This window comes from Notolepis coatsorum, assembly GCF_963971535.1.
Source record: "Notolepis coatsorum genome assembly, chromosome: 1".
Classification (NCBI taxonomy): Eukaryota; Metazoa; Chordata; class Actinopteri; order Aulopiformes; family Paralepididae; genus Notolepis; species Notolepis coatsorum.
In genome coordinates this window covers 25,405,132-25,693,489 of record NC_140165.1, presented here as the reverse complement: position 1 = coordinate 25,693,489, position 288,358 = coordinate 25,405,132, and the positions used below count along the sequence as shown (strand labels likewise).

Here is a 288,358-nt window from a genome sequence, read left to right as displayed (position 1 = left end):
CGTCCACTAACGGCCTGTGAAATCGGAGGGGTTCCCGTACCTTTGTCGTCGGAAGACGGTAGAGGTTGGTACATTCCCACCTGATTCCCATCCATAACACGGATCAATTCCAAACTTTTTGGTTATAACTACATTTGTAGTAATGATTTAGCCATGCAGAGCCTAAAATAAAATAAAGCTGAAGGTGAAACGCTATTCAAATGCTATTGTGGGAAACGCAGCAACGTGTTCTCCACTCGTCCTGTCATTATGAATGGTTCCATGACCCCTGGCACCTCCCCCCCACAGTCGTCTCTTTGTAAGATCATGTTATCATTCTGCTTTTTTTGTTGTTTTTTTAAATAAAGCAATGGAAACAATACAAATGACTGAATGCTGTGTTTTTACTGAAGGCCGTTTGGATCTGAGCGGTCATATAGTTCCTGATGGGAGGTTTGTATGGGCTGTTATGGATGTACTGTCATCAAGTATTTTTGCTGATTGGATATACTGTTGTGAGGCGCCCCCAGTGATGGAAGAAGCAGGTACACAGTGCACTGCTGATGTAAGTTAAAGGGACATTTCACTTTAGTAGAACATGTCAAAATTGTGTATCTACAAGTAAACTAGTGTAACCAAGGAATAGTTTGCCTATACTTTTAAACTATAGTCAAATTAAATCACGGGAGAATTGATATCTGATCAACATGTCTATTTTATTCACTTCCTTCCTCTTTCCACTCCAAAATCACAACAACGGACCTGGGACAGGCACGTGCCGCAAACTCTTCCCCAGAACAAAACCCCAAGAGGGCGCTCTCAACTCCACCTAATAACGTCAGCATCAATAATAACATGATTGTTGTGAAGGATCAGATTAAACCGAATATATATATTTATTTATGGATATATATTTAATAGTATTTGTATATCGTTTGATATCCCTTGTATATTCCTTGTACATATACACTGAATATCCCTTTGGTCTACTAACAGCCCATAATAGTTTCATTCTCTCATTGGACAAGAACTTGGCGCCAGCAGCCAAGCCCCTTGGTTCAAGTTCAATCGTGCCGACGAACATGTCGTTACTAGCCCCGGTTCCGCGTAGGAATACGTCTGGCGAAATACGAATGGTACTATTTGTTCACAGCGCATATATATATGGCGCAAGTAAAGTAGAACTTTCTTTTAGTCCCTTAGCCCTTAGTTCTTTACCCTCCAACCTAGTGGCAAGACGTTAAGCCTCACCCACGATACACGTGTGGTGCAGTATGGTCAACTTGGCCTCAGAATGGCATTGAGACATCGTGTGGATTAATAGTTGAATTGTCATAGTTTGGCACTATACCGTCGAGTGGGACGTATTTCTATTAAGTTAATAATAGTCTATTATGTATGGTGCATCGTTCGGTTAGAGTTATAAAGTGAGCAGTACCCCCATCGTTTCCTCGCGTTATCTAGAGTCTTAACCAGGCTGGGCAGACCACGTGTGGTGCTTTCATCCGAGGAGTTCTGGGCCAGGACGAGTGGACCTGCACATTGGATTACCTTACCCGGACGACGGCGAGCCCTACACGGCTTGGATTATCTACTTGCTTTGGGTGCTTTGATTATGCCATGGATAACAGCCAACACTGGTAAGTGTTGGAACTACCCCCGAGAGGAGTCCAGGTGAGACGGCGCTCTAACCCGAGTGAGGTCGCCTCACGTCTCTTCGTTGTGGACCGGCAGCTACCGTCTACAAGAGGGCCCAGCTGTATTCATCTGTGGACCAAGGTTCTGTGGGCACCGTGTTCAGCACTCTGAATTCTCCCAAGAAATCGTTGGCCAGATGGGATATCTTCCCTAAAGAACCAGGTTGTATACTTGCTTCCTGCGTAACCAGAGATTGGACATTCAATGTTGATTTGCCTACGAATACTCATTTGCCTTACAAGTGCATTCAAATCATAAATGTCATTAAGTGAACGTTGTATATACCCTTTGCTATATATTAAATATTCGATTTATACATTTGTGTGGACTTGGTTTCATGGTGGGAAAGTGTTCATCATATCTATATCATGTACTGTGTGGCCAGTAGTTAAAGTACATAAAGCGGTAGTGGTTTAATGATACCATACTTATCAATACAGTCAGGGAATTGTACCCCTCAGTTACAATGATGGAACACATTAAATAGCTTACACTAGCAACCACTGCTGTTCTTGTCATCCGCTGTAAACACCATCATTCCTCCTAGGTGTCCGGCTCCTCAATCACTTCCATTCATTTTGAGGACCATGTCTAAATATACCCACACACGATTTTTTTTAAATTACTTTTTTTTTTACTTAACGTGGGATAATCTAACAAGCAAGCTAGCTGGCTATTTGCTATTTGTAAATCTGGTATGTCATAAATGTATAGATGTAGCAGTACTGTCTATCTGTATGTTGTGTATTTATTGATTGATTGAAAACTTTATTAACAGATTGCAGAAGGGGTACAGTACAGCTCAATACATACAATTGTTAAGGGGATGCAGACCAGAGAAAGACTTTCGTCTTGTTTACATCAGGGTCCCCCATTTTCAATTCATAACATATATGACATACACGACATACAGATAGACAGTACTGCTACACACACTGACACACACTGTACATTGGAATATTGACAAAGCCATACTTGGTCATTTACTGTACATTGGAGGGGGTTGGGTTAGGACATTTGCAGGGGCCAGTTTCGAATTGCAGTCTCCCGTAGGTGTTCTTTGAGAGTGTTTTGTCATATTATGTTATGATGAATTGAAAATGGGGGACCCTGATGTAAACAAGACGAAAGTCTTTCTCTGGTCTGCATCCCCTTAACAATTGTGTGTATTGAGCTGTACTGTATTGTACCCATTCTGCAATCTGTTAATAAAGTTTTCAATCAATCAGCTATTAACGGACTGTTATGCTACCTGCCTAGCTAGCTACCTGTACCCAGCGTGCCGTTCAGTGGTGTAACAGTTAATAGGGTGAATGAATGGGTCCCATCTCAATACACTACAGATAGGTACTGATAAAAACAAGGGCATTTTTTGGAGACAATTATTTTTGCATAAACTATTGGATCTTTTTATAATTTCTTTTTATTACGACTACTCTAATAATCCAAAATCGATGCCCATCCCTGTGTATCGGTCACAGGCAGGAGTCTTCAATAATGTTGAATGGTGATCCATTCTGTGAATAAATTAGTTGTCTGACTTGTTGCAACCATAGAACTATATCAACGGAAGGTTGTGTTTTGTGATTGTTGTCGATCTTGTCTGTCACCAGAAGGTGATGTCACTGCCAGAAAATGCACCTGCCCTCCCTCTTCACAGGAGAGCAGTGGTCTACTATGCATTCATTAAGACACTGCTGCCACACACTAATGCACATTCACTTGCCACAGTTAATGTACAGTAATATAGAGTTTTATTTATTTTTTTACTGGCCATGATTGCCGTCTGGCAAGATTTATATTTGTCGGCCCATTGAAATTCTAAATGGCCATTGGCCGGTGTAACTGAGGGGTACAATTCCCTGACTGTATTGTTAGATATGATATTTAATACCACTACCTCATGTACTTTAACTTCTGGCCATCCAGTACAAGATATAAGTATGATGAACACTTTCCCACCTGATGAAACGAATCCACACAAATGTACCAAATCGAAGGTTTAATACAGCAAAAGGTGTATACAACGATCACTTAATTACATTTATGATTTGAAATATGAAATATGCACTTTTATGGCAAATGAGTATTCGTAGGTAAATCAACATTGAATGTCCAATCTCTGGTTACGCAGGGAGTAAGTATACAACCTGGAATATTTAGGAAACGATAGCGATGGTACTTAAATGATTATAGCTGGATACACTAAGGGGGGGGGGTCCCGCTGGTTGTAAGACAGTAGGAGGGGGGGGTAGGACTTTGGGAGAATCCAAAGTCTTGAACACGGTGCCCACAGAACCTCGGTCCGCAGACGAATACAGCTGGACCCTCTGTGGACGGTATCTGCCGGTCCACAACGGAGAGACGTGAGGCGACCTCACTGGTGTAGAGCGCCGTCTCACCTGGAGTCCTCTCCGGGGGTAGTTCCAACACTCCGCAGTGTTGGCCTTTATCCATGGAATAATCAAAGCACCCAAAGCATAATCCAAGCCGTGGAAGGCTCCCCGTCGTCCGGGTAGAGTAATCCAATATACAGGTCCAGTCGCTCTTGGCCCGGAGCTCCTCGGATGCAAGCACCACTAGGGGTCTGCTCAGCCTGGTTAAGCGTCCAGATAACGTCAGGAACGATGGGGGTACTGATAACTTTAGAACTCTAACCGAACGATGCACCATACATAAATAGACTATTATTAGCTTAATAGAATACGTCCAACTCGACGGTATAGTGCCAAACTATGACTATTCAACTATTAATCTACACGATATCTCAATGCCTATTCTGGGCCAAGTAGGCCTTACTACACCACACGTGCGTCGTGGGGAGGCTTTGCGTCTGTCACTCTGTTGGAGGGTAAAGAACTGGACTAAAAAGAAAGTTCTACTTTACTTGCGCCATATATATATGCGCTATGAACAAATAGTACCATTCGTATTTCGCCCGACATATTCCTGCGCGGAACCGGGGCTTGCCACGACATGTTAGGCGGCACGATTGAACTTGGACCTAGGGGTATGGCAACCTGGCGCCAGGTTCTCGTCCAATGGTAGAATGAAACTATTATGGGCTGTTTAGTAGACTAAAGGGATATTCAGTGCATATTGTACAAGGAATATACAGGGGATATCAAACGATATACAAATACAATTAAATATATATATATAAATAAATATACATATTCGGTTTAATCTGATCCTTCACAACAGCCGCCCCCTAATTAGTCCCACCTAATTAGCTAAGCAGAGACAGATTAACCGCACTGTCTACCACTCAAGGTCCGCTGTAAGGGTCAGTCAACTCACAAAGTCATGGGGTCATGGTCATCATCGATAGTATCTGGGAGTCGGGGCAGTTCTATGAGCCTCGCCACGGGACGTGTGTAAGTGCGCCCTTGGACGAGTACTTCAGCTGCTCGGACCTTGCCATCGGCACCGGTGATCACTTTGCTTACGCGGCCAGCCGGCCACATAGCTCTGGGTAGTGACTGGTCAATAATCATGACGACTGTTCCTTCTGTCAAATTGTCTCTCTCTTTTACCCACTTCTGGCGGGTCTGTAGAGACGGTAGGTAGTGAAGTAGGAAGCTGCTCCAAAACTTGTCAGCTAGTACTTGGCTGTACCTCCACATTCTTCGGCCGTTCGCTTCTTCAGGCCTGTACATTGTCTGGGGTAGCGCGGGGTCCAGCCGCCCCATTAGGAGTGTGTTGGGGGTGACTGGGTCGACATCTGCTACATCACTGGAGACGTAACCGAGGGGCTTTGAGTTCAATACTCCCTCGATCTCCGTGAGGACTGTCATTAGGACTTCCTCCGCCACAGTCTGGGCTCCGAGTACGGCGTACAGGGCTGTCTTTATAGAACGTACTTCTCGTTCCCAGGTTCCACCGAAGTGGGGTGCGTTCGGGGGATTAAACTGGAAGTCAATCTGGGCTGGAGCGAGGTGGGTCTTAAGTTCTGGGCCCATAGCTTGGAAGCTCTCTCTCAGCTCTCTTTCTCCGCCTTTGAAGTTGGTCCCGTGATCAGACAACAATGTAGACGGTTTTCCTTTCCGTGATGTGAATCTCCGGAAGGCCATAAGGAATGAGTCTGTGCTCATGGTCGGAAGGAGCTCGATATGTATCGCTCTGGTGGTCATGCATTTGAATACAATACCCCACCGCTTCTCGGTGCCTCTTCCTCTCTTTATATACAACGGGCCAAAGCAGTCCATGCCTGTGGAGTGGAATGGCTTGTCGCCGATTCGGAGACGACAGGGGGGTAAGTCAGCCATCCGTGGTATGCTGGGCTGCGCGCGCCACTTATGGCAGTCTAGACAGGTTCGCTGGAAGCGCCGTACTGCTTCTCTCCCTTGCAATATCCAATAACGACGTCTGATCTCCGCGAAGACTCTCTCTGCTCCTGCGTGGTGTACATCCTCGTCGTATTTCTTTATGATCAGCTCTGTGACCTTGTGTCGGCTGTTCAAGACGATCGGGTACTTAATGTCATCTGGTAGATCGGGGGCTCTCCGCAGGCGACCACCCACTCTGATGAGATTATGGGCGTCACTCTCTGGTGCCAGGTGAATCAGTCTGCTGTCTGATGGGACGGGGTTTCCTCCCTGTAGACAGTCTAGCTCATCGGGGAACGAGTCTCTCTGGGCTCGTTGTAGTAGAAGAAGTTCTGCTTCTTCGTAGTCAGCTGCTGACATGTCAGTGGTGGACTGAATCTCTGGGTGGTGCCGCAGGAATGTTCTTTGCTGCGCACTCTCTAGGGTAATGCAGTCATCTATGTTGGGGTCTGTGGAGGCGATTGTGCTCAGTCCACAGAACATAGGTTTCTTGTTCTCAGCCTCCTCGTTACTTGCTTCCCTCGGGGTGGGCGTAGGCCAATCTCCTTCCGGGAGCTTGAGGAATGCTGGTCCGTCACTGTAGATGTTGCGACGGGTTAGGTCATCCAGAGACATTCCCCGGGTGATGACGTCAGCTGGGTTGTGTTTGGTGTCCACATACCGCCAGCTTGCTTCTTCTGTTAACTCTTGAATCTCGGTGACTCTGACTCCCACGAAGACTTTGTATCTGCATGAATCAGACTTGATCCATGTGAGTACTGTCGTGGAATCTGACCACAAGATTGTTCTATGCACCGGAATGGTGAGTTCACGTTGGATTAACGTGGCTAGATGCGCTCCTGCGAGGGCTGCGCAGAGCTCTAGACGTGGGATAGATTGTTGCTTACGTGGGGCTATTCTTGAGCGGGCCAGGATGAAAGCAGTGTGTATCTTTCCTCCCCTCTCTTGGGCACGCAGGTAGGCCACCGATCCGTAGGCTACTTCGGAGGCGTCGCTGAAGACGTGTAGATCAATCTCGCATGTCTCTGGCCTCACTGTGGATGGGAAGTAGCTGCGGCGTATATTGACACCTGGGAGTGAGCGGAGTTCCGTCTCCCACTCTCTCCATGTTGAGGCAAGGTGTGCGGGTATTGGGTCGTCCCAGCCCTGGTCCTTGTTCCCATAGTGCTCGTACAATCATCTTTGCCCTGGTGGTGTAAGGTAGAATACATCCCAACGGGTCATATTGTCTGGCGAGTGTTCTGTACACACTCCGTCTGGTGGTCGGTATCGCCGCCGACCTTCCCTGCTCTGGAGCCAAGGGTTTGTGTCTATAGTGGAGCGAGTCTGTTTTGAAGCGCCAGACTAGTCCTAGTGTCATTTCTTGGGCTTCTCCCGGGATTGTCGCCATCCAGGTCTCGCTGCTGGCAGCCTTGTCCGCGGAGGAGAGGCTGCGCAATACGTGCGGGTCACTGCTGGCCCACTGCCTGAGATCAAAGCCGCCTTTGATCAGGGAGGCGCGTAACTTGATTAGGAGAGCTTCGGCTTCTTCTTGAGTCGAAACGCTTTGTAAACAGTTGTCCACGTAGAAGCTGTTCTTCACACTGTGTTGGACCTCTTCATCTGCTGCTGGGTCCTCTGTGACGTGTTTCTGTAGTGCAAATGTAGCACAGCACGGGCTGCATGTGGTTCCGAAGGGGAGTACTTCCCACTGGTAGATGGATGGGTTCTCATCTCCGATCTTCTCTCTCCATAGGAACCGTAGCAGAGGCTTGTCCTCCTCTACTAGTCTCACCTGCAAGAACATCCCTTTTGATATCCCCGCTGATAGCCACCTTGTCCTGGCGGAAGCGCAGTAACACGCCTAGTAGGGAGGGGCCGAGTGTGGGGCCGGGCAAGAGCTCTTTATTCAGATTTTGGGATCCGATCTGGTAGCTGCAGTTAAACACAATGCGATCCTTGCCGTTGTGATGGACCTTGTGATGCGGCACGTACCATGATTCGGTCGTCTGATCGGCCTCTTTAATGTCAATCTTTGTTACGTGTCCCGCTGTGATTAGCTTCTCAATCTCAGCTCGGTACACACTCTCTTGAGCGGGGTCTTTGGCTAGGCGCCGCTCTGTGTTCAGTAGATAGCGCTCCGTGGCGTTTTTCTTTGCGTGAAAGGTGGGCATTCCCTCTCGCCTCAGGAGTGGAGTTGCGTATCTCATCACTCTGCTGACTGTGACTCTCTTTGTCCCCTGCTCGAGTAGGTTGATGGCGTAAATGTCTTCTTTAGAGCGAATGTCTTTCTTTTCGTTCTTAAAGGGCACTGTCTCTAGGGTCCATAGCCTCTCGACATGCTGCAGGAGAGTGGTGTCTTCTTCTGTCGTTCTGGAGTGGAAGCAGCTAGTGGCTGCTGTTCGGTTGAGAGATTTAGCGAGGGGGCCTTGTAGGGTCCACCCTAGGCGGGTCTCGACTGCTGCAGGACAGCCTCGGGGGCCTGTATGGACCCGGTCAATCGGGACTATGAGTTCTGCATGGTCGGAGCCTATCAGCAGGGTCGGGGTAGCGCCGTCTATGAGCGGGATAGGTAATTGGCGCAGGTGCACATATTTATCCATCAACTTGGTGACAGGGTAGGTGTACTGCGATAGTCCTATTTCTTGGCTGGTGAAAGCATTTGTGATCTTGTACCGTCGCTCTGGCTGCCCGTTGGCTGCGATGGTGAAGGAGACATTCTCGCCCTTTATCGTCTTTAAATCTCTTCTTATTGTCCGAATCGTCATTTCGTTCTTGCTCCCCCGCAGTCCCAACTGGGTCGCAGCGGAGGCGAGCAGAAGGGTCTTCTCTGACCCGTCATCAAGGACGGCGTAAGTGTCCATGACTTTATCTTGGTAGCTCAATGTCACACGGACTACCTTTAAGAGCACTTGGGCTCCGCTGCTGCTGGCGGGGTCAATGTACATGACACTTGCCTTGGTGCCGCTCCGTGGTGCAGGTATAGGCCGTCTTCCGTTACTTTCGTGTAGTATATCTAGATGGGCTCCATCGCACCGGCTGCACCTTTTCTTTAGGCGGCATTCGGCTGCCATGTGGGGCCGCGCACATCGATAACAGCGCCGGTTGGACTTTATCCATTGACTCACTTCTTCTGCATTCATCTTTGTGAATAGGTCACATTGTGACAGCCAGTGTTCTTTCTCACAGTAGGGACACGCTATCTTCCACTTCTCTTTTCTCGAGGGGGTGCTGTGACTCTTACTGCTCGGTACTGACTCTGATTGGTGCATGACAGTCACCGATCTTCTTCCATCATTTATTCTCCTGGGTCCCTCTCTGGAGCTTGGCGTGCTCCGCCCGAAGGTATCCAGTCGTAAGCTGCTGACTTCTCTCGCCAGGAAGTCTGCTAGATCAAGGAGGGATGGCTCGGGGCCGTTGGGATCCCGGTAATCCCTCTGCCGCCTAAAGCGCTCCTGTCTTGCGGGTGGCAGCTTCTCCAGAATCCTCTCGACGTTAGAGTTGGCGTATAGCTCATGCATGCCCTTCTCCCGTTGCGCTCCCAGCATCCCTACCAGGGACTGCACTTTGATTGACAGGTCGTCTAGTGAGCGATTGTCTGTGGCTGGGGGTAGGCGATCAATATGCCTTATCTCTTGGATTACGTAATCCCATATACGTCCATATCTCTGATCCAGCGCTGCAAGGGCCGCTGTGTATGGAGTCGAAGAGGTAGCATAGGCTAGCGCTATATTGTGCGCTCGCGGTACTTTCAGGTGCTTCAGTAATATTGCATACTTGTGGCGTTCATCAGCGACATCCACCATCATTGTCTCTAAGCACATCCGGAGCTCCGTGTACTGTGCTCGACTCTCATAGGCGAAGTCTGGGAATGACGGCGTGGCATTGTATGACGCCGTGGATGGCTGATACATCGGCGAGCGTTGGGGGAGAGACCTCCTGGGCGAGTCCCCTCTTGCGCCTCGCTGTGGGCTGGTACTGACAGGGTACCATGGCCCGCTGGTCCAGGTGCTGTTCCTCGGGGCTGGTCGTGCGTCGTGCTCACCCGTGAATAGAGTCGGGGGTCTGTAGCGCAGCGCCGCGGGGGTATAGCCTGGACTGTATGGGACCTCCTGGTCCGGTGGAGTACTGTGCTGTCGTCGGGCTTGGTTCTCCTCCTCTCCCTCTTCTTCCTCTTTCAGATCCTCCAGATCCTGTAATCGTTTATTTAGCTTCTCCGCAGTGTATGCCGCTCCTTCCTTGTAGCTGGGTCTCGCTTGGACCGGTCTGTGAAGGGGGTCTGCGGGGGGTATAGGCTCGGTCTGTTGGTCAAGTTCAGGGTCGCTTGCTCGTTGAGGAGACGCTGCCCTTGACTGTTGTCTCGACGAGTTCCTTGAACCCCTGGCGGAGGGAGAGGGTGTTGTCCTTTTGATCAGCTGCTCTATTAGTTGCGCTTGTAGTCTGTCGCGCTCTGCGTCTCTTTGGGCACCGGCAGCGGCGCGCTGGGCGTCGGCCCGGTCTCTTGCCATATTCTCTGATGAGGCGTCTCATCTCCAGGCGTGTGCGCTCTTCTTCGCTCCGTTGCTGCGCTTGGAGGCGTTCTCTTTCAATAGTAAAATGTTCGCGCTCGCTAAGCGCCTGCGCTTGGAGTCGATCGCGTTCGGTAGAGGCTGTCAGGCTGACGAGGAACGCCTGTTGTAGTATCCTCTCCGCTTCGCTGGGGGAAGGCGGTTGTGGCGGTGAGCCGCTCCTGCGTGAGCCGCTCCTGGGGGTACTCGTTGGGGAGTCCTGGGGCTCTAGTTCCTCGGCGCTCTCCTCCTCTTCTTCCGTGCAGAGTTCTCTCTCTGTAGGGTTGTCTTCCTCCCGGGGCTGGTCGGGGACTACTTCTTGGGTAGTGGCGGGGGGTAAAGGCATGTCAATTCCCTCCTGGTCCCCACCGTGAGCTTGGTCAGTTACATTAGGACCTACTAGGGCCTCTGTGGTCGGGGAAACCTGGTCGTTAAGGTCAGACATAATTTTACTTTCTACTTTTACCGCGTTTACCGTTTGTCGAAGGCTAGGTAGTTGACTGACAGTGTAAGCCTCTAAGTACTGAGGTGTCTGTCGTCTGCGCCGCGGGCGTTCTAGGTTAGGAGGATCGTTTCGTGGAGTGTTCATCATAGGCCATTTCGATATTAATAACACTATATTAATATTACACTAGTTACCCTCCGGCTCGAAGGACCAATTGTAACTGAGGGGTACAATTCCCTGACTGTATTGTTAGATATGATATTTAATACCACTACCTCATGTACTTTAACTTCTGGCCATCCAGTACAAGATATAAGTATGATGAACACTTTCCCACCTGATGAAACGAATCCACACAAATGTACCAAATCGAAGGTTTAATACAGCAAAAGGTGTATACAACGATCACTTAATTACATTTATGATTTGAAATATGAAATATGCACTTTTATGGCAAATGAGTATTCGTAGGTAAATCAACATTGAATGTCTGGTTACGCAGGGAGTAAGTATACAACCTGGAATATTTAGGAAACGATAGCGATGGTACTTAAATGATTATAGCTGGATACACTAAGGGGGGGGGGGTCCCGCTGGTTGTAAGACAGTAGGAGGGGGGGGTTAGAGAAGCCGCTGGCGGTATCCCATCTGGCCGACGGTGTCTTGGGAGAATCCAAAGTCTTGAACACGGTGCCCACAGAACCTCGGTCCGCAGACGAATACAGCTGGACCCTCTGTGGACGGTATCTGCCGGTCCACAACGGAGAGACGTGAGGCGACCTCACTGGTGTAGAGCGCCGTCTCACCTGGAGTCCTCTCCGGGGGTAGTTCCAACACTCCGCAGTGTTGGCCTTTATCCATGGAATAATCAAAGCACCCAAAGCATAATCCAAGCCGTGGAAGGCTCGCCGTCGTCCGGGTAGAGTAATCCAATATACAGGTCCAGTCGCTCTTGGCCCGGAGCTCCTCGGATGCAAGCACCACTAGGGGTCTGCTCAGCCTGGTTAAGCGTCCAGATAACGTCAGGAACGATGGGGGTACTGATAACTTTAGAACTCTAACCGAACGATGCACCATACATAAATAGACTATTATTAGCTTAATAGAATACGTCCAACTCGACGGTATAGTGCCAAACTATGACTATTCAACTATTAATCTACACGATATCTCAATGCCTATTCTGGGCCAAGTAGGCCTTACTACACCACACGTGCGTCGTGGGGAGGCTTTGCGTCTGTCACTCTGTTGGAGGGTAAAGAACTGGACTAAAAAGAAAGTTCTACTTTACTTGCGCCATATATATATGCGCTATGAACAAATAGTACCATTCGTATTTCGCCCGACATATTCCTGCGCGGAACCGGGGCTTGCCACGACATGTTAGGCGGCACGATTGAACTTGGACCTAGGGGTATGGCAACCTGGCGCCAGGTTCTCGTCCAATGGTAGAATGAAACTATTATGGGCTGTTTAGTAGACTAAAGGGATATTCAGTGCATATTGTACAAGGAATATACAGGGGATATCAAACGATATACAAATACAATTAAATATATATATATAAATAAATATACATATTCGGTTTAATCTGATCCTTCACAACAGCCGGTATTTACCAGCTAACGGAAACCCTGTTCCATAGTGTCGGAACTTCAAAGGCACCAGATATAGTAATACTCTGGTAAATGTAAAAGTCCTCCGTTAAAGATTCTCCTTGAGTAAAAGTAGAGAAGTATTTGATATTCAATTGTACTAAAGTATCAAATATAAAAGTACACAACCGGTTCCTGACAGCCAGCGAGCGAACTGGAGACGAAATCGCGCGCGACACTGTCCTGATATGAGGCGGCGCGTGTCCGAGTGTGTCTGTGTGTGTGTGTGTGTGTGTTACCTGGAAGCACGCGTGGGGGGGGGGGGGCAAAGTTAAAATTAATTCTTGATCAATAAAAAGTGTTTAGGGGCGGGACTCGGCCGCGTAATCGCCCAACTAGAGACACAGCGAGCGAATATCTGAGGGGTGAACGACATCGCTAATCATTTTCGCAATCACGCTCGCTCGCGTCGCTCCCTGTCAGGAAGGGGTCTTATGATGTTTGTGAATTCCAGTGCTTGGGGACTGGGGAGCATTCAATTGTCAATCCATTGACCTGTAAAGGTTACGTTAAAGTGGTATGTGGTCCAATTATGCTGCTCTGATTATGTCCTCTTGAAGTTATGTCAGGCTTCAAATTTGAAGTACCTAATCTTCAGCAATTTATTAGATTAGATTGTACTTTACTGTCATTATATTTGCACACAACGAGATTTGGGACTCAAACTTAAGGTGCAGTAGTGGAAGCAAATATAAAATCACACAAGTAATAAAAGAGAAACATAAAATACTATACAATAAAACAACGTTACAATACTGTACAAATTATACAAAATAACAATCGGTGTCGGACGGTAGTGGGTGGGTATTGCACTGTGGATACTGCACTTGAGGGGCAGGATGTTGCACAGTGTGGGAGGAGGGGGAAAGGGTGAATCATTGGTGCATATTAGAGTTCAAGGTGGTGATGGCTCTGGGGAAGAAACTGTCTCTGACCCGGTTTGTTCTGGCTCTGATGCACCTGTAAAGCCTGCCCGATGGGAACAGGTCGAACAGGTGGAAGCCAGGGTGTGAGCTGTCCTTAGTAATGTGTTTTGCTGTTGAGGCAGCGGGAGTTGTGAAAGTCCTTCATGTTGTTCATGTTTTCTATGCAAAATCGTTTTCTTCAATGTAACTATACTGATGGGCTCAGATAAATGTAGTGGAGTAAAAAGTACAATACTGTCTACATCAGTGGTTCTCAAACTGTGGTACGCGTACCACTAGTGGTACTTGGTGGTACTGCTGGTGGTACTTGAAAACATTTCCAAAAAAGCTAAAAAAAAAATTTTTTTTTTTTTTTTTTGCAGTCAGGCCACTGAACTTAGAAGCAGGCCAGGCCAGTGTTTCTGGTTGCGGCAGCGCGATAGTTACATAATCTAAGTGGGGAACAACTAGGAGATCACTGTGACAGAGAGTAATGCAGTCTAAACAGTCATAAATCTTTAATTCAACTTCAGCCCTGATCATAACCATTTATTTTTAGATTTCTTGTAATGTCAGATAAAAAATGAAATACTCCCACTTTTCTGAAAAGAGTTGGTGTTAAATCTGACATTACAAAAAATCCATCAAAATATGTGTTGCTGCTAATCATTGACACATGCCTAGCCTGTAATAATCCCCCCAGAAAAATGTACTTTGCATTTGATATATTGTAAATATTTTACTTTTTGTGTGTTTTTTTAACAATAATTTGTGATGCCATCACACAAACTGGCATTTAAAGGGTAAACATTAAAAAATGTATTGAATATGTGTTTTCTTTTCTTTTTTACAATAATTTGTGATGCCCATCACAAACACTGGCATTTAAAGGGTAAAAATTCAAAAATCCCTGCACCAGAATGCAGGAAATTAAGTTTTTGTAACCAAATAATTGTGTGTGTGTGTGTGTGTGTGTGTGTGTGTGTGTGTGTGTGTGTGTGTGTGTGTGAGTGTGAGAGAGAATGATGGACAATTGCTTGCTGTGTGTTATAGAGAGAGAGAGAGAGAGAGAGAGAGAGAGAGAGAATTAAGTACATTTGCTGAAATACAGTTGTTCTTAATTTTCTCACTTGCTATGTGAGAATGTTAGTTATTATGTTCTCAATGCCCCTTGCATTGTATGAGTTGTGTGGAAGTGTTTGCTAGTTCTAGTGCTATCCCTTTGTACATTGTGGCTGTGTCTGACAAAAGTTAACAATAAATAATGGTATTAGGAATACATTTGCCTCCTGTGTGAACTGTGCATAGCTGAATAGACTGTATTTTAACGCCGGTCATATGGTGGTACTTGGAGAGCCAGCTACGTTCTCAGGTGGTACTTGGTGTAAAAAGTTTGAGAACCACTGGTCTACATCATTGTGAAGTGTGTAACTTTAGGAACTGTGTTCTGTAAATCTTAATCAACTAGTTTCACTCCGCCTGGAGGTGTGGCCATCTGCATGGGCTTTTTGTTCTGCTAATTACCCTATTCAGCCAGGTTTCAGTTAAAAATCAGCCCCTTGCTGTGTGGAATCATTTGGATAACAACAGCACTACGGGTAGGACCATTTAACTGAATATACTGTCTACATCATTGTGAAGTGTGTCACTTTAGGAACTGTAAAACTTGTAAGTTGCTTTGGATAAAAGTGTCAGCTAAATGACGATGTAAAAAATTCAATGTCTCTCCCTCTCTCCCCATCTCTCTCTCTCTAGGAATTGTACTACCTGAGAATGCCGAGGAGCAGAGAGAGGATGGAGAGAGGAATGAATGAAGAGCAAGAACAGGTGTGTGTGCGTAAGATTCAAGCCGTGCATGTAAGATTCAAGATTAAATGACTTAATTTGTCCCTAGGGAAATTAGTCTTGGAGATAAAGGCTGCCACATACAAAATAACATACCATTGCAGTGCAGTAAGAGACATAAAGTGCGTAACACAGATAAATGCAGACATAACGTGCATTCAAATACGTGCAACACAGCCCTTCATTTCACACCCCCCTGAGTTTAGGAGATTCACTGATCGAGGGGTGAAAGAGTCTTTATACCTATTCAGGTGTCTTTTCCTGTATTTAATTCGAACCCTGTAGCATCTACCTGATGGGAGACGTTTGTATTCTGAAGACAGGACATGGGTCAGTGATCATTTTCCTAGCCTGTTTAATTATAACCTTGTCAAAGATTATTTGGAGACAGGGATGCTCCCTCACCCCCATCACCTTCTCTGCTGTTTCAAGTTTTGTTTTATTTGTCACATATAAAGTACATGTACATTACAGTGAAATGCTCGGTTCTGTATGAGCCCCCTGAGATTGTGCTTCATACAGTAACAAAACGTTTAAATAATAAAGACCAAACACTATACAAAATATACAATATACAAAACTAAAGTACAAAATGCAACAAATGCAAAATTGAGGTAGAGATGTAGTGCAAATATTTTTGTAATAAATAGATACAATATGGTGTAGTGTTAAAAAGTGTTTTAAAGTGTGTAAGTGAATGTTAAAGGTGATGGATGTTTGTGCAATGAATGTAGAATGGATGGGTTAGTGTTGCATAGAGTCCACATTGAGCATCCTGATGGCCTGAGTCTCTCTGTACTGGCCATGAGACTCCGGTAGCGCTTGCCTGACCGCAGCAGTGCAAAGAGTCTGTCTGGACCAGGCTGTTTATTTGTGAATTTAACCTATATGTCACCACCAGACCAAGCTGCACTTCTGTAAAATAATTATATAATGAATGAACATCATTAAACCTCTATACGTCCCCAAACACCTTGATTCTGTGCAAGACGTCGCTGTTGGATCTTAGTGCATACAGAATTCACATGGACATTGCAAGACAGATTACAGTCATTGTGTACACCCAAGAATCTGTAAGAATGAACCTGGGTAATATCCATAAATGTATTACGGCTCAGTAGTGGAGAATGAACACCCAGATGTCCTTGATGGGGGAAATGTATTTCTGTTTTCTTAGTGTTTACAATGAGATGATGGTCATCACACCATTGTAAAAACCTTTTAACCTCCAAACTAAAGCCAGAAATGGTGGTATCGTCAGAAAACGTAAACCTGTTTAGAAACGAATACCTGTGTTAATGACTTCAGACTCGCATCACGTCCGGTTCACTCAAGAGATGCTGGGTCCTGTTGGTCAAAAGTTAGTGACATGTATGGGTTGACAGACATCTACCACCTGAGCTTGCTGGGAATGATGTGTGGCTGCAGGGTGATGCAGCAGAGCTGAAGCCTACAGTCTGGCGTAGGCCTCTGGGTTTTCAAGGTGCAAACGAATTGCATTATGGTTAGGATTGCACCATCGGTGCCACGGTTGTCTTTATAGGCAAACTGGTAAGAATCTAGCTCTCCATATATGTTTGACTTCAGCTTCCACACCATTAACTTTGCCACTTTTCAACTTACTTGTGTGCATGTATTATTATTATTATTATTAGGGCTGGGACTTTATCGCATTAATTTAGATGAAGTAACTACAGAAAGAATTAAAGGTAAAAAAAATTGATGCATTTAATCGCATGATGATTTTTCTTTATTGTGTAAGAATGTTACCTTTCAAAGGAGACCAGACTCATGCATAAGTATAAAGTATAATAAATCGCAAATAACTTTTTTTCTTAGTCTGGTTTGTTCATAAAGAAAATTTAAATAAGAGAAATTGAGATCAATCAAGATTTTTCTTTCCAATGGTCAACTGTTCTGGAATATACTTGAAAGTACTGCGTTTTACTTTTACCTCGAAAGATCTTGAGTTTACAAAAGGTCCTTTGCGCTATATATATAGTATTCCTAAAATTGCTGCACTTTGTTAAAAATTGCATTGATCTGTTGGTCTGTGTAGTAGCTAATACAGGATTTTGCTGTTTAAACGTATGTATAATGTATATTCATTGATTCACTCGTATACCAAAATTAATTTTAATTGAAAAAAGTTTCTTTTCACATCAAATATTGATATGCGATTAAAATGTGATTAATTTAGATTAATTAACTATAAAGTCTCGAATTAATTCGATTAAAATTTTTTATCAAGTCCCACCACTAATTATTATGTTGGTGTGTTGCAAATGTGTATGTTCTTCTGTGCATGCCTATGTACATGAATGTGTCTTATGTGTGTGTGCTCTTGTGTTTCTGTTATGATTACCATCAGGCGATGCAATCCAAGAGGAAGCTGCGTGTGTGTGTGGCCACCTGCAACAGAGCAGACTACTCCAAACTGGCGCCCATCATGTTTGGGATCAAATCCCACTCAGACGAGTTTGAACTGGAAGTGGTGGTCCTGGGTTCGCATCTCATCGACGACTACGGGTAAGTTGAAACTGCCAGTGTAAATTAAATGTGATTACTTTAAATAAATATTAATGCTAGTTGATGAAACTATAGCGCACAGTAGGATAAAAGGGGTCCCCGAATTTAGTTTTTTGATGATTGAGGGCCAATTTAGGGACCCAACAATGTTTGAGGGCTGACCTAGAGATAAATGGAACACACAAGAATTACAAATTTCTAGCTAACGTACAATGCAATGAAGATGTAATTTGTCTCAAGTAGGCATATATGCAACCAGTAGCATAGCAAGTGTTCAACAAGCTATCAATAGTAACTTGACAGCCTAGCCCAGGGAAAGGGGTGAAGTTTTACCCTTCTTAAACGCAAAGTACTATATGTGATGTTGATGTTGTAGGTTGGTTTAAAACTATTGGAACTGGACCAAATGTAACGCATGTATTTAGACTCATTGCCGCCAGAACTGGCCTGTGTGCTGCACTTTGAGAATGCCTCGGCTGTACGTATGAGGTAGGAAATGTATTCAGCTTGTTGACTATAGAACGATATAAAATTCTGTCCATTTTGGTGCAAATGTGAATATAAAAAAAACTGAGCTGTTTGAATTTGTGAATTCAAATATGTTATTCCTATGAACATGTACAGTATAACCTAATTGTGTTCAAACACGGGTCCCCGACATGGGGAAACCAAACCAATTGGCAGAGGGAGATATTAGGCATATTATGTTTCAGGCCAAGGGAGATATTATGGCTTATAGGTTTCATGCTAAGGGATATATTAGGCTTACTAGGTTTCAGGGCAATGGCTATATTGTGGCTTACTAGGTTCCAGGCAAGGCTATAAGGAGTTATCATTAAACTAGGAAAGAATATACAAAGCTGTCATAAATCTAGAATTTTGCCTTTTGAATTTGTGAAGCAGCGAGGGGGAGAGGGAGAGTAACATTTGCTGAGAGAACAGCATGGAGAACAGTGTGATTAGGGGAAAGTGCATTAGTCACACACCAAGGCGGTAGGGGCAAAACAAAGGATGCTAAGTCCGAAATCGGACCCCAGGGTTGACAATTCAAACTAGTCAGAAGCACTAAATGCTGAACTTCTTCTATAAAGACGTTGGGACTGTGATCCAGAGTGTCACTTCCTTCTAGGCTAGCATTCCTTTCTGTAGGACCTCTGTTGCCAAATTCTCATTTGTTTATCAAGGTGCAGTGATGTGGAATGATACACAAAATCTAATAGAAACATGTTCCACTTTAAATATATTTAAAAGTAAGCTTAAAAAAGAACTACAGATCCTGTAGTCTATAGTATCCATGTGTATTTGTGTAAAGTCTTTAAAAAAAAATCCCCAACATTATAATAGTTGTATAATGCTGTATTGTATGTATCTGTGTGTATGAGAGAGGGATATGCCCTTGGTTTTTTTTTACCTTTCCTGCACATTTTAACTGTTCTTCTTTTTACTTATTTTATTCCAGAATGTATGTTTAAGTGCGAATAACACAGTAAACAATAAACAAATATATAGGTAGTTCTCATTCTCACATGTCACCTTCCTTTTTGTTTCTTTTAAATTGTTTTTTATTGATCTTTTTCCCCCCTCCTTTTTCCTCCGATTTTCTCCCATCCCAATGTTAGTCGTTATGCCAATTCCCAATCCCCTTCCTGGTCGCTGCGCACTTACCCCCCACAGTCGGTCTGGGAGAGTGGAGGCTATCACATGCTTCCTCCGACACATGTCTAGCCAATCAACCGCTTCTTTTCACCTGGCAGCGCGGACTCTCACTGAGAGAGTGTAACGTGTGGAAGGATCACACTACCCCCCTTAGATCCTATCCACGCTTAGCAGGCGCCCCGACCGAACTGTAGGAGTCCCGGACCCACCCCGCCAGCTTCTCCCACCCTCTAATACAGCCAATTGTATTAGTGTGAACGGCCAGCCAAGCTGGTGACAACCCCGGAGCTGTGAGCTGGATTCGAACAGGCGAATCCAGCGTCTCCGGGATTGGTGACGAACGCAATCTCCGCTACGCCACCTGACCGCCCTTTCCTTTTTGTTTCTTAATTTATCTCCTTTCTCCTCCTTTCTTTCATTCGTCCTTCCATCACCAATCTCCTTTATAGGTTAGTTCTTGCGTGATGTATCGCACATTTTATTGCTGTCTGATATATTCCATTATATTTCCATAATGATGATCAATAGGGGTGGGGGGGGAAATCGATACAGCAATATATGGCAGAAATAGTTTGTTGCCGAGGACCACTGTCCCTCCCAAACCATCTCTCTCCCGTCTTGACTCCTTTCTTCTGGTCCATCTGGCTTCTTCTTCTCCTTGTCTTTCTTTTCTCCCTCTAATTTCCCATGACTAATAAACTCATGACAACACCAGTATTACCGGTCGATCTGCTGTGGTTTTTATTAATCATATATATTTCTCAATCCTCCGCTATCGGTGTGTAACATGTCGTGTCGCCTTTAGAGCCTTCTTTCTTTCCTTCACGTGAAGTTAAAAGTAAGTGAAAGTGAACCCTAAAAATATGGAGACGCAGAAATGACGGCTACCAAATCCATTCCGAGACAATGGAACGCAGTGCAAGTCAGACTTTAAGCCCCGAATATACTCGAAAACTGACACGTACATGCACGCGGCTGCAGACACGCTGCGCATGTGGCTCTGGTTATAGTCCATTTTTGGTGTCTGCCAGCGCCATGTTATGACACGGCACTGTTTGCAGACGTACTGTTATTAAAGTTTAGTTAAACATAATTTTGTATTTATTTTTTGTTAAATCCAAAAGGAAAATATTAAATCCGAAAACAGGAAAAGATAAAAACGGATTTCATAGCGTCCTACACTTAGCACCCAGTGCTACTGAAACAGTAAAGGAAAGGGGGATTGTGTGTGTGTGTGTGTGTGTGCGTGCGTGCGTATGACAGTATTTTACAGGACAAGCCCTTAGATCTAACCAACCCTCTCTTTTCAGTTTCTTCTCATTTCCTTTTTTTATTTTTTTTTATTGATCTTTTCCCCCCTCCTTTTTCCTCCGATTTTCTCCCATCCCAATGTTAGTCGTTATGCCAATTCCCAATCCCCTTCCTGGTCGCTGCACACTTACCCCCCACAGTCGGTCTGGGAGAGTGGAGGCTATCACATGCTTCCTCCGACACACGTCTAGCCAATCAACTGCTTCTTTTCACCTGGCAGCGCGGACTCTCACTGAGAGGGTGTAACGTGTGGAAGGATCACACTACCGCCCTTAGATCCTATCCGCTGTTTACAACGACTCTGACCCACCCCGCCAGCTTCTCCCACCCTAAGTTTCTTCTCATTTCTTATCTTTTTTTGTTTCTCTCTCTCCCTCCTCCCCTTCCACCGCCCCCCGTCCAGAAACACCTACCACATGATCGAGCAGGACGGCTTTGACATCGGCTCCAAGCTCCACACCATCGTGAGGGGGGAGGACGAGGCGGCCATGGTGGAGAGCGTCGGCCTGGCGCTGGTCAAGCTGCCCGACGTCCTGCAGAGGCTTCGCCCCGATGTCCTGGTCGTCCACGGCGACCGCTTCGATGCCCTCGCACTGGCGACCTCTGCTGCCCTGATGAACATCAGGATACTGCACCTGGAGGGAGGAGAGGTGAGGAGAGAGGAGGGCTGGATGGAAGGGCTTAGGGGGGACTCGCCAGAGAGCTCCTGGTACCATGTTATCACGATACGATAATGCAATTCTTAAAGGACCATACGGGTAAATGTTAAATTGATCTCTTGGTCAGGTAAATGTTAAATTGATCTCTTGGTCAGGTAAATGTTAAATTGATCTCTTGGTCAGGTAAATGTTAAATTGATCTCTTGGTCAGGTAAATGTTAAATTGATCTCTTGGTCAGGCTAACAAATTGACCGATCCCAAGTGCCGCCTTATTTTCTTGACCCTCTGATCACACCTTGGTACCCATTGCCAAGTGCCTTAGCTTTTCCACGGTCACTTTCAGCAGACAAAACATTTTCAGATTGAACGTGCCCCTGCATTCACTACCACACTACTTCGTATGAATGAGGATGACAGCCCATTTTTGCTATTCACAATCACACTCTGTAAAACTGGTGTTCAGCAAAGGCTATGCTATTTTTACCACTGAGGTAGCTTGCTGGTCTTGGCTGAGGCTGACTAACATTGCATAGAGCTATCGCATGTGATTATGTAGCAAGGGGTAGCTGTAGTGGTAAAGTATGTAGTAAAAAGTATTTCAATAGCATAAAGGATACTAATGCTATTGCTAGCCTTTGCTGAACATTGGTTTTGCAGATGGGTAGCAAACATGATCTGCCATGCACAAGTAGTGTTAGCGGTATGTGACTGAGCCCAGCAGTCTGTGGGCTGTCTTTTTTTCAGATTTTTACAGATTATGAAAGTACAGAATGTAAGATATTTGAAGAAGATATGCTGTTTTGAATCTAGTTAAACCTCAAGTCTCAAGAAAAAAAACTGCAGAGAAAAAGAGAAAATCCAATCTAAAGTTTCACTGCATTATTTTTTTTTCATCTACTTTTTTCTCCTTTTTTTCCTGTGATTTCCTCGCATATGCCCCCCACTGGCCGGTTGTAGGGAGGATAGAAGCCCCCTCCGATACATGTGGAGGCAGCCTGTCACATCTTTTCACCTGCCAGACTCTCTTTTGGCGAGGAGTAACACGTAGGAGGCTCACACTGCCCTTGCCATTTTTCCTGACTTTGCTGTGCAGGCACCCCAACCGACCTGTAGGAGTCGCTGTTCACAACGACCAGACTACCACCCTTCGACTTCCCACCCGCTAACTCTGCCAATTGAGTTAGTATGACGGCCGGCCCAAGCCGGAGGCAACGCCGACAGCCGGATTCGAACCCGGTGTCTCTTGCGTTGGTGACGAGCGCAATGTCCGCTGCGCCACCCAGCCGCCCTGTTTCACTGCATTTTTAACACCTTGGCAGTCAGCTAAGTGTGAACAATAGGAGCACAAATAGATCAATACATATTACATATTAAGTGATGTTGTGTTTCTTTTTCAAATGTAGCCAAGAGTAAAGACCCTAACTGTATCAAACCAGCAGTCAAAGTGTATATTTTCAACACTACGTTTGTTTAGCAATTATTTTAAGTGAAATATGAGCTTGTAAAAAATCTCATTGCATCAGAAAACGTTTGATTTAGACGCGAGAAGAAGAAGCACTCATGAAATCTTGTAGTCCAGAGAAAGAGGAGACCCAGGGCTTTCGATGGACGTCTACATTTTATAAAACTACACTACCCAGCTCACACCAGCTGCAGACAAAGGAAGGAACACTTTTTTTTTTCTTACAATCATTGACGTGAATGACGTGTTTATATCTCACGGGTCGAACAAACCTCAACATTATTGCCATAAAATACAACATATTGTTTCTTTACCTTTCTGTGAACGTCTAGGAGAAAATCATGTCACCGTCAAAGATGGAAGAAAAAACGAGTAATAATAATCATTTATATTCTACTTTGGTTCATTACAATTCACTCAAGCATAGTAACAGACACAATGTTCCTGACACTGGGAATACATTCCCTGAGGTTCATAGATGTCCCTAGATACCAAGAACATGCAAATGGACCTTGTAGAAGTTGAGCAATCTTCCATTTACTTGGGTAACTACTTTTAGGCTAATTTTCTGAAAATATGGCTAGGGCTTAACAGGTTAAGTCCACCCCTAACCACTCCCCCAATGGATTAGCTGTCATCTGTCACTACTGTCAGTGACTCAACAGTACTTAGGTGAAAATAGCTGCTATACAAGGTAAACCCAGATTCGGCTCAAACAAGGGACTAAACACGTTTAGCAATTATGCCACATCAATGTGGAACACCCTACCCAAAGCTGTAAAGGAATGTGAATCCCTACCCACATTCAAAACCGCTCTAAAAGAGCACCTACGGGAGGCTGCAATTCGAAACTGGCCACCGTAAATGTCCAAACCCCCCCACCCCCTCCTAATAGACAGTCTCCTCCCCTCCGTATGTATATATTCTCTCCCCACGTATGTATATTTCTCTCCCACCCACCCACCCCCTCCTAATGTACAGTCTCCTCCCCACCGTATGTATATATTCTCTCCCCACCGTATGTATATTTCTCTCCCACCCACCCACCCCCTCCTAATGTACAGTCTCCTCCCCACCGTATGTATATATTCTCTCCCCACCGTATGTATATTTCTCTCCCACCCACCCACCCCCTCCTAATGTACAGTCTCCTCCCCACCGTATGTATATATTCTCTCCCCACCGTATGTATATTTCCCTCCCACCCACCCACCCCCTCCTAATGTACAGTCTCCTCCCCATCATTATGTATATACTCTCTGTCAGGATCTATGGGTAACAGTACTGTATATTTGCATATCATATATGTCACAAATGTAACAGTACTATATACCTGTATGTCATGTATGTCCCTATGCCATAAATGTCATGATGTCATGTATGTTGTGTATGTCATAAATGTCACTATGAATTGAAAATGGGGGACCCTGATGGAAACAAGACAAACGTCTTTCTCTGGTCTGCATCCCCTTAACAATTGTATGTATTGAGCCGTACTTTATTGTACCCATTCTGCAATCTGTTCATTCATTCATTCATTCATTCACCACAAGCTAACATATTAGTTTGCAGTTTTTAAGCCATTAGAGATATTCAGAAGAAAATGTATAAAGTAAAAGAGAAGGGAATAAAATGTGTAGAAGTTTATGCCATTATGCCACCATTCCATTAGTAGTGTTTGAAAAGGTCTTGGAGACGTGTTTTGCTGATCCTGAACAAAAATAACCACAGCAACGCTACAACAGAAGGTATTAGTTGATTGTCATTAGATTACGAAAATAAATTCTTTAGCTTTTATTTTTGTTATTATCACTATTCCCTTTTGGGAGGGTGAGGTACCTTTTTGTATTCATGTAAAATCTTTTGTTGGTCCTCACCCCCTAAAAGAATAGTAACTATTAAGACATTGGACCTAATGCAGAAAGTTTCCTCGTAAATAACCTTGTAGGAAGTTCATAAGAGAGAACCTACGATAGTCCCCCCCGGAGTCATCGACGCGCGGAGAGGTGCTTTTAAATTGCCAAAATAATTATTAGTGATGTGTTTAGTTCTTGAGAGAAATTGTAAACTCTATCTAAAAAAATAATATCTAATCTGTTGTACTAATTCATAAATGATCTATCTCTCCCTCTCTCTCTCTCTGTCCTCTCTCTCCCCCTCTCAGGTGAGCGGTACCATCGACGACTCCATCCGCCACGCCATCAGTAAATTGGCCCACTACCACGCCTGTTGTACACACAGTGCGGAGCAGCACCTCATCGCCATGTGCGAGGACCACGCTCGCATCCTGCTCTCAGGCTGCCCCTCCTACGATACGCTGCTGTCTGCACACCACCGAGGGGATTACATGGATATTATCAAGTCTTGGCTGGGTAAGGGCTGGGTTTCTTGATGAATTTAAAATGGAGGACCCTTATGTAAACAAGACGAAGGTCTTTTTCTGGTCTGCATCCTCTTAGTAGTTGTTAGTATTGAGCTGTACTGTATTGTACCCATTCTGCAATCTGTTAATAAAGTTTTCAATCAATCAATCAATCAAGGGCCAAGAGAGAGAGAGAGTGAGAGAGCGAAATGGTGTGTGTGTGTGTATGTGCACGCCAGCGGTTTTTGCCAGAAAATGATGCTATGGCAAGGATTTGGTTGGCAAGGATTTGGTTTCACTTTGGCTATAGGGTTCAATCTTTCATATGTCTGCTGGTGATTGATAGAGACGAGACCTCTACAACTCAGACTTACAGGTCAACTGCACCAATTACGGTTGCACGATATACAGCGATACTAGAAAAGGATTGCAATACCCAGCCATTAAAAAACGGTCCAATACTCCATTTCTATTAGTATCGAATACTTTCACAATAATAGCCTAATAGCCGTATTTTCTATAAGTTGAGTGGATGCGTGACCGGAGGTGTGTGTGTGTGTGATTCCTGACCCTATTTTATTCAAAAGGAAGATATTGATTTACATGTGTATATATATCATCTTTCTTTTTTAAATATATAATCTTATCCCCTGTGCTGGCAGAAGCACTAACATAGTGTGGAGCGACAATACACATAACAATAAATAGAGATTAGCTATATAGCTCAGCAGCTGTAACAGAATAACAGCGTCAACATTTTTTGTGATTATGTTAATACAAAAAAGATTATGAAGAATTGTCCATGTTCTGTCATCTAATATTATATTCCATCACTTTTCCTGATATTTCTGCCGTGGTATCGTTTTCGAACCAATGTCGTGATACTTAGGCTGGTATAATCTTTATCGAAGTAAAATTCTTGGTATCATGACAACACTACGACCAATAGCAAATAGAGTAGGCCATGTGTAGACCTAATGTATGAGCCCTTCTAGGCACTGTACAGGGCTTTTGAAAGCAATTCTGCTCCTTAGAAAATCCTCAGCATGGAACCCTGATGAACAATAGGTATTGGTATTTGGTGTTGCAATTTATGTTGGCACTGTTGGCTGCATTGAAAAATATAACTTCCCCCCCCCATGGTTGCAAAATATCTTGAAATATTGTAATATTATTTGAAGGTCATGTCACCCAAGTGTGTTGGCAAACATTAGCTGTGGCTATCTACTGTTTAAGAGATAAGATAAGATATTCCTTTATTGATCCCCTTGGGGAAATTCAGGCATCATAGCAGCATGGGGGAGGGGAGGTATAGGTAGTAGAAGACATACAGGTACAGGTTACAGAATTATAGTACAGTGGAGAAGTAAAAAAAAGAATAACAAGTCAAATATAATTAACACCTGGACATGCGCATATGGGCAACAATGTGCGAGATTATATTTGTTATATTTGCCCTACAATAAATATAGTTACAATATATAATCTAATAATCTAAATCTAATCTAATATATAATCTGAAAAAACAAGATACTGAATGCTAAATGTATGCAATATAATCGAATAATCCAATAGTCTAAATATAATCTAATATATAATAAAAAGAATGCTAAATGCTAAATATATGCTATGATGAAGGATACAGTATTCACACATAAGGTATGTATTTGTGTATGTATATAATCTGCTGACGACGGTCCTCATAGTGTGTTTCTCCTCTGCCCTCCTCCAGGTGACGAGGTACAAGATCAGGACTACATCGTGGCGCTGCAGCACCCGGTCACCACTGACATACCGAACTCCGTTAAGATCTATGGCCTAATGCTGGACGCCTTGATCTCCTTCAACAAGAAGACTCTCATCATGTTCCCCAACATAGATGCTGGTTAGTTAAGTCTGTTGGTGTTTTCCTATCCTCTCTCTCTCTCGCTCTCTCGCTCTCGCTCTCTCTCTTTAACACTCGCTCTCTCCCCCTGTATTAAATCTTATACTTCTCCTATCGGGGTGACCATTAAGTACAAACTAGGAGCAGCTGTCTTGGGTTCAAGCCTAAAGCCTAAAGGAGTCTGTAGGAATTGCAGTTCTTCCTCAAACTCTTTGAGAGGATTCTAAAGGGGGTTGAATCTACTATGTCAATTCTACAGCTGATTTCACAACCAGCGCAAAAGACGCTCGACTGCATCATCTTCCAATTTTAAACGTCTGACATACCCCTCTCTCTCTCTCTCTCCTTCCCGCGTGAACAGGGAGTAAGGAGATGGTGCGCATGATGAGGAAGAAGGGGATCGAGCAGCACCCAAACTTCCAGGCGTTGAAGCACGTGCCCTTCGAGCAGTTCATCCAGCTGGTGTGCCACGCCGGCTGCATGATCGGCAACAGCAGCTGTGGTGTCAGAGAGGCGGGGGCCTTTGGAACACCCGTCATCAACCTGGGGAGCAGACAGACGGGCAGAGAGACAGGTTGGTACACAGACGGGTGTGTGTGAGTAGACAGTTTGGTAAACAGATGGGTAGGTATGGTACGGGTTGGATGAACAAAAAGGTTAAGTTGACAGATCGACAGGTGGATAAGATAGGGTGATGAGAGAAAGAGGGTGATGAGAGAAAGAGAGAGGGTGATGAGAGAAAGAGAGAGAGGGTGATGAGAGAGAGGGTGATGAGAGAAAGAGAGAGAGGGTGATGAGAGAAAGAGATAGGGTGATGAGAGAAAGAGAGAGAGGGTGATGAGAGAGAGAGGGTGATGAGAGAAAGAGAGGGTGATGAGAGAAAGAGAGAGGGTGATGAGAGAAAGAGAGAGGGTGATGAGAGAAAGAGAGAGAGGGTGATGAGAGAGAGGGTGATGAGAGAAAGAGAGAGAGGGTGATGAGAGAAAGAGAGAGAGGGTGATGAGAGAAAGAGAGGATGATGAGAGAGACCGGCTATAGATCAGCAATAACCTCTGTCGTTTATGAGAAGCAGGGAGTGTTGGAATGCCTGTTATCAGTCTAAGGACCAGACAGACAGGTAAACAAACTGAGAGGTAGACGAGACAGACAGTAGAGTGAAAGGTAGGTAGACGAGAGACAGACGGAGTAGAGTGAAAGGTAGGTAGACGAGAGACAGACGGAGTAGAGTGAAAGGCAGGTAGACGAGAGACAGACAGTAGAGTGAAAGGCAGGTAGACGAGAGACAGACGGAGTAGAGTGAAAGGCAGGTAGACGAGAGACAGACAGTAGAGTGAAAGGCAGGTAGACGAGAGACAGACAGACAGAAAGGTAGGTAGATGGACAGACAGTCAAGTAGGCTGACGGATCACAGAGTCGAGTCACAGGGACATACATACATAACATACATACTGTAACATACATACATACATACATAACATGATGGGCAGATGGGGATGCAGTCTGACGAGGCCGTACTGGAGAGCATAAACAAAGTTTTTTTTCCAGTATGGTGGTACCTTAACCCTTTCACTAACAGTCTGTAGTGTGGTAGTGAAATGGTTAAACTTATGTAGTGTGGCAGTGAAAGGGTTAGCCCTTTGTCGCATGGCAGTGAAAGGGTTAACCATCTGTAGTGTGGTAGTGAAAGGGTTAACATTCTGTAGTGTGGTAGTGAAAGGGTTAAATGGGCGGATGTCTACTGTCTTCTGGGATTTATTGAGTATGCTTAGCATGGTTACTTTCAGGAAGTATTTATACTCTCAAAATGTGAATGTGAAATGTGATTACAATAAAAGCTGTGACTTCACTGACATACTCGACCACAACCATTCCAATAATGCCCATTTTCAAGTGTAAAAAAGATTAACTGTTTACTTTTTTCTAGGGATGCTCGATATTGGCTTTTTTACCGATACCGATATACCGATATTGTCCAACTCTTAATTTCCGATACCGATATCAACCGATACCGATATATGCAGGGTTCCCCCCCCCCCCCCCCCCAAAAAACGGAATAATTTCAGGTAATTAACATTACATATCTCTTGTTGTGGAATTAACACAACATTATGCAAACTTTTGACAATAAATAAAATCAGAATTTGTTCTTACTTGCTTGCCTGGGTAATAAAGGTTATAGAAATGTAAAAAAAAAAAAAAAAAAAAAAACATGTAAAAAAATTTGAATACCGATATTTTCCTATATCACATTTTTAGGCCAATATCGGCCGATAATATCGGTAGGCCGATAATATCGGACATCCCTACTTTTTTCTATTCATCAAAAATTATGCAAGGCCCAACCAAGTTAGATGCTGCATATAGCTGCTAGGGCTGGTCTGAAGTTCTGAACTATCCGGGTATTCAAAGCTCAATTCAGTATTCAGACGTTTTCTTTCCCCATGGCACTTATTGTGTAGAGTATGTTTCAGACATGGCCTCTGTCTCTCTTTCTTTCTGTCTCTCTCTCTCTCTCTCTCTCTCTCTCTGCCAGGTGAGAATGTCCTCCATGTAAGAGACGCAGACACTCAGGATAAGGTCTACCAAGCTCTGGAGTTGCAGTTTGGAAAAAGATATCCCTGGTGAGATAGCTATACACCTCTCTTTGTGCTCGTCTCTTTTCTACTTTCACACAGTGATTTTGTGTATCTATTTCTCTGTAACCCCCCCCCCCTCTCTCTCTCTCTCTCTCTCTCTCTCTCTCTCTCCCCCCTCTCACTTTTTAATTGAACCTGATTGCAGATAAATTCAATATCTTTGAATTAGAAAATGTTCATGCTGAAATAATTTTTTTTTATGTCTGTATGTCCAACAAATGGATACTAGTCATTGAAAGTGAATTAAAAACAGATTTAGATGGACAGACACAGCGGATCAATGTAGCCGTATAATGCTAAAGATCAAAGTAAACGCTCTACAGATATTGAGCGTAATTTTGTAAAATGTCCAGTGTCACCAGTAATACCGTCACGAGTTTATTAGTCATAGGAAATTCCACATCACCGTGGCACCCCTACATCAGACCAAGCAACTCCAAACAGAATGGCCTATCGAGTGATTGACAGGATATTGACCCAAACGTTTTGGTCAGTTGTAGTGGTGGATGGGCCGATATTTATTTTTTATATCTGTGTATCTCTTGGTTCTTGTGTGTTACTTTATCGCCATCCTGTGGTGGTCAGAGGACAAGGCAGGCTGCAAGCTTACCACTTGACCAAAGAGGTTGACAAAACCGAGTGACTGACCAACATTGCCATTTCTAGAGCCCCTTGCTAGCAGGGCAAAGCTACTTATATGGTTGCCGATTCTTGCATGCCTAATGCACAACAATTACAACTTCACTTGGTTATTTATTGGTTGTACGCTATAAGACATTCACAGTGCAGAATTTCACCCTTCACTAAACCCCTCCCTTGAGTGTCCAATGATAGATTAGCTTGCCTATACTGTAGTTACCTAGCTACTGGTGGTGAATATGGTTAAATGTGTTTCACAATCGGCTAGCAACATTGTTGGTAAGACTAACATTAGATATTGTTATATGAATCTTGATATACTGCTAGCAGAAGCATAGAGCTAGACGAGTCATTACTGAATGTAGACACATCTGCTTTATTTGCTTTAATATGATTGTTGAAACAAACAAAGACCTGCTCCACGGTACAGGATTGTAACAATGTTGCTCCTTCTGTCTTCTACTGGGATTGGCACTTGGTTTGCCTCCGTCCAGTTTCTAACGTTATTTCACTGCTGAACGGTGTGACATGACATGCATGTATGCCCTTCAAATGCATATTGTATGTTTGTTCAACTGTAAAATATCCCTCCTCCAGTACATATCTTTGTCACAACTCTTTGATAACTGCATGGGATCCTTGTAAAAGATCTGTGCGAATATCGGCTGATATATCAATATCAGAATGTTTTTAACATTTATTTTATTCAGACATTGGACATTTTTGGCAGCAAAATCCAGTAATTAGTTTGGCAGTAATTCCATTAGTTAAACACAGTATCTCAGAAACAACTATTGAAATCACAATTTTGCAAGCATGTTGATTTTTGTCTATAATTCACCACACCCCTGCTACCTAAACACGCCATCGGAACAAGGTGAGCGTAATATTGTGGGAAATTGGAGCTAAGCTGACGATGGCTTAGTGAAGGATGCTGTTGCATCATTTGTAATGTCAGCTCTCCGTTTCTTTGTCCCTCCCTGCCCTAAGTTCTAAGATCTACGGTGACGGCAATGCTGTACCTCGTATTCTGAAGTTCCTGCGGACCATCGACTTGGAGGAGCCACTCCAGAAGACCTTCTGCTTCCCACTAGTCAAAGAATCCTTCTCCCAGGACATAGACCACATCCTGGAGACCCAAAGTGCCCTAGCTGTAGACTTAGGGGGCACCAACCTCCGTGTCGCTATCATCTGTATGAAGGTAAGGCTCCGTACAGATGAAGCCAAAGCACACACTGTTTTGCACACGGTACATTCATTTGCATGAATTGAACCATATAATAACTAGAGAGCCCGACCGATATATCAGCCGGCCAATGTTAGCATATCACCGATATATCGGTATTGTTGGTATGTTACCAATATCCCGTGTTGATTAGCCATCTTTAAAGTGTTCTATCGGGCTCATTCTCTAAGCTAGTGTAAAGATACTGGTAGAAAGGTAGAAAACTTCTCAACTCAAGATACCTGAATGAACCACATGACAAGACTCCTCTTTACAGGCTAATTCATGCTAGTCACATCCAGAATTAGGACCAAACCAGGCAGTTATTTTGCATGCAGTACACATAGGTATTTTTACAAGTAATATACACATACTACATACATACATACATACATACATACATACATACATACATACATACATACATGCATACATACATGCACACACGCACACATACATGCATATATACTGTATGTATATATATATTCATTTTCTTTTCTTTTTCATATTTACAGTAAAGTTTGTTCAACTGTAAAATATGTCACAACTCATTGATAAAATTTGTGGGATCCTAGCTAAAGCTAACATCGGCCGATATATCGATATTGGAATTATTTTACTCCCAAATATCGGTATCCGCATCGGCCCCAAATATCTATCAGTCAGGCTCTAATAATAAGTCTGCATAACATCTGGAGAAAGAACACAGAGACATTCAGGAAGGGTTGCATACTGCTTAATAATTTGATACAAATCCTAACCAAATATGGATACATATTTACATAGCACCCCGTTGCTATAGTATGTAAAAGCTTTGACCATGGCAATTGGCATTGGATCTGTCAGGCTGCTCCTTAGAGCAGGGGTTCCCAAAGTCGGGGTCGCGACCCCCAGTTGAGTCGCGAGCCAAAATCCAATTTCTTTAAATTTTTTATGCAGTCAAGCCACTGAACTTAGAAGCAGGCCAGGCCAGTGTTTCTAGTTGCACCAGCGCAATAGTTGGATAACCTAGGTGGGGAACAACCAGGAGATCACTGCAACTCACACAAGTTGGAGAACTATCTCTCTCTCTCTCTCTCTCTCTCTCTCTCTTGCTCTCACACACACACAAGGGAGCCGCATGTGATTGGTGGAGGCGGGACCCTTACAAAAAACTGCTAATCATTGACACATGCTAGCCTGTAATAATCCCCCCCAGAAAAATCGACTTTGCATTTGATATATTGCAAATATATGCCATCACACACACTGGCATTTAAAGGGTTAGAATTATAAAATGAATATGTGGTGTTATGATCAGGGCTGAAGTTGAATAAGATTGTATTTTTTATCAATTACAAAAAAACTGAAAATCCATAAAAATCTGTGTTGTTGCTAATCATACATATGCTAGCCTGTTTAACAATAATTTGTGATGCCATCACAAACACTGGCATTTAAAGGGTACAAATAAAAGAATTCCTGCACCAGAATGCAGGAAATGAAGTCTTTGTAACAAAAAAATTCCTGGTGGGGGACCCCCAGACCCCCTGCTTAAAAAGTGGCCTGACTGGGGCTATATTTTGCACTATATTTCCTGGCCTGAATGATTTCCCCAGTCCAGCCCTGGTTAAAAGCCCTTTTTTTTATTTTTTTTTAAACCTCCTATAATAGTGGGGGTCGCGGCTCTCTGACACCGTTATTTGGGGGTCGCGGCCTGAAAAGTTTGGGAACCCCTGCCTTAGAGGGTACAGTACATTGACCGTCCCAACACATCTTCAGATAAGGGACGAAACACGTTTTAGAACTACATTTTTACAAATATGTTCTACATTAATTTGAATGGGTTAGAGTTGAAGATAACATCATTACAAATCTCTCTCTCTCTCTCTCTGCCTCCTCCCCTCCAGGGTAAGATAGTGAAGAAGTATACCCAGCCCAACCCCAAGACCTATGAGTCCAGGATACACCTCACCCTCAAGATGTGTACTGATGCCATGATGGACGCTGTCCGCCTGAACTGCAGGATACTGGGAGTGGGTATGTTACTTTACACACAGAGAGAGAGAGAGAGAGGGAGAGAGGGAGAGAGAGAGAGAGAGAGAGACACACACACACAGGGAGTGAGTTACATTACCTCACTCTCTCACACTAACTCTCTCTCTCTCTCCACTAGGAGTTTCCACAGGTGGCAGAGTGAACCCACAGGAAGGGGTGGTCCTCGACTCCACCAAGCTGATCCAGGAGTGGTCGTCTGTGGACTTGCGGACACCCATCTCCGACGCCCTGCAACTGCCTGTCTGGGTGGACAACGACGGCAACTGCGCGGCGCTGGCAGAGAGGAAGTTTGGCCACGGCAAGGGAGTGGAGAACTTCGTTACCATCATCACCGGCACAGGTGAGGCCTCACACCTGCTTATCAGGGATGTTGTCTTTTAGGTGATTCATCTGCTGCATTCCAATCCCGACAGCTGTCAGATCTGAGCATGTTTTTAGCGCTTTTTTTGCGCTCATTTTTAACACAATTCTTTCTTGCTTTCTTGCCTTCCTCATGTTGGGTCTTGTTTTTTGGATATGTCCTCTGATCACATCCCTTTGATGTGTGTGTGTGTGTGTGTGTGTGTGTGTGTGTGTGTGTGTGTGTGTGTGTGTGTGTGTGTGTGTGTGTGTGTGTGTGTGTGTGTGTGTGTGTGTGTGTGTGTGTGTGTGTGTGTGTGTGTGTGTGTGTGTGTGTGTGTGTGTGTGTGTGTGTGTGTGTGTGTGTGTGTGTGTGTGTGTGTGTGTGTGTGTGTCTCTCTCTCTCTCAAGGTATCGGAGGTGGTATCATCCAGCATCATGAGCTGGTACATGGCAGCACCTTCTGTGCGGCTGAGCTGGGCCATATCATGGTCTCCCTGGACGGTCCAGAGTGTATGTGTGGCAGCAGAGGCTGTATCGAGGCCTTCGCATCTGGGATGGCCCTGCAGCGAGAAGCCAAGAGACTACACGATGGTGAGAGAGAGGGGGGTGTGTGTGTTTATATCTCAGCATAGCATGTGCATCGATCTCAATAGATCACCAATATGACGTTACTACATGAACGGAGCACATATTGGCCACTAAGGAAAGGTCACTTTAAAAATAGTATAGTAACAGTAACAGTGTATTGCACTACCAAAGGACCTAGCATGTCCTCCATGCTCTGTAAATAATTTATGTACAAATACCGATATGCCCTACTATGTTACTTGTTTATTGCACAATGGTGTTTTATTGGATTCTATTATATGTTGTTACTACTGTATTGCACATCGTTGCGGGCAAGACCACCCGCATTTCATAGTATACTTGTATGCCGTGACAAATAAAACTCTTGACTTGACTTGACTTGCTGTGCCCCTCGCTCTCAGGGAAAACAATAGAAGCCGTATTGAAATTACCTTTTGTAAATCGCCAAATTGGGACCGTTTTAGTGGTTGTAAAATCTATTGATAAGCATCAGAAGACATGGAATTGTAAAATAGGACTTATTGACGCTGATTTGAATTAGGGCTGCACGATTCTTGCTAAAATGTGAATCACGATTTTTCTCTCTAAGAATTGAGATCACGATTCTCTCACACAATTCTTATTTTTCGTCATCATTGAAAAAAGTTAAGTAAAAAGTAAAAAAATATATAAATAAGTAAAAAAGAAAGTTAAAAATCGTCATAATTTGGCGGCTGAGTGGCGCAGTGGGCAAGGCGCTCGCCACTAACGCAGGATATGCTGGTATCGAGCCCAGCTCTCGGCGTTGCTACCGGCTTGGCCGGTCGTTCATACTACCACAATTGGCAGTGTTAGAGGGTGGGAAAGCCGGTGAGTGGGGATTTGACGTTGTGGACAGCGACTCCTACAGGTCGGTTGGGTGACGCCGGTGCGGTGGAAACAGGAAGTATCGGGGGCAGCGTGAGCCTCCCACGCGTTACTCCTTGCCACTGAGTTCGAGCTGCTGCGGTGAAAAGATGCGACAGGCTGCCTCCTCGTGTACCGAAGGGGACACGTGATGCAAGGTTTCTATCCTCACTACAGCCGACCAGTGGGAGGCATAGTCTAGCAACGTTCAAGCCAGGGGAAGGAAGAATTGGACATACGAAATTGGGATGGGAGAAAAATTGAAAATGGGGAGAAAAAGTGGATACAAAAAAAATAGTCGTCATAATTTTAAAATGAGATCGCATAGGTCTATGAATCGAATTTTTTTTTCGGTTAATCGTGCAGCCCTAAATGGAATAGATATGAAGCCATCTGTGAGTTGATGTGTGAAACCGCACCTGTGTGTTGTGTGTTCCAGAGGACCTGCTGAAGGTGGAGGGGATGGACATGAAGGAGCCGGTCACAGCTGTTCATCTCATCAGGGCCGCCAGGATGGGGAACGCCAAGGCTGAGGCGGCTCTCCACACCGGTCAGGCTCCAACACACGCACGCACTCACTCACGCACGCACGCACGCACGCACTCACTCACTCACTCAGGCACTCAGGCACTCAGGCACTCACTCACTCACGCACGCACTCACTCACTCACTCACTCACTCACTCAGGCACTCACTCAGGCACTCACTCACTCACTCACTCAGGCACTCACTCACTCACTCACTCACTCACTCACTCACTCACTCACTCACTCACTCACTCACTCACTCACTCACTCACTCACTCACTCACTCACTCACTCAGGCACTCACTCAGGCACTCACTCAGGCACTCACTCACTCACTCACTCACTCACTCACTCACTCACTCACTCACTCACTCACTCACTCACTCACTCACTCACTCAGGCACTCACTCAGGCACTCACTCAGGCACTCACTCACTCACTCACTCACTCACTCACTCACTCACTCACTCACTCACTCACTCACTCACTCACTCACTCACTCACTCACTCACTCACTCACTCACTCACTCACTCAGGCACTCACTCACAGGGTGAGGGTGTTCTTTACAGGTCAGATTTCATCAGGGGTGTAAAAAGTACCCAGAAATTATATTTAAGTGAAAGTATGGGTACTTACTTGCACAAGGACCAATCAGCATGGGTGTGGGCGGGTTAATTTTCCATTGATGGGGATTTGATTGGCTGTTTTTAAATAAAGTGCGGCTGCAGGATTAATAACGTTTACGTTAGTTCGGCCAGAGAAACAAATATACTAATTAAAATGGTTGGACCTGCAAGATTTGTACTTTGTAGGTCTGCATTTTAAATGTAAGGAGTAAAAGTGTGTTTTTTTTCTCTGAAATGTAATTGAGTAAAAGTACAAGTAAACAAACCTAATAATACTCGAGTAAAGTACAAATCCCCAAAAAACAGTACTGTAACGAAGTACAATTACTCAAGTACTTTACACCCCTGTTCATAACACATAATTGTATATGCATGTGTGCGCACCTCTGCCAGTGTGGTCAAAATCTTTTTTACAGCTGAGGTTTTACCCAAAGCAACTAACACGCATACCCTCCACTTTTTTATACACTAGACCTGACGGAATTAATTAAAAAATTTAAATAGAATTTGTATATTTCAACGTTGCCCCTGAGTCATGAGCACATTCCTGGCTCCCTGGTTATCAATCATTTCACTTCAACTTATCCATAAAGGGGAATTCTTGTGGCAGCCAGATGAAAAAAAAACATGCAATACATAAAGAGTGAGGTGAGGTGAGATGAGGTGAGGTGAAATGAGGTGAGATGATGTGTGGTGAGGTGAAATAATTCAATCAATAAATCCTAGGTCTATGAGGTGCTTCTTTATTTATTTTTTATATGTCTCAATGTTTTCTCCATTTCCTCTCTCCCCAGCCTCCACAGCGCTGGGCGTGGGCATCGTCAACATCCTCCACATGATCAACCCCTCCCTGGTGATCTTATCTGGTGTCCTGGCCTCCTACTACCTGGCCCCAGTCCAACACGTCATCTCACAGAGGGCCCTCTCCTCCACCCAGGGCATCAAGGTCGTCGCATCAGAGCTGGAGGAACCTGCCTTACTAGGAGCGGCTAGCATGGTGTTGGACTACACTACTAGGAGAATATATTAAAGAAGTACAACTATGTCTTGATATTTAAGAACCGCAGAAACCAACTGCACCCAGAGGGCCCCATCTTCCACCCCAATACAAGTAATGGTGCTAGATGATCCTACTAGGATAGAGATTTAGGAATATGGTCAACCATCCACAGAGGACTACGCCTTCTATCAAGACTCCAAAAAAGGGCCATAAGGATAGTTCACATTGCAGGTTATCGTGATCACACAAACATTATTATTTTTAAAGTAAAAAACATTCAAGTTAAATGATCTTGTGGAAATTAAAAACGGCACAATTAATGTATAAAGCAAAAGGTCATGTTCTTCCAGGAAACATTCAAGAACTGTTCTTTGATAGGGAGGGGGGTTATAATCTGAGGGGAGAACTCAATTTAAAGGTTCTTAATGTACGCACTACCATGAGAAGACACTGCATCTCAATATGTGGAGTGAAACTGTGGAACAGTCTGAATGTGGTGCTAAAGCAATGTCCAAATATGAGACAATTCAAACTGATTTATAAGGAAATGATGCTCACGAGGTACAGGGATGAGGAAGGGACTTGATATTCACGGGTGTTTACATTTCAATTTTATTTCTTTCATGTTTTACATATATCGTTTTTTTTCTTTTTTGCATATATATTTGTTTTGAAATGTTTTAAATTAGTACACTCATTTGAGTAGTGGAAAAGGGGTAGGATTAAATAAGTGTATACTTCTTCCTACTCCTTTTCGAACATGTAAATTGAGTTATGTTTTGCTTTTGTTTAGTTATTTATTTTGTTTGTATTCATTTACATGTTCGAAATAAAGATTTTAAATCAAAATCAAATCAAGGCATCAGGGGCATCAGATCCAACCTGGACCCTGCTTTACTTGGGGTTGCTTGTAAATCGCCTGATTATAGTATTATAGAAGGATCTGTACAGCGACAACCGTGGCTAACTTTCTAAGGACTGCAAGGACTACAATCATGGACCGCCCTTACAAGCACCAACATCACAGTCCTGGCATGGTGCTAAATAATACCACCAAGAGAAATTACTATAGTTACTATAGTTTATATATATATGTGTTATCCATATATTTTAATAACATATTATATAAGTTAATAACTTATTCAGCATAGAAAACATCGACTAACAAAGTCTTGGTCAACTAAGACCAAATGGACTGACTACTCGTCTAAGACGGCGCAGCCCTCGCTACCAGTCTCTCTTTTTCACATCACCATAATGTTCCGGAGGTTTTACGATATCGATCTATATCACGATACGTGAACAGTATGCAAAATCACAAGATAAACAATCCAATTGCGGTTTGTCGCATTGAATTGCATGATATTGTCGGGTGTGATATCAAACCTGAATCATCTGAATGTGTCTCAGAACCGGATCATCCTGTTGCCGACTCAACCTATAGTCACAGTGACATCAAGTTCCAGTCCTGTATCTGGAAGTATTGGTACAGTGCCCTGTTGTAGAGCTGCTATTGGTTTATGTATTGTGATGTAATTTGTTGATTGTGTTTGTGTGTTTTTTTACTCTGTGGACCCTGTTTGTTAATAAAGATGATTTGAAACCAAAACTCAAATAATGCACATCTCATTTTGAGATCCATCAGGACTAAGCTGCCCCCACCCTCTGGAACGCCCTGCCCAACCATATCCGTCATGCAGACACCCTCTCATCATTTAAAAAAAGCCCTAAAAACCCACCTTTTTACCCTTGCCTTCAAGCCTTGAACTCCTTCCCCTCTCACCTTTTATATAATTTTTTTATTTTCATTTTTTATACTAAAACTATTGTTTATTTTGTAGTTTTCTGTAAAGTGTCTTTGAGCATTCGGAAAAGCGCTATACAAAATTGATGTGTTTAGATTTAGATTACTTGAATTGTGTGCAACGATATTATAATATCGTAATTTCATCACAATATGATACAGATACAATAAATGATCATATTGAATTATGGCAGAGCCCAAAGTCTAAGACACCAGATATGATATGACTGCTAAGCTGGCCCTCTGCTTGGCCTCCTTACAAACCTCCCTTTTCATCCCAACAACTGACTTTCACTGTTTCAGATCAGTGACTGAAAGAATAACCGTATACCTTTTTAAAGGTGTCTTCATCTTAAAAATGTATTTAGCCAGTAAAAAGCTGTAGAACCTGGAAAATTGTGTTTTCTAGGCTTGAAAAGAAAACGCAACATGTTCAAAATGTTTTATATTTTTGTTTTTATACTTGTTCAAAAATTTAAATCTTTCATTCATTCAAAAGGTTTTGGAAATGTACTTTTTCACCCCGCCGGTTTTCCTTGGCTGCTGTTACTGTAGGTCTAGTGATCTTTGATGGAATAATAACCCAACTAGTATTTCCTGATTAACCCTTTCACTGCCACACGACAGCCGGTTAACCCTTTCACTGTGACAATACAGAAGGTTAGCCCTTTACTATCACACAACCGACGGCGATGCTCCACCATTAGCATCATTAGCTCCGCCGATAGGGTTAATCCCAAGTATGTTATTGTTGGCCAAAATAAAGCCTGGGACGTCAAATCAGCCCTTCAACAATAAAATCTCACAACTGAACATAGACACTGATGAATGACAAATACTGGTCATGGAAATTGCACTAATTGTCACATAATAGAATAATCACAGAAAAGTTATGGAATATTGTAGGAACCCTGTATTATGATTGAACGATGGGCTTTGCTTTAAAAAATATTTTAGAAAATAGTGTGTGGAGGAGGATAACATTATTTTACGTGCGACAACAGCACACCACATACTGTAGTTGTAGCATTAAACCGGTTGGTAAAGCTACAGCTCTATTCAACTATTCCATTGTGCCCAGCCTTGCAGTTGGTTTTAAGCAAAGCAAACAAGCAGGCCACCTTCATACCAGAATTGCCTTTATTGTATACAGTGTAGTTGTCTAAACTTAAAGCCTCTGTAAACTGGCCTAAAAAGTCAAATGTATATACCATATCAAATGTTATATTAAGCATCCACCAACATTTCAATAAAGAAAGATGTTTATAACTATTATAAAACACAGCTCAAAAACGGCTAATTTGGCTGCCCAGACTTTTTTGCAGGATAGTCTTGGGGGCGTGATCAGATCAGTTCCCTTTCAGCACAAATGCCATTTTATTTTCCATTTAAAAACATTCATTAATTAATTAATTGCATAATTTTGGTAATGGATGTTGGAGCATAACCACGCCCAATTCACACCCCACGCCCAATTCACACCCAATCAGGAGAGTTTACAAAAACTGACAATATTTAATTTGGATTTAAACTCATTTCTAATACGCTATTGTGGATTAGGGTTTCCAGTGGCTTTAAATCATAAGGTGACTCAATTTAGGGATGAGGCTAGGGTGAATCAGAGGGGAAGGGGGGGGGGGGGGGGGGGGGGGGTAGGGGGGCATAGACGATAGGTGGGTGGATGGGGAAGGGTAGACAGAAACTTGGGTATTTGGAGGACAATAGGGGGGTGTGTGGTGGGATCACACGTGGGAGGGGGGTTGAAGGTAAACGATGAATGGATGGGGGAGGGTAATGGGGTGGCGGTGGGGGGTGGTTATTATTCCGCCACACTATTATTTCTATCTTCTCCTCAATTCCTTTTGGGCTCAGTTTTTATATTGATCTGCTGATAAGACTACGTAGAAATATACAAAATATTCTGTCTTGTGAAGTGAAATGAGCAAAGTGAAAGAAATTACAATGTATCTGTTTTAAGCATCTTCCCGTTATTAATTTACTTCGATTATTTTGTACACGTGATCTCAAGAAGGTGCTGAATGATTTTTCATGTCTGGTAAATTTTAGCATGGTGTTATTCACCGTCAAAGATGACAACATAATTGTAACTGAGGGGTACAATTCCCTGACTGTATTACTAGATATGATACTTACTACCACTACCTTTGTACTTAATATTCGGCCACCCAGTACACGGCATAAATATATTATGATGAACACTGTCACGTAGATGAAACGGATCCAACACAAATGTACGAATTAGAAATAGGTCTTTATTTCTACACAGCGATGGTGTGTAGAGCAAGCACTTAATAAAATCAATCACATTTATGAATGGAAATTAGTATGCACTTTTATGGCAAGAGTATTCGTCGGTATATCAATAGAGAATGTCCAATCTCTGAAGGCGCAGGGGGTACATATACGACCTGGAATAGTTTAAGGAATAACAGCAATGATACTTTAATGATTATATACTGGATACGCTAGGGGGGGTTAATCCGGTCGCTTGTAAGCCGACAGGAGTAGGAAGGGGGGGGGGGGGTAGAATCCGGCTGCCTCATCCGGCCAAGGGTATCCCAGGTGAACCCACTGTAGTGCCATTCAATGCGCCGGCGATCCTTGGACCACAGATGAAAGCAGGTGGACTCTTTGTGGGCCGGCGTCATCCGGTCCACGGAGGAGAGACGTGAAGCGACCTCGTCTTGCAGAGCGTCTCCTCACCTTGCGTCCTCTCCAGGGGGGGGGGTTCCAACACACGGCAGTGTCGGGGGTCTTTATCCATGGAATAATCAAAGTATACAAAGCATAATCCGTGCCTGGGAAGGCGGGCTGTCGTCGGCAGAATAATCCGGTATACAGGTCCACTCGCTCGTCGGCTCTGGGGCTCCTCGGGTGCAGCTTCACGTGGGGTCAACCACCCTGGATAAGCAGCCAGTTCTCTGCCCGAAACGATGGGGTACTGACTACGGTAGTATTCTCACCGCACGAAGCACTATATATTAACAGACTATTATTAGCTTAATAGACTACGTCCAACTCGACGATATAGTGCCAAATATGACTATTCAAATATTAATATACACGATGTCTCAATACCGATGGTAGGCGAACTTGGCCTTACTCCCACACGTGGCGTCGCGGGGAGGCTTTACGTCTGTGACTCTATTGGAGGGTAAGAAACTGGACTGAAAAGAAAGTCCTACTTTAGTAGCGCAGTATATATACGCACTATGAACAAATAGTCCCATTAGTGGTGCGGTAGTCAGATTCCTACGCGGAACTAGGACTTGTTCGTACATGTGGAGCGGTACGTTTGAACTGGGTCTGAGGGGTATGGCAGCCTGGCACCAAGGTCTCGACCAATAGTAGAATGGAGACTATTATGGGATGTTCAGTAGGCTAGAATGGATATTCAATGCATATTGTACAAGGAATATACAAGGGATATCAGGGAATATTAGAGAATATACAAATACAATTAAATATATATATATAAATAAATATATATATTCGGTTTAATCTGGCCCTTCACAACAGCCACCCCCTGATTGGTCCCAGACCTAATCAGTTAAACAGAGACAGATTAATCGCGTTGTCTATTTACACATAAGGGTTTGCTGTAGGGGTCAGTCAACTTCACCAAGTCATAGGGTTATAGGGTCATGGTCATCATCGATTGTGTCTGGGAGTCGGGGCAGTTCTATGAGCCTCGCCACGGGACGGGTGTAAGTGCGACCCTGGACGAGCACTTCAGCTGCTCGGACCTTGCCGTCGGCACCGGTGATCACTTTGCTTACGCGGCCGGCCGGCCACATAGCTCTGGGCAGTGATTGATCAATAATCATGACGACTGTTCCTTCTGTCAAATTGTCTCTCTCCTTTACCCACTTCTGGCGGGTCTGTAGAGACGGTAGGTAGTGCAGTAGGAAACTGCTCCAAAACTTGTCGGCTAATACTTGGCTGTACCTCCACATTCGTCGGCCGTTCGCTTCTTCAGGCCGGTACATTGTCTGGGGTAATGCAGGATCTAGCCGCCCCATCAGGAGTGTGTTGGGGGTAACTGGGTCGATATCCGCCACATCACTGGAGACATATCCGAGGGGCTTCGAGTTAAGTACTCCCTCAATCTCCGTGAGGACTGTCATTAGGACTTCTTCCGCCACAGTCTGGGCCCCAAGTACTGCGTACAGGGCTGTCTTTATGGAGCGCACTTCTCGTTCCCAAGTGCCACCGAAGTGGGGTGCGTTTGGGGGGTTGAATTGGAAATCAACCTGTGCTGGAGCGAGGTGGGTCTTAAGTTCTGGGCCCATAGCTTGGAAGCTCTCTCTCAGCTCTCTTTCGCCGCCTTTGAAGTTTGTCCCATGATCGGACAATAGGGTAGACGGTCTTCCTTTCCGTGATGTGAATCTACGGAAGGCCATAAGGAATGAGTCTGTGCTCATGGTCGGGAGAAGCTCGATGTGTATCGCTCTGGTGGTCATGCATTTGAATACAATACCCCACCGCTTCTCGGTTCCTCTTCCTTTCTTTATGTGCAGCGGGCCAAAGCAGTCCATACCCGTTGAGTGGAATGGCTTGTCACCGATTCGGAGGCGACATGGAGGAAGGTCAGCCATGCTTGGTATGCTGGGCTGCGCGCGCCACTTGCGGCAGTCTAGACATGTTCGCTGGAAGCGTCGTACCGCCTCTCTTCCTTGTAGGATCCAGTAACGACGTCTGATTTCCGCGAAGACTCTTTCTGCTCCTGCGTGATGTACATCCTCATCGTATTTCTTTATAATCAGCTCTGTGACCTTGTGTCGGCTGTTCAATACGATCGGGTATTTAATGTCATCCGGTAGATTGGGGGCTCTGCGTAGGCGACCACCCACTCTGATGAGGGTATGAGCGTCGCTCTCGGGGGCCAGATGAATTAATCTGCTGTCGGATGGGACGGGCTTTCCTCCCTGTAGACAGGCCAATTCATCGGGGAACGAGTCTCTCTGGGCTCGCTGCAGTAGAAGCAATTCTGCTTCCTCGTAGTTAGCTGCTGACATATCAGCGGGGGACTTGCACTCCGGGTGGTACCGCAGGAATGTTCTTTGTTGTGCACTCTCTATGGACGTGCAATCGTCTATGTTAGGGTCGGTGGAGGCTACGGTGCTCAATCCACAGAACACAGACTTCTTATTTTCCACCTCCTCTGGACTTGCTTCCCTCGGGATAGGCATGGGCCACTGTCCTTCCGGGAGTCTTAGGAATGCGGGGCCGTCACTGTAGACATTGCGACGGGTGAGGTCATCCAGGGGCATCCCCCGGGTGATGACGTCAGCTGGGTTCTGTTTTGTATCAACGTAGCGCCACTCTGTTTCTCCGGTTAACTCTTCGGTTAAGTCTTGAATCTCGGTGACTCTGACTCCCACGAAGACTTTGTACTTGCATGAGTCCGATTTGATCCAGGCGAGTACCGTCGTGGAATCTGACCACAGGATTGTTCTAGACACCGGTATGGTGAGCTCACGTTGGATGAGCGTGGCTAGGTGCGCTCCGGCTAGGGCTGCGCAGAGCTCTAGACGTGGGATAGATTGTTGCTTGCGTGGGGCTATTCTCGAGCGGGCGAGGACAAATGCTGTGTAGATCTCTCCCCCCTTCTCTTGGGCCCGCAAGTAGGCTACTGATCCGTATGCGACCTCTGAGGCGTCACTGAAGACGTGTAAGTCCATTTTACATGTCTCTGGCCTCACCGTGGGTGGGAAGTAGCTTCGGCGCATATTAACGCCTGGGAGTGAGTGGAGCTCCATCTCCCACTCTCTCCAGGTGGATGCAAGGTGTGCGGGAATGGGGTCGTCCCAGCCCTGGTCCTTGTCCCACAATGCTCGTACAATCATTTTTGCCCTGGTGGTGTACGGTAGAATACATCCTAGCGGGTCATATTGTCGGGCGAGTGTTGTGTACACACTCCGTCTGGTGGTCGGCGCCGCCGCCGGCCTTCCCTGCTCCGTAGTCAGGGGCTTGTGTCTGTAGTGAAGCGAATCTGTTTTGAATCGCCACACCAATCCCAGGGTCATCTCCTGGGCTTCTCCCGGGATTGTAGCCATCCAGGTCTCGCTGCTGGCTGCCGTGTCCTCGGAGGAGAGGCTGCGCAGTACTTGCGGATCGCTGCTGGCCCACTGCCTGAGATCAAAGCCGCCTTTGATCAATGAGGCGCGGAGTTTAATCAGGAGAGCCTCGGCTTCTTCCTGGGTTGAAAGGCTTTGTAGACAGTTGTCTACGTAGAAGCTGTTCTTTACGCTGTGTCGGACCTCTTCGTCCGCTGCTGGGTCCTCTGCTACATGTTTCTGTAGTGCAAATGTAGCACAGCAGGGGCTGCACGTCGTTCCGAAGGGGAGGACTTCCCATTGGTAGATGGCTGGGTGCTCATCTCCTGGCTTCTCTCTCCATAGGAACCGTAACAGGGGCTTGTCCGCCTCTACTAGTCTCACCTGCAGGAACATTCCTTTAATGTCCCCGCTGATGGCCACCTTTTCCTGGCGGAAGCGGAGTAGAACGCCGAGTAGGGAGGGGCCGAGTGTGGGACCGGGCAGTAACTCTTTATTCAGATTTTGGGATCCGATCTGGTAGCTGCAGTTAAATACTATGCGGTCTTTACCGTTGTGATGGACCTTGTGGTGAGGCACGTACCACGATTCAGTGGTCTGGTCAGCCTCTTTAATGTCCATCTTTGTGACGTGTCCCGCTGTGATGAGCTTCTCAATCTCAGCGCGGTATACACTCTCTTGGGCGGGGTTCTTGGCTAAGCGCCGCTCCGTGTTCAGCAGGTACCGTTCTGTGGCGTCTGTCTTGGCGTGGAAAGTAGGCATTCCTTCTCGCCGCAGGAGTGGCGTGGCGTATCTCAACACGCCGTTGACCGGGACTCTCTTGGTCCCTGTCTCGAGGAGGTGAATGGCGTAAATGTCATCTTTAGAGCGAATGTCTTTCTTTCCGTTCTTAAAGGGCATTTGTTCCAAGGTCCATAGCCGCTCTACGTGTTGCAGGAGTGCGGTTTCTCCCTCTGTGACTCGGGAGTGGAGACATCTAGTGGCTGTACTTCGGTTGAGAGATTTGGCGAGCGGGCCTTGGAGAGTCCATCCCAAACGGGTCTCGACTGCTGCAGGACAGCCTCGGGGTCCGGTATGAACCCGGTCTATCGGGACAATGATGTCTGCATGGTCGGAGCCTATCAACAGGGTCGGCATAGCATTGTCTATGAGCGGGATCGGTAACTTGCGCAGATGTGCATATTTCTCCATCAGCTTGGCGACGGGGTATGTGTACCGCGACAGTCCTATTTCTTGGCTGGTGAAAGCGTCTGTAATCTGGTACCGTCGCTCAGGCTGGCCGCTTGCTGCGATAGAGAATGAGACATTCTCGCCCTTTATCGTCTTCAAATCTCGTCTTATTGTCCGAATTGTCATTTGGGTTTCGCTTCCCCGCAGCCCTAGCTGGGCCGCAGCGGAGGCGAGCAGCAGGGTCTTCTCTGACCCGTCATCGAGGATGGCGTAAGTGTCCAGGACTTTATTCTGGTAGCTTAGTGTCACACGCACTACTTTTAGGAGTACTCGGGCTCCACTGCTGCTGGCGGGATCGATGTACATGACGCTCGCTTTGCGGCTGGATGGTGCGGGTGAAGGGCGCCGTCTGTTACTGTCGTGAAGTATGTCCAGATGGGCTCCATCGCACTTGGTGCACCTTTTCTTTAAGCGGCATTCGGCTGCCATGTGTGAGCGCGCACAGCGAAAACAGCGCTTGTTGGACTTTATCCATTGACTTGCTTCCTCCGCGTTCAGCTTGGGGAAGGAGTCACATTGCGCTAGCCAGTGTTCTTTCTCACAGTAGGGGCACACTATCTTCCACTTCTCCGTTCTGGAGGGGGTACTGTGGCTCCTGCTGCTCGGTACTGACTCCGATTGGTGCATCACAGTCACCGATCTTCTTCCATCATTTAGTCGTCTGGTTCCTTCTCTGGAGCCAGGGGTGCTCCGTCCGAATGTATCTAGCCGTAGGCTGCTGACTTCTCTCGCCAGGAAGTCTGCTAGATCGAGGAGGTTCGGTTCGGGGCCATTCGGGTCTCGGTGGTCCCTCTGTCGCCTAAAACGCTCCTGTCGAGCGGGCGGCAGCTTCTCCAAGATCCTTTCCACATTTGAGTTGGCGTAAAGTTCATGCCTCCCCTTCTCTCTCTGCGCTCCCAACATCCCTACCAGGGACTGTACTCTGATGGACAGGTCGTCCAGTGCTCGATTGTCTATTGCTGGGGGTAAGCGGTCGATGTGTCGGATCTCCTGGATCACGTAATCCCATATGCGCCCATACCTCTGGTCCAATGCTACCAGCGCTGCTGTGTATGGGGTGGTGGAAGTCGCGTAGGCGAGCGCTATATTATGTGCGCGGGGCACCTTTAAGTGCTTCAGTAGGATGGCGTATTTATGGCGTTCATCCAATACATCCACCAACATGGTCTCCAGACACATGCAGAGTTCCGTATACTGGGCCCGGTTCTCTTGGGTGAAGTCGGTTACCATAGGCGGGCCAATGTATGACGCTGACTGTGGATACATCGGCGAGCGTTGGGGGAGAGGCCTCCTAGGCGAGTCTCCTCCCGCTCCTTGGTATGGGCTGGTACCGGCAGTGTACCATGGCCCGCTTGTCCAGGTGCTGTTCCTCGGTGCGGGTCGTGCGTCGTGCTCACCCGTGTATAGAGTCGGGGGTCTGTAGCGCAGCTCCGCGGGAGTATAGCCTGGGCTGTACCGGACCTCCTGGTCCGGTAGAGTACTGTGCTGTCGTCGGGCGTGGTTCTCCTCCTCTTCCTCTTCGTCTTCAGTTAGGTCATCCAGTGCTTGTAGTCTCTGGTTTAGCCTCTCCACAGGATATGCTGCTCCTTCCCGGTTGCTAGGTCTCGCTTGGACCGGTGGGGGGAGGTGGTCTGTGGGGGGTATAGACCTCGTCTGTTGGTCAAGTTCAGGGTTGTTTACTCGGCTAGGGGATGCCGCCCTGGAGGTGTGTCTAGACGAGTTCCTGGAGCCTCTGGCGGAGGGAGAGGGTGTTGTCCGTCTGATCAGCTGTTCTATTAGTTGCGCTTGCTGTCTGTCGCGCTCTGCGTCCCGTAGAGCACCAGCAGCTGCTCGCTGGCTGTCTGCTCGGTCTCGGGCCACATTCTCTTCTCTCTGAATGCGTGTTGGTTCTAGACGTATATGCTCTTCTTCGCTCCGCTGCTGGATCTGCAGTCGGTCGCGTTCAGCAGCGGCGTTCAGGCTGATGAGGAAGGCCTGCTGTAGGGTCCTCTCTGCCTCGCTGGGAGAAGGCGGTTGTATAGGGGAGCCTTCCCTCAGGGTACTCCTTGCGGAGCCTTGGAGCTCTATCTCCACGGTGCTCTCCCCGTCTTCTTCCGTGCCGAGTTCTCTCTCGGTAGCGTTGTATTCCTCCCGGGACTCATCGGGGACTACTTCTTCAGTACTGGCGGGGTGTGAAGTCATGTCTGGTTCCCACTGGTCCCCACCGTGAACTTGGTCAGTTACATTAGAACCCGTAGGGGCCTCTATGGTCGGGGTAGTCTGGGCGTTGGGGTTAGACATACTTTTACTTTCTAGTTTTACCGCGTTTACTGTTAGTAGAAGACTAGGTTGTTGACTGACAGCGTAAGCCTCTAAGTACTGAGGGAGCCGTCGTTCGCGCTGCGGGCGTTGGTTAGGAGGATCGTTTCGTGGAGTGTTCATCATAGGCCATTTCAATATTAATAACACTATATTAATATTACACTAATTACCATCCGGCTCGAAGGACCAATTGTAACTGAGGGGTACAATTCCCTGACTGTATTACTAGATATGATACTTACTACCACTACCTTTGTACTTAATATTCGGCCACCCAGTACACGGCATAAATATATTATGATGAACACTGTCACGTAGATGAAACGGATCCAACACAAATGTACGAATTAGAAATAGGTCTTTATTTCTACACAGCGATGGTGTGTAGAGCAAGCACTTAATCAAATCAATCACATTTATGAATGGAAATTAGTATGCACTTTTATGGCAAGAGTATTCGTCGGTATATCAATAGAGAATGTCCAATCTCTGAAGGCGCAGGGGGTACATATACGACCTGGAATAGTTTAAGGAATAACAGCAATGATACTTTAATGATTATATACTGGATACGCTAGGGGGGGTTAATCCGGTCGCTTGTAAGCCGACAGGAGTAGGAAGGGGGGGGGGGGTAGAATCCGGCTGCCTCATCCGGCCAAGGGTATCCCAGGTGAACCCACTGTAGTGCCGTTCAATGCGCCGGCGATCCTTGGACCACAGATGAAAGCAGGTGGACTCTTTGTGGGCCGGCGTCATCCGGTCCACGGAGGAGAGACGTGAAGCGACCTCGTCTTGCAGAGCGTCTCCTCACCTTGCGTCCTCTCCAGGGGGGGGGGTTCCAACACACGGCAGTGTCGGGGGTCTTTATCCATGGAATAATCAAAGTATACAAAGCATAATCCGTGCCTGGGAAGGCGGGCTGTCGTCGGCAGAATAATCCGGTATACAGGTCCACTCGCTCGTCGGCTCTGGGGCTCCTCGGGTGCAGCTTCACGTGGGGTCAACCACCCTGGATAAGCAGCCAGTTCTCTGCCCGAAACGATGGGGTACTGACTACGGTAGTATTCTCACCGCACGAAGCACTATATATTAACAGACTATTATTAGCTTAATAGACTACGTCCAACTCGACGATATAGTGCCAAATATGACTATTCAAATATTAATATACACGATGTCTCAATACCGATGGTAGGCGAACTTGGCCTTACTCCCACACGTGGCGTCGCGGGGAGGCTTTACGTCTGTGACTCTATTGGAGGGTAAGAAACTGGACTGAAAAGAAAGTCCTACTTTAGTAGCGCAGTATATATACGCACTATGAACAAATAGTCCCATTAGTGGTGCGGTAGTCAGATTCCTACGCGGAACTAGGACTTGTTCGTACATGTGGAGCGGTACGTTTGAACTGGGTCTGAGGGGTATGGCAGCCTGGCACCAAGGTCTCGACCAATAGTAGAATGGAGACTATTATGGGATGTTCAGTAGGCTAGAATGGATATTCAATGCATATTGTACAAGGAATATACAAGGGATATCAGGGAATATTAGAGAATATACAAATACAATTAAATATATATATATAAATAAATATATATATTCGGTTTAATCTGGCCCTTCACAACAATAATTATTTTTTTGATATTCTCCTTTGGTTCATTGCAATTTACTCAAGCCTAGTAACAGACACAATATTTCTGACACTGGGAATACATTCCCTGAGATTCATAGATCGTCCCTAGATACCAAGAACTAGCATGGTGTTATTCACTGTCAAAGATGCAAAGAAAAATCATACTTTATATTGTCCTTTGTTTCATCACAATTTAAGCAAGCCTATAGTTAGACAAATATTTCTGACACTGGGAATACATTCACTGGGGTCCATAGATGTCCCTAGATAGCAAGAATATGCAAATTACCCTTGTAGAAGTGGAGCAATATTCCATTTACTTAGGTATATATTTGAGGCGGATTTTCAGAAAATAGGCTCCCGGGCTTAAGAGGTTAAATTGTCGTAAAATCCGTACTTTACGCCCGATGTCTGTGGCTGCCAGAGGCTTGCCCCGTGAGAGGCACGTCTCCGGGTCTGCAGCTGGACCCTATTGTGTATTCCCAGTACGCAGGTAAACATACAACTGACGTAACATCACGTGAGACAGGTATATGCATTACAGGCACAGGCTCAATACGTCCACAGGGTGGAGCTGTAGTTTAGCCTAAACCACCCTGTAACATCTCTCCTCCTTTTAGTAACGTATCAACATCAAACAGTGCACACCTAAGTAGTAGCCGGATCAGAACACATCAGCAATAACAACCACAATAAAATCAGAACAACAATCACTTTTTTTCAACAATCACAATTACCTCCATTTCCCCTTTATTTAAATTTTTTTTTTTTTTTTAAACCAACTTCACAGTCCATGCGCGTGTGAATGCGAGCGTGACTGTGTGTGTGTGTGTGTGCGCATGCGACAGTCTCAGTTTGTGTGTGACCTTAGAGGTTAAGTCTGTCAGGAGGCCTTATCAGCCTCCCGCTCCGGGAGAAGGCCCGGCCCTGTACCTCACGGCCCGGTGTGTTCCCAGTCTGCAGGGAAGACGGCGTCGACCCCGGGGCTGATGGCCTTGGAGACCGCTGACGACCTCTCTGGCGCCTCCCCCACTCGCAGGCTGTCCTGGGGGCGTGTACCTTAATGACAAGCAAGCAGTGCAAGAATGCGGAAGCATTCGTCACCGCACGCCACTACGGTAAAGCGCCTTTCTTTTCAGGCCCGCTTTGGGAGCTGTCGCGCGGAAATAGGCTGTCTATTGCCATTCTCTTTGACAAACTCTAACCTTAACCAGCTCCTTAACAGCGCCTAAACTTAACCGTTCTAACCTTAACCAACTCCGAAACAATGCCTAACCTTAACCTTAACCTTAACCATGCCTAACCTTAACCATAGAAAGAATATTGCCATTCTCTTTGACAAACTCTAACCTTAACCAGCTCCTTAACAGCGCCTAAACTTAACCGTTCTAACCTTAACCAACTCCGAAACAATGCCTAACCTTAACCTTAACCTTAACCATGCCTAACCTTAACCGGCGAAAGAATACACGTTAAAAAAAAATCACGTTAAAAAAAAAATATTTGATGGGATTCAAACTCGCCAGCAAACGAGCCGTAGGATCCACAGCCATGCAGTCTTGCCAATTGAGCTATTTCTGGATACTGAATAAGGGGCGGTGACTTATATATATTGAGCTCCGCTCGTGTCGAACCAAGGCGCGAGCACGCCGGCGCACGCACGCACCTGAGCGAGCACGCCGCCGCCGGTGCACGCACCTGGGCGCTGGGCGAAGGAAAATGAAAGGCGCATTACCGCACGCCACTACGGTAGAATGCTTCCGCATTCTTGCACTGCTTGCTTGTCATTAAGGAATAGGCGTCCTGGGGCCAACTCTGGGTGAACTGACGGCTGGGGAGGGGCCGCTTCCTCCACGTCGACCAGATGATAATAATACATTTATTTTATATAGCGCCTTACATACGGTATCTCAAAGCACTTTACAGACAGTACATGGACAAACACAGTACATGGACAAACACAGTACATGTACTTTCACAATGACAACATGGTGGGGATACTACAGAGAAAGGGAGACAGCTTAGAGACAAGACAGAGAGAACATTTTAATTAATAATAATTAAAATAAGTGAACATCTAAGTGATGCAGGGGTTGGGGGGTCAGGAGTGAGGGTATGCAAGGTTGAACAGGTGGGTTTTGAGGTGGGACTTAAATGTTTCTACGGATGGGGCTTCTTTTATGTGTGATGGGAGTTGATTCCAGAGTCGGAGAATGATTTGTTTTCTGTGGACTTAAGGCAGTAGTGTGGTGTGCTGAGAAGGGCTAAGTTGGATGAGCGGAGTGAGCGGGAGGGAGTGTAGTATTGAAGGAGGTTGTAGATGTAAGCAGGTGCTAGGGAGTGGAGGACTTTGTAGTAAATGCGGAGACAGGACCGGAGTCCCAACTGCTGCAGGCACACGCCTCTCCTCCATCGGCCCATTCTGTCGCCCGGGAGTGGCTTCATCCGTATGGGCCGGCCGACGTTCAGCTCCGGCAGATCCTTAGCAGATCGGTCATACATCAGCTTTGCTGCTTGATGTTTCACTCTCAGCTTGTCCGGGACCCCTGTGACGACCTGAGGTACCAGTAGCTGGTCGGCCACAGGCAGAAGGGTACTCAGTCTCCGCGACATAAGCCACTGTGCAGGGCTGCACTGCATACCCTCAGTGGGTGTGTTTCTCCAATGCAAAATGGCCTTCCAGGGGTCCTCTCTGGCACGGTCTGCCTTTCTGCACAGGCTCTTCACAATTTTTACAGCTGACTCCGCTTTGCCGTTAGCCTTCGGGTGCCTCGGTGAGGACATGACGTGTTCAAAGCCCCACTCCCTCGCAAACGCCCGGAACTCTCCGCCGGCAAACTGGCCTCATTGCACACGGAGCACTGCTGTACTGTAGCATGCCTCACCCCCCACGTGGTTGTAATGGATCCGTCTCAGCATTTTCGGACGCATGGCTTTCGGAATTATGATGCGCTGACTCCATCCTGTGCACTTATCTCGTCTCTGATGGCCCAGTAGTCCCTGACAGCTACAGGGGTCTCCTCTTTGTGTTCTGGCCATCCCTCCAGCACGACTGACTTGAGTGTTTGCAGACACACGTCCTCCTCAGTGAGTGTTCATCCCTCCAGCACGACTGACTTGAGTGTTTGCAGACACACGTCCTCCTCAGTGAGTGTTCATCCCTCCAGCACGACTGACTTGAGTGTTTGCAGACACACGTCCTCCTCAGTGAGTGTTCATCCCTCCAGCACGACTGACTTGAGTGTTTGCAGACACACGTCCTCCTCAGTGAGTGTTCATCCCTCCAGCACAACTGACTTGAGTGTTTGCAGACACACATCCTCCTCAGTGAGTGTTCATCCCTCCAGCACGACTGACTTGAGTGTTTGCAGACACACATCCTCCTCAGTGAGTGTTCATCCCTCCAGCACGACTGACTTGAGTGTTTGCAGACACACGTCCTCCTCAGTGAGTGTTCATCCCTCCAGCACGACTGACTTGAGTGTTTGCAGACACACGTCCTGCTCAGTGAGTGTTCATCCCTCCAGCACGACTGACTTGAGTGTTTGCAGACACACGTCCTCCTCAGTGTGTGTTCATCCCTCCAGCATGACTGACTTGAGTGTTTGCAGACACACGTCCTGCTCAGTGAGTGTTCATCCCTCCAGCACGACTGACTTGAGTGTTTGCAGACACACGTCCTGCTCAGTGAGTGTTCATCCCTCCAGCACGACTGACTTGAGTGTTTGCAGACACACGTCCTGCTCAGTGTGTTCCAATCTGTGCCAGACGTTGGCTGCTGACGCTCAGATAGTCCGCCTGCTGAATGCGCAGATTGATGAACCTAGATCTCTGGACAATCCAGAGAGACTCGGTGGGCAATCTGTGCATGCAGAGTTGGGGAGTAGGTGCGAAAAAGTGACCATAGCTTGGCCAAGAAAGTGCAGCTCGACTTGGAATTGGTCTCTCCGTGTTCAGGAGACTCAGCCGTATGAAAGTCTATTGGATCATGTCTCCAGCACCCCCACAGCCGTAGCTACAACCACTAAATATCAAGGCTTTCATCCACATTCATTAATTTTCTCCCCCCGCTCTCTCTCCTATGTTGACCACTAGGAGCTGCCCAGTACAACCACAAACTGACACTGTTGACCACTAGGCAAATACTGCGGCATGGTCATGGTAGACCTACAAAAGGCCTTCAACACTGTCAATCACTCCATTCTGATTGACAAGCTAAAAGCTATTGGTTTTGATAGTCTATCAGTGAGCTGGATGCAATCCTACCTGGAGGGGAGAGAACAGATGGTGGAGGTAAACGGTACCCTATCCCCCCCCCCTCCCAGTGAGCTGTGGTGTTCCACAAGGAAGCATACTAGGACTTATACTGTTCCTAATTTATGCAAATGACATGTCGTCAGCTTGTGACTGCAACTTGTTCCTGTTCGCGGACGACTCAGCCCTGCTGGTCTCTGACAAGAACAAGTTACAGGTTGAAAAAACCCTCAGCTCGGAACTAGGCAGAATCTGCATATGGCTCGCTGATAACAAAGTATCATTACACCTGGGTAAAACAGAGTCCATTCTCTTCGGTTCAAATAACAAACTCAGCAAGACCGACGGCTTCTCAGTTACAGTGGGTGACAATATTGTCACAAGGAAAGATGAAATTACATACCTGGGTTCCTAGAGGCAAATCTTTCCTGTGACAAAATGGAATCCAATGTAATCAAAAAAGTCAACCAACGAACTAGATTCTTGTACCGGATCTCCTCTCTGGTAAACAAGAATACCCTGAAGACTCTGGCAGGAGCACTCATTCAAGGGTACTACGACTATGCTTGCACCTCATGGTACCAAAGCACCTCAAAGGCGCTAAAAACAAAATTACACACATCACAAAACAAACTGATCAGACTACTGCTTGACCTTACTCCTAGAACCCACCTCACCCCTGCCCACTTTTACAACCTAGGATAGCTTAGAGTAGACGACAGAGTACAGCAACTTGCAATGGGCCTGGTCTACAAGATACACTACACCACTAAGGTACCAATGTACATGTCCAAATACTTCCCAAAGGTCAGTGAATACCACGACCACAACACCAGAGGGAGCTCCACAAATTATGTTAAACCCAGATTAGGCTAAAACAAGGGACTAAACACATTTCGCAATTATGCCACATCAATGTGGAATGCCCTACCCACATCTGTAAAGGAATGTGAATCACTACCCACTTTCAAAACCACTCTCAAAGAGCACCTACGGGAGACTGCAATCTGAAACTGGCCCCTGTAAATGTCCAAACCCAACCCCCTCCAATGTACAGTTTCTTCCCCCTCAAATGTATAAACTCTCTTTTTAAAATATTTTTGTACTCATAAACAGTACTGTATATTTGTAGATCTGGTATGTCATAAATGTCTAGATGTAACAGTACTGTCTATCTGTATGTCATATATGTTATGATGAATTGAAAATGGGGGACCCTGATGTAAACAAGACGAAAGTCTTTCTCTGGTCTGCATCCCCTTAACAATTGTGTGTATTGAGCTGTACTGTATTGTACCCATTCTGCAATCTGTTAATAACATTTTCAATCAATCAATCAATCAATCAATCAATCAATCAATCAATCAATCAATCAATCAATCAATCAAGGAGCTGACCAGTACAACCGCAGATGGACACTGTTGACCACTAGGAGCTGCCCAGTACAACCATAGCCTGACACTGTTGACCACTAGGAGCTGCCCAGTACAACCATAGTCTGACACTGTTGACCACTAGGAGCTGTCCAGTACAACCATAGTATGATACTGTTGACCAATTACCACTAGGAGCTGCCCAGTACAACCACAGTCTGACACTGTTGACCACTAGGAGCTGCCCAGTACAACCACAGTCTTGACACTGTTGACCACTAGTAGCTGCCCAGTAAAACCACAGTCTGACACTGTTGACCACTAGGAGCTGCCCAGTAAAACCACAGTCTTGACACTGTTGACCACTAGGAGCTGCCCAGTAAAACCACAGTCTTGACACTGTTGACCACTAGGAGCTGCCCAGTACAACCACAGTCTGACACTGTTGACCACTAGGAGCTGCCCAGTACAACCACAGTCTGACACTGTTGACCACTAGGAGCTGCCCAGTACAACCACAGTCTGACACTGTTGACCACTAGGAGCTGTCCAGTACAATCACAGTATGACACTGTTGACCAATGACCACTAGGAGCTGCCCAGTACAACCACAGTCTGACACTGTTGACCACTAGGAGCTGCCCAGTACAACCACAGTCTGACACTGTTGACCACTAGGAGCTGCCCAGTACAACCACAGTCTGACACTGTTGACCACTAGGAGCTGCCCGGTACAACCACAGTCTGACACTGTTGACCACTAGGAGCTGCCCAGTACAACCATAGTCTGACACTGTTGACCACTAGGAGCTGCCCAGTACAACCACAGTCTGACACTGTTGACCACTAGGAGCTGCCCAATACAACCACAGTCTGACACTGTTGACCACTAGGAGCTGCCCAGTACAACCACAGTCTGACACTGTTGACCACTACGAGCTGCCCAGTACAACCATAGTCTGACACTGCTGACCACTAGGAGCTGCCCTGTACAACCATAGTCTGACACTGTTGACCACTAGGAGCTGCCCAGTAAAACGACAGTCTTGACACTGTTGACCACTAGGAGCTGCCCAATACAACCACAGTCTGACACTGTTGACCACTAGTAGCTGCCCAGTACAACCACAGTCTGACACTGTTGACCACTAGGATCTGCCCAGTATAACCATAGTCTGACACTGTTGACCACTAGGAGCTGCCCAGTAAAACAACAGTCTTGACACTGTTGACCACTAGGAGCTGCCCAGTACAACCACAGTCTGACACTGTTGACCACTAGTAGCTGCCCAGTACAACCACAGTCTGACACTGTTGACCACTAGGAGCTGCCCAGTACAACCACAGTCTTGACACTGTTGACCACTAGGAGCTGCCCAGTAAAACCACAGTCTTGACACTGTTGACCACTAGGAGCTGCCCAGTAAAACCACAGTCTTGACACTGTTGACCACTAGGAGCTGCCCAGTACAACCACAGTCTGACACTGTTGACCAATGACCATTAGGAGCTGCCCATTACAACCACAGTCTTGACACTGTTGACCACTAGGAGCTGCCCAGTACAACCACAGTCTTGACACTGTTGACCACTAGGAGCTGCCCAGTAAAACCACAGTCTTGACACTGTTGACCACTAGGAGCTGCCCAGTAAAACCACAGTCTTGACACTGTTGACCACTAGGAGCTGCCCAGTACAACCACAGTCTGACACTGTTGACCAATGACCATTAGGAGCTGCCCATTACAACCACAGTCTGACACTGTTGACCACTAGGAGCTGCCCAGTACAACCACAGTCTGACACTGTTGACCACTAGGAGCTGCCCAGTACAACCACAGTCTGACACTGTTGACCAGTAGGAGCTGCCCAGTACAACCACAGTCTGACACTGTTGACCACTGAGCAGCTCCACTAGAACAGTGTAGAGGTAAGTGCCTTGCACAAGGGCACTTCAACAGTGGTTATTGAGGGGAGGGAATCACTTTGTTTTGAAAAAGTAGTGAGGACACCTTTTTCAGATAAAAATAAATAAATATCCAATACCAGTATCAGTGCCTCCCTAGTAGAAACTCAGGATGTGTCACAATTAGAAAATATGTGCACAGCAGTTGGAAGTGGGGTTGGTGTATATGTATTAGTTTTACATGTGAAAGCCTTTCTTATGAGCAGTGGTCGTTGTATTCCTGAAGTCATGTTGGGATTTAGTATTTAATCAGCCAGCACTTTAACAACAAAATAATTTTTTTTCCCTGTTCCATCTAATGCCCTGACACACAACAATATATATATATATATATATATATATATAAAAAAAAAAAAAATGAGATTATATTTATTGCATACCACGTGATTTAACAATGCAATATAATTTCTGTATGGGAAGGGGGTCTTCAATAAACAAGCAAACACAAATTAATTAATTAATAAATCAGAAATAACAACAAAGTGTGTGTGTGTGTGTGTGTGTGTGTGTGTGTGTGTGTGTGTGTGTGTTTTTTTTGTCTGTCTGGTATGTGGCAGACGTTTCTCCCGCCAAACCGGCTTGGTGGCCCTGGCCCCACCCACATCACTTGTCTCGCCTTTTTAGCCATCAAGTGGAAACTCACTATTCATTGCTACTTGGGTGCCGGCAGGCTACGTCTAACCCTTCTGCTGTTGTGGAGGCCTTCCTCGCCTCTTCTGTCACTCTCTGTCTGTATCTATTTCTCTGTCTATCTGTCTGTCTATCTGTCTGCCTATTTGTCTGTCTATCTATTTATCTGTTTGTCTGTCTGTCTATCTATCTATTCATCTGTGTGTCTGTATCTATTTCTCTGTCTGTCTATCTGTCTATTTGTCTGCTTATTTGTCTGTCTATCTATTCATCGGTTTGTCTACCTATTTGTCTGTCTGTTTCTTTCTCTCCGTCGGCTTTGACCCAGTGGAAATAATGAGCAGTAAACTTTGGACCGAGGAGCAGTTCAACTGTCCCGTGTGCCTGGACCTTCCCAAAGACCCGGTGACCATCCCGTGCGGACACAGCTACTGCATGGGCTGCATCAAGGACTACTGGAGCAAGGACGACCCCAAGGGCGCGTACAGCTGCCCCCAGTGCCGCCAGAGCTTCTGCCCCAAGCCCTCTCTGTCCCGCAACACCATGCTGGCCGAGGCGGTGGAGCAGCTCCGCGCGGGGGCCCTCAAGTCGGAAATGCGCGACTCCGTCCGGAGCGCCCGGCACGCCGCCATGGCGTCCTACAAGGGCACCCGCCGCCAGCTGTCGTCCTCGGCCGTGCCGTGTGACATGTGCCAAGGGGAGGAGCGGCGGGCGGCGGTGAAGAGTTGCCTGGTGTGTCTGAGCTCCTACTGCCAGGCCCACCTGAAGCCCCACCAGACCAAGGCCGCGCTCAAGCAGCACGAGCTGATTGGGCCCACGGGCCAGCTGGCCCACAAGATCTGCACGCAGCACAAGTACCTCCAGGAGTTCTACTGTCGCCAGTGTCAGACGTTCGTCTGCTGGCTGTGCACCAGCAACGACCACAAGGGCCACGAGAACGTCTCCACCAAGGCAGAGCGTGTGGAGAAGCAGGTGAGCATGGGGTGAATTACCGCGTTGAGCCTATACCGAGGGCGCCCTCAGGGACCGGGCAGCTTCAACTGAACCCTTTCAGACCAAGAGCTATGACTCCCTTTTGGAAATGTTTTTGGATGACCTATTTTGGTCAATAGACCAAGCCAACGTATAATAATGTATTTAGTATTTGTAGATTCGTTATATCAAAGTTTGTGTGGCCATGGAGGGGTGGGGGGGTCAAGACGTGTTTACCTGAGCCTCTAGCTCTGGTTGTCTGGCAGGCAGGCCTACTGTACCTGAGCCTCTAGCTCTGGTTGTCTGGCAGGCAGGCCTACTGTACCTGAGCCTCTAGCTCTGGTTGTCTGGCAGGCAGGCCTACTGTACCTGAGCCTCTAGCTCTGGTTGTCTGGCAGGCAGGCCTACTGTACCTGAGCCTCTAGCTCTGTTGTTCTGGCAGGCAGGCCTACTGTACCTGAGCCTCTAGCTCTGGTTGTCTGGCAGGCAGGCCTACTGTACCTGAGCCTCTAGCTCTGGTTGTCTGGCAGGCAGGCCTACTGTACCTGAGCCTCTAGCTCTGGTTGTCTGGCAGGCAGGCCTACTGTACCTGAGCCTCTAGCTCTGGTTGTTCTGGCAGGCAGGCCTACTGTACCTGAGCCTCTAGCTCTGGTTGTCTGGCAGGCAGGCCTACTGTACCTGAGCCTCTAGCTCTGGTTGTTCTGGCAGGCAGGCCTACTGTACCTGAGCCTCTAGCTCTGGTTGTTCTGGCAGGCAGGCCTACTGTACCTGAGCCTCTAGCTCTGTTGTTCTGGCAGGCAGGCCTACTGTACCTGAGCCTCTAGCTCTGGTTGTTCTGGCAGGCAGGCCTACTGTACCTGAGCCTCTAGCTCTGGTTGTCTGGCAGGCAGGCCTACTGTACCTGAGCCTCTAGCTCTGGTTGTCTGGCAGGCAGGCCTACTGTACCTGAGCCTCTAGCTCTGGTTGTCTGGCAGGCAGGCCTACTGTACCTGAGCCTCTAGCTCTGGTTGTTCTGGCATATGGGCCTGACTCAAACCCTCATTTCTACCTGGATAACCCTAAAGAATAATTGTTGTACCTAGATTTTCCATTTAGGAGACGTTGGAAGCAGAAAGTGGTACAGTAGCAGGTGTGGAATCAATGGGGGGGGGGGGGGGGGGGTGCATGGGGCATGTCTCAAATCCTGGGCTATCCATTTAAGCCTTATCCCAAGTCTAACCTAACCCTAATCTTAGCCCTAAACCCAACCTCTGTGTCACACACACACATATCCACAGAGACACCCCCCCCCCCACACACAGAGACACACACACACACCCAGAGAGAAGCACACACGCACCCACTCACAGAGAGTCACACACACCCACAGAGAAACACACAAACACACACAGAGAAACACACACACCCACAGAGAAACACACAAACACACCCACAGAGAAACACACCACACACACACACACACACACACACACACACCCACACCCACACCCACACCCACACCCACACCCACACACACAAAGACACACACAGAGAAACACACGCCCACAGAGAGACACAAACACCTTTTGAGTCCAGTCACACACCTGTTAATGACAGGGCAGCCTTCTGCAGGCTTGCCATTGTTCTCAGTGACGCTGGGTTTCTGCTCTGCTGGTGCCCTTTGATCGCATGTTAACCCTTTCACTAACACACTACCAAAGGGTTAACACTTTCACTGCGACAATACAGAAGGTTAACCCTTTCACTACCACACCACAAAAAGGTTAAAATAGTTACTGCTGTTCTTTTTGTGTATCACACAGTATGAGTTGCAGCCAGTGTGAGAACAAGCCATACCACATTCCAGCATATCCACACTGTAACAATTCACCATTGCCACTGGCTTCCAGTGTATCTGAAAATGTGTCTTCTTAACCCTTTCACTATCACTTTGGTAGTGGGGTAGTGAAAGGGTTAACCCTTTGTCGTGTGACAGTGAAAGGGTTAACCCTTTGGTAGTGTGGTAGTGAAAGGGTTAACCTTCTGTATTGTCGCAGTGAAAGGGTTAACCATTTTGGTAGTGTGGTAGTGAAAGGGTTAACCACCACATAAGCTGAAGAAAATCACCACATTTGACTAAAATGCTGCTAACATCTAAGGTGTCACTTGTTTAGCCACTGTGATATAATACAGTATCTGAGGAAGAATCCCTCCTCTTCCTTTTTAGACATGGGGCGACATGTGGCTCAGGAGGAGGCAGATCGTCTGGTAATTGGAACGTTCCTGATTCGATTCTGGCTCCTCTCCCGGCGCAGTGTGTTGAGGTATCCTTGAGCGAGACACTCCCAAATGCTCCCGATGAGCAGGTCGGCACCTTACATGGCATAAGTTGTAAAGCACTTTGGATAAAAGCCGACAAATGTAGTCCATTTACACCGTATTAAGGCACATAGAGGCAACTTTTCAGGAGAAAAAACAACAAGGTTTCAGAAAATTATTGCACTTTAGTCAAGTGTGGTTAAAGCAGACTTCTCAAACTTTTTCTGTCAGGCCCCCCTTTGGCGGACCAAAATATTTGGGCCCCCCCCCCTCGCCCCAACAAAATAGTCAGAAATGGGCCATGTTTAAACTTATTGAAATAACACCAATATCGTTGACCTTTCAAATTGGCCCTATATTTTGTTTTCAGAGCTGTCATGGATGAAAAGCCAGCTTCACACAGATACTGTATGTGGTGCTGAATGGTATCAACACCTTAACTGCTGCATCATGAGATACTTGGTACTCAGCACCACACTCTGAAACTAGCTCTCTAGGTGGTATCAGATGAGATTTCAAAGAGTTCTTCCAAGAGTTTGGATGGAGATGTGTCAGGAAGCTTTGTCTCAATGTTGTCTGTAAAAGGTTTTTTTTATCCAGAGTAACTTCATGATCCTTTTCTGTGTTTTATTAAATAATGATTTTCAGATTTTGAGAAATGGTATTTCATGGAGAACAGTGCAGCTGCAACAGATAAGCACTTTAGTGATACTTTTCTGTAATAAAAAAAAAAAAAAAAAAAAAATTTTTTTTATAAATCTCAAGGCCCCCCCTGTCATGCCTCTGCGCCCCCCCTGGGGGGCGCGCCCCCCACTTGAGAAACACTGGGTTAAAGGAACACGCCAACATTTTTGGAAATTAGCTTACGTCTTCTCCAAAGAGAGACATGTAGATAGATACCAGTTTCCTCTCTGTGTTCAGTAGAAAGCTATCTGGCTGCATGTTAGCCTAGCTTAGCACAATTAATGGAAGCGGACATGACCGGTTAGCCTAGGCATTGTCGAACTAACACCTCTCCCGAAGGCTAACCGGTTATGTCCGCTTCCATTCATTGTGCTAAGCTAGGCTAATATGCAGCCAGATAGCTTTCTACTGACGCAATGTTGGTGTGTTCTTTTAAGATAAGATATCCTTTATTGATCCCCTTGGCGAAATGCAGGTGTCATAGCAGCATGGGGGAGGGGGGTACAGGTACAGGTATGGGCAGGGTGATAGTATAAGACATAAATATAGGCAATCAAATTATAGTAAAGATAAAAATAAGCAGTGTAAACCATATAATTAACTCTGAATATAAGAATATGAGCAAGTAAACAGTGTAATCAAAGGTGCAGATGAGGGTCTGTGTGCCCTATCAGTTATATTAGGCTATGTTACAATACATTTAAACCCTTTATTTATCCCCATAGGGAGATTCAGGTGTCCATCACAGCATCAACATCAGGTGATTGATTGAATGAAAATTTTATAACAGATTGCAGAATGGGTACAATACAGTAAGGCTCAATACACACAATTGTTAAGGGGATGCAGACCAGAGAAAGACTTTCGTCTTGTTTACATCAGGGTCCCCCATTTTCAATTCATAACGAATTGTAAGTAAGGGTGCAATTAGCACCGTGCAATCCATTCTTTGTGGATCTAGCCCTTTAGTGTCTAAAGTGAGTAAAGTGGGTGTTAAGGTGAGTGTTTATTTAAAGTGAGTGTGTACGTGTGGATGTGTGTGCTGTGAGTGTAGATGATGGGTTGTTACATAGTGTCATTGTCATTGAGCAACAATGCTGCAACAATGCTGCAGATGTTCTACCAGTCTGTGGTGGCTAGTGCCCTCTCTTTTTGCTGTGGTATGCTGGGGGGGGGGAGGGGGGGGGGGGGGGCAACACCAACACAGACAAAATAAATAAACTGGTCAAGAAAGCAAGCTCTGTGGTGGGAGCGGACCTGGACAGTCTGGAGGTGGTGGCAGAGGGGAGGACGAGGAGGAAGCTGTACGCTATCCTTGAGAACCCCTGCCACCCCCTCCATGATGAGCTGACCGCAATACGGTCCACATTTAGCCACAAACGTATCCCCCCCCCCCCCCCCCCCCACCCCCCCCCCCCCCCCCTCGACATACCACAAAGCGCTTCGGGCAGTCCTTTGTGCCGGTGGCAATCAGGCTCCACAACCAGGCAGGGCCAGGACGGGCTAACTGCTGTGGACTGGAGGAGCTGATTTGTGGACTGTAATCAATTAACAATTAACAACATGATTAGATAATTTTTTTTACCACTTTTAGCTCTATCTTAGCGCTTTCTTAGCCCTACGTACCATGTCCGTCTTTGTTTTGAACACATACTAACTAATTGTATGTTATGTATGTAAACCATATTTATCGATAATTTGGCCCGATTTATCGATTCTTCCAAATGGCATATCGTCTCAGCCTTAGTTGTCATATGGTCAATAACACTTAGAATCTGAATATACTGTATACTATGAGTAAGTAAAGTATACAGTATACACAGGTGCACCTCAGATGTTAGGTTACTTTCATGGGTTTATGTATATTTGTCATTCTTGTCCAATGACCCCAAACTGAAGGTCTAAGTCTATACTGTTAAGTAAAAGCCGATGCTGAAAGTTTAGTACTCGGCAGAGGTGTGGAATCAAGTCACATGACACATCGACAAAATCATGAAAGTCTTGCAACTCAACTTGGACTTTAACACCAATAACTCGTAACGTCACTCAGACTTGAGCCTCATGACTTGATACTCTCCCCAAGCCCAAAATATTCTTAAGGGTATGGCATAAAAAGTGTAAAATAGAGTAATTATAAACATTAAAAAAAAAAGAAAAAATCATCCACAGAGTTTTTAGAAAGGTGCAGAATAAAAATATAGCTTCCCCCCCCCAAAATGATTGATTAATGATTAACTACTGCGACATCTAATGGCTGAATGTTATCTATAGCAGTATAGCACCTTTAATTCCCCTGATTACAGCCGAGATTAGAGCAGGCGAGCAGAGAAGTAAGTTTTGTGTCAGTGCAGAATCATCTAAATGTACTATACTACTATATATTACTCTGTTAGACAGAATGCATTAGGACTTGAAACCAAAAGTTTCAGACTTGTGACTTGCTTGAGCCTTGCCAGTCTTGACATGGGACTTTATTTGGCAATTCCCAGTCTTTAATTGAGACTTGACTTGACCTGCGTGGGACGTGTGTATGCCTTCGACGACGGAACTGCATTTCCGCGTTCGAGTTTTGCGCTCTGATTGGCCAGGTCATGTGACATGTGCGCCAATCGTGGGACAGCAAGTTCTGCGCCTATTTCCGGGTCTAACAGCCTGCAAACTACCTGGCGTTCTATCGCCATGCTCTAAGACAAACTCTAACCTTAACCAACTTCGAAAGAGTGCCTAAGCTTAACCGTCGGAATCAGGGCAGGCGTTCTATCGCCATGCTCTAAGACAAACTCTAACCTTAACCTACTTCGAAAGAGCGCCTAAGCTTAACCATTGTAGAAACTTGCGGTCCCACGATTGGGCGTACGCGTCACATGACCAGAAATGACCTGGCCAATCAGAGATGCGGAAATGCAGTTATGTTGTAGAAGGCATTCAGGCGCGTGGGACTGGTATCGGCAGTGGAAAAAATGGTATTGGTCAATCCCTATGCAACAGGCACAGTGGTATCGGACCATCCACTATCCAGTATACTCTGTCTATTCTATTTTAGTCTTTTTATTACTGACTTTTTTTTTTTTTTTTTTTATCCACTTTTTTCTCCTATTTTTTCTATTTTTCTCCCATCCCAATTCCACTGTGCCAATTCTTCCCTCCCCTGTCTTGAACGTTGCTCACATATGCCCCCCACTGGCCGGTTGTAGGGAGGATAGAAGCCTAGCATCACGTGTCCCCTCCAATACACGAGGAGGCAGCCTGTCACATCTTTTCACCTGCCAGCGCGGACTCTCATTGGCGAGGTGTAACGTGTGGGAGGCTCACACTACCCCCGCCATTTCCTGTCTCTGCTGTGCAGGCGTCCCCAACCGACTTGTAGGAGTCGCTGTCCACAACGTCCAGATTACCACCCATCGACTTCCACCCGCTAACTATGCCAATTGAGTTAGTACGACGGCTGGCCCAAGCCGGAGGCAACGCCGACAGCCGGAGTCGAACCCGGTGTCTCTTGCGTTGGTGACGAGTGCAATGTCCGCTGCGCCACCCATCCGCCCTGTCTTTTAAATTTTTTGAAACTGAATCAAACAATAAACAAAGAGGCCTATTGGGATGTTAGATCCTAATGTGAAAAACTGTGATTTGCATTACCATGTCCACTTTGCTGCCATCTTTTTTATGCTCATTTTATGTCTGTTTTATATGTCTGCACTTTATGCATTGCTCATTTTATGCTATACAAATAAAGTTATTATTATTATCCCTAGATCGCGTGCTATGCAACAGACAGTGATATCGCTCCCCTAGATGTCATGCTAGATAACAGACAGTGATATCGCTCCCCTAGATGTCATGCTAGACAACAGACAGTGATATCGGTCCATCCCTAGATAACAGACACAGTGATATCGGTCCATCCCTAGATAACAGACACAGTGATATCGGTCCATCCCTAGATAACAGACACAGTATGGCGGCTACGTGGCGTAGTGGGCAAGGCGCTCGCCACGAAATCTGGAGACGCTGGGCTCGCCTGTTCGAGCCCAGCGCTCCAGATTTGCTTTCAGTTTAGCTGGTCGTCCGTACTAATACACATTGGCCGTATTAGGGGGTGGGAAACTGATGGGTGGGGATCGGGCGTTGTGGACAGCGACTCCTACAGGTCGGTTGATGCGCCTGCGCAGTGGAATCAGGAAGTGTCGGGGGCAGCGTGAGCCTCCCACGCGTTACTCCTCACCACTGAGAGATCGAGCTGCGCAGGTGAAAAGATGCGACTGCTGTTACCTCAAGTACCGGAGGGGACTTGTGCTATGTATGACTTAGTCCACATTGCAGCCGGCTTGTGGGAGGCAAGAAACAGCGTTCGTGACAGGGGAGGGTTGAATTGGATGATACGAAATTGGGATGGGAGAAAATATAGAAAATGGGAGAAAAAAGTGGATAAAAAAAAATAAGATAACAGACACAGTGATATCGGTCCCCTAGATAACAGACACAGTGATATCGGTCCATCCCTAGATAACAGACACAGTGATATCGGTCCATCCCTAGATAACAGACACAGTGATATCGGTCCCCTAGATAACAGACAAAGTGATATCGGTCCCCTAGATAACAGACACAGTGATATCGGTCCCCTAGATCAGGGGTTCCCAAACTTTTCAGGCCAGGGCCCAGAAAATAAGGCGTCAGAGAGCCGCGGCCCAATGCACATCGTCGGGCCTTTTTTTTTTTTTTTTTTGCCATGCGACCGATTTTTTTAGCCAAATATCACTTCAATCCTATTAAGTTAGTTCAAGTTAGTTATTCATTTATATGTGCTATTTATGAGAGGGCTAACTTGTTGCAAAATAATAATGATAATAATAATAGCCTCATTAAAATACTATTGTTGCTTCGGTTGTTTTCAGCGTTTTATGTGCATAATCTGTTATTTAGTTTGAAATGTTCGTTGAAATAAGTAGATTTTTCGTTTTTGTTTATTTATTAAGTTAATATAAAACCATATAGTCACATTTTAAAATACAATAGAATAGAATTTTAGAATACAACTAGAAACACTGTCCTGGCCTGCTTCTAAGTTCAGTGGCCTGACAAAAAAAATAAAAAATAAAATAAATAAATAAAAAATAATTTTTTTTTTTTTTTTAATTTTTTTTTAAATTTTTTAAATCATCTCGCGGCCCACCCGTGGCTGCTCGCGGCCCACCTTTGGGTCGCGACCCCGACTTTGGGAACCACTGCCCTAGATAACAGACACAGTGATATCGGTCCATCCCTAGATAACAGACACAGTGATATCGGTCCCCTAGATAACAGACACAGTGATATCGGTCCCCTAGATAACAGACACAGTGATATCGGTCCATCCCTAGATAACAGACACAGTGATATCGGTCCATCCCTAGATAACAGACACAGTGATATCGGTCCCCTAGATAACAGACACAGTGATATCGGTCCATCCCTAGATAACAGACACGGTGATATCGGTCCATCCCTAGATAACAGACACAGTGATATCGGTCCATCCCTAGATAACAGACACAGTGATATCGGTCCATCCCTAGATAACAGACAGTGATATCGGTCCATCCCTGGATAACAGACACAGTGATAATATCGGTCCATCCCTAGATAACAGACACGGTGATATCGGTCCATCCCTAGATAACAGACACGGTGATATCGGTCCATCCCTAGATAACAGACAGTGATATCGGTCCATCCCTGGATAACAGACACAGTGATATCGGTCCATCCCTAGATAACAGACACAGTGATATCGGTCCATCCCTAGATAACAGACACAGTGATATCGGTCCATCCCTAGATAACAGACACGGTGATATCGGTCCCCTAGATAACAGACACAGTGATATCGGTCCATCCCTAGATAACAGACACGGTGATATCGGTCCATCCCTAGATAACAGACACGGTGATATCGGTCCATCCCTAGATAACAGACACGGTGATATCGGTCCATCCCTAGATAACAGACAGTGATATCGGTCCATCCCTGGATAACAGACACAGTGATATCGGTCCATCCCTAGATAACAGACACAGTGATATCGGTCCCCTAGATAACAGACACAGTGATATCGGTCCATCCCTAGATAACAGACACAGTGATATCGGTCCATCCCTAGATAACAGACACGGTGATATCGGTCCATCCCTAGATAACAGACACAGTGATATCGGTCCATCCCTAGATAACAGACACGGTGATATCGGTCCATCCCTAGACAACAGACACGGTGATATCGGTCCATCCCTAGATAACAGACACGGTGATATCGGTCCATCCCTAGACAACAGACACGGTGATATCGGTCCATCCCTAGATAACAGACACGGTGATATCGGTCCATCCCTAGATAACAGACACAGTGATATCGGTCCCCTAGATAACAGACACAGTGATATCGGTCCATCCCTAGATAACAGACACAGTGATATCGGTCCATCCCTAGATAACAGACACGGTGATATCGGTCCATCCCTAGATAACAGACACAGTGATATCGGTCCATCCCTAGATAACAGACACGGTGATATCGGTCCATCCCTAGACAACAGACACGGTGATATCGGTCCATCCCTAGATAACAGACACGGTGATATCGGTCCATCCCTAGATAACAGACACGGTGATATCGGTCCATCCCTAGATAACAGACACGGTGATATCGGTCCATCCCTAGATAACAGACACGGTGATCTTCCCTTTCAGAAAGTACTGTCGGTGGTTCAGGCAGAGACTCACCAGAAATTGAAAGAGAGAGAGCTGGAGCTGAAAGAGATGAAGAAGATGATGGAGGTCATGAAGGTCGGTCGCTCTTACGGAGAGAATTTTTTTGTATACTTTAGTATACTTTTCATGTATTCAGAAAGTATACCGACATTGTGTCCAATTGAAACCACTTAAGTTGTACTTAACCCTTTCACTGCCACACAACAACTGTCTGTAGTGTGGTAGTGAAAGGGTTAAATAAAGATTGAATGAATGAATTACACTTACAGCCCTAAAAATACATTAAAAGTATACTCTCAGAAAAGTACATCTGGGTTGAAATGTAATTTTTTTTTACACACTTATTTTACAAAAACCTTCAGTATGGAAATGTAATTTTTCTATATTTGACGATTCTATATCAACCTATAAGGTTGAAAACAACCGGAATTACCCTTTAATTCCTGCACTGAACATCTCTATGTACACCTCTCCCTCAGCGCTCGGCAGACCTGGTGCACAGGGACACGGAGCAGGTGCTGGAGGAGCTGCAGCGCTCCATGGAACGCCTCCAGGAGATCTTGGTGGAGGTGATGGAGCAGGCGGGCCAGGAGAAGATGGCCCGGGCCCAGGAGGTGATGGACAGCCTGGAGGAGGAGACCAAGGAGCTGAAGAGGAGGGACACAGAGATGAAGGACCTGGCCTGCTGCGAGGACCACATCCATTATCTTCAGGTACAGTGGAAGGCACGAGAGAGAGAGAGAGAGAGAGAGAGAGAGAGAGAGAGAGAGAGAGAGAGAGAGAGAGAGAGAGAGAGAGAGAGAGAGCATAATCCATCTTCTATAATCCTACAAAACGGGTGGCTACGTGGCGCAGTGGGCAAGGCGCTCGCAACGAATGCTGGAGACTAGGCTCGAACAGGATGCCTCCTGTTCGAGCCCCGCTCTCCACATTGCTTTCAGTTTAGCTGGTCGTCCACAGTAATACACATTGGCCGTATTACGGGGAGGGAAACTGAAGGGTGGGGATTGGGCGTTGTGGACAGCGACTCCTACAGGTCGGTTGGTGCGCCTGCGCAGTAGAATCAAGAAGCGACGGGGGCGGGGCCCCTCCAAAGCCCAGACCCTCGACGCTGAAAGATCGAGCCGCGCAGGTGAAAAGATGCGACGGCTGTTACCTCAAGTATCGGAGGGGACTCGTGCTATGTATGACTTAGTCCACATTGCAGCCGGCTTGTGGGAGGCAAGAAACAACGTTCGAGACAGGGGAGGGTTGAATTGGACGATATGAAAAATTGGGATGGGAGAAAAATAGAAAATGGGAGAAAAAGTGGATACAAAAAATATAATCCTACAAAACAACGTTTTAATTAAGATGATGTAATGTTATTGCCCACATCGTGTGCCCTCTGCAGACAGTGGAGATCATGTGCAGCCCGCGAGAGTCTGGAGACCTGCCCACCGTGCGGGTCAATGCGGACGCCTCGTTCGAGCCGGTGAGAGTGGCCATCCTGGACCTCAGGGAGCGAGTGGAGGAACTGTGCAATCAGGAGCTGAGCAAGATCACCAAGCAAGGTCCGTCTGCTCAGAGAATGTACTTGCATACTTCCATGCACGCACGCACACACGCACACACTCTAAGCTTAACTGTAACAACTAACGTTACATCCCTAAGCCTTATCCTGATCTTAACCTATAACCCTAACCATAACCCCTAACAATAGATATGTTTTTCTTTAACATTAACCATAATCTTATGTAATATAATCACTGTAATCCCATCATATATAATCTGTTACTTTCCAACTGTGGCCGGGCATTGTGTTACATTGTTACGTCACGTCACACTACATTGTGTTACATTGTTACTGTCACGACGGGGTTAGGTAGAATGCAATAATACAGAAAGGGAAGGAATGGAGGAGGCAGAGGCGAGGAGTGAAGCTTGGAGAATGATGTTTACTGTAGAATCCAGTGCAATACAAGGAAAAATACAGAAACTAAATAACAAACATCACAATACAAAACAACAAACACTAAGACTTACTAGAGGGAGAACGGTGCGACACGACGTGGAGGAACAGGGGGTAACTGGAGGAATGTCGCCACACAGAAGGGAGGACAGACAGAACCCTATATACCCCAACTAATTATCAATTAAGAACACCTGGCCAACACAGAATCACAAACAACCCCTAGACAATAAGCAAAGAACAACTAAACACAACTAAACACAAAGGCAACTCCTAACAACCCAAAACAGTGCATGACATCACACCAGGGAAGGGAAAGACAATAACAGTACACACCATGACACCACATTAATCATACTATTAATTATTGTTATCACAGTAGTCAGGATGTCCAGTGTACTGGAGCGCACCGATTGTTTGTCACCACTAGAGGGTGGTAGGGCGCCAATGTCAGGCCGAGGGCCAATGTCAGATAGAGGGCATTGCCCAAAGTTAGATGGAGGGTACTGCCCAATGTTACCATCCTGCCCAGTCCAGCCAGGACCGGGCCTAGGATCCTGACAGTACCCCCCCCTCAACGGGTGGCTTCCAGACACCCGAAAACAACGTCCATAAGCAGGTGAGGGAGGAAGCCGGAACCCCGGAGAGGACCCAGGGAGAGGACCCGAAGACGAGGGACCAGGAGGCTGAACGAAAAAACCAGGAAGGGCATAGCAGCCAGGGGGGTAGAAAACGGGCGCAGATGCCCGGAGAGGGGGGGTGGGGACGGGAACAGAGGCCCGGGGAGGAGGACTGGACCTGGGAACAGAGGTCCGACGAGGGGGGGTGGGGATGGGCACCGAGACCCGGGGAGGGGGGCAGAACCTGAGAACCGAGGCCCGACGAGGAGGGCTGGACCTGGGAAGCGAGGCCCGACGAGGGGGGGTGGGTACAGGTGTAGAAGCCCGGGAAGGGGAGCTGGACCCTGGAGCCGGATCCCGGACGAGAGGCCCTCCAGCAGCCGGACTAGGGACCGGTTCAGGAGAGCCGGAATGGAGGTGCGGCGGCGACGACCCCCGGAGCAGGATCCCACGCAGGCCCCGGCGAAGACCACGGCGAAGACCCCGGCGGAGACCACGGCGAGGACCAGGACGCCGATCACGGCGCAGAGCTGGACCAGACGGGGAGCCAGGATCCGTCGAAGAGCCGGGAGCCGGCACGGCAGCCGGACCAGGTGGAGAGGCCGGGCAGGGCGTGGAGACCGGATCGGTCTCGGCGGCGAGGCGTGGTGTAGGATCCGGGGATGAGGAGCCAGGACCCAGAGCTGAGGCTGGACTGCGCGTGGAAGCTGGACCAGCTGTGGAGGCCTTACTAGCCATTCTAGCCTCGGGGGCTAGGCTAACTGTGGGCCCTGGACTCACTGTGGGAACTGTGCTAGCTGAAAATGCCTGGCTAGCTTGGGACATCTGGTCCGTCTCAGGTACTAGGCTCACCCTGAACCTGGAGCCTAGTCTGGCAGTGGAGACTGTGCTAGCTGGAGACATCTGGTCTGTCTCCGCTACCAGGCTCACCCTGAACCTGGAGCCTAGGTTGGCAGTGGGCGTCTGGTTAGCTACTGTAGCGGAGCTAACAGGCGGGGCTGTGCTAACTGGGGACGGCCGGTTAGCTATTGGGAGGGGGCTAACGGGCGGAGCTATGTTAGCTGGGGATGCCTGGCTAGCTTGGGACATCTGGTCCGTCTCCGGTACTAGGCTCACCCTGAACCTGGAGCCTAGTCTGGCAGTGGAGACTGTGCTAGCTGGAGACATCTGGTCTCTCTCAGATACTAGGCTCACCCTGAACCTGGAGCCTAGTCTGGCAGTGGAGACAGTGCTAGCTTGAAACGGCCGGTTAGCTATTGAAACGGAGCTAACGGGCGGAGCTAGGTTAGCTGGGAGTGGCTGGTTAGCTCTTGACACTAAGCTAACCGGCGGAGCTATGTTAGCTGTGGACGTCTGGTTAGCTGTATGAGCGGAGCTAACGGGTAGAGCTGTACCAACTGGAGACGTCTGGCCATCTATAGTGGCGGAGCTAACAGGAGGAGCTGTGCTAACGGGGGACAGCCGGTCAGCAATTGGCACGAAGCTAACGGGCGGAGCTAGGTTAGCTGGGAGTGGCTGGTTAGCTATTGGCATGAAGCTAACGGGCGGAGCTAGGTTAGCTGGGAGTGGCTGGTTAGCTCTTGACACTAAGCTAACCGGCGGAGCTAGGTTAGCTGTGGACGTCCGACCGGCGATGGACATCCGAGCAACCTCAGCGGCTGTGGGAGGATCTAGGCTGACCGTAAGCCTGAGAACAGTCGGCAGGCTAGCTACACTAGCCTTCGGCTTATGCTTCTCCATGAGGACAGCAATATGTTCAGCCATCTCCCACATCGCCGTCTGCAGTGTCGGGTTCTCAGTGGCGACCTGGTCGATCTTCCGGAGTAGGAACCCCCATTTGGCCAGTGAGTAACTCTTCATGTCACCGGCCATCAGGGCCAGGACAACGGTGATGGTATCGCTTGCCTTTCCTGCTGCATTCGTTAATGTTGGTGGCGACATTCTGTCACGACGGGGTTAGGTAGAATGCAATAATACAGAAAGGGAAGGAATGGAGGAGGCAGAGGCGAGGAGTGAAGCTTGGAGAATGATGTTTACTGTAGAATCCAGTGCAATACAAGGAAAAATACAGAAACTAAATAACAAACTTCACAATACAAAACAACAAACACTAAGACTTACTAGAGGGAGAACGGTGCGACACGACGTGGAGGAACAGGGGGTAACTGGAGGAATGTCGCCACACAGAAGGGAGGACAGACAGAACCCTATATACCCCAACTAATTATCAATTAAGAACACCTGGCCAACACAGAATCACAAACAACCCCTAGACAATAAGCAAAGAACAACTAAACACAACTAAACACAAAGGCAACTCCTAACAACCCAAAACAGTGCATGACATCACACCAGGGAAGGGAAAGACAATAACAGTACACACCATGACACCACATTAATCATACTATTAATTATTGTTATCACAGTAGTCAGGATGTCCAGTGTACTGGAGCGCACCGATTGTTTGTCACCACTAGAGGGTGGTAGGGCGCCAATGTCAGGCCGAGGGCCAATGTCAGATAGAGGGCATTGCCCAAAGTTAGATGGAGGGTACTGCCCAATGTTACCATCCTGCCCAGTCCAGCCAGGACCGGGCCTAGGATCCTGACAGTTACGTCACGTCACACTACATTGTGTTACATTGTTACGTCACGTCACACTGCATTGTGTTACATTGTTACGTCACGTCACACTACATTGTGTTACATTGTTACGTCACGTCACACTGCATTGTGTTACATTGTTATGTCACGTCACACTACATTGTGTTACATTGTTACGTCACGTCACACTACATTGCGTTACATTGTTACGTCACACTACATTGTGTTACATTGTTATGTCACGTCACACTACATTGTGTTACATTGTTATGTCACGTCACACTACATTGTGTTACATTGTTACGTCACGTCACACTGCATTGTGTTACATTGTTACGTCACGTCACACTGCATTGTGTTACATTGTTATGTCACGTCACACTGCATTGTCTTACATTGTTACGTCACGTCACACTACACTGTGTTACATTGTGTCCATCATGTTCCCTCTACAGTGAATGACACGACACTCTTCACCTTGAGAGACGGCAGTGGTGAGTCTCGTTTTCTCCTTAGTGTTTGATGAAAATAGTTCCAGGAATAGTTTCCATTTCATTTGTTCATTTAAAGGGGAACACCAACAACCCGGTTTGTTCCAACGAAGGATTTTCAGTCCATTAAAGATGGCTCAGTCCATATTTGTGAACATGGGTGTTTCAGTATATCTTTTATTAAACTGAGGTTACAGCAGTGCGCATGTCAACACATCACATCCGGTCAAGCACCACTAGGTGTCCCTCTAACACAGGCTATAAACATATGCCTGTAACATCTCCTTTCCTTTAGCTGTTTGCAAATAATGATATGCTTGCATCTTGTTTATCAATCACAACTTCAAATGACATTCTAACATAACATTGCCCAACTGTTTCCTTTTTTTCTCTTTTTTTTTTTTTTCAAAGTCCAGTCATCATAATAACATTACTTCGATGACATTCTAACATAACATTGCCCAACTTTACTCTCAAAAAAAATTACAAGTCCAGTCGTTGTGGTGGCCGTGACAGGCGGCCACTCCGTGAGTAGACACCATGGCCTGCTGTGTCAGTACCCCTTGTCGTCACGCCCGTCACCGGTGTCCTCGGTGCGTGTGGCGTGCAGGGATGTTCCTCGCCACCTACCTCCCCTTGACTTGGGACAATCTGCGTCCCGGCAGAGGCTGTCACTCCAGTGACATGAGCTTGGTCAGGACTGCTTTGCTCCGGCCGTAGTATGTCCGACTGTTGTGCTTGGGCTGAGCGCTCCGCAACACGCAGATCCACTCGGTTGCGTCTGTAGTGTGTGCCGTCCACATCCACCACAAATGAGCGAGGAGCGACCCTCTGGAGGCATTGGCCCAGGCGCCACCTCCCTGTGCGATCACCGGGCAGAGGCTTCATCCTTATGTGATCTCCAACATTAAGCTCTGGAAGGTCCCTGGCAGCCGTGTCGTAGAATGATTTTGCGATCCGCCTTTTCCACCGCAGCTTCTCTGCTACTCCGTCCACCACCCGTGGTAGAAGCAGGCTGTCTGTGACCGGCAGTGAAGTCTTGAGCCTGCGTGCCATTAAGCGCTGGGCCGGGCTGCTGTCCATCCCCTCGGTGGGTGTGTTACGCCAGTGAAGGATGGCCAACCATGTATCCGTGCCATCCAATTTTGCCCGCTTACAGAGTGATTTGACAATCTTAACGGCCGACTCCGCCTTGCCGTTGGATTGAGGATGTCGGGGTGAAGACGTGACATGGGAAAACCCCCAGGTCGCTGCAAACCTCCTGAACCGCTCGCACGCAAACTGTGGGCCATTATCTGAGATCACCCTGTCTGGCTGTCCATAACGTGCAAACTGAGCTTTGCATCGTGTGATGAGTGTGTCAGCAGACAGATCCGGCAGATGATCGATTTCCCAGAAGTCTGAGTATTGATCTACAATGATAAGATAGTCCTTTCCCGCATATGAGAAAACGTCCATGCTTACTGCTTGCCACGGGCGTGCTGGTATGTCATGCGACATCATAGATTCCTTCTGCTGGACTTGTGCATACTCGTTGCATGCGGAGCAGTTTGCCACAAAGTCCTTTATTTCCGCTCTCATGTTTGGCCAGAAAAGGGTATCCCTGGCACGCCTGTAACATGCCTCCCCACCAATGTGGCTAGTGTGTATGCGTTTGAGCAGTTCAGACCTCATGGCTTTTGGTATAATGACACACTGTCCCCTGTATAACACTCCATCTTGAACACTCAGCTCGTCTCTGAAGGGCCAGTATTCCCGCACTGCCAGTGGGGTGTCCTCTTTAAAGTCTGGCCAGCCACTGAGAATCACAGACGCCAGCTCCTGGAGCACATCATCTGTCTCTGTGTGCTGCACAATCTGGCCAAATCTAAAAGCCGTAACATTCAGGTGCTGCGCCTGGTCCAGTTGTGAATACTCTGCCTGGGTGCTGTCCACAGCGCACACAGCATGCTGCACGTACGGGGTGTCAGACCCATGGCACGGCAGGGTGGCCCTGCTCAGGGTGTCGCTGACATACATCTCGGGGCCAGGCTTGTAGACCACATCAAGATTATAGTTCTGCAGCTGCAGCAACATACCCTGGAGACGTTTCGGTGCACTCAGGAGGGGCTTCTTGAATATTGTGATCAGCGGCTTATGGTCAGTCTCTGCGGTGATAGTGTTCCTGCCATATAGGTACTGGTGGAATCTCTGGCAGGCGAAGACTATGCTCAGACACTCTTTCTCGATCTGAGCGTAGTTTTGCTCTGTCTGCGTCAGTGCCCTCGAGGCGAAAGCCACGGGCTGTCCCCCTTGCAACAAACAGCCCCCCAGCCCGGTCATGCTGGCGTCGCTCTGGATCGTAACAGGCTTTGTGATGTCATAATATTTGAGTACAGGTGTGCTGGTGACCATTCGCTTCACTTCACGCACCGCATCTTCGTGTTTTGGCAACCAATGCCACATGACGTCTTTATCCAAGAGCCTGCGGAGCGGCTCACAGACCTCAGAGAGTTTTGGCAGAAACCTTGCTAGATACGTCACAAATCCAATAAAGCGCTGTACCGCTTTCACGTCTGTGGGCATCGGCATTTCCAGCACGGCACGTGTTTTCTCTGGGTCAATTTTCAGTCCCTCCGCAGACAGTATGTGGCCGTGGAAGTGTACGGCCTTGAGTTTGAATTGCAGCTTGCGCTCACTCAGCCTGAGTCCCACTGCTCTGCATCGTTCCATGAGAGCACTCAAGTTTTTGTCGTGGTCCAGTTCGGCTTCGGCATCCGTATCGCCACATCCGACCACCAGGATGTCATCAGCGATCGGTTCGATACCGGCCAAGCCCGTTAGCAGCTCATGTTGTTTGCGCTGATATATCTCAGGCGCAACAGAGACTCCGAAAGGGAGCTTGAGCCATCTCATCCGACCCCACGGCGTCCAAAAGGTCGTCAGACGGCTGCTCTCGTCGTCAAGTTTGCACTGTAAAAAGGCATCGCGAGCATCCGCCAGTGTGAAGAGGCGGGCCTTTGGTAACTTGTACAACACATCTTCCAGTGTAGGCATATGGTAGTGAGACCTCCGCAGCGCTTGGTTGAGAGGCTTCGGGTCGATACAAATCCTTATTTTATCTGGCTTTGCCACCGTCACCATGTTACTTATCCATGGTGTGGGCTCAGTCACAGGCGTGATGTTGCCGACCCTGACATGTCTGTCAAGTTCCTCCTTGACTCTCTCCTTCAGAGCCACTGGGACATTCCTTGGTGCGCACTGCACCGGCACCACTTCAGGATCCAGCTCAAAGTGTATCACTCCCGGGACCGACTCGATTGGGTCATTAAAAACATCATGATAGTCTCTCAGCAGCTGCACTTTTGTGAGGGGCATAGGTGGACTTATATCAACTTTATTAAGTTCATCCGGAACCGTGAAGCTCACGAGGCCCAGACGTTCGCACGTGCTCCCCCCGAGAAGAGGCTTCTGCTCGGTGTCGACTACCTCAAATGTGAGATTGTGCTTTTCTCCACGGATGACACATTCAGTGTGAAATTTTCCCAGTGATGGCATGATTTCCCCAGAGTATAGTTTCAACCTGGCCGTGCTCTGGTGTAGCGCCGCTCTGGGTGACAGCTTCTCTTTAATCCTGCGGCCCATGACATTGCAGGTAGAGCCTGTGTCCAGCTGGCACTGCTGCTTTTTTTTATTTAGGCTTAGATTCACAAACCACTTGTGCCCCTGCTGGGCCTTTGCAGTATTTACACATTCAGTGACTTGAAACAGTCTATCATCTGTATCTGAGTATTCCCCCTTCTTGTCATCATCTTCAAGCACATTTATCTTTTTTACTCTGTCAGACCTGCTACCAGCCTGGCATACCTTGGCAAAGTGATTTGCTATGCCACATATCCGGCAGGTTTTACTATAGGCTGGGCACTGCTCTCTGCCCCGTTTGTGGCTCCCCCCACAATATTTACAGCTCCACTGGGGCTCCCTCTCCGCTGGCGCCGCCCTCCTTTGAAATGCGCGCCTCTCGCTCTGTCTGTCAGCGGCATTCACACTGTCTGTCTGCGCTGGCGGGGCCATCACCCTTATATGTCTCTCGGTCAGTTCAGCGAGCCGACAGATTTCAGTCGCCGCTAGTAACGTTAACTCACGTTCCCGCAGTAAGCGCCTCCTGGTGCCTTCATTTGCGACACCCAACACGAGCCTGTCCCGAATCAGCTCGTCCTTCAGTGCGCGGTATTCACATGCTGACGCTCTCTCCTTTAGCCTCGTCAGGAAACAGTCTATTGGCTCATCAGTCTCCTGTTTGCAACATCCAAACATGTATCTTTCATAGATCACATTCTTCGCAGGCTTGAAATGATCCCTCAATGCGCGCAAAATATCAGCTGGGTCCTTGCGTTGATCATCCGTCAACGCGAGGCTGTGTGTATAAACATGACGGCACTCACTTCCCATTAGCCGTCTCAGCGTGGCTGCTTGAACTGGCTTCGGCTTTTCATTCAGACCGGTAGCTAGCAAAAAATCATCAAACTCTGCCCTGAAAACATCCCAGTTCTTAGCCAAATCCCCAGACATGCGCATGCCCTCGGGCGCTGGGATGCTGTTGCTCGCCATGGCGTGGTTTTATTCCTTATACGTTTATTTCTTTCGGAGCTCCCGCTTCTGACACCATGTTTCAGTATATCTTTTATTAAACTGAGGTTACAGCAGTGCGCATGTCAACACATCACATCCGGTCAAGCACCACTAGGTGTCCCTCTAACACAGGCTATAAACATATGCCTGTAACAATGGGCTTCTCTCTCCAAAAGTCAGACACCACAAGTAAGACTTATATAACACCTGGGGCTGCTCCATTGACAATGAATGGGAAACCTTTTTTGTGGAATGTTTATTTGAGTTGTTGTACCCAAATGAGTTTCAATTCCATAGTAGCTATCTCAATGCCGAAATAATGTAGAACATTCCCCTGGGTGCTCTCAGTGTCATCTTTACCATAGATATATATCACTAGATGGCTCAAGGCAGAGTCTCCGGCGTAGTTCACCGGCGGCCATCTTGCTTGAGTGGACTACTGCTTTAACACTTTGAGAGCCAGCCGTGTTTTCCTTTTTACCCCCTTGAATGCCCAAATCCACTCCAATGTTAACGTTAATATCGCCTAATCTATGTTTTAAATTATGGCTTATTATGTGTCTAATCTGCCCGTCGCTTATCAAAGACTAATTTTCCAGTCAACATTGTCAAAGCAGATTGTTTTTTTATCGCTTCATTTCAGTTTGATAGCATTTTGAAAATCACTTGTTTTCGCGGAAAAAACAACACATTCTATGATAATCGTCTTTTACTGGAATATTCTAGAACGTTGTCATTTGTCGGCCTATTTATGAATCGTTTTCAAATAAACGCTAGATAATCGATAGTATATGTGTGCGCACGCACGCTCGTGCCGCGCGCTGATAATCGCTGCTCTTATTTCCTGATGGCTTTTACAGTCAAAACAGCCATATCACATATAGGGGAAACGCTTATATATCCGTGAAAACGAGTCTGATTATCCTAAGACTGATAACATAGATTCCTTACCTGAGATCAGATGGTATCCAAATGGTTTATTCCAATTTCCGATCGCCATTCGAAAAAATCGCTCATTTGATTGATCCATCGTGTATACAGTAAAACACATATTCGCCGCGGCACCAAGGCACCAGAATGAACTCTGGTAGACCCCGGTTACATCAGTGAGAAGTAAAATGTGGAGTCAGAAATCCTTTCTCCCATTCACTTTCATTGAGTCCAATCCAAAAGGGTGATTTACCATCTGGGAGATGATAGGGGGCGCTTTTTTCACATCTGAGCGCCTGGGGTGACTGGATCTCCAACGGTAGGCTCGCTTGATGCAGAACAGAGTATTCTCGTGATGGGCATTCAACCCGCGGGGGGTAAACCAGAGAAATCTCGGGCGTGGCATCCAAAGTGTTAAGGTGATGATCTGCACACAAAAAAAAATACTCTTAACTCACAGAAATCTTGACGGATTTACAAACGGTTTGGTTTATTACAAACGTTATTGACGTGGAAGCATTTTTTTAATAATTTTTTTTCTTTTATATGAAAGTCCATTATAATGTATGCAGTATGATAACTACATCTCTGACGTTTTTAACAAACCAAACGGTTGAAAATTTTGCAAGCTATGGTTATTTCAATAGTACATGCATCATAGTACATGCATGTTATGAGTGGGCGTGCTTCACCCATGCAAGATGACCGCCATGTGGCAATGTCGGTCTCCGTTGGCCAGCAGCGCGGGTGAGTCATCTAGTGATATATATCTATGATCTTTACCACCTTTCTCATTTCATTGTCTATGGAGCAGCGTGTAACGAGTCTGGCAGTGCATCATGTGATGACGTTAACAAGAAAGGGAACGCACCACGCTAGCATGAGAGAGCTAGTCAGACGATGTCACTGTTAGGATTTAACACATTGTCATGTATCCTTTTATTTACTGTATACTTATAACCATACAATGCCTGGTCATACGGCTCTATACTCTCTCAATATACAAAATGTAGATCGATATATACTGTAGATTCACAAACACAAGCTAAATCGTTACTGAAGGACAAGTTAACGTACCGTACCAGATGGCAGGTAGACAGGAAGTGAAGAGAGTCACTGGCTCAAGTTACCCAACGCTAAATTGAGTACAAACAAAGGGTGCCACCTAGTGATAAAACATGGCACTGCAACCAAATAATATCACTCAAATATAGTAGGCACATTTGTGACCGTGACAAGCTCCATACTGATGACATCACAATTTTTTGTTTTTGCCCTTTAGCTTTTGAATTTGTGAGAAAGTTGTTCATGTTCACTAATATCTTTAGATTGACTTAGACCACAGGCATAACATGAATGATGAATGGGGCGTGGTTCCCCTTTAATAGAGCACTGCAGTGTCGAAAATCTAAAGATTAGCCGCAATAATGTCACTATGCAACATATAGAAACCCACATTCTCTAGGGGCGGTCAGGTGGCGTAACGGAGATTGCGTTCGTCACCAACCCCGGAGACGCTGGATTCGCCTGTTCGAATCCAGCTCACAGCTCCGGGGTTGTCACCAGCTTGGCTGGCCGTTCACACTAATACAATTGGCAGTATTAGAGGGTGGGAGAAGCTGGCGGGGTGGGTCCGGGTCGTTGTAAACAGCGACTCCTACAGTTCGGTCGGGGCGCCTGCTAAGCGAGGATAGGATCTAAGGGTGGTAGTGTGATCCTTCCACACGTTACACGCTCTCAGTGAGAGTCCGCGCTGCCAGGTGAAAAGAAGCGGTTGATTGGCTAGACGTGTGTCGGAGGAAGCACGTGATAGCCTCCACTCTCCCAGACCGACTGTGGGGGGTAAGTGCGCAGCGACCAGGAAGGGGATTGGGAATTGGCATAACGACTAACATTGGGATGGGAGAAAATCGGAGGAAAAAGGAGGGGGGAAAAAGATAAAGAAAAAAGAAAAAAGAAAAAAAACACATTCTCTGATGTAAAAAAGCAGTTCGATAGATTTCTTTCATTCTTGTAGAAACCAGAAAACGATTATTCAAATTGACGGTTTTTAAAACACAACAGCCATCACTATGTACACAGATGTGGAGCCCTAGTCCTGGTCATCAGTGATGTTGTTGAAGGAGGGTGGAGTCCTTTCTTAGAACATTTCATGCTGGGCTTCATACTGGATACCCAGCTCCTCCTTAGTTAGCCACAACAGTAGTAGGTTTGTGGAGTAGGTTTCAGCACTGTGGAGTAGGTTTCAGCACTGTGGAGTAGGTTTCAGCACTGCAGTAGGTTTCAGTGCTTATATAGAGTGAAGAGTGACCCCATTACTTTACATTAGTTTTGAGGCTAACTCGCTGGAGCTGCGGGTGTCCAGTATGAAGAACAGCATGGATTGCGCTGAGAAAGGACTCTACTGATCAACAACATCAGTGGTCAGTAGGTAGTGGTACAACTGGTAATAGAGCTAGGGATTGAAAATGAACTTACTCTTTAACCCTTTCACTACCACACACTACAGAAGGTTAACCCTTTCACTACCACACTACAGCCGGTTAACCGTCTGTAGTGTGTTAGTGAAAAGGGTTTACCTTCTGTAGCGTGTTTTTTTTTTAATTTCTTTTATTATATTCCCCCCCCCCCCTCCTTTTTCCGATTTTTCTCCCATCCCACTGTTAGTCGTTATGCCAATTCCCAACTCCCTTCCTGGTTGTTGCGCACTCCCCCCTACTGTTGGTCCGGGAGGCCGGAGACTGTCACATGCTTTCCTCCGACGCATGTGCAGCCAGCCGGCAGCCAGCCTGGCAGCGCAGATTCTCACCGGGAGAGTGTAACGTGTGGAAGGTCACACTACCTCCCTCCAGATCCTACCCTCGCTGTGCAGGCGCCCCGACCGAACTGTAGGGGTCGCTGTCCACAACGCCCAGGACCCACCCATCAGCTTTCCCACCCCTAACACTGCCAATTGTGTTAGTATGAACGACCAGCCAAGCTGATAGCAACGCCGAGAGCTGGATTCGAAACCCAGCGTCTCCAGCGTTGATGGCGAGCGCCTTGCCCACTACACCACCTAGCCGCCCCTCTGTAGCGTGGTTGTGAAAGGGTTAACCCTTTGTCGTGTGGCAGTGAAAGGTTAACCGTCTGTAGTGTGGTAGTGAAAAGGGTTGACCTTCTGTATCGTGGTTGTGAAAGGGTTAACCCTTTGTCGTGTGGCAGTGAAGGGGTTAACCTTCTATATTGTCACCGTGAAAGGGTTAACCCTTTGGTAGTGTGGTAGCGAAAGGGTTAAATAATATGCATCTGCTTTACAATCTCAGCGCGACTGAGTTCTTCTCTATGTTGCATGGGAAAATGATCACGGCCAATCAAAATGTTCACCAGAGGCTCCCGTCATGCAGAACGTTCTCCCCAACCCAAGGTCTGTGGAGCTCTGTTGAAAGTTGAAAATACCTTTTGCTAACATATTATTCCTCTCCTGTCGTGTGCCAGCCAATCGGAATGGAGAACTGAAGGGAGGGTTTTTAAAACGTGAGTTTCTCATTTTACTCTGCATGTGCTTTTATTTTCTTCATCATTTCTAAATAATGACATGATTGCTTGGATATGAATTGAAACATTATATTGACATTGTATTTCCAATGTGCATCTCCCATAGTATTTTTACAATGTTCATCTCACATATTGTTATTTTTTTTACCATGTTCATCTCACATATTGTTATTTTTTTACCATGTTCATCTCACATATTGTTATTTTTTTACCATGTTCATCTCACATATTGTTATTTTTTACCATGTTCATCTCACATATTGTTATTTTTTTACCATGTTCACCTCACATATTGTTATTTTTTACCATGTTCATCTCACATATTGTTATTTTTTTTACCATGTTCATCATCTCACATATTGTTATTTTTTACCATGTTCATCTCACATAGTGGGTTTCTTTTCTTTTTACAATGTTCATCCCCTATAGTGTTTTCCGGTTTGGGCTCTCGCAACACAAACAGTCGTCCTCAAGGTATGTATAGTGCTTTGATGTCTACAGCACTCCCCTCTAAAACCAGAGTGTGTACTTCCTACACAATGTTCCCACTGTTACCACGCCATTCGTTTTCTTTTTATAAATACTCCACCTGTTTTCTACCCAGAAGACAACTGCTTCTTCCTCATTTCTCCAAGCATCTCCATTTCATTTGAGATTCAGTGGTGTTTGGAGGCGTGATTACACAAACAAACAAGCATTTCTCGGAGACGCTCTCTGATTGGCACTGACTGACGCTCTCTGATTGGCCACTGACGCGTTTGGCCAATCCGCGACGAGCTGTGTCTTTGCCCATTTCCTCGTCAAACAGCCTGCAAACTACCTGGCGTTCTATCGCCATGCTCTAAGACAAACTCTAACCTTAACCAACTTCGAAAGAGTGCCTAAGCTTAACCGTCGAAAGAACTTGCCGTCACGCTCTAAGACAAACTCTAACCTTAACCTACTTCGAAGAGTGCCTAAGCTTAACCAGTGTAGAAACAGGCGTCGGCCAATCAGAGAGCGTCTCCGAGAAATGCGGCTTGTTTGTGTAATCACGCTGTTTGGAGCTATGGTTTGGAGCACTGAATTATCTGCATTACTGACACTTAAGTGGAATGGAGTCAGTAACCTCATGACAGAATAAATCAGAGCCTCTAGGTGGCGGTATACACGTGAGAACATTTCCCCTACACACATTGTAGAAGAAGTTCATCTGACTCAAATGGCCACACTGTATATCTATATCTGTCTATGGTGGGTAGTGGTACTAATCTTCATAAACTCATCCCCTTCATCTTTGGGTATAGTATAGGGTGGGTAGCTACTCTAAAGGGGACCTATAGTGAAAATGGCCATTTCCTGTCTGTCCAATCTAATGTAATCTAATCACATGTAATGTAATGTAATATAATCTAATGCAATCTAATCTAATGTTTTACAGCTCCCACTCCCAGTCCCAGTGTCTCAGTCGCAGTCCGTGGCCCAGAAAGACGAGGATTAGGTAAATAATGAAGTGATGTATATAGTCTGTTCATCACCTCTGATTAAACATGAGTGATGTATGTAGTCTGTTCATCACCTCTGATTAAACATGAGTGATGTATGTAGTCTGTTCATCACCTCTGATTAAACATGAGTGATGTATGTAGTCTGTTCATCACCTCTGATTAAACATGAGTGATGTATGTAGTCTGCTCATCACCTGATACTCTCTGTTTCAGGTGTGGGTTCGAGAACTCAAGACGTCAGGAGCAGAGACACACCACGGGGTGAGGCTGAGTGTGTGTGTGTGTGTGTGTGTGTGTGTGTGTGTGTGTGTGTGTGTGTGTGTGTGTGTGTGCACGCGCCAATATGGGCGTGTTAACAATGTGAAATGAGTCCACATGAGTTGTTTGTGTTGAGACTGTTCTTGGTCATTCATTGTTCTTGGTCATTCATTGCAGACAGAGGCAACAGTTCAGCCCGACCACAGGACAGACAGCACAGAGAAGACAACAGAGAGCCAGGTAAAAGATAAACTATATCATTATCATTAAAGGGGTAATGATAGATACTTTTATTGAGCTGTAATTAACACAAGGATTCAGTGTCATCTGGTGACATCACTGGTGGTCATATTCAAATGAATTGACTCCCAATGGATGCAAAACAGTTCAGAGCCTTGTGAGATTATGTGCAAAATAAATTGGTGTTGTTTTTTGGTGAAGTGCCCCTTTAAATCATTAAACATCTTTAAAACCATGTTGAACCTTCTGTCATATTCTAATCTGAATGCTGTCGCTGGTCAATGAAGCTAGAGTCCCTCATTGGAATAGATCATTTAAAATAAATAATTGGACACCTTCTTTTAATATTGTCTGTTTCGATTGAAATGTGAAGACATTTTTATTTTCTCTATTAGCCTCTGTAACTTTATGCGCCAAAGCACAGGCTGATCGGCCCTATAGTTTGTGAGATATTGCACAGATTTGAGATCCGATTTTAATTGGATCCAGTGTAGGTACAGGATATAATCGGCTGGTGATCAAGTTCGGGGTCCTAGATGAGTAATAATGACAGTTATATGTGATTTGCATGCGCATGTGTGCCTAACGGCGATAGCATCAAAGTGTCAGGCGTTTACATGCTGTACCGAAGATCATTGGCTGTACGTGGCTTCACTGTGGTAAAGGAGGCAACACCCAGACAGAGGGGAGGAGACAGAGAGTCACGGTCTGTTGTCCCTCAGAGGGGAGGAGACAGAGTCACGGTCTGTTGTCCCTCAGAGGGGAGGAGACAGAGTCACGGTCTGTTGTCCCTCAGAGGGGAGGAGACAGAGAGTCACGGTCTGTTGTCCCTCAGAGGGGAGGAGACAGAGAGTCACGGTCTGTTGTCCATCAGAGGGGAGGAGACAGAGAGTCATGGTCTGTTGTCCCTCAGAGGGGAGGAGACAGAGAGTCACGGTCTGTTGTCCATCAGAGGGGAGGAGACAGAGAGTCAGGGTCTGTTGTCCCTCAGAGGGGAGGAGACAGAGAGTCACGGTCTGTTGTCCCTCAGAGGGGAGGAGACAGAGAGTCACGGTCTGTTGTCCCTCAGAGGGGAGGAGACAGAGAGTCACGGTCTGTTGTCCCTCAGAGGGGAGGAGACAGAGAGTCACGGTCTGTTGTCCCTCAGAGGGGAGGAGACAGAGAGTCACGGTCTGTTGTCCCTCAGAGGGGAGGAGACAGAGTCACGGTCTGTTGTCCCTCAGAGGGGAGGAGACAGAGTCACGGTCTGTTGTCCCTCAGAGGGGAGGAGACAGAGTCACGGTCTGTTGTCCCTCAGAGGGGAGGAGACAGAGAGTCACGGTCTGTTGTCCCTCAGAGGGGAGGAGACAGAGTCACGGTCTGTTGTCCCTCAGAGGGGAGGAGACAGAGAGTCACGGTCTGTTGTCCATCAGAGGGGAGGAGACAGAGAGTCACGGTCTGTTGTCCCTCAGAGGGGAGGAGACAGAGAGTCACGGTCTGTTGTCCCTCAGAGGACAGGTTCCACTGGTTTGTAGAAAGTCCCTCCTGGTCACAAGCTACTTCCTCTTCAGTATTTCCTCCTGGGTGTTGGCGTGACGTGTCCTAACTATTCCCAAGTCATTTTCAAAATGGCAGCTGCGTTATTACTAGGCCACAACATCAGTCATTCAAAATATGATACATTCCCACATTTCTTTATCAATGACCATATTTCAGTAGGCTAATAATAGAGACTTCCATTCCTCATTTTTGTATTTGTGCCTATATGAAACGTATAGAAGTTTCATACCTCCTTGCTGTTTGTCAGGCATTAGATACCAATATACAGTAATTGCACACGTATGCACACGCACGCACGCACCCACGCACCCACGCACCCACGCACGCACACACACACACACACACACACACACACACACACACACACACACACACACACACACACACACACACACACACACACACACACACACACACACACACACACACACACACACACACAATACTTTGCAATACTTTGTCTTATAGGGAGTGCCCTCTTGTCATTTCATTGAGCTGTAATTAACACAACACATGGCTTAAATGGCCTTGACATCCCTGGTGGCCATATTCAAACAAATCTTCTCTCAATAACTGACAAACTGAATTAATGTGTGCTAAACTGTTTTTGGATGTGTGTGTGTGAGATTATGAAGTGTCCCTGCCTTTAACCTCCTAAGCCCTATAGCATATTTTCAGAAAACTTGCCTAAAAGTAGTTACTCATTTATTTGGAAGGTCCATTTGTATGTTCTTGGTATGTACTATGTAGGGACATCTATGTACCTCAGGGAATGTATTCCCAGTGTCAGGAATATTGTGTCTGTTACTATGCTTGAGTAAATTGTAATGAACCAAAGGAGAATATAAATTATTATTTATTTTTTTCATCTTTGACAGTGAATAACACCATGCTAACATTGACCAGACGTGAACAATTTTGAGAAACTTGAGCTCATTCAGCACCTTCTTGAGATCAAGTGTACTATAAATCTAAGCAAATGAATAAATGGTAGATGATTTTACAGTTTATTTTTTAGATACAGTACTGAATTTTGCCATCCGGACAATTTGAAATATGAATATAGAATATAGAATATCAGGCCTATAAATTACCTTATTATGGCACGTCATACATCTATGGATCGGGCCAAATCTCCTCTTTCCAATGGCAGAGTTAAATCTGGATTTAGTACCACCAGGCGCCCGTTAACAATGCCTATGAATATTTCATGATTCCACTAGGGTGATCTTATTTTCTGTCTATGCTGAAGCCAGACACTGAAACCCACATCTCTCTCCTCTGATGTCTGTGTCCACAGCTAGGGGGACCAACCCCAGGCCCAGTCCCAGTCCTAGTCGGAGAGAGTCCCAGTCTCTCTGGAACAGGTCTGACCAGAACCAGGCTTCCTTCTCCTCTGTTGCCTCCTTCTCCTCTGTTTCCTCAGCTCCTGCTGTAACCCCCATCCCAGCACCAGCACCAGCATCAACTAGTAAGTTAAGAAGGCTCTCTTTTTGTCATTGTGAAGACGGACCCCACAAGGTAAAGGAGTTGTTTTAGGGTCAGCGTTTATGTTTGGGTTAAAGGTAATGGTCAGGATAAGGGTTAGGGATGTAGTTGTTGCAGAAAATTAAAGCGATTTGCATACCTTTAACACTTTAACTGCTAATGTATTAGAGAAACAGAGGTTTGAACACACTGAAATAAAATATTTGTCCTTACTTTTTTGTTGACTTGTTGCCACATTCCTGTTTTTAAGTTCCAGCATAGAGGTATGAGCTGGAAAAGACAGCGGTTCCATAGCCGGAAGTTTTATGTAGTACAGGTCCAAATTTTATAAAAATCCATTCAAATGTGTGCTTGAGAAAGGTTTTTGTAAACCATTTACCGGAAAAATACAGCGTGAAAATCCAAAATGGCGATCCACTTCCATTCATTCTGACACTCGAGTCACAACAACGGACTTCTTCGTCAACTTTCACCACCTTTCCCCACTCTCACCCGCTCTGCTGCAGTCTTTTTCGGAGCGGACGCTCGTTGGCTACAATGGTGATCAATAATTTTCGCCATCAGCGGTGATTGGTCAGTTCTAGACCGTTCGCAACCGGAAGTTGTCATTTGACGGAGTGGCCTGTCAAATGACGCTCGCTGTATATATGTCATGTAACTCGAGACCCGAAGCATGCAGCAGGTTGAGTGTGGTGGCGATCGAAATGCGGCAAATTCAACTTTCGAATGGTGCATTGGATGATCCTCAAAAAAATGCAGCCTGACCCGGTAGACGAGCGTAAAGTGCAAAACGTACCGTATGAGACCCACCGAACGTTAACAGGTTAAAACTAATTTAAAAGAAGAAGAAAAAAAAGAATGCCTATGAATATTTCTCTGTCATGATTCACCTCTCTCTCTCTCTCTCCTCTGATGTCTGTGTCCACAGCTAGGGGGACCAACCCCAACCCCAGTCCCAGTCCTAGTCGGAGAGAGTCCCAGTCTCTCTGGAACAGGTCTGACCAGAACCAGGCCTCCTTCTCCTCTGTTGCCTCCTTCTCCTCTGTTTCCTCAGCTCCTGCTGTAACCCCCATCCCTGCACCAGCACCAGCATCAACTAGTAAGTTCATGTAGAAGGGTGGATTATCCCTACTTGATGAGGGTGAATGTAGACTGTCACCAGGTAGTGGGAGCCCAGCAGATCTGGGTCTGGCTGGGTCCCCGACTGTAGTGCAGGGGTACTAGAATTGGGATTTAGCAAATGGAGGATTTACTAACCTAGGTGCTATACACGGGTCCTTCTCACCCTCCAGGGCAAACGCAGTAATTCCCCAAACACCCACACTTCCCCTAGTACGTCCCACACCCCCTCACACCCGGTGGCAGTAGTGATGGATGATATAATTCTTCCCCAAAGCAGTACCTTTCCTTGTTGACTGGTGGATACCTGCACAGAGCACCTGCCCCAATTACACATAGGCCGTGGATAAGAAGGGGTTAAGCAGTAATGCACATTAATCGACACGCACACAGTGGTCCCATTTGTACGCCTCTCCTTTTACTGAAGCTTTACATGTACTCTCATGCACAAGTCCCCGTATGGGTTATAGGCCTTTCATGTACAAATAACAAGGAGGTTGACAGCACGCTCCGGGAGCCATACAGTGGGAAACAACTTATTTTTACAATTGCAATTGTGCCATATGCACCACACGATAATACAACAAATGAAATGGCATGGGCCCACACTGAAAACCAAAATACCCTGTTATGCCGGCATTAACAAAATAATAAAAGTTGGGGCGCCCTTAGTCACTGGTGCACGTCCAACCTCAAAGTACCTTATCCTCTTCGTCCTTAGAGATCATGTTATGGAAAAAGAGAATGTACGCCGATAATGTTCCAGGGCGCCTGGAGCGCTAACAGTACCTGTTGTGAGTGTACCAACCGAGTGCTGGCCCGCTCCCGCAACGAATGTCTGTGACACGAGTTGGCCGTCGAACGGTCCCGTGGTTGTCACCTGTGATACCAAGGAGGGCTGGCTGGGCTGGCGTTAGGCAGGTGAACCGCTGGAGGTGAGTGAAGTCCGGTGACGTCTGGCGGCGGTGTCTGCTCCGAGGGCTGGAAGACGGCGGAGCGACGCGTGGAGCTAACTAGGCTAACAGGCCTATACTTGAAGCTAAGCTCTGGTCAGTGTGACCAAACTATTCTCCCAACTATACGTTCTAAACACTGCTCGCGGCGGGTCAACGGTGCAGTCCGGCTGTCGAACGTCTTTTTCTGGGGTCAACGTGCCCTAATCACTATACTGGGATGATAAACTATTGGCCAGCGACGTTACTTGTTCGGACTGGACGCAGGAGCCGTATAGACCACCGCAACACTTCCGGGATTCTGAAATCGAGGAGGAGAGAGCGGGGGGAGCATATGAATGAATGTGGATGAGAGCCGTGATGTAAGTGGTTGCAGATACGGCTGTGGGGGTGCTAGAGACATGATCGAATAGACGTTTATGTGCCGCAATCTCCTGAACACGGCGCGACCCATTCCTAATCGATCAGAACTAAATCGGCAGAGAAAAAGCCCATTTTAAAGCACCTATTCTCCATGCACATGCGCAGATTGCCCATGGAGTCTGGACGACGCGAGATGACGCACGAATGAATGTGGACTGTTCCATCAGAGGGGGGAGCTTCGGTGGTAATGTGAGTGGCTACAGACCGCTGCACTTAAATATAAACATTAGTCTACCTGGAGTCTACCTATTCGATCATGTCTCTAGCACCCCCACAGCCGTATCTGCAACCACTTACATCACGGCTCTCATCCACATTCATTAATTTGCTCCCCCCGCAATCTCCTCCCCGATTTCAATGTAACACGGAAGTGTAGTGGTCTATGCCGCGTGTCCTTTGTATGGTAAGCTCTTCGCAGACACGTCCGCTTGCTTCTATGGAATTCGACGAAGAGAAAGTCTCCTGTGGTAAGACTCCTCCTTCATACCAGCCTCTTCCTCACCTGTCTTTGCCAGCCCAACGTCGCACCAGCTCCCCCCGGCGACAGTCCAGCGCCATGTCCCACTACTGAATGTCAATATTAGAGTATGAAGAATCAAAACGGGTCATCAAGTTACACAGCGTTATCATAAAAACAGTTAGAGCACAATGAATACAGTTAGACACATTGAATTACGGTTGGACATATTCACGTGTCTACATTAAGAAGGCTCTCTTTTTGTCATTGTGAAGACGGACCCCACAAGGTAAAGGAGTTGTTTTAGGGTCAGTGTTTATGTTTAGGGTTAAAGGTTATGGTCAGGACAGGATAAGGGTTAGGGATGTAGTTGTTATGGTTAAAGTGTAATGTCACTTTTTTATTAAAACATTTCTGTTAATTTCTCTTTCTTTTCTTGCATTGAATATTTGGAAATACAGGTATCTCTGTATGTTTTGTTTTGTTGTGGACCACAGGAATAATAGCTGTTGCCTATTGTAGGTGACAGCTAATGGGCTTCCAAATAAACAAATAACCTTTCACAATTCACACACAAGACGCATTTCATAGCAACCTTGTTGACCTCATCTGCAGGTTTCAGCAGGATGGCCTCCATCAGCAGCCTCTTCCGCTCCCATCGCCGCGGGATCCCCCAGGCCACCCCGGTTAGCAGCACACCAGCGCCCTCTGCTGGAGGAACCCCATGTAAGCATCTTAAGACCCCATTACACCTGGTATTAACATGTGATCTGTATCTGTATCTCATCTGGATAATGTTTACACCTGGTATTAACATGTGATCTGTATCTGTATCTTAAAACTCCGGAAGAGGTGTTTTTGGCCATCAGCTAGGCTTGCTGGTCCGTATCCGCTTCCATTAATTTGTGCTAACAAGCTAGGCCAGCTTGCAGCAGATAGTACTGCTTTTCTACTGAACGCACAGAGAGGAAATTGGTACCTTCTTGTCTGACTCTGGAGAAGATGTTGGTGTGTTCCTTTAACATGTTATTCCACTTAAAATAGTTTGTATCTCACATGCTGAGGACTTGTATTTTCTTACCAGGGGGGATGGGAGTGCTGCCTGAAACACCAACACAGGGTAAGATAACTTGTTAAACACTTCTCTCCGTGCCATTTCAATGTACCCGGCTTATTTTAAAGGTACACTATGCCGTTCCGGCGGGAATGTGATGTGTTTACATTTGCAGAGCCTGCAATTAGTGTACAGAAAATACTCACTATAGGCTACATAGAATTGTTTTATTTTATGTCGTCAAAAAATCCGAACAAAATCATTTTGAGGCACTGTGCAGCTTTTTTTCAGGTAGCTTCAAACAGTAAAATAGTAACTTTTCAGGTACATTTCTAACTTTAAACAGTGAAACAGTAACTTGTCAGGTAGCTTGCTAAGCTTCTAAACAGTGAAACGGTAACTTGTCAGGTAGCTTAGCTTCTAAACAGTGAAACGGTAACTTGTCAGGTAGCTTAGCTTCTAAACAGTGAAACGGTAACTTGTCAGGTAGCTTAGCTTATAAACAGTGAAACGGTAACTTTTCAGGTAGCTTTCTAAGCTTCTAAACAGTGCTCCAGGGATCCAGTTTTCCGCTGAGGATAATTTGTTTATTCAGTTTTGAAAATATACACCATTAAGTTATTAATTGAATGTGGATTACTACATTTGTAGAATACTAAGTAAGGGATAATGTATAGCTACGAGGTCATTGTCGCAAAATAATTGACCGACACAGAGTTTAAAATACCGAGCCGCCTCGGCGAGGTGTTTTAAACGTCAGTGAAGGTCAATTATTTTGCGACAATGATCGAGTATAGCTATACATTATCCCGCTTATTACATGGCTAACTTACTAACAATATACCTAATTCATTTTACATCGACTCGCAACAGTAACACTGGTTCTGGCTCCGCTGAGTGCTCGTCGCTCCGCCCCCCAGCAGCTTCCCCGGCAGCCGGCAGTTTGCACTGATGTCAGTGGGCTTGATTGCGAACAGCTGCGCACAGCGGTCATTATTGTGGGCTTGATTGTGAACAGCTGCGCACAGCGGTCATTATTGTCCCACAGCGGTCATTATTGTCTGATAACTGACCTCTGACGCGCGCTATTGACCAATCACAAGCAAGCATTTCGGCGAATGTGAAAACGCCATGTAATAATGTGTATTATATTGTGTGTCCCTTGCACAGTTAATCACAGCCTATTCCTGGATTCACCCACACCAGATCCCATGTGGAATCAGATGCCAGCCTTCCCTGCATGTGAGTTCACACCTCCATATTTATATATTAGACAGTATTTAGGTACATTTGGTAACACCTAGACTAGAGTTTCTCAACAGGGGCGTTCAGAGAGGAGGGGTCAGGGGGGCACTGGGTGCAGACATGTTGAAATGGGGGTGTTGAGATGCTCAAAGGGGGCGCTAGTTTATTTTATTCATTATCATTGTTTTAATATCAGGTCAATTAACAACTTGACTGGAACCAGAGAGGAGTCTACATGCAGTGAACACAATCAAAATCTAATTTCAGAAACAGGCAGAAAGTGTCACTTCCTAGCAAAGATGTTTACTTTTTGTAATGTTTAATTTATACACACTTGGTAGTAAAAAGTTAAATGAGTAAAAATGGGAAGAAAAATACAAAACAATGATGACGATTTCATTGGGTCCCTACCCATTGTTAGAAGCCTTCTTTTGACACACAACACTGACAGGCTTAATTGACCCAACAAACTGAGCCAAATAGAAACATTATTGGCTGATAATCATACACACCCATGATAAACAGAAAATAATCATAATTGAGAGCCAGAAATAAAATTCCCATTGGGTGTGGCGATTGAGGGGGGGCATTACGGAACATGGACGTCAGATAGGGGGGAGTTGACACAAGAAATATTCACAGAATGTTTAGAAATGTACAGAAAATATTAGGTAACTGATCATTTCAAACTTTTATTTAGACTCAAAAGGCAATTGGGTTTTTCCTCATTTACAGTCATGTCGAGTGTACATACAGAAATAAGCATAAAAGCATATAAAATCACACAGCGTATAAAATCATAACAATATAAGACAACAAGACGAGAGAAGACAAAAGCACAAAACAAATGAATTAAAACACATACAACTTGATTGACAAACTTAAACTCTGCAACAGAGGGGGGAATCTCAATCCTTAAGGATTGTTGGAGTTCATTCCATGAGCAAGGGGGCATCATAGTGAAATAGTAACAGACCTAGTAACAGACACGCTATTTCTGACACTGATCCATATATGTCCCTAGATTCAGATACCAAGAACATGCAAATGGACCATTTACATTTTTTTTGTAAATGTTTATTCTACGTCCTTATGGAATGAGTGACATAAAAAAATAAAGTAAAAAAATAAATATATATATTATAATATTATTATTATTATTTTTTTTTATGGATGGAAGTGCCGCACATTGACGGGCAAAGAGCCGCATGCGGCTCGCAAGCCGCGGGTTGGCCACCCCTGCATTAGGGGGACCCTGATGTAAACAAGACAAACGTCTTTCTCTGGTCTGCATCCCCTTAACAATTGTGTGTATTGAGCCGTACTGTATTGTACCCATTCTGCAATCTGTTAAATAAAGTTTTCATTCATTCATTCATTCATTCATTCATTCATTGGTCCATATCTGCTTCCATTAATTTGTGCTAAGCTAGGCTAACTTGCAACCGGATAGATTTCTACTGAACGCACAGAGGGGCAATTGGTATCCATATAATTGTCTGACGACTGTAAGTGCATTTCCCATAATTTATTAATTTGTTCCCAAACGCAATATACTTTGTTAATGAACGGAATGTCTGTTTTTTGCAGTCAGGGAGATCAACATTGATAGCATCCAAGCCCCAGAGCCCAGGACCCGAGATGAATTCCTACAATGTGAGTTCCTACAACATTTCTTCTCACAATGGAACACACAGTGTCATAGATGCAAAGTGATTTACACAAAGCTGGCATCTCTCTCTGTCCCCCAGATGCCGTGACCCTGAGCCTCGACCCCAACACAGCGCACCGCCGGCTGGCCCTCTCAGAGGGCGGCACCAAGGCCACCCTCCAGCCAACGGCGCAGTCCTACCCAGATGCCCCGCAGCGCTTTGACGGCTGGACCCAGGTGCTGTGCCAGAGCCCGTTCTCTGCCGAGCGCTGCTACTGGGAGGTGGAGTGGCGGGGGCGGGGCTCCTCCATGGGCGTTGCCTACGCGGCCCTGAACAGGAAGGGCCCAGAGGCCAGGGCGGGGCTGGGCTACAACGCCCAGTCGTGGAGCCTGGAGCTGTCGGACACCTGCTGCTTGGCCATGCACGACACGGAGAAGAAGGACATACCGGTCACCTACTCCCCTCGCCTGGGGATCTTCCTGGACCTCTCGGCAGGCTCGCTGGCCTTCTACAGCGTGGCGGAGAGCATGGCACACCTGCACACCTTCCGCGCCAACTTCACTCAGCCGCTGTATGCCGCCTTCGGGGTGGGCAGCGGGGTAGGAGTGGGTCTAGATTTTGCCCTTGGCCAGTTCAACACTAGTTCTGATAGTATCAAGATCTGCTCCATGTGAGGACGGGCGGCTAACCTGATCATGGCTACATCTGATCAAAATATCATGCTAGTTCCCTGGACCACCCATATCCAATGGCATCATTTATAATTATAATTTATAATATTTATTTAATGGTTTTGCTATTATTTCTAATGTTGCCTGCTCTGTTAAAAGCCTTCATTTGATACAAAACATTGACAGGCTTAACTGACCCAACAAACATAGGAGGGTGTTATGGAACCTGGACCTTAGATAGGAGGGTGTTATGGAACCTGGACCTTAGATAGGAGGGTGTTATGGAACCTGGACATTAGATAGGAGGGTGTTATGGAACCTGGACATTAGATAGGAGGGTGTTATGGAACCTGGACATTCGATAGGACGTTGTTATGGAACCTGGACATTCGATAGGACGTTGTTATGGTCCCTGGACATTAGATAGGAGGGTGTTATGGAACCTGGACATTAGATAGGGGGGTGTTATGGAACCTGGACATTAGATAGGGGGGTGTTATGGAACCTGGACATTAGATAGGGGGGTGTTATGGAACCTGGACATTAGATAGGAGGGTGTTATGGAACCTGGACATTAGATAGGAGGGTGTTATGGAACCTGGACATTCGATAGGACGTTGTTATGGAACCTGGACATTCAATAGGACATTGTTATGGTCCCTGGACATTAGATAGGAGGGTGTTATGGAACCTGGACATTAGATAGGGGGGTGTTATGGAACCTGGACATTAGATAGGAGGGTGTTATGCACCCTGGACATTAGATAGGAGGGTGTTATGCACCCTGGACATTAGATAGGAGGGTGTTATGGAACCTGGCCATTCAATAGGGGGGCATTGCCCCCATTAAGGTTGAGAACCCCTGCTCTAGTCTAGGATAATACTGAGCACCAGTACTTACTGCCATTTAACTGAGAAATTACTCACTATAATTACAAATAATTACTAGTTACTTATCAGAAATTACGAGGTACTTTCTGATAACTCCTATCTAATTACCCAGTTATTACCTTGTAATTTGTGTGCCGTTATGTAAAGTGCTACCTTTTCTTATTTTTTTGGGCAAATCCATCAAATGAGGCCATTTCAGTGGAGTAAAATCTACGATATTGGCTACAGTGCGTGGGTTGAAACACATACCAAGGTTAAAAACGGATCACATAAATGATGTGCCTGTCTGAACCACCGGCTATTCTTATCGAATGTCCATATTATGAAAGATGGGAATTACTGTATTTTCCCGGAGCTTTCCTTCCACTGAATAAAATCAGAAGTCATTGGCAGTGTGGTGTCGTCATATTCCACAGCTGGAACACGGTCAGAACCAGAAATGTGGCCCAAGTCCATAGTTTCAGGATCAGTGCAGGGTACGACTACACCGCTTCAACTGTTTCTTCCACTTTCCTCCAATTGGGCCCTGCTACAGTTGAGAATAGTTGAAGAAATAGAGTCTGCAGTTCACTGCTACAGTTGAAAATAGTTGAAGAAATAGAGTCTGCAGTTCACTGCTACAGTTGAGAATAGTTGAAGAAATAGAGTCTGCAGTTCACTGCTACAGTTGAAAATAGTTGGGTAACACTTTATAATAACACTCAGTTATAAGACATTTATAAGGTATTTGTATATAATGAACTAATCATGAACAAACCATTTATATACATTCGTAAATTATTATTAAATCATTTATAACTATATTTGTATAACATTTACAAATTAGTTATACATTATTTATAACCCATTATCAACATTGTTTGTACTTGATTTGTTCATCATTAAATAATGTTATTTAATGTGTAGTAACACACATTTGTAGAAGCTTTAAAAAATGGACATGAAAAAACTATTATACCTCCATTTATTTGTTCATGTTCAACAAATCATTTGTAAAACATTATTAAAAGATCTATCAATCAGTTGCAGATGTTATTGTGTGCCCTAATCTAAAGTGAAGACTATTCATCATTAACAAATGTCTACTAGTTTGTTTATCCCACTGCCGTTGTGTCCTTGGGCAAGACACTTAACCTACTTGCCTCGTATGAATGTGTATGCATGTGAATGAATGTTGGTGGTGGTCAGAGGGGCCGTAGGCGTTGATTATTCGCCACGCTTCCGTGAGTCTGCCTCAGGGCAGCTCTGGCTGCAGTTGCAGCTTACCACCACCGGGATGACTGTGTATGAACGAATAATGGACTCTGTGAAGCGCTCTGGGTCTCATGAAGAGCGCTATATAAATCCAAGTCATTATTATTATTATTATTATTATTACTATTATTATTTTTGGACTGTTATGAATACACACAAAGCAATTACCAGATTTGTCTTTTCATGTTTAACAAATGATTTGTTAGACATTCATAAAACATCTATAAATCCTTTGCAGATGCTATTGCGTGCCCTAATATAAAGTGAAGACTATTCATCATTAACAAATGTCTAATACAGTTTAATTATTTGTTGACTTTTTCATCACCTGTTACAAATGTTGTAGACAGCTTTCGGATCCACCCTTCTTTGTGACATCAAACAGTGACATAATTAGGACTGTCTATAGCACCATTAATTCCTCACTTTGCTATCCTCCGTTTGAAAGAATATGACACCTATAATGATAAAGTAATTGGAGGCATGACAGAAAAACACATTTTTAAATGTTATTATGAAGATAATGTAGTACTTATCCTACAACCTTTGCTTATAATGTCACGGTTCCTACCTGGCTACTCTCTCTCTCTCACTCTCTCTCTCCCTCTCTCTCTCTCTCTCTCTCTCTCTCTCTCTCTCTCTCTCTCTCTCTCTCTCCCTCATTAAGTGCAGGTGTGCCGCTGCTAGCGGAGCAGCTGATTGACGTCTGTGAATGAATGAATGAATGAATGAATGAATGAATGAATGAATGAATGAATGAAAACTTTATTTAACAGATTGCAGAATGGGTACAATACAGTACGGCTCAATACACACAATTGTTAAGGGGATGCAGACCAGATAAAGACGTTTGTCTTGTTTACATCAGGGTCCCCCATTTTCAATTCATATTGACATTTATGACATACCGTACACATAAACGGTATTCAAATATACAGTACTGTTACCCATAGATCCTGACAGAGTATACATATGATGGGGAGGGGACTGTACATTAGGAGGGGGTGGGTGGGTGGGAGAGAAATATACATACGGTGGGGAGGAGACTGTACATTTGGAGGGGCTGGGTGGGTGGGAGAGAAATATACATACGGCGGGGAGAGAATATACATGCGGTGGGGAGGAGACGGTCTATTAGGGGGGGGTGGGGGGTTTGGACATTTACGGTGGCCAGTTTCGAATTGCAGCCTCCCATAGGTGCTCTTTAAGAGCGGTTTTGAATGTGGGTAGGGATTCACATTCCTTTACAGCTTTGGGTAGGGCGTTCCACATTGATGTGGCATAATTGCGAAATGTGTTTACTGTTTAGTCCCTTGTTTGAGCCGAATCTGGGTTTAACATGATTTGTTGAGCTTCCTCTGGTGTTGTGGTCATGGTATTCACTGACATTTGGGAAGTATTTTGACATGTACAGTACATGGGTACCTTAGCCGTATAGTGTATCTTGTAGACCAGGCCCATTGCAAGTTGCTGTACTCTGTCGTCTACTCTAAGCCATAGGTTGTCAAAGTGGCCAGGGGTGAGGTGGGTTCTAGGGGTAAGGTCAAGTAGTAGTCTGACCAGTTTGTTTTGTGATGTTTGTAATCTTGTTTTTAGCGCCTTTGAGGTGCTTTGGTACCATGAGGTGCAAGCATAGTCGTAGTACCCTTGAATGAGTGCTCCTGCCAGAGTCTTCAGGGTATTCTTGTTTACCAGAGAGGAGATCCAGTACAAGAACTCCAGTTTGTTGGTTGACTTTTTTTTATTACATTGGATGCCATTTTGTCACAGGAAAGATTAGCCTCTAGGATGGAACCCAGGTAGGTAATTTCATCTTTCTGTAGAAGGGTGGATTATCCCTGCTTGTGGGAGTAGTAGTACACAGACACTGGGTAGTAGGATACTATAGTATTGGACCTATATGTACTCCCGTCTTTGGCCCGGAACGTCGTTCTGGAGGGCTTGCAGCTGGAGTGGATGGGGCCCAGGATTCACTAACCTGGGGACTGGTACTCTGGTCTCCCTCGCCTTCCAAGGCGGTCAGCAGTAGCTCCCCACACACCCTCACTTCCCCCAGTACCTCCGACAGCCCTCCCACACCCAGTGACTGTCAGTTCAATAGTATTATTGGGCTTCCCTTTAAGCAGTACCCTTCCTTGACCACCTGTATAGACCCTTCAAATGCTATTCTGTGAATGGGGTGTAAGGGTTAAATAATTATGCAGTCACAATATTTACCCAGGGGTTAGAATAGCAAATGGAAAACGGAAGAAACAGACACACAGACAATGATCCCAATCAAGTCTACTTTTACTGAAGCCTGGGCATGTTATCCGTTACAATTAACACTGTAATTTATTCATAATTGGCACCGGGTGCTCTCACTGTTATAATGTAGGGCAAGCTCTTCCCACCATAGGCACCGCATGCTCAATACATTAAAACACCCCGCTTGTACTAGGGGAACCCAGGCATGAAGTAGAGAAACATTGGGAATTCAAATAACCAAATAATCAAATAATCAATAACAAAAATAAAACCAAGTAAATGTGGGCCCACGTTACCAAAAGAAAACCTAACCTAAGTCGGCTTAAATTGTTCGGGGTACCCCTTAGACACTGGTTGTTAGCGTTCACTTGAATGGACGTTGCTGTTGATACACGTGGTATCGTTAGTACTTAGCCAAGATGGCGGACTCACCCTTGTCACCACTCGTCCAGGTGACAAGATGGCGTCGGCAATCCCGCGAGCACAGCCAGCAGGCTGGGCGAACAGCATAGGCAGTGGTTAGCTGGAGGAGCGTGCTGGATGGCATCCTCTGCTGGTGGGAAGAGGCGTCCTCTGTACCGTCTGGGAGACGTCCACCGCTGGCTGTTGCTGGCTTGCTGTTGTCACGCGAGCTAATACTGTTGCTACCCTAAACACAGCTAAACTTCGGGTCTAGATGCACCCTCCTGCTATATCGGTTGTGCTACTAACGCAACATGGCTGGCTATACCACCGGTTCTTCAGCGCCGCGCGCCCGGTAGCCTACTCAAGTCAGACGGAGCCGCTAGCAGCATACTAATACACCGCACACAGTAACTACTATAACCCGCTAACGTTAGACGTTAGTCTCGTTAACTCTAGACGTTAGTCCTTCGGTTCTGTATCTCTTACTCACACACTATCGCTGATACTTCTAGGATAACCCGTCACTAGCAAGTACTTCTCATCACCCGCTGCTTGTTCCAACGGGGCTCTCCTTCATAACTTCTTCAACAGGGCTATTCCAAAGCACACGCCCGCTGTGACTGCGACTGTTCACGGCCAAGTCCAATGCCGAAGAGAGCTTCCTGCTCCCTTTGCCTCCAGGTAACTCCCTCTTCCTCGTTGCTTGCTTCTCTGCACCGCTCCACCTGCCACCACTGCCACTCCGCCCCCTGCTGGCAACCTCCACTGGTCCCACTCAAGGACCGCTCCAGAAAGGGAAAAGGGCTCAATGTTATTGTTAGTAATCCATACTGCAGCCGGAGAAGAGTAGCACCTCACCTCGTCGTTAGACTGGGTGAGCTATCCAAAGGAACACTGTTAATCACACGTTATACACACACAGGGAAAGTAACAGTTAGTTAGCACTACTGAATACTTTGTAGAATATTCAGGCTACTACATTTCCTTGTGACAATATTGTCACCCACTGTAACTGAGAAACCGTCGGTCTTGCTGAGTTTGTTATTTGAACCGAAGAGAATGGACTCTGTTTTGCCCATGTGTAATGATAGTTTGTTATCAGCGAGCCATATGCAGATTTTGCCTAGTTCCGAGCTGAGGGTTTTTTCAACCTGCAACTTGTTCTTGTCAGAGACCAGCAGGGCTGAGTCGTCCGCAAACAGGAACAAGTTGCAGTCACAGGCTGACGACATGTCATTTGCATAAATTAGGAACAGTAGCGGTCCTAGTATGCTTCCTTGTGGAACACCACAGCTCACTGTGAGGGGGGGGGGGGATAGAGTACCGTTTACCTCCACCATCTGCTCTCTCCCCTCCAGGTAGGATTGCATCCAGCTCACTGATAAACTATCAAAACCAATTGCTTTTAGCTTGTCAATCAGAATGGAGTGATTGACAGTGTCGAAGGCCTTTTGTAGGTCCAGCATGACCATGCCGCAGTATTTGCCCGTGTCCACCTCTTGTTTGATGTGGTCGTTCAAATAGAGAAGGCATGTGTCAGTGGAGTGGGACGTTCTGAAGCCAGATTGGAATTCGTAGATTAGATTATTTTCCGCCAGGTGCTTTTCGACCTGTTCGTAGACTATTTTCTCCATGACTTTCGAGATGGAGGTAAGAATAGAAACAGGGCGGTAGTTGCCTGGGTCTAATTTGCTGCCCTTTTTGTGCAGAGGGGTCACTCTCGCAATGAAGTGATGTATTAGGTTCGGGTTTGAACCTCTTTGATTGTCGTTGTTATTGTGACGTCACCAGGAAGGCGACACACACACGAGTTGAACGTGACAGACGTGAGCGACATGAATGGATTCAGATATACGAACGAGTCAATAAAGGAATCTTATTGAACCTCGGGTTAAGCCTCATCAATATAACATGGTGTCAGAAGTAAAATTGGAATAAGAGGATGGCGCAGTTTCAACCTCCGATGCCATTGAGTCTGCAAGGCAATCTTGCTGAAAATTGGAGGAATTGGACACAGTGCTTCGAACTATTTAGCATCGCCAGCGGCATCTCAGAAAAGTCTCAAAAAGTGCAGTGTGCGACGTTTCTTCATGTCGCCGGAGAGGAGGATTAAAGTATGTAATACTTTTGTCTTTACTGCAGAAGAAAAAGACAAAATAGACATACTGAAGAAGAAATTTCAGGACTATTGTGAGCCCCGGAAAAACTTGCCATATATAAGGCACATATTCTTCACACGTGCACAGAAACAGTCAGAAACAATAGATGCCTATGTCACGGATTTAAAGTATAAAGCCAATGATTGTGAATTTGGTCAGTTGAACGAATCCCTGATAAGAGACAGGATAGTGTGTGGCATAACTAATGACCAAGTAAGAGGCAGACACTAGCAAAAGCCTTGGATATTTGCCGTGCGAGTGAGATCACAACCAGTCAAGTGAAAGCACTGACAGAAGAGGTGGATGTGAACGGACTGAGAACAGTCAGGCCAAAAGACAGTAAAGTTGCAGATAGCACAGGTCATACTGAACCAGATGAGTCAAGTTGCTACAGATGTGGTTACAGACATGGAACAAGGACATGTCCGGCAATTGGGCAAACATGTAAATCATGCCACAAGAGAAATCACTTTGCCAAGGTGTGTAGAGCGCAGGGCCCACCACAGCACCAATATAAAAAAAAGCTGCATGCAATTGAGCAGAGTGAGAGTGATGAGGAGGAAATGTTCATCGGCACAGTCGAAGTGGAGCAGGAAAAACACATCAGACTGATGGAGACAAAATTCAAGGAAATGAAACAGTGAGGATAAACAGAAAAGCAGTGACTTTCAAACTGGATACAGGCGCTGACTGCAACGCCATGTCAGTGAAAACGCTGAATGAACTGGACGTTAGAGGCAGACTCAGGTTGAGCAAATGCAAACTAGTTGCTTTCTTTGGGCAAAAGATTTCACCACTGGGCAAGAGAGCACTGACATGTGAGTACAAAGGCCAAAAGCATAATATAGAGTTTGAAATTACACAGCAGGATGTACCAGCTACACTAGGCGGAGCCACTTGTCAGCATCATATTCAAGTTGACCCCACTGTTACACCTGTAGTGCATGCTCCCAGGAGGGTCCCAGTCGCGCTCAGAGACAGGGTAGTTGAGGAACTACAGCGCATGGAGAAATTGGGGGTAATAACAAGGCAGATTGAGCCAACTGAGTGGGTTAACAGTATGGTGACTGTGGTCAAACCAAATAAATAAATCTGCATGGATCCTAAGGACTTAAATGAAGCTATTAAACGGGAGCATTACCCATTGCTCACTGTGGAGGAAGTCGTTTCCCGTATGCCAAACGCCAAGTTCTTCTCAGTGTTAGACGCTAATCAGGGTTTTTGGCAAATAAAGCTTGACGAAGAAAGTTCAAAGCTATGCACCTTTAACACTCCCATAGGTAGGTACAGATTCTTACGTCTACCGTTTGGTATTTCATCTGCGCCAGAGGTGTTTCAAAGGGCAATAGCGCAGATGATTGAAGGTCTAGAAGGTGTCGTAAACATCATAGATGACATGCTTGTATGGGGAGACACCAAGGAAGAGCACGACCACAGGGTGCAGAAACTGTTAGACAGAGCAAGGGAATACAACTTGAAACTGAACAGGAACAAGTGCGCTGTCAGGACAAGTGAAATAAGATACATAGGACACATACTCGGTGCCAGTGGGCTGAAACCAGATGGGGAGAAGGTGAGAGCAGTGACACAAATACCCCCACCACAGAACAAACAGGACCTGCTCAGATTCAATGGTATGGTTCAATATCTCGCCAAGTTCATACCAAATCTGTCAGATGTCAGTGCACCGTTAAGGAAGCTGCTTGAAAATGACATAGAGTGGCACTGGGAGGAACCACAAAAGAGGAGTTTTGAACAAATCAAACAGCTGGTCACTAGTGCTCCAACCCTGAAGTTTTATGACGTCAACAAACCAGTGACTATGTCAGTAGATGCCAGCTCAGAAGGCCTCAGAGCGGTCCTACTACAATATGAGCAACCTGTAGCTTTTGGGTCTAGGTCTCTCACTGACTGTCAGTGCAGGTATGCCCAGATAGAAAAAGAGCTACTTGCTATAGTCTATGGATGTGAAAAATTCCATCAGTATGTTTATGGAAAAAGCATACACGTTGAGAGCGACCACAAGCCTTTGGAGAGCATCTTTAAAAAGCCTTTACACCAAGCTCCTATGAGGCTACAGTCAATGCTGCTTAGGTTGCAAAGGTACAGCCTAAAAGTCACCTACAGGCCAGGCAAGGAACTTCATATTGCAGATGCTCTAAGTCGAGCGTTCCTGAAAGAGCAGAAAGAAGATCTATTGGAGAAAGACTTGGAAGTGAATATGATCACTCTGCAGCTGCCGATATCAGAGGAGAAACTGCACACATTCAGAACAGCAACGGCAGAAGACCCCGAAATGCAGCTACTAAAAGAAACCACACTCAAGGGATGGCCGAAAGACAGAAGTGCTGTACAAAAGGAAATTCAACCCTATTGGACATTTAAAGAAGAAATCTCACACGCAGATGGTCTGATGTTCAAGGGAGCGAAGCTCATTGTTCCGCAGCAGTTGAGACAAGAAATGATTAACAAAATCCATGAGTCACACTTAGGAATTGTTAAGTGCAAGGAAAGAGCCAGAGACATTTTATATTGGCCATGCATGTCTTCACAAATTGAGGAGATGGTATCTCAGTGTGCCATATGTAATAAGAACAGGAACAACAATCATAGAGAACCGTTGCTCCCACACCCAGTACCAGACAGACCGTGGTCAAAAGTAGGGAGTGATCTCTTTCATTATAAGGGATCTGAGTTCCTGCTGTGTGTGGACTATTTCTCAAAGTTCCCGGAAATCACAAAACTGAGAGACACTACCAGTGGCAGTGTCATTGTCGGACTGAAATCAATATTTGCCAGACATGGCATTCCTGATGTTGTCTTTATGGATAATGGAATGGTCACGCCCAGTCAAATGGGCAAGCAGAAAGAACAGTACAGACTATCAAAAATATGCTGAAGAAATCAGAAGGAAGTAATGGCGACCCCTACATATCGCTATTGGAGTATCGCAACACACCGCTGGAAGGTGTAAGACTATCACCGGCACAGTTGCTCATGGGACGGCGGCTGAAAGGAAAACTGCCTGCCTCGACATCACTGCTCACTCCAGAAGGAACTACATACGTGCGTAGGCAGTTGAGTGACAAACAGGAGAAACAAAAACTCTACTTCGACAGGCAAACAAAAAGACTGCCTGACCTACAAGCAGGAGAAAACGTCAGGGTTCAAAGAGGTGAAACATGGCAGCCGGCCGTGGTCCTGCACAAACATGACCAACCGCGTTCATATGTGGTTCGCACACCGGATGGGAGACAGTACAGGAGAAACAGAAAATACCTGAGACAAACGGAGGAGAGAATTTTTCCATCTACAAATGAACAGGATGCTTACCAGAACATGGACTGTGACACGAGAGAAAATCTGGCAACACGCACACGTTCAGCAGAGAACACAGGTGTTGCAGACCAAACAGAGACACATGATGGACAATCTGAAATGCAGCCGTATCAGACTAGGTCTGGTAGACCAGTTAAACTACCTCCTAGATACAGAGAGTAACTGGAGTGTTTTCATATGCATGTTGTTGGAGTATTTTCATATTCAAGTTTTCGCATTAAGTGCTTTGCATTATGTCATGGTTCAAGTGGGTTTAAGTTACAGGATCCTTTAAAGTGAAAGTTGTCTGTGACTAACATTGTTATTTCATTTACAGCAGGTGGATGCTCTGAGTAAACATTTAAGTTGGGAAATGTTTGTTAAGTTTGTTTTTGGGAAATAGGACGTGTTAGCAAGAGTTCAAGCTAAACAAAGGTAGAATACTAAGTTCTGTTTGAGAAAAAAAAATATGTTAAAGAGAAGGATGTGATGTATTAGGTTCGGGTTTGAACCTCTTTGATTGTCGTTGTTATTGTGACGTCACCAGGAAGGCGACACACACACGAGTTGAACGTGACAGACGTGAGCAACATGAATGGATGCAGATATACGAACGAGTCAATAAAGGAATCTTATTGAACCTCGGGTTAAGCCTTGTCAATATAACAGGGACGTGTCCCTGTTTTATGGAGAGGTTTATTATGTGTGTGATGACTGGGGTGCTGGCGGCTGCTGAGTCTCTGAGGAATTTTTTGAGTACCTCATCGGTTGTTAACATTTCTAGTTTGAAGTCGTCTTTGCGGACCCCTAGGTTTTTGTAGTATGCTACTATGTGTTCTACCCCATAATGCCCTGAGTGGGAGGGTAGTTTGTTTACCAGTGTTGTGGCTATGTTTGTGAAGAAGATGTTTAAGTAATTGGCTACATCCAGCTTGTCTGTGATGAGCGTGTTGTTCGTCTTTATGTTTATGTTTGAGAATCTGGTTTTAAGTTTTTTACTGCAACCTAGTTGATTATTGAGTAATTTCCAAAGTTTGTTTTTGTTTTCCTCAGTTTTGTCATTGATGAATAATTTTTTTGCGGTTTTGATCATGGTGTTTACGTCATTTCTTAGTCTGTTTCTTTGAATTTTTAGTTCAACCTCCACGTGGGCTTGGAGTTCACTGTTTGAGCTTTTGGAAAGCTTTGTCTGACTTTTATGAAGTTCAGAGCATTTTTTGTCTCTGGTTTTCATAGCGGCCAGTATTTCAGTGTGCATCCATGGCTCTGCGCGATTTTTTAACCCTGGTGGTCCTTAGGGGTGCCATGTTGTGTTGTGAATTTGGTTTTGAATCCAAGCCATGTTTCTTCAACCTGTGTACCACTGAGTTCATCTAACCAGTCCATGGTCTCCAGTTCTTGGTTAAAGGCCTCTCTAGAGTAGGTTTTGAGGTCTCTAGATGTGACTGTTTTGTGACAGCCGGCCTTCTGTTTTAGCTTTTTGCGGGTACAGAAAATCATATAATGATCACTTAACCCGCATGCTATCACCCCTTTATTGGAGATCATGGACTTTTCAGAGGTCAAAATGAGGTCAATGGTGGTTTGTGTCGAATCACATACCCTTGTGGGTTGGGTGATTAGCTGGCTGAAGCCGTGCAGATCAGAAAACCTAAGGCCTTGAAGACGGGGTCAATTACGTCAGGGATATAACCCCGCCCCAGATGTCATGAGGCTGCCAGATCGTATTTCCCAGTTAGTCGCGTTATTCTGCTCTCTTGTATTGTTCCTTAGTCCATTGCGTTTCGACCGTATCTAAACCTGTCATCCCTTACCCGCAGTCCTGCCTGACTCTTCACCCTGTTCTCTGGCTCCCGACAAAGTGCTCCGACTCCTGCCTGCCTGACGATTTTCTGTGCCCTACTCCCGGAATGTATGAGGACCTGCACCCATCTTGATCCCTGCCTGGCTAACTACCCTGTACCCGCTCTGTCCCCTGCCTGGCTGACTACTCCGTTCCTGTGTATCGACCCCTGCCTGTCTGACTCTCCTGCCCCCGCGCACGCCCCAGGACTGTATGAGTGCTTCCCCCGTGTATCGACCCCTGCCTGAACACTTGACCATCCTTTATCATTAAATATACCCAAGTCTTGGTTTGAACACTTGGTCTAAAATAGATATTATATTATATTATATATTTCGGAAATCCCATATAGATGTCGTTTTTCATCCATGTGAAGATGTAGATATGTAAAAATAAATCACATTCTTTGATATAAAAAAAGGACTGACACGGATCATGTTTAACATAATTTATATTTATTTTCTTTCGAACAAAATGTTAATAAATGTGTATTTGTTTTACGTCCAAAAAAGGTCATGACTCGTGGGACGCACATTTTTATAAATAATTTCATCCAAGTCTTTTGTAGAAAAAAAAAGAAAATTAGCAAACTAAAGCATCTCTAGTAGACAATATGACAACTTTATCGTTTTTTTTCTCTACATTTGTGATCCTTCTCTCATTTCAAGCTTTTGTTTATTTTTAAATATATTTTCTGAAGACTTTTTCTTAACGTCCAACTCGGCCCTCTGTCAGCTCACACCACTGCTTTTAGACAACAGAAATTGCAGCAAAAAGGAAAAAAGGAAAAATAAAAACAGGGGGGGGGGGGATCAATAAAAAAAACTAAAAACAAGGAGGCAAACAGAAAATCGCGATCGCCGGGACTCACCAATAACTCCAAGCATCTCTCGTACGGGTGCCATGCACCCCGCGTCCAATGGGCAGTTAAAGTGGGACGTGAGCTCCAATGAGGTTAAGGTAGAGGGGGGTGGGTTTATAAATGAGATGCCGAGTTTTTAGGGAGTCCCATGAGATCCCGACGGTGGGTGCGGCCATATTGAGATCTCACTTTTCCTCAGGACATATTTACAACGGAAAGGACACTGGGGTTTGGAGGTGGAGGATGTGTTTGGTGGTTGGGTTTGGGGGGGGGCTCTGCATAGATCCACAGCACTCAGATCATGAACAGTTGGAGCTCAGGAGTCAGGATGGGGGCAGGTGGGGGGCGATGAGTATTCCAATCATGATAGCAATACATCCTCTGCTGTCTTTAAGGGGAATGTAGTCTGATATGTTGAGTGAAACCAACGCACTATGAGAATAATGGGCAAGAGTAGAAGAGAGTGAAAAGGAGAGAAAGCTGAAACGCATTAACTGGTATTTTGAAAAAACGCGTACACTCCTGGCAGTCCTGTATATCCCGCTCTTAAAGGAACACGTCAACATGATGGGAAGTGCAATTACCGTCTTCTCCAGAGTCAGACGAGATGATCGATACCGATTTCCTCTCTGCACGTTCAGTAGAAAAGCTATCCGGCAGCAGGCTAGCCTCGCTTAGCACAAATGAATGGAAGTGGATATGGATCAGCTAGCCTAGTTTAAAACCCCCGGGAGAGGTGTTTCTGGCCAACAGCTAGGCTAGCTGGTCCGTAGGCACTTCTATTAATTTGTGCTAAGCTAGGCTAGCTTGCAGCCGGATAGCTTTCTGCTGAATGCCCATAAAGGAACTTGGTAGGCTATCTGTCTTCTTGTCTGACCCTGGAGAAGACGGTAAGTGCACTACCCATCATGTCAACATGTTGCTTTAGGTATAATATGAGGAACCTGACATGGTGGATTTAATGTAAAGCAGGTCACGAGGAGGAACATTCTGCTCAAATGTCTTTCTTACTCTTCCGCGACGCATCGCGGCTCTGAACGTGTTCACTGGTAGCAGCAGACGTGCAAAACTGAAGGAAAACTTTACGATTCAGCCCTTGAAAACTCCTTCCCCTTTGCTCCGACTAACATGGCCCTTTTGCTCGACCATGAAAGATAAAGGGTTGATCACTAAGGAATCAAAAACAAAAGATTAAAAGCTAACTATGGTGTGATATGGAATGATTGTTTGATTGATTGATTGATTAGTTGACTGGTTGATTGATACTAGATCAGATTGATTTAGTTTGCAGTTGGTTGGTTACTTATAGCAAGCATACTCCCTCACATTGAAGCCACACCATGAGTAAGGGAAATCTCAGTGGAAAATGAGACAACATTGATGGTATTCTTTTTTCCTTGCAGTGGGTCTGCTGTGGCACTATTTGATCCATTCAGCCATCTTGTCTTGATATAACTATGCTGGCCGTGCAACAACTTTTGAGTGCATCTTGCAACAACTCCACCGAGATACAGGACATAAATTAGACAGGAGATAAACTAGGCAGGAGATAAACTAGTCAGGAGATAAACTAGTCAGGAGATAAACTAGTCAGGAGATAAACTAGGCAGGAGATAAACTAGGCAGGAGATAAACTAAGCAGGAGATAAACTAGGCAGGAGATAAACTAGTCAGGAGATAAACTAGTCAGGAGATACACTAGGCAGGAGATAAACTAGTCAGGAGATAAACTAGTCAGGAGATAAACTAAGCAGGAGATAAACTAGTCAGAAGATAAACTAGTCAGGAGATAAACTAGGCAGGAGATAAACTAGGCAGGAGATAAACTAGACAGGAGATAAACTTTAGGCCCATGACTCGTGGATGGAGACACACACACCAACAAAAACAGTGGTGTGGCAACTTTATTGCGAGGGAGTGTACTTGTCGCTTGGTACCCAAAATGCGCAACAGTTCACACGTTTCTGTATTATTATTTTTTACTCTTCCTCTAACAGTCTTGTTTAGGGGCCCTAATAAAAACATCAGTCCCCTCAGTCATCATCGCCTACACTACCGTCACTCCTGCCTTGCTCAGTGGCACAATGGTGGGAGTCGGAATGCGAAGACCTACTTCTTTTTTTGAGGGTTAGGGTTATAAGCACTTTAGATGTGTCGCCCTGCGTTGACAGAAAAGCTTATAGCATGTTCAGATGCAACGCAAAGGGAAATGTTGTCTTTCTTTACTCATGAAAGCTACCAACACCGGACATGCTAGTGCGTTAGGTCTCAACAGTGGCACTGTTGACATTTACAAAAACCAGGATAATTTCTAAATGTGACCTATTCAATATCTATAGGCTACAGAGCATTCATAGCAGTCTATTTCATATTCACTGTTAAGATGTACCTGCGTTTGCACCGTCACACCTGGTGAGTTTCGGATTTCTCAACTCGAGCGAACATTGTTCGCCTCCACTCGCATCTTTCCATTCGCTTCGTATGCTGTCATGACCAGGTCTTTATTTCATTTAGCGTTGTATTTGAACGTACTTGAACGCCAAAGTACAGGCTGAACATTAGTTGTATGGAAGAAGTACATACATTCTAGTTTTTGGGGAGAGGAGATCGAATCAAATGACATGAATTATGGGGGATTTTCCTGGATAGTCTTGCCGCCTGTAAGCGGTATCAAGGCTACATTCACGCACGCACGCACGCACGCACGCACGCACGCACGCACGCACGCACGCACGCACGCACGCACGCACGCACACACACACACACACACACAGGTGGTTTAGAATTCGTCTGCAATCTTAGGTCTTAGTGGTGGACATTGATATGTCAACATTCTGGCACCTGGGGAAAAAATCGAAACAAAAGCAGCAAAAAAGAAAAAAAGAAAGAAATTAACTCAAAGGTAAAAAATAAATAAATAACATTCCATCTGATATAACTCTATAGCCATCCAACATTCCGTCTCATATAACTCTATAGCCATCCAACATTCCGTCTCATATAACTCTATAGCCATCCAACATTCCGTCTCATATAACTCTATAGCCATCCAACATTCCGTCTCATATAACTCTATAGCCATCCAACATTCCGTCTCATATAACTCTATAGCCATCCAACATTCCGTCTCATATAACTCTATAGCCATCCAACATTCCGTCTGATATAACTCTATAGCCATCCAACATTCCGTCTGATATAACTCTATAGCCATCCAACATTCTGTCTCATATAACTCTATAGCCGTCCAACAATCCAAAAAACTTCACAAACAACTCAACAAGGAAGATAAGGAAGGCGGGGACACAGGGGTGGGGGCACACACGAGGGGGGGGGGGGGGGGGGAGAAACAGTGTTATAAAAACGTCTGGATGAATAGAAACAACAAGCAGGTGTCTGAGTGCCAAGAGGTCAGTCCTCAGATTGGGGGAGGGGGGGGGGGGGGGGGGGGGGGGGGGGTTCCTCAAGCTTCCTGGTTCTGCCGACGTACAAATCCTGGCGTTCCTTGACTCCATTTTAACCCCCCCCTTCACATTCCCCACGGGTTGATGTTTTATTTGGCGGCAGATTGTAGTAGGGGCATTCCAGGATGTCCCCTGCCAGCGGTGTCCCCTCCATGGCACCTGTGGACACAGTCATAGCTGCGGACGAACTATTTCCTGGGTGAAAAAGACATCATTCTTTTACACTTCACTCCTCCACACACCCCGCCCCCCCCCCCTCTCCCCCGCGGCGGCTCACTCTTCACTGGGCGCGTTCTCCTCCGTCGCAAAAATGGCCGCCGCGCTCACCCCTGTGGAATTGTGGGAGGTGGAGATGATGATGACAGTGTGTAGGAGGACCAGGGCGAGCAGGCAGATCTTCAGACGCCCGCTGCACAGCCGGGGCCCCGCTGCCGACGTGACCGTGGACGTCCCCTGGGGGTGGCAGGGGGGAGGAGTCCTTTTTAGCGTCCCCCGGGAGCGGTTGTCCATTTTGGACTCCCACCGGATATCGCAGCACTCCGCCTCGCTCTCGGCCTGACTGTCGCCCAGGAGCCCTGCGAAGGAATGCAGAGGATTAAACATGACAACAAGACTGACTGCCACTCTTCCTGTGACTTCCCCTCTCTCTGGTTATAATAATAATAATATTAATGGTTATGACTCCTCCAGAATCAGAATCAGAATTAGAATCAGAAAGGTCTTTATTGCCAATTAAGCTTGCACATACAAGGAATTTGTCTTGGTCGTTTGGTGCATCAACATGGACAGAAAATTTAAGTAGAAGAAAATAAAATGGAATATATAAACAAAAATTTAAATAAAAGTACAATAGATTGTAATATAGGACAGGGCTGTACAATTGTGCAGGATGTAATAGAGAATATACACTAAATAATTCGAATATAAATATAGTGGAATAGAATATGTAGCAGCCAGGGCTGTGCAGTTGAGCAGTATTGTGCAAAAAGTATGAACAGTGTCAAGTTCAGATGCTTACAGCTTTTGAGTATATATAATATATAGTCAAGTAAGTGTGTGTGTTAATGTAACACAGTGGTGGTCCCGAGCCTTGTTGATGAGGCCCACTGCAGAGGGGTAGAAGCTGTTCTTGTGGCGTGAGGTTGTGGGCCCTGATGGACCGCAGCCTCCTGCCAGAGGGAAGTGAAGGCCTGATAGAAGGCCATTAGCCGCCTATCAGGGCGTCCAACAAATGAATGTGTTTTCCTGATGTATATAGAGACACAGTGTTACCTAATCAGGATACAAAAGAAATCGAACGGTATTCCGAAGACATAATCTGGTAAAAAAAAAAAAAGAAAAAAAAGGATTACATTAAAAAAATTTCCTTTCCCCTCTGAATTAACTGAATTAACTACTAATTGATCTTGGGACACACGCGTTCTGCACCCATGTGTAAAGCTAAGTTATTGTGAAGCTAAAATGGCTACGGGACATTCAAAGATGAGTTGCATTTGTCTGCTTGTTGTGCCATGTACCTGACACATAGAGACCATCATTTCACTGATTGGTCCAGTATTGAGCTATAGCTACAATTCCCCTGCAGGCTCTCACTGGGCTACAATAGCAGACAATGGGCATCCTTTGCAAAAACAATGATAAAATGTATTTTTCCAAGATGGCATGCTCAGGGTGTATTGTTACCAGTCTCAGCACGCTCCCCTGTGAACTGTATCACAATCCAAATGTTGAAACAACAGTTCCATTTAAAACAGAACAATTTATCCGACCAAACTACACATTGTAAACTTCCGCACTCTAGCTAGTTGTAGAAATAAGAATGTCTGGATTGTTGTGATACATTTCACAGGACAGCAAACTGAGACTGGTAAGTCCATCCCAGTCAATTTCAAATTCGTACACAAATGGATAAAACTTTGACCTCCGTCTGGACGGTCTAACTTTGACCTCCGTCTGGACGGTCTATATTTGACCTCCGTCTGGACGGTCTAACTTTGACCTCAGTCTATGCTGTCTATCTTTAACTTCAGTCTGCACGGTCTATATTCAACCTCATTCTGGACTCTATATCTTTGACCTCCGTCTGGACGGTCTATCTTTGACCTCCGTCTTGACGGTCTATCTTTGAGCTCCGTCTGGACGGTCTAACTTTGACCTCCATCTGGACGGTCTATATTTGACCTCCGTCTGGACGGTCTATATTTGACCTCCGTCTGGACGGTCTAACTTTGACCTCAGTCTATGCTGTCTATCTTTAACTTCAGTCTGCACGGTCTATATTCAACCTCATTCTGGACTCTATATCTTTGACCTCAGTCTGGACGGTCTATCTTTGACTTTAGTCTACACTGTCTAATGTTTACCTCAGTATACATTGTCTATCTTTGACCTCAGTCTGGATGATAGCGTGTACAATAATGCTGTATATACTGTAATGGACTGCATTTATATAGCACATTCACCCATTCACACACCGACGGCGGAGGCAACCATGCCAACCAAGGTGCCAACTTGCTCATCAGGAGCAGTTAGGGGGTTAGGTGTCTTGCTCAAGGACGTGTGCCGGGAGAAGCCGGAATCAAACTTGGAACCTTCTGCCTATCTATATACCTACATATTACCCATATAACTCTGTGTGCCAGGCTCAGCTTCTTCCCCCAGGCCATCAGAGTCTTGAACACTGAACTCTCCACACACAAGCACACAATGAGCACACACACAACACACATACTGTATACGCTCACACACAAACAGTCACTTTAGCACGAACACACACACACACACACACATGCTGCACACGCTCACACTAAACGGTCACTTGACAAAATTGAAAAGGTCACTTTACTTTATAAAAAAAAAAAGAGGACATGAGTGGTTCTTGTATAGCAAGATAGCATAAGGATAACTGTATATTGTATAGTATAGTATTGTATAGTAGTGTACATAAGACCCAGTGCCTCATCTGTAGCTTAACACTGTATTGCACTATTGCAGGACCTTAGCATGTCTTTTACCATGCATTTGAAACTTTATGTACATTATACCTGTTATGTCTTATTCTTATTACTTGTATTATTGCACAATTGCTGCGGGCATGACCACCCGCATTTCACTGTATGCCGTGACAAATAAAACTCTTGACTTGACTTGACTTGTATGATAGCATGTACAATTTATATTTACTGTATATATAATTATCTACATGTGTATATACCTGCAAATAATACTTTTTACATACATGTATATACTATATCTATATCTGTACATATTCCTTACCTACTCTTACTAGTTATACCAGCTATACCACATGACCAGTATGACTTAGTTACTACCATACTACTACTTACTACAGTACCTTACTTGCATGTTCGTATGTTCTGGGAGCCAAGCTGGTTTTGATCTGGTTTGAGAGCCAAATTGTCTCCAGTGTGTCTACGCATGCTTGGTTCTTTCCTTCCATTAGTATGAATCATGTCAAATATGAGCCCGGTAAACATTTGCCAAAAATAAATCCAATGTGTCCTTGGCTAAACTCACCCTTCCTAAAGTAGAGCACTAGGTGTCGCCAGAAAGCCTTTTGAAATGGCAATGGCATAATACAAGGAAGAATGCTGCATGACAGAAATGGATGGTTTCTGGAGGCCTCCCTCTGTTTCCCATGCTAGCTCAGTCTCCTCCTACCCACTAGGCAGGGAGACGGAGCTCCTTTCTATAATGGACAAATTCAGCAACATTTGGAAAAGCTTCAATACTTTCAAAGTGTACAGTCTCTCTCACAGAGTATATACATGGCACACTATATATCGTTGAGGTTGGGTCATGTATAAATTGTATAAATAGTAAAAACAGTGCATACACCCCCCCCCCCCCCCAAAAGAAACTAAGTGAATGCATACATTTTTGGAGAAAACCAACCAAAACCAACGTTTTGGCCACAGGATCCTGAACTGGCTGAAATGTTAGTCCATTACATTACTCTTTTTCTATTTTTCGTTTGTATGTATTATGTAGAAATAATGTGCCATGTATTTTATAACCCTGCTAAAGGTTATTCCTTGGCTAATGATTGTTGCTGTATTTTCTATTTCTTCTGGGTTAGCACCTTGGTAGAGCTGCACCTTGGTAGAGCTGCACCTTCCTGAATTAAATTGAAACTGAACTGATCCCAAATCTGGTAAGTCACTGAAACTAGGGGTGCGGCAATATATTGTAACAGAATATATCGCAATATGTGAAAATGTGACAATATTAGACGAAAGGCATGGATCATGATATCAGCGGATCCATTGTTATTCAATTATACTTTAATTATGCCAGCACAACTGCCATGAGACCGTCAGACTCAGCGATGATCATGAGCACGTCACTATAGCACAACATTGTAATCGTGTATCGTCACACACCCTACTGGAAACATTTCTGGAACTTCAACTCAGTTAAGTTAAGTTAAGTTAAGTTACATTGAACCTTTATTAATCCTCTTGGGGAAATTCATCCTCTGCATTTGACCCATCCTAACTATTTAGGAGCAGTGGGCAGTCTCACCTGGAGACCAAGTCCAGTTGTAAAGCCAGTACCTTGGTCAAGGGCAATGGCAGGAAACCTAGCATGCATGTCTTTTGGTGTGGGAGGAAACCAGAGTACCCGGAGGAAACCCACGCAAACACAGGGAGACCATACAAACTCCACACAGAAAGACCTGCTGGGGTTTGAACCAAGGACCATCTTGTTGTGAGGCAACAGTGCTAACAGTGCAGCCCGAGTCCACAACAAAACCCGGAAATCCCATCACATTACCTCAGTTCTCACTCCCTTCACTGGCTTCCAGAAAAACAGTGTATCCGTTTTAAGACAGTCCTGTTGCTGTTGGTATTTAAGGCCATAAATGGCACCAGTCCAGCCTGCCTTCAGGAGCTTCTCTCATATGAATTGCCCCACGCGGGATCAATAAAGTTGTCTGAATCTGAATCTGAATCACCCCACCAAACCTTATCCTGGTCAATCTGGCTGCTTTTACTGATTTCCTTGGCCATTCTATTGTTTTAATTGATCTGCTGTTTAATGTTTTATTATGATGTATATATTTTTTATTTAGTATGCCACGTTAAAGCACCATGAGACCACATTGTATTTTAAAGTGTGCTCTATAAATACAATTTATCATTATTATTATTATTATTATTATTATTATTATTATTATTATTATTATTATTATTATTATTATTATTATTATTATTATTATTATTATTATTATTATTATTATTATTATTATTGTTAACCCCTGCACCGCCGTGCCGTTCCCCTCCGGTTCACCTGTGCAGATGAAGCTGGGACTGCCGCCGTGAATCAGGTCGTCGTTGTCCGGCAGGATGAAGGGGCAGCTCTGCTGGACCTCCAGGCAGTACTGGTGGCACGCCACCTTCCTCCGACACGACCGCTGGCTGGTGGGGAAGTACTGCGCACACAGCCACGGTTTGTACGCCTCCTGGGAGGAGACAAGACAACAGACAGACAGACAGACAGACAGACAGACAGACAGACAGACAGACAGACAGACAGACAGACAGACAGACAGACAGACAGACAGACAGACAGACAGACAGACAGACAGACAGACAGACAGACAGACAGACAGACAGACAGACAGACAGACAGATGTGTTATTGGCGGTACGCCTCAGATTGCTTCGGTTCCCTTTTTGTTCCGATATTTTATTTGAGTTTCATATAGTGCAACTCAATGTGCTTCACAGAAAATAATTGTTGCAAATAATAATACAAATTATTAAAAATGCAAGAAGCAAACACATAATAATAACAATAATAATAATAATAATAATAATAATAATAATAATAATAATAATAATAATAATAATAATAATAATAATAATAATTTTATAATAATAATAATAATAATAATAATAATAATAATAATAATAATAATAATAATAATAATAATAATAATAATAATAATAATAATAATAATAATAATACAAGTATAAAATAAATAAAAGCAATGCAAAGAACCTAGGTAAAAGCAATGCTAAAAAGATGTGTCTTAATATTTCAAAAAAATAGATCCGGCAGGCTAAAAGCTGCTTCTCCAGGCCTTGTTGTTCTAGCCTGTGGAGCAGTTAGGGGACCAGTGGCAGAAGATCTAAGGGTTCTTCCGGGCACATACCTAAAAATCATTTCAGATAAATAGGCAGGTGCATTGGCATTTAGTGAAAAAAAAAAGTTTAAAACCAATAAAAGGATCTAGTGATTCTAAAACTAACAGGCAACCAATGCATGGGTGTAATGTGTCTCTCTGTCTGGTCTTTAAAATGGGTGTAATGTGTCTCTCTGTCTGGACTTTAAAATGGGTGTAATGTGTCTCTCTGACTGGTCTTTAAAATTGGTGTAATGTGGTCCATCTGGTCTTTGTCAACATGCGCGCTGCTGCGTTCTGTACAAGTTGCCTCAAACTTTTTAAACACACTTTGTTCTTCTTCTTCGTAACAAACAACTAGTAATATAACTACAGGGTACAGATGAATATAATATAAATGTAATGCAGACTAAAAATGTTAAAAGAGGAACTTTGCAGACGTGATAATCGGACATAAAACGTATCGATGCATTCTGTGACTTGAGAGCTCGGCCATCTTTGCCCTATCTGCTGCAGAAGTTGGGGTCTGCAGGGTTTATGGGAGCTCCCTCAACCCCCCCCCCCCCCCCCCCCCCCACCCAGAGAAACTCCACCGTACGACATCACCCAGAGCGGGGGCAGAGGTCTAGTGAACTGCAGACACTGTTCCTACTGTTTTCACCTGCAGTGGTTCCGACTGGAAGGAAGTTGAAGAAACAGTGTCTGCGGTTTGGAGCACAGGTCTGCCCTCCTCCGGGTGACATCATCCCATGGGGTTTCTTGGGATGAGCGATGTGGCTGAGCTCTTGAGACTAAGAACACTGTGGTGAGTCTTATGTCTAGTTTTATTATCACACTTACTCCTCGAAACAGAACAATAGGACTCAGGTTAAAAAGACATGTGAAATGCCCCCTAAAATGGATACTCGAATGAAGTATAATTACTTCAACACTGTAAAGCATATGAATGAAAGTACTTAATTACTTTCCACTTGCTCACTAGTCTTTAAAGGGATATTTCACTGTAATAGAACTTGTAGAGTTTATCATACTTCTGAAGTATAAACAAACTACTGCTGTACAGATTTCAATAAACCAGACAATTCTGAGTCAAAGGTATGTGTTTGCTCTGGTGTTTAATGCGTCTTTACAGATTTATTTATCCAATCAAGTTGTTGTAGGTTTGAGTGCATTGTGTATCTTTGCCCTGCATGGAATGTCTGAGGAGTGGTTACCACGGTTACCTGCTGCCTTGCTGGAGGAAAGATTACTAAACATTCTGTGAGAAGTTAGTGACACTTGGTCAAACTACACCTTGAGTGAGAAATAGTTCCTTTACTGATCATTTGAAAATGGCAACATTAGCTAAAAAAACAACAACAAGTACTTCTGACAGCTGTATAGTTTGTTTATACTGAGTTGTTCCTCAAAATGAATGAAGTGAATGAGGAGCCTGACCCCTGGGAGGAATGGTGGTGTTGACTTACAGTAGCTTAATTAGTAGCTTAAATCTACTTACTAGTAGATGACTTTAGATAGAGGTAAAGGCTCCCACATTGTCGGGCATTCTGTGAGTGGACCGGACTCTTCTGCGCGGCATGTCCGCATTCGTTTGAGGTTTCATAGTCGAGCGTACCATTGAGTACCAATTTCCTACATTTCTCGTGCCAGTTTACAACATTTCCCACAATCCTTGCGCGCTATTTACACTTTCTGTCATGGCGTCGTCCACCGATCAAAATAAAGACTCTCTACCTTATCTCCGTTTCCAAGATTTAGAAATGAGAAAAGCCATTCAAACGTCTCAAGTTTCTTCAGATGATGAAAAAAAGACATTGTCCAAATGTATATGAATTGGAATGTATAACGATTAGTGATAGTAAAACAAAATGTAGCGTCATCTACCTGCCAAAGCTTTACCGGACCAATCCTACCCATAGAACCATGACCCTGCCCTACTCTCTCTTGACACAGAGTGAGTGTTCAGAGTAAAATGCAGATTGGTGTCAAGTCAAGTCAAGTCAAGAGTTTTATTTGTCACGGCATGCAAGTATACAGTGAAATGCGGGGGTTCTTGCCCGCAACGATTGTGCATAATACAATAATAATAATATAATAAGAATCCAATAGAACGACATTGTGCAATAATACAAGTAATCAAAGTAGGGCATATCGGTATATGTACATGAGTTTTTACAGAGCATGGTAAGACATGCTAGGTCCTGTGGTAGTGCAATACACTGTTAGCTACAGATGTGGCACTGGGTCTTTATGTACACTGCTATACAATGCTATATTATACAATCTCAAGTTATACTATACTATTTTTAAAGTGACCTTTCCTTTTGTAAAGTGACCATAAGTGTGAGCGTGTGCAGCATGAGTGTGTGTGTGCTCATGTTAAAGTGCAGATCGGTGTCACATTTAATGCAGGTCGATGTCAACCAACACACCGAGCAGCCTTTTGTGTGACACCAAGTGAGCGAATCGGACGTCCGCGCGATTAGAACATTTTAGCTTTGAGTCCGTTTTGAGTCCGCTTTGAGTCCGCTTTGAGTCCACTTTGAGTCAGTTTTGAGTACGCTTTGAGTACGCTTTGAGTATGCGCAGACCTCTACAGAGTCCGTTCCGCGTACGTTCCACCCGACTATGTGGGAGCCTTAACCTGTTAAGCCCGGAGCCCTATTTTCTGAAAATCCACCTAAAAATACATACCTAAGTAAATGGAAGATTGCTCCACTTCTATGTTCTTGGTATCTAGGGACATCTATGGATCTCATGAAATGTATTCCCAGTGTCAGAAATATTGTGATGAAACAAAGGAGAATATAAATTATTACTTTTCTTTGCATCTTTGACAGTGAATAACACCATGCAAAAAATTACCAGACATGAAAAACTGCTACTGAGCTCGTTCAGCACCTTCTTGAGATCATGTGTACAAAAAATCTAAGCAAAGAGAAGAATGATAGAGAAGATGATTAAACATAATGTTTTGTAGATACAGTAATGAATTCTGCCATCCGGACACATGCCATTTGAAATATTATTATAGAATATAGAATATCAGGCCTATAAATTACCTTATTATAGCCAACTTGCACATCTATGGATCGGGCCAAATCTCCTCTTTCAAATGGCAGAGTTCAATTTGGATTTAGTATCTCCAGGCGTGCACTGAAGAACCGTGAATGAAATCTACTGTATGTACAGTTCCATTCTCCAATGTTCACAGAAGGTAGACACACTAACTGCACTCCAATCTATGCCAATAACGTTCAGTTTTGTGATAGAGAATCCAGAGAAATGAGAGAAATAAAAAAAATGCATACAGAAGTAATTTGCTTGCAGGAAGCTGGAATCGGCTGGGAAAGGTAAAAAACGAGTTACAATTTCAACGCTCATTGAGAGCTCTGGATGCACTCTCCTCATAACGACAACTGGCGACGTGCCGCTAATTCAAAATGGCGGATATTCGCTAAATTATTAAGACATTCCATAAACTAAAATCTCACTAATAGCACTTTAACCTATTGGTAAACAAACATATTGCTGAAAATATACACTATGACTGCTGTTGTGACATGGTTAGGGTCTTTACTCTTGGATACATTTGAAAAGAAAAAACGCTACTTAATGTCATACAGTCTTGAGAGATTGATTTATGACGTGATGTCATTTGCGGTCCGACGATAGACCGCTCGGGCTAAAGCGTTTAAGACTGGTAAGAGAGGTAAAACCGCAAGCAGACTGCAGAGAGTGGAGTCAATCAGCCGAACGCACAATTTCATTTCAAACCTTTATTTATACTCATGAAAGCACTGAGGTTTCCCTCATTTACAGTGATGACGAGTTATTGGAAGTGGGCTTCCCACTCTCCAGGACATTTACACCAGGGCCCTCATTCATCAACGTGTTCTACGCACAGATCTGTGCTTACCCTGTGCGTACGATCATTTCTAAGCAAAGAGTGGGATTCATCAATTTCAATTTGAACTTGACTCCGTGCTTACGTCTACGCACAGGTCAGAGCACACTTACCTGACGCCCAGTGGTAGAATATATTATTACAACAAGGAAATTAGCTTCTGTGCATAATAACACTGGCGGAGCGCAGTCAGTCAGTAGCCTACACCCCGTATATTCCGATAACGCTATATAAACCATGCTGCATTCATTCTGAGAGAAAGATCTATTATTCCAAATGCTATTTATAGGGTTTTGACCATAATTACACTACTGTTGCTATTTTACAATGAACTATAATGAATTACGGTTCATACAGAACTTCTGTATGAACCGTAATTCATTATAGTTCATTGTAAAATAGCAACAGTAGTGTAATTATGGTCAAAACCCTATAAATAGCATTTGGAATAATAGATCTTTCTCTCAGAATGAATGCAGCATGGTTTATATAGCGTTATCGGAATATACGGGGTGTAGGCTACTGACTGACTGCGCTCCGCGTAGCTTGATTGATTGAAAAGTTTATTAACAGATTGCAGAATGGGTACAGTACAACAGCTCAGTACATACAATTGTTAATTGGGGATGCAGACCAGAGAAAGACTTTCGTCTTGTTTACATCAGGGTCCCCCATTTTCAATTCATCATAAATCATAAAGCTCAACTCGTTATTATTTTGCGCAGACCGCAGAAACACGGGAACGTTTTGATTATATTTAAAAGGCTTTACGTTAAACGAAACAAGTGGAATTTCGAAGCTGTAAGCAGAATACAAGTCATATGAATATAGTGTTCTTCCCCCTTTTTACTGTATAAGAAAGAATAGAAAACGCATTGCAATGACACCAGATAGTGGACAGACTATGTATATGATGGGATTCAAGTTCGCGTTTTTGTTGATCATAGGCATGCTGTCAGAGTATGATATCTTAATCAAACATTCTAGAACATTTGTTGTCACAGATCATGTCCTAATAGAACATAGGCTATGGCATGGATCGTGATATTGTGTGGACTGTTATTATTACTGTACCGGGCGGTACCACCCATTGTGACAACAGCCTTGTGAGTCCCGCACACAAACATGATGGAATTCAAGTTCATGTATTGAAAGGCAGGCTACATCATACATGCAGTGAGATTCATTGTTCTTGTATATGCTCTCGTATTATTGTTTATATAGGCTACCCAATACTGACATCAAAATAGATTGTAGTATGCCTCTAGAAATCATATGCAGCAGGTAGAAAATTGACGGGAGATCCATCGCGATTTGGAATAAAATTGAGGAGAACTTTAATCCCTGGGTATTAATCAAACAACACGGGAAAAGGCAGTCATATTCCAGCGCGGTATTTATTAGTGTTTGCGCTGCCCAGGCAGCAATGGTTAATAGATATCATATCCGACATCACCGTAAGTGTACACGTCTGTCAGCCTGTCTCATGACACGCTTCCCTCGGCTTAGTCCATTTTTCCACATTTCATGGGTGTATTCCATTACCGTATATGGTTAATCGGGGCGTTTCTGGTATGCAAATACGTGAAAGTGTGCACGAGCCTCGGCGCAGAGCCAAGGTGGGATTCATCATGACAGGTGTGCGTAGAGCCTGCGTACGCACGTGTGATGAATCCCGACTTCCCTGTGCGTACACTGGTTCTACATTCCGTGCTTACGTGTGGAAATAGAACATGTTCTACGCACACATTGATGAATGAGGGCCCAGGTGTTGCAGGGCCAAGGCTAAGAGAATAGTCAAAGACTCTAGCCACCCGAACAACTGCCTCTTTGCACCGCTGCGGTCAGGCAAGCGCTACCGGAGTCTCGTGGCCAGTACAGAGAGACTCAAAAGGAGCTTCTATCCCCAGGCCATCAGGATGCTCAATGACTCTATGCAACACTAACCCATCCATTCTACATTCATTGCACACACATCCACATGCACACACTCATTTTAAACATTCACCTTTAACATTCACTTTAGACACTTTGAACACTTTTTAACACTACATCGTGTTTTATCTATGTATTACTAAAATATTTGCACTACCTCTACCTAATTTTTTACAATTGTGCACTTTGTTTGCATTTTGTACTTTAGTTTTGTATATTGTATATTTTGTATAGTGTTTGGTCTTTATTCTTTTAACTTTTTTTTACTGTATGAAGCACAATCTCAGGAGGCTCATACAGAACCAAGCATTATTTCACTGTAATGTACAACGTGCATGCATACCTTATATGTGACAAATAAAACAAAACTTTAACTTGAACCCTTTCACTACCACACTACCAAAGGGTTAACCCTTTCACCATGACAATACATAAGGTTAACCCGTTCACTGCCACACGACAAAGGGGTTAACCCTTTCACAACCACACTACAGAAGGTTAACCCTTTCACTACCACACTACAGAAAGTTAACCCTTTCACTACCACACAAAAGGGCTAAGCCCCTCCTGGTGGCCAGCGACTCAACTACTGAAATATCTCAGTTTCAGTTCCATGTTCTCCTTCCCGGAGCGAAGGGGTAGAGGTCGTGGTGCCGTCTCATCAGTCTTACTTTACAGACCTGAAGGATAGGAGCAAAATGTCAACATTGAAGCAGTGCAGACGGACTGGGCAGCGGCCCAAGGGCACTGACATTCAGATCTGCGGGAGCCTGACTGAACGTTGTTGTTCCATGCAGAGTGAAATCAAATGATCCACCGAGGGAGAAAAATGGGAACATTATTCTGTCATCGTTCCGTAACGGAACACAATCCTCGGCAGATGGTATTAGAGTGTGATACCTTGATATGTTGTTGTTATGTATAATAACAATGATATAATGTCAGTCTGTTGTGTTTTTTTGTTGCGCTATAACAATGCACTTTACATTTTGGCCCCTAACCGTTGAACCATAACTCTCAGAAACAAACACTCTTGTTGGAAAAGGGCATCCTCAACCACTCTCAAATCGTGGATCCCTATCCCTACTCAGAAAAGACCAAACACCCTCACTCAGCCTGTCTGCATCATAGGTTCAGTCTGCATCATAGGTTCAGTCTGCATCATAGGTTCAGTCTGCATCATAGGTTCAGTCTGCATCATAGGTTCAGTCTGCATCATAGGTTCAGTCTGCATTAGGGTTGGGCACCGAAAACCCATTCTAATTAGGAACCGGTTCCTAACTTCCGGTTCTGGAACCGGAATCGTTCAAATCCAAACGATGCCCAACCCTAGTCTGCATCATAGGCTCAGTCTGCATCATAGTGTGCATCACAGGTTGCATCATGCTGTAGGTTCACCAGTCTGTATCATTCTGTTCACTTGCTAGAGAGAACAAATTATTACCAAAACACAACATACAGACCTGTACCATTAGACAGGCTGTGACTGCAGACAGGACAGGAGAGAGTGGACCCCCACTCCCACTGAGAGCAGAGCCTACCTTTCATAACAAATGAGCTAGACTTACCTAGCCCCACAGCACAGGGCAGCACTAGAGATTTGGAGGGAAGGTGTTGTGTGTGTGTGTGTGTTCTCAAGAACACTGCAGGTAGCAATACTGCGGTTCTCGACAAGCAGCACTTCCAGGGGCCAAGCAAACGGCATGTTCCCAACGAGCATGCGTTCCCAGCGGCCATGTTTTGATCATGCACTGCACTAGTCTAACTATAAAGGAAGGAATCTCTGTGTGCGTGTGTGTCTTTAATTTGCATATCTCCAGAACCGGTCATCCGATCCACTTCACGCTCTGCGGGTGACATTGCTGAGGACCCAGGGGAGCGCAATGTTGAATATGGTGCCATCTGGCCAGATGGTGGTGCTATTAACAATGAACTTTACACATTATCTGAAGAACCGCTCATCTGATCGGCTTCACGCTCTGCGGGTTGTATTGCAGAGGGCCCAGGGGAAGTGCAGTGTCAGATTTGGTTTCGAACAGGTCGTGCTCCAAACAGGCATATATATATACTGCTAGCTGCAAGTACAACACACCTGGATCTGAAGGCAGATCGTTACTATGGAATGGTCTTCCCCCAGACATAAGATCTGCTCCCTCTGTGGATGCTTTTAAATCCCACCTCAAAACCCACCTCTACTCCATAGCATTTGGCTAGGATTAATCCCAGCTCCCTTACCATTCTCTCTAAGGATGCACCGATCCGATATTGGTATCGGTATCGGCCGCCGATATCAGTAAAATAGCGGGATCGGGTATCGGTAAAAACCTAAAAAAGAAAAGAAAAATTATAAATAAAATAAGATAACCATTCAGTACATTTATGTGTTAATTTGTTACATTTAGTTTCACTAAGTTAGGAAAGTCATGTTTTAAGTCAAGCCTGATGTTGCCTTGCACAAAAGAATGATCCCAGTCTCTTCCACACAGTGACAGTGAGGCATACAGTTTATTAATTGAATGAATGAAGTTTATTTTCTGTCTTTGTCTACAACAAATCAAAACCACACTTGTGATCCTTTACAATTCTTAAAAACAAAATATTTGTTAATAAAAAAAATAAAAAAAACATGGATAAATATTATTTTTTTTTAACTTTTTTGGAGGGAAAAAAATTGGACAATGGGTATCGGATCGGTATCGGTATCGGCCGATACCCAAACCCAGGTATCGGGACTGAAAAAGTCGGATCGGTGCATCCCTAATTCTCTCTACAATTTTCTATGTCAGCCTAGTGCTTACTCTAGTTTGTCCCCCTTGTGTTGCTGTTCTGTACAGTGTCCAGTTACTTTATTGTCATTCCCTGTGTCTTATGTCTTACCGTACTGTCTGTTTCATAGTCCTACTCCCATAACATATCGGCTAGTTTCCTATGTGCCACTATGACCATAATGTCGGCTGTATAGTCTTTGTGTCATAACATGTCTACTGTCCTGTCATACTGTATTGTCTGTTGTATACTCCTAGTGTCTTGTGGTCCTACTGTAGTTCAAGTTTCTAGTTTGTTTATTAAATATCACAATAAAATACACATACTTTACAGTGAAATGCTTGGTTCTGTATGAGCCCCTGAGAGTGTGCTTCATACAGTAAAAAAAGTAAGTAACAAAGTAAGTAAAAAAATAAGTAAGTAAAGAGGAATATACAATATACATATATACAATATACAGTACAATATACAATCTAAAGTACAACCTAGGTACAGTCTAACTACAGTGAGTAAAAATTAGTAAACAGTGAGGTACAATGCAGAAAATGATCTCACGTGAACGGTGCCAATTGTCTGTAATGAAGACGTCAGCGTTTTGTTTACCGCAAAACGAAACCGCACGTTAAGCGGTTCAGCTTGTGCAAACCAAGCGTTGGCACTCTGTGTGTGTGTGTGTGTGTGTGTGTGTGTGTGCGCGTGCGCGAGCGTGAGAACGTGTGTGTGTGAACGAGCATGGGAGACGACGGAGCCCCGCTAACATACGCTACACCATAGATATTATAATAAACATATGCGCTACACTGCCCCAGAGCATTCTAAAAAGATTCATTATAACTTGGCTCTGCACTGCCCCAGGTGAGAGACAACCTAGGCTGGTAAAGCTATGCCTCCTAAAGTGTGAAAACGGAAGTACAGGAAGTACCGGCTACAGGCTTTCCGGTTTCGAAAAAACAATTATAGAAACATGTGAAGTGCACAATATTTCCTCATTTAAGCCACTGCAACGGCTTTGCCTGAAGAATTTACTACATGACCGGGACGTTCTAGCTTGTTTGCCGACAGAATAGGGAAAAGTTTGGTCCGTTCGGAGGCAGCTTCCAGGGGAAGTACATACACCGGAAATTCTACCCCATACACACTTTCGGCCGTAGTGCTTTACCAGTCTTTATCTCACGGAGGAGATAAATCTGGGAACGAGGTTAGAGACAACCAGACATGCCGTGGAAACCCGCCCTACTCTGCCTCTGATTAGCAGACTGTGGGTGGGGGAATATCATTGGACCAAAGCATAGTTGACAGGCACACAGACAGTGGAGCAGTCGACATGCAGAGTGACAGAGACACTGCTCCTGCTTTTTGATTGATTGATTGAAAACTTTATTAACAGATTGCAGAATGGGTACAGTACAGTACAGCTCAATACATACAATTGTTAAGGGGATGCAGACCAGAGAAAGACTTTCGTCTTGTTTACATCAGGGTCCCCCATTTTCAAGTCATCATAACATATATGACATACACGACATACAGATAGACAGTACTGCTACATCTATACATTTATGACATACCAGATTTGCAAATACAGTACTGTTTGTGATACAAAAAGAGTCCAGAAAAGAGAGTATATACATTTGACGTAGAAACTGTACATTGGAGGAGGTTGGGTAGGTGGGGGGGACACTGTACATTGGAGGTGGTTGGGTGGGTGGGGTGGGGGGCGGGGGGGGGGGGGGGGGGGGGGTTGGGTAGGAGGGGTGGGTGGGTGGGCGGACACTGTACAACTGTACAAGCAAAATTGTACATTGGAATATTGACAAAACCATACGTGGTCATTTACTGTACATTGGAGGGGGTTGGGTTAGGACATTTACAGGGGCCAGTTTCGAATTGCAGTCTCCTGTAGGTGTTCTTTGAGAGTGTTTTTGAAAGTGGGTAGTGATTCACAATCCTTTACAGCTTTGGGTAGGGCGTTCCACATTGATGTGGCATAATTGCTAAACGTGTTTAGTCCCTTGTTTGAGCCGAATCTGGGTTTAACATGATTTGTGGAGCTCCCTCTGGTGTTGTGATCGTGGTATTCACTGACCTTTGGGAAGTATTTTGACATGTACATGGGTACCTTGGTCGTGTAGTGTATCTTGTAGACCAGGCCCATTGCAAGTCGCTGTACTCTGTCGTCTACTCTAAGCCATCCTAGGTTGTCAAAGTGGTCAGGGGTGAGGTGGGTTCTAGGAGTAAGGTCAAGCAGTAGTCTGACCAGTTTGTTTTGAGATGTTTGTAATTTTGTTTTTAGTGCCTTTGAGGTGCTTTGGTTGATTGATTGATTGATTGAAAACTTTATTAACAGATTGCAGAGTGGGTACAATACAGTACAGCTCAATACACACAATTGTTAAGGGGATGCAGACCAGAGAAAGACTTTCGTCTTGTTTACACCAGGGTCCCCCATTTTCAATTCATCAGGACATATATGACATACATGACATACAGATAGTCAGTACTGCTACATCTATACATTTATGACATACCAGATTTGCAAATACAGTACTGTTTGTGATACAGAAGGAGTCAAGAAAAGGGAGTATATACATTTGACGTAGAAACTGTACATTGGAGGAGGTTGGGTGGGGGGGGTTGGGTACACTGGGATATTGACAACCATACTGGGTAATTTACATTGGAGGTGGGTGGGGGGGGGGGGGGGGGGGGCACATTGTATAAACAAGCAAAACTGTACATTGAGGGGGGGGGGGGGGGGGGACTCTGTACAAACAAACAAAATTGTACATTGGACTATTGACAAGACCATACTAGGTAAATGACTGTACATTGGAGGGGGTTGGGTTAGGATATTTACAGGGGCCAGTGTTGCATTGCAGTCTCCCGTAGGTGTCTCTTGAGAGAGGTTTTGAAAGTGGGTAGTGATCCACATTCCTTTACAGCTTTGGGTAGGGCGTTCCACATTGATGTGGCATAATTGCGAAACGTGTTTAGTCCCTTATTTGAGCCGAATCTGGGTTTAACATGATTTGTACCATGGGGTGCAAGCATAGTCGTAGTACCCTTGAATGAGTGCTCCTGCCAGAGTCTTCAGGGTATTCTTGTTTACCAGTGAAGAGATCCGGTACAAGAATCGAGTTCGTTGGTTGACTTTTTTTTATTACATTGGATGCCATTTTGTCACAGGAAAGATTTTCCTCTAGGATGGAATCCAGGTAGGTAATTTCTTCTTTCCTTGTGACAATATTGTCACCCACTGCAACTGAGAAGCCGTCGGTCTTGCTGAGTTTGTTATTTGAACCGAAGAGAATGGACTCTGTTTTGCCCATGTGTAATGATAGTTTGTTATCAGCGAGCCATATGCAGATTTTGCCTAGTTCCGAGCTGAGGGTTTTTTCAACCTGCAACTTGTTCTTGTCAGAGACCAGCAGGGCTGAGTCGTCCGCAAACAGGAACAAGTTGCAGTTGTTGGTGCCGTGCGCTGAAAATCTATTCTCTCAGTTCCTGATAGCTCTTACAGTCAAACAGCCATATCACATTATAGGGGAAAAGCTTATATCTCCGTGAAAACGGGTCTGATTATCCTAAGACTGGTAAAATAGATTCCTTACCTGAGATCAGATGGTATCCAAATGGATTATTCCAATTCCTGATCGCCATTCCAAAAATCAATCCTTTTATTGATCCAACGTGTATACTGTAAAACACATATTACACGCTGTGCTGAGGGTCCAGAATGAATCTGATCGGCTCCGGTTACATGCGTGAGAAGTAAAATGTGGATTCCGGACTTTTTTTTTCTCATCCATTTTCATTGAGTCCAATCCAAAATGGTGCATTACCATCTGGGAGACATATGGGGCGCTTTTTTCACATCTGAGCGCCTGGCGGGGCAGGTTTTACCAACAGTAGACTAGGTTGATGAAATATGAATTCAGATCGCTAATAAAAAAAAAATCAGAGAATTCTCGTGATGGGCATTCAACCCGCGGGCTCATAACCCGAGAATTCTCGTGATGGGCATTCAAAGTGTTAAGGTACCAATACAGAGTTATATTTCATCCTGGCTTTAGCGTCTCGCTCTAGTCTTATTGAGATATATCATCTTTTCGTGCACATATTGTGTGCGTGTTGAAAACTTTCACATGCACCTGTGATATCATAAGGAAACATGGCCTCCACTTCCACTCTTACGCAGACGACACGCAGCTTTACCTCCACACAAAACCCTTGGCTCCCCTTCCTCCCCCCTCGCTCACTGCCTGCCTCCAGGACATAAAAACATGGATGACCACCAACTTCCTTCAACTCAACAGCAAGAAAACCAAATTAATAGTTGTAGCCTCCCCAGCCCTCCTCCAAAAGATCGACCACCTTGTTCTCTCCGTGGACGGCTACTCCATCTGCCCCTCCACGGAGGTAAGGAACCTGGGCGTAATACTGGACTCAACCCTCTCATTTCACCCCACGTCAAGTCTGTCACCAGATCCGCCTTCTTCCACCTCAGAACCATTTCCCGCCTCCGCCCCTCACACCTCAGCGGAAACACTCATTCACGCCTTCATCACTTCCCGCCTCGACTACTGTAACGGAATCCTTCTTGGTGCTTCCAAGAAGGTTCTGGATCGCTTACAGTACGTCCAAAACTTTGCTGCGAGGGTCCTCACGTGCACCAAACCCTGGCAGCACATCACCCCCACCCTGCAAAAACTCCACTGGCTCCCCATCAACTACCGAATCCCCTACAAGATCCTCCTCCTCACCTACAAATCCCTGCACGGGTTGGCCCCTTCCTACCTGACCAAGCTACTCCACCCCTACACTCCAGCACGAGGCCTCTGCTCCTCCAACTCCGACCTACTCACCATCCCCCGCACCAGGCGTTCCACACTGGGAGACTGAGCTTTTGCTGTAGCTGCCCCCAGGCTGTGGAACTCCCTCTCCCCCTCCATCCGAGGCTCTGACACCATCAACCTCTTCAAAACCAACCTAAAAACCCACCTGTTCACACTTGCCTTCACGCAAAACGGCCCCGCTCCCAAGTAGCCCACCCATGACTCTTTTCTTTTAAGCCACAGATCCCGTTGTTTTGTTTTGTTGTTTGTTTGTTTTTGTTTTGTTCTGTTTTTTTTGTTTGTTCATTTCAACCACTTCATCCAATTGGACAGCACCTTGCTTCCTTTTTTTTATCTTATTTGTTTTTTTCCTGTTGTTACTATACACATATATTCATCGGTGTGCCGATAGCGGAGTCAACTCTCTGGTAGAGTCCAAGTTTGACCCCGGCTCCCCGAGAGTATGCTCCCGCATGTTTTATGACATCTGCCAATTGTGTCAAACTCTTTCTCTGAAACTAGGGACGCACCGATCCGACTTGTTCAGTCCCGATACCGATACCTGGGTTTGTGTATCGGCCAATACCGATACCGATCCGATACCCATTGTCCAATTTCCCCCCAAAAAAAAGGAAAAAAAAAAAAGAAAAAAAAAGTATTTATCCAAATTTATTTATTTTTTTGTAAAATATATTTTGTTTTTAAGAATAGTAAAGGATCACAAGTGTGTTTTTGATTTGTTGTAAACAAAGACAGAAAATAAACTTCATTCATTCAATTAATAAACTGTATGCCTCACTGTCACTATGTGGAAGAGACTGGGATCATTCTTTTGTGCAAGGCAACATCAGGCTTGACTTAAAACATTACTTTCCTAACTTAGTGAAACTAAATGTAACAAATTAACACATAGATATAAATGTACTGAATGGTTATTTCTTATTTTATTTATCCAATATATATATATATTTTACCGATACCCGATCCAGCTATTTTACTGATATCGGCGGCCGATACCGATACCAATATCAGATCGGTGCATTTCTGGCAGGGTCAGGGTTCGTGGCAGGGGCAGTTCACTGGCGGAGTTGGTGGACCCCGACTCCACGAGGGTCGTGGCCCCACGAGAGTGTGACATTGTGCGTGGCATACCGAACACCCTTCCCGCCGGGATACTGTTCTTGCAGTCAGCCCCTTTAGGCGTGCCTGTGTAGTTCGCAGTCCTCCGGGCGCAGGTCAAGTTCTGCTCTTGTTACCTGTCGGCCTGGATTAAGGGATCAACCTCCTTGGAGACCTCCTTACAGAACCTCCTCCTCCATGAGTTTTCAGAGCCTCTTCCTCAAGGGGTCTTCGCTGCGTGCCAGGCAGAGAAGGGCCTTCACCTGTAGGTGTGTCCGATACACTGGCGGTGTAGAGGGTGGTGTCACCAGTGAACACCTGGAACTTCTTACCTTGTTTGTTTGGTGGTTGAATTTACCCAGGGAAATAGAGTTGTCATTGGCAAAGATGCTGAACAGAGGACTTATTTACCTTATTACATACATGTAGACTTACGTAAGAAAATGGCATTGAAAGCAGCACTCTTGTATATATAAGCATGCCAGCGATATATGTGACCACTTCAGAAATTGTATTACTCTCTTTAACCCTCAAAACATTTTGTTCAGTCATCTACAATATGATGTATCTTTATTGGTAAAAATGTGATTATTTTGTATTGACTGCACAGATTTGCATAGGCTACTTACATAGAAACATGTGATCACTCTAGGGATAGTGTTATTGTGATCTTTGACCCTCGAAATATGGGTCTAGACACCTCATTTGTTCAGTTAATAGCATTATTTTTTGGCGACTTTTTGATAATCGCGTCCTTAATTTGCATATAAATTATACATGAGACACTCTGACAACTTGTTTTTTTCACCTTTTTTCCAATCTAGAAAGTCTGGTTAGAAGTATATTTCCGGGCGGTGCATGATACCCCCCTCTATCTACTAGACTAATAAGTAAAATATGATGTGAATGGCCTTCCCTTCTCTGGGAAATTATGAAATCACAATAGATGAACTGTACAACTGTAAAAATACCACCAACAGCATAGCAAAGAGCCATTCTATATCAAATTCAACATCCTGTTGTACAGAGACATTCTATGTCAAAGCCTACATATCCTATTGTATGGAGACTGTGTCATATCCAGTATATGGAGCGACATCCACCCGCACCTCATTTAGTCTGTCAAAGATCTACGGTCTACGTGTCTAAAATACGAAACATAAGTCAATAGAATCACAGCTTGGCTTTCGATAATTGTCCTCTCACACTTGAAATCTGAGCTTTAGAATAAATTAGCGTATTGCTTTTCTTTTAGGTCTGTCTTGCTGCAGCTTTGTTCAACACACCCCTTCCCCCTACCCCCCGTTTTCTTCTATTTGAGCTATGATGATTTAGCATTAAATTCTCTCGCCAACTGTTAGGTAACCGGTTCGAGGGATGCCGTTGCTATCAAAAGAGAACCAAAACAAAACAATCCCCCAGTCGGAGACAGGCAATCTGGGTCTTCCACGAAGATGTGTGCAGCCAGTTGCCAAGGTAACTGCTTTTTTCTGCTTTTCATTAGCGCTCAATGGGTACTGCCCCACTCTCTGCTGGTTCTCTCTCTGTGTGTGTGTGTGTGTGTGTGTGTGTGTGTGTGTGTGTGTGTGTGTGTGTGTGTGTGTGTGTGTGTGTGTGTGTGTTGACTTGAGTATTCTGTGCACACACACACACGTATATGGTAGGTGCATGTGTGTTCTGTACATCCATCCATATGATGTATGTGTGTGTGTGTGTGCGTGCATGAAAAGGGAAGCAGCGTGAGAGAAAATCGAGTTAGTCAGGAAGCAGGCAGGAGTCTGATTGGATCAGGCTAATGTGTGATCAGTGTGAATGGGGGGGGCCTTGCGTTCAAACCGCCTCTGTCACCGTGCGGCGATGTCACTGTTTTTTTTATTTATTAATTTTGAATTGCAATTGGCGTGGCATCCGAGAATTCTTGTTGCTTTAAAGGAACATGCCAACATTTCCCAAAATGTTGCCGCGTGTTCCTTTAAAAGAGATAAAGCTATATCAATAAATCAATGAAACCGGCTGTTCAAGGTCCCATGATGATAGCTTTTGCCTACATTTAAATGGAGTCGTTTAGCTGGCGCTTTTATCCAAAGCGACTTACAGCTCTGGTGGGTAAGGGTAAGTGGTGAGCTTGAGTGCTACACTCTGAGTCTAAATGCATAGTAGGTAGTAGTATAGGTATAGTAGTAAAGTACATAGTAGATAGTAGTATAGACATATTATACCTATATTAACAGGTCAGCAATGGAAGTCCTGGCAGGGGCACTGATCCAATGTCATTATGACTATGCATGCTCCTCCTGGTACACTGGCATCACAGTAGCACTGAAAGGTAGGCTACAGACAGCTCAGAACAAATTAGTTAGAATGATTTTAAAACTCCATCCCAGGACTCACCTTACACAGACACATTTTAACAGCCTCAAATGGCTCAGGGTTGAGGAGAGGGTCTCTCAAATAAAACTCAACTTAACACATAGGATACTCGGGAATACTGTCCCTCAGTACCTCAGTGGATATTTTAACATGGTAAGGGATGTACACGGACACGCCACCAGGGGGAGCCCTACAGACATCGTCCCAGTGAGATGCAATAGGAAAATAGGCCAAAACTCATTCCTATATTCAGCAGCAGTACAATGGAATAGCCTACCAATGGAGTTGAAGACCATAAGCCCCTTCTCCACTTTTAAATTAGCTATAAAGAGGTGGATCATAAGTAGCAGAAGCTGGGAGTAGTGAACAAAGGGTTTTATTGTCTATAAAATGGAATATTATTGTATGTATTTTTTTAGTTTTTATACCACACATCCTGACATACAGACACTACAAACACCCACGTCCACACACCAGTACATAAATCCACTGACACCAATGATGAAGGACCACAATGGAAACAAGCCTATGGCCAGGGGAGGAAATTAGGCCACTTTACTGGCCAAATGCTAGTATTTTTTACGTTTGGCTGGTAAAAAAAATCAGATACCCGCCAGTTGGCTGGTAAGCCAAAAAGTTAGTTTCCTCCCCTGCTGGCGAGTATACAAAAAAATAAAACATTCTGCAATCACTGCACTGGCAAACGGTGCGCGTCTTCTGAGTGTTCGCTTTAGTTGACAGTGCCACGAGAGCACTGCACAAGACCACCCGCGGACATATAATGTTTAATAAACGTTTGCGCAGTACTGGCCAACCCGCGGACATATAATAATAAAAGTCCCGCGGTACTAGGCTAGCCATCAGGAGCACTCGCAAACAGATAACGTTAAACACAGCAGAAGATGGAAAACAGACAGACTGACCAACGGGGAACTGCATCCAACCCTAGTACAACCCTTGAGTATAAGTTACTAAGGACACATTTAAATCACAGAGGTGTAATGCTAGTCTACTGGAACTGTATACAGTGGTTAGCTTCTAGTTAGCGTTTTAGCTATAGCTGCTTGCTAGCTAACGTTAGCCCCGTGTGCTCAAAGCAGCCAGCTAGGTGTATCTGTTATGACTATAATGTTTCCAAAAAAGCACCGGACTACGACGTAAGGTTAGACATTTTATTTCATGCTCAAAAGCCCCTGGCTTGCACATCGCAGTCACGAAAGGGGCTAGCTCAACCAGTGCACTGTGCACAACAGCACACCAACCCAACCGACGTTACCACAACACTTGACGGTACTTCACAGCACTGTCGTAAGACCACCGTGCTGTCTTAAAGGTACAGTGTGCCTACCCAGATGCATACACAACATTGACGCGGCTTGACATACAAAGAAGTAATTATCACAATTAGCAATTTTTTTTGTCTGGTAAAAAATCTGTTTGGCTGGTAAAAAAAATCAGATACTCGCCAGTTGGCTGGTAAGCCAAAAAGTTTGTTTCCTCCCCTGCCTATGGCTTTATTGTGTTTTATGAAATCCTATTGGTAAATGGAGAAAATGTATACCTGTTTCATATTGTGATCAAATGTATATGTGTGATTTTCCATTCTAAACCAATAAACTATTCAATCAATCAAAACATAAGAAGCATAGTAGGTTATAGCATAGTACATAGTAGTATAGGCATAGTCACATAGTACATAGTAGATAGTAGTATAGGCACAGTAGCATAGTACATAGTAGATAGTAGTATAGACATAGTACATACAATAGTATGAATGAATGACTTTTATTTATATAGCAACGACTACATTTTGATTTAGAATTGTTCCTTTGAAAACATCATGAATCCTCCCTGATTTCCTTGTTTATCTTATTTTTTGCCTGCCGTTGCCATATTAATTTACTGTTCTGTCATTTCAGACTGGCTTGTAGTAATCAAGAGATCATCCTCACCTATTGCTTCATCTGCTCGTTATCCAATCACCTGTCTTCCTGACTGTTCAGCTACACACCTGTTGCCTGTTTCCTCATTAGTCTCTATCTATACTAGTCAGATCACCATTAGTCTCTAGTATATACTAGTCAGATCACCATTAGTCTCTCTAGTATACTAGTCAGATCACCATTAGTCTCTAGTATATACTAGTCAGATCACCATTAGTCTCTAGTATATACTAGTCAGATCACCATTAGTCTCTATCTATACTAGTCAGATCACCATTAGTCTCTCTAGTATATATATACTAGTCAGATCACCATTAGTCTCTCTAGTATATATACTAGTCAGATCACCATTAGTCTCTCTAGTATATATACTAGTCAGATCACCATTAGTCTCTCTAGTATATATACTAGTCAGATCACCATTAGTCTCTCTAGTAAATATACTAGTCAGATCACCATTAGTCTCTCTAGTAAATATACTAGTCAGATCACCATTAGTCTCTAGTAAATATACTAGTCAGATCACCATTAGTCTCTCTAGTATATATACTAGTCAGATCACCATTAGTCTCTCTAGTAAATATACTAGTCAGATCACCATTAGTCTCTCTAGTATATATACTAGTCAGATCACCATTAGTCTCTCTAGTATATATACTAGTCAGATCACCATTAGTCTCTCTAGTAAATATACTAGTCAGATCACCATTAGTCTCTCTAGTATATATACTAGTCAGATCACCATTAGTCTCTCTAGTATATATACTAGTCAGATCACCATTAGTCTCTCTAGTATATACATTGGTCAGATCACTGTTAGGTCGCTTTCACACAGGGGCTGTTTGGTCCGGATTATCGGACCAGAATTCGATAGTCCTGTTTTTCGGGTTTGTGTGAATGCGCGTCGAACTCGGTCCGCGGACCAAGCAGGCGAACTCTGGTCCGCCTGAAAACGTAGGTCTCGGTTCGCTTCATCGGACCAAACACAAACCAAATATAGGAAGTGCTAATTATTACCACTGCTCGCAGCATTCAATGCAAAACAAGCACACTGCATCTATCTATCTATCTATCTATCTATCTATCTATCTATCTATCTATCTATCTATCTATCTATCTATCTATCTATCTATCTATCTATCTATCTATCTATCTATCTATCTATCAATCCATCCATCCATCCATCCATCCATCCATCCATCCATCCCTCCCTCCCTCCCTCCCTCCCTCCCTCCCTCCCTCCCTCCATCCATCCATCCCTCCATCCATCCATCCATCCATCCATCCATCCATCCATCCATCCATCCATCCATCCATCCATCCATCCATCCATCCATCCATCCATCCATCCATCCATCCATCCATCCATCCATCCATCCATCCATCCATCCATCTATCTATCTATCTATATATCTAACTGTGCATCTTGGGAAGAAGGAAGAAAAAACGCGGCTTATTATATTGTTATTATTATATATATATAACAACGTGGTGTACACAAGTTGTTTAGCGAGAGGATGGTGGTAATCGGCTTCAATAGAACAACTCGCATTACGCTGATCTGGAGCCAGGGCTCGCAGTCCACACACAGACACACACACGCGCGCGCGCACACAGGGGCTCGCAGCCACACACACATTTCCACTGTCCAATAGACGAGCGCCCTTGTCGACCGCGTGACATTGTTCAGATAGTTTGGTGCGCCTGACAGATTGCTATGTGAACGCAGGCGAACCAAATGAAGAATGCAACAATGTTGCAACTTCACCACCAGAACCGCACCGAGTCCACCAAAACTATATGTGAAAGCGACCTTAGTCTCTCTCAGGCCCGGACTGGCCATCGGGAGCACCGGGAGTTTTCCAGGTGGCCTGGCCTGCACAGATTTAAAAAAAAAAAGTATATAATTTTTTATATTTTTTTTTATATTATTTAAAAAAGAATTGCCAGGCCATTGTTTCTAGTTGTGGCGGCAGCGCGGCGCGATAGTTAGATAACCTAGGTGGGTGGGGAACAACCAGGATTTCACTGTCTGCGACAGAGTTGGAGAACTATCTGACTCTCTCTCCCGCGTGATTTTGTTTCGTAGCCGCAGTTTGCGGAGACGCTCTCTGATTGGCCACTGACGTTTCTGGTCATGTGACATGTGCGCCCAATCGCGTGACGCCTGTGTCTTTGCCCATTTCCGCCTCGAACAGCATGCAAACTACCTAACGCCTAGTTTATCACTGGTTAAGCTTAGGCGACTCTTTCGAAGTTGGTTAAGGTTAGAGTTTGGAATCAGGGCTGGTGTTCTATCGCCCTGCTCTAAGACAAACTCTAACCTTAACCAACTTCGAAAGAGTGCCTAAGCTTAACCGGTGAAAGAAACAGGCGTCACACGATTGGCCGCACATGTCACACGACCAGAAACGTCAGTGGCCAATCAGAGAGCGTCTCCGCAAACTGCGGCTACGAAAAAAAATCACGCCTCTCTCCCTCACGCGGATCACACACACAATGGAGCCGTGCTGCCGCTTGTGATTGGTTGAGGCGGGACCAGGCGATACAACTGATTGACAGCGGAGGCGGCGAATGGAATGGCAGATGGCACTCAGATGCAGAATAACAGCCAGGCAATGAGCCAGGTAGTGAGGAACTCGGGAGAGATACAGTAGAGCGAAAGTCAATTAACGTTGATGTCAAGATGGACAGTGGAAGAAAGAGAAAGGGTGGAGGAGAGAGGGATACAACAAAGAAAAAGAAAGGCCCTTACAGGAGATGCTGCTAAATCCGGCAACATTTATCAAATGTTTTCTTGCACCAAGGTCAAGGAACCAGCAGGTTAGTCAGTGATAAAAATAAACATGTGGATGTTAGCTAACGTTACCATGCAATACATCATCTCCCCTGTCAAAAGCCCAATGTTAAATCTGCCAAGAAACAAATAAATAATTTAACCCTTGTGTCTGAAAACTAAAGTGTTATACTCTTACCATATTAGGGGACTAAATTGAAAAACGCCATAAAAAGATTATTGTTGAAATAATTTCCCATTTTCTTTTCCATAAATATTGTATTCAACTTCAGATTAAAAATGAAATACTTCCACTTTTCTGAAAGGAGTTGTTAAATCTGACATTACAAAAAACAATATGTGGTGGTTATGATTGGGGCTGAAGTTGAATAGTGTGAGGTTTTTGTCCGTTGCTCACCTACTCGCTCTGTTCCTTTAAGCCTACTCGCTCTGTTCCTTTAGTTTTCTGTTAATCAATTGCATTCCCCTATTCACACGCTTCTTCCCGTAGACGCCGTTTGATTGGTGCTTCCCCAACCACACGCTTGTCAATCTCATCCCGCAGCTGTCACAGCTTGTCAATTAAGCATTCCTTTGATTATATATACCCCGTTTCCCCATTCAAGTTTTGTTGGATCGTTTTGATATTTCATCAGCATTCGCCGTTCCTTCCTTGCCTGCTGTTTTTCCCTGTGCTTTGCCTCCCAGGATATTCAAGAAGTATTCCGCTTGGACAACCCGTTCCCAGTGGCGACGCGCTCGCCCTGTTTGATCCTGCTCTCTTTACGCACAGCGCCTGGGTGAGGTTTGCAAGACTGTCTTTGACCCTATTCGTTTTTTGTGTGTTTTAGACACTGAAGATATCCTGCTTTTTGTCAGACTGTCACTCACCCAGTGTCAGCTTTTTGGATTGTTCATTGGGATAATATTTGCTTGAACATCGCTCACTGTGTGTATTCACACCGAAGATATTATCACTTGGATTATTATTGGGACTTCGCTCACTGTGTGTATTCACACCGAAGATACTGTCACTTGGATTATTATTGGGACTTCGCTCACAGTGTTTATTTGCACCGAAGATTCTATCACGTGGATTTGTGTTTGGGACATTACTCACAGTGTGTATTTACACAGAAGATTCAGTCACTTGGATTACTCTGTTTTGGGACAAGTCACTTCTCCTGTCACCTGCTCTGTTCCCAACTGTACTCTGAGCTAACCCGCTCCCTCTCTCCCTCTCGGTCCCGTTTACCACCTCGGAGAGCTGCCGAGAGGAATCTGCAGAGCGGCTCTGACGTCACCGTCTGCTTCCCCAGACGAACCATCCCGGGAGAAGCTGCAGAGCAGCAACATTCATCTATGCTTGTATCCCAGTCTTTGTTAGTTCTCTACCAAGTTTATGCTGCTATTTAGTGAAATAAAACAAGCCCTTGTTTTTGGCAACTCTGAAACAACTCTCTTTGTGTCGTAGCGTTTGGGGTCGGTGTCAAACCATAACAGAATAGACAATTTATGAAAGAGAAAATCTAAATAATTCAAAGATAATTCAAAGATTACACACCTTTGCCACATATATTGGCTACAAACATAATCACTGCAAAGTTATCAAAAAAATAAGAATCTGATCAGACACAAGGGTTAAGTTGTTGTTCCCTTTCTAATTTCCTCAAAAACATCTAGTCTAGTTAATGTGATCAATATTATTTGACAATTGATGCTTTTTGTTGGAAATTTCAGTCAGTGACCTCATACTTTGAGCTCATTTTATAGTTAAAATGATTGAGACAACGCAATCTTCTGTCTTTGTTGTGCATGCATGCGTGTGCTCACCACACGCGATACATGTGTCACTATTCTGGCAGTGGCTACTGTTATTATAGTATTGTAATGAAAGGTCTGTTATTTAATGTTTGTGTAAAGGGCTATTTTAACTGTTGATGGGTAGTGCATCAGTAAAGTGAATATGGTATTGTGCTATTGCTCTGTTTGAATAGGTGGAGAGAGTGGTTAACTGTATTATAATAGTAAATAGAAAAATATGTTGTGCTCTTGCTTTTTTCTTTTTGAAGGTGGAGAGAGTAGCATTGCTAGTGCCACAACAGTTTTATTTGAGGTTCATAACAGTACATAGTACTAAGTAATTGTTGGCTCATTAGTTTGTGATTCACATGCACTAAAATTCACCAGAATGCAGGAAATTAAGTCTTTGTAACAAAAAATTTCCTGGTGGGGGACCCCCAGACCCCCGCTTAAAAAGCGCCCTTTTCGACCGCGTGACATTGTTCAGAAAGTTCGGTGCGCTTGACAAATTGCTATGTGAACGCAGGCGAACCAAATGAAGAATGCAACAATGTTGCAACTTCACCACCAGAACCGCACCGAGTCCACCAAAACTATATGTGAAAGCGACCTTAGATAACCTAGGTGGGGAACAACCAGGAGATCACTGCAACTCACACAAGTTGGAGAACTATCTCTCTCTCTCTCTTGCTCACACACACAAGGGAGCCGCATGTGATTGGTGGAGGCGGGACCCTTACAAAAAACAAAGAATCCATCAAAATCAGTGTTGTTGCTAATCATTGACACATGCTAGCCTGTAATAACCCCCCCCAGAAAAATCTACTTTGCATTTGATATATTGCAAATATATGCCATCACACACACTGGCATTTAAAGGGTTAGAATTATAAAATGAATATGTAGTGTTATGATCAGGGCTGAAGTTGAATAAAAGATTGTATTATTTTCAATCTGACAAAAAACTGAAAATCCATCAAAATCAGTGTTGTTGCTAATCATATATGCTAGCCTTTATTATATATATTTTAAAAAAAATATTTCGGGGGTCGCGGCCTGAAAACTTTGGGAATCCCTGCTCTTATATACATTAGTCAGATGTTAGTCTCTCTAGTAAATATACTAGTCAGATCACCATTAGTCTCTCTAGTATACTGTATATACACTGGTAAGATGTTCTAGTCACTGGTGTGTCTCGTTGAACTCTCCTGTCTTGTGAGACGTTGTCGTTTTTTAAACAGATACACAATTGGAGCTACTTTCTTGTCAAATTCATCTGCTTACATATACATTATTACAAATAATACCAGACACTGGTGACCTGAATTACCCTCCCTTTCCGCAACAGCCACCACTGATGTGTCCTTGAGCAAGGCATTTAACCCTCCAGTGGAGCTGCTCAATGGTCACCAGATTGTGGTTGTACTGGGCAGCTCCCAGGTGTGTGTCGCATGTACACGCTCAGTGAGTCTGCCCTGGGTAAATAGAAAAAGGTATTAAAAAAAGAAAATCAAACAAGAGAAAGACAGGTCCTAGATAACCCCTCTTACAGGACCAGCGGGGGTTTTCTCTCAGTGGCAACGCTAGATTAGCACACAGGAGTCCTGTCAGGAGGGTTCAAATCCTGTCAGGTTTCATTGAGCATGGCTGCCTTTCCACTTTGACTCTGTTTTGTGTTTTTCTGTCATTCTGCGCACACACACACACACACACACACACACACACACACACACACACACACACACACACACACACGCACACACACACACGTTCAGGGCTTTCCCTCTCACACGCCTGACATCTGAGAGCAGAGGCCTGCAGGACCAGAGGAGACACAGCCTGCAGGACCAGAGGAGACACAGCCTGCAGGACCAGAGGAGACACAGCGGAGGCCTGCAGGAGGGCCTGTCAGCGGATCAGAGGAGGACCATGCTTGCCATGTTCACCTTCCCCTCCGGCATCGACGTGACGCAATCTGAACGTCGAGATTGGAGTGAACGCACTAATGGCGATGTCATCATGGCTACTGGTCGCTGATTCTGAGATAGAATTCAGAGGAAACATTCCAAGGAATTACACCCGAGAGGTCTAAAAGGCGGCACTTAAAAAGGGCCAATCCGTGATCTGATCTGTAGATGGGAAATATGCTGTTTGGCACTTTCTAACCACCATCATGAATCAAACGTAGTTATAAAACTTTTTTTTTTCACTTCAGTGTTTACAAAATGGTAATTGCTTGTGCCTGTACAATGCAATCCCTGCCATTTGTATGAGATCATTTGAGCTACTTCTCCCTCATCACCTTCCTGGATTATGTCCTCCCGCTGGCCTGAGATCAGATCAATGCTGAGCTCTGAGATGGTGTCGTGGTTCAGTCCCACACGTCCTCCCGCTGGCCTGAGATCAGATCAATGCTGAGCTCTGAGATGGTGTTGTGGTTTGGAAATGTCCTTTTCCAGTAGTTTTTCTTGATCCAGGACACCACTGTTAAAGTTAGAGGTTATATATGATTGCTAGTAACTGTCTAACTATGCATAACTGTTTCCACTAGAGGGCGATATAGGCGGAGCCGCTAATGCTACCGCCAGGTAGAGGGTATTTAAGGAGATGTCTCCTCCCCCCTATCTCTTCCCACCTGCCTCTCACGGAGAGGAGAACTCATGTGCTGCTGTGTGCAATTGTAAATAATAAACCACGCCGATTAAAGGCTGAAGGGAGAAACCATGTCTCATGAACATATTATTGTCGCCCCATAGCCAGACTCTGTCAACAACCACAAATGGTAATATAATTTACTGGTAGGCCTAGGCCTAGTATCGACACATTTAACCCCAGTTTTATTCCTCCTTTTTTAACGATGCAGGGTTCATAATGAAGTGTCTCAGGTTCATTACAGGCTCAGGGATTAAAGCAAAAAAAAATCTCCTGACTGAACTTTTTTTCTGGCCAAGTCATATTCTTATTTTAACCTCTACTGTATTTTTTTTTAATAGTGTTAGCGTTTTAAGGGAGCCTACTTGTAGAGCGAGCCTACTGTCCTGACTGTGACTATAGACCCTACTGTTGTGTGCTGGAGAGCGTGAATGCAAGTCTTGTGGCTAGCTTCTGATTGATGGCGAGCTAGCACCCCTCCCCACTTTGAACCATGAACTAAACGGCTTGTTATCATACAAACAAGGGACTAAACACGTTTCGCAATTATGCCACAACAACAATGGACAGTCTCCTCCCCACCGTTTGTATATATTTATTTACCACCCACTCACTCACCCCCTCCTAATGTACAGTCTCCTCCTCATCATATGTATATATTTACTGTTAGGATCTCTGGGTAACAGTACTGTATATTTGCATATCGTATATGTGACAAAATGTAACAGTACTATTACTATATACCTGTAAGGCATGTATGTCCCTATGTCATAAATGTCATGTATGTTGTGTATGTCATAAATGTCACTATGAATTGAAAATGGGGGACCCTGATGATGTAAACAAGACAAACGCCTTTCTCTGGTCTACATCCCCTTAACAATTGTGTGTATTGCTACTGGATTTACAAGATCCAGAGTGAATGAATGAATGAAAACTTTATTTAATACACGAGACCCTCTTATTGGGACCAAGTAAGGTTGTCGATAATCCAATGTATAGTTACAACCCCCCCCCCCATCCCACCCAACCACATCCAATGTACAGTTTCTTCGTCAAATGTATATACTCTTTTTAGACTATTTTTGTATCACAAACAATAGGCTACTGTATTTGTAAATCTGGTATGTCATAAATGTATAGATGTAGCAGTATTGTCTATCTGTATGTCATGTGTGTCATATATGTTATGATGAACTGAAAATGGGGGACCCTGATGTAAACAAGACGAAAGTCTTTCTCTGGTCTGCATCCCCTTAACAATTGTGTGTATTGAGCTGTACTGTACCCATTCTGCAATCTGTTAATAACAATCAATCAATATTTAACAGATTGCAGAATGGGTACAATACAGTACAGCTCAATACACACAATTGTTAAGGGGATGCAGACCAGAGAAAGACGTTCGTCTTGTTTACATCAGGGTCCCCCGTTTTCAATTCATAGTGACATACATGACATACAGGTATATAGTAATGTTACATTTGTGACATATATGATATGCAAATATACAGTACTGTTACCCAGAGATCTCCCGGACAAATGGGAGAAATGACGTTTATTGAGCTTAAAAACAATTGATAACGCAAATAACGTTCTGATTAACAAAGTCATTCGTTTTGTGGCATTAACGTTATCTAGATTTATCAACATTCATACATTTATCAGAAAGCGAGCGGCGCAAGCACACACACGAAACACTACCAACAACAACAACAACGACAACAACACACTGCTTGTCGCGTAAATAACGTTCTGATTAACAAAAGGCATTCGTTTTGTGGCATTCACGTTACCTAGATGTATCAATAGCAATAGTAATATATATGTTTCTTTAGACTAGAATAAGTCAAATGAACTTACGGTCTCGTAAAAGTTGCCGCATGTTGTTGATGAGTCAAGTTTACTCGCGAGTAGAGCTAGACGCTAGAGAGTCTCAAAATGGGCGCTTCCCATTGGTGCTGAGCACAGCGGAGGCGGGTGAAAGGGCTGTAAACTCAGAACAATCTCGCCTTCTGGTTGGTTGCATTTGCCTGAGAATTTGCCGATTGCTCGCAAATGACTGTTTGGTGCGGCCGCGGTAGGGGAAAAAAGGATATTTGACGCCTCTGATTGGCTCAGGTTAAAATCCGTCACGACTCCGAATCAAATGACGGAATCTCCAAATCAAATGGACGGATATCCGTCCCAAGACGGAACGCTTTAATGCCTGCATTACAGGTGACTGCTGCACCCATCACTACTAACTGTACAATAAGGTCATCTGGCCTCCTCTTGTTGTTAGATGTGACCAGCATTACTGTGTACAGAGTGCTTTACAACAGTAATATATAACATCAACATGCATGTTAGCCTAGCTTAGCACAATGCATGGAAGCGGACATGACCGGTTAGCCTAGGCATTGTCCAACTAACACCTCTCCTGAAGGCTAACCGGTCATGTCCGCTTCCATTCATTGTGCTAAGCTAGGCTAACATGCAGCCAGATAGCTTTCTACTGAACGCACAGAGAGGGTCTTCTTGTCTCTCTCTGGAGAAGACGATAAGCTAATTTCCCAAAATGTTGGCGTGTTCCTTTAACTCATTCAGCGCCTAGAGGTCGCTGTTTAACTTGTGGTAAGAAGGCCAGCGCTTTAAAGAATAGGGGTGGGTGCGGTGTTTGCAGGGCTAAAAACTATATTAAATATTATAGCTATGGATCTAATAAACACGTCGATTGTCAGTGAGTTTCTTCCGGTCAACATGCAAAAAACATCAGATCAACGCAAGAAGTCCTTACCTCATCTCTGATGTACTGCAAAAAGAATAATCCAATTCCTGATCGCCATTCCAAATATTGATCGCGGTCGTCTTTCCAACGTTTATCAACCAACACATGAATCCACTTTTCTCCAGTGTCCCCAAACTGTGTGTTATAACCGCTCCCCATGTCCAAGAAGGAAAACCCGGACCGGACTTCTTAGATCGATGCACAGCCCAAACCAGAGGGATTCCAATGATGTGCAATACCGGCCGCAAGGCGTTAGGCAGCGGTATTGGCCAATTGCGATCTCAGAGCCATTCCCAATGATAACATCAGGCTGGATGGATGAATTATGAATGGATATAGTGAATAAAAGAAATAACGATTAAAACCTGACTTTTCTCGTGATTGGCGTTCAACCACGGGCGAGATAACCCGATCTTTTTCGTCATTGGCGCAGAATGAGTTAAGGTAGGAGGCAAACCAGTCATTACAGTTAGGATTTTACAGCACTTGGGAATTAAAGCAGAGCCTGCGAATCAAAGACTGTGAAACTTGGCCCAAAGGTCCCAAATTGGGAAGCACTGCTATAATCCAACAGATCGAGTTTCAAACAAAATACACACCTATGTTTGCATAGGCGATTTGGTAATTTTAGTAAATTTTCCAGGTTTTCCATTACTGGAAATCAAGCCTCTGAATTTCCAGGTTTTCCAGGACGAGTAGGAACCCTGCCTTTTCACTGAGATCAAGTCCCACCATAATAACCTGTGTCCCCTTTCCTTTGTGTCCCTATCAGCCTCCATACATTGAGTGTGTTTACATGCACTTTCATGTTATGGATACTAGCTAATATCCCAGTTAAGGTCATAGATAGGATACAGTGAATATGCATATTCATTACCATGAAAACGGAGCTCACACAGACTGCAAAATATCATCCAATAGTAAACAAGATATGGTGTTTACATGCCTCGATATCCTGGCTAATACCGGTACATAATATTCACTTTTATCAATATGTTCAGGTTTCTCATAGTCAAGATTTGAGCTTATACTGTAGATGTTTTTATGGTGTTTACGCCAAGTCACTAACTATTCAAGTATCTCAGACGATATCAAGAATATCAAGGTGCATGTAAACAGACCCAATGTTAATTCTGTATTCAATTTGCACGTAAACATCTGTTTCTCATGTTTGACCTTGTAATGTGTGCAAATGAACCCTTTCACTACCAGAAGCTGTAGTGTGGTTGTGAAAGGGTTAACCCTTTGTCATGTGGCAGTTAAAGGGTTAACCTTCTGTATTGTCACAGTGAAAGGGTTAACCCTTTGGTAGTGTGGTAGTGAAAGGGTTAACAAGTCACGATAGGATGAAATTGCTTTGATACAATAGGACGGCACCCGGACGGAGGGCTATAAAAGGCTTCTGAGTCAGCATGCCGTGTGAGGGACCCAGATATTAACCCTTTTACTACCACACTACATAAAGTTAACCTTTCACTACCACACTACATATGGTTAACCTTCTATAGTGTGGTAGTGAAAGGGTTAACCGTCTGTAGTGTGGTAGTGGAAGGGTTAACATTCTGTAGTGTGGTAGTAGAAGGGTTAACCTTCTGTAGTGTGGTAGTGAAAGAGTTAACATTATGTAGTGTGGTAGTGAAAGTGTTAACCGTCTGTAGTGTGGTAGTGAAAGGGTTAACCTTGTGTAGTGTGGCAGTGAAAGGGTTAACAGTCTGTAGTGTGGTAGTGAAAGGGTTAACCTTCTGTAGTGTGGTAGTGACAGGGTTAACCATCTGTAGTGTGGTAGTGAAAGGGTTAACTGTCTGGTGTGGTCATGAAAGGGTTAACCGTCTGTGGTGTGGTAGTGAAAGGGTTAACCTTATGTGGTGTGGTAGTGAAAGGGTTAACATTATGTAGTGTGGTAGTGAAAGTGTTAACCTTCTGCAGTTGGAAGTGCAAGGGTTAACCATATGTAGTGTGGTAGTGAAAGGGTTAACCGTCTGTAGTGTGGTAGTGAAAGGGCTAACCTTGTGTAGTGTGGCAGTGAAAGGGTTAACAGTCTGTAGTGTGGCAGTGAAAGGGTTAACCTTCTGTAGTGTGGTAGTGAAATGGTTAACCTTCTGTAGTGTGGTAGTGAAAGTGTTAACCTTCTGCAGTGTGGTAGTGAAAGGGTTAACCATCTGTAGTGTGATAGTGAAAGGGTTAACCATAATCATCTGTAGTGTGGTAGTGAAAGAGTTAACCTTCTGTAGTGTGGTAGTGAAAGGGTTATCCTTCTGTAGTGTGATAGTGAAAGGGTTAACCTTCTGTAGTGTGGTAGTGAAAGGGTTAACCGTCTGTAGTGTGGTAGTGAAAGGGTTAATCGTCTGTATTGTCGCAGTGAAAGGGTTAACCGTAACTGATCGTTAACCACTAGCACAAATCATGACGGTGACAAGAGCAGGGACAGGCGCTTTCACACCATGGGAGTTATTTTTAGAGCAGTTTCTACATTTGCTCAGGCATTTAGGAGCCGCGACGGCCGAACCGCACGGTCAGTACCTACACAATGAGAAGCTACTAACCCTACTACCCCTCAGTACCTACACAATCAGACGCTACTAACCCTACTACCCCTCAGTACCTACACAATGAGAAGCTACTAACTCTACTACCCTCAGTACCTACACAATGAGAAGCTACTAACCCTACTACCCCTCAGTACCTACACAATCAGACGCTACTAACCCTACTACCCCTCAGTACCTACACAATCAGACGCTACTAACTCTACTACGCTCAGTACCTACACAATGAGAAGCTACTAACCCTACTACCCCTCAGTACCTACACAATCAGAAGATACTAACTCTACTACCCACACTCAATGTTATGGTTTGTAACCGACCCCAATCGCACAACACAAGACAGGTATGATGGTTTGCCAAGAAACAGATATTTATTGTGAACAGGGAAAAAGGGCACTGTCCCTTTAAGGGAGAAAACACAAAACACTGGAATAACACAAGAGGGGAAGGTAAGGTGCCTTTAAGAGGCGGGCAGGAAAAGGGAACACTATAGGAAAGTAAGGGAACGCCTAAGGGAAGGTTAAGGGAACGCCTTGGGACAGAGGAACTAGAGACTAGGTAAACCAGGGACAAGGAGAACTAGGGAGAGAGGACTAGGGACTAGGAGAGCTAGGGAACAGGAGAAACGGGGACTAGGGGAACTAGGGACAAGGAACTAGGTGGAACTAGAAGGGGAGAACTTGGGACCAGGAACTAGGTGGAACTAGAAAGGGGAGAACTAGGGAACAGGAACTAGATGGAACTAGAAAGGGAGAACTTGGGACCGGGAACTAGGTGGAACTAGAAGGGGACTGAGGCCCGCGGAGGCGGGCTGGGGAACAGGGAGGAACTGGGAGGACTGGTGGAAATCATCTGGGCCGCTCTGCAGGACAGAGGAGATAGTTAATGCACAAAAGGGAAAAAACAGAGCAGGTGCAGAACAGTCCAAATAACAAAGTGAACAAAGTAATAATATCTTCGTGTGACAAACACACAGGGGGAGATGTAAAGTCCAAAAATACTATTCTAAGTGAGAACCAAAAACAGAGGCATTACGCTGGGAGATGAAATGTCCAAACTAACTAACAGAGGCAATACGCTGGGAGATGAAATGTCCAAACTAACTAACAGAGGCAATACGCTGGGAGAGTGACATCACAATCAAAACTCACCCAGGCGTATGCGTAAAGGTACAGGAACAGCAGTGGGAACGGGGGCAAGAGACATTACGCTGAGTGAGTGACATCACAATCAAAACTCACCCAGGCGTATGCGTAAAGGTAAAGGGGCAGCAGCGGGAACGGGGGCAAGGGCACTACGCTGAGTGAGTGACATCACAATCAAAACTCACCCAGGCGTATGCGTAAAGGTACGGGGACAGCAGCGGGAACGGGGGGCAAGGGCACTACGCTGAGTGAGTGACATCACAATCAAAACTCACCCAGGCGTATGCGTAAAGGTACGGGGACAGCAGCGGGAACGGGGGGCAAGGGCACTACGCTGGGTGAGTGACATCACAATCAAAACTCACCCAGGCGCATGCGTAATGGTACAGGGACAGCAACGGGAACGAAGGCATCGCCACCGGGGCGGCTGGCTGTCCGAGCCGAGGGAGAGAGTGCTGGAACAGTGGCGGTGACGAGGGCATCGTCCACCGGGTAGCCGCTGTCGGAGCCGAGGAACAGAGTGCTGGAACAGTGGCGGTGACGAGGGCATCGTCCACCGGGTAGCCGCTGTCGGAGCCGAGGAACAGAGTGCGCGCCACACCTTGGTGTGCGCGTCGGAACAGGGAGCTGGAACAGTGGCGGTGGCGAGGATGTCGTCCACCGGGTAGCCACTGTCGGAGCCGAGGAACAGAGTGCGCGCCACACCTTGGTGTGCGCGTCGGAACAGGGAGCTGGAACAGTGGCGGTGGCGAGGATGTCGTCCACCGGGTAGCCACTGTCGGAGCCGAGGAACAGAGTGGCGCGCCACACCTTGGTGTGCGCGTCGGAACAGGGAGCTGGAACAGTGGCGGTGGCGAGGATGTCGTCCACCGGGTAGCCACTGTCGGAGCCGAGGAACAGAGTGGCGCGCCACACCTTGGTGTGCGCGTCGGAACAGAGAGACGCATCGGGGTGCGTCTGCCAGGAGGAGTGTGCCAAGCACGAAGGTCTGGAAGATGCGCGTCAGAGCGCTGGTACGGAGGAGCGTGCCAAGCTCGAAGGTCTGGAAGATGCGCGTCTGTGCGCCGGTACGGAGGAGCGTGCCAAGCTCGAAGGTCTGGAAGATGCGCGTCAGTGCGCTGGTACGGAGGAGCGTGCCAAGCTCGAAGGTCTGGAAGATGCGCGTTGCGCGCTGGTCTGGAGAGCGTGCCAAGCTCGAGCGTCCTTGGAAGATGCGCGTTGCGCGCTGTGGACTGGAGAGCGTCTGCGCTGGTCTGGATGTGCGTCAGGACGACAGCTGCGCGGGGGGTCTGAAGTGGATGACTGGGATGCCTCCCGTGGAAGTCTAGGGAGCGCAGACCAGTCCCACTCTCAGGCAACGGCGACAGCAGGCGAAGGCTGGAGCAAACATCTCGACGCCGGAGAATGGAACAGCATAGGCAGACAGAGGATCTCCCGAAAGAGTCTAGATGTTTAGAGAATATGACTCGGCAAGTATACAACACGACCCCACGCCAAAACGAGGGGAAGCGCCCTGGTACTTAAAGCCCACCGGGAGACTAATTAGCCTGCCACCACAGGTGCGAGAGATAATAGAATATCAAACAGGTGTGGCCACTAAGGGTAAGGAACGAGAGGGTGGGGGCTAGAGAGAGTGAGTAGGGAATTCCTAACAGTAGGCCTAAAGAAGACAGAGAATAGGGAATTCCTAACAGTAGGCTTAAAGAAGACAGAGAATAGGGAATTCCTAACAGTAGGCTTAAAGAAGACAGAGAAAAGGTAGTGAGCAGCGGGCAAAACCTCACAGTATCCCCCCCTCCAACGGGAGCCACCCGGCGACCCAAAACAAATACAGACAGAGTGGCAGGGGGCAAAACAAGACAAAAACGAAGGCACTGGCCAAGCCAGTAGGGGAAGCCACCACAAGAGTGGGGCTAGCAAAAGAAACAGGGTCGCCGAGGGGTAACTAGGGTAGCAGAGGGGCAACTGGTCTAGAGGAACTGGGTCTAGAGAACTAGTCTAGCGAACTGGGCAAGAGAACTGGTCTAGAGAACTGGTTTAGAGAACTGGTCTAGAGAACTGGTCTAGAGGAACTGGTCTAGAGAACTGGTCCAGAGAACTGGGCTAGAGAACCGGGCTAGAGAACTGGTCTAGAGAACTGGTTTAGAGAACTGGTTTAGAGAACTGGTCTAGAGAACTGGTCTAGAGGAACTGGTCTAGAGGAACTGAGGGGCAAGCAGGGTAGCAAAGGGGTAACCATGGTAGCACCGGGAAAGGGCTAGCAGAGGGAAGGTTGCTGCCAGGGCACTGATAGCTACAGGGCCTATGCTAGCTGTACTGCTACATCAACATAGAGGCTGCGCAAGCTGCCGGAGCCAGGCTAGCAGAGGGAAAGGGTAGCTGCCAGGGCACTGATAGCTACAGGGCCTATGCTAGCTGTACTGCTACATCAACATAGAGGCTGCGCTAGCTGCCGAGCTAGGCTAGCAGAGGGAAAGGGTAGCTGCCAAGGCACTGATAGCTACAGGGCCTCTGCTAGCTGCACTGCTACATCTACATAGAGGCTGCGCTAGCTGCCGGAGCTAGGCTGGCAGACAGGGCTGGACCAGCATGAGAGAACAAGCTAGCTGGAAGGACAGTCCTAGCTGTGGGAATACTGACCTTGCTAGCTGAAGGGCAGTCCTAGCAGTGGGAGAAACTACACAAAAAAGTGGAGGCCATGCAGAGGGACCGGGTTAGCTGCTTGGGCCTGGCTAGCTACAGGGCCTATGCCAGCTGCAAGGCTGCATTAACATAGAGGCTGTGCTAACAGCCGGGGCCAAGCTAGCAGACCGGGGCCATGCAGAGGGAAACTGGGTTAGCTGCCAGGGCATGGCTAGCTACAGGGGGGTCAAACAGGGCAAAACGGGAAGCAAACAGGGGAGCTAACCGGGGAGACTAACAAGCTAAACAGGGAAGCTAAACTGGGCTAACAGGGAAGCTAACAGGGCTAACAGGGGAGCTAGAGGGGACAAGAAAAAAAAAGGCAAACTCAACATACACAGTCTGTGCTGGCTGGGGTCGTAGACTTGGTGGGGTCGTACTGTTATGGTTTGTAACCGACCCCAATCGCACAACACAAGACAGGTATGATGGTTTGCCAAGAAACAGATATTTATTGTGAACAGGGAAAAAGGGCACTGTCCCTTTAAGGGAGAAAACACAAAACACTGGAATAACACAAGAGGGGAAGGTAAGGTGCCTTTAAGAGGCGGGCAGGAAAAGGGAACACTATAGGAAAGTAAGGGAACGCCTAAGGGAAGGTTAAGGGAACGCCTTGGGACAGAGGAACTAGAGACTAGGTAAACCAGGGACAAGGAGAACTAGGGAGAGAGGACTAGGGACTAGGAGAGCTAGGGAACAGGAGAAACGGGGACTAGGGGAACTAGGGACAAGGAACTAGGTGGAACTAGAAGGGGAGAACTTGGGACCAGGAACTAGGTGGAACTAGAAAGGGGAGAACTAGGGAACAGGAACTAGATGGAACTAGAAAGGGAGAACTTGGGACCGGGAACTAGGTGGAACTAGAAGGGGACTGAGGCCCGCGGAGGCGGGCTGGGGAACAGGGAGGAACTGGGAGGACTGGTGGAAATCATCTGGGCCGCTCTGCAGGACAGAGGAGATAGTTAATGCACAAAAGGGAAAAAACAGAGCAGGTGCAGAACAGTCCAAATAACAAAGTGAACAAAGTAATAATATCTTCGTGTGACAAACACACAGGGGGAGATGTAAAGTCCAAAAATACTATTCTAAGTGAGAACCAAAAACAGAGGCATTACGCTGGGAGATGAAATGTCCAAACTAACTAACAGAGGCAATACGCTGGGAGATGAAATGTCCAAACTAACTAACAGAGGCAATACGCTGGGAGAGTGACATCACAATCAAAACTCACCCAGGCGTATGCGTAAAGGTACAGGAACAGCAGTGGGAACGGGGGCAAGAGACATTACGCTGAGTGAGTGACATCACAATCAAAACTCACCCAGGCGTATGCGTAAAGGTAAAGGGGCAGCAGCGGGAACGGGGGCAAGGGCACTACGCTGAGTGAGTGACATCACAATCAAAACTCACCCAGGCGTATGCGTAAAGGTACGGGGACAGCAGCGGGAACGGGGGGCAAGGGCACTACGCTGGGTGAGTGACATCACAATCAAAACTCACCCAGGCGCATGCGTAATGGTACAGGGACAGCAACGGGAACGAAGGCATCGCCACCGGGGCGGCTGGCTGTCCGAGCCGAGGGAGAGAGTGCTGGAACAGTGGCGGTGACGAGGGCATCGTCCACCGGGTAGCCGCTGTCGGAGCCGAGGAACAGAGTGCTGGGACAGTGGCGGTGACGAGGGCATCGTCCACCGGGTAGCCGCTGTCGGAGCCGAGGAACAGAGTGCGCGCCACACCTTGGTGTGCGCGTCGGAACAGGGAGCTGGAACAGTGGCGGTGGCGAGGATGTCGTCCACCGGGTAGCCACTGTCGGAGCCGAGGAACAGAGTGCGCGCCACACCTTGGTGTGCGCGTCGGAACAGGGAGCTGGAACAGTGGCGGTGGCGAGGATGTCGTCCACCGGGTAGCCACTGTCGGAGCCGAGGAACAGAGTGGCGCGCCACACCTTGGTGTGCGCGTCGGAACAGGGAGCTGGAACAGTGGCGGTGGCGAGGATGTCGTCCACCGGGTAGCCACTGTCGGAGCCGAGGAACAGAGTGGCGCGCCACACCTTGGTGTGCGCGTCGGAACAGAGAGACGCATCGGGGTGCGTCTGCCAGGAGGAGTGTGCCAAGCACGAAGGTCTGGAAGATGCGCGTCAGAGCGCTGGTACGGAGGAGCGTGCCAAGCTCGAAGGTCTGGAAGATGCGCGTCAGTGCGCTGGTACGGAGGAGCGTGCCAAGCTCGAAGGTCTGGAAGATGCGCGTTGCGCGCTGGTCTGGAGAGCGTGCCAAGCTCGAGCGTCCTTGGAAGATGCGCGTTGCGCGCTGTGGACTGGAGAGCGTCTGCGCTGGTCTGGATGTGCGTCAGGACGACAGCTGCGCGGGGGGTCTGAAGTGGATGACTGGGATGCCTCCCGTGGAAGTCTAGGGAGCGCAGACCAGTCCCACTCTCAGGCAACGGCGACAGCAGGCGAAGGCTGGAGCAAACATCTCGACGCCGGAGAATGGAACAGCATAGGCAGACAGAGGATCTCCCGAAAGAGTCTAGATGTTTAGAGAATATGACTCGGCAAGTATACAACACGACCCCACGCCAAAACGAGGGGAAGCGCCCTGGTATTTAAAGCCCACCGGGAGACTAATTAGCCTGCCACCACAGGTGCGAGAGATAATAGAATATCAAACAGGTGTGGCCACTAAGGGTAAGGAACGAGAGGGTGGGGGCTAGAGAGAGTGAGTAGGGAATTCCTAACAGTAGGCCTAAAGAAGACAGAGAATAGGGAATTCCTAACAGTAGGCTTAAAGAAGACAGAGAATAGGGAATTCCTAACAGTAGGCTTAAAGAAGACAGAGAAAAGGTAGTGAGCAGCGGGCAAAACCTCACACTCAATTATAACCTACTGCTTAAGATGTTCACCCAGTGGGGCTAAAAGCAGCTCAGGAAGTTACGTCTTTGTTCTGCCTTTTGTTGTGGTGGGGGGGACATCTAACTTGGTTTGGCGTTTGTGATGAACAGAAAAAAAGTAAAGAGTTAATCTACTTACACTTGAAAGTATTTGGGTTTAAATTGTCCACTTCCATGTACCTTATAGAAGTCACGCCTTTTATTATAATTTTTGGTAAGTAACCAAAGCTTACTGGATAAAACCAGGAAGACAATAAACATCCATTTTAACATGTTAAGATTATTGAAGGGGTACCCAAAATATGCCTACTAAACCATCACATAGTTTTCTACTATACTATCATTTGTATTGCCTGTATTTATGTCTTTCTATTACCATGCCCATACCTGTACCTCCCCTCCCCCATACTGATATGATGCCTGAATTTCCCCAAGAGGATCAATAAAGGAATATATTATATTATCTTATCTTAAACCATCAAAAGGTTACGAATACTGAACCTCCGTACTGACCGCCTGCTGGGGTTTTCAGACACCACACTTCCTGTGGCTATTTGGCCCTTTTTCTTCGATAGGTGCTCAAAGATAAGCACTCCTGGGGGGGCAGGTGGCGCACGGAGATTACGTTCGTCACCAACACCGGGAGACACTAGGATTCGCCTGTTCGAATCCAGCTCCCTGCGTTGCTATCAGCTTGGCTGGCCTCTCACACTGATACAATTGGCTGTATCAGGGGGTGGGAAAGCTGAAGGGTGGGTCCTGGGCATTGTGGACAGCGACCCCTACAGTTCGGTCGGGGCGCCTGCTCAGCGAGGGTTGGAACTGAGGAGAGATAGTGTGGCCTCCCACACGCTACACTCTCCCCGGTGAGAACCTGCGCGGCCAGGTTGGCCTGCCCCAGGCTGCACATGCGTCGGAGGAAAGCATGTGACAGTCTCCGGTCTCCCGGACCAACAGTAGGGGAAAGTACGCAACAACCAGGAAGGGTGGGATGGGAGAAAAATCGGGAAAAAGGAGGGGAAGAAAGATAAAAAAAAAAAAAAAAAGCACTCCTCTACACTTATTGAATATCGGGAGTATACAGGATATTGAGAAACCATCCAGGCTTCAGTGTGAGTGTTTATACAGTGCATACATGATTTGACAGCTGGAGCAACCAGATCAACAAAAACATGCATGCACACACACACGCACGCACGCACGCGTAACGGATATGTACCGCGATAGTGTGACTACGGTACATAGAAGTAAAACTCACTCCCCTGAGGCATCCAGACTGAGAGCTTAGAGAGGATATCCTTTCTTGGCGCAGCGGTCTGTGTTGCTGGCCCCGGTGCGGACGCCCGGGGTTCGACTCCCACTCAAGGCACGGTCGAAGTGTTTGGCAGGTACAGTGTTGTACCGGCTACACACGCACGCACGCACGCACGCACGCACGCACACACACACACACATGAACCCTTTCACTGCCACATGACAAAGGGTTAACCCTTTCACAACCACACTACAGAAGGTTAACCCTTTCACTACTACACTACAGTCTGTAGTGTGGTAGTGAAAGGGTTAACCTTCTGTAGTGTGGTAGTGAAAGGGTTAACCGTCTGTAGTGTGGTAGTGAAAGGGTTAACATCAGTTTCTCAGAACCATATATTTGAGGACAGTTCCTAGAAAACCGCGGACATCAATGGGTATGTTAGGATTTATTTTCAGTCTGGTCTGGCGTGTGGCCGCAGTGGTTTGGCAATGAGCTTGTTTAATCTTGAACCGCAAAAGCTCCCCTCACCAGTTTCAACTTAGAAGTGAGTTTACTGCTACACGGTTTCAACCTCGTTACATAAGCATGTTTTCACTGGAAGAGGTTTCTAGGAATCTCTCTCTCTCTCTCTCTCTCTCTCTCTCTCTCTCTCTCTCTCTCTCTCTCTCTCTCTCTCTCTCTCTCTCTCTCTCTCACTCTCACTCTGCACTGTAAAACAAAGAAAAAAGAATGCTCTCAACTTATATTTTCAAGTAAACGTTTTAGCATGTGATTTTCTAACAGTGCGTGATCTGACAAACCAGGCGAATCAATCACATCCATTTTTTGTGTTATCCCTGACACGAGACAGATGGATAGCGACAGAAAGAGAGAGAGGGGAGAGCTAAGGGAGATAAGATCATGATAAGAGAGGGACCCCGCCTCTCATCTCTCACGGCAGGTCTCTCCCATGCGGGAAGGGGGGGGGGGGGGGGGGGGGGGGGGGGGATTACAGCGTCACATCAAACTGATTAAAGGGGAAACCACTCCTTACTTATGTAAGGAAGCGTAGCATGGAGCTTCAAAGGGGCCTTTTCTTTTTATTTTTCAAGTTAAAGATCCAATCGGTGACTCAATCGTAAACAAGTGGGTAGCCCCATAGACATATATAAAGGCTAGATGACTCACCCGCGCTGCTGGCCAATGGAGACCGACGTTGCCACATGGCGGCCATCTTGCCACAGGCAGCACGCCCACTCATAACATGAATATCTATGGTGCATGTACTATTGAAATAACCATAGCTTGCTAAATTTTCAACCGCTTTTTCAAACGGTTTGGTTTGTTATAAACGTCAGAGATGTAGTTATCATACTGCATACTTATAATGGACTTTCATATGAAAATTATTTCAACATGTCCATTGTCCAAGCATCCTGAATCATAGCCATGTTAATAACGTTTGTAATAAACCAAACCGTTTGTAAATCGGTTGAAAATGTAGCAAGCTATGGTTATTTCAATAGTACATGCACCATAGACATTCATGTTATGAGTGGGCGACTGTGACAAGATGGCCGCCAGTGAACTACGCTGGAGACTCCGCCTTGCACCATCTAGTTACAGGATAGAATTCAAGGTTCTCCTATTTGTTTATAAAGCCCTTAATGGACCTTCTCACCCCCTATACCAACAGCAGGGCCCTCAGATCTGCTGATAAGGGTCTCCTAACCACCCGTAGGTCCAACTTCAGGTCTAGGGGGGGGGGGGGGGGGGGGGGGGGGGGCGTGTCGCAGCCCCTGACCTCTGGAACAGCATCCCCACGTTCATCAAATCTGCCCCCTCCATCGAGTCTTTTAAATCTAAGCTCAAAAGTCACCTATATTCCCTAGCCTTCCCTGACTCACTCTGACTCCTGCCTTGTTTGTTTTGACGTGTTCTGTTTCTTTGTTTTTTTCAGTTTATTTATACTTTAGGAGTACTTTCTTTTTCTTTTTTGCTACGCAACCCGGACCCACTGTGAAGCACTTTGGTTGACAAGTGTCATGTTTAAATGTGCTATACAAATAAATGTGATTGATTTGATTGATTGATATATATCTATGGGTGGCCCCACCACCAATTGGATCTTTATTCCTGTGGGGGGAATCGGGGTGTCACAACAGCAGCAGGAGAGGGAGAGAAGAGGTACAGGCAGGATAATAAGAATGCAATTATATAATAATAAAATATACAAATACAAATATTAAATAAAAATAAAATAAAGATAAAGGTCTGTTCTGCACTGGATCAGGTGAGAGTGGACATTAGGTTACTCTATCAATAATATCAATAATATGTACAGCCCCTGGTAGAATATACAGCTTCTATCCTAAGTTAACCCCAAGTACAAGTATACATAGTTAACCTAAGACTGCCCTGTACAAATATACAGATTAAACAGATAGTCAATAAATGTAAATGAGTGTATACATATGATTGAAGATTCAATTAATGAATGATATGTGAATCCTTGTACAAAGTGCGCCAGAGTCCGTGCAGGGTTCAGTCGGTCCTTGCCCTTGGAGCTGTGGCTACTGGCACAAAGCAATTTCATTTGGTAAAGTTGCTCTATTGTGCCTTAAAGGAACAATAGAAAAATTGTGGGAAATTAGCTTACCGTCTTCTCCAGAGAGAGACAAGAAGATAGATACCAGTTTCCTCTCTGTGCGTTCAGTAGAAAGCTATCTGGTGGCATGTTAGCCTAGCTCAGCACAATGAATGGAAGCGGACATATACATCTAGCCTACGCATTGTCCAACTAACACCTCTCCCAAAGGCTAACCAGTCATGTCCGCTACCATTCATTGTGCTAAGCTAGGCTAACATGCAGCCAGATAGCTTTCTACTGAACGCACAGAGAGGAAACTGGTATCTATATTATTGTCTCTCTCTGGAGAAGACGATAAGCTAATTTCTCAAAATGTGTTCTTTTAATACATTGTCTAAAAACAGCCCGTTCTCGCTTAGAATATGCAAATAAAGTACCACAGGAAAAAGGTACATATTGTACTTTATGCTATAGCCATAAGTAATATATTGATGTATTTACGAAAATGTACAATGTATACATATTAAAAATAAGTACATTTACATTTACATTTTATAATTTAGCTGACGCTTTTATCCAAAGTTCTGTACGACAAGTCAGCAGGAAGGGTACGTAATATTACATGTGCAAATTTTTCTTACTTTTAACGTTTTCAGAAATTAACATTTCATTAAATTAACATTCATTTGAGATTAACCTGGGGTGCTCACATGGGAGGTAAGTTCCTTTACCTCAAGACTTCCAAGACACACTTTTCTTTTAGCCTCGCCCCAAACCCTAACCCTAACCTTAACTACACTGTCACCTTAACCCTTTGGTAGTGTGGTAGTGAAAGGGTTAAACTAGCCAAAACCTTAACCCTAAACTTAACCTTAAAGATATATTACTTAAACAAGACGTAAATATATTACTTATGGCTATAACATAACATACATTATGTAAATCTTTTCCTGTGGTCGATTAGTACTTTATTTATGTTTTCTGATGAGACCGTGTAGCTGAAATGAAAGAAGGATTCTTCCTCAGATACTGTGTTACATCACAATGGCAAAGAACAAGTGCCTCAAATGTGGTGACTTTCTTCAGCTGGTGAGACGTATAAAGGCAGTGATGAATTGGCAGAAAATAAGTACAACATGTTTCTGTAATGGTAAAAGACTTTTAAACAAGGTCAGGCTGAAGTATTGGCTTTATGTAAGTACTGTATGGACCTTTCTCCTTGACTACAACCAAAATACTGCAAAGAATAATCAATGTAACGCTCAGGCCAACAGTGGTTTAGAAAGAGAGGAGAATATTGATCAGCAGCGTATGGGGTGATGGGTTGGGGAGTATGGGTTTATCGACATCATAAATAAATACTTAACCTGCAAACATTTCACCTGCTTATACAATCTTGTTGTAACTAAGAGATTTGATGCAAAAGATAATTGCCTTTGTGCACAGATCACTAGATTCAAAACTCTGCAGCTAGGCTAACTAAGACCAAAAGGAGGGAACAGATTAGTCCTGTTTTAGCTACTCTACACTGGCTTCCTGTAACTTTTAGAATTGATTTTAAGGTGCTTCTCCTCACATACAAAGCTCTAAAAATGGACAAGGACCCAGCTACATTGCTGACTGTCTAATAAACTACACACCCGCCAGAACACTGCGATCATCAGATGCAGGTCTATTAGAGCAGCAGTTCTCAACAGGGGTTCCGCGGCATCCTAGGGTGCCGCAGAGAGCTGCCAGGGGTGCCTTGAGATTAAAAAAAATTATATTATTATTTTTTTTTTGGATTACAGAAAATTATCACTAAAGTGCTATCTGTTGCAGCTGCACTGTTTTCCATGAAAATACCATATTTGGATAAGTTTGACCATTTCTCAAAATCTGAAAATCATTATTTAATAAAACACAGAAAAGGATCACCAAGTTACTCTGGATAGAAAAAACCTTTACAGACAACATTGAGACAAAGCTTCCTGACACATCTCCATCCAAACTCTTGGAAGAACTCATTGAAATCTCATCTGATACCACCTGGAGAGCTAGTTTCAGAGTGTGGTGCTGAGTACCAAGTATCTCATGATGCAGCAGTTAAGGTGTTGATACCATTCAGCACCACATATCTGTGTGAAGCTGGCTTTTCATCCATGACAGCTCTGAAAACAAAATATAGGGCCAAGTTGAGCCTTGAGGATGACATGCGTGTTGCCTTGTCAAAGATCTCCCCACGTATTGACCGTATTATTAGCCAGCAGCAGCAGACCTCGCATTGAGCTAGAAATTTCCACTGAGTGAACGAATGCTTATTTTCTGTATTTATTTTATTTTATTTTTTGAGAAATGGTAACTTGGTGATCCATTTTCTGTATTTAAAAAAAATACATGATTTTCTGTTTTTGAGAAATGGTCAAACTTATCCAAATAGGCAATTTTTATGGAGAACAGTGCAGCTGCAACAGATAGCACTTTAGTGATCCTTTTCTGTATTTAAAAAAAAAATACATGATTTTCAGTTTGAGCACTTATCCAAATATGCTATTTTTATGGAAAAGTGTGCAGCTGCAAGAGATAGCACTTTAGTGAACATTTTCTGTAATTCTATTTAAATAAATATGCTCTTTGATTTACTACTACAAGCAGTGTAATGTCAACAGTAGACCTGAAACACCTGTTAATAATGCATTATATAGCCTGCATATACACACAAATGTGTTTCCCGGTTTCTTAAATAAACATTATTTTGAAAGCAAGCACCTTTGTCATCATTGTAGCAAAAAAGACAGGACCGGAAAAGTCTTTATCGTATGTAGGGGTGCCCTGTAATATTTTATTGAACACAGGGATGCCTTGGCAGCAGAAAGGTTGAGAACCCCTGTATTAGAGGTCACCAGAAAGAGTCATAAGAAGATCGGTGATGCAGCCTTTGTAAACTATGCCCCAAAACTGTGGAACACGTTACCCAACAATATTAGGGAAGCCAATACAATACGTTAGACATTTTTAAAAGGCAGCTTAAAACCTCTTTACCAAAGCATTTGACTGACTTTACACTATTATACTGCACTATTCTCTGTGATTGACATTGCACATTTCTCTATGTTTTATTCCCCATGTTTTATTCCCTTTTATGTTTGTATTCTCTTTTATTTTATATATCCGAGGCTGGACATCCGTACTAGTCAATTACTGTTTTCCCACAGATAGGTGGGAAGTTTTGGGACCGTGAGCAGACAATGTGGAAAGCTTTACAAGCTTTACAGAAGGGTTGCACGGAGCAAGTTGCACCCTTACTTACAATTCATTGTGAATTGAATGGGGGACCCTGATGTAAACAAGACGAACGTTTTTCTCTGGCCTACATCCCCTTAACAATTGTGTGTATTGAGCCGTACTGTATTGTACCCATTCTGCAATCTGTTAATACAACTTTCATTCAATCAATCAATCTGCACAGTGATTGATTGAATGAAAATTGTATTAACAGATTGCAGAATGGGTACAATAAGTGTACCCATTCTCTCTCTCTCGGGAGCCAAACGGGCCGACTAGCTGTTGTAGTACTAGTAGCTAACGGTGTGTGGCCTGGTGTCAGCACCTGGTGTGAGGGAGGTGAGCTTGGTGTTTCATTATGAGAATATCTCCATGCTCAAGTCGGCTATAGTCCGCGAGGGACTTGTTGCCGGCACCGCTATGGTAAACACCACTCTGTAGTGGGACGTGTATTGCCTTCTTTTTCCCTTCTCTCTTCGTATGAGAAGAGGAAAACACAGCGGCTGTCTGAAGTGTTGGCCTGTATTGCTTTTCTCACGTTGTACAGTTTTTCAGTGGTAGCCGCATAGCTTGCTTCTGCGTTAGCTAATGGTTAGCGATAGCCGGGTTGAGCTAACTGTTAGCCAGTTAGCTGTTTAGCTACGACGTTAGCTGCTCGTTTTCGCTCGGCTGGGAACGTTAGCTTGATGCTATCAGTTAGCCTAGAGTTAGCTGTTAGCTTGTGCTATGACCATTGACATTAGCCGTGAGAATAGCAGGCCCTGGCACTCTGACTACGACATCATCTTTGACAGAAGATGTAGTCGGGCCTGCACCATGACAAGGCTCCGGCCATAGCTTATTTTTGTCCCGCCAGCGAGAGGCCTTTCGTCAACGTGGAGACCTGTGTTGCGGCCTTTCGCCCTGCGTTCCTTGGTGCAGGTAAGATGTCCATTGGACATTACCCCACTCTTCCTTCCTTCCCCTCCCGAATGTTTTGTTAATAACTATGTTTTTTTCCAGGCAAAACATATGTTACTTCACAACATTTGGAGATACGACATGTATCACACAGTGAATTGTCTTGGTCGTTTGTGTAGCTTGGGTAGCGTTGGCCAAAGCTGTGTGTGGCCTGGTGTCAGTACCTGGCTACTCTATTTGCAGTTAGCCTATTTAGCTGATGTCGGCCATTTGCTCCTTGCTACTTTGTTTTCTCTGGTATAGACCCTCTTCTCTTTGGATTTAAGTGTTGATCTTTGTCCTTTTGGATCCATGTATATTCATGTTGCCTTTGTGAAGTTATCTTTTCCTTCTGTTTTGTTCTTCCATTAAAAGTTGAATATCCTTTAGGGGCTCATCTTTGCTTATCTCTCTCATACATGCTCTCTCTCTAACACACACACACACGACACACAGACATGCTCTCTCTCTCTAACACACAAACACACATGCTCTCTCTCTCTCTCTCTCTCTCTCTCTCTCTCTCTCTTTCTAACACACACAGTCTGCCTATGGCGGCCTTTCTCGATGGCTAGGCTGTGCTCGCTGAGTCTGTACCTAGTCAAGGATCTTCAGTCACAGTGCTCAGGTATTCTGCCACTGTGTACTCTCTGTTTAGGGCCAAATAGCATTTCAATTTCTTTCCAATGTGTCTCTCTCTCTCTCTCTCTCTCTCTCTCTCTCTCTCTCTCTCTCTCTCTCTCTCTCTCTCTCTCTCTCTCTCTCTCTCTCTCTCTCTCTCTCTCTCTCTCTCTCTCTCTCTCTCTCTCTCTCTCTGTACACTGTATATTGACTGTAGAACGGGAGCTCTCTCTCGCTCTCTCTCTTGCTATATGTTGACTGTATCATGCCCAGCCTCGGGCAGCGCTATTATTTAAGAATATGTTGACTGTATGGGGCCTCGCGTTTAAATCTCGCACAGGGCCTCGCATTTCTCCCAGGCGGCCCTGACTATCATAGTAAACATATAGTCAGATGGGCGTAGTTTATACATACTAGTACATAGTACACACTAGTCAAGTCAAGTCAAGAGTTTTATTTGTCACGGCATACAAATATACAATGAAATGCGGGTGGTCTTGCCCGCAACGATGTGCAATACAGTGGTACAACATATAATAGAATCCAATAAAAAAAAAACATTGTGCAATAAACAGGTAACAGGTAACATGGTGGGACATCTCGGTATCTGTACATAGTTATTTACAGAGCATATAGGACATGCTGGGTCCTTTGGTAGTGCAATACACTGTTTCTGTTGTTATACTATTTCTAAAGTGACCTTTCCTTTTTGGCCATAAGTGTGGGCATGTGCGGCATGAGTGTGTGCCTGCTCATGTTAAAGTGGCTGCTAGTGTGTGAGCGTGCACAGCGTGCGTGTCGTGTGTGTGCTCATGTGTGCTTGTGTGTGAGAAGTTCAGTGTTCTGTGGCACTCAGTGTTCATTGTTCAAGGCTCTGATGGCCTGGGGGAAGAAGCTGAGCCGAAGCCTCTCTGTCCTAGTAGCTGGGGTTCGCAGGCGTCTGCCTGACCTCAGCAGCTGGAACAGGCTGTTATTGGGGTGGTGGGGGTCTTTCATTATTCTGCAGGCTCTGGATTTGCACCTCTTGTTGTATAGAACCTGCAGGGGAGGTAGTGCAATACCCGTGGTACGCTCGGCTGAGCGCACCACTCTCTGTAGGGCCTTCTTGTCCTGTGCCGTGCTGTTTCCATACCAGGCAGTGATGTTTCCAGTCAAGATGCTCTCTACAGCTCCGGAGTAGAAGGACTGGAGTATCTTCCCCGATACTCTGAACTTCCTTAACTGTCTCAGGTGGTAGAGGCGCTGCTTCGCCTTTTTTACGACTGTGTCTATGTGTGTTGACCATGTCAGATCCTCTGAGATATGGACCCCCAGGTACTTAAAGCTGCTCACCCTGTCCACGGTAGCCCCGTTTATCATCAGTGGTGTGTGTGTCTCCTGCTGTCCTCTCCTATAATCCACGATCAGCTCCTTGGTTTTACCAATGTTCAGGAGCAGGCTGTTGTCCTGGCACCAGCGTTCCAGTACCTCAACCTCCTCCCGGTAGGCCTTCTCGTCGTTGTCCGAGATCAGCCCCATCACCACTGTGTCGTCTGCAAACTTCACTATGGAGTTGGAGCTGAACTTGGCCACACAATCGTGTGTGTAGAGTGCGTACAGCAGGGGGCTCAGAACACAGCCCTGGGGGGACCCGATGCTCAGGGTGATGGTGTTGGAGGTCTGACCCCCCACCCTGACCGCCTGGGGTCTTTCACTCAGAAAGTCCAGTACCCAGGCGCTCAGGGCGGAGCTCAGACCCAGCTCGATCAGCTTGTCCACCAGTCTGGTGGGGACTATGGTGTTGAACGCTGAGCTGTAGTCAATGAACAACAGTCTCACATAGCCCCCCTTCTGACGGTCAAGGTGAGAGAGGGTGCTGTGCAGTACCTGGGAGACCGCGTCGTCAGTGGACCTGTTTGTCCTGTATGCAAATTGCATAGGGTCCATATCACTGGGGAGGGAGGCACAAATGTGGTCCTTGACCAGCCTCTCGAAACATTTCATGACCACAGAGGTGAGTGCCACCGGTCTGTAGTCATTGAGACATGTTGGGGAGGGTTTCTTCGGTACAGGGATGATGGTAGACATCTTGAAGCAGGCAGGGACCACTGACTCCGCCAGGGATTGATTAAATATGGCGGTGAACACCGGGGCTAGCTGGTTGGCACAGGACTAGAGCACAGTGGAGAGGTAGTGCATGCACTAGAAGCAACAGGGGTCACTCCGCTCCAACGGCCTTGCAATATTCGACAGTGGTTCAGGAGGTACAGCGGCCATTTGGTAATCAGAAGCTTCCCCGTTCGATTCTGGCTCCTCAAAGACATTTAACCCCTAACTGCTCCCGATGAGCAGGTTGGCACCTTGCATGGTTGCCTCCACCGCAGAAGGTATGTTTACATAAAATGACCCAAAATGTTAGAACTGTTGTTGTTAAAATGATAACTAAAGCTCTTTGATCTTTTGCCCCTGGATATCAACAAAACCAAGCCATTTCAGATATCCAATCTGCTTCCTCTGAAATATTACATAATACACACAGGTTACTCTGATTGGCCCATCAGTCCCATCTAGCTGCTCCAATTGGCCCAGCAGTCAATCCCACAATGTCTGATTGGGCCATCAGTCACAGCTAGCTGAAAGGACATGGCGCTTCTAAAGGTTCTCAGAGTCTTTGAGGCACCCATGGGTTCTTGAGGAAACCCAGGGGATCTTAGAGGAACTCCTGAGGTACAGTGTATAGTGTCTTGTTGAGATCAGAGGCTCTGTATAGGATTGTTAGTAACTGTCTAACTGTGCAATATGACTGTTTACACTGGTAACGGTTTACCTGCATATGTGATTGTCTCCACCAGTGATGGTCTAGTTGTATATATATCTGCTCCCACCAGAGGGCGCTCTAGGCGGAGCCACCCAGGTACCCTACCGTATGGCAACTATAAAAGGAAAGGTATCCACCCCTTTCGTTCTCTCCCCCAATGTCTCTCAGAGAGAGAAGAGTTGTACTACTGCTGCTTACATGTGAATAAAAGAAGCCACGCCAGTTCAGGCACAAGATAGAAACCATGCCTCTTGACCACATTATTGTCGCCCTAAGTTGAGTTCTGTTAACATGTCTAGTGAACAGAAGGCCTCGAGAGCTGTGCCCAGAGAGGGTGCACTAAACCCTTGTAACAAATCAAATGATGCATTTACACCAGGCATTGCAGGGCCAAGGCTAAGAGAATAGCCAAAGACTCTAGTCACCCAAACAACTGCCTCTTTGCACTGCTGCGGTCAGGCAAGCGCTACCGGAGTGGCCAGTACAGAGACTCAGAAGGAGCTTCTATCCCCAGGCCATCAGGATGCTCAATGACTCTATGTAACATCAACCCATCCATCTACACTCATTGCACACACATCCACATGCACACACTCCCTTTAAACAAACACTCACCTTAACACATTAATTGCCAGTTATTGGCCGCCATGCGTTGAGTGCCAACAACGAGTAAACTCGTTGTTATGACCGTTGTTTCTTTTATTCGCTATTGGCATTCATAATTCATCCAGGAAGCCTCCGGGAGCCAGCTGGACCCTGTCTGATATTGCAACGCCTCAATACCGCCGCCTGGTGGATTTCGGGTGAGTTAATCTCCACTCTAAACCGGAAGTGGCGCTCTGTGCATCGGGGAAAAGGCTCCGCCAGAGATATCTTGTAACGTGGATCAAGATACACACTCGAGTGCATTGGATCGCTTTCGAGACGCAAGAATCAATATGCTTTCGGTGTTTATTGCGTCATACAAACGGAAAATGGATCTAGCAGATCGACGTCAAATAATTGGAATTTTTTTTCTCCAGACGCATCGGCCAAAGGTAAGAGGAATCTAATGTTATTTCCAGCTCGATTGTCAATTTATTTCATTGCAATCTGTCCGATCAACGTATGGTGTCTTACTAAAGAAAGCCGTTAGTGACAATCAAGGAATCATAAATGACCCCCCCCTCCCCTTTCCTTCACGCATGATGGAGCATAATGTATAGCGATCATATGCATTTGATTTTTTTTTTTTTTTTTTATATACACTTTTTCTCCCATTTTCTATATTTTCTCCCATCCCAATTTCGTATCATCCAATTCAACCCTCCCCTGTCACGAACGCTGTTTCTTGCCTCCCACAAGCCGGCTGCAATGTGGACTAAGTCATACATAGCACAAGTCCCCTCCGGTACTTGAGGTAACAGCAGTCGCATCTTTTCACCTGCGCAGCTCGATCTCTCAGTGGCGAGGAGAATGCGTGGGAGGCACACGCTGCCCCCGACACTTCCTGATTCTACTGCGCAGGCGCACCAACCGACCTGTAGGAGTCGCTGTCCACAACGCCCGATCCCCACCCATCAGTTTCCCACCCCCTAATACGGCCAATGAGTATTAGTATGGACGGCCAGCTAAACTGAAAGCAATGTGGAGCGCTGGGCTCGAACATGCATTTAAAATTTTAATATAGCGTGTATAGGGACGAAATACCAATCGATAATGTATAATACGCGTCTGGGCCTATAGCGCGCGTTCTAGGAATTTCTGCTATACAGTCTAAAAACATACTTATATTCTCGACGGTACTAACACGACAATGTATGAATGGAAAAATATAACGTTCCCACATCCGGATCGATAGATACCCGATGTTGAATGGGCCATAGTAATGTCGATATAGCTATAATATTTTAAAAGTTATAGCCCTGCAAAGAAGGTGAGCCACTCCATAGGCTTACAGCACTGGCAGAGAGTGGTAACGATGGGCATACTGCATGGCACCCAATGTGTTAACACTCACTTTAGACACTTTAACACTACATTATATTTATCTATTTATTAAAGAGATTTGCACTACATTCCTACCTCATTTACATTTGCATCTTGCCTTAACTCATTCAGCGCCATACCCGAGTAAAGTCGGGTTATCTCGCCAGCGGTTGAGCGCCATACCCGAGTATAGTCGGGTTTTGGGTTTTGATTAGGAAATAGTATGTCCAGGCGAGCAACGCGAATGCTTTTAACAAAATTCACATATTGCTCCACAACGCAGCGGAACCAGGAATTAGCCAGGATATCTCTGAAACTATACAATATTCACCACGGTATAACACACGAACGTATACATTAAAAAATTCATTATTTTTCACATGTTGGACAAGGGATAGTTACTGTCAAATGAGCCATAGTATTGTCTCCATAGCTATAATATAGAATATAGATATAGCCCTGCAAACACCGCGGCGCACAGTGAAAATCCCTATATTTTAAAGCGGTGGCCCATTGAGTACAAGGATGGATAAAACGGCTGGCCGTGAATGAGTTAAAAAAAGAAGCTTTTGTACCTCATTGTCTGCATTTTTACTTCATTGTACTTAGGTTGTACTTAGGTTGTACTTTAGTTTGTATATTGTATTGTATATTGTATAGTGTTATTCCTCTTTTACTTACTTTTCTACTGTATGAAGCACATTCTCAGGCGCTCATACAGAACCAACCAAGCATTTCACTGTAATGTACATGTACCTTATACTTGACAAATAAAAACAAACTTGAAACTTGAACTTGATCTGAATCTCAGAAAATTATACTCATGACATTAACAGTCCACAACAAGCAGGGGTGTAAAAAGTACCCAGAAATTACTTTAGTGAAAGTATGGGTACCGTCTCAAAATCGTACTCAAGTAAAAGTCAGAGTATCTGGCTAAAAACACACTTGAGTAAAAGTCAAAAAGTTTATACTTTTAAATGTACTTAAGTACTAAAAAGTAAAAGAAAACTTTTTTTTATTTCAAGGGATAGACTGGGCCCTCATGCATCAACGTGTTCTACGCACAGATCTGTGCGTAACCCGTGCGTACGATCATTTCTAAGCAAAGAGTGGGATTCATCAATTTGAACTTGAACTTGACTTCGTGCGTACATCTACGCACAGGTCAGACCTGGCGTACCTAGCTCCCAGTGGTAGAATATATTATTACAACAAGGAAATGAGCTTCTGTGCATAATAACACTGGATGTTCTGTATGAACCGTAGTTCATTATAGTTCATTGTAAGATAGCAACAGTAGTGTAATTATGGTCAAAACCCTATAAATAGCATTTGGAATAATAGATCTTTCTCTCAGAATGAATGCAGCATGGTTTATATAGCGTTATCGGAATATACGGGGTGTAGGCTACTGACTGACTGCGCTCCGCGTAGCTTGATTGATTGATTGATTGAAAAGTTTATTAACAGATTGCAGAATGGGTACAGTACAGTACAGCTCAGTACATACAATTGTTAATTGGGGATGCAGACCAACTTTCGTCCTGTTTACATCAGGGTCCCCCATTTTCAATTCATCATAAATCATAAAGCTCAACTCGTTATTATTTTGCGCACAGACCGCCGAAACACGGGAACGTTTTGATTATATTTAAAAGGCTTTACGTTAAACGAAACAAGTGGAATTTCGAAGCTGTAAGCAGAATAAGTCATATGAATATAGTGTTCTTCCCCCTTTTTACTGTACAAGAAAGAATAGAAAACGCATTGCAATGACACCATGCAGATAGTGGACAGACTATATGATGGGATTCAAGTTCGCGTTTTTGTTGCTCATAGGCATGCTGTCAGAGTATGATATCTTAATCAAACATTCTAGAACATTTGTCGTCACAGATCATGTCCTAATGGAACATAGGCTATGGCATGGATCGTGATATTGTGTGGACTGTTATTATTACTGTACGGCGGTACCACCCATTGTGACAGCAGCCTTGAGTCCCGCACACAAACATGATGGAATTCAAGTTCATGTATTGAAAGGCAGGATACATCATACATGCAGTGAGATTCATTGTTCTTGTATATGCTCTCGTATTATATTGTTTATATATAGGCTACCCAATACTGACATCAAAATAGATTGTAGTATGCCTCTAGAAATCATATGCAGCAGGTAGAAAATTTACGGGAGATCCATCGCGATTTGGAATAGAATTGAGGAGAACTTTAATCCTTGGGTATTAATCAAACAACACGGGAAAAGGCAGTCATATTCCAGCGCGGTCTTTATTAGCCGACAACAAAATAGATGCCTCTAAAAATCATATAGCCAATCGAACACAACTAATAAAGGCATTCATATTACAGCACGGTTATAATGACACACAACCAACGCCAAACAGTGGTCAACGAACGGTCTTTATTAGTATTTTGAGCTGTCCAGGCAGAATTGCAGCAATGGTCTTAGGGAGCCGTTGATATCTGACATCACCGTTTACAAGTCCGCCTTTTATTTATCCCATAAATCATAATACGCGATAGTGTCTTCTTGGTTCGACAGCAGTGAATTCTCCGTGGAGTTTCTCGGAGTCCCGCTCGGGTCGGTCCATTATTTCACATCCCATGGGGGGTGTTTCCTCATTTTCATGACCATATATGGATAATCATGCACGAGCATTGACGGTAGAACAAAGTGGTATTCATCAACACGGCAGGGCATAGAGCCTGCGTACGCACGTGTGATGAATGCCGACTTCCCTGTGCGTACGCTAGTTCTACATTCCGTGCTTACGTGTGGAAGTAGGTCAAGTTCTACATCCACGTTGATGCATGAGGGCCCAGGGGTCTCAAACTCATTCCATTGTGGGCCAAGTTTTCATTTGATATGAAATTATTCTTCTGATAGCAGGTGTTTAATCAAAGATTCCCGCTTTCTAGTCTTGCACAAGGACCGCACAAGGACCAATCAGCATGGGTATGGGCGGGTTAATTTTCACTGTACACATGTAACAGAAACAACAGGCCTGCCACATGCACACCATAGCTGTCAACCCCACTCCATTTGGCACAGTAGTAGAGGGCCATGGAACAACAGATATATTTTGTTATTGACCCACTGCTGTGTGTTGCTGCAGTGTTCAGCCCAGTGGCGGCCGCCATTGGGGGGCGCTAGGGCGCCGCCCCCCCTCAGAACCTGCCCTGGTTATATGAGAGAATAACAAGAACAATTATTTTTTAGTTTTTAGTTTTATAGCCCTATAAATAATATAAACATGTTTAAAATGAATAATATTTACTCATTTTAACACTTTGGGTGCCGGGAGCCGTCTTTAGACGTCTTTGCTGGCCATGCTAAAGTTGCCGGGGGACGCTGTACGTCGTCTTTATATCAATATTTCAAAAATCTGCGATCGGATTCATAATGTCCCTCCGCTGGCCTGGGATCCACCAGCAGGACCCACTGAGCTCTCTGGCGGTTCAGGAGCGCCATCTGGTGGCCGATCGGCGCAAGCGCTTAACAGGAAGCGCACTAGAGGTTTTGCTAGACGTCCGTATTGCTTCCGGCCACTCGGTACATGTCCTGTGACTCTAGCTCGTCACTCTACATAGCGATCGATTGCCAATAACTCAATAAACAACATGATTTGGACGTATATACCATTATACAAGCTGGAGATGGACCGGGTAATAATATATCCCATAATGATAAAATTTCTACTCGACGATGATCGCCCAACGGCGCGCGGAGACTGGGGTGAGTTTCAGCGTGTAACGTTACCGTCTTCGATAATAACTGATATTATCAACATTTGACCCACATTAGATGATTGGTATAACGCTGCCCATGATTATAAACGCCCCCTCGCCCATCCGGTCAACATCAGATGACGTGTAGTAACTTCTACAAGTACGTCTAGTTGGAATTTTTTATATCGCGCTGATTGCCATCAAACTGTATTTCATCATCAATATAATGCATTTGGGGCTATATATCACGTTCTGGAGAAAGCTGCAGAAAGAGATGAAAACATACTTATACATTAGACCAGGGGTTCCCAAACTTTTCAGGCCGGGGCCCAGAAAATAAGGCGTCAGAGAGCCGCGGCCCAATGCACGTTGTCTGGCTTTTTTTTTTTTTTTTTTTTGCCAGGCGACCGATTTTTTAAGCCAAATATCACTTCAATCCTATTAAGTTAGTTCAAGTTAGTTATTCATTTATATGTGCTATTTATGAGAGGGCTAACTTGTTGCAAAATAATAATGATAATAATAATAGCCTCATTAAAATACTATTGTTGCTTCGGTTGTTTTCAGCGTTTTATGTGCATAATCTGTTATTTAGTTTGAAATGTTCGTTGAAATAAGTAGATTTTTCGTTTTTGTTTATTTATTAAGTTAATATAAAACCATATAGTCACATTTTAGAATACAATAGAATATAATTTTAGAATACAACTAGAAACACTGTCCTGGCCTGCTTCTAAGTTCAGTGGCCTGACAAATTTTTTTTAAAAAATAAAATTAAAAAAAATAAAAAAAAAAAAAAAAAAAATGTTTTTATTTTTTTTTAAATCATCTCGCGGCCCACCCGTGGCTGCTCGCGGCCCACCTTTGGGTCGCGACCCTGACTTTGGGAACCACTGCATTAGACCATACTTTACTATGAATATGTGAATGAAAAAGTTTAACGTTGCTACACAATGAACAATACATATAGGACTTTGAATGGGCCCTAATAATGGCAATGTAGCAATAGAATTTAAAAAGTTATAGCCCTGCAAAGAAGGGGACTTTCTCCATAGACAAATAGCGCTGGCAATCTATGGTATATCATTAATTTAACCTTAGGCAACCGTATGTTTGTGTTTCCAATGCACAATATAACGTTAATAAATAAAATAATAAATACTTGTTTTCTTGAACAGGAAGTGACTCATTTTTTTTTTTTTTTGTATTTCTCGGCCCGGGCTAGACGCGATAGCGCTCTGAGTGCGCGTCACTGTGTGATCGCTGTATCCGTAGCAGCCAATCAGTGCGTAACGCGTTGTGCGTTGAAATATGACTATTATGTTGGAATCCGGGCGCGATTTGAAGCGGTCTAGGCAGCAGCAGTCAAGAATTTCTGTAGCCGCATTTCGTGGAGACGCTCTCTGATTGGCCGACGCCAGTATTTTTTTCCGTAGCAGCATTTCGCGGAGACGATCTCTGATTGGCCGAATCCACTTTCTAATGTTCCAATTCTAGCTTATTCTAGCTTGGTAGAGATAGTTGTGTTGTTGTGAGATGCAGCTGTTTGTCTTGGAGCGTGATGGCAAGTTCTTTCAACGGTTAGGCTTAGGCACTCTTTCAAAGTTGGTTATGGTTAGAGTTTGTCTTAGAGCATGGCGATAGAACACCAGGTAGTTTGCAGGCTGTTCGAGGCGGACATGGACAAAGGCACTCACAGTACTTGTTGGCTATTAACAAGCTATATTATGGATGCAGTGTGGAGGGACATGCATGGACAATGGATGGACATCAACACAGGCTGGATGGACAATGCCATGGAGTGGATATACTTTATCAACAAGCCCAAGTTCTGCCGACAACAAGGTACATTAGCGATATTTCTCTCTCTCTCTCTCTCTCTCTCTCTCTCTCTCTCTCTCTCTCTCTCTCTCTCTCTCTCTCTCTCTCTCTCTCTCTCTCTCTCTCAGCCACTCAGATAACGCTTCTCTCTCTCTCTCTCAGCCACTCAGCTAACGCTGGCTTCTCTCTCTCTCTCTCTCTCTCTCTCTCTCTCTCTCTCTCTCTCTCTCTCTCTCTCTCTCTCTCTCTCTCTCTCTCTTTCTTTTGGATTGAAAATGCGTGGATTATGGCTTGTTCAATATCGTCTATGTTTGAATGAATGAATGAATGAAAACTTTATTAACAGATTGCAGAATGGGTACAATACAGTACGGCTCAATACACACAATTGTTAAGGGGATGCAGACCTGAGAAAGACGTTTGTCTTGTTTACATCAGGGTCCCAGATTTTCGATTCATATCGATAGTTTAATAGCTAGCCTTGGCTCGTTTAACAATATGCAAAATATGTGTACAGCCCTGTACTCATACTGAAGTTATTCTTGGTATATAATACTACATATACTAGGTCTGATTGTGTAACGAATCGATTCCACGTCGCGCTGTGTGTGAGAGAGAGAAGGAGAGAGAGGGAGAGATCTGAGTGTGTTTGGAGACGGAGCGAGTTTTGTTTCTAACTTTTCTATTTATATATTGTGTTTCAAGTTGTGAATTAGACTATACTTTATTTGACTGGTTGTGTGTTGTTGTAGTAACAGCTGAGCGACTCGTTCATACGAGCCGATTCATTGCCGTGAGCGTGAGTCGAATCGCTCACGTCTTGCCATGAGTCGGTTGTGTGGTACTGTACATGTTTGCAAAATGTTTTGGTATAGCGCCCCTAGTGGAGAGAGAACCAGCAGCCGCTACTGGTTCAGCCTCCTTTCTCTCTCTCTCTCTCTCTCTCTCTCTCTCTCTCTCTCTCTCTCTCTCTCTCTCTCTCTCTCCCTGCCTGCCTGATTAGCATGCAGCTCATGGATGCTCCCATTCATAAAAGCCTGCAATGGAAAGAGAGAGAGAGAGAGAGAGAGAGAGAGAGAGAGAGAGAGAGAGAGAGAGAGAAAGATAGAGAGAAAGAGAGTGAAAGAGAGAGAGAGAGAGAGAGATAGAGAGAGAGAGAGAAAGAGAGAGAGAAAGATAGAGAGAAAGAGAGAGAGAGAGAGAGTGAGAGAGAGAGAGAGAGAGAGAGAGAGAGAGAGAGAGAGAGAGAGAGAGAGAGAGAGAGAGAGAGAGAGAGAGAGAGAGAGATGGGCAGGGCTTCCCATGAGGGACCAAACCCTCTCTTTCCAAGGTCAGCGTCCAAACCTCCACAGAGAAGCACCACAGTGGCACGCGACAACATGTGGCCTCCTTCATTACCCAATGCTGTACAACTGAGACTATTGTATCATCCATTTTAGATTAAAACATCTTTTTAATATATATATATATACAGTAGATATACGGTATAGCCAGTCAAATGTTCCTTTATCCCTTGGGGAAATTCAGGTGTAGTGATAATAATAAAGTAGAACATAATAATAATAATAATAATAATAATAATAATAATAATAATAATAATAATAATAATAATAATAATAATAATAATAATAATAATAATAATAATAATAATAATAATAATAATAATAATAATAATAGTAGGATGGCAGTATATTCTATCACTAATAATAATATACTATACTGCCATCCTACTATTATTATTACTATTGCTATACTTATCTATTATTATCTATTATTATATTCAATATATTATATACATATATATAATCTGCATGTTGGAAGCAAAGAGAAATTAACATGATATATATTCTTTGCTCTTCGCCTCCAATGTGCAAATGATAAAATCCTCTGAAATGCAAAAGGATCTTAAATGCTGACGACTTCAATAGTTCTCAACAATGCACATTGTGCCAGCGTACAAGTCTCATAGATATGTCATTTTGTAATTACCCCTTTATCTATTGAAAACTGTGTGTGTGTGTGTGTGTGTGTGTGTGTGTGTGTGTGTGTGTGTGTGTGTGTGTGTGTGTGTGTGTGTGTGTGTGTGTGTGTGTGTGTGTGTGTGTGTGTGTGTGTGTGTGTGTGTGTGTGTGTGTGTGTGTGTGTGTGTGTGTGTTTCAAGTGTACAGCACTGTGCTGTATGCCACCTAGTCCAATACACAATAGAGTGCAAAGCTCTATATAAATCCAATTGTGAATTCATATGCACAAGCCTGTGGTCTAGGCACGCATCTCACACACACACACACACACACACATTACCATAACAGCGCAGGCTAATATGAATTGTCAATAAAAGTGAACTAAGATGAGAATGTTAAAAGGCGAACGTGATCACAGCCTATTCATCGCAAAACAGTTAAACAAGGTAAATGATTTAATATGGAGAGCGAGAGAGAGATTATGTGTGTGTGTGTGTCTACTTGTTTTTGACACGTAGGAGGATGTCTACACCAGCCCCAGCATAGACAGCACGGTGAACTTTGACACTAAAAAAATGCTTTCTATTCTGCCACTCGCTATCTTTTCTGCACAGATGTTCCCTAGTGGTACCTGTGCCTGTTTCCTGTGTGCATCCTATCTACTGCCTTCACTGCATTCCACTGTCATCATAACAACCTACCTGAACCTGTAGGCTACCCATATAACACTGTATGATAGCCATGAACAATAACACTGTATATACTATACTGTATGTATCGACAGCATAACTCTTCATAACACCATCAATTGAGAAGGATATACTTGTGATGACAAATTTAGAGGGGAGGCGCGTGTATGGGGACAGTTGGAAGGAGTTGGATGAGACCCATGTGGTAGTATTGACGTTGAATTTCATAATTAATAGGTGTGAATAATTAGGAAACCATAACATTATGCCTTGTATACTGTTTAGCAGAATGGGCTGCAGGGCTAAATGAGGAACGAGACTAGAGACAGTTGAACAGACAAAGGTCACACCTACTGTGACCAGATTACAATCACACCCACGGGGGCCACTAGCAAAACCCTGCTGTACTCAGCAAAATACCACACCAAAATCAGGCTCAACTGCCAGTGGAGAGCCATTCTCAACCCCCCACTATTCATATATACTGGAGATAGTAGGTAAAAGGTTTGAAGGGTGATTACACTCTTGTTATAGAATTCTGGTTAGTACTGTATGGTAATATGGCCCAAAGGAGGGGGCTATTCACACCACCCCACCAGATGAAATCACACCAGCCCCCACCCACGGACAAGAACCTGTTGGGGACAGACCCAACAGGAAGACAATGACGGGGGCCACTAGCGGCCCCCTCTGGGTATTGAGTCAAGATCCACACAGAAGATCAAGGAGGTGGGGGCAGCCGGCCCCCCCCGCCAGAGAAACCCAGAGGTGGGGGCTGCCATATATTGGTAGTTCAGGAGCCCAGATCACCCAACCCCGATCTGCGGCTCCACCCCTCCCCCACCAGAGAGACTACTGCTTTTTCATGTAAGTAAGCCGGATGGAACCACGATGTTTGGTTAGACTAGAATGTAACTTAGCTTAGAAACCAGGCTTACTTATATGCAAAAAAGGGCTTACAGTATTGTCAATGTATGTTCAAATTATGTTACCAAGTGACTGTTTCTGTACATATTGGGGTTTGAGAATGCAAACCTGATTGTGATTTATGTACACGACAGCCCTGTTAATGTTTTCTGATAATCTTTTGTCTTATTCACCTTGGCCTCTGGCTCAAATAAATGTTGAATTGGACTATAGTTCATGGTTTGTCTGGCTACACGTTTAATTCTTCATCTGCTTTAAGTCAGATGAAGAGATCAACAATTCTATCAATATGATCCCTTTCTCCTCCTTCCAGATAAGCAATCTCATTGTACTGTACTACAATAACCTTAGATTATTGTAGGATTCTGTAGGAATTTACTACACCCACTTGCAAGCTAACACAGATAGATAGATTAGCAGCTTTTAGTCATTCAGTACAGGATTCCTATGTCTCCCTTTGTCGAATATGTGAGGTCCATGGCTCCATGCTTAAAACTGTCTCTAAAAGCCATGTTTATATCAACAGAAGTACAAGATAGAGACTAGCTGCCAGCGAGTTACTACCAAAGAGTGGCACTGCATTGTTTGTGTGCGTGTGTGTGTGTGTGTGTGTGTGTGTGTGTGTGTGTGTGTGTGTGTGTGTGTGTGTGTGTGTGTGTGTGTGTGTGTGTGTGTGTGTGTGTGTGTGCGTGCGTGCGTGCGTGCGTGTGTGTGTGTGTGTGTGTGTGTGTGTGTGTGTGTGTGTGGGAGTGTGTGTGGGAGTGTGGGAGTGATTGAGGACTCAAGCTAACTGAATGACATCAGCCAATCAGTCATATCTGTCCCTCCCATCAATGTCGAGTACCTTCCTACACCCCCCCCCCCCCCCCCCATCCTGGTTGCAGCATTTCGGACCGAAACCCTTCATGTGTCCCTACATGGAAGTGTTACCCTGGAATTGTGTCCACTATCGAATGAAGGACAGAGCCAACGAACCTGGGGGCTCAGTGCAAATCAATAGGGATCAGGCTCCCGGTAACCCCCGTCCCCCCCGTCCTCCGAGAGCTGAGAGGAGGAGGGATCGATGCAGATGTGTGCCGGAGACAAGGATCTAAAGAGGCTCGGACACCGTCCTCCTCTCCAGCTGTACACAACACAACGGCTAAGATTAGACGTTCAATCAGTGTGTGTGTGTGTGTGTGTATGTGTGTGTGTGTGTGTGTGTGTGTGTGTGTGTGTGTGTGTGTGTGTGCGTGCGTGTGTGCGTGCGCGTGTGTGTGTGTGTGTGTGTGCATGTGTGTGTGTGTGTGTGCGTGTGTGTGCGTGTGTGTGGTGGGGGGTGGGGGGGTCGAGGTTGAGGGTGTGGGCGGATGGGGGACTTGAGAAAAAGTAGTCAGAGCATTCTCACAGAGTGGATATGTAAAGTAGCCACTTTATTAGGTACATTTGTATACACCTGCTCGTTAATGCAAATATCTAATCAGCCAATTGTGTGGCAGCAACTCAATGCATGAGAGCGTGTGGACATCATCAGGTAGGGCTGCTTGATTATGTCAAAAATCATGATTGCGATTATTTTGGTCAATATTGAAATTATTTAACATTACATTGGAAAACATCATGCATTTATTGGACTTAAAATGAATACATAAGTACAAAATGTGTCTTTTTAACAGTGGATTTCCTTGAACTTTAAATATAATTCAACTGAAAAACTAAAACATGACCTGGCTTAAAAACATCACCTGTCAATGATCTGATTTTCATAATAGTTGGGAAGCCAAAATCGTAATACGATTTGATTAATTAACAACCAGAGTGGTTCTTGTTAATGACAGAGATCAGAGGAGACTGGTTCTTGTTAATGAGAGAGATCAGAGGAGACTGGTTCTTGTTAATGAGAGAGATCAGAGGAGACTGGTTCTTGTTAATGACAGAGATCAGAGGAGACTGGTTCTTGTTAATGAGAGAGATCAGAGGAGACTGGTTGTTAAGGTTTGTAACCGACCCCAATCGCACAACACAAGACAGGTATGATGGTTTGCCAAGAAACAGATATTTATTGAGAGACAGGGAAAAAGGGCACTGTCCCTTTAAGGGAGAACACAAATAAAGGAATATAACAAGAGGGGAAAAACTAGGTGCCTTTAAGAGGCGGGCAGGAAAAGGGAACACTAAGGGAAGGATAATGAACGCTAGGGGAAACATTAAAGGAACGCTAGGGGAAAGTTAAAGGAACACTAGGGGAAGGTTAAAAGGAACAGAGGAACTAGAGACTAGGAGAAGTCGGGACAAGGAGAGCTAGGGAACAGGAGAACTGGGGACTAGGAGAACTAGGGAACTAGAAGGGGAGAACTAGGGACAGAGGGGACTGAGGCCCGCGGAGGCGGGCTGGGGAACAGGGAGGAACTGGGGACAGAGACCCGCGGAGGCGGGCTGGGGACAGGGAGGAACTGGGGACTGGTGGGAAAACATCTGGGCCGCTCTGCAGAACAGAGGAGAGGGTTAATATTCAAAAGGGAACAAACAGAGCAGATGCAGAACAGTCCAAATAAACAAAGTAACAAAATAATAATATCTTCGTGTGACAAACACACAGGGGGAGATGTAGTGTCCAAAAATACTATCTAAGTGAGAACAAAAACAGAGTGGGAGATGAAATGTCCAAACTACTAACTAAGTGAGAACTAAAGGAGGCAATACGCTGGGTGAGTGACATCACAATCAAAACTCACCCAGGCGTATGCGTAATGGTACAGGAACAGCAGCGAGACGGGGGCAAGAGGCATTACGCTGGGTGAGTGACATCACAATCAAAACTCACCCAGGCGTATGCGTAATGGTACAGGAAACAGCAGCGGGAACGGGGGCAGAGAGGCATTACGCTGGGTGAGTGACATCACAATCAAAACTCACCCAGGCGTATGCGTAATGGTACAGGAAACAGCAGCGGGAACGGGGGCAAGAGGCATTACGCTGGGTGAGTGACATCACAATCAAAACTCACCCAGGCGTATGCGTAATGGTACAGGGACAGCTGCGGGGCGAGGGCATCGCCACCGGGTGGCTGGCTGTCCGAGCCGAGGAACAGAGTGCTGGAACAGTGGCGGTGGCGAGGGTGTCGTCCACCGGGTAGCCGACTGTCGGAGCCGAGGAACAGAGTGCTGGAACAGTGGCGGTGGCGAGGGTGTCGTCCACCGGGTAGCCGCTGTCGGAGCCGAGGAACAGAGTGCTGGAACAGTGGCGGTGGCGAGGGTGTCGTCCACCGGGTAGCCGCTGTCGGAGCCGAGGAACAGAGTGCTGGAACAGTGGCGGTGGCGAGGGTGTCGTCCACCGGGTAGCCGCTGTCGGAGCCGAGGAACAGAGTGCTGGAACAGTGGCGGTGGCGAGGGTGTCGTCCACCGGGTAGCCGCTGTCGGAGCCGAGGAACAGAGTGCTGGAACAGTGGCGGTGGCGAGGGTGTCGTCCACCGGGTAGCCGCTGTCGGAGCCGAGGAACAGAGTGGCGCGCCACACCTTGGTGTGCGCGTCGGAACCGAGAGACGCATCGGGGTGCGTCTGCGAGGAGGAGTGTGCCAAGCACGAGGATCTTTGGAAAATGCGCGTTGGAGACTGGAGAGCGTGCCAAGCCCTTGAAGATGCGCGTTGCGCGCTGGTGACTGGAGAGCGTGCCAAGCCCTTGCAGATGCGCGTTGCGCGCTGGTGACTGGAGAGCGTGCCAAGCCCGAAGGTCTAGGAGATGCGCGTCTGCGCGCTGGTCGGGGGAGCGTGCCAAGCTCGAAGGTCTGAAGTGGAACACTGGAATACCTCCCGTAGAGGATTAGAGAGCGCAGTACAGTGTCTCCCTCCAGGCAAACGGCGACAGGTGGCGAAGGCTTGAGCGCATCTGGCGCGCTGGTCTGGATGTGCGTCAGGACGAACAGCTGCGCGGGGGTCCGAAGTGGATCACTGGGATGCCTCCCGTGGAAGTCTAGGGAGCGCAGCCCAGTCTCCACTCTCAGGCAACGGCGACAGCAGACGAAGGCTGGAGCATACATCTCTACGCCGGAGAATCAATACAGCATAGGCAGAACAGAGGACCTCCCGAAAGAGTCTAGATGTTTGAGAATATGATACGGCATGTTTACAACACGACCCCACGCCGAAACGAGGGGAAGAGCCCTGGTATTTAAAGCCCACAGGGGAACTAATTAGCCTGCCACCACAGGTGCGAGAGGTAATTGATAATAGTCCAGGTGTGGCCACTGAGAGTAAACGAGAGTAAAGAACGAGAGGGTGGGGGCTAGAGAGAGTGAGTAGGGAATTCCTAACAGTAGGCTTAAAGAAGACAGAGAAAGTTGGTGAGCAGCGGACAAAACCTCACACTGGTTCTTGTTAATGAGAGAGATCAGGGGAGACTGGTTCTTGTTAATGAGAGAGATCAGAGGAGACTGGTTCTTGTTAATGAGAGAGATCAGAGGAGAAGGACCAGACTGGTTCTTGTTAATGAGAGAGATCAGAGGAGACTGGTTCTTGTTTAATGTCAGAGATCAGAGGAGACTGGTTCTTGTTAATGAGAGAGATCAGAGGAGACTGGTTCTTGTTTAATGACAGAGATCAGAGGAGACTGGTTCTTGTTAATGAGAGAGATCAGAGGAGACTGGTTCTTGTTAATGACAGAGATCAGAGGAGAAGGACCAGACTGGTTCTTGTTCATGAGAGAGATCAGAGACATGCCTGCATGTCCTGTGTATACAAATCCTTTCTTTTAAAGGAACTTGTAGTTGCAGGTGTTATACTTAGGCCAAGGTATGGTTATTATATCACAGCTAGGGGGCATAGTTCAGCCAGACTGTATCTGTAATTTATTAGTCTCCCCAGTTAGTAGCTAGATTAATACATTTAGTGGAAGTGTCAATAAACAAAGAATATGGATAAAACCATTGCTTTATCCATCTGATTCAGATGACACTAACGGACATTTTGAGCCTCTCTTGGTCATATGGGCATTATGTGTGTGCCGTAAAGTCATCTATGTCTCCACTGGGAGCAGCTGTGGCCTAAAAGATTAGACGAGAAGGTCACTGGTTTGAACGCTCTCAGAGGAGACTGGTTCTTGTTAATGAGAGAGATCAGAGGAGACTGGTTGTTAAGGTTTGTAACCGACCCCAATCGCACAACACAAGACAGGTATGATGGTTTGCCAAGAAACAGATATTTATTGAGAGACAGGGAAAAAGGGCACTGTCCCTTTAAGGGAGAACACAAATAAAGGAATATAACAAGAGGGGAAAAACTAGGTGCCTTTAAGAGGCGGGCAGGAAAAGGGAACACTAAGGGAAGGATAATGAACGCTAGGGGAAACATTAAAGGAACGCTAGGGGAAAGTTAAAGGAACACTAGGGGAAGGTTAAAAGGAACAGAGGAACTAGAGACTAGGAGAAGTCGGGACAAGGAGAGCTAGGGAACAGGAGAACTGCATGTCCTGTGTATACAAATCCTTTCTTTTAAAGGAACTTGTAGTTGCAGGTGTTATACTTAGGCCAAGGTATGGTTATTATATCACAGCTAGGGGGCATAGTTCAGCCAGACTGTATCTGTAATTTATTAGTCTCCCCAGTTAGTAGCTAGATTAATACATTTAGTGGAAGTGTCAATAAACAAAGAATATGGATAAAACCATTGCTTTATCCATCTGATTCAGATGACACTAACGGACATTTTGAGCCTCTCTTGGTCATATGGGCATTATGTGTGTGCCGTAAAGTCATCTATGTCTCCACTGGGAGCAGCTGTGGCCTAAAAGATTAGACGAGAAGGTCACTGGTTTGAACGCTCTCTACCTCCCTCAATACCCATCATTGAAGTGCCCTTGAGCAAGGCACATAACACTCAACTGCGCCAGTGGAGTTGCTCATTGGTCAACAATGTCAGCCTGTGGTTGTACTGGGCAGCTCCTAGTGGTCAACGGTGTCAGCCTGTGGTTGTACTGGGCAGCTCCTAGTGGTCAACTGTGTCAGCCTGTGGTTGTACTGGGCAGCTCTTACTGGTCAACAGTGTCAGACTGTGGTTGTACTGGGCAGCTCCTAGTGGTATAGTGTCAGACTGTGGTTGTACTGGGCAGCTCCTACTGGTCAACAGTGTCAGCCTGTGGTTGTACTGGGCAGCTCCGAGTGGTATAGTGTCAGACTGTGGTTGTACTGGGCAGCTCCTAGTGGTATAGTGTCAGACTGTGGTTGTACTGGGCAGCTCCTAGTGGTATAGTGTCAGACTGTGGTTTTACTGGGCAGCTCCTAGTGGTATAGTCAGTGTCAGACTGTGGTTGTACTGGGCAGCTCCTAGTGGTATAGTGTCAGACTGTGGTTGTACTGGGCAGCTCCCAGGTGTGAATGTGAGGAAATGTGTGAAGCAAGGCGTTGCTGAAAGGGTCAAAATACCTACCATTTCAGTGCTTGAGTCAAAGTACTTCATTATTTTCCGTCCCCTGTCCACAAATGGCACCCTGTTTTCTAAAAGACATCCCCCATGTCTGTGTGCATACAAACCAGGGATGCACCAATACCACCATCATAACAAAGTACATACAACCAAATCCACGATAATAAAACCAGCTACTGTAAGTACGTAAGACCATTCTGATCCATGATACTAAAACCATCTACTGTAAGTACCCAAGACCATTCTGATCCACAATAACAATACCAGCTAAGTACCTAAGACCATTCTGATCCACAATAACAAAACCAGCTAAGTATCTAAGACCATTCTGATCCACAATAACAAAACCAGCTAAGTATCTAAGATCATTCTGATCCACAATAACAAAACCAGCTAAGTATCTAAGACCATTCTCGGGCTGTCTTAAATACTTCGAAGCTTCGAAGCTTCGTTCGATGGCACGAGCTTCGAACATTAAAAAAAATCTTGCACCTCCATTCCAATGAATAATAATAATAATAATAATAATAATAATAATAATAATAATAATAATAATAATAATAATAATAATAATAATAATAATAATAATAATAATAATAATAATAATAATAATAATAATAATAATGATAAAAACACTCTCGTTCACTAGAGGAGACCACTGCCCAACTCTGCACTCTCACGCTCAGCTCTGCGGAGCGGGACAAACAATGTAACCGTTTTGATGCATACATCACAGCCCAGCCTACCCCACCTGTCGCGCCCCCGTACAGGGAGTCCGAGCCCCATGTCCCCGCACCAGAACGCTACGACGGGGACGTCTCTAAATGTTGTGCCTTTATTTTTCAATGTTCACTAGTATTCGGACAACAGCCGCACACCTTCCAAAGTGATACATCTAAAATCGCTTACCTGTCGGGTCTGCTCAAGGGTCCTGCGTTAGAATGGGCGACAGCTCTCCACTTCAGTCAGTCCTCCCTCTGCAATTCGTTCCCCACATACATCGCCGACATGCAAAAGGTCTTCGACCACCCACGCGGGGGTTCTGCTGGCTTGTTCGCCATCCGCCAGGGAAACCGCAGCGTGCGCGAATATTCCATTGAATTCCATATCCTAGCAGCGGGCTCCGGGTGGAATGACATTCCGTTAAGAGGGGCATTCCTTCAAGGCCTCAGCGACGTTCTTAAAGACGAGTTGGCGTCCAAAGAAAGACCGAACTCCCTGGACGAGCGAATTGATTTAGCCCGGTACTGTACAGCTGATGATATTCCTTTACTGCGAATTCAGCGTCCCAAAAACGATTCCAACGGATTTCCAGTTCCGCGTTGACGGTTCCAGGCCGCGTCTATTCTTAACCCAACGCATGTTTCACGCTGCTTTAATAACACTGCATTATCGAGACAGCGCCCCTATGAGGATCTGGCAATGAATTCCAAGAGTAGGGTAAATCTGCAGTGCCGCTCCGCTCTGTGACATTGAGTAGCCTCGGTATTACAATGGAATAAAAGCCAAAACAACCGTGCAGTTGCAGTTACACTCCCCGCCAGCAGGGGGTGCTGGCGCACCCGCAGCACCCCCCCTTCCCGCGTCCCTGCGTGGAGATTATCTGTGTTGAAAACAACAAGGACATGTGCAGCAGACATGTCGACGAAGAAGTCATCAGACGTGTGGGTACACTTTAAAATATGCAAAGACAATGCCCAAAAAGCCGAGTGCCAGATATGCCAGAAGAAAATGGCATATCACAACTCTACAACAACTTTGTCAAATCACCTAAAAAACGTAAGTATCGTTGTACACAACGGCGACGCCACACAAAACATTAATAAGGCTATGCCTATGCATGCTGCTATGACTAATGTGTTACCAAGTTGGCTAATTTAATTGTAATCATCTGCTTTTGTAGGTGCATTGTCTGATATAATTATAAATTATAAATTAAATATAATATAATTGTTTGCATGATAGACGAAGGTTGCAACATAATTATGTAATGTCATGTCGTTGGCTGTGAGAGCAGCCCCACTGCACCCAGGTAGCGCAGCCGAGTGAAACCTTGTTGGCTGCGTCACAGTCACAAAAGGGGCTACTTAATTAATTAATCCAATCCACTTTATTTATAGAGCACATTTAAAAACAACAAAGTTTACCAAAGTGCTGTACAAGTCCCACAACATAAGATTTTTTTTTTTAAATATTATAATTAATATATATTTTTTGAAGCTTCGAATTAAAATCGAAGCTCGGCCCGAAGCTTCGATTGCCAAAAAAAGCTTCCAAGGTCAGCCAGCTAAGTACCTAAGACCATTCTGATCCACAATAACAGAACCAGCTAAGTACCTTGATTGATTGATTGATTGAAAACTTTATTAACAGATTGCAGAATGGGTACAATACAGTACAGCTCAATACACACAATTGTTAAGGGGATGCAGACCAGAGAAAGACTTTCGTCTTGTTTACATCAGGGTCCCCCATTTTCAATTCATCAGGACATATATGACATACATGACATCCCGCCGTATATATTCCCCCACACGCGAATACGGGCAAAGCGCTGGGAGAACTACACGATCACCTCAACAGACACCAGATCAAACATCCAGACGCAGCGATGGTAGTCGCCGGCGATTTCAACCAGGCCAACCTGAAGAAAGTGATGCCGTCCTTTTTTCAGCACATCGCTTGCTCCACCAGAGGGAAAAACACACTCGACCACTGTTATTCCCCGTTCAGAGCCGGCTACAAGGCAGTAGCCGCTCCGCCATTAACGGGGTCCACAAGCTCGAGCGACCACGACTCCATCTTGCTATTTCCGGCATATCAACAGAGATCACGTGACGCCGTCGTGTCACGTGAGACAAAGAAGTGGACCGACGAATCAGAGGCCACGCTTCAGGACGTGTTTACAGAAACGGATTGGGATATGTTCAAAGGAAGCGCCAGTGACGTCAGCGAGCTCGCAGACACAGTGGTGAGCTACATTACAACAATAGCCGATGGTATTGTCCCCAGAAAAACGGTGCGGATTTTCCCAAACCAGAAACCATGGGTGGATAGCACTATTAGAGCAGCTCTGAACTCTCGTACCACCGCCTACAACCTGGGTAGAGAGTCAGGAAACATGGAGGAGTATAAGGCTTCAGTCTATACTCTACGCAAGGCTGTCAAACTTGCTAAGAGGACATATGCTGATAAACTGGAGACACAAATGGCACAAAACGACACAAGAGGATTATGGCAGGGACTGAAGACAATAACTGACTATAAAGTCAGCGCCCCCTCAATGGGGAGCGACGACGCCTCCCTCGCGGACAAGCTCAACATCTTCTACGCTCGGTTTGGTGTAGACAGTGGCGCTGCTGGCTCTCCGGCTAGTGACGTCACTGGCGCGCCGGCTGTTGTGGAGGGGGGGGGGCAACCGCGGGGGGGCAGGGATGCTCTCTCGTTGTCGGAACACAGTGTGAGAAGAGCATTTATGCAGGTGAACACCAGGAAGGCTGCTGGCCCAGATGGCATAACAGGACGCATACTCAAGTCCTGTGCCAACCAGCTGGCCCCAGTGTTCACCGACATATTTAATCAATCCCTGGCGGAGTCAGTGGTCCCTGCCTGCTTCAAGATGTCTACCATCATCCCTGTACCGAAGAAACCCTCCCCAACATGTCCAAATGACTACAGACCGGTGGCACTCACCTCTGTGGTCATGAAATGTTTCGAGAGGCTGGTCAAGGACCACATTTGTGCCTCCCTCCCCAGTGATATGGACCCTATGCAATTTGCATACAGGACAAACAGGTCCACTGACGACGCGGTCTCCCAGGTACTGCACAGCACCCTCTCGCACCTTGACCGTCAGAAGGGGGGCTATGTGAGACTGTTGTTCATTGACTACAGCTCAGCGTTCAACACCATAGTCCCCACCAGACTGGTGGACAAGCTGATCGAGCTAGGTCTGAGCTCCGCCCTGAGCGCTTGGGTACTGGACTTTCTGAGCGAAAGACCCCAGGCGGTCAGGGTGGGGGGTCAGACCTCCAACACCATCACCCTGAGCATAGGGTCCCCCCAGGGCTGTGTTCTGAGCCCCCTGCTGTACTCACTCTACACACACGACTGTGTGGCCAAGTTCAGCTCCAACTCCATAGTGAAGTTCGCAGACGACACGGTGGTGGTGGGGCTGATCTCGGACAACGACGAGAAGGCCTACCGGGAGGAGGTTGAGGTACTGGAACGCTGGTGCCAGGACAACAGCCTGCTCCTGAACATTGGTAAAACCAAGGAGCTGATCGTGGATTATAGGAGAGGACAGCAGGAGACGCACACACCACTGATGATTAACGGGGCCACCGTGGACAGGGTGAGCAGCTTTAAGTACCTGGGGGTCCACATCTCAGAGGACCTGACATGGTCAACACACATAGACACAGTAGTAAAGAAGGCGAAACAGCGCCTCTACCACCTGAGACAGTTAAGGAAGTTCAGAGTATCGGGGAAGATACTCCAGTCCTTCTACTCAGGAGCTGTAGAGAGCATCCTGACCGGAAACATCACTGCCTGGTATGGAAACAGCACGGCACAGGACAAGAAAACCCTACAGAGAGTGGTGCGCTCAGCCGAGCGTACCACGGGTATTGCACTACCCCCCCTGCAGGTTCTATACAACAAGAGGTGCAAATCCAGAGCCTGCAGGATAATGAAAGACCCTCACCACCCCAATAACAGCCTGTTTCAGCTGCTGAGGTCAGGCAGACGCCTGCGAACCCCAGCTACTAGGACAGAGCGGCTTAGCAGCTTCTTCCCCCAGGCCATCAGAGCCATGAACAATGAACATTGAGTGCTCAGAACATTGAACTATCCACACACAAGCACACATGAACACACACACGACACGCACGCTGTGCACGCTCACACACGAGCAGCCACTTAACACTTTAACATGAGCGGGCACACACTCATGTCGCACACACGCACACTTATGGCCAAAGGAAAGGACACTTTAAATTAGAATAACAGGAACAGTGTATTGCACTACCAAAGCTAACTAGCATGTCCCATATGCTCTGTAAATAACTATGTACAGATACCGAGATGTCACTCCATGTTACCTGTTACCTGTTTACTGCACAATGTTGTTTTTTCATTTTTGATTCTATTATATGTTGTACCACTGTATTGCACATCGTTGCGGGCAAGACCACCCGCATTTCATTGTATACCTGTATGCCGTGACAATTAAAACTCTTGACTTGACTTGACTTGACATACAGATACTACTAATCTCCGGAGATTAGGACCAGATCCTTTGTTCCTTGATCCCAGGAAAAGAGGACCCAGACGACGAGGAAAGAGAGCTGGAGTCCGTAACAGGCTGAGAACCAGGCGGCACAGGACACCACTACCCAGTATATTGCTAGCCAATGTACAATCAATTGACAATAAACTGGATGACATCCGAGCAAGGATTCAATATCAAAGAGACGTTAGGGACTGCAACGTTCTCTGCTTCACCGAAACGTGGCTCACACCGGAGGTTCCAGACCACGCAATTCAACCAGCCGATCACTTCTTTATCCATCGCAAGGATCGGACAGCAGCAGAGTCCGGTAAACAACGTGGAGGAGGTATTGCCTTCATGTTTAACAAAAATTGGAGCGATCCAACTAACGTGAAGGAATTATCCAACCACTGCTCCCCAGAACTGGAATATATAACCATCAAGTGTCGTCCTTTCTTCCTCCCGAGGGAGTTAACGGCGATCGTCCTGATCGGAGTGTATATTCCACCGCAAGCCAGCAACAAGGTTGCGCTCTCCAGACTACACGACGAGGTAAATAGAATACAAGTGGCGAACGTTAACGCCGCCATTTTAGTGCTGGGTGATTTCAATAGCGCCAATCTGAGAAAGGTATTACCTGACTTCTATCAGCATGTGACTTGCAACACCAGAGGCGGTAACATCCTAGATCACTGTTACACGCAATTTAAAGGTGGCTACAAGGCTCATTCTGATAGTGGCTTTGGTAAATCAGATCACGCGTCAATCTTTCTTTCACCAAAGTACAAACAGAGAATTAAAAGTACTCCTGTAGTCTCGCGAGAGGTGCAGAAATGGGATTTGACGTCAGAGGAGACGCTCCGGTCTGTGTTTCACGGCACAGACTGGAATGTGTTCCGCGACACAGATAACATTCATGTCTACACGGAGACAGTGCTGGACTATGTTTGTACTAGGGTGGAAGAAACAATCCCCACTACCACAATGAGAGTTTACCCAAATCAAAAACCCTGGGTAGACAAATCCGTCCGTGAAGCTCTGAGAGAGCGCACCAAAGCATACAACGACGGCCTAGTGGCAGGCAACATGAATGACCACAAGGTGGCGCGATACAACGTAAGGAGGACAGTGTCAGAAGCCAAACGGCGCTACAGGGATAAAATTGAACTCCAGTTTGAACAAGCTGACTCTAGAGCTATGTGGCAGGGGCTCAAAACGATGACAGACTACAAAGGCGCCTCCCTCAAACTGAACAGTGACATCTCCTTAGCAAATGACCTCAATACCTTCTATGCGAGGTTTGATGCTGGTAATAACAACACCAGCTCACAAGCCACGGCAATGGGGGGGGGGGGGGTCGGCTGCTGATGGAGGCGCAGTGTTCAGGGTAACAGAGCATGAGGTGAGGCGGACCTTTAAAAAAGTGAATATCAGGAAGGCAGCAGGTCCGGACGGCATCCCCGGCCGCGTCCTAAAAGTCTGTGCCGACCAACTGGCCCCAGTATTCACTGACATATTTAACCTGTCCTTAGAACAGGCTGTCATCCCCACCTGCCTGAAGAAGTCCACTATTATCCCTGTACCCAAAAAATCCAAGCCTGCTTGCCTCAACGACTACCGCCCTGTAGCTCTCACCTCCATAGCCATGAAGTGCTTTGAGAAGCTAGTAAAGGGCTACATCTGCTCCTCCCTCCCCATCAACATGGACCCCCTGCAATTTGCATACCGCCCCAACAGGTCCACGGAGGACGCCATAGCCCATGTGCTGCACACAGCAGCATCACACCTGGACAAGAGGCAGGGGAACTATGTGAGAATGCTATTCATCGACTACAGCTCGGCATTCAATACCATAGTCCCCTCCATACTCATAGCCAAGCTCAGGGACCTGGGCTTGGGCTATGACCTCTGCCAGTGGGTCTTGGACTTCCTGACTGGCAGACCCCAGGTGGTGAGAGCAGGCAACTGCACCTCCTCATCCATCACCCTCAACATAGGGGCCCCCCAGGGCTGTGTTCTGAGTCCCCTCCTCTACTCCCTGTACACACACGACTGTGTGGCTCAGCGGAGTAGCAATACAATCATCAAATTTGCTGACGACACAGTGGTGGTGGGCCTGATCTCTGCCAACGACGAGAGGGCCTACCTGGAAGAGGTCAAGGTCCTGGCGGGATGGTGCCAGGAAAACAGCCTCTCCCTGAACGTCAGCAAAACAAAGGAGATGATTGTGGACTTCAGGAGGTCGGGGGTCAAGGACTACAGCCCCCTCAGCATCGACGGGGCACCGGTTGAGAGAGTCAACAGCTTTAAGTACCTCGGAGCCTACATATCCGAGGACTTGACATGGACCACACACATTGACAGTGTTGTGAAGAAGGCACGACAACGCCTCTACTTCCTCAGGCGCCTAAGGAAGTTCCAAGTCAGTCAGAAGATCCTTAAGAACTTCTACTCATGTACAATAGAGAGCATCTTGACCGGCAACATCACCTCCTGGTTTGGGAATAGCACTGCACAAGACCGAAGCAGACTACAAAGAGTGACACGTTCAGCCGAACGCACAATTGGAGGGGGGCTCCCCACCCTCCAGAACATTTACAACAAGCGTTGCACGGGCAAGGCTAAGAGAATCATTAAAGACTCCAGTCACCCGAACAACTGCCTCTTTGAACTGCTGCGGTCAGGCAAGCGATACCGGAGTCTCAAGGCGAGCACAGAAAGACTCTAAGAAGCTTCTATCCCCAGGCCATCAGGCTGCTAAACGAACAATGAATGAACACTACACAACAACAACCACCAAACGAACATAGCACACACATCCACACGCACACACTCACTTTAAACAAACACACTGTAGCACCCACTCCACACACTTTATAGCACACACCCACTTTAAACAAACACACTGTAGCACCCACTCCCCACACTTTATATTTATTGATGAAGGATTGCACTACAACTCGTACACCTTACTGTAAATTGTACCTAAAATTGTACCTCATCCCATTTCTGCTTTGCACTAGATAGTACTGTACATTAGTACACTGCATAGTATTGTATATTATATGGTAACTCAGAACATTGTACATATGTCTATACCGAACACTGTGACCTCATTTTTCTTCTTCTAAATTACATGCTATATTATGTTATTTGATACTATCTTGTCTAGCACAGTCTCTGGAGCGTAACAGTAAGAAGCATTTTGTATGAAAGTATTCTGTACTTCTGTATGACAACTATTAAAGAACTTGAACTTGAACTTGAACAGTACTGCTACATCTATACATTTATGACATACCAGATTTGCAAATACAGTACTGTTTGTGATACAAAAAGAGTCCAGAAAAGAGAGTATATACATTTGACGTAAAAACTGTACATTGGAGGAGGTTGGGTGGGGTTGGGTGGGGGGCACTGTACAACTGTACAAGCAAAACTGTACATTGGAATATTGACAAAACCATACCAGGTAATTTACTGTACATTGGAGGGGGTTGGGTTAGGACATTTACAGGGGCCAGTTTCGAATTGCAGTCTCCCGTAGGTGTTCTTTGAGAGTGGTTTTGAAAGTGGGTAGTGATTCACATTCCTTTACAGCTTTGGGTAGGGCGTTCCACATTGATGTGGCATAATTGCGAAACGTGTTTAGTCCCTTGTTTGAGCCGAATCTGGGTTTAACATGATTTGTGGAGCTCCCTCTGGTGTTGTGATCGTGGTATTCACTGACCTTTGGGAAGTATTTTGACATGTACGTGGGTACCTTGGTCGTGTAGTGTATCTTGTAGACCAGGCCCATTGCAAGTTGCTGTACTCTGTCGTCTACTCTAAGCCATCCTAGGTTGTCAAAGTGGGCCGGGGTGAGGTGGGTTCTAGGAGTAAGGTCAAGCAGTAGTCTGACCAGTTTGTTTAGAGATGTTTGTAATTTAGTTTTTAGCGCCTTTGAGGTGCTTTGGTACCATGAGGTGCAAGCATAGTCGTAGTACCCTTGAATGAGTGCTCCTGCCAGAGTCTTCAGGGTATTCTTGTTTACCAGAGAGTAGATCCGGTACAAGAATCGAGTTCGTTGGTTGACTTTTTTTATTACATTGGATGTCATTTTGTCACAGGAAAGATTAGCCTCTAGGATGGAACCCAGGTAGGTAATTTCATCTTTCCTTGTGACAATATTGTAACCCACTGTAACTGAGAAGCCGTCGGTCTTGCTGAGTTTGTTATTTGAACCGAAGAGAATGGACTCTGTTTTGCCCATGTGTAATGATAGTTTGTTATCAGCGAGCCATATGCAGATTTTGCCTAGTTCCGAGCTGAGGGTTTTTTCAACCTGTAACTTGTTCTTGTCAGAGACCAGCAGGGCTGAGTCGTCCGCAAACAGGAACAAGTTGCAGTCACAAGCTGACGACATGTCATTTGCATAAATTAGGAACAGTAGCGGTCCTAGTATGCTTCCTTGTGGAACACCACAGCTCACTGGGAGGGGGGGGGATAAGGTACCGTTTACCTCCACCCTCTGTTCCCTCCCCTCAAGGTAGGATTGCATCCAGCTCACTGATAGACTATCAAAACCAATTGCTTTTAGCTTGTCAATCAGAATGGAGTGATTGACAGTGTCGAAGGTTGTTGATGTGGTCGTTCAAATAGAGAAGGCATGTGTCAGTGGAGTGGGATGTTCTGAAGCCAGATTGGAATTCGTAGATTAGATTTTTTTCCGCTAGGTACTTTTCGACCTGTTCGTAGAATTTTTTTTCCATGACTTTCGAGATGGAGGTAAGAATAGAAACAGGGCGGTAGTTGCCTGGGTCTAATTTGCTGCCCTTTTTGTGCAGAGGGGTCACCCTCGCAATTTTGAAGTCCTTGGGGACGTGTCCCTGTTTTATGGAGAGGTTTATTATGTGTGTGATGACTGGGGTGATGGCGGCTGCTGAGTCTCTGAGGAATTTGGAGGGGATGTTGTCATGGCCAGTGGCCTTGTTAAGTTGGAGGGCGCTCAGTTTTTTGAGTACCTCATCTGTTGTTACCATTTCCAGCTTGAAGTCGTCCTTGCGGACCCCTAGGTTTTTGTAGTAAGCTACTATGTGTTCTACCCCAAAGTGGGAGGGTAGTTTGTTTACCAGTGTTGTGGCTATGTTTGTGAAGAAAATGTTTAAGTAATTGGCTACATCCAGCTTGTCTGTGATGAGCGTGTTGTCCGTCTTTATGTTTATGTTTGAGAATCTGGTTTTAAGTTTTTTACTGCAGCCTAGTTGATTATTGAGTAATTTCCAAAGTTCACATGGTTTGTTTTTGTTTTCCTCAGTTTTGTCATTGATGAAATTCTTAAGACCATTCTGATCCACAATAACAAAACCAGCTAAGTACCTAAGCTAAGACCATTCTGATCCACAATAACAAAAATGTCCCCATTATCAGAATCAGAATCAGAATCAGAATCAGAAAGGTCTTTATTTGCCAAGTAGTTTTCACATACAAGGAATTTGCTTTGGTCATTTTCGGTGCGACATTAGTGGACAGACATTAACAGACAGATAATACAATAAAGAGGTGGAGTAAGATAAAATGAAATATGAACTAAGTTGAGCACAATAGAATAATATAATAATATCAATTATAGTATAATTATGAAATAAAATATAGGCCAGGGCTGTACAACTGTACTGTAAATAAAGAGGTTGAATAATATTAAATGGGATATAAACTAAATTAAATTAAATATAATACAATAGAATCTGAGAATTTACAATAAAGATAAAATATGAATAGGCCAGGGCTGTGCAATCGGCAATTATGTACAAAGAGTATGAGTCAGTGAAGTATGAACAGGTATGTTTGGTTGTTTATGCAAGTATTTAGTCCAGTAGGGGTGTGTTAACTCATTCTGCGCCACGGGTCGAACAAAGCGATGTAAGTCAATGGGGCGCTTTGTTCACTTGCGAGTGCTTAAAATATATCTTATATTATAGCTATGGGTCTAATACACACGTCGATTGTCAGTGAGTTGCTTCCAGTCAACATGCATGAAACAGATTGTTTTTTTATCAGTACATTTCCATTTTATACCGTTTTGAATATGAGTATAGTTTTGGTGATTCTTAGTAATCCCAGGAAAATACGCGATAATAGCCCTTTAGTGGAATACACTAAACACGTTGTCATTTTTCGCCTGATTATCGAATCTTCCTGAAATCAATGATAGATTACCATTATTATCCTTCCTCGTGCATACATGAAATTGCCCTCGTAGCGTGGCGCCCCCCCCCCCCCCCCCACCTCCTGCACCCAACGGTAAAAAGCCACACACACACACACACACACACAGACAGCGTCGATCGCGGTAGAAAGAAATATCAGATCAACGCAGGATTTTATATATAGAGTCCTTACCTGGTATCTGATGTAATGCAAAAGAAATAATCCAATTATCTGATTGCCATTCCAAATACTGCTCGTGGAGGTCCGTCCCACATTGCCCGGCATTGCATATGAGGGGGGGGGGGGGGGGGCAGCCTTGCAGATGTAACGTTGTAAAGGCTAGTCCTGCCGGAGTATTTAAACCCCGCCCGCACGGCTCAGATCGGCCCAGAAGTGCAATACCGGCTGGAAGGCGTAGGCGGCGGTATTTGCCCTTTTGCAAGCGCAGATCCATTCCCAATGATAACATCAGGCTGGATGGATGAAAATGAATGGATATAGCTAATAAAAGAAATAATGAACAAAACCCGACTATACTCGTGATTGGCGCTGAACGGTAGGCTAGTTAACCCGACTATACTCGTGATTGGCGCTGAATGAGTTAACACAGGGGGGGGGGGGGTGTAAGTGAGTAGAGTTCTAACATCCTTTTATATTAGAAAAAGGTTGATTTCTGACATTACAATTGGCTCTTGGTAATGGGTTTTAGGACCATGGCCGTGATATAACCAAGGTATCAGTATCGGTGCATCTCAAATACAAAACCTTATTCCACTGCTCCACACACATTAGAGCCATGTGCTACGTTTGAGGTTCCCTCTACAGACACATACTGCACACAGACTCTTGACACTACGACTCAGACCAGCACAAGCCATCGCAGACAACATGTGTATGCTACACATCCAAGATCCTAAGAGGAGCTCCGGTACAGACACCTGCAGGGGACAAAGTACCCAATTATTTTACTCAAAGGGAAATTCCAGCATGGGCTTTCACACATTATTATTATTATTATTATTATTATTATTATTATTATTATTATTATTATTATTATTATTATTATTATTATTATTATTATTATTATTATTATTATTATTATTATTATTATTATTTATTATTATTATTATTATTATTATTATTATTATTATTATTATTATTATTATTATTATTATTATTATTATTATTATTATTATTATTATTATTATTATTATTATTATTATTATTATTATTATTATTATTATTATTATTATTATTATTATTGTTATAATTTTTATTTTTATTTTTAAACATTGATCTTAACTGATCACTGTGACTTTATTGCTTTTATCGTTATATATGCCTATGTTTGTGTACAGCACTTTGAGCTACATGACATGTATGAAAGGTGCTTTATAAATACTTACTTACTTACTTACTTACTAACCCGGCAGATAATGTTGTTATCCCTCAATGATGGATGAAAAAAGAAAACTGTGTTGATCAGTGATCTAGAATTCTAGATGGAGGGATATTCACATAAATGACTGTGCACGCATGGCACACAGATTGGGAGAGATGGACTTTCAACTTCTCAACCAACATATTTCCCCCTTCCTTTGTTTTTCTTCTTTTTTAATGTTCTCGAGGAAGAGGCTGACGTCAAGTTGACGTCGCCCTCTTCACAAAGCTAGATGCTGCTAAAACAAGGATTCTATCAGGAAGACTTTGGGATGGAGTTGCCCTTTAAAAAATAGAATATGTAACGCCATCAAAACAGCGACCCCTAGGCAAAAGAGCCACACTTGGTTTAGATGTTTTGTTTTGGTCTGATGTATGGGTTCGGGAGTTGAGTGCGGATAAGGGGATAAAGTCTGGGAGTGTTGCATATTTGGATTTTGTTATACATTTTTTATATATATTGTTTTTTACATGAAACAAGACGAAACACAATACAGTAAAAATAATAAACTAATAAACAAGACTTCACAGTACAACAACAACAACAATAATAACAACAACAATAATGACAATAAATAGAAATAATGAAAATAATAAAAACAGAATATAAACATAAAATTACATTACCTCAGACATTACCAAAGACATTTCACAAAAAAACTAAAAACCATTCCTTCCATTCCTTTTTGGATATTTGCAAAGATGAAGGATAATGCTGCCGTGATTTCCTGGTTGTTGCTAAAGAAGGGAGCTAGCCTGTACCAAGTCTTCGGGAACGAAAGAAAGCATCAAATCAGTAAGTACATACAGTACGTCGTGATTAGTTAATTAGCAGTAGGACCTCGTTCATTCATCCGTTTGTGTATTACGGTACTCTTCCGTGTGTGTGTGCGTGTGCATTTCATATGGGAGTTGAAGCTGAGCCATTGGCCATTGATTCACTGTCGGTTATATTTATTATGGACAGAAGTCGTCAAATCATTACTCAGCAACTGTCTACACATGTGTCAATAGTGTATTAACGTTACTATTACTGTAGCGTTTCTGCGTTTATGTCTTATACAGTAGGAAGGGGGAAGAAGTGGGTGTTCCTATGACTTGTATTCAGCTAACAGCTTCGAAACTCCACTTATTTAGTTTTACAATGTCAAAGCCTTTTAAATATAATCAAAACGTTCCCGCATTTCTGTCCGCTTTATCGTTTTATGACAGAAATCTGATAGTGTATGCGTGTTGTTCGCGCGAGGGGGAGTCGGATTCGGCACAACACCGGTCGAGGCAGTCGAGAGCTCCCCAGAGTAACAAGAATTAAAAGTAAAAAGATGTATGCATTTAATCGCATGATGATTTTTCTTTATTGTGTAAGAATGTTACCTTTCAAAGGAGACCAGACTCATGCATGTGCTATAAGTATAAAGTATAATAAATCGCAAATAACTTTTTTTCTTAGTCTGGTTTGTTCATACAGAATACTGAAAAAATAAGAGAAATTAAGAATAGTTTTTTCCCCCAATGGTCAACTGTTGTGGAATGTACTTGAAAGTACTGCCTTTTACTTTTACCTCGAAAGTGCTTGAGTTTACAAAAGGTCCTTTGCGCTATATATATATATATTATTCCTAAAATTGCTGCACTTTGTAAAAAATTGCATTGATCTGTTGGTCTGTGTAGTAGCTAATACACGATTTTGCTGCTTAAACGTATGTATAATGTATATTCATTGATTCACTCGTATACCAAAATCCATTTGAATTGAACAATTTAGCTTTTCGCATCAAATATTGATATGCGATTAAAATGTAATTAATTTCGATTAATTAATTCGATAAAAGAAAATTATCGAGTCCCACCACTAATAAATTCATTATGAAAAATGTTTTGGGGGGGAAAAGCAATACTTTTATTCCACACCTTTCTAAAAGCTCTGTGGATGTTTTTTATTTGTATTTTTTTAACTCATTCTGCACCGGCCATTTTCCTCCGGCCATTTTCCTGTTCTAGCTAGGCCACGCTTTAATGATAGGGGTGCGTCACCTTGTTTGTAGAGCTATCTATATTCTATATTATAGCTATGTAGACAATACTATGGTCATTTGACAGTCAGTATCTTCCGTCGAACATGCAACAAAGAATACATTTTTTCATGTATACGTTTGTTATAGGGCGCTACGTGAATTCTACTAAAAGCATTGGCGTTTCATCCCTGGAAACGCTACTATTTCCAAATCAAATGTATATAATAGGTATTATGTTTCATCATGAATGCATGAAAGGGGGGGGGGTCGTTTCTAGGGGTGTAACGGTACACGGAAGCCACGGTTCGGTACGTACCTCGGTTTTTGGGTCACGGTTCGGTAAGATTTCGGTACACAGGAAAACAATATTTATGATTATTATATATTTATAATAATTATTATAATTATTATTATTATATATAATAATTTTTTATTAAGTTATAATTAGTTCCACCTAGGCTTGGTGCGGTAGTCAGTCAGTGATAACGGTGTCATCCTGTGTTCAGGAATCCACTTGAGTAAATTAATTGCCTACTGGCCCCACCACCCACCGTTGTATAGTTTCACTTTCACTTCTAGAGTAGATTTTACTTCACGTGACACAGAGAAAGACTAGAGAAGAGCTGCCATGTTACACAACAATGAGAGGATTTATCACTATTTTGGATTTAAACACAGTAGCAGCTTGACTGGAGAGGTGTAACGATTGGGGGTGATGATGAAGGTGAGGAGAACACAGTATGCAGACAAGGATAAAAGAGTGGAGGCAGAGACGAGGGGGAATGCTTAGAGAAGGGTAATTTACTTAATCACAACCAAAATACTAAACAAAAGAAAGGCACAGCCGGGCTGGCACTGGGACAAACACCGACTGTACACGAAAAACAAAGAGCACCAAACATTGCTAACATAACATACGGAGGAACGAACTCACTTGACAGGACAAAGGTACACGGGCACGACACGGGAACAACGCGGGGACAATGACGCCACAACAATCCAAACAACCCACAAGCAATAAATACTGACACTAATTAACACATTAAGGACCAGCCACGAGTTTATACGGGTTTCGGTGCCATGCGTTGTGGACCAGAGGCACGTATATAGCCGTGGCAAGTTGTTATTGTTTTATTCCATATTAATAACCGAATCAAGATCCCCGATCGGCTCTGCAGATCTACCCTCCTCTGTGGAATCAGCAACATGCAATACCGGCCAGATCCTCTTAGGGGCGCCATCGCTCCACTGCAGTATCATTGTGGGCGAATGGATTTAAAAAAAAATTTACCTTCCAATGGAGGATCATATTACCCTGATCCGAAACGAACATCATGCACCGTGTATTACGTTTCGAATAGCAGATTTCACCATGGAATAAGAGGATTTATCATCCACCAATGGACATATCGATCTACCAGATGCCGATCGATAACGGGGAAATGCTGGAGGGTATCCCACGGGCACACGGTAAGATCTTTATCACCTAATTTATAGCCGGATCGGACCTTGCTGTGCAACGCAAGCAGTCTATCAGTGAATGTGACTAGTTACACGGACACTGTATTGGTAATCAATAATACTAATCGACGTCCCCCGCCGCCCCCCTTTCATCCATACATGCTTTGGGACAGCCTGGATCATATGCAGTTTGTGTTATTTCTTTAGCATATATAAAACGGAAATTCCGTTGAATATAACGTTAGTAGCCTTTAGCTCCATAACTAGCTTTCCAGAAAATAGATGAGATGAAATCTGCGATAAAGCTTATATTCACAGTGCTATAAAATGACAACCTACCAATGATTTTTTTTTTCTTTAAGACATTTTGAAGGGACGGTTTATGCACTCAATTGACAATGAGAATGGACAGATAGCAACACTATAAAGTATAGATATAGCTGTTACAAAACCCACATGTTTGTTTACATTCCCCGGTCCTCTAGCCACTAATTAGACTAAGCCCATCGGTCGTCAAAGTGTTAATGATGGAAAACAGCTGTGGGGAGAAAGGCACTAGAACTAAACAATAATCAAACACCACAGGAACAAAGAGGCTAATACAACACAGAATCAGAATACAACACAGAGAACAACCTAAACAGATAACACTTGTAACATAGACACTAATCGCAACAACAGTATGTTTGTAATACAATTAAGAAGGATCATCGTTGACTGCATCATCTGCAGGTGACCGCTAGATGGCGGCATTGATACCACTGTCAACTATTTGTCTGGGGTCGTGACTCTCCCAGACTTGAGCTGGTCTGGGAGTGTAACAGTACCCCCCCCCCCCTTCCAGACCCCCGAGAACATCGTGTAAAGGAGGAGGCAGGGACCCCGGAAAAAACCGAGGGCGAGGACCCGGAGTACTGGGGCCGGGAGTCAGAGGAAAGAACCCAGGAGGGGCATAGCAGCCAGGGGGGCTGAAAACGGGTGCAGAGGCAAGGAGAGGGGGGCTGGACCTGGGGACAGAGGCCCGACGAGGGGGGGTGGGGATGGGGACAGAGACCCGGAGAGGGGGGCTGGACCCGGGGACAGAGGCCCGACGAGGGGGGGTGGGGACGGGAACAGAGGCCCGGAGATGGGAGGCGGGGAGAGAAACAGGGGGCCGGTCAGGGAACCTGGAGCCAAGGGGCGAGGGTAAGGACCCTGGAGCAGGATCCCGGACGAGGGACCCTCCCGTCGCCGGACTAGGAACCGGATCGGGAGAGCCGGAATGGAGGTGTGACGGCGATGACTACCGGAGTAGAACCCAGTGTAGACCTCGGCGAAGACCACGACGAAGACTATGCGGGGACCACAGCGAGGACCAGGGCACCGGTCACAGCATAGGGCTGGACCAGCGGGGAAGCCAGGACCAGTCGAGGAACCAGGACCAGTTGAGAAGCCGGGAGCCGGCGTAGCAGCCGGACCAGGTGTAGAGGCTGGGCAGGGCGTGGAGACCGGAGGGGAAGCGGTGACAGCCGGGGCTACACCGACCAGAACCAGGCTGGTAGTGACGGCCAGATCAGCTGTGGAGGCCCTGTTAGCGGTACTAGCCCCGCTCGCCCTCCGAGCCTTGCTAGGCCTCGGAGGTCTGCGAGCTGCGGGGGCTAGGCTAACCGTGGGGCCTGGGCTAGCTGTAGGGGCTAGGCTACCGGGCACAGCTGTGCTAGCCATTGAGGCCTGGTTAGCTTCAGGAGCTAGGCTAACCATGAGGGTAATGCTAGCTGGGAGGGTCTGGCTAACTGCAGGAGCTAGGCTAACGGTATAGACTGGGTTAGCCGTGGAAGCCTGGTTAGCTGCAGGGGTTAGCTAGCAGACGGGGTTGTGCTAACTGTGGATGCCTGGCTAGCTGCAGGGGCTAAGCTAGCAGACGGGGTTGTGCTAGCTGTGGATGCCTGGCTAGCTGCAGGAGCTAATCTAGCAGACGGGTTGTGCTAGTTGTGGATGCCTGGCTAGCTGCAGAGGCTAATCTAGCAGACAGGGTTGTGCTAGCTGCGGATGCCTGGCTAGCTGCGGGGACTAAGCTAGCAGACGAGGCTTGCCTAGCTGTCTCCATGAGAGCACAAACCTGGTCCGTCATAACCCTCATCTGAGGCGCCTGTGTAGGGCTCTCCTTCGCTACGTCAACCAGAAGACCCATTTAGCAGGCGAGTAGCTTGTCAGATCCCCGTTCACCATACTATGAAGGATGATCATAGTGTCTACCACCTTGTCTGCTGTGCTCTTGATTGGTGGCGTCATTCTGTAACGATTGGGGGTGATGATGAAGGTGAGGAGAACACAGTATGCAGACAAGGATAAAAGAGCGGAGGCAGAGACGAGGGGGAATGCTTAGAGAAGGGTAATCTACTTAACACATCCACCGCCAAAAACGGCTTACGACGGGTTTCAAGGTCATGCGAATTCCGCCATTCCACGGCATACGAGGTTATTGAGATCATATTTAATTTTTTCGCCATGGTATTCATAATTCCCTCACCCAGCCTCGGCTGAGACAGTGGGACTCGGCACAACCGTGCAACGCTTCAATACTGCCACCTGGTGGATGATCGGGCGAGTTACAACTGGAAATGGATCTCTGGTGATCTCCGTGCATCTGGGAAATGCGTCCGGCAGGCACATAATGTTGCGGGACTTTAGACACACATCCGTGTATATGGATCGCTGCCATAACTCAATAATCGATATGATTTGGCCGTTTATTTCGCCATACAAACCGGAAATGGATCTAGTAGATCACCGTCAAATAAGTGGGATCTTTTTCCTCCAGTCTCATCGGCGAACGGTAAGAGGACAGTAACGTTACTTTCAGCGTGATTGTTTATTATTATTAATGCAAACTGCTCTGATCAATATATCACCCATACTACATAAAGCATTTACTGACGATCACGGAATTATAAACGACCCCCCCCCCCCGTTCATCCGCGCATGATGAGTCATAACGTTTAGGATCATGTACAGTTGAAATTTTTAATATAGCGTGTATCTACAACAAACGGCAGTTGATAATCTATATATGTGTTTATGCCTATAACTCACGTTCTAGGAATTACTGCAGAAAACGATTAAAACATATTTATATTCTAGACGGTATTTTCGTATAAATCTATGAATGAAAAAGTATAACGTTCCTACATCCTGAATGATAGATAATCGATGTTGAATGGGCCATAGTAATGTCAATTTAGCAATACAATTAAAAAAGTTATAGCCCTGCAAAGAAGGTGAACATCTCCATAGGCTTAGAGTGGTGGCAGAGAGTGGTATGAGAGGGGCAAACTGCGTGGCAGTTAATGTGTTAATCACAACCAAAATACAAAACAAAAGAAAGGCACAGCCGGGCTGGCACAGGGACAAACACAGACTGTACACGAAAAGCAAAGCGCACCAAACATTGCTAACATAACATACGGAGGAACGAACTCACTTGACAGGACAAAGGTACACGGGTACGACACGGGAACAACGCAGGGACAATGACGCCACAACAATCCAAATAACCCACAAGCAATAAATATTGACACTAAGTAATGATGGAAAACAGCTGTGGGGAGAAAGGCACTATTTATTTATTTATTTATTTCAGATCCCCATTAGTCACTGCCTCAGCAGCGACTATTCTTCCTGGGGTCTGGATCCAAACATATAAAATTAAACAAGAATAATCAATAAAACAACCTAAAAACAAAACAAATGTCAATAAAACACCAATAAAATATACAAACAATTATAGAACATTAAACCAATCAAAATCAGACATACAAACAAATATGTATGCCAAATGTTCTAATATAGAACAATAACAAATATCAATAAAACAACAAATATCAATAAAACAACAAACGAAGACATCTCAGAGAAAACTAAAACGTGCTCAAAAACAGCACGACATTCCATACACTCATACTCTAATACTCATAACCACTAGACAAAGACATTCCAAATCAACACATAACACAACACAAGAACCCATTCATTAGACACAGATTAGATTAGCACTAGAACTAAACAATAATCAAACACCACAGGAACAAAGGACTAGGCTAATACAACACACAGAATCAGAATACAACACAGAGAACAACCTAAACAGATAACACTTGTAACATAGACACTAATTGCAACAACAGTATGTTTGTAATACAATTAAGAAGGATCATCGTTGACTGCATCATCTGCAGGTGACCGCTAGATGGCGGTATGATACCACTGTCAAGACTTTGTCTGGGGTTGTGACTCTCCCAGACATGAGCTAGTCTGGGAGTGTAACAGAGAGGAGCTCAAAGGACCAGTCCAGATGAGCAAAAGTATGTTTATGTGTTTTTTTTCCTTTTTTTCCCCGGATCAGCTGGAAAGTAGCACAGAAGAAAGTTGGTGTGTGCGTGTGCGCACGTGTGTCTTTCCATTGGTTAACATTATTACGAAAGAAAACGATGAACATTTTCAGCCTATTGTATATGCTGTGTTTGTTACAAACATACTGTATCATTCATGGTTGGTTTTGTTTCAGTGACACCTGTAGGTAAGGGGAGGAGAGGAGGAGAGGAGAGGAGGGGAGAAACAGCCGAGTGCAGAGTGTGCGTTCATTTGTTCTGTCGGCTTGTTCATGCCTTTACAAGCTTCAACGTTTTATTCATCATCTAAATGTGGCAATCCAAGCTTGATATGCAACGTTAAATGAATGACCTTCTGTGTTAAGACTGTTAGTAAGCCAGTGTAAAGTAAAGATATTGAGCATAGATTTGTAAAATGTTCACCTAGTGGTATGTACAGTATGAGATGTATCCTTCGTATGGCTGCACGTACCACACTGTGAGCCACGTACCGTAAATTCGCGGGACGAATACGCATACCGTTACACCCCTAGTCGTTTCTGATGCTTTGATTGCCAGTAACAGCATTCGTTGTGAACACAACACACGCTGATCAGCTGGATCGATATGAAAACATTGTACGATCAAGCTGGAATTGACGTCAGATAGTCCTTACCTTTGATCGGGGGTATTCCAAAAAGAATATTCCAATTGTCTGCTCGCGATTTCCAGTATTGGTGTTCATCTGGTCCCGGACATAATTTGGCACAACTTATGGATCGAGTGTGCTAGATGCGTTTCGAAGTGGTCGGATGAAGCTATCTATTTGGCTCAGTCTAAATTCAGCGCCAGGAGGGTTTTAAACATAACACACGGTCTGGAACAGGGTTTACTGCACTCTCGATACTGCCACCTAGTAGGATCTGGCCGGTACTGCACCCTCGGGTCCCAGTATGCCTTTTAACGGCAACATACAGGTCCGTGACGTTGAATAGAATATTAAAATCGGAAAAAAGGAAAACGGATCAAATAACGTATATATACGTGGTTGGCGTTCAACGGTTGGCGAGCAAACACGTATATAAACGTTGTTGGCACAGATTGAGTTAATGATTACTCAAAAAAATCTATAGCACCTTTAAGTATCAAAAGTTAAAGTACACACTCATGTATGGCATTCTCACATTTCAGAAAATGGGAGAGTGTTCAATGCATTGGTTATGGAGAATTCTAAATTGCAACAGCCCTCTGCAAAATAAATGCAACAGGTGCGAATGAATAACTGCTCCCGGTTAGCGACTTGCATGGCTGCCTTCGCTGTTGGTGTGTGTGTGTGTGTGTGTGTGTGTGTGTGCGTGCGTGCGTGCGTGCGTGCGTGCGTGCGTGCGTGCGTGCGTGCGTGCGTGCGTGCGTGCGTGCGTGCGTGCGTGCGTGCGTGCGTGCGTGCGTGTGTGTGTGTGTGTGTGAAATTGTGAATGTGAGACATAAAGTTGTGGATCACTTTGAGTCGCCTGAGGATCTGGAAAAGCGCCATATAAATGCAATCTGTTTACCATTAACCAAGAACAGAGTTCTAAGGCAATTCTAGTTGATGAAGCTATCGAGCCATTGCGTGTATAGATTGCTAGTAATAAAAGATCCAATGGGAGGTTTACATTTGATTGACACTTAAAAACAACAGATGAATATGATGATGATGAACAATGATCAATATTAAGCAGAGCACTCATATGATATGAGTACTCATCATTAAGGACATGTGCTTTGAATTTGATCGGCAAAACAATGGTTTTGTTCACCTCTAGCTAAGGTCATCTGTGTTCAACTGGCTGCAACTAAAGGTCACCTCACAGGCAGTTTAATGGAAAGCCAAGCTGACACAGACAGAGCAGCCGGCTCAGAGACCATCCTCATACCAAGACATTCCTCGCAAAACTACAAGTCGACAAATGTATTGAACGTAGAGATGGAGCGCTCCCTAAGGTATTGACACGGATATGAATTAGGGATGGGAACCGAGTAAGGTTATCCCAGATCGAGTACTGGCATGAATTACTTGAGTAGAGATCAAGTCTATTTTTAGAACACATAAAGAGCATGGGAGCAATAACAATGCACAACGACGCTTATTGTCAGTCAAAACAGTCCTTTACCATTTGTAACGACTCTGCAGCAGATGTGTATAATATGGCCGTCGCTTATCAAGGACTTGTTTGCAGTCAACATTGTCGAAACGGATAGTTTTTTAATCGGTTCATTTCCGTTTTATACCATTTTGAAAAACTCTAGTTTTTTTAAAGTTTCAGGAAAATATTAAGATTCTGTGATAATCGCCATCTACTGGAATATTCTGGAATACACAAAAAACATTGTAATTTTTCTGCCTATTTATGAATAGTTTTCAAATAAACACTAGATTATCTATAGTATATGTGTACTTATGCACGCTATAGAAGCGGGCTGAAAAATCAAGTATCCATTTCCTATTCAGCACACACACACACACACGCACACACACACACACACACATAGGGCCCACGTTGATATCTCTGTGAAAAAAGCTCTGATTATCCTAAGACTGGTAAAATAGATTCCTTACCTCAGATCAGATGTTCTCCAAAAAGATTATTCCAATTCTTGATCGCCATTCCAAATATCGATCGCGTTTATTGATCCAACGCTGGGTGGTCAAAACACAGATTCCACGCTGTTCTGATGGTCCACAATGAATCCGATCGGCTCGAGTTACATGCCTGAGAAGTAAAATGTGGAAGCAGGATCCCCCCCCCCCTCCCCATGCGTTTCATTCAATCCAATCCAAAGGGGTGCAGTACCACAGGGAGAGACGATAGGGGGTGGTATTTTCCCAATGGAGCTCAGAGAGAGTAATGTGAGGCTAGATTGATGAAATATGAATGGAAATCGCTAATAATAAAAAAAAAAATCTCTCGCCGTTGGCACTCAACGGTCGGCATGAACTAACGAGAAATATCGTCGCTGGCACTCAAAGTGTTAACAGTTAGCTAGCCACATCTTCAGCGTGTCCGTATCAATAGTCTATGAACGCTATATGCAAAGTGGGTAACACAAACCACTGTTTTTATCTGTTTTAGCTAAAGTAGCTGTATTCCAATGAACAAACCTTACGTAGTAACAACATTACTCCTTTCCAACTCTCTTATGCTTCTACTGTTGTGCGAAATATCTGTTTCAGTAGCAAAAACAAGCACTTTTAGTGGACGTACTTGGTGGTAACCACTCCAGTCCAAATGGCAGGTACTCGAGTAATCGATTACTCATGGCCATCCATAGAATGAATAGGCTATACTGCGTGTTGTAATTAATAACGTTAACGGTAATAATGTGCTGATATTATTATTACTATTTCTATTAAAGAGGTCAGAAAATCGACATGAAAAAATATCCTTTTTATTTTTGGTGGTGGGGCCAATTTTTATTTTTTTTCACCTGGATCACAGATTGGGCCTTTAAGCAGGGTTGCGTTGGTGATTCCAAAGCTGGTTGCACAGTGTTTTGCTCCCGCGCATGCGCATAAATGTTCCCTCGCGTACGCACAGACTAAAGACAATGCCTAATTGCCTCTACAAATGGAATGTAACACATTTCATTCACAAGTTTTGTGTGAATGTATCTGAGAACGTATTTGAACACACCTGATGACCTGCGCTATTGTTATGCAAAGTAGCCAGGTGGGTACTTAGCGAGTTGGCGCATCAGTCGAGTCCTGCGCATTCCTGTGTGCACGCGCGTGCACATCCGTGCACAGAGCCGGTTGCACGGCATGCAACCCCGTCCCGGCGTCCCATGAGCAACGCACCCCTGCCTTTAAGACCTTAAAACAACACGCCAACATTTTGGGAAATTAGCTTATCGTCTTCTCCAGAGAGGGACAAGAAGATATATACCAGTTTCCTCTCTGTGCGTTCAGTAGAAAGCTGTCTGGCTGCACGTTAGCCTAGCTTAGCACATGGCCGGTTAGCCTAGGCATCGTCCAACTAACACCTCTCTCGAAGGCTAACCGGCCATGTCCGCATCCATTCATTGTGCTAAGCTAGGCTAACGTGCAGCCAGATATCTTTCTACTGAACACACAGAGAGGAAACTGGTATCTATCTTCTTGTCTCTCTCTGGAGAAGACGGTAAGCTAATTTCCCAAAATGTTGGTGTGTTCCTTTAACTCATTGAACACCATGCTGTTTTCCCATCTCTACTCAATGGCGCCAGCGTTATTGACCATTTTAGCGATGTTTGCGGACCCATTGTGTGTTCTGTATTATAGCTATGGCTCATTTGACAGGCATTGTTCATAGTCCAACACTGACTAACCAGTTTATTTCTACATACTGTAGTTTGTGCGCTATTCCATGCTAAACATCGCCCCTTTCCAAAATAATCCAGTCTTTTTTCCTAGATCGCGAGATATGATGCGTTATGCATTATGGCCAAATTGTTCGGGTTGCTCGCCTGAAACTCCAAATACTTCTAAATCAAAGGTATATACCAAATGTTCTGTGCTGGTGCTATTGGACGTAACTGCAGCCTTTGATACAGTCGACCACTGCATTTTGATCGAAAGGCTCAGGCAGTGGGCTGGCATCACTGGGAGTGCGCTGGACTGGTTATCCTCCTATCAAGATAGGAGTTTTTCTGTGTCTACTGGCACTTTCACATCCGAAACTGCTCCATTGTCCTGTGGCGTGCCCCAGGGTTCTGTGCTGGCTCCTATTCTGTTTGCACTTTACATGCTGCCCCTGGGAGTAATCATTAGTCAATTCAAAGAGGTCTCTTATCATTTCTATATGCTGACGATATCCAATTATATGTCTCTTTCAAGCCCGAACAATCGGACAAATTATCTGCCCTCTTTGACTGTCTGACTGCTGTCAAGGATTGGATGGCAAACAACTTCCTTCAGTTAAACGCATAAAAAACTGAGGTTCTTATTATAGGCTCAGAAAAAGTCACCTCAGAAGTTGCCACATGCATGGGGACCCTCTCAACAACTTTGAGGTCCAAGCTCAGAAACCTTGGTGTGATCTTTGACCAGCAGATGCACTTTGATCACCACATTAGATCTCTGACACGTACCTGTTTTTTCCATCTACGAAATATCGCCAAACTTCGATCTGTTGTGTCCCATGTAGAGCTGGAAATGATTATTCATGCTTTTGTTTCATCCCGCCTGGACTATTGTAACTCCCTTTTCACCTGCATCGATGCATCCACTTTGGGCCGGCTACAAATGGTCCAAAAGGCAGCCGCAAGGCTGCTGACTAGGTCCAGAAAATATTGTCACATCACTCCCATCTTAGTTTCCCTTCACTGGCTCCCCATAAAATTCAGAATTCACTTTAAGGTTCTGGTCATCACCTATAGAGCACTCCATGGTCGGGCACCTGCCTACATCTGCGACCTACTGCATCCATACACCACGAACAGATTGCTCAGGTCGTCTGATCAGGGCTTGCTGGCTGTCCACCGGTCTAGATTGAAGACAAAAGGGGGCCGAGTAGTGATGCACGATATATCGGCCGATATGGCAGTTTTTTTACACATCGGTATCGGTCCGATATCAAGATAGGGCCGATATGAACCGATATTAAAATAAATTATTTTTATTTTTTTATCTTTTTTTTTCTTCTTTTTACTTGTTTTGGCCTTAAATAGTTTCAATAGTTTCAAAATATCAGTCATTTCTGAAAATAAGTTACAAAAGTAAAAAAAAAAAAAAATATGCGTTTTGGAAAATAGCTCTTTATTTGATTATCATAAAAAATGTTTTCTATACAGAGATATCAACATCGGTAAATATCGGTATCGACCAGAACAGCAATATTAATATCGGTTATCAGTATCGGCCACAATTTTCACATCGGTGCATCACTAGGACCGAGCATTCGAAACCGTGGCCCCCAGGCTATGGAATGCTCTGCCCTTGGACCTTAGATCTGTGGTCTCTGTAAACACTTTTAAAAAGCAGCTAAAGACTGTCGTTTGGCGAATTATGCTCTGTGTAAATCTTTTATGTCTTTTTTATCTGTTTTGGTTTCCCTGATCTTTCACGTTTTTAATTATTTCTTTTACCATGCTGCTTTCTTTCTGCATTTTATTGATGTTTTTACCATATGAAGCACTTTGTGACCCTGGTCTGTGAAAGGTGCTATATAAATAAACTTTACTTACTTACTTACTTACTTACTTACTTACTTACTTACTTACTTACTTACTTACTTACTTACTTACTTACTTACTTACTTACTTACTTACTTACTTACTTACTTACTTACTTACTTACTTACTTACCATATACATATGTGTCTTCACAAAATCATCAAGGGTGGGGGGGTCGTTTTAACTCGAAACTGCAATCGTTACCAAAAGCATGTTTTAGGTCCGGTAAAATATGACACTGTGATCGGTACAGAAGCATGTTTTAGGTAAAAAAAAATACCAGCAGGTTACCTAAGATAGACCTTACCTCAGTCAGAAGGTACTCCAAAATGAATAAATCCCAGTCGTCCCATGGTGATCGCAAATACTCGTGTATATTGGGCATGGCTACCATACGGGAAAGAATAGGTCTGAGGCACCAAATCTCCGGCTGATTGCTATGTCCTGATCCACTCCGAGGCGGAAGCAGCCGGTGGTAACTCAGTACTGGAAGACAACTGATATCCCCAGTTCAAAAGGTAGGCGATACTGCCACCTGGTGGGATTCGATCGTCATTGCAATTCCAACGTAGGCAGCTGTGCCAGGGAGACCCAGGCAGCTCCGAGCGAGTGTTTAGAATGGGGATCAAAGGAAAAATATCAAAGGCGCTCAAGCGTTGGCGACGAAACACGAGTATACTCGTTTTTGGCGCCCAAATAGTTAAGAGCATACAACGTTGTGACACTAGCATATGTTTTATTAAATATTGACCAATCACTATCAGCTATCAGTGTTGAGTAACCCACGTTTGGTAACATTTACATTCATAACGCAGTCATTATACTCATCTCATCTCATCCCACCTATCATCCTAATTATCATTACCGTAGCAATCTGCCCTTCCTGCCTGGAAATGGACGTCCTTTTCTGCCAGGCCTGTGTTCTTTCTGTTCTCCTCTGTTCTCTCTCTCCCTCTCTCCTCTGCTCTCTATTTCTCTCTCTCTGCTCTCTCTTCAGCTCTCTCTCTCTCCCTCCCATTCATGTTCCCCTCTTAATATTATTCTTGCATAGCTTTACCAGCCTAGTCCCCCACTAAGGATTTGTATAGTCAACTATGATTGGCCAATGACTTTTTTTTTTTGGATCATTCCATTTGGGATGTGGGTGGTAACTTAAATCAGACATTAAGGCCTTGTCCAGACTAAAACGATTTTGATCTTTTTCGTTTCGTTTTCATTTAAAAAAAGGTTTCCGTAAAAACGAAAACGTCTCAAGATAATAAGTGCGTGCCACAAATTTACAAAATAAATGTCTTTCCTGTTTTAGACGTCACTCTTTTATTTTGAAAACCCCCGACCGGAAGTGTTGTTGTGCCGTCCGGTTTTGTGCTTTTGAGCTGACCTAGTTTTCCAGAGACACACACCGCGGCGCAACGTACGTTCGGGAGTGGAGAGAGAGAGAGAGAGAGAGAGAGAGAGAGAGAGAGAGAGAGAGAGAGAGAGAGAGAGAGAGAGAGAGAGAGAGAGAGAGAGAGAGAGACCGCGGCTCAAACTACCTGTGTTGTATTAAAGTAATTGATTGATGTTTAACTTGTACCTGTGTCCAGTCCTTTCGACTAGCAAATGTTGTCTGTATTTAACGTTACCTCAGGATACCACTGTCTATTGTATTTAGTTGGTTAGCTATTTAGCTAATGTTGATAGCATAGCATAGCTTGCTGGCTACAGCTCAACACCATGCCATGGGGATACTATTTACTAAATTATAGAGGCTTTTTAATCGTCAAGGTAAGGAGGATTTGTCATGATCAACTGAAGGGGTATGCTATGGAAAAGTATGTGCTTGGCTACTACTTTTCCAGAAAAAGGCCAGCTATGTGACGCTAGTATCGTGCAGTGTTTTCCATTAATTACCTGGCCGGCCGCCACAGTCTAATTGGTCCCGCCACAGTTTTATAATTAACCAATTTTTTTAAATTAATTATTAAAGTTAGTAACATAATACATCAATAGATGAGAGATTAATGTGTTATGAACGTCCAGTTCCAGTAAATGATTACCCAATGTTTAAAATAAATATTGTGTTTGGGGAATATGGAAATAATGAAACCCTTTTCTATACCCCGTTGTTCCTGCCAGCGTGCCGCTCCACTCTGTGTGCTCAGAGGGGATTGGCCGTAGCTCTGTGCGCTCAGAGGGGATTGGCCGTAGCTCTGTGCGCTCAGAGGGGATTGGCCGTAATAGCTGATCCGGTTATTTCCCAGATTCTTACGTTTGCGTTTGCGTTCTGAGATGCCCGTCATCGTGAGCCGCAGAGGTCCGGGATATCAACAAATAAATAATAATAATGAAACAACAGAAGGTCAACGTGTATCAAAGTGTGGCCCGCCATGTCATGCTTCACCTGGGGGAGGGAGGGGATCAAAGCACCACCTGTGGACCACAGATGCCTCTCCTGCCGTGAGCAACAAGAGCTCCTCTCCGTGTCAAATAACCCCCACCATACAATGTCAAACATCCCATCGATGTCTGCTGAAAACCGGGTGGCTACCGTGTATGCCTGTTGAGTTTCAATTAGTTGCGTGTCATAAGGGTGTGTGTGTGTGTGGGGGGGGGGGGGTCATTGGTACAGTATAGGCCTGTCCTCGACTAAGGATTTGTATAGTCGACTTTGATTGGCCAAAATTTGCCGATAGTCGACTAATGATGAAAACAAATGTATTTATAATATATATATATTTTTTATCATTCCATTTGGGCTGTGGGGGGGTGCTTATTGCTTAATGTCTGTTTTTTTTTTTTTAGGCAGTTAGCCTCGCTGGTATGCACGCCATTAGCATTAGCCACGCTTCTAGGCCTCTTTGCTTTTGGAAAGAATGACCCCCAATTTATTTTTTTATTATAATAATATTATTAATATTATTATTATATCTTTTTTTGCATTTGACTGGGTGGTTGGGGGACACTGTACAACTGTACAAGCAAAACTGTACATTGGAATATTGACAAAACCATACTTGGTAATTTACTGTACATTGGAGGGGGTTGGGTTAGGACATTTACAGGGGCCAGTTTCGAATTGCAGTCTCCCATAGGTGTTCTTTGAGAGTGGTTTTGAAAGTGGGTAGTGATTCACATTCCTTTACAGCAGGGGTCAGCAACCTTTTTGACATGGAGTGCCTGTTTGAAATATAGTTGTATAACATGTGCAATGTTCAATGAAATAGAAAAATAAATAATAAAATGTGTTGATTAATCCCACTGGTCACAATGGTGACTGTAATAATGTTTTTGTTATAAGGCTCTGCAAATGTTACTGAATGATGTAGCAATGTATTTCCAGCTAAATTGAAATAATAAACAAATAAAGGGTCTCAAGGGCGGCTACGTGGCGTAGTGGGCAAGGCGCTCGCCACGAATGCGGAGGCGCTGGGCTCGCCTGTTCGAGCCCAGCGCTCCACATTGCTTTCAGTTTAGCTGGTCGTTCATACTAATACACATTGGCCGTATTAGGGGGTGGGAAACTGATGGGTGGGGATCGGGCGTTGTGGACAGCGACTCCTACAGGTCGGTTGGTGCGCCTGCGCAGTAGAATCAGGAAGTGTCGGGGGCAGCGTGAGCCTCCCACGCGTTACTCCTCGCCACTGAGAGATCGAGCTGCGCAGGTGAAAAGATGCGACTGCTGTTACCTCAAGTACCGGAGGAGACTTGTGCTATGTATGACTTAGTCCACATTGCAGCCGGCTTGTGGGAGGCAAGAAACAGCGTTCGTGACAGGGGAGGGTTGAATTGGATGATACGAAATTGGGATGGGAGAAAATATAGAAAATGGGAGAAAAAGTGGACAAAAAAAAATTTAAATAAAGGGTCTCAATTAAATATGTGGTAGTAAAAAGAACCTGTGGGAGGATTTCAACAAGATAAATGTGACAAGAGTGCAAAATATTTCACTATAATATTTAAAATTATATGCCTATGAAAATGCCCCCACGTGCCTATGCAGGCACACGTGCCTAGGGTTGCCTACCCCTGCTTTACAGCTTTGGGTAGGGCGTTCCACATTGAATTGCGAAATGTGTTTAGTCCCTTGTTTGAGCCGAATCTGGGTTTAACATGATTTGTGGAGCTCCCTCTGGTGTTGTGATCGTGGTATTCACTGACTATTCGACTATAGTCGGGGTCAGCCCTAGTACAGTATGAAATCACGTTTTTTTGCAATTGCAGCAACACTTTGAATACTTTGAAATAGGGCTTGATGGATATGATATTTTGGCTCTGTTACCGATTTCGATATTTGTGAGCTTAGATTTCCAATAATCAATATACCTGCAATATACCAACAATTGATATTTCCTTGACATTTGATTTGATTTTATTTTATTAGGGATCCCCATTAGCTGGTGCGATAGCAACATTGACATCACTCGGTGTATAATTTGGAAAAGACCCGTAAAGACTGAACTGAAAGCTAATTCTTTAGTTTATTGCTTTAAGATGCAAGGTTAAGATTTTTTATTGTTTAGAATTTAGCTCCAAAACACATTTTAACACACTGAGTCACTGACTAACACTGACCAACAAATGATCCTGGACATTGGATTTGGGCTTAGCTGCACTTCTAAGATAAGTAAGATTTAGCCCTTGTTGGCTAGCTCACCTGTTACTGCCAGCTAGCATTAGCCATACCAGCCAGTGTTACACCCCCCCCCCCCCCCCCCCTCCCTACTCACACTGTGGAAGCCGTCTGTGTCTGGAAGAACAGCTGTGCTTGGTTATCAGACTTAGTGCTCTGGAAGAATCCACACAGGAGATCATCCATCAAGGAGTGTAATGAGGACTTTGAGGACACACCTTTCTCAAACCCAGTGCTAGACACACAAGCCTGGGTGAATCAAGAGGCAAAACCCAAGAACGCCACTACGCCACACTGTTTGGAGCCCTGGAGGCCAGCCAGGAGACACAGAGACCACAGAGGTGAACCCCTCTGTTCCCCCAGCATCCACCATCAACCTCTGGAAGTGACCAACAAATACAGTACAATATCCTGAGTCAGGAACTCCCTCAGCTGACCGGCCATCATCGCTCCACTTTCCTCTCCCCAGTGTCTCCTGAAGCCCTGCCTGCCCATCAAGGCCGCCCTCTCCTCTCTCTGGAGACTCTGGGTTCTGTCCGTCATGTGGATGTGAGGCACCGTGAAACCAAGTGGCTCTCAGGTGCTACAGTGACATTAAAGGAACACGCCAACATTTTGGGAAATTAGCTCACCGTCTTCTTCAGTGAGAGACAAGATAGATACCAGTTTCCTCTCTGTGTTCAGTAAAAAGCTATCTGGCTGCATGTTAGCCTAGCTTAGCACAATGAATGGAAACGGACATGACCGGTTAGCCTTCGGGAGAGGTGTTAGTTGGACAATGCCTACTTACTTTCTTACTTATTTTTTTTCTAATGTATGAAGCCCACTCTCAGGGGCTCATACAGAACCAAGCATTTCACCGTAAAGTACCTGTATTTTATTGTGATATTTAACTCATTGACCGCCACGCTGTTTTCGCATCTCTACTCAATGGCGCCAGCGTTATTGATCATTTTAGCGATGTTTGCGGACCCATCGTGTGTTCTGTATTATAGCTATGGAGACAATAGTATAGCTCATTTGACAGGCATTGTTCATAGTTCAACACTGACTAACCAGTTTTTTTTCTACATACTGTAGTTTGTGCACTATTCCATGCTAAACATCGCCCCTTTCCAAAATAATCCAGTATTTTTTCATAGATCGCGAGATATGACGCGTTATATGCATTATGCCCAAATCGTTCGGGTTGCTCGCCTGAAACTCCAAATACTTCCAAATCAAAGGTATATACCAGGGGTCAGCAACCTTTTTGACATGGAGCGCCTGTTTGAAATATAGTTGTAACTAGTGTGCCTCAACAATATTCCATGCATCGTAATTTTTTTTCTCATAATCAGGTCTTTTTAATGATAATTTTTACATTATTACATCATTATTGTTATTGTTATTATTAACAATATTATTATGATGGTTGTATCAACCCTAAATCTGAGTTGGGGGGGGGGGGGGGGACTGCAATGCAGACAAACAGCTGCATACAGTGCAACCATTTCACTCACATTTGCCCATTCATTTTTGGACACATCACACACCATCGGTGTGTGTACTGTACGTGTGCTGTCATAGCTCCACCTACAGGCCTAATGGAGAACACCAGGATGTGAATGGAGGGTGAGTGTGAGGTATATCGTGTAAATACGTTTTTATTGATCGCAAGACTACACTGTAAAAAAATAAATAATAATAAGTAAATAAATAAAATATTGAGTTCAGTTACTGTGCATTAAGGTTTTCAGTTTTCAATCCATAATAAGTTAACAGAAAAACAAGTACACAACCACATTATTTCAACCTAATAAAACTATGTTTATTGTCATTGCTTTAAGAACACAAGTTGACTTGGTAATACTCACATTTTGAGTAAAAAAAAATGCTTTTAACATGTGCAATGTTCAATGAAATAGAAAAATAAATAATACAATTTGTTGATTAATCCCACTGGTCACAATGGTGACCGTAATAATGTTTTTGTTATAAGGCTCTGCAAATGTTACTGAATGCTGTAGCAATGTATTTCCAGCTAAATTGAAATAATAAACAAATAAAGGGTCTCAATTAAATATGTGGTAGTAAAAAGAACCTGTGGGAGGATTTCAACAAGATAAATGCGACAACAGTGCAAAATATTTCACTATAATATTTCAAAGCAAAAAAGAAATGATTACATTTTTATTTTTTATTATTATTATTTTATGCTGCCCCCTGTGCCTATGAAAATGCTGCAGGCGATCGTTGGTAACTGCGATCGTTACCAAAAGCATGTTTCAGGTCCGGTAAAATACGACACAGTACAGTTGGTACAGAAGCATGTTTTAGGTTAAAGAAATACCAGCAGGTTACCTAAGATAGACCTTAGTCAGAAGGTACTCCAAAATGAATAAATCCCAGTCGTCCGATCGCGATCGCAATTACTCGTGTATATTGGGCATGGCGACCATACGGGAAAGAATAGGTCTGAGGGACCAAATCTCCTCCCAATTGCTATGTCCTGATCCACTCCGAGGCGGAAGCAGCCAGAGGTAACACAGTACTGGAAGACAACTGATATCCCCCCTAAAGCTATTAATCAGTAACACCGAAATCAAACAAGTAACTTCAACAAAGTTTTTAGGGATTTTAGTTGATGATAAACTCAATTGGAAAAAACACATTGATCATGTTTGTAAAAAAGCAATGAAGTCAGTAGGTATAATTAGGAAGGTGTGTTCATTGATAAATAGAAGTTGTTTTTTAATCCTGTATTATAGTCTTATCTTTCCTTACATATCTTATTGTAACATAATATGGGCTAGCACTCATTCATCTCATCTTCAAAAAATTATTTTACTTCAAAAAAGATTTGTTAGACTGGCAACCCTCTCAGATCGATTTGAACCATCTGCTCCTCTTTTCAAGAAACGAAACATTCTGACTGTGTCTGAGGTTAATTCTTTACAGATATGTATATTTGTGTATTTATGATCACAATCTACCAAATGGTTTTAATAGTTTTTTTTCTTTTAATTCAGATGTTCATTCATGTTACACGTCAGTCCAGGGACCTGCATATACCTTATTGTGGTACTTCACTTAGGCAGTTCTCAGTGAGGTATAGAGGGTCCGATCTTTGGAATGCAGCTGATCCTATGCTGAGGAAACCTCCATCTCTGCTTATTTTTAAAGCAAACTACAAAAAAATGCTCATATCCAAAAGTAGTAGATAGATATATAGGTCATACATGTAGGTATGATTTTGGTTATGTGGGTGGGTAGGTTTGTAGGCAGGTGGGTGGGTTGTTATATATTATTATGTATGCGGTATACAGTATATGCATGTATGTACTGTGTGTATGTATTTTTGTATTAACACGCATCTTTTTAATGTATTCTGGTATTTTATAATATGTATATTTTTGTATTTTTGTATGTTTGATTTTATAAAACAGGGGAAGTTCTCGATAAGCCTCTAGGCTTCTAACTTCTCCTTCACAATGGTTATAACTTATTATGTATTGTTTTTACTTTTGTTTAACTGTGTTAATAAATAAATACAAATACAAATACAAAGGGTAGATGATACTGCCACCTGACGGGATTAGATCGTCATTGCAATTCCAACGTAGGCAGCTGTGCCAGAGACCCAGGCAGCTCCGAGTGAGTGTTCAGAACGGGGATCAAAGGAAAAAACGAGATATGTATATAATGACAGCACTGCTTATAGCCATCTGAGAGCACCACAGGCAGAGAGAGAGTGTGTTTACAGGCAGTGTGTCTCCACAGCGAGCAGGGTGGGAGCTCCAAGGTCCTTCGTCATCTTGGATCATAAGGATTGAAAGTGCAGACAGGCTTTGGACGTTTAGTGTGTGGTAGGAGCTAATTAACAACCTGCAGATGAGGCTGTGCTGTTATCATCTCCAGCTGATAGCCACAGCCTTTGTTTGGGGTAAGTTAATATCAACATTGCCGTTGCTATAGTGATCTGGGTCAAATAGCTGTGGTCAAAGACAGTGCGTCACATAGGAAGGGTAGTACGACTATGCTTGCACCTCATGGTACCAAAGCACCTCAAAGGCGCTAAAAACAAAATTACAAACATCTCAAAACAAACTGGTCAGACTACTGCTTGACCTTACTCCTAGAACCCACCTCACCCCTGCCCACTTTGACAACCTAGGATGGCTTAGAGTAGACGACAGAGTACAGCAACTTGCAATGGGCCTGGTCTACAAGATACACTACACGACCAAGGTACCCATGTACATGTCAAAATACTTCCCAAAGGTCAGTGAATACCATGATCACAACACCAGCGGGAGCTCCACAAATCATGTTAAACCCAGATTCGGCTCAAACAAGGGACTAAACACGTTTTTGCAATTATGCCACATCAATGTGGAACGCCCTACCCAAAGCTGTAAAGGAATGTGAATCACTACCCACTTTCAAAACCACTCTCAAAGAACACCTACGGGAGACTGCAATTCGAAACTGGCCCCTGTAAATGTCCTAACCCAACCCCCTCCAATGTACAGTAAATTACCAAGTATGGTTTTGTCAATATTCCAATGTACAGTTTTGCTTGTACAGTTGTACAGTGTCACCCACCCACCCCTTCTACCCAACCCCCCCCCCCACCCCACCCACCCAACCACCTCCAATGTACAGTCCCCCCCCCACCCACTCAACCCCACCCCACCTACCCAACCTCCTCCAATGTACAGTTTCTACGTCAAATGTATATACTCTTTTTGTATCACAAACAGTACTGTATTTGCAAATCTGGTATGTCATAAATGTATAGATGTAGCAGTACTGTCTATCTGTATGTCGTGTATGTCATATATGTTATGATGAATTGAAAATGTGGGACCCTGATGTAAACAAGACGAAAGTCTTTCTCTGGTCTGCATCCCCTTAACAATTGTATGTATTGAGCTGTACTGTACTGTACCCATTCTGCAATCTGTTAATAAAGTTTTCAATCAATCAATCAATCAAACGAGGAGAGGGGCGGGCCTGTCATTTGCTATGCCGAGATGATAATGATGATGATGATTATTATAATGTGAGTTTTCTTCCGCATGTGAGTTAGAACAGGACGCAAGGCTGATACGAGCAGGCTAGCTTCGGCTAACAAAGAAGGGTTTTGGCTAACGACGAGGCCTCAACCACCATTGGACTACCAGAAGCAGCTAGCAGTAGGGACGATAGAATAATGAATTTAGTGTTCCATCAAAGACTTTTCAAGGACAATACGAAATGGGTAACATCTGAGGCTTTTGTTTATGGAATAAACAACATTTTCCGAGGAAGGTATTACGCTGTCAAGTGTCGAATTCTTATGAAGGTGGTGAATTATTATGATTACGGATTGCATTAAATGGGAATGACAAAGATTGTACAGCCAGTATGAGAAGACGTCAAAGAAATAAAAACAACGCAGAACTACACAAGCCAACAGATGAAGAGGTGATACTGGCTGATTGATCTAAATCTAACACCACTCTTCTTCTTGACATGAGAATTGGTAAATTTCTGTCTAAAAGGTCTCTCTGTATGTTCCGGGGCATTCTATACATTGACAATGGCCACCTGTTCTATGATGTTCAAGATTTGTTTAGATGGGATGGGATTCATTTAAACACCAAAGGGTCAAAATTACTCATCTAACATACTGCAAACATTACACTCACTCATGTGGAAGTCTGTCAACTACATGCCCTCTGTGCAAACACGGGGATATCAGTCTGGTCCAAGCCTGTCAACTACCTGCCCTCTGTTCTAACACAAGGATATCAGTCTGGTCCAAGCCTGTCAACTACCTGCCCTCTGTTCTAACACGGGGATATCAGTCTGGTCCAAGCCTGTCAACTACCTGCCCTCTGTTCTAACACGGGGATATCAGTCTGGTCCAAGCCTGTCAACTACCTGCCCTCTGTTTTAACACAGGGATATCAGTCTGGTCCAAGCCTGTCAACTACCTGCCCTCTGTTCTAACACGGGGATATCAGTCTGGTCCAAGCCTGTCAACTACCTGCCCTCTGTTCTAACACGGGGATATCAGTCTGGTCCAAGCCTTGCAGGTTCTCAAAATTCAGCTCACACTTGCACCCCCCAGCCCGGGCTTATTACATCATTATCATGTGACCCCTTTATTCATCCCAGTAGTGGATCAATACACTAGTCCTCAGATCATCCCTACCTGTATATATCTACCACTCTTCATGACTGTTCGACTTCATCAATTGTTCCCACTAGAATTTCTGATAGACATCATCATATTCAACATTCAGATTCTACTGTTACTGTACTGTTCCTAACTTCATTTCAAGCCCCCTACAGCCCATCATGTTCCCGTTCCATTTTCTCCACTCGACCCGGCTGCTTTTAAAAATAGAAATGGTTTGGAAATAATTCTTCTGAACAAGCTTTACTCCAGAAACTGGATCATATTAATATTCTAGTTTCTCCAGACTGATCCTGATCTGCTGATTTAACGTGTATCATGGCTCAAGATTCAAGATTCAAGGGTTTTATTTGTCACATACATACACAAGACGTGTAGTGAAATGAAGGTGGCCATAAAATAAGGTAATAATTCAATAATATACAAATATACAGTTTCTAAAGTGACCTTTTTTGTAGTGTATTGTGTGTGGGGTGTGTGAGAGAGTGCAAGTGAGGATGTGTGTGTGTGTGTGTGTGTGTGTGTGTGTGTGTGTGTGTGTGTGTGTTCGTGTGTGTGTGTGTTCGTGTGTGTGTGTGTGTGTGTGTGTGTGTGTGTGTGTGTGTGTGTGTGTGTGTGTGTGTGTGTGTGTGTGTGTGTGTGTGTGTGTGTGTGTGTGTGTTCATGTGTGCTTGTGTTCACAAAATATATTAGTAATATAGACATTGCCTTAATGGACTACGACACAGAGCTGGGAAGGGAGGAGTGTATGTTAAATCAGGTCTTTCTGTATACATTTTTAGATGCCGTTACTAGACCTAAATGTTGTGAATTTCTTGCACTGAGAGTTCAGTGCAAGAGTCCTTCCTCGTTGGTTATAATAGGGGTCTACAGATCTACAGCTGATCTAAGTTCAATTCATTAGCAAGTCTAATCTCTAAATATTCTGATGGGGAGCTGATTGTCATGGGTGATTTCAACCTAAACTGGCTCAATGATTCATCTGAGTATCTCAAGGAGATTAGTGCTAACCTTACCTTATTCCAGTTAATAACGGAATCCACCAGACCAAATCTGTAAGACTGTTCCAGGACTACTCTGATAGATATGTTATTCTCCAATAGGCAAAGTGTTTTTTAAATTGAGTGATTTGATTTTTTTTAACATGTAAATTAATACAAACAATATAAAATCAAAACAAATCATTGATCTCAAGAAATTAAATGGAAAAGAAAAATAATAATAAACAAAAGCAAAACATAACTCAATTTACATGTTCGAAAAGGAGTAGGAAGAATTATACACTTATTTAATCCTACCCCTTTTCCACTACTCAAATTAGTGTACTAATTTAAAACCTTACAAAACAAATATATATGCAAAACAAAAAACAATGTGAAACGGAGGTCTAGGGCCTCCACAGGTGCGTTTGATAGAGCTGGTGGACACTATGGGGTTGTGACTCCGATTAAAGAATCACAGAGGCGTGCTTCAGTTAATGATTTGTATTTGGGAATTTGCATGTGTGGTCCTCTCCTTATAATGAGTGACATGTTGGTCTTGCTTGGCTGGCTTGGGTGCGTCGCACTGATAAACCGCTGCGGCTCGACTTGAGAGGCGCTTAGCTTGTGACTTCATCTGAAGCCAGGCTGCCAGGTCAGGCAGGGTGTATGTCAGGTCTGACCCTGTCCGGAGAATGCCGCGGCTTAGACAGTATTCAATGAATCCATCCCTGACTGAAGGAGGCATCTTGCTTAGGAGCCGGTCGACGTGGGATCCGCATCTCAACTCGTACCCGTTTTGACCTTCAAGTGTCCCGAGCATGCCCACCAGAGACTGGATGGACAGGGCGAAGGAGTCGAAGGCTTCAGTGTCACCAACCTTGATGGTAGGTGAGTTGAGAATGGCACCTGATTGGACGAGCTGTCTGGGTTGACCGTACTTGCAGGGCTTGCAATGCAGCGGTATACGGCAGAGGGTCATACATGTAGGCTCTGGCTAGGTGGAGAGCACTGGGGAGTTTCAAGTGGCCGAGGAGCACCTGGTATTTATACTGTTCAGTCAGGTGCCCATGACTGCCCATCAAGTTATCCAAGGCTATCTTGAATAGAGCAAAGTCACTTTCGCGGTCACGCTCAAAGACTGGCAGCATCGGCTGTGGGATACCGTAGGGAGAGGTAATCAGTATCTCTGATCCTGGGTGCTGTAAATGCCCTGATATAACCTGTGGCGGGATAGGAGCCATGTGAGGTGCAGCAGGACTCACATTCTGGTATGGTTGAGCTGCAGTAGAGATGGTCACACCATAGGTAGGACTCTGGATACCGTGAGTAGCTACAGAAGCTTCATGTGAGCTCGTAGGTTGCTCGATTGAACCAGGCATGTTGGGAGCTGGGTACCATGACACAGGGGGAGCAGCAGAGCGAGACATCTCCTGTGCTGGATGGTGTATCACTGGAGTGATGGCGGCTGGATTAGCCGGCGGGGGATGCATGTTCTGTGGTATGGTAGGAAGCGCTAGAGGCACAGGTGCCACTACATGGTGCTGTAGTCCAGGTGGTGGATAGGTCGGCTCAGATACTGCTGCAGGCACAAGAGGGGGTGCAGGGTGTAGGTGAGAGATGGGTTGATGTGGTGAGCCTGCAGGAGCGTTGGCAGGTGGAGCATGCATCACTGGTAGGGAGTAGAAGCTCCTGGGGGACGATGCACCACTACGTGGTCCCATCTCTGACTCTTGAAGAAGTGAGGTGACTAGCCCGGCGCTGTGATGCGTGGGATAGGGCCTTTGGAGGTTCATCCTGTGGTTGAGGTTCATATCCCACTCTGTGGTGTCCTGGTCTGCCATAGCGTCTTGAAGGAGCTCTATCCGGCTCGAAAGACCACTACCAAGCCACCTACGTGACTTCGAAGTGGGATATGAACCTCAAGCCAGCCAAGCAAGACCAACGTGTCACTCATAAGGAGAGGACCACACATGCAAATTCCCAAATACAAATCATTAACTGAAGCACGCCTCTGTGATTCTTTAATCGGAGTCACAACCCCATAGTGTCCGCCAGCTCTATCAAACGCACCTGTGGAGGCCCTAGACCTCCGTTTCATTGGTCCTTCGAGCCGGATAGAGCTCCTTCAAGACGTTATGTCAGTTTTGGATCATGGTCATTTATAGAAAAGCTGCCTTGTCCACCTTTTGAAAATTGTATTTATTTATTATTAAATAATATTTATTTATTTATTATTATTAAATTATTTATTTATTTATTTCAGGTGAGCTCTGAGGTGAGGCCACCTCATTTACAGAACTGCTGAGTGTACAACAACATAAAACAACAAAACAATGTGCAGTGCAATCAGTTAAAAACAGTTACTTACAACATGAATCATAGAGAAATTAAATCAGACATTTGACCCCTAGACACCGTCTATCATTCTGCTCTTAGATTCACGATAGTTACTGCACTCATCATTGCATCCTGTACGATAAGGCGGTTTGGTCTTCTCTATCAGAGAGACGAAATAGGCATCTTTAACCCTTTCACTACCACATTACAGACGTTCTGTATTGTTGCAGTGAATGGTTAACCCTTTGGTAGTGTGGTAGTGAAAGGGTTAAGGTCATGGAAGATGGAATATTTCCACCATATATCACAATGATGCTCGAGTGGAATTATGGACCTTTTATGGATTATGGACCTGACCCGCCCAAACTATTGCCTCACACTCAAGGTCCCACGAGTTCAGTCTGCACTTTTGTTTTAATGCCAGTGGCGGCAGCTGGATTTTTCTCCACTAGGGGCGCTATACCAAAACATTTTGCAAACATGTACCACGCAACCGACTCATGGCAAGACGTGAGCGATTCGACTCACGCTCACGGCAATGAATCGGCTCTTATGAACGAGTCGCTCAGCTGTTACTACAACAACACACAACAACCAGTCAAATAAAGTACAGTCTAATTCACAACTTGAAACACAATATATAAATAGAAAAGTTAGAAACAAAACTCGCTCCGTCTCCAAACACACGCAGAGAGAGAGAGAGAGAGAGAGAGAGAGAGAGAGAGAGAGAGAGAAGCCATGCTCTAAGACAAACTCTAACCTTAACCAACTTTGAAAGAGTGCCTAAGCCTAACCGTTGAAAGAACTTGCCATCACGCTCCAAGACAAATATCTACATCAAACAACACAACAGCATAAACTCACTTTGTTGAACTCATGTTGCAAACTGCGGTTACGGAAAGTACCGCGTCGGCCAATCAGAGAGCTTTTAGACGCTCGGCTGCTTGCTAGATCGCTTCAAACCAGCGCCCGAGTTCCATCATAATACATCATATTCAACGCACAGCGCGTGGCTGCGACGGATACAGCGATGAACCAGTGCACGGCGGGCACGCGCACTCCAGACGCTATTGCGCCTAGCCCAGAGAGAAATACGTGAGGGAAATGCCTGCGGCTACGGTAATGAAAAGGTCTATATCAGACAGAATCGTCACTACCTGTTCAGGAAAACGATTATTAATCTTTGTAAAATTAAGTTATATTGTGCATTGGAAACACAAACATACTTAAAATGAGTAAATATTATTCATTTTAAACATGTTTATATTATTTATAGGGCTATACAACTAAAAACTAAAAAAAGGGATTTCTTGTTCATCTCTCTTTTAACCAGGGTTAAGCAGGGAGGGCGGCGCTCTAGCGCCCACTATGGCCGGCCGCCACTGTTTAATGCACCAGCTTCCTGGAATGATCACACTAAAAAGCAATACCCTACTATCCTATGGACAATTTAAAACATGATCACAAACCTTGCTACCTCAGTATGTAAGTGTTTTTAATTTAAAACATGATCACAAAGCTTGCTACCTCAGTATCTAACTATAACATAACATAATAACTATTTTTTATTTTACCTTTCTTTGTTTTGTTTTCTCTTTTCACCAGTTTTTCTGTCCTATTTATGCATGTTTATTTTTTTCCATTTTATATGTATTCTGAACTGTTTGAACTTGTAATCTTGACGGCATTGCAAATGAGGGTAAAACCTCAATATCCATTTTGAGAATAAATAAAGGTTTCAATCAATCAATCAATCAAAGGTTTCATAGCGAGGCTCCCCCATTCTAACCAATCAGAGAAGCTCAAATGGGAATTTCATAGGAATGAGCACTGAAAGTGGTTGAATCTACACTGTCAACACAGTCCAGCTTTGAGCACCAAGTAAACTAACCACTAAAATTGTGTTTATTCCAACAAAATTCCCTTTGAGCAATTCTCTGATTGGTTAGAAGGGGAAGCCTCTCTGTGAATTTTCAGAATGAAATATCTCTACACTGCTGCTATACCGATACCGATCAATGAAACTCACTCACAATAGACTGTGAGCCAGTGTGTTAAAATTAGTTTTGGAGCAAATTTCAACCCAAAAAAGATGACACATTGTAGCTTTAACATCAAACAAATAAGAACATTATTTCCGTATCATACAAAAAATATCCTCAGGCTTAAAATCCCAACAATGCTGGGTGTCTTTCAAACGCATAGTCATGGTCTGTATCGGAATAAAAACCTGGATCACTGTTTTAACCATACTCCTACGCAGAGAGTTGGACGGCATTCCACTGTCAAACGTTTCTGCCCAAACAGGAAGTAAACCAACTATACTATACTTGTATTATTTCCGTTAACATAATGAACAAATAATATTACATTACCCCCCCCCCCCCCCCCCCCATAGTTGCTAGTCTGTTTTATAAATAAGAACTGAAAATGAATTGAAAGAAGTTAAATAATAAGATTTCACAGAGTCTGTGCTAGGGCTGCACGATTCTTGCTCAAATCTGATTTTCTCTCTAAGAATTGAGATCACGATTCTCTCACACGATTCTTATTTTTTCAATAAAATAATTTATTGCACTCTTTCTTAAACAGACAACATAACATATCAACAGTGATGTACCTGAACGCGTTCAATGAACGATCGTTCATGAACGCGTTCGTATTTTGGGCGAACTGAACGTACTGATTATCCGCTAAATGAACGTAATTGAGAACGCGTTCATTCTCAGCGCTGTGTAACGGAGTTCAAAAGTGCGTTCATTCTCAGCACTCTGTTATAACGGCGTTCAAAGATGTGCCAGATTTCATATGTATTTCAGCCGAAACCCCTGTTAAAACACACCGTAAACAGGCTTTAAAATTATGTGGAAAACCAACCGATCTGGCAACGCGCCTGTAGTGTACACCCCCTGCTACGTCATCAGACTCATCACAAGTTCAACAACAGCGGAATCTGCGCGCAGAAGCCCAGAGCTGCGCAGCAGCAGGTCGAGAGCAGCACTCGCTCAGAGAACTCTACCTCTAGATGTCGGCGCTTGGGGATTTAAAAAAGTCAGAACTGACTCAGACGGAAACAATCTAACGTTTGTCTGTAAACTTTGTCCACCCGGTTTGAAGAAGCAAGTCCCCACATCGACGCGACGAGGTCGACAGCAACATTGAGAATATGCAAACGTCCTGTTTTAGTTTTCATAATAAAGACAATTCAAGCAAAGTTGTTCCTCATGTTTTTGAAAATATACTGTAGAGATGAAAGCTGCAGTGTGGACTGAATGCGCGGTGCAAAGCCTTATGGAAATGCCAGTATTCTGATTGCTGTCTGTGTGGTTCAATATTTTTTACAAATAATAGTTTGCAGCAACGTATTGAAAAAAGAACTAACAAAATGGGCCGTTCAATATCTCCTTTATGTTCGAAATGTCAAACAGACCTGGGTACCTACAGGCTACAGTCTATCACTACTTTTGGGAATCTAAGTGTTTATCCAGGTTCTGGGGCCAAGTGATTGATTGATTGAACACTTTATTAACATATTGCAGAATGGGTACAGTATACAGCTCAGTCATGAATTGAAAATGGGGGACCCTGATGTAAACAAGACGAAAGTCTTTCTCTGGTCTGCATCCCCTTAACAATTGTATGTATTGAGCTGTACTGTATCAGGGTCCCCCATTTTCAATTAATCAGGACATACATGACATACAGATAGACAGTACTGCTACATCTATACATTTATGACATACCAGATTTGCAAATACAGTACTGTTTGTGATACAAAAAGAGTCCAGAAAAGAGAGTAGGCCTATATACATTTGACATAGAAACTGTACATTGGAGGAGGTTGGGTAGGTGGGGGGGGACTGTACATTGGAGGTGGTTGGGGGGGGGGGGGGGGGGGGGGGGGGGTTGGGTAGGAGGGGTGACACCCTTTATAATTCAAACTATTTCAGCCTGGAAATGCATTCTGATAAACTGGATTAAGGATAAGCCTCCATTTTTACAAATGTGGTATAGAGATGGTTTGCTTTTCCTTTTTGCTTGCTTCTTTTTGTTTTGTTTTTGCTTGCTTATGGTGTGGATGATGGCATAGAGATGAACTGGAGGACCCCCCCCCCTCCATTGTCCCAATGTGTGTTTTTGTAATGTAAGTAACTGTACGTGAAAAATCTATATAAAAAAATCTATATCAAAATAGAACTAAAAAGAACGAACTAAATTAGTTCATTTTTGAAACCATGAACTTTAGTTCAAAATTTTGAATTATGAACTATGAACTGAACTAGTTCATTTTAAAAATTGTGAACTGTGAACTGAACTAGTTCATGTAGAAAGTGAACTTTCCCAACACTGCATATCAAGTGCTTGACTTAAACTTAAACATAACATATTAAAGTGCTTGACTTAACTTAAAAGTCTCTTGTAACATACAAAATAACTCAAGTAAGAATCGTCATCATTTAAAAAAGTTAATAAGTAAAAAGTAAAAAAAGAAAAAAGTCATAATTTAGAAATGTGATCGCATAGGTCTATGAATCGAGATCGCGATAAATCTTTTTAAATTAATTGTGCAGCCCTAGTCTGTGCAGCCTTTATTCACTGTGACCATGGAAAGGACGTCGAACGCAGCCATAAAAGTATGGTTTCCCTATGCAGAAAATACATAGAACTATCTGTTTACTTTTCTGATAACTACATCACTGCATAACTCGTGAATGTTCAGACAAGCTTAATTTGGGGTTATTAGTGATACTCTGTATATATACACCCAATTCAAGGTTATAGACACTTTCTTTCAAACTAATTTGGCAGCAGACGTCCTGATTTCGTACAACGGAGGTGTTTGCGGAGGCTGCGACATACCGGCGTAGAGACAGCTCTGCGTATAGGAGTGTGTTTTTTAACACGCCACACGTTTATTAAACCAGTTTATTTGACGATTGTTGTGAGGAGATTCTATTGCTGCTACATCTGTGACACCTTTGCCCATAACAACGTTGGCCAATATCGGTACGAGATTAAAGGAACACGCCAACATTTTGGGAAATTAGCTTACCGTCTTCTCCAGAGAGAGACAAGAAGATAGATACCCGTTTCCTCTCTGTGCGTTCAGTAGAAAGCTATCTGGCTGCATGTTAGCCTAGCTTAGCACAATGAATGGAAGCGGACATGTACGGGTAGCCTAGGCATTGTCCAACTAACACCTCTCCCGAAGGCTAACCGGTCATGTCCGCTTCCATTCATTGTGCTAAGCTAGGCTAACGGGCAGCCAGATAGCTCTCTACTGAGCGCACAGAGAGGAAACTGGTATCTATCTTATTGTCTCTCTCTGGAGAAGAGAAAAAGCAAATTTCCCAAAGTTTTGGCGTGTTCTTTTAATATCAGCTCATATTCATCCACTGAGCAATATATCTGACAACTAGCTCCATGTCGAGGCCCACGCCGTTGTGTCCAGGACTTGCATGCAGATATCACACATACAGTAGGCCTATGTGTACACACGCACGCACGCACGCACACACACACACGCACACACACACACACACACACACACACACACACAACACACACACACACACACACACACACACACACACACACACACACACACACACACACTAACACAGTAATAACAGTGTTCTTAAATGGCAGGTAGCCATTAATTCAGTCAGGCCTCGACATTCTAGCTTGAGGGAAAATGTTGTTACTGTTAGTGGCGTTGAACCCACACAGGCCTTGACCGAACCTGTAATCAGTGGTCTGATGGAGACTCACTCCCCGAGACAGGAATTAGTGTCTCCGACTAAATGACTATTTTCTCTTGAAAGGCGATGAGGAAACAAACGGCATTCCTCGACCCATGGATGAGTCAGTGGCCTGTGTTCAAGGCTGGTTGAGGATGAAACACACGTGTGTGCAGTGCACACACACACAAACACACACACACAAACACACATGTGCACACACACACACAAACACACGCTGATACCAATATTAGAGGGAGTAAAATAATTGTTTTTAAAGTTTGACACTGTTTGATGAACAATGCCGCCACTGATCCTTAGCTGCCAGAGAGTTGTACCCTTCCTGCTGACTTGTTGTACACAACTAGTAAGTCGCTTTGGATAAAAGCATCAGCTAAATGACTAAATGTAAAAATGCTGTTTGGGGCCATTATGGACCATGTGATACATGCGTATTTATTATTATTATTGTTATTATTACTATAATTAACACTTTGGACGCCAGACCCGATGATAGTCGGGTTAACTCGCCGACGCTTGGGCGCCAAACCCGAGTACAGTCAGGTTTTCATGGTTATTTCTTTTATTCGATATTTTCATCATTCATTACAGGCACACGGACATCTGGGTTAACATGGGGAATCATTCTGAGAATGCCAATGTGCAATACCGGCCGCATCCACCCAGGTGGCAGTATCGAGCACCCTTTGAAACATGATATCTTGGCCCGTGGGTCGATCAGAAGTCTCCGATTGGATTTCTATTGGTCGGGCAAGGGGACCGGTCGGATTGAGAAGCGTGAATTGCTCCCGAGTCCTGGTGCATGATATGTGGCGGGTTATGTTGGCGACACGAACGCGATAAGATAATTGGAATATTCTTTTTGGGGTACATCCTAGTGAAGGTAAGGCCTATATGGTATCAATCCTGCTGTGATCCAACCATGATTTCACTTCGATCACAATATATGTGTGTATTTGACTCCACAACGTGTGCCGTTGGTGACGATCAAAGCATCAAAAAACTACCCCCCCCACCCTTTCATGCATTCATGATGAAACATAATACCGATAATATAGATGTGATTTCAAAATAGTAGCGTGTACAGGCGAGAAATGGCAAAGTTTTTAGTGAATTGCACGTATTGCTGCATAGCGTCGTTTTCTGGGATTAGACAGGATTATTCTAAAACTATAGTCATATTCACCACGGTATAAAACGGGAATGTATGGATGAATTTTTTTTTTCTTTAACACATATTGAACGATAGATAGTCAATGTCAAATGGGCCATAGTATTGTATCCATAGCTATAATATAGAATATAGTTATAGCCCTGCAAACACCGCCACGTATTCCTATATTTTAGAGCGTCGTGCTTTTAACAACACATCACGCATATCACTGCGGTGTCCAAAGTGTTAATAATAATGATAATAATAAACAATACTAATTATTAATAATGATTTATTTATTTTCTGATAAATAAATTGTGATTACCAATGGAGTGTCCTCAGATCAGTGGTGTTGTATGTGGTTTTGCGATGAGATCCATGTTGCTCACTGTGCTACATTGCAATGATGCCATTGCAGCGAGGGAAGCAAGTGTTGGTTAACCCTTTCACTACCACACTACCAAAGGGTTAACCCTTTCACTGCGACAATACAGAAGGTTAACCCTTTCACTGCCACACGACAAAGGGTTAACCTTTTCACAACCACACTACAGAAGGTTAACAGTCTGTAGTGTGGTAATGAAAGGGTTAACGTCTAAAAGTTTAAAGGGACACTTGACCAAAAAACAATGCTGATTTATTAATTAATAAATCTCACACACATCCAAAAACTCTAAACAGTTTTGCACACATTCATTTAGTTTGACAATTATTGAGAGTAAATTAGTTTGATAATGGCCACCATTGCAAAAATAACAACCTGCAGCTGAATAAGCTAAAAACCCAGGAGATGATCGTGGACTACAGGAAGAAGAAGACCGACATACAGCCCCTGTACATCGGCGGGGAATGCGTGGAGAGAGTCTCTGTCATCAAATTCCTGGGCGTCCACCTGGAGGATGACCTGACCTGGAGAACCAACACCACTGCGATAGTGAAAAAGGCACAACAGAGACTCTACTTCCTGAGAATACTCAGGAATTACCACCTTAGACAAGACCTGCTTGTGTCCTTTTACCGCTGCTCCGTGGAAAGCATCCTCACCTACTGCATCAATGTATAGTTCCTCAGCTACACAGCCGCAGAGAGGAAGGCACTCCAGAGGGTTGTCAACTCGGCCCAAAAAATCATTGGATGCCCTCTCCCCTCACTGGAAGAACTCTATAACCCCCGCTGTCTTAAAAAAGCAGTGAAAATACTAAAGGATCCACACCACCCTGGCAACAAACACCTCATACGGCTGCGCTCAGGCAGGCAAACAACAATCTCCCCTGCACCCCCCCCCCCCCCCCCCCCCCCCACGCACACACACAACACTAAGGGATAGTGCAATTATCTTTTATACCCCCCCTGTTTATGTTTATGTTATGTCTATTATGCCTTACTCTTGTTTTTATATTTAATACTGTGTTTAGGACTGTGTTTTTATGATCTAGGACTGTGTGACGGCTGGCACCTAGGGCTGCATTTAACATTGTAACATTGTAACAATGACAATAAAGATTTCTATTCTTGATGTCATCTGGGACTTTGAATCCTTATGTTGTGTTAATTACAGCTCTATGAAATGATGTAGGCCTAGATGAAAAAATAGCAATACCTTGTCTAATAGAGACTGCTACCTTATAATTTAATTGAGCTGTAATTAACACAACACAAGGATTCAATGTCCCCGATGACATCACTGGTGGTCATATTCAAACAAATGTACTCTCAATAACTGTCAAACTAAATGAATGTGTGCAAAACTGTTTAAAGTTTTTGGATGTATGTGAGATTATGTGCAAAATAAGTCACTGTTGTTTTTGGTGAAGTGCCCCTTTAACAAACAGCATCTAACCTCTGTGACATTTAGCTATTTAACACATAGACTGATCTGAAGCGATGACCTTAGACCTAAAACAATTATCACCATTATACAAAATAATTGTGATTATCTTGTATCATCGTTATCGCGTCATTATTCGATTGCAGCAGCGCTAGTGCATGCATACACACACATTACACACACACACACACACACACACACACACACACACACACACACACACACATTAAATACTTTATTTGAATCCATAGATCATAATCACACAGATACTGACTAATCTTGCTTGATGTTTGGCCTTTTTCCACAAACACACGCACACCACACAGACACACATAGCCATGTTTTCATGCATCGTGGGGACATTCCATAGACTAGCTGCTTCACCATGTGGGGTCGGACCAATGTGCCCGTAAGGATAATGAAACAACTAGTTTTCATCACTTGTGAGGACATTTGGCCCAACGAAAACAAGGACACACAGACACACAGAGACACACACACACGCACACACACACACACACACACACACACACACACACACACACCCACACACACACACACACACACACACACACACCACAACCTTTATGTTCTTCACGCTCAGAGCCTCAGCCTCAGACAGACACCCTTAGGCGTGTGTTTGGCCCTCTGCGCTATCCGTAGTGTCCGTTGTTAACCCTATGTGTCCGCCGGGAAACAAAACCGGGGGAAGTACGTTGGTAGGCAGGTGCGTAGACCTTTACATTACCTTCCAAGATACACGATTAGGACAGCCTCCCCCAAACCCTAACACTGTTAGTTACATTGATTAAACTAACCATAACAGTTAATCAAACCTAAAAACGAACCGTAATCCTAAATATAACTGTTAATCTAACCTTTATTAAAAATCTAAGTTTATACCCTAACCAAAACCGCTGATCGAACCTTCAAATTAACCTTAACCCTGTAGATAGCCATGACATAGGGTTGGCGGCGTACCTCCAACTGCAAAGACTGCTGGGTTGTTTTGGTTTTGTTTTGGGGTTAACACCCCCTGCTGGTTGTGCACCTTAACCACACCTGTATACCTGCGTGTCTTTTTCACGCATCATAACCATTTATTGTGACGCTGACACGCTATCCTGTAGTCAGTGGACCGGCGTGTGTTACAGTTCACATATGGGCCTGATATGGTTGCAACCACGCACACACACACACACACACCCACGTCTCACACACACACACACACACACACACACGCGCACACAAACACACCCATACAAACACAGAGCGGGGCTCCTTGTCACTTATTTTGTCACCTTGGTGTGTTAGCAACATAATATGTACATAATATGGAGACCTACATAATGACATATCATGTTCTACCTAGAGAAAGTACACAATGAACCTCTGAGCTACAGTTCTCAAGTGTTCTTCTCACAAGGAGTCCTGGCAACTCACAATACTGGCTAACAGCTTTGCAGAACGATACATGTTGCACAACAACAACCGTAAAGTAATACAGAGTAACTTGAGAACTACACAATGAAGAAGAAATGGTCGAGGAGTAATCAGCGTTCACCCCCCCCCCCCCCCCCCCCACAAGAACATAGTGAGTTCTGTGACCACTGACCACATAATGGATGAACAGACCTCTCTCAAATGGAGGAATGACGCCATTATCAGGCCAAAGGAGAGACGGGGATACAAGAGCACGGTATGGTACATCATCCCTTCACTATTCTTGTCTTCTGGGGAACCGGTCAATTCGACCCGGAGGCCTATATATCCAACTGAACCTACTCTCCCCAGGGCACAGACAGATTTGGGTGAGCAGTCATGTAGGGCCAAAATGGAATGACAAAGCAAACGGATTCGATTAATAATGAGATTCATGTTTTGACACACGTTGTGTGTGCGGCGCGTCTCCCCCATTGCTGACTATAACGCAAGCCGTCTACGATTGGTTGAGGCGTCTGTGTGAATGGAGCGGACGACGACGTCATCGACAGATTTCAGCACCACGGACTGATGTATGAACTGAAAACCTATAGCCAGCGACTATTATACCGATACATTTTTTAGTATTTCTTCTGAGTAATAGCAGCGTGTTGTCGCCAATTGACGACAGTGTAGCCGCCACGCCTACTTTGTGAATATATATATGCACGCCCGCAGAAATGCAACCTGTAATGAGCAAACACAGTCAAGGGGGCTGAGTCGGCTGACAGAAGAAAAGAGAAAAAGAAGCCTTCCGCCACATTAGGCGGGGAAATCACCTCTTCACTTTAATGAAATGCACTTGATAAGGAGTGTGGAGTAGCCATGATGGAACACCTGGCGCTGTGTGTGTGTGCAGCAGCTTATCTAGCGCCCTAGACGTGAATCTAAAGTTACTTGTAATTTAGTACTGTAGTAGATCATCAATTAGGAACCAGGTTATTATGTCATTCTCCGCGGCACGTATATAAAGCTTGGCTCGTAACATGGGACACCATTTCAATTCTATCAGTATTTTCTGGTTTAGTGGTGCCTGAGCAGTCTGAATAGGGCCTATATCGCCTACTATCCCAAAAGCAGGCCAACCAACTATATCTATATCTATCTATATCTATCTATTTATATCTATCTGTCGATGGTTGCACACTATGAAGTAAAGGCAGCGACGGTCTATATTGCCTGCAGGCTATATAAGGGCTATAGGCTTGCTAACTTTACAGCCAACATATCTAATACCTGCTGGGCCTGTGATTGTACATTAGCACATAGGCTTCTGTATATGGGCCTACATATATATACACACACACACACGCATGCTCACGCGCACACGCACACACACAGACACACGCGCGCTCACGCGCACACACACACACACGAGTCACGACACACACACACACACACACACACACACAGAGAGCGAGAGAGAGAGAGAGAGTGGGTGATGATGAATGAACATGAGGCCTTGCCTAAAGCCGGGACTCTCCTTGAATCTGTCACCCGTCTCCATGGTGACAGGAGGAGGAGGCGGAGGAGGACCAAGCCAGCCGCGCATCCATCATCATCACGAACCAAATCGACAGATTGCAGAATGTCCCTTTATATAGCCTTACTTACCTTGCACTGTTCCATGCACGTCCTCACCGAATACGCGTCCGTCTCGTATTTTTGAGTCATGAGCTCAAAGTCCTCGTACTTCTCCCGGGCGTGCTGGTCGTAGCGCTGGTACGCCTGGATGCACAGGCTGCATCTCGTCATGTCGCCGCCGTCACTGTTGAGGACGTCGAGGCTGCAGTTCAAACTGTCGGGACTCGTCGAGCCGTGAAACAAATCCAACAGAGAGTAGGAGCTACAAAAGGAAAGGTACAAATCACTCATGTTTACAGTAGACCGCGTTCGCTCTCTGTCGGAGAGGCCCCTGCACAAATCGTCGGCGTCTCCGAAAGCGAAGCAGTTTTTAGATAAACTATCGTTGTTGAGGCAAGTATCAATTTGCCATAAATGTTTGGTAGAATTTCCTATAAAAATAGCATTTCCTCTGAGGCTGCCGTGCGCTAAATGGGTTCGGGGTGACAGGCGGCTGGCTGGATGAGGGCCCATGTCCACCGCGGGTGAGAACTTGTCGCGGGTCCTCGTCAGCTTGGCCTCGGCGCAGAACCACAGGTGATCCGAGAGCAGGATGGTTAGAAACAACAGGGACGCCAAGGACAGTCGCCACCTCTGGGCCCTCTCCGAGTCGGTGAATGGCTTCTCGTTCTCGCGGGGTTCGAGCCAGATCTGGAAGCCGTCGTCTTGCTGGTGCCGACACGTCCAAGCACCCCTGGTCATATTTTGGGAACGCGCGTCTCCGCCGGCCGACTCCACCGCGGGGGCTCCTCCGCCACCACAACAGTCATTGACGTGGGGTCCACGGTGCGTTGTTCTCCTCTTATTAAATATCGGGTCGTAGGTGGTCCTCCTGGTTTACCTCCGCGATGATGATCTGTAATTCCCATTAAATAAATGTGCCGGCGGTGGAGAGGTTACATGGTGGTGCGCCCGTGCGCCGCGTTCTCCGCGACTCTCCGGTGAAGACGCGCTGTTCTTCAGCACCATGTCTCGCCCCTCACAGCGCCTCCTCTAGCCGCCCCTGCGACTCCTCTCTCTGCGTATAGCCAACAAGCTCGTTTTTACGGCACACTCGCGTGCATTTACATGCATTACGCTCGCTCGTCTTTCAGCGTGGCGAAATGCGCTCTTTTGTCTCGTGAAAACGGCCCGGGATCTTGTCTTTTCTTGCCCCACAGTCTCATCATCTTGTGTCTCTTGCATCAAGTCGCCGCCATGTTCCGCCCGGAGGTTTTTTCTTTTTTTCTCTTTTTTTTTGCAGGCGCTTTTGCGTCGCGCGAGAACATCTCCAGTCGCCGTGGCCTCCTCTCCATCCATGACGCACCTGGAGCAGAGACGGTCTATACAATAATAATAATACTACTAATAATAATAATAATAATAATAATAATAATAATAATAATAATAATAATAATAATAATAATAATAATAATAATAATAATAATAATAATAATAATAATAATAATAATAATAAGACAGAGCACTGTTGCAGTTTTGAACGGCGAAATCCATAACAAGGTTATTATAGTTATCTAAACTCAAATCGAAAATGTGTGTGTGGGGGGGGGGGGGGGGGGGGGCTTTAGGAGGAAACATTGTGCAACTATATTGTGTAAACAAACTAACATAACATCTAAAACAAATACAGAACATGTATTTATTCTTTGTCAATGTGGTGAGATTTGTCAACACAACAAGCAAGTGATGGATTAATTGAGACTATTCATAAATACTGGGACTCTACATGACTGTGAGAGTCAATTGCCTTCACAAAGTGCATGGTGTGTTTGTGTTACACAATACCTATTCTGAACATACCCGACCATATATAATAAACTAAACTAAAACTAATACTGAAAAATCGAAACTATTTGAAACAATAAAAACTCAACTGAAACTCTATAGCAAACCCATTCTGGAAACTAGCTGAAACTAAACTGAATTGAAAACAAAATAAAAACGATTGGAAAAATACAAAACTGTGATATAGCACTAAAGATGGCGGCAACAAAAAAACAACTTGCTACAAAACAAAGATATTCAGAGAAAATAAATGACATGTGATGTGATTTCATGTTGAATAGAACTATAATCTAATTATTCTTGAGGTTAATGTGACTTTTAAAGATGTTTAAATCACAAAAGATGAATCACAATATCTGCGAAAAGGCTGTGAATTATGCAGTGAGTGGTTGCCATGGTAACTAAGGACTCTGTGGCAGGTGGCACGTGTGTATGGTCTAAGTGGGGGGAAAGGCCTTTTTCAATCACAAAATTGTCCCTTTTGACCAAATTAACCGTTCTGTGTTGTCAGCCATTTTTACTAGTATGAAAGAAAAACGATATATACATGACAGATTCTTAGATATGGATGACTCCTTATTCAAATAGATAGGGGTCAGGTGGTCTTATTAGTCTCGTTACCAGATGGCAGCAGAGTGAACCGGCTTCTCTTTAGACAGACTTTGTCTGGGGTTCTGCGTTCACATGGCGCACGTGAGCCACAGTTTGACACATACCAGATGTCTGCTTCAATTCATATTCCTCACAGCAGGAGTATAAGGGGTATAGGACCTGATAAGCATCTTGCTTCTCCCTATTCCTTTTCGGATAAGATTTTTTCACAGCAAATTATCTTTGTATTGTTTTCATTGTATTTCTTGATTCTTTCATATTGTATTGAAATAAACTATTCATTCATAAACAAATGATCTGGAGCCTCTGAAACTATAACAAGCTACCTTTATAGAAATAAGTTCATTCAATAATTAATTCTCCCTGAATCCATCCATATGTTGCTTTTGAGAAGAGGTTTGCTCTGTCTTTATCTAAAACAGGCTCAGAAATCAGCCAGGCGACTTGAGCTGTCCATGGTGCTGAAAACGGACCTATCCCTCCTGCTGCTGCCTTGATGAAAAGACTGCTTAGTGTTTCTATGGTGAGGAGGCTCTGAAGAGACAGCTTAGTCTTCCCATAACCATAACTGGGCCTGTTCTTCGGCACTGTACATGTGATAGCTGTGGCCCATTGAACCCCCAGTTGAAACGAGAGGCGTGAAATGGGGCTAGATGTCAATTTCTTCTCTTCATTGTGGCTGTGCTAACAGGTATTCCCTGCAGTTAGAAGCCTCTACTTATGGGGCAAATTTATTGAGTGTGTGTAGCCACTGGTTGTCTATAGGGGCTGTTTCCAAACCGTTTATGTCTGTTGTGTCTACTTAGTGGTCTACCATCCCTTCACTGGCCAAGTCTAATTAGAGCATTTATCCCATTAGGACTTAGCTATTATGCCATGCTAGCGTTCAATGGCTGCACGTAAGGCTTTTGTGTGACTTCAAGATTCTCAGGCATGATATTCTGCTCTTTGTCCATGGAGTCCTTATGGGCAATTATTTCCCACCCCAGACAAACGTACATAAGCGTATATATTGGATTTTTAAATACAACTTTTTTTTTGTCAAAGGTTCAGGTAAATCTAATTGTGCTCGATTTTCTTGGTGCCATTTATATCAGTATGTATGAAACATACACCCTCCTGAATGATTTGCCACCTTGATAAATATAATTACCCAGATAAATGAGTACTCTGGTCAAAGTAAAAGTCATCCATTCAAAAATTTTAAATAAATTAAAAGTAGGGAAGTATTTGCTATTGAATGTACTTAAGTATCTAAAGTAAAAGTATGCATTCTACATGGTGTTTGTGTATTCCAGTGCTTGGGAGCATTCAACCCTCGATCCATTGACCTCTATAGGTTATGTTAAAGTGGTATGTGGTCCAGTTCTGCTGCTCTAATGAAAGGTAATGTTAAAGTGGTATGTGGTCCAGTTATGCTGCTCTGATTAAAGGTTATGTTAAAGTGTTATGTGGTCCAGTTATGCTGCTCTTAAAGGTGATGTTAAAGTGGTATGGGTCCAGTTATGCTACTCTGATTAAAGTTTATGTTAAAGCGGTATGTGGTCCAGTTATGCTGCTCTGAATAAAGGTGATGTTAAAGTGGTGTGCGGTCCAGTTATGCTGCTCTGAATAAAGGTGATGTTAAAGTGGTGTGCGGTCCAGTTATGCTGCTCTGAATAAAGGTGATGTTAAAGTGGTGTGCGGTCCAGTTATGCTGCTCTGATTAAAGGTGATGTTAAAGTGGTATATGGTCCAGTTATGCTGCTCTGATTAAAGGTGATGTTAAAGTGGTGTGTGGTCCAGTTATACTGCTCTGATTAAAGGTGATGTTAAAGTGGTGTGTGGTCCATCCAGTTATGGTGCTCTGATTAAAGGTAATGTTAAAGTGGTGTGTGGTCTAGTTATGCTGCTCTGATTAAAGGTGATGTTAAAGTGGTGTGTGGTCCAGTTATGCTGCTCTGATTAAAGGTGATGTTAAAGTGGTGTGTGGTCCAGTTATGCTGCTCTGATTAAAGGTGATGTTAAAGTGGTGTGTGGTCCAGTTATGCTGCTCTGATTAAAGGTGATGTTAAAGTGGTGTGTGGTCCAGTTATGCTGCTCTGATTAAAGGTGATGTTAAAGTGGTGTGTGGTCCATGCAGTTATGCTGCTCTGATTGTTGCTTGTTAACCCTTTAAGCTCTCCTCGATCCATCAGTGGGTCTAATGACACTGTAGTAAAATATAGCTATAATAATATAATTATAATATAATGTAGCTACTATATTATAGCCTAGCTCACATCTACAATGCAGTTTCTAATCAGAGAGATGCCATGGCTTGTGATGACATATGCAGGGAATGTGGATAATGGACTTATGACATCACAGGTTTTAAAGGAACATGCCAACATTATGGGAAATGCGCTTACCGTCTTCTCCAGAGTCAGACGAGAAGATAGATACCAATTTCCTAGAAAGTTAGCCAGGCTTGGCATAAATGGAAGTGGAAACAGACCACTAGCCTACCGTAGGTGTTTTTGGCCAACAGCTAGGCTAGCTGGTCCATATCCGCTTCCATTCATCTGTGCTAAAATAAGCTAGCTTGAAGCCGGATAGCTTTCTACTGAGCGCAAGAGGAAATTGCTATCTATCTTGTCTTCTGACTCTGGAGAACATGGTAAGCACATATTGGCGTGTTCCTTTAATGTGATGTAACAATACTTTTATTTTATAAAAATGTTCTCCGTATTTTTCAATTTTTCTCCCATCCCAATTGCGTGAATACTTTCGGCAACAAACATGCCCTTCCGCTTTGCTCTGATTGGCCAGCGATCGGCCAGCCCTCTACGCTCGTTTTCCCCCTACACCGGTAACGCGCGCATGCGCATTTCGTACTTGTCTCCCTGTGGGGAGCTCCAGCATAGCTATGTCCGCGAGCTAGGCGCAAGCCAGAGTAAACACAGTTTTCAATCAATCAATCAATCAATCAATCAATAATAACATTAACGAGACTCTCATTGTGTCTATTCTGCTAACGCTACCTCTCATTGCTTTAACGTTACCTAGGCTCTCGTGTCTATCTGCTAACGTTAACATTAGCATTAGGCTAACAAGCTGTAATGGCACCAGTCTCGCGTCTATCTGCTAACGTTAGCATTAGGTAATAACCGGTTTAAAATGGATGGTGATTACCTCACGTTGTGTCTATTCTACTAGCATTAACCATTAGTTACTAGTACAAACAATCAATAGCGAGTTATATTGATCAAGCTATGTACGATAGCCATGCTAAAACGCTAGCACAACATTAGCACCTAACCTAACAACAAGCTTAACAAGTCAGCGATCTTTTTGTGAGACTAAACTCTCCGCTCGGTGGCAAATTGTGTTGATGTCGGTTTTGTTTCATCAATAAATGAGGCAGAATACACAGTGACTGTATCCTTTTTTGTTTATTGCATGCGTTCCTGCTGCAAATGAAATCCTATGCGAGACATTAAAGATGGCGGCTTTCTGTTTTTGTGGAGAGCCTCCAACGAGTGACGCGTCTCTCTTCTGACCAATCAGCGGTCTGCAGTGTTTCACGTGACTTTTCTGGTACCACAACATGCCTTTCGCGTTGCTCTGATTGGCCAGCGATCGGCCAGCCCTCTACGCTCGTTTTCCCCCTACGCCGGTAACGCGCGCATGCGCATTATCGCTGGCCAATCAGAGCAAAGCGGAAGGGCATGTTGGTTGACGAAAGTATTCACGCATCCCAATTTCGTGTTTCCAATTCTCCCCTCCCCTGTCTTGAACGTTGCTCGACTATGCCCCCCACTGGTCGGTTGTAGGGAGGATAGAAGCCTTGCATCACGTGTCCCCTCCGGTACACGAGGAGGCAGCCTGTCACATCTTTTCACCTGCCAGCACAGACTCTCAGTGGCGAGGTGTAACGCATGGGAGGCTCACACTACCCCCGCTACTTCCTGTCTCTGCTGTGCAGGCGTCCCCCAACCGACCTGTAGGAGTCGCTGTCCACAACGTCCAAATCCCCACCTATCGACTTCCACCCGCTGGCTCTGCCAATTGAGCCAGTATGACGGCCGGCCCAAGCCGGAGGCAATGCTGACACCCGGATTCGAGACTGGAGTCTCTTGCATTGGTGACGAGCGCAATCTCCGCTGCGCCACCCAGCCGCCTATGTAACAATACTTATATGACAACAACATGGTGTCTAAGGCATGAATAGCCTATGTGGCTCATTAGATTCACGTGAAGCCTTACAACCAGCAGAATGAAGAATGTATGCGCAGCACTAACCCAGGTGATAGACACTGACCACCCAGAGGACAGACACTGACCACCCAGAGGACAGACACTGACCACCCAGAGGACAGACACTGACCACCCAGATGATAGACACTGACCACCCAGGTGACAGACACTGACTACCCAGGTGACAGACACTGACCCAGGTGACAGACACTGACCACCCAGGTGACAGACACTGACCACTCAGGTGACAGACACTGACCACCCAGGTGACAGACACTGACCACTCAGGTGACAGACACTGACCACCCAGGTGACAGACACTGACCACCCAGGTGACAGACACTGACCACTCAGGTGACAGACAGTGACCCAGGTGACAGACAGTGACCCAGGTGACAGACAGTGACCCAGGTGACAGACAGTGACCCAGGTGACAGACAGTGACCCAGGTGACAGACAGTGACCCAGGTGACAGACAGTGACCCAGGTGACAGACAGTGACCCAGGTGACAGACAGTGACCCAGGTGACAGACAGTGACCCAGGTGACAGACAGTGACCCAGGTGACAGACACTGACCCAGGTGACAGACAGTGACCCAGGTGACAGACAGTGACCCAGGTGACAGACAGTGACCCAGGTGACAGACAGGGACCCAGGTGACAGACACTGACCCAGGTGACAGACACTGACCCAGGTGACAGACAGTGACCCAGGTGACAGACAGTGACCCAGGTGACAGACAGTGACCCAGGTGACAGACACTGACCCAGGTGACAGACAGTGACCCAGGTGACAGACACTGACCCAGGTGACAGACACTGACCCAGGTGACAGACACTGACCCAGGTGACAGACAGTGACCCAGGTGACAGACAGTGACCCAGGTGACAGACACTGACCACCCAGGTGACAGACACTGACCCAGGTGACAGACACTGACCCAGGTGACAGACACTGACCCAGGTGACAGACACTGACCCAGACAACAATGGTTTTTCACCTTTGAAGCTGCTTAAGGGGAAGTTATTTTAACAGGTTAACATTTTAAGCTTGCACTTAATTTCCTCTTGAATTTCACCTTAAAGGGGCACTTCACCAAAACACAATGCTGATTTATTTTGCATATAACCTCAGACACATCCTAAGACCCTAAACAGTTTTTCACACATTCATTTAGTTTTATCGTTTGCCTGCCAAATTGCCTGTGATGATGATGTGTTGTGACCTGTTTTTATGCCTCAAACCAGAACCAACCAGACATGCATCCACGAGCACACATCCACGTTTCGCAATTATGCCACAAGAATGTGGAACGCCCTACCCACAGCCGTAAAAAAAATTTGAATCCCTACCCACATTCAAGACCACTCTTAAAGAGCACCTACGGGAGGCTGCAATTCGAAACTGGCCACCGTAAATCTCCAAACCCCCCCCCCCCTCCTAATAGACAGTCTCCTCCCCACCGTATGTATATATTTTCTCCCACCCACCCCCTCCTAATGTACAGTCTCCTCCCCATCATATGTATATATTTTATGTTAGGATCTCTGGGTAACAGTACTGTATATTTGCATATCGTATATGTCACAAATGTAACAGTACTATATACCTGTATGTCATGTATGTCCCTATGTCATAAATGTCATGATGTCAGGTATGTTGTGTATGTCATAAATGTCACTATGAATTGAAAATGGGGGACCCTAATGTAAACAAGACAAATGTCTTTCTCTGGTCTGCATCCCCTTAACAATTGTGTGTATTGAGCCGTACTGTATTGTACCCATTCTGCAATCTGTTAAATAAAGTTTTCATTCATTCATTCATTCATTCATTCATTCATTCATTCATTCATTCACAAAGAGTAGGAAGAAGGCTACAGCCAATATAGTAAACATCTCCAAGTTCCCCCCCCTATCCTTTTTACAGTACAGACAGTACAGAGGAGTGAAATGATTTAGTATCTTGGCTCCTCATCCTAGCAGCAACAACACAAGGTAGTACAAAAACGGATCAATAACACTTGAAATTAATGAAAAGATTAGCAGCACACAATAACAAAAAAGAATAGCAACAAAGCATTAGTGGTAAATAGAAGTAGAAGTAATAGAGGGACATTGAATGATGAATTGACCTACAGCCCACTAAAATACAAACACAGTTCACGATTGGCTTGTAGAGATGACATTAGGTACAGAGGGTTTGTTATCTATAACGGGTGTGTCTGCATTATATACATCCATTGACCTAGAAGGAAACTGAAACATTGGAATAATTCTAAAAAGGCAACATTGGGCTCCTCCCACCCAGTTCATTTGGGAAATGGCTACGCATGTGCTTAAATGTTACATTTGGGAATCCATTTTACAAACAAATAATTGGCTGTCCAATGAGTAGCCCTGTCATGTTCCTTTGCATGTTTATATATGGAAGCATTTGAATGTGACTCTGTTTGGAATAATACAAAATAAATTGATCACACATAATCACGTCATAGTACTAGAATACCTTCAATTAAGTTCACATGATCACATCATGGTACTAGAATACCTTCAATTAAGTTCACATGATCACGCCATGGTACTAGAATACCTTCAATTAAGTTCACAAGATCATGTCATGGTACTAGAATACCTTCAATTAAGTTCACATGATCACTTCATGGTACTAAAACCACTTTCCTAGATGTTTTGGTAGAATAAATAAAGAGATAAGTTGATCACACAGATGTATGGAAAATAAACAGATATGAACAATCTATTGCAGTATTCCTCATGGCATGTATCATAATTTAAAAGCAAATTTGGTATGGTATGGTAAGGTTTATTCTTAATCCCAGAGGGGAAACATGGTTTTCCACCAGAGCGAATACAAGTACACAAACAGGAAACAATTACATACAGTACAAGTTACATAACACAGTAAAAAGAGAGAGCCTCTCAACACAGAGCTAGCGGTGTTCGTTAAAAAATGTAACCACAGCAGGAACAAAGGACCTTCTCAATCGCTCAGTAGAGCATCGAGGCATCAAAAACCTACAGTATCACTAAATGAGCTTCGCAGAGCATCAAATATATTGTACAGAAGGCGGCCTTCAAAAGATAGGATGGTATTCAATTTAGCTCTAGTTCGCTTGGCAATAATGATCTCCAAGGAATCAGGAGGGAGCCCAATCACTGAGCCAGCTTTTTTTTCTTTTATATATATATCTGTTTATTGAGTTTTTTTCAGTGCAACCAACATTTACAAATTATTATGTGCTTGAAGGTTTTCCATTAGAAACACAACACGGAATACAAAGGACAACAGACCTCAAAACAAAGTGACAGACAGACAAACAAACAGTTTCAGAAAAAAATGTAATAGTAGTAATAGAAAAGAAATAATAATAATAATAATAATAATAATAATAATAATAATAATAATAATAATAATAATAATAATAATAATAATAATAATAATAATAACAAGACATAAAAAAAAGAAGGAGATACATTTAAAAAGGTGAGTACAGCGATTCATAGGTAAACCAACTCTGGTGTTGATTTGAGATGTCGTGCTCATACCAAATCTATTGCATTGACAGGTGCATCAAGGGAGAAAGTTTGAAGGGGAGGGAGGAGTGAATAGAGTACCACGGATATTGTGTGGGTAAATATCAGTCTGGGACTATGGGGAGGTGGATCCTCTCAACATAGGAAAAGTAGGGAGCCCACATAGAGAAAAACTTGTCTGTAGACCCTCGGAGTGTGTCGGATTTTTTCTAGTTTGATATAGTTAAGAATAGATTTAATCAAAGGGCATGAGAAGGGGGTATGGAGGATTTCCACTGAAGTGGGATTAACCGTCTTGCTAACAAAGTAGCAAAAGCCAAAACCTCTTTATTAGTCTTTGTCAGTTGTAATAAGGCAGAGGAAACACCAAATAACGCAGTCAAAGGGTCTGGTTCAACCTGGCTACTGCATATTTCAGAGTGTATCGAAGATATTTTTCCAAAAATCCACTAGGGATGGACAACTCCAAAATATGTGCACATGGTTTGCTGGGGACCGATTACATCATGGACACTTAGGTTTCACATTTTTGAGCTGGTGGATGATTTTGCATTGGATGAGACCATGCCGAGCACAGATGGAAGAGGTGTGAACCTTTTTGAGTGCTTTTTCCCACATGTCGTCAGATATCTCATCCCCCAATTCCTCCTCCCATGAGGACTTAATAATGTTTAAGGAGGTGGACTGTAACGAGCATAGCTGCCTATAAATTCTCACCAGGGAGCCCTTTAGAGTGGGAAGAGGGGTAAGAGTTGTGTTTCACCAGGTAGGGTGGGGAACTGGGTATCTAAACTGCGGACATACAGTAGCTCCGGATCTGTAAAAACCTAAAGAAATTACTTCTGGGGAGACCGTACTTAACCGATAGTTGTTCGAACATAGCAAAGGTATTATCGATATAGAGATCCTTAAATGTTCTAATACCGAGACTAGTCCATGTTGAGAAAGCCAGCCTTTCTAATGATTTTATTTATAAGTTTTTTATCAGTAACCGTGATGCTGCCCCCCCCCCCCCCCCCCCCCCCAGCAGAGCACAGCATAAAAAGGACACTAGCAAGGATACCTTGGTAGAACACATGAAGAAGTGACCTGCTGATATCAAAGGATCTAAGCTTCCTCAAATGAAAAAGCAGAGACTGGGCTTTCTTGAACACAGCATCTGTGTTCTGCTTCCAGTCCAGCTTGCTGTCCAAATTTCCCTTACAGTCAGTTCCTGAGAGCATGACGGATCTACAGTGAAGAGGGTCTTGATAAGATATGTATCACTGTTTCATGGGTATTAATGAAAGGTTCTTGGATGAATGTGTGGAGAAAGTCAAAAGATCTGCTGAACCCTAAACAAAAAGAAAAGGCTTCACCTCCTGTGTCTACTTTAAGTCTCATTTCAAAAGGTTTCAAAGGGGGTATAAAAGGACACTGGCACATATCGAGATCAGATCCAAACATGGTCATGCTTTTAAACGAAGTACCAAGATGCATTTCCAAAACGTCAGAGAACCTCAGGGATAGTTTGGTGAAAACAGACGACACATGACTGCTCCACCGAGTGGAATTTTCAGGCATTACAACCGTGTGATTCTAAAAAATAAAGAGAGAGTAGGTTGGTTTTTGAATTGAAGACTTAAAGCCCGGAGCCTATTTTCTGAAAATCTGCCTAAAATACATACCTAAGTAAATGGAATATTGCTCCACTTCTACAAGGTCCATTTGCATATTCTTGGTATCTAGGGACATCTATAGACCTCAGTGAATGTATTCCCAGTGTCAGACATATGGGTCTCATTCTCCAAGGACTTACGACAAAAAGGGCTTTCTCTTAGGGCCATTTGAAACCTTTTCGGGACGATTTTGGGCTTCACCACCCGTCCCAATAAAACATATATAATTAATATTATATTATAATATATTGTCTATATTCATGTCTTGCCCGAAAAGGTCTCAAATGGCCCTAAGAGAAAGCCCTTTTTGTCGTAAGTCCGTTAAAGAATGAGACCCTAAGTGTCTATTACTAGGCTTGCTTAAATTGTGATGAAACAAAGGAGAATATGAATTATGATTTTTCTTTGCATCTTTGACAGTGAATAACACCATGCTAATAATGACCAGACATGAAGAACTGCCACTGATCTCATTCAGTACCTTCTTGAGATCATGTGTACAAGAAATCTAAAGAAATGAATAAAGGGAAGATGATTAAACAGAAGGTTCTGTAGATACAGTACTGAATTCTCCCATCCGGACCAATGCAATTTGAAATATTATTATAGAATATAGAATAGCAGGCTTATAAATTACCTTATTGTAACAATAGGATTGTTCTATTTAAGTGCTGTTGCACGTAGGACGCTTTTAGAGGTGACACCGAGGGTTCGCTTAGGGTGGAACCAAGCTTATGTTGTAACCATAACAACTGTGAATAAAGTACAAGTAAGCAAGTCTGCTTTAACCCTTCATTGTGTACAGTCGGGACACAGACAGAACACATTGAAACATGGTGACAGCTGGGTACAGATCGGGAAAGTAATTTGCGCGGTAGCGGGAGAAGTAAAGAGTTGAGCTAGCGAGCTGTCAGTGGCGAGCTGTCAGTGGCGAGCTGTCAGTGGCTAACACGGACTTCGGGGAGAAAACTCTTACTAGCTATCGGCGATGGAAGGGCTAAATGCGCTGAGACCTCCTGGTCTACTACTTTTGGACTCCAGCAACTTGGCGAAGGCATGGAAAAGTTGGAAGGAGGAGTTCACATTGTATACAGACCTTACCATGCCCGACGCCGAAGAGACAACAAAAGTCAAGCTATTTAAATATCTCGTCGGAGAAAAGGGCAGAGAACTATGGACAACTCTGCCGAGTCCGTCGGCGAAGACAACAGTGACGACTATTATCAAGCAGTTTGACGAGTACTGCAATCCAAAGGTAAATGAAACAGTGGAAAGATACAGATTCTTTATCAGGAACCAAGGATTGGATGAAAATGTGGACAGCTATGTAACAGACTTAAGAATGCTTGCTAGTAGTTGCAACTTTGAGGACATTAGAGATTCCCTGATCAGAGATCGAATTGTATGTGGTACAAATAGCTCAGAACTGAGAGAGAGACTGCTCAGGGAGGATAGGCTGACTCTGGAAACATGCCTAAAAATATGTAGAGCGTATGAGCTGTCAAGGTCTAATAGCAGGACACTGCAACAAGGGCAGGCAGTGGAAGAGGTACATGCGCTAAAACAGTCAGAAGAGTGGAAAAAAGACAGCGAGGTTGACTGCATGTTTTGTGGGAAAACACATGAGAGGAACAAGAAGAAATGCCCAGCTTTTGGAAAAAAGTGTAAAAAGTGTGGGAGAGAAAGTCACTTTGCGGCTAAATGCAAGTCAAAACAGGAGAGCAGCAAGAAAACTAGGAAAGTGCATGCAGTAGCAGAACAGCACAGTGATAGTGATTCTTATGAGGAAGACCTCTGCTGCATAACAGAAGTAAATAGAGAGGATGAAAATGTTAATCAGGTAAAAGACGGCCACAGGCAGGGCCAACAGCTTTTTGCAGGGATGATGTTGGGGGAAACGCTAGTTAACTTCCAAATAGACTGTGGGGCCACCTGTAATGTCATCCCTATACATTTGTTAAACCCTGACACACAGCTAGAACACACTGAGAAAGTGCTGGTGATGTACAATAAGACTAGGGTGATTCCTCTGGGTACATGTAAGGTTAGGATCAGAAACCCCAGAAACAACAAGCGTTACAGGCTAGAGTTTCAGGTGGTAGACCAGAGTAGCAGAATCCCTTTACTGGGCAGGAAAGACAGTGAGGCTATGAAGTTGATAAAGGTACAGTACGAAAATATCCTAGCTATAGACAGCATAGTGAGGAAAGAGCAGAGTCCAGTGACAGGGGGAGAAAGTGACAGTCACATGACAAGGGACAGAATAAATGCTGAGTTTGGGGATGTGTTCACCGGAGATGGATGCATGGAGGGGGAGTATAAAATAGAGATAGATGATGATGTGAAACTGCCAAAGCGCAGAGTGCCTGTAGCGATGATCATACCAATACAGGAGGAACTCAAGGATCTGGAGAGAAGAGGGATTATCACACCAGTGGAACGCAGCACTGACTGGATCAGCAGCATGATCTCATTAAGGAAGCCGAATGGGAAACTAAGGCTGTGCATAGACCCAAAACCTCTGAATCGGGCACTAAAGAGAAGTCACTATCCACTCCCGACTATAGATGACATCCTGCCGGAGATGTCAAAGGCAAAAGTATTCACAGTCTGCGACGTGAAGCACGGTTTCTGGCACGTCAAGCTAGAAGAGGAGTCAAGCTACCTGACCACATTCGCCACTCCATTTGGTCGCTACCGTTGGCTCCGGATGCCGATGGGAATAAGCCCAGCACCGGAGGTGTTCCAAAGAAAGCTCATGCAGGCCCTAGAGGGCCTACCAGGAGTCTACGTCATAGCAGATGATATGTTAATCACAGGGGAAGGAGCAACGCAGGAGGAGGCAGAAAAGGACCACGACAAGAAACTCCGAGGCTTTCTAACCAGATGCAGGGAGCGCAACATCAAGCTGAACGCGGATAAGTTCAAGCTTCGACAAAAAGAGGTGCCCTACATAGGTCATCTGCTCACGGCTAAGGGGCTGAGAATTGACCCGGAGAAAGTACGGGCGGTCAGAGAGATGCCGAAGCCAACAGATGTAAAAGGAGTACAAAGACTGGTTGGGATGGTCAACTACCTGGCGAAGTTCTTTGACCACCTGTCAGATGACTGCGAGATTCTTAGACAACTCACACGGAAGGAAAACATGTGGGAATGGGCAGATGTCCAAGAGGAAGCGTTTCAAAGGCTGAAAGACAAGATAGCCAAAGCACCAGTCCTACAGTATTACAACAGAGAAGAGGAGTTGACGCTACAATGTGATGCGTCCGACACAGGACTGGGGGCCGCCCTGACACAGAAAGGTAAGCCTGTAGCATTTAGTAGTAGGGCGCTCACGCCAACTGAAAAGGGCTATGCCCAAATAGAGAAAGAGTGTTTAGCCATAGTGTTTGGTATGGAAAAGTTCCATCAATATACATATGGTAGACCGGTGACCGTGCAAAGCGACCACAAGCCTCTAGAAAATATCCACTGCAAGCCACTGCTTAGTGCACCGAAGAGATTACAAAGGATGCTACTCAGACTGCAGCACTATGATATTAGTGTGACATATGTGCCAGGAAGGGATATGTTGCTTGCAGACACGTTGAGTAGAGCATACTTACCAGAGAGCACTAAGGGAGACAGTGAGACAGAGGTAGAGACGGTAAACATGGTTAGCTATTTACCCATCTCAGCAGAGAGGCTGAGCGCTATCAGAGCTGCAACAAAGGATGACCTAAAGTTACAGAGTGTGGCAAATAGAATACTGTCAGGGTGGCCCAAGAGGAAAAGAGACTTGCCAAGTGACATCAGGCACTACTATTCGTTCCAGGAGGAAATGAGTTTCCAGGACGGCATCGTTTTCCGAGGAGAAAGAGCCGTGATACCAGATGCACTCAGGGGTGACATCACGTATAGGATCCACTCCTCGCATCTGGGAGTAGAAGGATGTCTGAGGCGAGCGAGGGAGTGTGTATACTGGCAGGGGATGAACGAGGAGCTAAAGACCTTCATCGCTAAATGTGGTATATGCAGGTCAGTGGACCCAAGGCAACAGAGGGAGACACTACACCCACATGACATGGCCAGCAGACCCTGGGCCAAGGTAGGGACAGACCTTTTCTCGTTCCACAACAAAGACTACCTGATCACTGTAGACTACTTCTCTAACTTTTGGGAGGTTGACTATCTGTCTGACACTAAGAGCAACACAGTAATCAGAAAACTCAAGGCCAACTTTGCCAGGCAAGGGATACCTGATGTCGTTATGTCTGATAACGGGCCACAGTATGCATCACAAGAGTTTCAACACTTCAGTCAGAAGTGGGGGTTTGAACACAGGACATCTTCGCCGGGATACCCACAGAGTAACGGGAAGGCGGAGTCGGCGGTAAAGACAGCCAAGGGCCTGATGCTGAAGGCTGCAGCGGCGAGAGAGGATCCGTACCTGGCTATGTTGGACCATCGTAACACGCCGAGCCAGGGCCTCAACACAAGTCCAGCACAGAGACTCCTAAGCAGGAGGACCAGAACCCTGCTTCCTACAAAAGACACTCTGCTGGAGCCAGAGGTAACGGACAATGACCAGGGACTGAAACGCAACAGACAGAGACAGGAAAAATACTACAATCGCACAGCAAAGGACATGGACACTCTGAAAAGAGGAGACAGTGTGAGAGTACAGCCTGGTGACACACACAGGACTTGGAGATTGGCAAAGGTGATCCAACCAGTGAGCCACAGATCATATGAGGTGGAGTTAGAGTCGGGAGGTGTTCTGAGAAGAAATCGTCGCCACCTCAGACACGATCACGCCACTATAGACACACCAGGTACAATCACACCTGCGTCACCAGTGACTGAGAAGGCCGGCCCGCCAGTCAACCCGGTAGGGAGCCAAGGTACGGTCACTACCAGGTCTGGTCGACAGGTTGTCAGGCCTCAATACCTGAAGGACTATACTTCGTGATTAGAGAATGGACTGGAGAGAGAGAAAAAAAAATAAATAAAAAAAATAGTGAAATGGGTTATGTGTGCACAATCATGTTTTGAGCGGTTGAGTGGGGAGGGGTACTAATGAGCCATTTACACAGTGTTGTTGTTTGGATCTGGTGTAAGTAAGTAAGTAGAACACAGGTTAAGTAGCTGTAAGTTAAATATCGAGATTGTGTATATATCTGTACTTGGAAAAAGAAAAAGAAAGATGTAACAATAGGATTGTTCTATTTAAGTGCTGTTGCACGTAGGACGCTTTTAGAGGTGACACCGAGGGTTCGCTTAGGGTGGAACCAAGCTTATGTTGTAACCATAACAACTGTGAATAAAGTACAAGTAAGCAAGTCTGCTTTAACCCTTCATTGTGTACAGTCGGGACACAGACAGAACACATTGAAACACTTATTATAGCCAATTCGCACATTATATACAAAATTTATATTATATATTATATATTATATAATATACATATATTATCTTTCAAATGGCCGAGTTCAATTTGAATTTAGTATCACCAGGCGTGCATAAGAACAGATAATGAAATCTACTGTAATCTACTGTACTTTTTATTTTGATCAGGGTGCAACCGTTTTGAAACTAATTTCAAATCTAAATGTTGCTGCATGCTAAAAATAGGGAAGATAAACTAACTGCGCTTCAATATTTGTCAATAACGTTAAGTTTTGTGGCTTATTATCCTGAATAATAAGAGTTATTAAAAAGATTCATACAGAACTATGAAGCTTGAAACCCCATAGAGGCTTTCAGGAAGTGTAGTTCTGAAAAATGCCAACGCAGATCCAGAGATAGCGACATCCTTTACAAAATGGCAGCAAAAAAACAACAATTCCCATGGTTCAAGGTTTTCCAAAATGGTCGCCTTTCGCGAAAAATAAACAGACCAAATCCAAAAGGTAATATTTTGGACTTGGTCTGTTGCTCAGGTGTCACCCCTCTCAACTGTTCTGCTGTCGATCTCCCCATCTCTGACCACATGGTTGTTTCATTTAATTTAAGTCTGACACTATCCCAAACCAAACAGTCACGTATTATGTCCTTCCGGAACATCAAAAACATTAATTTAGCAGATCTCACCACAGGCATCGACAGTTTCCCCATCACCATCCCCCCATGCACCCCGGATCAGCTTGTCTCCCACTACAACGACAGTCTCCAAACTCTGCTGGACTCACTTGCCCCCCTCAAAACCAGGACTGTCTCATTCCCCCACTCTGCCCCCTGGTTCTCCCCTCACCTACGTCTGCTGAAAGCCAAAGGACGTCAGCTGGAGCGGCTTTCCAGAAAAACCGGACTCACTGTTCACAAACAGATGCACCATACCCATATCCTCCACTACAAAGACGCCCTCTCCTCAGCCAAATCCCAATATTTTGCAGACAAAATCACTGCTGGCGCTGGGAACACCAGGGCCCTGTTCTCAGTGGTCAACAACTCACTCCGCCCCCCTGACTCCCTTCCCTCACACTTCTACTCCACTGAACATTGTAACTCCCTGATGTCATTTTTCAATAAAAAAATAGCCAATATCCACCAGCAACTGACCTCTCTCATGTCCAGTTGTCCATCTCCCCTAGCTCCACACCCCCCCCTCTCTGCACCTCTCTCCTGCTTCCATCTCCCCTCTGCTGCCGATATATCAAAACTCATCCGGAAATCCAAGCCATCCACCTGCCAACTTGACCCCCTGCCCTCCTCCCTGGTCATAGCCTCCCTCCCCTCTCCTGCCCCTTATAACTGCAATCATCCATTCCTCCCTCACCTCTGGTTCTGTCCCATCATCTCTCAAATCCGCTGCTGTAACACCGATTCTAAAGAAACCTGGTTCAGACCCCAACATTTTCAATAACCTCTGCCCCATCTCCAACCTGCCATTTCTCTCAAAAATCCTGGAAAAAGTAGTGGCTTCTCAGATTCATGCTCACCTCTCCAACAATAACCTCTATGAACAGTTCCAATTTGGTTTTCGCCCCCGTCACAGCACAGAAACAGCCCTCCTCAAAATCACTAATGACCTCCTGATGGCAGCTGACTCCGGACTATTATCCATCCTCATCCTCCTCGATCTAAGCGCCGCATTTGACACCATATCTCACTCCACCCTCCTAAACCGACTAGCCTCCATTGGAATCTCCCACACATCCCTAGACTGGTTCCATTCATATCTCTCTGGTCATACTCAGTTCATTCAGTTAAAATCATTCACATCCCATCCATCCCCCCTCTCCTCCGGTGTTCCCCAGGGCTCTGTCCTTGGCCCTATCCTCTTCATCATCTACCTCCTCCCACTTGGTCGGATTCTCCGTAAATCAATTTCCACTGTTACGCGGACGACACCCAGCTCTATGTCTCCTCCAAACCCACTTCCACCCTCCCTCCCTCTTCCCTCTGTGCCTGTTTACAGGAAATCAAATCCTGGTTCACTTCAAATTTCCTCAAACTAAACAGTGATAAAACAGAGGTAGTCCTGATTGGCTCCAAGTCCACACTCACCAAGCACCCCAGTTTCACCCTCACCATAGACAACTCCTTGGTTTCCCCTTCCCCCCAGGTCAAGAGTCTGGGTGTCGTCCTCGACAGCACCCTATCATTCCATTCCCACATCAATAACACCATCCGGTCCGCCTACTTCCACCTTTGCAACATCAACCGCCTCCACCCTTCACTCACTCCCAACAGCGCCGCAATCCTGGTCCACTCCCTCGTCACTTCCCGCTTGGATTATTGCAACTCCCTTCTCTTTGGTCTCCCCCACAAACTCCTCCATAAGCTCCAACTGGTCCAGAACGCTGCTGCCCGTATAATAACCAGAACCCCTGTCATCAGTCACATCACCCCCGTCCTACGCCAACTACACTGGCTTCCCATTAAACACTGTATAGACTACAAGATCCTCCTCCATACATTCAAGGCCATCCACAACCTCGCCCCTCCATACCTGTCCGTCCGACCTCCTCCACATCAACATTCCCACCCGGTCCCTCAGGTCTGCCTCCTCCATCAACCTGACCGTCCCCCCAGCCCGTCTGTCCACCATGGGGTCAAGAGCCTTCAGCTGCTCTGCCCCCCGCCTCTGGAACTCCCTCCCCCCCGACATCAGGAACATTGACTCCATCATTCCATTTAAAACCCACCTCAAAACCCACCTGTTTAGGCAGGCGTATGTCTGATTTTATTTTTTGTCTGATTTTATTTTTTAATGGATTGTGATTGTAAATGAACTGGTTTTAAATTGTTGTACGGCGACCTTGAGTGCCTTGAAAGGCGCGTTATAAATAAAATGCATTATTATTATTATTAAAAGTAAAATCTATCTAATAACACTTTAACCTATTGCTAAACTAACGTATTGATGATAATATACATTATAAATGCTGTTGTGACATGGTTATGATGTTTATACTTGAATACGTTTGAAAATAAAAACGATACTTTTGTAGAACAGAGCTGGAGATATTGATTTGACACGATGTAATTTGCGGTCCGCCGACGGACCGCACGGGCGGAAGAGGTTAAGGCAAGACAGTACAATATAACTATGAAACGTTCCCAGTTTGTTAGGTACATAACAACTAAGAAAAAATTTATTGCAAGTTTTCTGAGATGTTATGTTTATATATGCAAAATGGGCGTTACTTAATTAAATATGCACTCATTTGCATATATCGCCAGGATAGACATCACACATTGGATGATGCCAGATTCAAAATTGTTGTTTCATTATGTTGACATATAACACAATGAACTTTTTACAGAAGGGATTGTGGCTATGTCTTTTTATCATCCCATAATTCAGGAAATGCTGTCTAGACATAAAAAATAATGTTTGCCAGGTTCTTTGGATGTACTATAAATCAGGCTATGAATGATATATCAACAAACCCCGTTGTAAAAATATGCAGGGTATAGATAGGAAGAAATTTGGAAAGTATGGTGTGTGTAGGTGCTAGGGAAATGGGACATGTCATCTCTTGCGTGTAAGAAAACTCATTTTTGGGAAAATGCCCTCAAAGTTGTATTGTAATTGTGATCGGACACAATCAGACAAAATGAAGTAAAATAAACAACTAATTGTGTGTTTTTCGATATTTTATTGCCACTAGTTTGAAATAAGACCTGTTAATGAAGAACTGGATGTGGGCTGATCTTCATGAGGGTGGTGTTGTTAACATTGATAGGCTATATGTAATACATTGTTATATGGAATATGGTTTTTGCCTGTGTATCTAAATGTATTTATATGATGTGAACTCAGGGTCTATAAGAAAACTCTCATGTATATTGTTTAATTGAGATGTATCTGTGGACATTATTTTTGTATGTGTATAGTAAAAGACTGTGATACTACTGTCGATTGAGGTATGAGCTTCAGGTGAGAAGCCTACATGGGACGGGTCTAATAAGACAAAAAGAGGCCTTGGGCCCAGACTGGTGGGCATGCAGCTACTGAGGAAGGCAGAAGGCTGCACACTGAATGGACATTGTGTTGTTTTAAAAGATGAACATTTGAGTGTGGATCATATTGAATGTAATCTGTATACCTCCCAGATCCTAACCCTAAACATATCATGATTATTCTGATTAGGGATGTGTTAAAAAAAATCGATTTCCAGATTCTGAATCGATCTTCATTTGAATGAGCGATTATCGATTCATAAAATAAAAGATCAATCTTTAAAAAAAAGAAGAAGAAATTATTATTTTTATAATAATATTTTTTTTTTTCATCCGTGAATTTAGTCGTTATGCCAATTCCCTTCCTTGTCGTTGCGAGCATTGCCCCACTGTCGGTCTGGGTAGGGTGTAGACCAGGGGGTCTGCAATTAAGTTTGGCCTCGGGATAGGAATTTTCCATTGGTTCTCCCAGCCCACGTGACAATTTCTAGCATTTCCATTGGCTATAGTGACAGACATAGATAATGATTGTGGAAATACAACAAATCTACGAAACCACTTACTGAGACATCACCCAGAATGTAAACATTGATATTTTTAACAATGCAACATGTTAAATGGTTCCTTGAACCATCGAATCGGGACCTTGTGAATCGGAATCGTTTTGGGAAATCAGTGGTGATACCCAGCCCTAATTCTGATTATAAACAGGTACCTCATCACCGTTTATTTTCAAAAATTTATTCATGTGCCATTTAGGCATAACAATGGCCCAAGGCGACACAGCCAGGTATCCATCCACCCCAGGGGGAATGGTGATGAAGGTTCTAACACACCGTGTCCCAAGACTCGCTCCTGACCTTTGTGGGGGAAAGGAAAAGACAAAGATTTTTTTTGTGAATGGCCCTCAGCTTCTAAAAAAGGACTCCTGTGGTGTCTACCTCTCTCTGAAATGGGCAGATATGAATCTATCTGTCTCAGATGGGCAGATATGAATCTCTCTCCATCTCAGATGAGCAGATATGAATCTCTCTCCATCTCAGATATGAATCTCTCTCTGTCTCTGATGGGCAGATATGTCTCTCTACCCGTCTCTGATGGGCAGATATGTATCTCTCTGTCTCAGATGGGCAGATATGAATCTCTCTCTGATGGGCAGATATGTATCTCTCTGTCTCAGATGGGCACACTGTATGTATCTCTGTCTCAGATGGGCAGATATGTATCTCTCTATCTCAGATGGGCATATGTATCTCTCTATGTCTCAGATGGGCAGATACTGTATGTCTCTCCCCGTCTGATAGGGCAGATATGAATCTCTCTCAGATGAGCAGATATGAATCTCTCCATCTCAGATGAGCAGATATGAATCTCTCTGTCTCAGATGGGCAGATACTGTATGTCTCTCCTCATCTGATGGGCAGATATGAATCTCTCTCTCAGATATTAATCTATCTCTCTGATGGGAAGATATGCATCTCTCTCTGTCTCAGATGGGCAGATACAGTATGTATCTCTCGGTCTCAGATGGGCAGATATGAATCTCTGTCTCAGATGGGCAGATATGCATCTCTCTCTCTCTCTCTCTCTCTCAGATGGGCAGATATGCATCTCTCGCTCTGTCTCAGATGGGCAGATATGTATCTCTCTCTCTCTCTCTCTGCTCAGATGGGCATATCCGTAGGGTAGTGGCAATGAAGCGGGTATTTCACAGAATTGTCCATTTTGTAATATCATTGGAATTTGGAGTAAAAGTCCAAATGAAAACGTCATATTTTCTAATATTTATTAAAGACAGCGTAGAAATAAAAGCAAAAGTATATAAAGTCCAGAGACATTACTACAAGTCCTTTCTTTCGGTTCATGGTTCATCTCAACCGACAAAAAGCATTTAAGTAATTGATATAATCTATTAAGTTAAAAGCAGGACTGGTGACATTTCCCTCCCCGTGAGGAAGACACGTGCTGAGAAATATCACCTGATAAGTACAATGTAAAAATCACCTGGTATGAATATGACCTGGTATGAACAATGTAAAAATCACCTGGTATGAATATGACCTGGTATGTACAATGTAAAAATCACATGGAAGCGGACATGGCCGGTTAGCCTTCGGGAGAGGTGTTAGTTGGACAATGCCTAGGCTAACCGGTCATGTCCGCTTGCATTCATTGTGCTAAGCTAGGCTAACATGAAGCCAGATAGCTCTCTACTGAACGCACAGAGAGGAAACTGGTATCCATCAGTCTCTCTCTGAAGAAGATGGTAAGCTAATTTCCGAAAATGTTGGCATGTTCCTTTAAGAGCTAATTGTGCCCCTTGGTTACAATGAGGAATGCTAACATGCGCTTTTCAAAGAGACTAGATGGAGACTAGAGCTGTGGAAAAATTGGGATATTATTACACAGTCTGTGTACTAGTCTGGACTGCCCATGCTACGCGCGCCAGGGTGCAGTACCACCACCTCCCACTGGGTGGCTCGGCTTCGGCTCTATTATGTAAAGAGAATGGAGAAACAATTTCATCTAAAGAAAAAGGGGTTTTTCCTAGTGTCTGTATGGACCTAGTGTTTGTATGGACCTAGTGTTTGTATTGGACCTAGTGTTTGTATTGGACCTAGTGTTTGTATGGACCAAGTGTCCGTGTGGACCTAGTGTTCATGTGTTCATATGGACCTAGTGTCCCTAGTGTCCGTATTAGACCTAGTGTCCGTATGAGACCTAGTGTCCGTATGAGACCTAGTGTCCGTATTAGACCTAGTGTTCATATGGACTTGGTCTGAGATGTTATTCAGGGGCCGGGGAGGGAAACGCCATATACTCCTTGCCGTTTGGCCAGGGTCTGAAAGTCTTCACATTAACAAGCTGTTCAGAATTATTGCAGTTTGTGATGTCACAGGGGGATGAATTTGCTGAATGAAGTAGCTTGTCCTTTTCGGGTGTGGGGCAGCCAGACGGGGAAAGAAATGATTGCTTTAAAATGTGGTGAGTGCTACACCCACCAAAAACAGCGTGTTCCATAATAGGGAAGAAAGAGTTGCCGGCAAATAAATAATTTAAATTTAAACAAATTTCTGTTCCACAGATGTCAAGTAAAATCATTGAAAATATACATAATATGTGGTAATAAGTATCCCTTTAATAAGTCCCTTTAAGGTCAAAGGTCATCACAGCAGGTAGTCCTTGTCATCTTGCAGACACCCGGCTCTGATGGAGTCTCTCACCCAGGCCTCCCTGACGATCTTAAACTTCTTCCTGAACCGCCGCCTCAGAGTCCTCAGCTCCGGCAGCCTGGCCTCCTCCGCCAGCACCACGTGCGAGACGCCTTCCTCCAGCCTCCGCGCCACGACGCCTCCGTGGTAGCGGACCTCCAGCGCCCGCGTGTCCAGACACGTCCCGGGGATGGCGCCCTCGTGGCTCCCCGCGTCCGCACAGCCGTCCATGTAAACGGAGAGCGGCCTGAACATGCTGGTGGGGATGTCCTCCCAGCCGTACCGCTCCTCCACCCAGCCGACGTCCAGGGGCACCGGGGGGAGGTCCGCGCGTCCGATCCTGCCGAACACCTCGCGGAGCTGCCGCTCGTCCGCGTCGGCGGAGTAGCTGTCGCCGAAGCGGTCGTACTCCCGGGCGAAGTACTCCCTGGTGGCGGGCGTGGTGTGGATCATGTGGCGCGGCTGCCACGGCGCCACCCTCTGGCCGTCCAGGCACTCGCGCAGCCAGTCGACGCGCACCACGTCGTGCTGGTCGGACGAGATGAGGTTCCTCACGCGCACGTTCTCCACGCCGGCCACCACGCAGTACGTGTCCGGTCCCGGGTGCTGCACCACGAGGCCCCCGCACCTGCCGCAGCGGGGAAACACATTTTCTTTTACATCCTTTTTGTCATTTTCAAAGAAAATAGGACACCCTCAAAAGGTCCAATCTATAAACCAAACAGAAACAAAAATAAACCAATAAAATAGGAAAGTTTTAGGAAATAGGAATGGATTCTCAAATGGATTCATTGAGCTCTTGATACAAGGGTTACTATTAGACAACAGGGGAGCTTTTAAATTGTACTTTACTGCAGCCTGTTTTACGTCTGTAAACGATTTGATTGCATGAGTCTAGAGCAGGGGTCTCAAACTCGCGGCCCGAGGGATGATATTTTGTGGCCCCCTACTTGACATCAACGTTTAGTGTTAATGCGGCCCGCGCCCTACTGTTTGCCGAGACGTTGCGCGAGAGTTGGAAGTTTTATTTATTTTATCACTTGTAGGCTACGATAGCGCAGGCTCATGACAGCAACGTTATGTTAGTGACTTGGTTGAAACGTGATTCCGGAGTGATATCAAGTAAAGTGGAAGACTAATGCATCCTCGCTATCTCCTCTGACTGCGAGCAGTGCTCTGCATAAGCGGCTGGCTGCACTGCCACTGTCTGTGTCTGTGTACGGGTCTGGTCCAATCACATTCAGCATCCCGTCAGCGTTCCCCCCCCCCCTCACCCACAGTCTGCGAATCAGAGGCAGAGTAGGGGAGTAGGGCGGGTCTTCACGGAATGCAAGTCGTCTCTCTCTTTCAGTCCGAGTCAGTTGGCAGTAGGGCTGCAACGATTAGTCGACATAATCGACGATGTCGATTATAAAAAAATCGTCGACGAGAAATTGTTGCGTCGATTAGTCATAAAAAAAAAAAAAAAATTATTTAATTTTTTTTTTTTTTTTTTGTGCACTACCTATCTTTGTGAGAGTGGCTTCTCAGGGTTCCAGACAACATCATAACATGATGATCCCATAGCAAATTTTGGACATTGAAAACATTGTTCCCCTGCAGGAGATGATGATCAGACTAGACACACAATACATTACACACGCACTCCTCTCACTCACACACAGCGATCAGAGTAAGACACACACATACACACTCCTCTCACTCACACAGCGATCAGAGTAAGACACTAAGGCTGAGCCCGAACGTTCGAACGTTCGTTCGTTAAGCTGACATTCGGACTTTAATTAATGGGTTCGAACGTTCGGTGAAAAAAAATAAAGCAGGCGCAACTACGGTGAGGCGATGTGAAGCGGCGCGTCCCCCGAGTGCCGAGTCGCTCGGCTCAACCAGTATGGTCTCTGCCGGGCTGTTGCTGGATACTCAACCAGAGCTCTCGTCTCAACCAATGCAATAGAGCAATTTTGATTGAATGACAGGCGATTCTGCCAATTACGTCACACTGCTTGCACCCGCCTCTGCTGTTACCACCAATCGGCAAGCGTTTATTATTATTTTTACTTCCGGCAATGCCGCCATTGATCTGCTTGAGAGAAGCTTAACGTAGCGTTAGCTCCCCGCCGAGGAAGTAAAAGTCGTAACAAGGTTTCCATAGATGAACCTGCGGAAGGCTCATTAATGAATACCAGCCTTTTTCGGCCACGGAGTGCGAGCTTCATGGCGGGAGGTGGTTGCGTTGGAAACAACTCTGGCCGAGGCGGCAGGCGTGTTGGGAGCCCGGCGGGACCCCCGCGCCGGTGTCTCTCTGTCGTCCCCCGTTCCGAGGTAGACTGTGGAAGGAGCTGAGGCGCGCGCCTCTCTCCTTCCCGTCGACCAAGAGTGAATACCTGTTATTGAACGTGTAACACTAACTATATAACGTTAATGCCACAAAACGAAAAAAATATAAAAAAAAAAAAAAAAAAAAAAATTATTAAAAAAATTACAAAAAACGAACGTTCGAACGTTCGTTCGATAAACCCTGGCGAACGTTCGAACCCTAAAAACAGGGTTCGGGCTCAGCCTTATAAGACACACACACATACACACTCCTCTCACTCACACACAGCGATCAGAGTAAGACACACACACATTCACACTCCTCTCTCTCACACACAGCGATCAGAGTAAGACACACACACATTCACACTCCTCTCACTCACACACAGCGATCAGAGTAAGACACACACACACACAAATTACACAGTACACACCTCTCACTCACACAGCGATCAGAGTAAGACACACACACAAATTACACAGTACACACACTCCTCTCACTCACACAGCGATCAGAGTAAGACACACACACATACACACACACTCGGACTCCTCTCACACACAGCAAACAAAAGTTATTTAAAGTACACTTCCACTTTAATTTGTATTATTTAATTTATTTATCTTGTTATGAGTGATTGCTGTATTGTTCTTCAAATACATTTTCATTTAAAGTGGCTTAAAGATCCAAATTCAAATGTTTCATGAGTCATTCTTTTAATTTGCTATGGGATCATCATGTTATGATGTTGTTGTTTGGTCCCGACAAGAGTCTCAAAGTCTGGGGTGATGGTAGACAAGCAACTCTGAGGTCATGCTCAATGTCCAATCTGTTCCTCTGCTCTGTCTTAAGCTGGACCAGAGCTGAGAAGCCACTTTCACAAAGATAGGTAATAAAAAAAAAAATTGTTTACATTGGTTTTCGATTAGTCGACTAATCGAAAAAATAATCGGCAGATTAGTCGACTACCAAATTAGTCATTAGTTGCAGCCCTAGTTGGCAGCGCATCTATCTACAGTAAACTCGCTCCCAGTTTTATCTCCGTGAGATAAATGTAGTTACTACAGTAGCCTAGTTTCTAGCCATTTTCAAAGATGGTCAGTAAAAGAAAAGTCGACTGCAATTCAAAGGTGAATGGACTGAAAAATATGCATTCATCCTGAGTCCCAGCACCAAAGCAATGTGACTATATGCCAAGAAACGGTAGCTCTTGTGAAGGGTGGCAATTTGAAAAGAATGTATGACTGAGTGATGGAGACCAACCATGTTTGAAGGCAAACAAAAGCAAAGCCCCCTCAGATCGCACAGCAACCAGAACAACTGAAATACTGGCTGGTGATTTGATTAAACAGCTTTGTGTTAGAATTTAAAAAAATGCACAGTGCATTTCCATAGCTGTGGATGAGTCCACTGACACCACTGAGAAAGAAGCCTATGTTCTGAAGAACCATTCATGTTCTGAAGAACTGTTCATGTTCTGAAATGTTATTGCTAAGGATTGAGAAGATTGAATCAGTTCAGTTTAGAGTTGTTCCAATACCGATACCGGTATCGGAAATGCCGCTGATACTGCCTAAAATGCTAGTATCGGTATCGGCGAGTACACGTAAATTCTAGCCTCCGATCCCATGATGTAATTTATCTCCTGCCGAGTCCTGCGGAGAGTGAGGATTATAAAATGAACATGTTTTAAAGTGTGATGCTGTGTCATTTTAACAGCAGATACACTTTCTTAAATTCCATTGTCCCCGACAGTGCGGTGTGACGGGGAGCTCGGACGGGAATCGGGATGTGTTTGGCTGGTGTTATGATAGCATTAGCTGGAAAGATAGCTAGTTGGAACAACATCCGCTTTTAACGTTACATCAAATCAGATGATCGCCTGTCCTTTCTCCAGGACCTAACACTGTCCGTGACCGTCTATCAACAATAATGCACCCACGGTGAATTGTATTTAAGTTAAGTAGCTACGGACTAGCGTTAGCTGACTATTACTAACGTTATCTTAATGTCACTGCGGGAAGGCGAGCTAGGTCAGTTAGCTTGATAACGTTACCGTGTCTAAAGTTGGTGCTATTCACATAATCCAGCAATAATGGCTGCAGACCTGCAAGCAAAGTACAGCAAGTGCCAAAGGATAAGAGTCTGAGGCGGAGTTTCAAAAGAGAATGTTGAATATTTATTTTGCATCAAAAACCACAACATGAACGTTCTATCTGCCACTAGCTTACAGACTGAATAGGGTATATCTGCAGAGCCACTGAGTAGCGAGTGCAACACCGTTTAATGTCCGTGTGGATCATTGGAGTAGGGTATATCTGCAGTGCTGCAGCCCATACTCATTGATTAATGATACTAATACAAATCTATACAATCACCTGTTGTTGAATAAATACCATACGTTCTAGTTATTACTAAAAAACAGTATAACAGTATCTAAAAAAAAAAAAAAAAAAGTATAATTTATATAATTAAAAAAAAAATGTATGCACTGGTATCGGATAAATATCGGTATCGGCCGATACCCAAAGCTTAGGTATCGGAATCGGATCGGAAAGGGAAAAATGGTATCGGAACATCTCTAGTTCAGTTGTACTTTTTTTTTGAATGCTTGAAACCCTTTTTTTGTGGAATATTTGATGCGGCCCAGCCTCACCCAGACTCTACCTCCAGTGGCCCCCAGGTAAATTGAGTTTGAGACCCCTGGTCTAGAGCAACTCTCTGACCTTAAAAAGGAACATACCAGGCTTACAGGCAAACTGACTAAAAGGTGCTATAGATAACGTGCAGCAACTAAATGTCGCACTCGAGTGCCAGCATGTCCAATCAGATGCGTTCCACGTGGGGGAAATGTGAAGTAGGGAGGGGACACATGCACACAACATGTAAACAACAACATTAATTTTGGACCCACCAAAATATTTTTTTTATGATAGATTAATCAATGGCTTTTTGGGGGGAAAGCAATACTTTTATTCCTCACCTTTCTAAAATATCTGTGGATGTATTATTTATTAAAAACAAAACAAAAAAAGAGTACATAAGAATGTTTCTATAGCACCTATACCCACAAAATTATTCTAAAATAATAATAGGAAAGATCTGGAAATATCCAGGCAGAATCTAGTCTTACTTTTAGCTAAATTTTTCTATAAGGCATAAAAGAAAACATTGTTTGTTTCCTGTTGGTTGTCAGTTAAGGCCATTGTAGGGAATTTATTTTATTTTATTTTTTATTTTTATTCTTTCCCACGGCGACTATGGATAGGGAATTTCTTTATTTAATTAAAATGTTCACAACAACATGCATGTACTCTGCCAGCATGTTTAATATCCATAATACTAAAGGTTTGACTAAGATTTTTATGAAACTTTTTTTTTTTAAACTCAAAATAAATTGGGTCGCACCTAAATCGGCAGGGTCGGTCGGCAACCGGAAACAAAATTTTTTTTCTTTTAGGCCTAAAGTCAGCCATTAAAATGTTTTGTGTTCAAACAACCACACTAGCATATCTGTATCCTGCATAATGAAGTTTTTTTTTTAAACTTTTTTACTTAAATGTGCTAAAGATACAATAAAAATAAAATAAGAATATTATATTATATTACATATATACAATACATCCAGAGATTTTAGAATATAAAATGGTAAATGGTAGCCTAAATGGTGCATTTATATAGCGCTTTTATCCTAAATGTGTTCCTCACATTTTAATAATAATAATAATAATAATGACTTGGATTTATATAGCGCTCTTCATGAGACCCAGAGCGCTTCACAGAGTCCATTATTCGTTCATACACAGTCATACCAGTTTACCCATTCACTCACACTTTCACACACTACCAATGGCAGAGGTGCCGACCTGGGCCCCGTTCCTCATACCTGGATAACTGAGTTAGCCGGATAACTTTCGGGTAATTCTGACTTAAGCCGGACTTTCCGATTCCCCGTACCTGGATTTTCCAAATCACCATGACAACAGATCCAAAAGTTTGAGCCTGGTCGAAAGCAGAGTTTAAGTTCAAGTTAGCCTGAACCATCGCCACGCCCCCGCAAAAAAGTGACAGCCCGTTTCCTGAAATTATTCCCACAGTCTACGATCTGCATTATACCATTCTGAATTACGTTTTTGTGCTCCATTCTTCCAGAGGGGGCTTTTGAAATGTAAAATAGACCCAAAATGCTGATACTAAATTCACTTTGTCCTAAATAATGCACGTTATATATACCGTGGCGCTCGCTCGGTGCGATGTACACATTATGACGTGGTTATTTTAATTGTAACTGGGATTAAGATGTCTGATGAGATGCGCTGTTTGACGGATTTGAGAAATTGAATGAGCCGTTGACGTCACATTAATGAATGAGGATAAAGAAATAAAACTTCATTCAAAATAAAGAATATTCTAAACACGGGTCTCTCGTTCATTAATGTATAAACAATGAATTTATCCCATCTGGCACAGTGGCGCAGCGGTAGTGCTCAAGCCTGCCAACCCAGCGACCGGTGTTCGAAACCCCGTGTTTCCAATATAATTTTTTTTAATATAATATTAATGATTATACGCCAAAGTAGCCTGGTTTTAAGTTAAAATATTATAAATCTACATGCATTGAGGATGTCATTCTTTATATAGCTCTCAACGTGCACCAAATTGAATTATTCTTATATTGCAAAAAGAAGGAGACGACTGGGTCTCGAACCCCGGTCGTTTGCGTGAAAGTCAAAAGAAGAACCCGTTACACCACAGAGAAGATAATAAAATATCGACCATACATCAATCAATGGGTAAGGGAGCCGTATCGTTATTCTGTATAACAGTTTTACTAATTATTTTCGCTAGCAAGATCTCATTTGATTATTCAATCCAGCAGGCAAGTTTAAAGAAATATAATCTGATTGATTGAGGTAATGAGAGACTTGAAATTAGCCTATAGATAACGCATTTAACTTGTCGGCGAGGCGATTGAGCCGTATTGCAATCTGTCAATAAAGTTTTAAATCAATTAATCAATCAATGCCGTTAGAGAATCAGGATCTCTGCCATCGATACGTGCTGGCTTTTCACCTGAAGCGGCCGCGCGCACTTAGCCTGGGTCTCAAGTCTGAATCGAGTTAAGGAGACTGAATCCACCTTCGAGGAACAGGAAAATCCCGGCTTCAAACATCGGGTTAACTGAATCTGGATAATGACATCTTGATCGACTTAGTTGAACCAGGTACGAGAAACAGGGCCCTGTTCGTCGGGAGCAGTTACGGGTTAAGTGTCTTGCTCAAGGACACTTCGACGCGCTGCCCGGGAGGAGCGAGAATCGAACCGGGAACCTCCGGATTACCAGACAACTGCTCTACCTTCCGAGCCACTGTCGCCCCATAATTAGTGATGCACCGATGTGAAAATTGTGGCCGATACCGATAACCGATATTAATATTGCTGTTCTGGCCGATACCGATATTTACCGATGTCGATATCTCTGTATAGAAAACACTTTTTTATGATAATCAAATAAAGAGCTATTTTCAAAAACGCAATTTTTTTTTTTACTTTTGTAACTTATTTTCAGAAATGACTGATATTTTGAAACTATTTAAGGCCAAAACATGTATAAAAAAAAAACATTTTTATTTATTTATTTTATATCGGCCCTATCTTCATATCGGACCGATACCGATGTGTAAAAAAACGGCCATATCGGCCGATATTATATCGGCGGCCGATATATCGTGCATCACTACCCATAATATATAATAGAATATCATATCACCTGGCCACACCCTTCTCCAGCTCCGACTTGGGGTTCTCATCGTTGCCGTTGATGATGCAGAACTCTACGTCCTCAAACATGTCCGTCTCCTTGGTAACCCTGGAGAGATCCTGGGACTTAAAGTGGTCGATGACGCCCACCACCTTCTTGGGCTTGGCCGGCAGCTTGCGTTTCTTCTTGTCCGGTTCGTCGCTGTCGATGTGCAGGTGCCTTGAGGCAAGCTTGCCGGACGCCTTGCCGCGGAACCGATCCAGCTCCGACAGAGTCATGCACTGGTGCCACTCCTTGTCGTCGCGGATCTTCTCTATCCGGGGGAAGCGCAGCGTGCAGTTGGTTTTATACATGTCACTTCCCACTATTTCCGCCGCCTTGACCTGGATGATGACAGAGTTGCGGGGTTCGATGTAGACCTCCGGTTTCTCCGTCGCGCACAGGATGGATGCCGGCGGGTCATTCTTCCGGTAGACCTTCCAGTGCTTGGCGAGCTTTAAGCCCAGATCGTAAAGCTCCTTCATGGTGTACCCAGAGCCGATGCGACAGATGGTGTGGAAGACTGAGGGTTTCTCCCCCGGTCCAGGAGCCTCGGCCACGGCGCACAAGAAGTGAGACATCATGCCACCCCGTCTTCCTTTCCCCCAGTAGCCACCGACGATCAACAGATCGAGCTCGTCCATCAAACCGTCTACATATTCAGGCTTTATCTTGAGCCAGCCCTCTCCTCGCTTGTCAGGCTTATAGATCGACTGAGGAGCCTTCACCATGATCCCCTCCTCTCTATTGTCGATGGCTTCATTAAGGGCGTTCACCACCTCCTGCATTGTTTTGGCTTCCATCTTGGGCACCAAGTGAATCCTACCCTTGACAGGAGTCAAGACCGTCTGGAGGATCTCATGGCGCTTTTGCAGTGTCTCCCTCCCAAACTTCTGGTTGTTTAACAACAGGACGTCAAAGATGCAGAAGCAAGTCTGTAACTCGGAGTCGTCCATCAGCCTCTTTATGTCAAATTTGCTCCCTTTCTGCATGAAGGTGTCCGCGGTGGGGTTGTACGCCATCATCTCGCCATCCAGGATACAGTTCACGACATGGGGCTTGAAAACATTGTGAATGTAAGGCGTCAGCGAGCCTTCAAGCGGCGAAGCCCCAAACTGCTGTGTGTATTCAAAAGAATTTCGTGTGAAGTATTTGTAAACATCCCCGTCCTTGTGTAGCTGTATGCGCTCCCCATCAAGCTTGGTCTCAATGTAGAATGGGCTATTGCCCATCTGCTTTTCCACTTGGCGAATGTTAGCCACAGCTGCTAGCATAGGCTTGAAGGCAGAGAAAAGGCCGATGGACACTTCGCTGAGGGACACGGAGGGGTTGTGGAGTTGCTGGCACACCTTGTTCAGATCTGTGGTGACGTTGTAGAGATCCGTCGCATCTGGATGGAAAACCTGCAGAACCGTTTCTTTGCTAACCCCGAGCTTCATGTCCTTCAGAATCATCCGAATGAGCCATTTCTGCTCGAGGGCTGAGCTTTGGGTGATTAGGTGCAGGAGGCTCTTTTTCACCAGATCCTTCTGCTTTCCAGCATTGTTGATGGCCACCGAGTCCAGAAAGTCATTGACCTCTTTGATGGTGAGGTTTCCCTGGCTAGTGCACCTCTTTTTCAACACAAAGTAAGCCATGCCGGCAAAGTCTCCAGCCTCTCCCTGGGACGTGGTCGGAGCCCGATAGTTCAACAGTTTATTAGCCTCTGGGCCGTTCTTTGGGAGGCCCAACACATCTATGTAGAGTTTAGCCAACATGCTCTCCTTGATGCCGTAGGCCATCCGTTCCCGTTCAAAAGGGGGGACGATGAGTCGCATGGCTGGGTAGAACGAGTCTGTCGTTTGGGGGTCGTCTTTGTGGAGAGCACCATGGAACTTCCTCCAGGACGCAACAAAGTCCCTGAGAAACTTGGATTTTTCTGGCCGGAGTTTACACTTCTGGATTTTTTCTAAGGTGGTGCACAGGTGAAGGAAAGGGACTTGGGCAGCGACAGAGACCTGGGCCGGACTATCACTTTTGGAAGTTCCCTCCATGGTGAGACCTATTATATCACTAAAACACAAGACACACAGGCACAAATATTTAAACAGGGCGATCATATTGCGATTTAAATCGGCAGAGAGTAGAATCAGTTGAGTCGAATCAGCAGAGTAGAATCAGCACTCAGAGTTAAATCGGCAGAGTAGAATCGGCAGAGTAGAATCAGCAGAGTTAAATCGGCAGAGTAGAATCGGCAGAGAGTAGAATCAGCAATGTGCTATTTTTATTGCTAGGCATAATCAGACAGGTCTCTCCTACATTTTTCCAGAAAATACGCCTGGAAATGAAATATTTTCAACAACTCAAGGTGACTGGTGTGCTTCAGAAAAGAAAAAGTGAGGCACGCTGTTTCTGAAAAGGAGCATGCCTGGCTCATCCAAAAGAAATCTGATTCGGGCCGGCATAATATAATATTGGTCATAATATGTGACTCAGATCAGTTATTTTTCCCACGACAGTGTGATCGGCACAAATCACATGGAATCTGACCTTTACTATTCTCATTTGGGAAACTTTTATATGGCCCTAAAAAAATCAGATACATGTCATATTTTTTGCAATGCGACCTCAGTCTGAACAGCTGCAAAACTTTTTTTTCAATAAAAGAAACGGACTATATTCAGATGTTAACACTTTAATCGCCGGAAACGCCGAAACTCGTCATTGCCCGCCATGCTCATTCTGCCGAAGACACCGTAACACGTCTTTGATATCAATATTTCAAAAATCTGTGATCGAAATCATATTTCTCCCCCGGGGACCTGAGATATACTGCTGAGCTCCACTCAACTCTCTAACGGTTCAAGAGCGCCATCTGGTGGCCGATCGGCAGATCGCCCAACAGGAAGTCATGTGGATGAAGTGGTGCTCAGTGCTCACCCATATTTCGTCCGGGCACTCGCTATCATTAGCAGGACTCCATCTTGACACAGTGAACACCGATCGGTGCAAATAACTCGACAAACAACATGATTTGGACGTATATACTATTATACAACCTGGAAATGGATCGGATATTTATACATCCCATAATAGGAATAACTCTGCTCCACGCACATCGCCCGACGGCGCGAGGAAGATACGGTAAGATCCAGCGTTATTTTCCAACGTGTTCTTTACTAACTGCTCTGATGATCATATCACCCACTAGATGAATGATATAACGTTGCCCACGGAATTATAAACGACCCCCCGCCCATCCGGTCAACATCAGATCATACGTAGTAACTCCTAGAACCACGTCCAGTTGATTTTTTTTTTTATCTCGCACAGATTCCTACCAAACTGTATTTGATCATCAATATAATGCATTTGGGGCTATAAATCAAGTTCTGGAGAAAGCTGCAGAAAACGATAAAAACATACCTATACTTTAGACCGTATTTTAGTATGAATATGTGAATGAAAAAGTATAACGTTGATACACCCTGAACAATAGATATAGGACTTTGAATGGGCCATGGTAATGTCAATTGAGCAATACAATTTAAAAAGTTATAGCCCTGCAAAGAAGGGGAACTTCTCCATAGACAAATAGAGATGGCGAGGGATGGTAAATTATGAATTTAACCATGGCGATCAAAGTGTTAAATGGGTATTATTAGTAAATCCTTGTAGAAAATGCATTACAAAAGAGAGCTGATTGAATGAGATGGCTAACACGTATTTAAGTTAGTATCACTATGTTATAGCGAAGGATAACGTTTGCTAATATAGGGCTGACCCCTATTAGTCGATTAATCGGTCGAAAGGAGCCGTAGTCGACTGCCAACCTCTTAGTCGAATAAAAAAAAAATAAAAAAAATATATATATTTTTTTATCATTCTTTCCAAAAGAAAAGAGGCCTAGACGCGTGGCTAACGCTAATGGGACGCATACCAGAGGCTAACTGCCTAAGAAAACAGGCACAGAGGCACTGAAAGAGGATTTCACCCATCTAATGAACACACTAGACTAGACAAATATCAAGATGTATCCATCAGTGACCAATTGCATGCTTTTGCAGAGGACAAGAAGCCTTCAGTCGACTCCTTCAGACAATAAGCACCTGACCCCACAGCCCAAATGGAATGATAAAAAAAAAATATATATATATATACTTTTTTGTCGACTAAAAGTCGACTAACGGGCACATTTTGGCCCATCATAGTCGACTATCCAAATCCTTAGTCGAGGACAGCCCTACTAATATTATACACACGTTTTTCTTACCTGCTAGGCTCGACTTCCATTCAGTCTGGACTAGTTAGTAGTTCCATGGGGGACGTCTCGTGCTCCAACATGCTGCGACATGTCACTCCAGAGTAAACAAAACATAATGGTGCGTTCACTGGGTCCTCGCCACCTCGGAAATGTATAATGCAAAATGGTAAATACGAGGTGATAACGTTCAGGTGCGCTAATTAGGTCGTAAAACCAGTACCACTGACTCTGCTGCCAGTACCGCAAGGCAGCAGATTCAGTCAGATTACACCACCTTTCATATTTTATATCAGATTTCTGATCATGTTAATATCCATGTTCATAATTAAGTATATTTGCACCACACAAAAGGTGAAGGGTCAGTGAAACTCGTAAACTCTTGTATCATGGACTCTGAAATAGCCGACATTACGAGTTGACGAGGACCAACTGAACGCACACAACGTCCATCTTCAAGCCCTACGACGCTGTGGTGTGCTGTGTACGGCATGCTAAACAAACGTCTGTACACTACTTTCTCTTCCAGCAACATTGCGAATTATTTTCCTGGATTAATTAATTGAGCAATGTGCCGTTAAACTAGATGTTTTTTTTCTTTAAACGATTCTGTCTAAAGATTGAATGAAAGCAGTGTGTTGTGCATTGTATTGCTTCTTAGCTAACTTAGCTATCTAATCTATCTAATCACTTCCTTGTGCACAACGACGCGGAAGCCTAGAGTATAAAAGTCCCCCGGAAACAAGACTGGAATCTTAGTTCCGGGTGTCAGTTCGTTCTTTCGTGTCCCAGAAGAGGGCGCCAGATTGAATGAATGAATGAATGAAAACTTTATTTAACAGATTGCAGAATGGGTACAATACAGTACGGCTCAATACATACAATTGTTAAGGGGATGCAGACCTGAGAAAGACGTTTGTCTTGTTTCCATCAGGGTCCCCCATTTTCAATTCATATAGACATTTATGACATACATAACATACATGACATTTATGGCATAGGGACATATAGGTATTTAGTACTGATACATTTGTGACATAGGCGGTATTCAAATATACAGTACTGTTACCCCTAGATCCTGACAGAGTATATACATATGATGGGGAGGGGACTGTACATTAGGAGGGGGTGGGTGGGTGGGAGGGGAATATACATACGGCGGGGAGGGAATATATACATGCGGTGGGGAGGAGACTGTCTATTAGGAGGTGGTGGGGGTTTTGGGCATTTACGGTGGCCAGTTTCGAATTGCAGCCTCCCGTAGGTGCTCTTTAAGGGCGGTTTTGAATGTGGGCAGGGATTCACATTCCTTTACAGCTTTGGGTAGGGCGTTCCACATTGTTGTGGCATAATTGCGAAACGTGTTTAGTCCCTTGTTTGAGCCGAATCTGGGTTTAACATGATTTGTTGAGCTTCCTCTGGTGTAGTGGTTGTGGTATTCACTGACCTTTGGGAAGTATTTTGACATGTACATGGGCACCCCGGTCGTATAGTGTATCTTGTAGACCAGGCCCATTGCAAGTTGCTGTACTCTGTCGTCTACTCTAAGCCATCCTAGGTTGGCAAAGTGGGCAGGGGTGAGGTGGGTTCTGGGGTTCAGGTCAAGTAGTAGTCTGACCAGTTTGTTTTGTGATGTTTGTAATTTTGTTTTAAGCGCCTTTGAGGTGCTTTGGTACCATGAGGTGCACGCATAGTCATAGTACCCTTGAATGAGTGCTCCTGCCAGAGTCCTCAGGGTATTCTTGTTTACCAGAGAGGAGATCCGGTACAAGAATCTAGTTCGTTGGTTGACTTTTTTTATTACATTGGATGCCATTTTGTCACAGGAAAGATTTGCCTCTAGGATGGAACCCAGGTAGGTAATTTCGTCTTTCCTTGTGACAATATTGTCACCCACTGTAACTGAGAAGCCGTCGGTCTTGCTGAGTTTGTTATTTGAACCGAAGAGAATGGACTCTGTTTTGCCCATGTGTAATGATAGTTTGTTATCAGCGAGCCATATGCAGATTTTGCCTAGTTCCGTGCTGAGGGTTTTTTCAACCTGCAATTTGTTCTTGTCAGAGACCAGCAGGGCTGAGTCGTCCGCAAACAGGAACAAGTTGCAGTCACAGGCTGACGACATGTCATTTGCATAAATTAGGAAGAGTAGCGGTCCTAGTATGCTTCCTTGTGGAACACCACAGCTCACTGTGAGGGGGGGGATAGAGTACCGTTTACCTCTACCATCTGTTCTCTCCCCTCCAGGTAGGATTGCATCCAGCTCACTGATAGGCTATCAAAACCAATTGCTTTTAGCTTGTCCATTAGAATGGAGTGATTGACAGTGTCGAAGGCCTTTTGTAGGTCCAGCATGACCATGCCGCAGTATTTGCCAGCGTCCACCTCTTGTTTGATGTGGTCGTTCAAATAGAGGAGGCATGTGTCAGTGGAGTGGGACGTTCTGAAGCCAGATTGGAATTCGTAGATTAGGTTTTTTTCCGCCAGGTACTTTTCGACCTGTTCGTAGACTATTTTCTCCATGACTTTCGAGATGGAGGTAAGAATAGAAACAGGGCGGTAGTTGCCTGGGTCTAATTTGCTGCCCTTTTTGTGTAGAGGGGTCACTCTCGCAATTTTGAAGTCCTTGGGGACGTGCCCCTGTTTTATAGAGAGGTTTATTATGTGTGTGATGACTGGGGTGATGGCGGCTGCTGCGTCTCTGAGGAATTTGGAGGGGATGTTGTCATGGCCAGTGGCCTTGTTAGGTTGGAGGGCGCTCAATTTTTTGAGTACCTCATCGGTTGTTACCATTTCAAGTTTGAAGTCGTCTTTGTGGACCCCTAGGTTTTTGTAGTATGCTACTATGTGTTCTACCCCATAATGCCCTGAGTGGGAGGGTAGTTTGTTTACCAGTGTTGTGGCTATGTTTGTGAAGAAGATGTTTAAGTAATTGGCTACATCCAGCTTGTCTGTGATGAGCGTGTTGTCCGTCTTTATGTTTATGTTTGAGAATCTGGTTTTAAGTTTTTTACTGCAGCCTAGTTGATTATTGAGTAATTTCCAAAGTTTGCGGGGTTTGTTTTTGTTTTCCTCAGTTTTGTCGTTGATGAAATTTCTTTTTGCGGTTCTGATCATGGTGTTTACGTCATTTCTTAGTCTGTTTCTTTGGATTTTTAGTTCAACCACGTGGGCTTGGAGTTCACTGTTTGAGCTTTTGGAAAGCTTTGTCTGACTTTTATGAAGTTCAGAGCATTTTTTGTCTCTGGTTTTCATAGCGGCCAGTATTTCAGTGTGCATCCATGCCTCAGCGCGATTTTTAACCCTGGTGGTTCTTATCGGTGCCATGTTGTTGAGTATTGCTGTGAATTTGGTTTTGAATCCAAGCCATGTTTCTTCAACCTGTGTACCACTGAGCTCATCTGACCAGTCCAAGCTCCCCAGTTCTAGGTTAAAGGCCTCTCTAGAGTAAGTTTTGAGGTCTCTATTCAAGATGGCTTCTGTACTATTGGTGGTTTTAGGAGGCGGTGGGGGGATGAACCGATCATGAATGAATGAAAACTTTATTTAACAGATTGCACAATGGGTACAATACAGTACGGCTCAATACACACAATTGTTAAGGAGATGCAGACCTGACTCCTGAGAAAGACGTTTGTCTTGTTTCCATCAGGGTCCCCCATTTTCAATTCATCTGCAACATTCATACCGTGATGATGATAGTCTCGAAGACACTCTGATGTCACGAGACCGCCGCCATCTTGGTATAGGGGGACCATACGGATTTCTAGTATCAAATGCATGTGTTGAGGTCCGTTTTTATTACATGTTTTATCACATTCTTGTTCATTTCATAACATTTTCATACGATTTGTTTTGAAAATATTGAGGCCAACATGGCATTTCACTATTTCGAAAGCCTTTCTGGTGATTCTAAGGCGAGATATGATTCAAAGAAGCTCCCCCTGATTGACTTGACATAATGTCCATACAAAACACCTGCAGACATGGCCATCTCTCGAATACCCAAATTGAAGCTGCTATGTTACGTTTTGTACTAATAACAAAACAAACACAGAAATCCAAATCGCAAGTTTTATACCATCACGGTAAGTGGCTGGCGGCTAACGTTCGGCTAACTAGCTCTGGTGTTGTTGTCGTGGTAGCTACATGCTAAGCTAACGTTAATCACATATCGAACCGATAGGAGTTTATCTTATCTAATCTTACGTGGTGGTACCACGTGTGCCACTACCCGATCAAACATCCACGTAAGATTAGATAAAATAAGATCCTATCAGTTTGATATGATGCGATTAACGTTAGCTTAGCATGTAGCTACCACAACCACAACAGCAGAGCGAGTTAGCCGAAAGTTAGCCACAGCCACTTTTCCCTCCGTGATGGTATAAAACTTGCGATTTGGATTTCTGTTTTTGTCATTAGTACAACGCGTAACACAGCAGCTCTTTGGCATTGTGAAGGACTGAAGAAAATTCCGCTTGATTGTCTTTAATTTGCCGCTTTAACAATCCGTTTCTGCACTAAATGAACCGTACACAATGTACCAGGCGGGGCAGTTTCCCCCCACGCTGCAGTTGCGTAGCAACAACAGGCAGGAAGTTGACTTCGAGAATTCTTGAGTTGAATGCCGAAAGTCGCCCATCGATCATTCCCACATCTCTGAGTAAATTGTGATGGTTTATTGTGCATGTTCTTGTTACAATAGTTAGATGTTGAGGAAGATATGATTCATATAGGCACAGGACAGGATAGACAATTTATTAACATTTGACCTGTGTGTGTCCACGTCAATAGCTAGCCTATTATTTCCACAAATCTAAATGTGAATGGGGGAAATGGTGATTCACCATGTTTTATCATGTGTAAAGATTCGATTTAGACAATACATGTCTTAAATGTTAGTTAATTTAGTTGTTTTTTAAAGATTATAGTTTGTTTATGCCTATATTGGTAAATGCAATAGGGAGGTGTAGTGGTTACGTCATTTTCGTTTTTTTCCTGTTCCACCCTCTGGAATGCAATGTATTTCCCCATTGACCATTTCTAAATCGGCTCGTTTTAGATAAATAAAGCATTAACGTTGGCATGGTGTACCTTTCTGTGCGTATTTATCCACAATCTATAGCTCAACATGAAAATATTCGCAATTAATCGTAAAGGTAGCAAAATAACAACGTTTATGTTTTTGTTTGCTGGGAAACCACTGCTATTTGGCGCTGCTGACTGACGTCACCACAGCGTAGCCTCCTGCCTACTAGTCACAGACCTAGGATCAGATTTCCCTTACATTCCATAAGCTTAACAATTCGTACAATGGGAAAATAACTGACCCTGAATCTGTGGCTAGTATCTGTTTCACCCAACACTAGTGCTCCGTGATCATAGCCATTTATCTTTAAAGCTAACCACTATTATGTAAAAGCCACAACCACGTTACCATATTTGTATTTATAATTTAAATCGTATAACGTTATTTCGCTGCATATTAAATCACTGTAAATACTAATGTAAATCATTGTGTCGTTGTACATATTGTGTATAGTTTATAACGTTAGTAGCTAGCTAGCTTGCTAGCCGGCATTCACGAAACTCCTAACATGCCCCGATTTAAAATGGTTCTCTCCTCTTTGTATACCTTTGTCCTCACAAACAAAGTATTCTGCCAGGGAACTTATGGACACGACAGTAGTAGTAGTTATAAGGTGTTTGAGCTTGTAACGTTAACGTTAGTTAGCTATATCGTGGTAGCCCCTTTCGTCACAAAAGGGGCTACTATCGTGCTATCAGCCGGCCGTGACGTGTAGCTAGCTAGCTTGCTAGCCGGCATTATGCGTGTGCAGTGCTTGCCCCACAGGTCTGAGAAGAGGACCTGCACATTTTACTCGTTCCCGAAACTCCTCTACATGCCCAGATTTAAAATGGTTCACGACAGTAGACATAATGCTAACGTTAGCGGGGTAACGTTAGCTAGCTAGCTTGGTACTATCAGCTGCCTGTGACAGGGAAAAGGCGACAGCCTAACAGACCAATAGCGGCTGTGTACTGAAGAACAGGCTGCCTACTGGTAAGTGTAGTTCTTTTTTTTACAACAAATTAAAAACCTTATAACTACCTTTGTTTCAACCAAAAATGCTTAAACAATCATGTTAGTGGTAGAAGGGAACTCATTTTGTGCAAAAATGGAAAGCTTGCCAATGTTCATGCGGCAGAATTGTTACAATAGCCGATAATCCATTTTCCCAATGATAAATCCATATACGGGTGGAACAACCAGTGACGTCAGACTACACCTCCCTATGCTGCACACACAACAATGACAGATTTATTTGTATGGATTTGGATACATATATATATATATTTTTTTAAAGCTATCAAGTTTTATGACTCACATTCTTGGCAGGCACTGTAAACTTGTTTTGACATTTGCTGGGTGGTTACTTATGTAACGCCAAGTGCACGTAATTACTTGCTAAGTAATGAGGAAGCATTACAGAATGTCCCCGACTCCCATTCAAGATCACCTGAGGCCTGTACCAACCTAGTATGTGTGAGCTGAGGTTATGTTCCTAACTGCACTGTGCAGTGTCACACATGCAGTGATAAACAGATTCCATAGTGTTGTAAGTGACGTACAAAAGTATTCTTCACCTCCAGAATAACTAACGACTATCGAACTCTATAGGCAACAAAAAATGTTATCCACTTTTCCCATGCAAACCATGTCACATTTATTGGCAGTATACAAGTTCAGTAAAAAAAAATATTGTATACAGGTAATATTAGCCTAAATTATTTAGGGTTGAGAATTGAATCGAGGCAAAATCACCATTAATAATAATAATAAATTTTATTTGGAGGCGCCTTTCAAAACACCCAAGGTCACCTTACAGGGCATAAAAACAGAACAGTCAAGAGTAAAACAATGATCTTGGCAAAAGTGTCAGTGGAGTTAAAAACAAGACAAACAATGTAAACGTATGAAATATAAAACAGTGGCACACAGGGTGCAGTTATAGTGAGTATGCCCAGTAAGCAAGGCAGTTAAAAGACAAGGTTAAGAAAATAATAAGATAAACAACAAGAAGTATAAAAAACAGTGAAGTTAAAATAACAGACTAACAAACAGCAGGGGGTATTGGGCAGTGATGGAGGTTATAGTGAATATGCGAGTTTGAACAGATGGGTTTTCAATTGTGATCTGAATGATGAGAGTGAGTCTGACTGTCGGATGTGTGGGGGCAGGGAGTTCCAGAGTCTGGGAGCCGAGCAGCTGAACGCTCGGGCACCCATGGTACTGAGGCGTGAGCTGGGGATGGATAAGAGTCCAGTAGAGGATGAGCGGAGGGTGCGGGAGGGGGTGTAATCTTGGAGGAGGTCAGTGATGTAGGTGGGGGCTAGATTGTGGAGGGCTTTGAAGGTGAGTAAGAGGTTTTTGAAATCAATCCGGTAGTGCACAGGGAGCCAGTGTAGTTGAATGAGGACGTGGGTGATGTGGTGGGATGAGTTTGTGCGGGTGATAATCCTACTGTAGCAGCAGAGTTTTGGATGATTTGGAGTCTGTTGATGAGCAGGGCCTCAGTTTTGCTGCCATTTAATTTCAGGACGTTTCTGCTCATCCAGCTCCTAATGTCCTCAAGGCAGGTGGTGAGGGAGGTGGGGGGAAGGGCAGTGGTGGGTGTGGAGGAGATGTAGACCTGTGTGTCGTCTGCATAGCAGTGGAAGTGGACCCCATGGTGACGGAGGATTGTGCCCAGGGGAAGGAGATAGATGGTGAATAGGAGGGGACCCAATACTGACCCCTGGGGGACACCCAGTGAAACAGTTGAACACCCTGACTTGTGGGTCTTGAGTTGAACAAACTGTTGTCTGTCAGTGAGGTATGATGTAAACCAGGAGAGTGCGACACCAGTGATCCCAATACCAGCCAGGCGGTCCAGGAGTATTGGATGGGGGATGGTGTCGAATGCTCCACTGAGGTCGAGGAGGATGAGGATGGTGAGAAGTCCAGAGTCAGCTGCACGGAGGAGGTTGTTGGTGATTTTGACAAGGGCTGTTTCGGTACTGTGTTGTGGGCGGAAACCGGATTGAAAGGGTTTGTGGAGATTGTTTGTGTCGAGGTGGGATTGCAGCTGTGCGGCAACCACCCTCTCAAGGGTTTGTGAGATGAAGGGAAGGTTGGAGATGGGCCTATAATTATTTAAGTCGGCTGGGTCAGCACCAGGTTTTTTGAGGATGGGGGTGATTGCAGCCAGTTTGAGAGTGGGGGGTACGATTCCAGAGGCGAGGGATGAATTTATTATGTCTGTGATCATGGGTGAGATTGGTGGCAGGCAGGCTTTGACGAGGGTGGTGGGAAGAGGATCGAGCTGACAGGTGGTGGTTTTGGCTTTACGGATGAGCTCTGAGATGGTGTATTCTGATGCTGGGGTGAAGTTGGAGAGGGAGCTGATAAAATGATGGCCGGTGGTGATCATCCAGGGTGGATCACATGGGGAGGTGCATGATGAGGCCAGCTGTAGGTGAATGGTATTGATTTTGGAATAAAAAAATAGCTGAAATGCAGTGCACTGCTCAGTGGAGATTTCTGGAGGGAGGGTTTGAGGGGGGTGGAGTAGGTGTGCTGACTGTGGAGAAGAGGACTCTGTTGTTCCCTTTACCAGTGCTGATGAGGTTGGAGTAGTAATTTATGCAAATGACATGTCGTCAGCTTGTAACTGCAACTTGTTCCTGTTTGCGGACGACTCAGCCCTGCTGGTCTCTGACAAGAACAAATTACAGGTTGAAAAAACCCTCAGCTCGGAACTAGGCAAAATCTGCATATGGCTCGCCGATAACAAACTATCATTACACATGGGCAAAACAGAGTCCATTCTCTTCGGTTCAAATAACAAACTCAGCAAGACCGACGGCTTCTCAGTTACAGTGGGTGACAACATTGTCACAAGGAAAGATGAAATTACCTACCTGGGTTCCATCCTAGAGGCTAATCTTTCCTGTGACAAAATGGCATCCAATGTAATAAAAAAAGTCAACCAACGAACTCGATTCTTGTACCGGATCTCCTCTCTGGTAAACAAGAATACCCTGAAGACTCTGGCAGGAGCACTCATTCAAGGGTTCTACGCCTATGCTTGCACCTCATGGTACCACTAAAAACAAAATTACAAACATCTCAAAACAAACTAGTCAGACTACTGCTTGACCTGACTCCTAGAACCTACCTCACCCCTGCCCACTTTGACAACCTAGGATGGCTTAGAGTAGACGACAGAGTACAGCAACTTGCAATGGGCCTGGTCTACAAGATACACTACACGACCAAGTGTAACGGATATGTACCGCGATAGTGTGTCTACGGTACATAGAAGTAAAACTCACTCCCCAGAGGCATCCAAACTGAGCGCTTAGAGAGGATATCCTTTCTTGGCGCAGCGGTTTGTGATGTCGCCCGCAGTGCGGACGCCCGGGGTTCGACTCCCACTCAAGGCATGGTCGAAGTGTTTGGCAGGTACAGCGTTGTACCGGCTACAGTGGTGCCGTTTGACCCGGATGCCTGAGTGGTGTGAGTTTAGGGGGGGTGAATGTAACGGATATGTACCGAGATAGTGTGACTACGGTACATGGAAGTAAAACTCACTCCCCAGAGGCATCCAAACTGAGCGCTTAGAGAGGATATCCTTTCTTGGCGCAGCGGTTTGTGATGTCGCCCGCAGTGCGGACGCCCGGGGTTCGACTCCCACTCAAGGCATGGTCGAAGTGTTTGGCAGGTACAGCGTTGTACCGGCTACACAAGGTACCCATGTACATGTCAAAATACTTCCCAAAGGTCAGTGAATACCACGATCACAACACCAGAGGGAGCTCCACAAATCATGTTGAACCCAGATTCGGCTCAAACAAGGGACTAAACACGTTTCGCAATTATGCCACATCAATGTGGAATGCCCTACCCAAAGCTGTAAAGGAATGTGAATCACTACCCACTTTCAAAAACACTCTCAATTCGAAACTGGCCCCTGCAAATGTCCTAACCCAGTTGTACAGTAAATGACCAAGTATCGCTTTGTCAGTATTCCAGTGTACAGTGTCCCCCACCCACCCCCTACCCAACCCCCCCCCCCCACCTCCAATGTACAGTTACCCCCCCCCCACACCCAACCCCACCCCACCTACCCAACCTCCTCCAATGTACAGTTTCTACGTCTAATGTATATACACTCTTTTCTGGACACTTTTTGTATCACAAACAGTACTGTATTTGCAAATCTGGTATGTCATAAATGTACAGATGTAGCAGTACTGTCTATCTATGTCGTGTATGTCATGTTATGATGAATTGAAAATGGGGGACCCTGATGTAAACAAGACGAAAGTCTTTCTCTGGTCTGCATCCCCTTAACAATTGTATGTATTGAGCTGTAATGTACCCATTCTGCAATCTGTTAATAAAGTTTTCAATCAATCAATCTGGTCTGCATCCCCTTAACAATTGTGTGTATTGAGCTGTACTGTATTGTACCCATTCTGCAATCAGTTAATACAATTTTCAATCAATCAGGTACATTTTCTGTTTCAGAACTGAGAACACTACTATAGAATGAAGCTTGTTTGGGTATAACAACTCAAAACAAACATTCCATGGGTCCAGCCTTTTACCTGATGACATCACAGAGCTGAGTCCTACTTCAGCCGTTTACCTGATGACATCACAGAGCTGAGTCCTACTTCAGTCTTTTACCCGATGACATCACAGAGCTGAGTCCTACTTATTTGTAGCCCCGGGCCTTTCGTGACTGTGATGCACCGAGTGAATCCAGTCACTTCCTAGTCCGTAGCAAACCAACCTAGATTTACCATGAAGGACTGGTTCTGCCCGAACCGTTCGTTATACAAGTATCACAGAGAATTTGTATAACGAACGGTTCGGGGCAGAACCAGTCCTTCATGGTAAATCTAGATTTGTTTGCTACGGACTAGGAACGGAAGTGACTGTGGATTCACTCTGTGCATCACAGTCACGAAAGGGGCTAACTTCTTTGGTTTCTGAAGAGCGTGGCCAATGTTTTTTTTGGAAATAATGTATTTTAATTCATAATTTGGGCAGTGTTCTCCTTTAAAGGTCGCATCTGTAATCCAAACGCAAACGAATGGGTGGCCCCATTTATCATTATCCAACAACAACAACAACAAAAGTAGTAAAGTACAATCTGAGTACAAAGTCCGAGGATGTTTACACTAGTATCAGTTGCTCCCCCGCTTCGCCAGTAGGGGGCCACCTCTGTCTAACACAGGGCAGGGTGACGTGGCTTGATTCTGCCTGGGAGGGGAGAAGAGGAGGAGGAGGAGGCAGGGGGACGGGGGAGGGGAGAGGAGGAGGAGGCAGAGGCAGGGGGAGGGGGCGCTGCGTAATAGGGAGCCCTGAGTCACAAGGCAGCCTGGGTTGTTTACTTCTGTACCACTGCTGCAGTGTAGAAGCCCTGGGGCGGAGGGGGGGGATGAGGGCGTTGAGTTCAACACTACTATGTGTTCCAACAGAGTGGAGATTTTTTTTTAACCCTATGTTTTCCACCATCGTGATGCAGTGCAGCAGCAGAGAGCTGCCTGACTGATGCGTGTGTGTAGGTGTGTGTGTGAGTTGTGTTGGTGTCCATGCGCGTGTGTGTGTGCATATGCGTATGCCGTGTGTGTGTGCATGTGCCTGCATGCATGTGGATCGTATAAAGAGGGGGAGGGTACTGTTGTGTGCGGTCAGCAAAAAAACAAAACGTGAAAACAACAACTGCATCAACTCTAAGTCCCGCCCCCGTACCCATCATCATCATCATTATGCAGAAGGCTGTGGGGGTTAGCCACGCTCATAACAGCGGTTACATAAGCTCCCTGTGCTGTATGTACTCTGCCGCGCTCCACCGCAACGAGCTCCGACCCAGGAGCTGGTAAACAAGTGACGTCACTGCTTCCGTGG

General features: G+C 44.7%; 4 protein-coding genes across 6 annotated transcripts; 2 read left to right on the top strand and 2 right to left on the bottom strand.

The window, feature by feature from the left end:
• The first annotated feature begins 15,296 nt into the window (after nucleotides 1-15,296).
• On the top strand, nucleotides 15,297-39,370 carry LOC311232317 (bifunctional UDP-N-acetylglucosamine 2-epimerase/N-acetylmannosamine kinase-like). Its single transcript, XM_084319071.1, has 13 exons — nucleotides 15,297-15,363; nucleotides 17,753-17,910; nucleotides 21,281-21,527; nucleotides 25,164-25,371; nucleotides 27,094-27,246; nucleotides 27,608-27,820; nucleotides 29,780-29,867; nucleotides 31,512-31,722; nucleotides 33,636-33,765; nucleotides 33,902-34,123; nucleotides 34,534-34,716; nucleotides 36,038-36,148; nucleotides 37,547-39,370. The coding sequence occupies exons 1-13, from the start codon at nucleotides 15,310-15,312 to the stop codon at nucleotides 37,780-37,782; spliced, it is 2,214 nt and encodes a 737-aa protein (XP_084175197.1). The 5' UTR covers nucleotides 15,297-15,309; the 3' UTR covers nucleotides 37,783-39,370.
• A 19,695-nt stretch (nucleotides 39,371-59,065) lies between these two features.
• On the top strand, nucleotides 59,066-98,967 carry trim25l (tripartite motif containing 25, like). 3 transcript variants are annotated; one of them, XM_084319045.1, is made up of 17 exons: nucleotides 59,066-59,995; nucleotides 69,705-69,800; nucleotides 70,205-70,438; nucleotides 71,119-71,278; nucleotides 75,355-75,393; nucleotides 84,409-84,447; nucleotides 84,898-84,942; nucleotides 85,889-85,948; nucleotides 86,169-86,216; nucleotides 86,391-86,453; nucleotides 89,293-89,463; nucleotides 90,409-90,579; nucleotides 93,048-93,158; nucleotides 93,517-93,552; nucleotides 94,657-94,728; nucleotides 96,322-96,387; nucleotides 96,483-98,967. In XM_084319045.1, exons 1-17 carry the CDS (start codon nucleotides 59,360-59,362, stop codon nucleotides 97,055-97,057), a joined length of 2,622 nt encoding a protein of 873 aa, XP_084175171.1. In that variant the 5' UTR covers nucleotides 59,066-59,359; the 3' UTR covers nucleotides 97,058-98,967. The 3 variants fall into 3 exon arrangements, with proteins under 3 accessions (XP_084175171.1, XP_084175172.1, XP_084175173.1); XM_084319046.1 differs by lacking the exon at nucleotides 69,705-69,800; XM_084319047.1 differs by lacking the exon at nucleotides 89,293-89,463.
• A 14,803-nt stretch (nucleotides 98,968-113,770) lies between these two features.
• nalf1a (NALCN channel auxiliary factor 1a) lies at nucleotides 113,771-240,307 on the bottom strand (the record flags this gene model as incomplete). The annotated part of the gene is made up of 3 exons (XM_084319186.1): nucleotides 113,771-114,072; nucleotides 118,811-118,982; nucleotides 239,597-240,307. The coding sequence occupies 3 exons, from the start codon at nucleotides 240,305-240,307 to the stop codon at nucleotides 113,771-113,773; spliced, it is 1,185 nt and encodes a 394-aa protein (XP_084175312.1).
• A 22,318-nt stretch (nucleotides 240,308-262,625) lies between these two features.
• On the bottom strand, nucleotides 262,626-276,965 carry lig4 (ligase IV, DNA, ATP-dependent). The gene is made up of 3 exons (XM_084319033.1): nucleotides 276,406-276,965; nucleotides 272,124-274,205; nucleotides 262,626-264,664 (listed from the first exon to the last, which is right to left on the bottom strand). The coding sequence occupies exons 1-3, from the start codon at nucleotides 276,423-276,425 to the stop codon at nucleotides 263,992-263,994; spliced, it is 2,775 nt and encodes a 924-aa protein (XP_084175159.1). The 5' UTR covers nucleotides 276,426-276,965; the 3' UTR covers nucleotides 262,626-263,991.
• Between the last annotated feature and the right edge of the window lie 11,393 nt (nucleotides 276,966-288,358).

Excerpts from the sequence above, each read along its gene's own strand:
- LOC311232317 (XM_084319071.1), top strand. The coding sequence starts at position 15,310 with ATGCCGAGGAGCAGAGAGAGGATGGAGAGAGGAATGAATGAAGAGCAA. Across the intron at positions 29,868-31,511 it reads TTTGGAAAAAGATATCCCTG|TTCTAAGATCTACGGTGACG; the intron begins GTGAGATAGCTA and ends CCCTGCCCTAAG. Across the intron at positions 31,723-33,635 it reads TCGCTATCATCTGTATGAAG|GGTAAGATAGTGAAGAAGTA; the intron begins GTAAGGCTCCGT and ends CCTCCCCTCCAG.
- lig4 (XM_084319033.1), bottom strand. The coding sequence starts at position 276,425 with ATGGAAGTCGAGCCTAGCAG. Across the intron at positions 274,206-276,405 it reads ATGGAAGTCGAGCCTAGCAG|TGATATAATAGGTCTCACCA; the intron begins GTAAGAAAAACG and ends CTTGTGTTTTAG. Across the intron at positions 264,665-272,123 it reads CTGGAGAAGGGTGTGGCCAG|GTGCGGGGGCCTCGTGGTGC; the intron begins GTGATATGATAT and ends CCGCTGCGGCAG.
- trim25l (XM_084319045.1), top strand. The coding sequence starts at position 59,360 with ATGAGCAGTAAACTTTGGACCGAGGAGCAGTTCAACTGTCCCGTGTGC. Across the intron at positions 69,801-70,204 it reads AGATGATGGAGGTCATGAAG|CGCTCGGCAGACCTGGTGCA; the intron begins GTCGGTCGCTCT and ends CCTCTCCCTCAG. Across the intron at positions 90,580-93,047 it reads ACCAGCACCAGCATCAACTA|GTTTCAGCAGGATGGCCTCC; the intron begins GTAAGTTCATGT and ends CCTCATCTGCAG.